General features: G+C 36.9%; 6 protein-coding genes across 13 annotated transcripts; 3 read left to right on the forward strand and 3 right to left on the reverse strand.

Annotated features, from left to right (window-relative positions):
• The first annotated feature begins 15,196 nt into the window (after positions 1–15,196).
• MS3_00003843 (uncharacterized protein) lies at positions 15,197–46,152 on the forward strand. The gene is made up of 18 exons (XM_035734153.2): positions 15,197–15,500; positions 15,539–15,749; positions 16,652–16,793; positions 17,563–17,653; positions 19,242–19,567; positions 22,960–23,140; positions 23,519–23,689; positions 24,576–24,729; positions 26,130–26,295; positions 26,784–28,130; positions 30,315–30,628; positions 32,343–32,566; positions 33,705–33,924; positions 34,453–34,609; positions 35,459–36,195; positions 38,570–42,043; positions 42,076–42,157; positions 42,203–46,152. The coding sequence occupies exons 1-16, from the start codon at positions 15,410–15,412 to the stop codon at positions 38,958–38,960; spliced, it is 4,923 nt and encodes a 1,640-aa protein (XP_035589111.2). The 5' UTR covers positions 15,197–15,409; the 3' UTR covers positions 38,961–42,043; positions 42,076–42,157; positions 42,203–46,152.
• A 25,648-nt stretch (positions 46,153–71,800) lies between these two features.
• On the forward strand, positions 71,801–109,978 carry RTN3 (Reticulon-3). Of its 3 annotated transcripts, XM_051211704.1 has the most exons (9): positions 102,221–102,367; positions 102,401–102,445; positions 102,479–102,563; positions 102,600–102,712; positions 102,748–102,940; positions 104,047–104,213; positions 106,205–106,389; positions 107,460–107,556; positions 108,398–109,978. In XM_051211704.1, exons 1-9 carry the CDS (start codon positions 102,296–102,298, stop codon positions 108,530–108,532), a joined length of 1,092 nt encoding a protein of 363 aa, XP_051071796.1. In that variant the 5' UTR covers positions 102,221–102,295; the 3' UTR covers positions 108,533–109,978. The 3 variants fall into 3 exon arrangements, with proteins under 3 accessions (XP_051071795.1, XP_051071796.1, XP_051071797.1); XM_051211705.1 differs by lacking the exon at positions 104,047–104,213 and having other exon boundaries at positions 106,450–107,556; XM_051211703.1 differs by lacking the exons at positions 102,221–102,367; positions 102,401–102,445; positions 102,479–102,563; ... (4 more) ...; positions 107,460–107,556; positions 108,398–109,978 and adding exons at positions 71,801–72,225; positions 78,485–78,701; positions 79,582–79,720; ... (2 more) ...; positions 86,634–86,692; positions 87,465–89,108.
• Positions 109,979–110,098: 120 nt separating this feature from the next.
• MS3_00003845 (uncharacterized protein) lies at positions 110,099–193,007 on the reverse strand. 2 transcript variants are annotated; one of them, XM_051211706.1, is made up of 18 exons: positions 192,547–193,007; positions 189,492–189,699; positions 189,316–189,450; positions 187,716–187,850; positions 186,708–186,847; positions 181,705–181,876; positions 178,270–178,377; positions 176,145–176,256; positions 173,193–173,350; positions 129,796–129,878; positions 127,815–127,939; positions 126,026–126,218; positions 123,357–123,574; positions 121,426–121,591; positions 120,542–120,665; positions 118,781–118,956; positions 117,091–117,615; positions 110,099–111,679 (listed from the first exon to the last, which is right to left on the reverse strand). In XM_051211706.1, exons 2-18 carry the CDS (start codon positions 189,616–189,618, stop codon positions 111,392–111,394), a joined length of 2,985 nt encoding a protein of 994 aa, XP_051071798.1. In that variant the 5' UTR covers positions 189,619–189,699; positions 192,547–193,007; the 3' UTR covers positions 110,099–111,391. The 2 variants fall into 2 exon arrangements, with proteins under 2 accessions (XP_051071798.1, XP_051071799.1); XM_051211707.1 differs by having other exon boundaries at positions 110,238–111,679; positions 189,316–189,699.
• A 3,363-nt stretch (positions 193,008–196,370) lies between these two features.
• Positions 196,371–210,584, reverse strand: MS3_00003847 (uncharacterized protein). 2 transcript variants are annotated; one of them, XM_051211708.1, is made up of 10 exons: positions 210,161–210,584; positions 207,774–207,984; positions 207,639–207,729; positions 207,468–207,609; positions 207,309–207,437; positions 204,102–204,225; positions 202,496–202,702; positions 200,238–200,357; positions 199,182–199,283; positions 196,371–196,824 (listed from the first exon to the last, which is right to left on the reverse strand). In XM_051211708.1, the coding sequence occupies exons 2-10, from the start codon at positions 207,870–207,872 to the stop codon at positions 196,717–196,719; spliced, it is 1,122 nt and encodes a 373-aa protein (XP_051071800.1). In that variant the 5' UTR covers positions 207,873–207,984; positions 210,161–210,584; the 3' UTR covers positions 196,371–196,716. The 2 variants fall into 2 exon arrangements, with proteins under 2 accessions (XP_051071800.1, XP_051071801.1); XM_051211709.1 differs by having other exon boundaries at positions 196,375–196,824; positions 207,468–207,729; positions 210,193–210,584.
• Positions 210,585–219,016: 8,432 nt separating this feature from the next.
• COQ6_1 (putative ubiquinone biosynthesis monooxygenase) lies at positions 219,017–241,029 on the forward strand (the record flags this gene model as incomplete). 2 transcript variants are annotated; one of them, XM_051211710.1, is made up of 12 exons in its annotated part: positions 219,017–219,133; positions 222,065–222,208; positions 222,253–222,384; positions 222,435–222,493; positions 224,203–224,460; positions 227,668–227,775; positions 230,425–230,487; positions 233,165–233,272; positions 233,631–233,869; positions 236,292–236,407; positions 237,943–238,178; positions 240,908–241,029. In XM_051211710.1, the coding sequence occupies 11 exons, from the start codon at positions 222,076–222,078 to the stop codon at positions 240,977–240,979; spliced, it is 1,524 nt and encodes a 507-aa protein (XP_051071802.1). In that variant the 3' UTR covers positions 240,980–241,029. The 2 variants fall into 2 exon arrangements, with proteins under 2 accessions (XP_051071802.1, XP_035589113.1); XM_035734155.2 differs by lacking the exon at positions 219,017–219,133 and adding an exon at positions 220,616–220,637.
• Positions 241,030–243,330: 2,301 nt separating this feature from the next.
• FMR1_1 (Synaptic functional regulator fmr1) lies at positions 243,331–258,715 on the reverse strand (the record flags this gene model as incomplete). Of its 3 annotated transcripts, XM_035734156.2 has the most annotated exons (10): positions 258,610–258,715; positions 258,522–258,574; positions 252,792–253,095; positions 251,946–252,244; positions 249,875–250,313; positions 249,417–249,722; positions 248,074–248,544; positions 247,760–247,881; positions 244,517–244,722; positions 243,767–243,927 (listed from the first exon to the last, which is right to left on the reverse strand). In XM_035734156.2, exons 1-10 carry the CDS (start codon positions 258,661–258,663, stop codon positions 243,767–243,769), a joined length of 2,415 nt encoding a protein of 804 aa, XP_035589114.2. In that variant the 5' UTR covers positions 258,664–258,715. The 3 variants fall into 3 exon arrangements, with proteins under 3 accessions (XP_051071803.1, XP_051071804.1, XP_035589114.2); XM_051211711.1 differs by having other exon boundaries at positions 243,331–243,927; positions 249,417–250,313; XM_051211712.1 differs by lacking the exon at positions 244,517–244,722 and having other exon boundaries at positions 243,331–243,927; positions 258,522–258,715.
• Between the last annotated feature and the right edge of the window lie 18,513 nt (positions 258,716–277,228).

The following is a 277,228-nucleotide window of genomic DNA, read 5'->3' on the forward strand; positions in this document are numbered from 1 at the left end:
GAGTCCACTGCTAGCCACTATCCATCTTTGCTTATATTGACTGCTTTGTACTCGATGACTGTCCGATTTCTAATTCCAAACACGATACATTCGTTCGTGCTCAGCTAGTACTTCTTGATTAAATCGCGTTATTTCTGGGATTCCTAGCTCGTACGAAATACAAATACTCCTACTTGTCACAAAAACCCATTAAATTGAAGGTAGTAAGTCTTGAATTTCAGAGTAAACTTCAATCATCCATATGGCTTAATAGTACTTTGGGATTGTAAATGATGTCAATTCGCAACGAATACCACAAATCTTACACCTATCTCTGACTTCCAACTCTCAATCCAAGTTCTAGTTCCTCCCACTAATCTATCACCCTCTTTCGATCCGAGTAGGTAAGTGAATTATCTCAAAATTAGCAGACCCCGGAGATCGTCAATAAATTATAGTCTCACCGATACGGGCTTCAACGAAAAGTAAGGGTGCACCAACCAAACATAAATCGATGCAACCAAACAAGCACCCTTAGCTCCAATATGTCATCTTTCCATAAGCCTCGCCATAAATGCAACTGATACATCAGTTTTGTACTAGTGAGTAAGTAACAAACAAGAATCCCTGATTTGATATTCAACTTCAGAGACAACGAAGATCCTGAAGCAAGAATAAAATCTCAGTTCTTATTCACCAAGAAATTACCTCTCAGATAATGCTACCATTCCACGATTTCATTTCGTAATTTGTTACAGGAAGGGTTTCAACAAGAGTCTTGACTGTAAAAAAAATGAAATTCTAGTGGGTACATTAACTCCACTGCTTATTCTTAACGATCACAAAAAAATACCATGTTCACATCTAAAATCCATGGAAACATCAGACGTTGACTTGTAACTCTCGCCAACCACGCACCATAAGCCAATGAACCATTCGCCAAATAGATGCTGAGTTGAATATAAACTAAGAAATTCAGTGAAGTACTACCTCGTTAATATAGGTGGCTAGTGGATTCGAACCCTATCCACACAACTTTTGGATCCGAGCATATAATTACTGAAAAGACAATTGACACGAAGAGAAGTTTAACTATGGAGAAGACGGGAACATTAATTCAGTCCAGTCGGATGGCAGGGTGGATTTAAACGTAACGTTACCACGTAGACTCAATGCATCGCCTAGTGTAGTAACGGTCATTTCTACGTTCATGTAGTCATGGAATTTGTCATATTATCATGTATTTGTTACTAAAGAACTAGGTTATGCTGTGAATTTTTTTCTGGTTGTAATTTTTATTCTCCATGCCCGACTGCGTTACGCTGGACGTGCATTGCATACTGGAATGTTACCCTAAATCATAGTAAGCTTAATCACATCGCTGAAGTTTTTCAAGTAGACTGTCAATTAATAATGTTACTGGAGAAAGCTTTGTTGCTCTGTAAACTATATTTTTATGAGCAAGCGACTGTTGTCTTCAGTCTCAAAACAATATCCTTTGTCTTCTGTTAGGAACATTTTACTGGCTCATAGTTCGTGTTTTGAGTTTATAGGCCTAATTATCTTCATCTAATTAATTTGAGGAACATGTCTGTGCAAATGAAACAATAATTATGACACCTGTTTAGTTTAGTATTCTTGATTATCGTATAATTCAGTTTAGTCGATAGAATTATACTACGCTTAAGAATAGTGCTTGAAGCATGTAATGAAGCAGTTCAGTTTAGTAAGCATAGCCACGTGCTTTTAATGAGCATACTGATTCAAATCAGTCCGCTTGCAAATAGTAAAAGAAGTGCCTTTAATGCTGTTGCTGTCATGTATTATAAGATAACGACAAGTATGTTTGGTGTTTATTTGTAGACTGCACGTCTATCTCTGACCATATTTCAAGACCACAGTCATTAGACAATTTCCACAGCGTTAACATCGATAGCAGGATAGCTAAGTGTCAGTGCTTTTACTTTCATGTAAAACAGCAGCATACAGTCCTGGAACAGAGCCGTTCTGTGCCTTAATTAAATGCAGCTGGCTGTGGACAACCAATAAGAATCTTTTTGACAGCTGGGGATTTCAGTTTATTAGACACTAACTATACTTGTATATCTTCATGTAAAACCAGACGCATATGCATTGGAATACTTAAATAGGAGCGAAATAATAAAAGATGTACAATACGGTATTAAGTACATGCTATGCTTTGCACACATTGTTGTAGCTGACTTCATCATGAACTAATGTTCATGAACTTAGCTGATTCACAGTTATGTAAGTCATTTGCTTACAACATGTTATTTGTTTATTTACCTATTCCACATTTTTGAATAGAGCCATTACTATTTTTTCACTGAGAATGCAACAGGAATGAGTTTCCACAGATATTACAAACTGTCTCGCCGTTAGAACTATGGCCCAATGACACTGTTCACGAGAGAAGGAAATAACAACAGCTTCCCCAAAAGCTTATTAAAAGCATGCTGGACGTCCACTTTTGTCTCACAACCACTTCAAGTATTTATGAGTTACTTCTTTTACCTTCAATTTGAAAAGACTATGGCATAACATTACCAATACGAGTTCTAAATAGAAACCTAGTGTCAATGTTTGTTTGATATTCCATCGCTAATGAAAATTCTTGAATAAATGCGTAAAGTTGATGCTATTTTGTTTTATCACGTTAACCATTGTAAGAAATTTTCGAAACACGAGCCTCTCAGCACCTAGTTCATTTGTAATAAATTTAAGTGATATAGTACACATATTCGTCATTATCTTGGAAAACATCTAGGTCCGGACCTTCTTACAAACTGTTCCAGCCACCATGATGTGTTTCGGTAGTCCGTTGATTGATACGTGTCTGATGCCATAGCTACTTACTTGGATACCCTATGATATGCTAGCAATTCCTTTACTGCATTTACGGACACGAGTGACACGAGGGCACGTAGTATGGTATCGTGCATCAGTCTACGCTCTCGGTTAGATTTTCAAAGAAAATACAACTACCGTCCCATTCAATGTCTTCACTCCCTTATCTCTATCATAGAGAATAAGTTTGTAATTACTGAATAGAAGGCTTGTATTTTTTAATAGTAAGACTTCTTGAAATAACTCATGCTGGGAATTTTATGTTGCACAGAGACATAATATTGTGAAAAAGCCATTAACAATAACTGGCAATACACAGCAAACGCACATGGCGCAACATGTCTCCATTGATTACCTGGAATAGAGAATACGGATATTAGCTTACTAGATGCATTTAGTAAAGCTTTAATTTCTAGTCTGAAACGATCAGTGGACTTCCCGTCTAGAAAACCTCTGCTGCTACACTCTTCCAGCACTGTGTCGATATGACTTCATATCTTAAGACAGGAGCCTAGTGAGTATCACCTCATCAACCACATTTATGGCACTGCTTGTTATGTCCTCGGCGGCTGTCAATCCTAACAGTGCGATGACTGTGTTGATTTTATTACGAAAAAGACGATACTGTCTGTTTCTTTTTGTATAGTCTGGAGACGGAATAGCTGGAGTATTTTGATCTAAATCTCTATCGGCAGCCCAAGTTCATCTACCACACAGCTTCAAAACTAAATCAACTGTTTCATGATACGAAGATGAATATAACACACTTGTAAACTCTAACATCTGTGAATGAATAAATACCATGTGGTGACATGGAATTCTACGTGTTTGGAATACACGGTATGTTCAAGTGCCGCCGTTTATATCCAATATAGGACAGTAACTGCCGTTAACGACGAACACTAATGATGACTCACTGTTTTCAGTGTACATCAGTCCCCACCTTTGATAGTTTTCAAAGTCTAGAAACCCGGCGTACGTAGTCAACTTGCTTAAGAGAGGCATTAAACCATCTGGAGCAATAAACCTACGTTTATGACTACAATGCAAGCTGGATGGCAATGACCTGAGTTCGCATATTTATCTTTACCACGTGTATGTCTACCACATACATTTGCTCAAAACATCTTGGCCACACAACTCCTGCTTCAGTTGTCTATGGCAGCTTTCGACGCGGTTATTTGTGTTGTTAGCCTAGGTATTAACGTCACTTTTGAAAGCTGCAGCCCAGTATCTGTCAAAGTACGTCGTGACGCGTCTACTTCGAACAGTGATTATCCGTTGGATCTAATGAAACTTGACCACTGATTGTTCAGGGAAAATTTGACAAAAACACTGGCTTATTATTGGATTACAAGTCTTCTTATACATGGCTCTACATACGTTTAATGAACATCAAGCTGTTTGAGCAGTACGGTGGTTGTTTGCACAGCAGATATAATGGATCTTGCACAATCCATCACAAACATTTCGGTCTTACTAGTGTTGTTCATCATCATTTTGAAATGGCCTATTAACTGTAACACATCTACCTTTTCTTCCTCTGTCCAGGTGTTACAGGAGAACTGAGGACATTCGGCTGATTAAAACTTTATATATAGTAGTCTTGTAGCAGCTTAGGTTGGATAGTTAAGAGTTGACCTCAAACAACCAAGCATATGCCAAAACGATATAGTTCAAATATTTATTCACTTCCTTATTTTGTATAAGCGTTATATTTCCTATTATCTTATATTGAATGTTGAGAGGCTTTGTTTGTCTAATTAAATAACCACACGCTCCACTGTGACTGCGCGAAGATCGAAATAAAGACCTACTCACTACTCTGGTTTCTTCTATCAATAGCACGAGGGTTACCTTAAGGCACGAAACTGGTGAGCCCTTTTTGAACACAAATTTAACCTCATTTCTGTTATTAACATTTTTTTTACTTAATCGTAAAAGTAGACCTAATTATCCGTAAACTAAGTTGGGTATATAAATAGTTCATTTTTTATTATCTTAAGTTATTCGTGTTATAGTAACCATTTTTCGTGCTAATTTTATTGCTATATTTGTCACATACCTCATGTCAGACTCAATAGAAACCCATAATCTGGAGGATTTGTCACCAGCGCAGATAGACACTGTTATGACTATGAAATCCCGACTTCCAGAATTTGATCATAGTGATCCTGAGTTGTGGTTTGCTCAACTAGAGCATTATTTCACGAGACACAATATCAAATCTGAAGGGATTCGCTATCGAGACTTGTGTTCTATCCTTCCTCCTTCAGTCGCCAAAGAAGTCCGTGACTTGATTTTAGATCCATCATCACCACAACCATACACCATCTTAAGACGAGAGATAATGAACCGTTTATCATTATCAGACAGTCAAAGAATCCAAAGACTTTTTCAAGGTGAAATACTAGGTGATTGGTCGCCGTCACAGCTTTTACGTCACCTCCAAGTCTTAGTGGGTGATAACACAGTGGGTGAAGCATCCTAAAACAAGGATGGATACAAGCTCTCCCATGCTACTTCCAACACTGTTTGGATGCACAAGATCTTGAAACCTCATTATCTCATTTAGCGCGTATAGCCGACAGAATAATGGAAAGAGGTCCTCCAACTGGATCAGGAACAATAAATCACACACAAAAAGTAGAATCAGCAAAAGACCCCGCCATAGAAGGACTCATTGCGAGTGTTAAGAGTCTCACTGAGGCTGTCACCAGAATGCAAATGGGTCATAGAAACAGGAGCAGGCCACCACAACGACCACGATCCAAGTCACAAAACAGGTCACAAATATCCAGACAATCTGGGCAGTCTTGTTGGTTCCACTGGAAGTTTGGTGTCAACTCAACCAAGTGCACGCAACCATGTGCCTGGCCTAAGCAAGACAGCGGGAAACGAGTAACCCCATCCCCAGGTCGTGACGACTGAGGAGGGGCGCCTAAACAGTCGCTCGTTTTATGTTAGAGACAGAAATTCCGGCTTGAATTTCTTGGTGGATACTGGCGCTGCTCTTAGCATCATCCCTCAAAATAAAACTGAGATTAGTCGAGAAACATCATCAATTACACTTCAAGCTGCAAATAAAACTAAAATCGCGACATTTGAGCAGAAAACTTTAACCCTAGATTTGAGGTTCAGGAGGCAATTCCCTTGGGTTTTCACGGTAGCCGACTTAGATCTGGCAACACTGGGGATAGACTTTCTAGAGAGATACGAATTTCTAGTTAACACCAAGAAACGGCGATTAACACTAAAAGAAACTTCTTATTACACAAAAGGCAAAGAAAGTTACATCAGATCTCTTAACTTGATTCAAACTCCTCCAGTAACAACAGCGAAATTCCAAGATATACTCGCGGAATTTCCAAACTTAACTAAACCAAACCCACAGCCTTCCAAAGACGAACTAAAAGTAAGTCACACTATCAAAACCGAAGGTGCACCGGTTTTTGCAAAACCCAGGAGACTAGCACCAGATAAGCTCAAAATCGCTAGGGCCGAGTTTGATTATATGCTACAACTGGGTATTATCCGTCCCTCTGATAGTCAATGGACATCCCCTTTGCATGTGGTCCCAAAGAAGAATGAAGGTGACTGGCGACCGTGCGGGGATTACAGGGCCCTCAACCGTCAAACCGTACCAGATAGGTACCCAATACCGCATATCCAAGATTTCACAAACGGTTTACAGGGTATGAACATATTCACTAAAATTGACTTAGTCAGGGCATATCACAATATCCCAGTGGATGATGAAGATATTCCCAAGACAGCTATTACAACACCCTTTGGCTTATTCGAGTTTGTACGCATGCCATTCGGCCTGAGAAATGCGGCACAGACATTTCAAAGATTCATAGACAACCTACTTCGAGATATGCCAATTGCGCAGAGGTATATAGACAACTTGTTAATTGCCAGCCCCGATTTGCAATCACACGAACAGCATGTACAAACAGTGTTGAAAGACTGGATGAACATGGAATAAACATACATCAAAGTAAGTGTGTTTTCGGTGTTCAAACTTTAGAATTTCTCGGTCACACAATAAGCCCAGAAGGGATTAAACCGATCAAAAAAGAAGTAGACAGCATCAAACAATACCCCATACCTAGTTATCTAACACAACTGAGAAGTTTTCTAGGTCTAATTAACTTTTATCGCAGATTCATACCAGGTTGTGCACAATTAATGCAACCTTTGACAGATTCACTCAAAGGAAAACCAAAAGAATTCAAACTGTCTTCTAACGCCGTCGAAGCTATTAAACAGCTTAAAGATAAATTAGCTCAAGCAACTACGTTGATGTATCCGAATTCTCTTTCCCCACTTGCTTTGATGGTGGATGCTTCAGATAAAGCAGTAGGTGCTACCCTTAACCAACTGGTTAAAAACGCCTGGAAACCAATTGCTTTCTTCTCAAAAAGACTCGCTGCAGCAGAGACAAGGTATTCTACCTTCGGGCGAGAACTTCTTGCAATCTATCTAACCATTAAACACTTCCGACACATGTTAGAAGGCAGGGAATTTATAGTCTTTACGGATCACAAACCACTGACGAATGCACTAAAAGCGAGAGCTGATAAACACTCACCTCGAGAAGTCCGACACCTTGACTATATATCACAGTTCACAAGCGATATCCGACATGTCAAAGGTCAGGACAATCAGGCGGCAGATGCTTTGTCTAGGCTAGAAATGAACGTGCTACAGCAGTCCACAGTAAACTTTGAGACGTTGAGAAACGAACAAGAGCAGGATCTAGAATTACAAAACCTGCTTAAAACAAACAATTCAAGTCTTAATTTAAAACAGTTCCCATCACCTGTCGATGGTATTCTAATCTACTGTGACACGACCAAGGCAATTCCGCGACCTTTCGTTCCCAAAAGTATGCGAAAGCTGATATATAATAACTTTCATTCTTTGTCTCATCCTGGCGCAAAAGCTTCAACAAAACTAATCAATGCCAGATATATATGGACGAATTTACAGAAGGATGTACACAAATGGGTTAGAGAGTGTTCAGCATGCCAACAATCAAAGATTAATCGTCACACAAATTCACCCATAGGTGTTTTCTCGCAACCAGATGCACGTTTTGCCCATGTGCATATCGACTTGGTAGGTCCCTTACCACGTTCAAACGGTTTTAATTATCTTTTTACATGCATAGATCGATTTACCAGATTCCCTATAGCCATCCCGATAGCTGATATCACGGCGGAAACAGTAGCCAAAGTTTTCATGCAGAACTGGGTAACCATTTTTGGTACACCCATAACAATAACGACTGATAGAGGAACGCAATTCGAATCCGAACTATTTAATAACTTGGCTAAACTTCTAGGCTCCAATAGGATACGCTGCACTGCATATCATCCTCAGGCTAATGGGATGGTAGAACGTTTTCACCGTCAGCTAAAAACCGCCCTTATATCTCACTCGAACCCCAATCAGTGGACAGAATTCCTACCATTAGTTATGTTGGGAATACGAACATCTGTCAAAACTGACGCACAGTGTTCAGCTGCGGAACTAGTTTTCGGAACAACTCTGAGACTACCCGGTGAATTTGTTAACCCTAATACTAACAGTCAAAAACTTAATTTAGAAAATTATGTAGATCAACTACGGGACCACATGTCTAAACTTAAGCCGATTAATACTCGTGAACAATCGCGCGCCGTATATATACCTAAAGACCTAAGCAATTGCACGCACGTCTGGATAAGATGTGACAAAATAAAAGCACCACTCAGTCCTCCATTTGAAGGTCCTTTCAAAGTCGTCTCAAGAAAATCCAAATATTTCGTGATAGAAAAACATGAAAACATCGACACAGTAAGTATTGATAGGCTAAAGCCGGCTTATCTAGATCATGAACCACCATACGTGTTGTTAGATCGTTTAACTGACTAATCCATTACGGAATCGGAATGTAAAAGTGATAAATCTTTACAAATGGCTAAAAAGGTTCGCTGGGCACATCCAAATAGTCAGTCAAGGATGTTGACAGTTTCGGCTGCAGGATAAAATCTAACCACTTAGCTAATTAGACCCTGTATTTACTTAAAAATAATTTTTTCCCTCATTCCGCCTCGCCTACAACTCCCCAGACCTTTTACCTTTGATATATAAGTGTTATGTTAAATATATTTTAAATACTGGACACATGAGCTAGGTATTCCAAAACGATGGCTGGGGATTTTAATCAAACTCATACAACTAACACTGGCAAATACAACGAATTCAAAAAGCAACCCAGAATACCAATCACTTCTGGAGGCCAATCACTTACGTGGAACCGAACAATTATCAATTATATTTATGTATTTCCATTTTGTATCTTATTCTTTTATGCTGGCAGTGGATCAGTTCTTCAGGTTTGACTGATTTTCACCATTACCTTTGAAGTAGATTCTTCTTTACTTTTTACCTGAGGGCGACTCAGGTGAGTGATAGCCGGTCTGAGCATGGAAAAATCGTACCTCACCAACATGGTGTTGGGTAGCCCGCTAGCGGCACTTCCTCAGATACTCTTGTTCCACATTCTCACACTCTTTCTATTGAGAGCACGTAGCGAACCGTCAGCGATAGTTGTAGAAGAAATCACATGCTACCAAATAAAATGACAATCTGGCAAATGAAGAGACATCCATGGACTATCGTTGATTGCTGACGAAATTAGTTGTCATTGATTGGAAGTCAAACAATGAGCGAGTTGATAATTTTCGCTTGGGCTGGAAAAACAGAACTAAGGTGTTTTTGATAGATACGTTACTCGAACCGACGTTCCTACAGAAGTCGATTCTAGGGGGAAGCTAATGTAACAGCTCAGGTTGGTTGGTTAAGAGTTGACCTCAAACAACCAAGCATATGCCAAAACGATATAGTTCAAATATTTATTCACTTCCTTATTTTGTATAAGCGTTATATTTCCTATTATCTTATATTGAATGTTGAGAGGCTTTGTTTGTCTAATTAAATAACCACACGCTCCACTGTGACTGCGCGAAGATCGAAATAAAGACCTACTCACTACTCTGGTTTCTTCTATCAATAGCACGAGGGTTACCTTAAGGCACGAAAGTGTCACTGCTTTTTGGATGTATTTATTTTACTCAACTTCTGAACTTGTTTGTTTATGTCATTATTTTAGGACATTTCGGTTTCTTTTATCTTTCATTTGGTATTTGAGGATTTTTGTTCGCGTAATCTACAAAATTGAAGGTTTATTTTGCAAATTTTATAACTATTGTCGTTACAATGACATTTGGGTCGGCTATTTGTAAATTGCCAATAAACTTTAGTACATAAATTGCAGCTTGGTTCTGTTGTTAATTTGGGTTCATAAATTGCAGATAGATCGGTATACCGTGCCTCAATAACGGAAGAGAGAGCGAAAACGTGAGCATGAAACCAAGTAAAAATTATCGGTAGAACATCTTTAATTACTTTCCCCTGTTAGTGTTGTATGTCTAATCAAGGCAAATAACTTTAGGAAATCGGTTATACGTTTCAGTATGCCCGTACGTACTAAATGCTATTCTCTTTACCTGGTTAGCCCTACCACCATAACAAACAAACACTTTTCCATTATTGCGTAACGTTGAAAGTACGTCCATAAAACGACCACAACATAAAACACCCTAGATCGATGGGATAAACGTACTTTTGACAATTTTACACTTCAAATTATTGACATATTGCAACGTAATTGTCTTTCCGAAATGGTCATCTACATGTTTGACAATCTGACCAGCATTACTCTTAGTTTCAACCATGGATACAACAACTTTCAGCTGATCATGATTTAATCTTCTGAACTATGGATCATTTTTTAAGTCCTTTTCACCACATTTGTGGTTGTGTATCATCATCCATAACGCCATTACGCACAAGTTGACATCATATAGCAAACGAAACATGGATGTGCAACCGGAAAAGTTTGATCTATGAAAAGTAAGTATAGTAACTCTCTCTGACCATGGCCTTCCGGGTTCGTTTTATGGCCAAAACATACACTACATGGTCGTGGCGAAATCCCAAGCTCGCTTTTACGTACGACGTAATGTGTTCAACTCATCTATTACTTTTATATGGTGTATTTTTGATAACAAACCTTCGGCAACAGATCGTTAGCATCTCTGACGTGGTACCAGCCTGTCAGCTGCCTGGGTCTCATGACACTTTTAAAAACATCACTGGTATCCACAACTACTGAAGACTCAGTATTGGTTTGACTCGTTGATGGCGTAGGGTTATTCATTATGATTAAGAAAATAACAAGCCGGCGACATTTTTTTGTTGTGCCTGATAACATCATAAATGTCTGTTTGGAAGGAACGTGAGGACAATTAATGTTTCATGCGTCAGCAACACATATTTTAGTTAAAAAACTAACTTCGGCTTTCGATATCTAAAAAATAATACTCAAAACAAAACGTATTAACATTTTATGACATAAGACTAGCGAGCCTCCTTGAAGAAGTACACTGACTTGAGTAGCAGCAGCAAAAACCGAGAAAACAAATCTAAATCAAAGAGAATTTTCGTCAACATTTAGAATATTACATTAACTGCGGAATTTCAGCACACTGAAACAATAAATTATGTATCTAAACAGAAGAAACAAGGGACAAACACAGAACGAAGAAAACCAACCTCCATTACTTACAAAGATGGGGGATATAATGATTCTCGCATCATTCTGATTGGTTGCTAAGCAGACTGCAGCGATTACAAAAGAGTTACGTTAAATTACAGCCGGGTGACGTGACTCAGCTTTGCAAGTGTGGACATTCTTGAGTAACTTTTCTCTTTTGTTTATATCAAATATATTGTCCCATCTCCAGAATAAATGTGTTCTTCAACATATATTGGCAGTTGTTACGATACGATGAGTCAATGAAGACAATGATGTAACTTACACGTAAGATCTTATAGACTAGGCAGTTGCATAATGGCAAATCTACAATTCTTAGAAAAGCCTATCATTAAAGAGGTAGTAATAACAAAATAGACCATAATTCCATAGGTGAATCCCAACCCAAATTGTTGACAAAACAGAGTAATTATGACTCATATAAACGAAGCACAAACCAGGACAAATGCAGGTTGACATCTAATTCATTTACTTCTATTTTGACAACTTTATGTCATTTTTACAGAAATGGTTGTAGATCGTCAACACTGATGATCTTTATCGAATGATTGGGGGTCTACTTGAGTTAGGCGGGAATTATGTGACCGACGGTTAACGTCAAATTGCACCTCACGGTCAGCACCTAACGTGTATCACTTCTTCGTCATCTCAAGGTACTAAAGATGTTTTGAAGACCGCACAACACAAAAGACGTTATTGCAGAAATATATTGGTTAAAGTAGGTAAAAGCGGAAGTGTAAACACCACCGTATGAGCCAGACCATGGTGTACGATTAAGGGATATGCGTTGGTTGTTTTTTACTTTGACAGGGATCGATGATCCGTTCGATATTCCCTGATCAAACTGCCGGATGACTTAGCTGGGAATCAGTGATATTTCGCTAGCCCTACTTCGTCAATAATTCACAACATGAACTTACAAATGGGATACTAACACACTGGGGTAATTAAAAGTTTAAATTATTGAGATTTTTCGAACGTAATGCTCATAGAAATAAAGTGACCAGACATTATAAAGGTTTGAGGAAGTAGATGTAAAACAAGTACAAAGTTGTTATAAATTATCACCAGCGAGGCATTTGGTATGGATTATGAATTCCAGGAAAGCATTTTATAGTTGTCCCATATGCGAGCTCAAATGTGATGCTGAAAAAAACACAGAAACAGTCGTATAGCAACAAGGCAAATGACCACAAGTGTTTGACAATACCTGTTTGTTTCGAATAGGTCGAGCCGAGGTATATTTAACCAATAAATTCAATCCGAACCAGAGGTATTTTCATGCGAGAACGAGTGGCAAAATATTTCAGGTTCTTCCCTGTGACGATTACCTTGTTCTCCTGTGTGCATTTTGATTCTTTTGTAGTTATTTATATTTACACACATTTTGTTTCTCTTTAGGTTTGTCAGCGATTGTCACCATACAGTCTAAATTTCATGAGTTCTGGTGAACTCTGATATTATTTGGGTTGTTAAGTAATATTTCACGTACTTCATATTTTGATTACTCTAAGCACCCAAGTTGATTGTCCGTATTCTTCAAAATTGTAGTTCAATTTAATGGTCCGAATCCTTCTCTGGGAAGACACGTGATTCCCGAAGTGTCAGTGAGGTTTATTTTTTCGGATAATGAACAACTCGTTTTGGAGCTATTTGATGATCAATGCCTTTGTCTTTCGGAATAACGTTATTCCTGGGTTTTCGGATGTCTGATGTTTTAATTGCCAACCGTTCCGTAGCAAATTATGGATATTTTTTGTTGTGCCAGGTGCCGTAATTTCCGAAGAAGCATGGTACATTGGAATTATATTTACTTACTCAGTACCACTGGTCTTTATTGTTTTGAAAAGCTCTCCAGGTGACTGTAGGAGTTTCATTAAGAATTGTTGACTTTCGAACACCTAATTCTCTTACTAATATTTAACTTAAACTAATGTGGTCTGAAGCTGTGAGAAATTAGACGATGAAGAGGCTTTCTAATTTCTTCTATTACAACAGACCTGCAAATCATAATAATGGTGGTCTACATGGATGATTGTTCTACTCAAGTCGGACGACAGTGGTGTGACCTCTAAGCTTTTGTCAAAACCTCACTACGCTTTTAACATTTATCGTTATAGCCAAGTGAACATAGTTCGTTGATGACCAGCTGGAACGAGTAATATTACTGCTTAAACTAAATGTATAAGTAAAAAACGGATTGAAGAAATATGAATGAAGATTACTGCTTCGTTAGACTGACATTGTTGTAAAATCGACTAGTGTCCATTGGTCAGTCTTGGTCACGGCGGTATTCGGTAAACTATTCAAAGTTTCCGTCTCTCGTAGAAACTATTTAGCTTGGCAGATGATTTGTCCAGGGTTAATTAAAGTTCCCTTGGCCCGACAGATCAAGGCGGTTGAACGTTCTTCAAACGTATTACGATTGTTCTAACCGCCAAAACAGTGAACCCTAGTGATTGACCAAGGAATGAATTTACTCAGTGAGGGATGAGACTTAAATCACTTGAAGGCTATAGTTGTTAAAAGACAAAAGTATATAAGGACCTCTGTATGGTTACTTCTTGTTTCGGCCGACCAATAATCTTTCTTTCTCACTATTTGCATCTACACTTCTGTGGGAGAGGTTTTGTAAAGAAAGAGAATTTACATGTATTGGATACAGGACACCACGCCTTACTATATTCAAAAATAACCCAGAGGACGTTTTTTGGGCATCCAACTGTGATAGTATTTCAATTATACTCAGCCTACTTTTTATACGCAGGACTAAAAGTCAGGGTAAATGTTTTTGAGGAAAGAAAATAAATTTTGATCTAACTCCAACCGTTCACACTTCATAATACTTCTCAACGGTTAATGATATAAGTTTTTCTACCTCTATGAACCAAATACTGTGAAATGATAAGAGGCTCGTCAAAACCTACATTTCTTACACCTAAGGAAGCTAGGAGAAGAAAGAGGGCCTGTGAAATCAACAGCGGTGGATTCGAAATAGGCAAAAAGTGTATACGTAATAAATTCACACAGGAAACAAACTCAGTTTGTTTTTTGGATATCTAGGTAAAAATTCAAGCTTAAACAATTCGAGACCAGGTAGGGCACAAGCGAATCCTAGGTAGTTTGAATGACTCAGCTTCCACGAAATTAACAGGACCCTTAAAAGCGAAGCGGTAAATCATTCACATAAAAAGCTTTGTGAGACTTAGAGATTGACGCTGACTTTATTAGTTGTATTGGACCAACTCAAAGAAGGCACGTAGATCGGGATACAACTACCTGATTCTTGACGTGACTTCCCCAATCAAGTGGTGAACGGCTGAAATATACACGTGTATACTGTAGACATCTATAGGACAAGTTACTTCTCTACAGTATTGCAATGACCAACTATTGTTACACGCACCTAGTTTGAGAAAGCTTTAGATTCAATATAGCACGTGTACCGCAAGAATACTACTACTCTTAATCAACTGTCAAGTCTTGAAGTCTGTCGCCGTGACTGGTCGTCTAAGTAGCTTTTTACTTGAAATCTTTTCCGAAAGATTCATAAAAGTGTAGTGCCCTATTTCCTTGATGAATTTTAAATATCTATGCTTACATACGGGGAAGTTAGTCAGTCACTGTTACTAGACATAGCAGCGTGTTTAGTGAAAGTTGAAAAATTAGAGGGACAAAGCTCAAATGGCCGCGATGATCACATCTGGCGCTACGTGACCCTGTGTCACGTGATGACGTTATCTTCAAATTATCCGATCGTGGCTTATATGTTACAAATTCAGTAATCGCATATTTCATTTCAATGGGCACGTCTTGTTGTCTGCCTACCTGGCAACAACCTCTACTTTTATTTTTATCACGCTAAGACGAATGAACTGTTGCGAGAAATAGATGTATCAGCGATTGGTGTTAGTATTTTCTTTCCTGTGGATTATTGACGAAAGCTCTTGTACTTCTGGCGACGGCTGCTTTGGACTTTTTGGTGGGCGATATGGCACTTTTTATAACATTTATTTGTAGAAAAGCTTAAGTGGAACAGAACATTCAGTTTTAACAACAAAGTTTTAACACTCAGACTTGAAGTCACTAATAATCCAGAACATTGGATTGTGAATTATTTGTTTGAGATCTTAGCTCGAGAACGATTAGGATACACTAAAATAGAGTTTGTCCCAATCGAAGATAGTAATATTAACAGTTCTCTAAAAAGACTTCAATGTCCTGATACTCAGTAAGTTCAAACAGAATATTCGTCGTATTGTAGTAGATTTGCATTACTATCATGGGTTTTAATGTCATGGAGTGATTTTTAGCGCTCTCATGAACGCTATTTTTTGCTTGCTTTGCTATGTAAAACCGACTGTCTTATTACTTATTTAAATGAAAAGTTTTCCCCGTAAATTAGTTAAACGCCATGCTTTAATTTCGGTGCCTTTAATCTAGAAGTTCTCATAAGTGGCCATTTGGGCGAATTACTGTCACATCAGTTTCTAATCTTAAAACCATAATTGTTGTTATTAGCCAAAATAAGATACACGAACAAGTTGTGACCGGATCGGACACTTCTATACGTTTCTAAACTTATCTAAGTTTGCCAGTAGCAAGGAGTTTATACTTTCTCAAATCCTTTTATGTATAGGCGTTCCTAATAGATAGAAAGAACTTTTCTTTTTCAAGCATCCCCTTCTCTTGTCGGTTGGAGTGCGATCCGAAAACTCAGGTAATTTCTACAGGTTACCCGTCCCCTAGTCTTTGGCCTAAGAATAATCCATCAACTAAGCTAACATTAAACCGGTCACTGCCTTGCTATTCCGCTTTTTCAGTTGCATAGCCATAAATGGTTGTGCTATCTCCAGAATAATTTCGGTGTCTCGGAATATTCTGCTTGTATTAATACACTTTACTGCTTATTGCAGGTAAAATACTTTGTCTTATGCCACTAAATAAAATACTTATTGTTTATTTTCTGTGTCTACAGCCACTTGTTTTGCAACAGTGTAGTGTATTTTAACACTTCTGAGTAACTGAAATTCTACATTAAAAATATTTACACTTACCGTACTAATAACTGCAATCGTTTGGTGGTAAAAATTTTAAAATCTGGTTCACTCCATTATTTGTACTTGATTTCAGATGTCTAAAGTTACCTGAAATTCACCTTAACTTACTGCTGTGGTTACCACTTGGTGGAAATGTTAAATTCTGGGCAAAACCTTCTTCTGTTACTGACCATGGTCCTCTTGGGCCGATTCGTTCTTGGAAACTCCTAACGCAAGTAAATATAACATTTTCTCAGATTATTCTGTTTACCTATTGGTTTTTAATCCATTAATTAATTAAGTTTGAAGATCTATATGTTTTCAACGCTTTGTTATTTGTAAGTAATCGAAATTTATAACTGTTTGAAGCTTCTCAGAATTGATATCAAGCTACAATTTCTGCTCGACTAGTGATGCTATCAGGTCTTACGTTGTCTGTACCTGTAGCACTATCAGCAAGTGTATGAATCTGATTTTATCCTGTGGTACGATTGTTGGATAAGCTTTCAGAACACTAAGCTACTTTACGACAAAATCAACAATCAATATTGTGTGCCTTACCAAAAGCTAGATGTGTTTTCTCAGCTTGTAATAAATAAGTAAACTAGCGAGCTGCATTACACAATGAATAACACTGTTTACATTTTAGTTATGCATGTATTTACGTTGCTTATTATCTCTAGTATTTACATTGTATTACCGAACTTTTAGTCGGTTTACCCTTATTCACCTAATGCTTTGATTGTTTATGACAAGTAGATTACTGTGCTAGCTTATTTCATGCATAATTCAGAAAATCAATTGACCTTCAATTTTTCACAACTTATAATTCGCTATTAAGAGTCTTCAATCAAGTAATTTCCTTGAGTATATAATATTTATATAACATATTAAGTAAATCCAGGATGTATAAAATACGAATAATTTTCAGACTATTTAGAATGGTCATCAGTAAGATTCTTATTCGCATTGATGCCGCTCATATTCTACATCGTTCTTTTTCAGTCCTGTTACAACAAATCGCATCTCAGAGGAAATCCAAATTATACTTCTCTTAAACATGATTGTAGCTCACCTATTGACATCGTTGGTCAAAGTAAGTAAATCTTACACTAAATTTGACTTATTAAGTTTAGCATAATTTTCTTTTACTTTTTAATTAAATTAGCGCAGTTCTCACGTCATGACTATTTTTAATACTTGTATTCATGATTGGTCGAATAATATATCTTTGTGTTGAATTGTGTTTCTCTAATGTTTTCCATACTTTGTCTAGAAGCTTCACGCCAAGAAATTCGCATTGTCTCTCCTAACTTAATATTGCTTCGTTTCTCATTATAGAGTGATTCTCTTCGTATACCTTATATCATGACGTATATACAGTCGGTCGTTTCAATGGTATTTGTTTGAATACATGAGTTTATTTATATAAAGTCAACTTAACATACTATACATGACGTTTGATATGTTAATTTATGTAGCTACACTTCTAAGTGGTATAATAAAGTATAACAGCATTAATGGAAAATAGGTAAGTGAATCTAAAGAAGGAGGATAGACAGATCTAAGATTGTGAAATACTACTATATTTGTAGTAAATAAATCTTTACTTTTGGGATTAAGTAAATCCTTTGGTTGCTAAGTCGTCATGTACCTCTCATTTTTAATATCACAGGATATTCATACAGATTAATCTATGGCTGATAAACTTGAACTATGCAAGTAAGTTTTTCGATATAGAAGGACTAACTTCTGAAATCCTAGGACTTGTGATTTTCTCCAACTTATACCTAAAGCTTGAAAATATGTGATCAGAGATAGGTATATATATATACTGAACAAATCACTTTGTCGTATTGATAATTAAGGACTCTTTGCATTAGCATTTAACTTTATTATCTGAAAGCTCATTTAATGGTCTTACTGAGTTATCTCCCAAGTATCTCACATGGTTGAAGTCTGTACTCCCTCATACCACATAAAGTAGATGGTCTGCTCAATAAAAATATTCTTAAATCTATGGCACACTTTATGATTTAGGTAGTAATTCCATCCAGATAATTTTCTGTGGATATTAATCTTCAATTGACTTTGGGTAGAGTTAGAAGTGGAATTCACATTTATGATTTCAGTTAGATAGGTAAACGCATCTTCGTAGTAGCATTTATGTGATCTGTAAGGTACAGAAATAAATGCACATTATTTTTATTCATACAATGAAAAAAACAACTTGTCCTGGTTCATGTCACTAAAACACAGAGCAATATGTAAACAGTTTCACATAAGTTCAGTAGTTACTTCATAATCCCTCTTAATCTGAAATGCAGATCTAGTAAACCAAACAGCTGTCGATATTTGATTAAGTTGCTTATATGAATTTTTCATTATTATACTAGAAAAAGTGACTTTTCGACAGAAGTTTGTCAAACTAATAATCACTACTTATGAACACTTAAGAACTTGATAATTAGCTCTAAAGACATGTGATATGGGTATGTGTCCTAGCATAGATTACCGATTTGGTTATCTTATCTTTCAGATTCTGTAAAATTAATCGTATTATATTACATAAGATGACTGACTACATATATAAATTTTTTCCGATCGCGAGTTAATATTTATTTGAATTTTGTCAGTCAGCGAAAATTTCGTCTCTTTAAAAAGTCTTATTTTCCTTTTACCAGACTACTCAGGTCATCGAACGGAAAATGCACATGGTTCAGATTTATTCAATAATCATACTTTACTCTCTGGGAAGTCAGTAACTATTTTGGATTTTGAATTAAATTCAACATGTTTACGGTATAATTCTTATAGTATTCCTCCACCCCCTTTATGCAGTACTGATACAAAATCTACCTCACCTAATAGTTATCAATATTGCCACACTGAATCTTATCAAGCTGTTAAAGTGACATGGGCTAAATTACGGACGGCAGCTCCACAAATTTTTCAACTTGCATCTAAAATGTATATGTCTCATGATGAGTTGGGAGAATTGGTGCACTCGGTATGTTATTATACAATTATATATATATATATATATATATATATATATATATATATACCAAATAGTTTCTTGCTGGTGGACGTATATATATTTGTTTTTACAGTAACTGGTGTTTACGGCTTATTAATGTTAATCATTTCTCAATGTTGATTTTAAATATTATTGTAAGCGAGATCAGTTGCGAATTATCAAACCTTTACATTCATGCTTTGTTATTCAATGTGTACATATAGTTCTATTATTTCAAATTAGTTGAAGCACAAATTAACATCAGTCGGTACCAAATATGATTTTTCCTCAAAAACTTGTTTTCTCCATCAACAGCAATGTACATTCCTATATTTTTCTACAGTAATCTAGAGATAGGTTGAATAACACATTTGGTTTAGATACATTGAATTATTATCATTCCGAAGCGACTACCCAGTTAACACTTTCTGAAAACTAGTGTTACTGTTGTTATTATCGGTTTTATTTTGTCACTTTAAAATTGTCAAAATTTGAGGCATTCTCAATGAAATTTTCAGTTGACTAATTAATGACAAATCGAAATATTCAAATAGATAATAAAAGTTAAAACATGAATGATTTTATCATTAATTTACTGTTAAAACTAACGTTAGCAAAAGCGGCAGCAGCAATTATACGTGATATTTTTAATGATCATCTTTCTAATACTAAAAAGTGTTCTTACCCATTTCTAGGATTCTTTGAAGTATGGAAGTGGTCATAGCATTTCGAATGATATTCAGATTGTTTCCCATTGAGTCAGCCAGTCAGTCAGTCTCAACATAGAACCTGTACATATGTATATCGGCTCAAGTTGCCATATCTCATAAGCACAGAGAGATAAAGTTGTCAGGCCAAATCCCAGAACAGTAGATGTAGTAACCGTATCAGCGATAATAGGAAAGGTTAGGCATCGAAGATACGACTCGGAACGAAAATGTAAGTGAAATAAAAACAAAAAAAACGTTTCGAGGAATTTAGAACCTCAGGATTTTAGGGAAGACAAAGAATGGATGCATCTGCGTCATTGCAAACAACTTTGAGCCATGTCACTCGAAGTCTCTAAACATTGGTTACGATAATCCTTTCCATTGATTAAAGGGGAAGTTCCATAATCACCAATACTGTGTGCCATAATTTCTCATACGTAAGAATTATTTTGCTACATGGACAAAATCTCAAGGGGCAGTTGCCAAGGATGTTGGAAGATCATAAAGATACAATAATTATATAGTCCTTGTCATTTATTTTAGTAGTTGTGTAATTGTACTTTATATATGATTCCATTTTCTTGGAAAGTAAACTTCTTGAGATTGCATGAAATGTGAGTGCTTTAAATAATTAGACCGTTGAAAATTTAATTGATTGACTTCCTTTATAGGGGTAAGTGTGGTTGTGACTGGATGGTCAAATTAGTCGACTACTAACCATTAAGTTATGTTTCAACTTTTATCCTAACTTTTGTTTAGGAAAGTAAGGAGCATCGCAATCGAATACATTAAGCTTTTCTGAATCATATTTCTTAAAAAGAGCATGTATTAATTACTTAGAGTAACAGTGAGCAATCCAAAAATATTAGCGAATGGTATAAGTAAGTAGGTCTTATTTCTTCTTCATTGACTCTTTAAAAACTAAAATAAACCTAACCTTATGTCAAAATTTATCTGAATGATGCATAGGTATTTCAGTTAAGTAGACAAAAGAAATATTCATCGAAAGGTTAATTTACTCTGTATGTTTATAACGTAATCGATATCAGTAAAGAATTTAATCAAAAATTACAAAGGTTGGTAAGAAATTTTTAAAACGACCAAATCAAATATTCTGGGCAGCAAAGAAATCCAATATCATTCGTGTACCACAGTGAAATAATACTCATCGAAGCGCTCTGCCTGTCAGTTTGATTACCATTGGGACCCCTAAATGCCCTGGTACGACCGAGGGTGGGGGAAGTCAGCTGTCACATTGCCACGCGTATACAGATACTGCCACGGAAGTCCTACTCACTGCCTTCTCGTGGCTAGGGTGTTGTTTGTGACATTGAGAGGACGAATAGCGAACGTCTGGCACTTTAACCATGTTTTTGGATATGAAGGATCCACCTAGGGGAGTTGGAAAACCCTGATTCCAAACCAATAGTGCATATGAGCTCCGGGATCCTGAAGGAACAAATGGCGTATGAACCAAATACTGGTCACCGGTTACCATGTGACTACATCTCTTAACGTTGCCCGATTGCCCTGTGGATCAGACCTTTAGGTCGAAGGCTCTGGGTGACTTGTGTGGTGCATATGTTTGCGGTGCCCTTTTGTACCAATATTTATTTGTTCAAATAAATAATGAATAACTCATCGAGTTGTCACATTTTGTCATAACTATGTAATATCACTGATTTAATCCATCCTGTCACGTAATTCGAATAATCTTGCTGAGCAATTTATTTCTTTAAGTTAACACGTAAGTCTCATCATTATTTCCCTTTCATAATTTGTTATCAGGTAAAAAAATTTCCCTTTTTCATTAAGACTTTTCACAATCATTATCACTAGGTCGTGTTCACTGATATTATTCGTAAAGTTAATGTAAGATTTCGTCGGAATTAATCATATTTTGGCTGTCAATCTATATTGTTTTTTATTGTATCATTCTACTCCGTAATATCACTATCAAATTAATGATAAATGATTTCACTGAGAGTTTGTTATGATCTATCTGTATGCCTTTTTCTAGACGGTATTTATTTCATCCACTCGACTTGATAAGAAATGGTTTCTCTTATTCGTATTAATAAAAACATTTCCTTAATTTTTTTCAAACTCCTTGTTAAAAATGGTTCGTGAATATGTATTCACGTAATTTGTTTCTATTATTGTGTTCACTTGAATTTTACAAGTTTTACATCTCAAGCTTGGCTTTTTCAGGTCTCTGAAGTTAGATGCTTCCGAAATTGCATAAAATAAAAGGCGGATTTCAGGCTATTTGATTTTCAGCTTTGACAACCGTGAGATTTAGTAAATGTTTATTTAAAAAAAATTTATTTTAAGCCAAGTTATTTCTAATCTACACCCAATGATTGTGATCATCTGTTAAACCAAAGATGAGGTTCATATATTGTTCAACATCATTCATTATCTAAATCGGCCCCATTTATGAGTTGTATATTCTACTCATATTTTCATCAAAAGAAAGTATGGAATGGTAGTAGCTACTAACGTTATTGCCATCTACGGAGCAGTATATTTTTGAAATAAAATTCTTATTTATATGACATGGGTAAAATAAGCATTTGATTGGTATTTTTATGTGTGTATAAAATAAAGCTTCCAACTTTTAAATGCACAATTATTGACTGTGACTATTATTCGCAACTTTTGTTATTTTAGGCGCTACTCGACTCACATATAGATCGTCAGTCAACATATAAACAAGTTGCATGTCGGTGGCTCCGTCAGAATCCAACTAAATGGAAAAGTTGGACAGTTGATTGGGACAAAAAACTTAACTTAACAGTAGCTGGCCTGTTCAGTATGTATGGGAAATGGGTGTTGTATGGTCTTGATCGAGGTCAGTTCTTTTCATAAGTATAAATTATTCTGTTGCATAAATATTGTCATACAGAGTTTCTTAAAATATGACCATATGTTTTAAATGCTTATAGGTTGTTTAAAGGTTTAGATTCTCTTCATGATACCGTTTGTCAGTAATTTTATGAATAACTAGAATGTCACGACTATATTTTCTTACTGTGATACCAAACGAGGCTGTTTCGAATTTTAGAGGAATGTAGAGTTTTTTTTCGTTACTATTAAAGATTGTCGCTATATAACATTCGTTTAATAGTATTTGGTGTTTCGTTGTTTCATTCTGCTTATATCTGTATTCTCTCCCAATGAACTTAGTTGATTTTTTTTTAAACTTTAATTTCGCTTCATAACTATCTAGTGGCTCAAGAAGCTATGAATTTTGTCAACGCCGACTCAGATTATTTTCGCAATTCTGAATATGCATTAAGTTTGGATGTACGTAATTTAACATGTGAACCTGACGTCGTGTTAAGTGATTATTTTAAAGTGTTGGAGAATGCTGTCAACACTCATCTTATTGGTTCTATCGGTAGGATTTGATAAACGTTTTACGATATTTTAAAAGTTACTTTTGATTTTCCTAAATAAAATGTTGTTAACTGTACTGGTTTTTTAAATTTGTCATCGTAGATTTTACTAAAGCGATGAGTTAGATGTGATATAAATCAGTTCATATTCACTGTTAAATAGATTTGTAACTGCAAAGCTTATATTCCTTGTTTGTTTGTAAAACCTTACAGTTCAAACTCCAAACGTTATCAGTCTAACTATAACTCCAGCAGAAATGGGACATGGTGCCTTCAACCCTCACGTCAAACTAATTTCTTCTGTAAATGTTTATGGTTTTATTGTCGTTAATATTAGGGTTTAAGCAATCAGACAGCACTTGATCTTTTGCAGCTTATTTCATAAAAGGTTTATAGGAGTAGATTATTTCCTTTTTAAATTAGTGGTCTTCTTTAAAAAATAGATTAGTTGAATAATTGCACGTAAACTTCTCAGCGTAAAGCATGTAACGGTTATTTCTTTTCCTGAAAAGAGATATCAAATTTAGTATGATACGATGCATATGTGTAGACTCACTACTTGGTGGTTACACTTCACAGTCTATTTATGTAGTGTAATATTATTTTTTCCCTATATCAAGAAATAGTAGATGTACTTTATGAAACAAGTAATTATCATCGATACTATCAGTTTTTCTCCTTTATTTCAACAGTTCTTTTCCTTCTTCCCTGTCACCAAGAGCACTTTACTAGTAATCGATCCCATCTCTTTCACAGCAATTATATAAACTCTCATCTGCTAGACAACCAGTCCCATTCCCTGTTTGACGTTCTTCTTTGTATTCTGAATTTTATCAACATTATTTTATGTTTTATTATAATGTATGGTCTATCCACTTTTTTTATTAGCTGCTCTATGCTCAGATTCTATAGAAGCTGTAGTTGAATTGGCAAATATTCGCAAACAGATTATTGTCAGTCCAACAGTAGGTAGTGCACGTTTTCTGGAACAGCAACAATATCATTACTTCTTTCGTACAGTACCATCAATGACTTTGGCTAAGTAAGTGATCATAACGTTTATATAAAGCTTAAATTCTAAATATTTATTCAAATATTATTTCTATGCTTAAAAGTCATGTATAACAATACATGACTTAATGATTTATGACCGTCAAACTAACGAAATGAATTTTGTCTTCTGACTTGAAAGTCAATTATATTCAAGTGTGATTTCTAATAAAAAGTCTAATTTTCATATACTTTTAGTTAAAATATTAATTAATAATTTGTAATGAAACATTTTTGTTGTCAGTAATTTATAATTGAGATTACTGTTTGGAATCCTGGCAAGAATTTCTCAATCAATAAAGTGCCAGTGTTTTTTTGTTTCAGGTCGTTCATCACTAACTCCTTTTAAACTTGTAATTATAGTTGTTACGGCTGCTTTGAATGTCCAATCTCTATGTTGGCACAATATGAATCTTAAATATACTATTCTCCTGTTTTACTCTTAGATTAATTATTCGAAATTCTACCAATCTATTTTAAAATAATGAAGTTAATGTAGGTTTCCTTTTCAGCAAGTGCATTCTGCAAAACTGTACAATTGTAAATGATAAATTATAGGTCATTGGATAATACTTGTTAGGATTTGATGAGTTGTAATGGAATTTAATATCTCCCCACATAATTTCAAATAGGTGATGAATTAAGTGCTAAGGAGGGTCAGTCAGCAACAACCTAGACTTCGTACGTAGGTACATCAGTTCGAGTTGCCATACCACATTAGCACAGAGATACAATTGTCGATTCAAATCCCATAGTGGTAGTTAAAGTACAAGCAGTAAGCGGAAAGATTAGGGTTTGAGGATGTTATTCGAGGAGTATAATCCAGTGAAATAAATTTGGGAAGAGAAAAAAACGAGACATGCATTATTCAGAAGATTAGAATTTGGGAGAACACAAAGAGCGGATGCACCTGCGCCATTGCAAACAATTTTGAACCATGTCATTTAAAATCGGGATTTATGTATAGTATGAAATATTTAATTATCAGGACAAGCGTCGAATAATTATGATTGTTGTTAAACCGAGATGAAAGAGATGTGTAGATACTAATAAAAAATTCTGAGTAGGAAAAACCCTGCATTATAATGTCAATAATGATGAATTACAGATAAATAGAAATATTTTTTATGTAAAAGTGAAAGTTGATTATTCCGATCATCGTAAACAGAAGGATTTAATAAATTAGTTTGGTATATACAACTGGAGTTTTAAATCATGAAGTGCTAAATCTTCTGTGATATGAAATGAACTCATGTGTACATCTCTTGAAATTCAACCATTAAACTCGAGCTTCTAAATGAAAAAAACTTCGACTTAAATTTAGCACTCAATAATACTTTCTTAAATAAGAATGTTTCTTTTCATTTTTTTGTTTGTTTCTTTATTTTTCAGTTTTATACTACTTCGATTATTTCTAGTATGGGGTTGGCATCGAATAGTTGTATTTCGTAAATCGGATCATTTTTTTGAACCTTTATTATTTCAAGCAAAGGGAATCGAAATTATTGCCAATATTGAAATGGATGAACAACAGTTAACTTATAAACTGGCAAAAGATGTAAGTATGAATTTCCTGTACGTCGTTCTGCGTATAGTTTTAACTTATCTAATAGGTACTTGGGTGTGAGCCATATAAGAGCTGATGGTGCTACTCAATTACTTTAACTGAAGTAGGGGGAGCAGAATTATAATATGGGACTTAGTGACTAAAACTAAAACTCCTTAACTATTAAGCCATCACTCTGTGTAGCTCCAAGCTGAGTACATAAACCTCCATTTGAAATACGCGTTTCAGTGAAAGGACTACATTTTATTGGACTAATATTAGTACAGTTACAAGTTACTTGAAGTGTATTTGACTCCCATATTGTGATTACTATACTTTCTAAGTAGTACAAGTCGCACTAATTTGTACACATACTCATGTATGTATTGAATTTGATAATACTTGCATGGCGAAAACCACTTTCTGGAATTTTATCTGCTACCTCTTTTCTTTCTTCGTGCGTTTTATCGAGTCATTCTTATGATTTGTTCATCTTACAGACTTTAGAAGAATTAAAACAACAGAACAGTCGCATATTTGTTGTCGAGTACGATGCACGTGGTACCTATTTGATACTCTGTGCAGCATATCATGAAGGGATGTATTTTTCCTCTGGATACGTTTGGTTTTTGAATCCATGGCTTTCTGATCAATGGTGGTCGGAATTGGTTGGTCGAAATACTGAGTGTAATTTTAGTGAAATGCTCAATATTACTTCGTGGACTTTTACTGTTGGACACCAGTTGTTAATTGGTCCTATGGTGCACAGTTTTATTCCTCGTACTAGTGAGTTTATGGATTCAGACTCTAAGTCTGGAAATAATTCAAGTGGTACTCCGAATCGAACTTCATCTGAACAAATACGACGCAGACGCCATGTTTTTGTTCAGTCACAAAGGTTAGAAGTACCACCTGTCTTATCAAGAACTAAACATAATCCCAATCCAAATGATTTTGGGAAATCTACATTCAGTGATCACTCAAAACGTAAATTAATCAAAGATCCTCTTCATGATTACACTGTGTATACTTATGATGCTGTTATCCTACTAGCAAGTGCTGTTGTTCATCTTTTACGAGAAAATCCTGCTGCAGCATCTGCTCTTAATCATCCTGATGTATCTGAAACTCTTCGAACACTTGTTGCACGAACAAATTTTGGTTATCGATTTCAGACAGATAATTCAACAACTGGACAATCTAGTGAAATAAATGAACTTGTTCCAGGTATCAATGATGATAATTTTGGTGTAGATGCTGGATTTCAACTTGCTGGTGACTATTATGGTATACGCAGTCAAAGTCCTGCTTCAGCATCAAATTTGCGATTTAATGATCATAATGAACGTATTGCTGATTATTGGCTGTTGAAACAAAGACATTTAAATACTACTGTACCGATTATAATGTGGTCAACAAAAAACTATGAAGAAGTACATGAGCAAGATCAACAACAACAATCATATGATCCATTCAGTCATATGATTTCATCAAATAATATGTCAAACAAGTATGATTGGAAAACAACCAATGCTCCATTTCTATACGATGAATTTCAGAAACGGATGACTGAACGTTGGTTAGACCACGTTAATTGGCATACATTAGGTGGTCCACCAAATGATGGTTCTATCAATGAAAAAAATTGTACATTATCATTTCTTAGTAATCAATTACATATGGGTTGTACAGGTGCTACTGTATTTGTCACTGTTACTGTTACCGTTTTAGTTTTATTGCCACTGATTATATTTGCTCATTTTTATTATCGACGTAAATTAAAAGAAATTGAAAATCGAACTCGTAAACCTTTTGAAGAACTATGCACAGAATTGGCTGATTTAGATGTAAGTTATGGGCTTTTGTAGATTTATGTTTTTTTGCTATCAACTGTTTTCCTAACACTAGATATATTTCGGATTGCTCCTCTTTTAGTATAATGATAAAATATTTCCCGTTTGGTCTATTTTGTAGTTTCATTTCGGTTACAATTAAACTAGTGTCAAAGTAATGCTATTTAAATACATTCAATGACGTTAGATGGTTGGAGGTAGTTGTCAGAAAATCCTGGACCTACGTTTCATGTTAGTTGACACTCGTCAGCAAAGCATACCTTCAACTAATCGAAAGCTGACTTCCCCTGATGGATCTGAACCCTTGTCACTCATATCCACAGTTTGAGAGGTTACTGTCTTACTTTTCGAGTCAAAACTGACTTCCAATAGGACCATGACATTGTAGTGTCAGTTACTATGTTAAACCCACATACCTTATTCTAGCTTCTGGACATGCCAGTTTATCCATTCTTTTTGAGTCACGTTTTGACCTTGCTAATTATTGACTTATCAACCTTGACTTTTTTTATATGGGCGTATGTGTGTGCACTTCTTATCCTATACCTCACATGTCTTTAACTTATTTTTGTGTGATTATAAATATTGATTAACGCTTGATTAAGTGGAGTTGACTCACACGCCTCCACCGCGCGTCATTTCGCTTCGTTCTTTTCTATTCGCTTCATCCATCTGATTTCCTGTCCAGATCATTGAGTGTACAAAATATACATATCCAAACATCCATCCTCGTATTTGACTTATTTAGTTCCGTTATTTACTGACGTGGATTAAGTCGATGATTATTTACGAGAATTGTCAGGATTTATAGTTCGACAGCAATCATTCAATAACGATCATTTTCTGATCTAACTAGAGTCAGATCCCGGGCCACTAAAGCATCTTCGTTGATTGGTCACGGATTAGCAGCCGACTTCACGTGTGTCTATTCCTGTGTTGACCATACTCTATCGGCAATGTTGCATTATGACTGCTGGTCCAAAAGACTCGACTTGACAAAATGCTTGTATTGCTACTTGTTATGATTTCAGACACAACTGTCTACTTCTTACTATATAATAGAGCAAAGACTGCTATTGCTCAACTTAAGGAAGAAAAGTAAAACTGCAAATGACATGTTTATTATACACCAACCGCAAATCTATAACTGATCAAAAAGACATCAAAAATTACATTGAGATGAGTCGTAAAATATTCGGTCAATAGATTAATCCGAATACATCAAACTGGTAGCAGTTGATATAAATTAATCATTAATTCCTTCTTCATATGTATAAGTTGCAACATCAGTAAATTAACTACTTTAAATGAAATCTATAACTAACAGCTGAGTTATGTATTTGTTTTCTTGATAGACTCAATCTTTCGTGCATTATATTTTAATCCTCGCCGACCGGAAGTAATCGGCAGGAAATACTGAACCTAGATGATCCGAGTGCGAATCCATCAAGGTGAATGGGTTCCCTAAAGATCGTAGGTCTACCTTGCTGACGCGTGCTAATTATCACAAAACAGGTCCAGAGTTCCCTGCTGGTCACTTTCGACCACCTTACACAAAATCGTTCATCAGATCTCAAGCCATCGAGATTAACGATCACAGTGCCACATTATCCATAGAATATGATCAACAGTAGACAAATATGAGAATGCCCACTATTCAGTGATCAACCAATGTTTACAGCTGTCCTGCTGACCTTGCCAACTGTTCTCCACCAAAATTAACACAGGGAGTCTAGTTCTGAAATATATAGTGATGTAGAGCAAGCCATTAGTAGTTTATTCTCAGCAAGTTATGATTCGCATAGTTTTTCAGGGATTCTTTATTAATTACTAGTTCGTTTGTTTAATGTCTTATAAATATGAAATAAATGTATAAAACATCACGGTCTGTTGAACATATTCCACATCTAATTATTTGAATGTTCGAATTCCGATATATATTGTATAAATATATACAATTTGTGTTACAGACCTTCTTGTAGGTTAGTCATTCTTCCAATTTCTGTTTTTCTATGCGCATGATTTCCTACTTTACGTCGCATACACATAAATATTCCCTTTATTTATCGTGAGAAACAGTCGTAGTACGAGTTGATGTAGCATTAGTAGTAGTCAAAATTATAACAGTGTTTGCGATTCCATCCTTTTCGTCTTTCATTCTTCAATGCCATTTTATAGATGCCTGCTGAAAATATTGTTTTAAATCGTCGAGTTGGTCAAGGTGCCTTCGGTTTAGTATTCGGTGGTGAAGCTAAAAAAAGTGATTTATGGGAAGCAGTTGCTGTGAAAGTAATTAATGAGAAAGCAACTTATGAAGGGAAAATTGATTTTCTTTCTGAAGCAAAATTAATGCGTTCTTTAAATCATCCAAACGTTGTTCGTTTAATTGGTATCTCCTTGAATCCAAAAGCAAGTCTATACCTGATTATGGAACTCATGCTTCTAGGAGATTTAAAAACATATTTATTATCCCGTCGAATTTTAGCTCAAAGGTAAACGATCATGTTTCTGGTTTCGTTGTCTCATGTTCGATAGAATGGTATCTTTTTAGAAATCATGGATCTATATTTCGTATTAAATTATGATTCACTACCGTTTTGTGCTTGACAAAATCTGTAATAGAAAATGTTCCAAATAAATTTAACAGCGTATTTAGTGTGAATTATCTTGAAAATAAGTAGTGAACCATGAACCTATTCCTTATATGTATATTTTCGTAATCCGACAAGTTATTTCAGGTGTCTGATCATTAGTTACTCAACTAAGATTTGAATTCCATTTTGACGTTCAACATAGTCTTAAGATGCGATAGAAAGATAAAGTACCCATCAAGTTAAATAAAAGACAAATTGATGTTTATGTCGTTCTTAATAACTTGAATTTTATCACTAAAATAATTGTCTGTCATCAAGATTCTTTAATCGTCAATGCCCAATACACTTTAAAGAATACAGTCTAAAAGATGCTGTAAAATTATCTTTAAGATGATGAAACAGGAAAGTGAGCGTACATTATCATCAAATATACTGATAAATTTATCAAAGATTACTTTACAGATAGAAAAAGTGAAATCCAAGTTGTAAATTAACATATGTAGAAACGGCAATGAATAATACAAAAAAATGTTAGCATAGTGAGAATTAATATTAAGGTATTCAAATGAAGTGAAATGTTTTAAACCATATTAACGTAAAATTACTGTGATGAAATTATGTAACTGGATTTCACTATCGCTTCAAGTACTGATCTGTTAATTGATCTTGTTCAAACTCGACATTAGTGATTGATGACTTTACATTCTGTACAGAAGTTAGAAATTGAAAACGAACAACTTTGCTTTTGTGGTAACACACAATAACATTGGTACTCATAACCAATCAGCTAACAACAAAGGCTATGGCAAATGTCATCGAGGTTATTCTTTAAATAAACAACTGACATGTAATAAGAACGAGGTAGGTCATCTGATCACTTCTTAGCAGATCTACGTAGCCACATAATATGCGTAGAAACTCGGTTTGAAAGGGTTCGTTTTGTGTATCCATCGAATTTGTATTCAAGTAGAGTAAGTCTGAAGTTGAAGTTGGAACGTCTAAGAAGTTGGCGTTTGGTTACTTCTGCATCCTTCATGAAAGTCTTTCTGTGACTACTGAAAACAGTTCATCATATGGTTTTAGTTACTTTTTTCCGGACCATCTAGGTGATATGTTATTCTATTTTCCTAGCTGTGTATTGTTTGTGTGATCTGCACAGATTTATCTTAATCTTGAAAATAATTGATTAGAAATTACTGGTAATGTCTGTAGGTGTTAGCATCATATTATTCTTTAAAATCATGTTTTACCAATTTCTTACTGAAAGTCATCAGGGATGTGAAACTTTTCTTTATTTCTATATCATTGTTTCCGACCGTTTTCTCTTGAATGTATACCTTTGATTCAGATTCGAATATTCCAACTAGTCATAGTAGTAATATAGCTGAAAATCTTTTTGTTAAATTTTTGAACATCTCTAACCTGTTTCTCCGAAATGGTTAAAAGTTTGTCTTTTCGTCAGTGGTAATTTGTGGTACGTTAACTTCATGATCTTATTAACTTGTTGAATAACGTAATAAGTGTGTAAATAACTTGTCGACTGACTATTTCTATGTCCTTGTTTGTCCATTTTATGTTGAATTATACTTTCTTGGTTGCGAATTTCTTATAGATCACCAAACCATGAAGACATACGACCATCAACTCTTACTCAAATGAGCATGGATATTGGCCAAGGTTTAGCCTACCTACATAGTAAGCATTTAATTCATCGAGATATAGCATGTCGAAATTGTCTTGTTGCTGCGGATCGTACTGTGAAAATCGGAGATTTCGGTCTGACCAGACAAGCTGCTAAAAATACTTCAGAGGTTTATTATCGTTTCACAAGAAATTGTAAGTTATATTCGATATAGTACGTGTTAATATTCCTTCTAACTAAAAATGCATCTTTTGTTTCAGTGTTTTATTTCATTATTCTCACTCCAATTTGAATATTTAGTATACAACTGTACAGCTTGATAATACCTTCGTTGAAAATAGATCCGTTCACTGAACTTAGTGTTTTTAATATTTAGAGGGGAGTTGTACGCCTAGTAATGTTGATACATTTGTATACTTCGGTAAATATTGACAACTACAACTCCAATACGATGAATGAGACTGGTTCAATCCTACCGGTCAGCTAAGTAAGACATCGAAACTTGTACAGGAGCTTTTCTTGATAGAGACCCTGGAAGAATTGAATTACATCCAAGTTTATTCAGCTATATATCGATTAATTAAAAGATTATTAATTGCAGAAATTGGTCAAATTTGCACAAATTACACTGAAGTTATAAATACTATGGAAATGTCTTTAAATCAACTGGCTAGCTTCATCCTGAATGACTTTTAAAAAATTCAAAATGAATTGATAGTTAACTTCATAACGAATTCCAAGACCAATTTTACCAGAATACGTTTGATTTTGAGGATTTGGCATTCCTGACCATATTTTCCGACGTTCAATCTTCATCATAACAACTGCGCCTATTTCAACTGTTTTGCTATTCCTCGTGTTGATTTTATCTTGTAGTGCTGACCCATATTTGTGTCATACTCTATGTTTATTATGACTAACTGACTGACTCTCTAGTTAAAAATTCATTGTATAAGTTAGTAAATTGTATGTTCAGGTCAACTATTGTCATCCCTATTCTAGATAGTAATCATATTTCAGTCATTCAACTGCTATCACTCAGTTTGATTGAAGAATTTACATCTGAATATATATCTAATAATATTTTTATCGTTTCTATAATATAATATGTGTCTAATTTTATTTTATATTTATGCTCTATTGGTCAGAAATGCAACTTTTCTTACATAACCTTTGTTTTAACTTCATTTCTCAAAACATGGAGTCATAACCAATTGTTAATTTATAATATATACTGCGATACCTTTTGTACGAACTATTCATTATATAAATTTCATGTTTCAATTTTTTACTGCGTAAAAATAATTATTATTACTGTACTGTTCATTTTAGGTGAACTACCTATTCGTTGGATGTCACCTGAAGCTGTACAATTTGGTGTTTTTAGTATACAATCGGATATTTGGTCATTTGGCATAACATTATATGAAATTATTACTTTTGGTGTATTTCCTTATAATGGTCTTGGAGATGTAGAAGTTGTGGAACGTGTCAAACGTATGGAATTCAGTATTACTGAATTTTTACCACCTCAAGCATTAAATACCGTAGTGTATGTATATTCATATTTTTATTATAGTTAAATCGTATGTATGTGTATACTATCTATTAGCAATTTAAATATAAGGTCGATTTGGCCGTTAATTATCACGTAACTAAATCGCCAATCAGAACACGACTTATACAATCTTAACACTGCCACAACAATGACGTGTTGACCCATACGAGCAGCCTATATATATATATATATATACTGATCAGCGAAATTCACCGAAACAATCCGATACCATTGATAACGATTGGAAATATCTAGTTCGAAAAGATGAAACCGAATCTATAAAAGAATATTGGAATATATCCGAAAGATATCAATTTGTGTTGGTCGCTACATCGTGTTGGCTATTCTCTACCACCACTACTCTGTCCCGTATAATTTATTGTTTAATCTAATTCTCCTGTTAATACTGTTGTGTGTATTTTGTTTTCTTCAAATATCTATCTACTTCGATTTTGTTTGTTTGTTTTAATCTTCCTCTAATTGCATTATAACTCTATGCATTATGATTATTTTTGTTTTAAGATGTGAATTAATTAATCATTGTTGTAAACATCAATGGCAACACAGACCATCATCAATGAATCAAGTGTTAGAAGTATTAATAGCGTATCCAGATTGTATTCGACCATTCCTTACTGATGATCCACCGAAACCAAATACAACAATCGATTCATTACCTGTATGTGAATAAAATTCGTTTTCAGATTATCAATTTTATATTTGGATAATTATGTTAGTAGCATTAGTATGGTGTGTAGATTGTCTAAGATATTTCGCTTAATTCACAAAAACAACTTTGCATTACAGTCTAATATGACCGCCTTGAAAATCATGCAAAACAGAAAAGAGAGCGCAAACTAGTTTTTTATCATAGTTTAGAACATTCCTGTAACTAAATCTTTTCGTACTCATTCCAAGACATAAAGACTGAGCGTTCATACTGCTCATAAACTGTCTATTACCCTCTAGTTATCCAAGTAATGACGGTGTTCGACTGAATTTTACTCTCATATTTCTTTAAAAATGTTACTTAAGCAGATGTATCATAATGTTTCTGTATTCTTCACTTAATTTTAAAGAGAAAAATAGTTTCTTCAGTAAGTCGTAAAACGGAGGTTTGTTTCATGAGTGATTAGTCATAAAAAACATAATACCTGACACAATTGTATTGATTCAAGTTATCACACAATAACAGCAGAGAGAGATGAAATTATGCAGATAAATACCAAAATCGAAATTTGTCAAAGTTGTATGATCAAAAGTAAGAATTTTAAATGTCTTGATGATATTCATCTAAGTTCCATATTATATCTGTAATTACTGTAAATGAATGACTCCCTTAATATTCGTGAATCTCGATGTCCTCCTGTTTCAAAAATCGGTTTACCTTAGTTGTAATAGTAATAACTTCAAACATACGAATTGTTTATTCGTGTCGATATTTTTTTTGCTTTTTCTCTATTCAATGAAATAAATAAAATTGACATAGACATTTTTATTTCGTATTTGCACTTCTTTTTCTGATCAGTTTCAACCAACTGTAGACACTTGTATAATATCAGAATCTGCAATGACTGGTCTTGCTGCAATCGATAGTGTTGGTGGTTTTCGTACAATACGTAGTGCTTCAACTGTAGCCGTCCCAATATCATCATGTTCACCTTCACCAGTGCCACTAAATCTTCCTGATGGTAATAGTGATAAATATTATGGATCTGAAAAACGTCTTAGTGAACAAACAAATCTACGTGATAATACACTGTCCAACCATCATACAATTTTTGATTGGTCTGATAACTATAATTCTCATCCGTATACAGATAGTTCAGTTCATTCAAAGTTGACTGAATTTTATCAACTTCCAATGTTTTCTGACAGACAAACCTTATTTCCTTCAGTAGTAACAGATGAAAGCAAAGAACTAAATATTATATCTAAATCTGGCGAATCATCTAGTCTACCTCCCGTGTTTGATAATTATACTACATCATTTGTTACATCTATTCCTAATGCTATTAATACATCTAATGTTTTATTCAATCTTTCGACAAGTCCTATTTCCACCACTCCGAGTTATCAGTCAATCGATGAAACTAGTCAATTAATTATGAAATCTCCTGAACTAATAACTGATCAGTATACATATTCAACTGGAAATACTTTACATATTAGAAAACAGAAACGTTCAAATACCACACTTATAAACAATGCAACATCGAATATTCTAGATGAATTTGATAATTTGTTATCTGATAATCAACTTAAGTAAGTTTAACTGTGTAGTTAAGTTTAGTGTTATTCATGTAATCCAATAGATTAAGATTAACTATTCCTTATATTCCCATTGAAAACTAACTCTACAAACATAGTATAATTTATTGTTACGCTACAATAACAATCTGTGTTTTTAACTCACCCGTACATATTAAGGAAAAGTTTAGTCTTTTGTAAGAAAACTACTATTTCCATAAAAAGCAACAATATGATGCATTTAGTCCATATTTTTATTTCATAATTAACCCGGGGATACACAGAACAAAATAACGTTTTGGAAATTAAAGCAGCTACTAAAAATGTGTGGGTTCTTAGCTGATTAGAAAATCTCGACGTTCAACATTAAAAATTCAAATTCTAAAATTATTTCATACTTTTTCGCTCATACCTGGCAGACTATAAATCCGTTTATCTCTGAATCTATTCGTTTTTCAATGCAACTAGTACAAATGGTTAATGTTGAGATCATGTTTGGTTTTTCTGGCTATTAGTATCGAAAATAAATCCCCTGATGACGTTCACACCAGAACTAGAAACTAGTACTCAATGCGTTTTCCAGATGGCCACTAATCTGTAGAACGAGTATGATTTTAATAAGATTATTGGTAAGGTTTAAATTATCTGGTTTTCGGTGTTGATATCAAGCGAAATGTACTGGATTTGAGTCCCGTTGTGAGCATCAATATTGGGATGCAGTCACATCCATATTACAAGTTCCAAGTAGGACAAAATAGGTATCTTGAATCTTGCCATAATCCATCTATTCTATAATACTTGTTACTGTCGAGCCAATCCGTACAGAATGCACATATCCCAACAAAGACTGGTTAGGTCTTATAAGTATTAGTCGAGTTGATTGTCAAACATTATTTATTGAACTCCACTATTTTCCGTCCATCGATTCATACTTCCTATCCGTAAATTAGTCATTCACGCTTCTAGTCAGAAAATAAAAGATACATCGTTTCGTAGTATTTTAGTTTAGAGATTATTTTCGTCTACTGATGTCAGTACTAATCAGTTTTTCCTTCCTTCACAATGTCTTTACTAAATTATGTTGTCTTTTCGAGAAACATAACCATCACCTACTGTCCCTGTCTTTAGTTAATTAAGAACCTAGGTCAAGTGTATTCAGTTTGCAACACCTATTGAACGTTCATAGTGTGAACATAGTTATTAACAAATAGTACAGATAAAACTAACATGTTCTACTAATGGGTAATTATTTTTTACTTCTTAGATTTCATCTTCAAAGGGATATTGTGAGACAGATAATTATTATGATTGAGGCTTTCTACATTTTAATATGTCATCTCTAGGATATGTTAGTACGTTATATTGAAATATTTATACGTAAAACACTTTACTATTGTCATTTTACAATTCGTTCTTTCAAAATATATCGAGTTTGTTAAAACTACTCAATAGTACGGTATTTTAATTACATGTTCATATCCAATAACTGTATGTGTAAGATCTTTAATAAAGATGTGACTGTTTTCAACCAATTATACTCGGGGGACTGTTCTGAAGTGAAGTTATAATAAAGTTCTTTTACAAAGTTCATGGCTTTTCAATCTTACCTCCTTCGACATACCCCGATTTATGACGACACATTAGTCCTATCTCTGATTACTTTGTTAAGAGTGTCCCTGGAAGTCCCATAATATAATACTCTTCTACTGCCTCGTCTCTACATCATCCCTGTTACTACCTCTATCGTTTTTCACTCACGAAACAAAAACGAATCTCACTAGGCTAAACTAAATGAGCATAGAATGGCGATCGGATGACATAGTAGAAGTTCGTCGGCGATCAATAATAAATGTGCAAGTGTATCTTTCTTGTAGTTCCGACCCTCTTCACTGAAACAGTCCATGAATTTCCTGAGAGTTTTTCCCAGCGTTCACCAAAAGATTATCCGGAGTTGTATTTATATAATTACTAGCTGCAGGTTATATTTTAAGTGTTCGTCGTTAGTTTAATGATCGTCTGATATGTTCTTTACATCAATTTCATCCAAATTTGAACTGACGTGACTAAACGAAGGTAGTAAGCCAGCTATTAGCAACAAAACTGCTCTGTTTACCGAATAGCTGTATTTATACCACTCATGTATTTGCAATTGAACAAAATAATCGTAGGCCCTATTTTTCTGCGTTATTAAATCCGTTGAGATCTTTTCTATGACTCAACGTCTGTGTTTACACTAAATATTATTTTGATTAGACTTACCGTCTTATATCTATAGATCTGGTTTTTTAAAGCATATTCCTCGATTCTTTTTATACACTTAAATTACATTTTTTTAATTCTGAGGCTTCTGTTTATTTCTGAGTACATTCATATTTCTTACTTTTAACAGGTTATCTTTAGATGCGGATTCGATTATGCATATCGAGGAATCCGATAGATCACATATGTGGATATCTGCGGATAAAAATTCAGACAAGCACTTTTTTATTGTTCCCAGGAACGAATTTCATATGTTTAATGTTTCTAGTGTACCTCGAAATCCCATTCAAACACGGAATATTAATCGTTTGCGACCCACTCGTTCTTTGATCAATCTAACCTCTGTACGTTATCCCAAACACTACTTACAAAATAATATTGAATCTAATCACTGTGCTTCAGTCGATCATTTCAGTTCGATTACAAAACAAAGTGATATTCATGGTCCAGATTTAATCTTACCTCCTAGTCTTTTTACCTTCATTTCTGATTCATTTATTTCCGGTAGGAAGACCGTTTAGGTCCCATTTCTTGTTTACTGTGATACTGTTAATGATGTAGTCTATTAATCCGGTAGTTATATTTACACCACCCATGTATTTGCATTTGAACAAACTAACTATGGAATTTAGTTTTTTTTGCGTTATTCAATCCATCGGAATTTCCTTTGTGAGTCAACGTCTATCCATCCTGTTTTAGTGTAGTAGAACTATGATCAAGTTTCTCTACTCCCACCCATTATTTAACATTAACTGTTATCTTTCTAGTTAATTTGTACAGTAAATACACAACTGTTGATCATCAACTGCAATTTATTTTCATCGGATCTCGTTATTTCTCTTCGATCTTGTTTTCTTTCAATACTGTTATTGTTACTTGATTAATATTATTATTATTATTATCATTATTATTATTGAACTTTACAGTTAAATCCATAGTAATATATTGTTGTAATTGTTTCTCTCTTTATTTGCTAACCTAGTCATATCGACTAATTTTGTTCTATGGTTTTACTGTGTTTAATTCTTCAAATTTTTACGAAGTACAAATTCAGTTCTAAACGTAAATAAATAAAAAAGTAATCGCAGTTAACTTTTTTTCTTTGTATAGATTGTTTATTTTGACTGTTAGTATAATTACATAAATACATACCTTGTCTCAAAGTAAATTTATATTATTATTTTTGTATTATGAAAATAATTTTACAATGTGTACATTATTCTATTATGTATAGATTTTTTTTGTTTTGTAAGATAAATGGTCAGTTAATTTCAAAGTTTAAAGTCTTCTTTCTTCATTTCTTGTTGAAGTTAATTGTTTATTCTCTGATACGTTACTTTGCTTTTTTTACTGTCATCATCAGTTAACTTGTTTAATAGGAAATTAAGGTATAGTGTACATTGTGTGTGTTTGCACAATGATTTTTTTTATCTCATGTATTGTTTTTTTGGAATAACCATAATAAATTCTAAACTACCTTATCGACTTTACATTATTTACTTTGAGATTGATATCATTAAATAATCGATTTGGTACAAGATTTTGTTTGTTTAGTTTTAAACACTAAAGAATAAATAGAGTTAATTCACACAAAATAATAGTTAATCTCTAATGAGCCTTTTTCTTCAGATCTATTTGCAGTTTGATGACTACCTTCCAACTTTCTTGGTGTCCCCAGCGAATATGAGTGTCCCAGAGCGTTCCTTTCATTGGAGTATCTGTAATTATCTTCACTGGAAGATTCACTTGTCTGTCTACTGTTTTCAACGTGCTTTTTTCTCTGAGGATTTGGTTGGTGTATCTTATTTGTATTCCAAATGCCCCACGTACTTTATACAAGACATTTCCTATTATCTTCTCAATGACTCCAGGTTCCCACTGATTTTTTCCAAGGTATGACTTGATGACTACTTTATCACCCACGTTAAACCTTTGGATATTCTGATTCTGTCTGCGTCTGTCTATTGGTTTAGGTGGCAACATGGCGTGAAATGTAGTTTGAATACTTCTTTCCATCTGCGACAGTAGGGTTGAGCGTAGTTCTATGAGCTGTCAAGAATTTTGTAATTGTCTAACTTGTCCCCTCGTCTCCAGTAATACTACTTTAAATGTGTCAGATCTTTACACGCCATCAACCAGAATTTGTAAATATGCCTCCGACAAATCCAACTTTGCAAAGAACTTGCCTCCGTTCAGCCTGGGAAGAAGACCTTCAGGTAGGTGTAAGGGGTATTGATGAGATCCTAGGGCTTCGTTTAGCCAGGTCGAGTAACGGACACTACCGTTGGTCTTTATCTAGCTCCATCAGTGCAGCCCATTCTGAGAAGTTCAACAATACCCAATTTATAAGGTCGTTTGACTACTGGGAGAGCAGCATATGGTACCGGTCGTTTTGGTAAAAACATTGTCGAGAGGCAAGAGTAGCTTTATGTTTAGTGCATTCTCCAAGCCCCACACTAAACACCATTTTATATCGTCCTAATAATGCTTCCACTTTCGTTGTACTGATGTTGCAGATGATATTTACGGGGAGGTCTGTTATCCTCAGCCTCTCTGTCCAATCAAGTCTCAATAAGTCTGGTGGTGAACGTTGTCAGAAATACTACTCCCTTACCCGATATGTCCTTGACTGTGACTTCATAATCTAACGCTTTAACAATGTTTAACGTTCCTCTGGAAGCAATGTGTGCTGAGTTGGATATATTCGCGATCTCTCAATCTTCCACATTCTTCTGATTATAAGTGTCATGTCGGAAGCCGTGTTCAGTTATAAGTGGGTATCGTCCTCATTAATCTCAAAAGAAACGTATTTTACATGGTCATAGAAGCCGGTTCTTTCTGTATGTCCTTTTTTAAAACATGTACAACGATGATCTTTACACCGACAAAACCTTCTGAAACGTCAACCGGCATGGGGGTGGTGTATTGCTGCTGTCGTTACGATAATTTTGCGTGAGTCTTTTCTCTCAACTATGTTGAAGTGAAGAATCCGGATACCGTTCTATATCATCGAACTATTATGTTTCAAATTCACCAATCTTCGGCATTCACGAGGTACTTCTTGCAGGGTAGTGCCGGGACAGTTTCAAGGTTGCTTAGGATTCTCGTTTGGATATCAGCATCCCCGATAAATGCAGGTCACACACATATACAAAGCAGTTAAACTGGTCTTCCATATCGGGAGACGAGTAAACCGCTAACATTCTCAGCTCACGGTTCCTGCGTGCTTCGTCCAGTCACCTGCTGTTTTCTCGTTATATTCAAGCATTGGTAACGGATATTAAAAAGAAATTTAAGACAGATCTTCATATTTCTTGAACCGTGTGTAACTGGATCTGTATTCGTTACTAGTAGTTCATAAAATCTATGTTTTGCCGGGATAAGCACATGTTCTGCATAAGGGCTTGGTACGGGAGAACTGAAGACATTTGGCTGAATAAAACCTTTATATTAAATACTAATAATTTCACTATTTTTGGATGTATTCGTTTCACCCAACTTCCGAACTTGTTTGTTTATATCATTATTTTAGGACATATTGGTTTCTCTTTGTCTTTTGTTTGGTATTTGCGAATTTTTCCTCCGCGAACCTACAAAATTGAAGGTTTGTTTCTATAATTGTTATAATTATTGTAGGGACGACATTTGAGTCGACTATTTGTAAATTGCGAGTAAACTTTAGTACCTAAATTGGAGCTTCGTTCAATTGTTAATTTGGGTTTGTAAATTGCAAACAGATCGATATATCGTACTTCAATAACAGGAACGAACAAAAACTAGGACGTAACATAAAGTTCTTCAATTATTGGTTCTGTGTTCATACCTTGGATTTGTCTCGACATTTTGGGTCCAATTTTCTAGTCGTGTTGGTCGGTTTCGTTTGGATTAATTCAGATTTGTTTTGGTAATCGATTCTTTATGAACAAAGACACGATGGAAACGCAAAGCAAAAGACCGAAGGAAAATGACGAGGTGGAAAGTAAAATTTATAAAGCTGTTTGTGGTATGTCTGATGTTAATGATGATAAACGTGATGATGTCAGTATTAATAGTATGTCTTCTGATCAGCTTAGTACTTCTAGATTAAAGTTGAGTAAAGCATTACTAAGAAAGAGGAACTTAAAAAAGAGATTTGATTTAGAAAGGCAGCTTAAGATGTTAGATCTCCAAGAAGAAGTTGATATGGCTGAATGAGAATGTAAGGTCATCGAGGACGATGACCAGCTGCCCGTAGACAAGTGTGAGATGAATGCTAAGGTTGAAAGGTATTTCAACAGTGTGACTGGTTGTAATAATCATTCAAGGAAGATATTTAACATCTCAAAAGGCGACTGGGTTGATGAGTTGAAGGATACGTTATATACTATCGTTAATAATATGGTTTTACCTAAGATTGATATGATGTATTTTGATGGACAACCAGGTTAGTACTACCATTTTATTAGTCAGTTTACTAGCATTATAGAGAGTAAACCGTCCGATAAGGGCCATTTGTTGTCGTATCTGTTATATTATTGTAAAGGAAAGGCCAGAACGGTTATTGAAGCATGCATTTCTTTGTCCAGTCATTTAGGTTATGATAGGGCTAAACGAATTCTATATGATCTATTTGGTAAGGAGCACCTTGTTGCACGAGAACTAATTACTGAGTTATTAAACCATAAATCTGTTGAAGGATCAGCTGACGTATTAACTGACTTCGCGATTAAGCTACGTAATGTATGTATCACGTTTAAGGAAATGGGGTAGACGTCTGATGTTAATTCTACGGCTAATTTGAAAATAATAGTTTCATGCCTACCACTAGGATTACAGAATAAGTGGTTGGAAGTCGCCGATAAGATCATGATGCACGGGGAGGAGCCGAGCTTTGAAGAATTTGTGGTCTTTGTAGAAGAGAGGGCCAGGATTATTCGAACACGTTATGGTAGATTAGTACTGTGTTACTCAAGGTTCGGGAAAAGGAATTATGAAGACCAAGTTGATAGGAGACCAGGCCTCCATGCAATTAGGCGAGACCCAAACAACTCAGTCAAGGTTTCACGTTGTGAAATCTGCTTAGGTGATCATAAGGCGACAGATTGTCCAAAGTTAACAAAAATGAATGTAAGAGAAAGGAGACAGGAAGTAAGAAGATGTGGTCCATGTTATCCAAGCTTGAGGAAAGGCCACATAGCCATGTCATACAACTCGGGCTTCAAATGTGACGTTGATTATTGCAAGATTCGGCATAATTCGTTACATATTGATGGTATCGATAACTATGTGGTGAACTTAGTTAAGGATTAGAACTCCTCAAAGGTTTGTTTGGGTATCACTGCGGTCAGACTATACGGTCCCAAAGGATGTTTGGAAACATACGCCCTTTTAGATAGTGGTTCAGATACTCCTTTTGTATGTGAAGAGTTAATAAATCAGTTAGGTCTCAAAGGTAAGAAGACTTCGATAAAAGTGACGACTGTGAATGGAACTACTACTTGTGAATATCTGGAAGTAAATTTAGAGGTATTTTCATCAGATGAACGGGGTTCTATAAGGACCAACAAGGCTTATAAGTTCAAGAAAATTCCGATCGATTATGCAGAAGCTGTAACCGAACTTCAGCTGAGACGGTGGAAACAGTTAAAAGACATTGTAGTGTCAGTTATTATGTTAAGCCTATATACCTTATTTTAGCTTTCGGACATCCCATTCTATTAATTCTACTTGAGTCATGTTTTGACCTTGTCAATTATTCGCTTATCAGTCTTGATTGTTTTTATGTGAGAGTATATGTGTGTACAATTCATATCCCATGTCTAATCACATGTCTGTAGCTTATTTTTGTCTGCCTATAAATATTAACGCCTGACTAAAAATGAGTTGTCTTACCAGCCATCTCCACTCTGCGTCTCTTCTATTCCTGCTATTCCATTCACCTCATATACAAAATATCTGTATTCAAAATTTCATTCTCGTTATTTGACTTATTTAATTCCGTTATTGACTAACGTGATCAAAGCCGACGATGATATACGAGAATAAGCGATAGCAAACATCCATACGGTCTAAACAGGAGTCAGAGCCACGGGTCACTAAAACATAACCCTTCCGAGGTTGCAAAGTAATCTTGTAGGAGTATTGATTGGGTGTGATGCTCCAGATGCACAGTGGGTTCTGGAACAACGCCTGGGAGACAAGAAACATCCGTTTGGTGTGCGTACGCATCTCGGTAGGATGATTATAGGCCCTAAAGTAGTATCAAGGTCTCTACAGCAAATTCAGTGGTGTCATTGTTCTACTAATAATGTTTTGCGGGATATAAAAAGATTATATAATCATGAGTTCGAAGATGCAGGCATGTTTCGTAATGGATATTCGATCGAAGACAGTAGAGCTCTAGAAATAGTAAGTAGTTCCTTCAGACTGGAGGGTGGCCATTTCCAAGTTGCTCTACCGTTGAAGTGTGATAAGCCAAGGATACCAAATAATTTGGAACTAGTTGAACGCAGACTAGGGTGTTTAAGTAAGAGGTTCGTGGAAGATAGTAGTCTTCTTGAGAAATATCAAGTTGTGATGAATAAACATTTAAGTAAAGGCTATATCATTGAAGCTAGTAAGGAGGGATTTGACCGTGATGTTGTTTGTTCCTCATTATCCTGTTATTAACCCTAAAATGCCTGGAAAACTCAGAATTTTTTGATTGTGTAGCTGTCTATCAAGGTTTTTCTCTTAATGATCAGCTTTTGAGAGGGCGAAATACTGTAAATAGTTTAATTGGTGTACTTCTACGGTTCAGACTAGGTAACGTAGCATTAGCCGCTGACATCAAAGAGATGTTTCTTGAAGTAAAGATCCCGAGACAAGATAGGGGTAGCGTTTCGTCTATTGTGGTGGGAAGACGGTGATATAAGACGGAAGCCTAAGGAATATTGTTTGACAGTTCATCCGTTTGGAGCCGTGTCCTCCCTCTTTTGCGCTAATTTCGCTCTTAAGAAGACGGTAGATACATTCGGTAAGGAATTTAATGATGTCCAGAAAGTCATAGATAAAAGTTTCTATGTCGACGACTATTTAGCCTCCATTGATAATGTGCAGTATGCAATTGAGCTGGCAAAGGCCCTTGGTTCTGTCTTCAGAAAAGGTGGGTTTAGACTTACCAAGTGGATAAGTAACTGTTTACAAGTTCTCGAATCAATTCATCCAGAAGAGAGAGCAGAAGCCGTAAGAGAGATTGACTTTGAGAGACTTCCTACGGAACGCACATTGGGATTGTATTGGAATAATATGGTTGATTCGTTTGAATTTAAATTTCGAATACCTAAACGTCCCCTCACTAGGCGAATTATATTATCGAGTGTAGCCCCACTTTATGATCCCTTGGGATTGTTAGCACCGTTTACACTTCCCATGAAGAAGTTACTTCAACGTTTTGGTAAATTGGAACTATGCCGGGACGAAGGGATTCCAAGGGAGAAAAACAAACGCTGGTTAGAGATTTTAAGTGAATGTCAGGGGGATGAGAACGTCAGTTCTCCACGTTGTATATTGTTTCTGCAATCAGACCGCTTGCTCCTGGAACTTCATGTTTTTAGTGATGCCTCGGAAATTGGATACGGTTCGGTAGCATACGTCCGCTGTTACATCCCCGGTATTGAAATATGTTCTCGTTTTATTACGACGAAGGCAAGAGTAACTCCCTTGAAGGTTCAGACTATACCGTGCTTGGAACTCATAGCAGCAGTGTTAGCAGCTCGCATTGGGTCCTAGCTGCAATCCGAGTTGGATATTAAGTTTGCAGAGGTAAATTCTTGGACGGATTCTGTAGCTGTCTTACATTATATTAGAAATGGTAAAATCCAGTCGAAAACATTCATAGCAAACCGGATCTCGACTATTCACAGTCTTACTAAGGTGGACCAATGGAGGTTCGTGCCTTTGAAAGAAAACATAGCAGAATTTGCATCCAGAGGGGCCAAGTTCAACATCGATGGCGTTAAAGTATGAAAGGAGGGTTCACATTTTCTGCATAAGCCAAAGCAGTGTTGGCCTGCTGCTGATGTTGTACAAGGTCCTTACTTCCATCTCTTGGGATTAAAGGAGGCAATGTCCACGCATGTAATGGCTGAAGAATCCATTGTTGATCAACTTATTATTTTTATTCATATTGGACTAGATTACTCAAGGCAATTGCATGGTTAACCCGATTCAAGCGCTATTTATTGATAAAACTCTCCGGGAGAACTGATCTGTCTCTACATGTGTGTATTCTCAGAGGTGATGAGTTTGTGGTGGACCGGACAGATATGAACGCGAAAAGTGTAAGCAAAGTTACGAAAGATCAATAGTAATATTAATATATACAGTTAATTGTTACACATACAATAAAAATTTGGGACGTTACTTAAATTGACCAAACGTTGCGTGTTTTGATTGGGTCCGGTAATGTAAATCCACAATTATAAATGCTTGGTGATTCTGAGCAAGTTGGCGAACTCTCTAGTGATATAATCCCACGTAGAATGTAATATTTTCCAATTACAGTCTATAAATAATGATAATATTTGATTTAGACTTCAGCTAACTCAACCACAAACGAAAATAGAACGAGGGATGTGTCAGTAGTAATGTATTTGTTAGCCAGCAAGAATATATCACGATATGTTAGAATCACAACGGAAAGTGTATTCAAGGTCATTTACTAAAACAACAGTTACAGTCATTTAATGTTAAATATACTGAAGATGACACAGGTATTCAGTGTTTGACAACGCTTCTACCAGTAACACCTTCTAATATATTTCGTTCCCACTCACAGAAATCAAAAGACAGAGTCGAGGAGATCGGAAGAGTGTATTTGGCGATAACCAATATATCGGAATTCTCTGATCTAATCTGGCTAGCGATTGCGGTTGATGTTGAGCACGGCGTTACCACACGTGATCTGGTGCGGATGCATGACCGAGCGCCTTCAGCTAGATGAGTCCACTAAAACATATGGTCAGCATCCAATGTCGAAGACTTAGAGCTATTTGTTTTGGGGATTTATTTACCGCTACAGATCACTCCCCCCTAGTGGGGCAGTGACGACCCTAAGACGTGGCCAGCCAGAAGTTTAAACCCAACGAGTTTGTCGCTGGTAAACGCTCTTCTGATAGCTTACTAAGTGTAGCAGCGTCTGGTCGTCTTTCCTTACTATATGGGACAGAGGTACAACATAGTAAAAAAAGAAAAAGTTACAACGAAAATTTCGACTCCTCGTAAACTGCATCGTTCTTTTCCAGCCGTCCTGGAAAAGAAAAAAGAAAGTGTAAGTGCATGTCGAAATACACTCGTATGTGCGTAAAAACACAATGTTGGCGAAAAAATTGGAATATAAACTAACTTACACGTAATATCGTTAAAAAAAATTATAATGTTTTTCTTTAGTTTTTTTGGAATAAAAAATAAAAATATAAAAGCATATTAAAATTTTTTTTTAAAAAATATATTATATGTCGTAAAAAGAAAGATCGAGATAATATTAAGTGTCTAGCAGTGCCTTACGTGCAATAGTCGTTTAAATGCTCTGGAAATCTAACTCTTCTTCCAGAACGCGTCGTTTTAAGTTTATTTTCAGATACATTCGGAGTATCATCGCTAGTGTTGGTTGTCGGTTGAGGAATTATGAGTGGAGTCGTGTCGTTCGATTGTTCCGAAGGAAAATCCACGTAGATAGGATTTCCTTCTAAATACGCTGCTTTTAAGCGATCGATGCTGCTGCTATCGTTGGTTCCGTTCTTATCGACTATATAGTACTTAGATTCACGTTGAAGAACTTTGAAGGGTCCTTCGTATGCTGATTCGAATGGTCGTCGATGCGAGTCTCGACGAACGAAAACGTGTGTACTATATCGTAAGTCAGGTTGACGAAAACATCAGTTGATTGAGGTCGAGTGGAAGCAGGTTTAACTGAACGCATTGCGTTTGTAAGCCTGTTCGTGTAGGAGGTTAGATCCATGTTCATTGAAGAGGACAAAGGATCCACGAATTCTCCTGGAAGTCGAAGTGTTGTTCCATAAACGAGTTGAGCCGCAGTGTATCCAATGTCAGCTTTCACTGCATTGCGGATACCTAGTAAGACGAGTGGAAGAGCGTCGGTCCACTGTGAAACGTTTGCTGCTGATAGTGAAGCTTTTTGTTGTCGGTGAAAACGTTCTACCAACCCGTTTGCTTGTGGATGGTAGGCAGTCGTTCGGAAGCGAGTGATTCCTAAAAGTGTGGTCAGACGACGGAAAAGATCGGATTCAAACTGACGTCCGCGATCTGTAGTGATGGTTGAAGGGCAACCGAAGTTTGCTACCCATCGTTCGACGAAGGCGCGAGCCACTGTTTCAGCAGTGATGTCCTTGATAGGTACTGCTTCTGGCCATCGAGTGAAACGGTCTACGCAGGTCAGGAGGTAAGAGTATCCATTTGAATCTGGTAAAGGTCCTACCAAATCCAGATGAACATGGTCGAAACGGGCATCGGGAGTTTTAAACGAGCATAAGGGACATTTATTGTGTCTGATAACCTTAGATTTTTGGCAGCTTACACAGGAGCGTGCCCACTCCCTCAAGTCTTTACTCATTCCAGGCCAGCAAAACCGTTCTGCTATAAGCTTGATGGTTGCACGGACACCTGGATGAGAAAGTTTGTGCAATGTGTTGAAGACATTGCGTCGATAATGTTTCGGCACGATTGGGCGATCCCTACCTGTAGATGCGTCACAAAGTAAGGTTTCCTTACCTGTTCCCATCTGTTTGATGCGTAGTTTAAGTGTTGTGGACGGTAACTCGTGCTGAAGATCAGTGTCTTCTTTTCGAAGCTGGGCGAGTTTAAGAAGGTCGATTCCTTGGAAACTGTTCAAGGAAGTTATGCGAGATAAGGCGTCTGCAACTACATTGTTTGCTCCAGAGATGTGTTGAATATCTGAAGTAAACTGCGAAATGTAGTCCAGTTGTCGAGACTCACGGGGAGAGTACTTGTCAGAAGGAGAGCTTAACGAGAAAGTGAGCGGTTTATGGTCCGTGAAAAGAGTGAATTCACGACCTTCGATATAGTGTTGGAAATGCCGTACAGCAGAATACATAGCTAGGAGTTCCCTACCGAATGTGCTGTACCTCGATTCGGTGTCTAGCAACCTTCTAGAGAAAAATGCCAAGGGTTGCCAAGAGTTGTTAACCCATTGTTGTAAGACGCCACCGATTGCCGAGTCCGATGCGTCTACTGCGATACTAATGGGTGCTTCGGTGTCCTGATGTGCGAGCATTGTCGCTTTAGCAATCAGTTCCTTAACTGTGGAGAATGCTTTTCGTGCGGTGTCGTCCAAATTGATGGATTTCGCATTTCCATGAAGTTGGTCGGTCAGAGGTTTCATAAGTAATGCGCATTTGGGTATGAAACGTCTATAGAAACTTACCAGGCCGTTGAACGTGCGTAATTGCTTGACGGTGGTCGGTTCTGGGTAATCCAGAATGGCCACCACTTTGGTTCTAAGGGGTCGGATACCTTGAGCATCGATAGTGTGTCCCAGAAAGTCTAACGAGTCGGTTCCGAATTGGCATTTCTGAACGTTTACAGTAATGCCATGTTTTTGAAGTCGTTCGAAAACAAGATCCAGATGCTTGAGACGTGTTTCTCTGTCCGGACTTGCGATTAGACAGTCATCAACATACGCGTGTACGAAGTTGAGACCTCGAAAAACGTCGTCTATGAATCTTTGGAATGTTTGAGCAGCATTTCTTAGACCGAAAGGCATCCGCAAAAATTCATAGAGTCCGAAGGGAGTTATGATAGCTGTTTTCTGTATGTCGTCAGTAGCCATAGGGATTTGGTTATACGCTTTAACCAAGTCGATTTTCGAAAAGACAGTTGTACCTTTCAAGGTAGCTGTCAAATCGTGAATGTGAGGCAACGGGTAACGATCGGGAATGGTTTTCGCGTTCAATCGCCGATAGTCACCAGTTAGACGCCAATCGTTGCTGTCCTTTTTAGGGACCATGTGCAACGGAGATGCATATGGGCTACTTGACGGTCGTATGATTCCTAAGTCCATCATGTGATCGAATTCGTTTTTCGCTAACCTTAGCTTTTCGGGGGCTAGTCGTCGTGCTTTAGAGAATAAAGGTGGTCCTGTAGTCGTGATGTGATGTGTAACGTTGCTGGTTACACATGGTAATCTCGGTTGCGTTTGTTGTATCCCAGGGTACTTATCGAGTAGTGGTTGATAGAGTGGGTCTATCATATATTTAATTGTGACTGGGGATACTCTACAACCAGTAAAAGAAGTTACGCAAACGGACAAATTAGTGTTTCCGTCTACTAGCCTCCGTTTGCGCGTATCGATGATCAGATTATGGTGTTGTAGAAGGTCCATACCAATGATTGGTATAGAAACATCTGCAACAACGAAGATCCAGTGAATGGGTTTGCGTAAACCCACGTTAAGGTAAACGTACCTTTTGCCATACGTAGCGATCGGTTTTCCGTTTGCCGCCTCTAAGTTTAAAGTCGATTCGTGAAGCCGGTCGTTAGGATTTGCTAGGAGAACACTAACTTCTGCGCCAGTGTCGACGAGGTAGCGAACTCTCGTTGTCACATCTGTGACGTATAACAGACGGCTATGTTTACCGTTAACGCGTGCCGGCTTGGAAGTTTCCCGAGTTGTTCTTCGAGTCACTCGGTTTCGTGTTGGGAAAATTGCAGGGTTTTCTGCAATTTCTGGAAAACTTTCCATACTGGTTATGATACCAGCACCAGTCGGGGTTATCTGTCTCTCGTGGTCTAGAGACAGATCGCTTACGAGAAATGCTTCTACGTGGTGTGCGCGATCTCTTACGGTCGGTACGAAGACTAAGATAACGCGTGAGTGTATGACATAACTCGGTTATATCATTCTGAGTCGTGTGAGGCTTTTCTTTGACTGAAAATACCTCGGTAGTAGAAGGTTTCGTAATTTCTAGAATGAGGTCGGCAGATACAGCTAGCTCGTCTAAGGCGTTGTTCTGGAACGAGACCAGAACTGCTTGCACCTGTTGGGGAAGTTTTGACAAGAAGAGTTGTTTGAATAGACCTTCGTCGAAAGTTCTTAGGCCTATAACCTCTCTCATCCGTTGCAACATGTCTGTCGCAGAACCGTGTTGCAGGTCGATGTTATTGAAGAGTTGATCCAACCTTTGTCGATCGGTTAGATCTCCTCGTTTAAGAATCGAGCGTTTTAAGATTTCGTAAGGATCGGAAACATCACTAGTAAACACACTAGGTGTTACGTACCTGTTGAATTCGCGCGGTAGTGCCTTGACTACTGCGAGGAATTGTGCACGTGTGTCGATCACGCCGTGCTCGGAGAAGTCGGCTTCTGCGTAGCAAAACCAGGCTTCGATGTTGTCGGGCCAGAAAGGCATCAGTTGAAACGAAGGTGGGGACAAAGTCTTAAGCTTGAGTACTTTAGGTGTCTGTTCAGTCATGATGAAGTATGAAGTACGATAATGAACGAGGGGAATATATATATATCCAAGAAAAAACACGAAAAAAAAATCACAACGTTTAAAAATCAAGGCAATGATATATAAAAATCCCAAAAAGGAACAGACTCACAGTTGCAATTAGGTGTACCAGATCACGTCGGGTTCACCAATGATGATGTCACAGGTATTCAGTGTTTGACAACGCTTCTACCAGTAACACCTTCTAATATATTTCGTTCCCACTCACAGAAATCAAAAGACAGAGTCGAGGAGATCGGAAGAGTGTATTTGGCGATAACCAATATATCGGAATTCTCTGATCTAATCTGGCTAGCGATTGCGGTTGATGTTGAGCACGGCGTTACCACACGTGATCTGGTGCGGATGCATGACCGAGCACCTTCAGCTAGATGAGTCCACTAAAACATATGGTCAGCATCCAATGTCGAAGACTTAGAGCTATTTATTTTGGGGATTTATTTATCACTACAATACATACAGTGAAAGGTTGACAAAATAAATACAAATAACATTGAAAACTATTTACAAAATAAGTTTGTAGTGGCATTGAACAATAACCGCACAATCCACGAAGCTGAACACGAGACTACTCAGAAAATAGATATTCAATATTTAACTCGGGGAATTACCTTAAAATGGAGAAGGCGCGAAGAATGAATTGAATGGACTGGAGTTGATCGAGTGGCATGGCTCGGCCATGCAGGCGTGGTCTCTGCTGAATGTTACCTTGTATCTTCTATTCATATTAAATATATTGTTCTTTCTCTAGCCTAACCTTGTTCTACATAATGTACTGGTAATTGATACGATACAGTGAGTTGATGTAGTCGATGGTGTGACTTCCACGTGAGATCTTATAGATTAGGCAGTTATATCATGACAAATCTACAAATTTAGGATTAGGTCTATTATTAGAGCAGTACTAATATAATAGCAGACCATAATTCTACAAGTTTGTCAGGCCTATCTCCACAAGTTAAATTAAGCTTGTTTAGATTTAATTCGATACGTCCAAGGATTAGGATTTCGGAAAAAGATTGAAATTTTGTCTTCTGATACCATTAGCAAGGTGAAAATAACGAATTCACCGTTACGAATCTTAATTCCAATGATGGTAAATGGGTTCTTTTGTGTCGGTGGCTGGCTTCAAGTTGATTCTTGGCCCGAGTCTAGGAAGCGTCCCATAATATTAACATCGAAGCATACAGTCAAGAATTTGATTATTCAATATTAATATATTTTGGGGGGACATGTTAGAGCTACACAGCTAATGGCAACGGCTCGAGAAAGATTTTGGGTGTTGGGGGGATGATGTAGTCATGAGGAGGGTGATAAAAGGTTGTGTTCATCGCAAATGGCGGAACGCTTTCGTATTCAGCAACTAATGGCACCATTAGCGCCGACCAGGATGAAAAAAGTGGTGACTATCCATTTTTATCAGTTGGGGTAGATTATTTTGGACCCATTATGGTTAAACTTGGTAGAAGTACTGAGAAGCGATATGGTTGCGTATTCACTTGTTTAAGGTTGAGATCTGTGCATCTGGAGTTGGCATATAGTTTTATCACAGACTCATTTATCATGACACTCATGAGGTTTGTGTGGTGTTTAAATGAACTAATGATTCCTTTGTACTTGTTGGATGCTTGATTTTGAATTCCAAATACAGTACATTCGTTTGTGCTTATCTTGTACTTCTTGATCTAACTGCGTAATTTCTGGGATCCTTAGTTAGTACCATAATTCAATTACTCCTAATCAGCATATTGGCGTTGTGATGGAGCCTGAGATGGAACAGTTAGATATTCATTCAACTTCTGAAACGTTTGAGGATTATTTGGAAAGGTTAGAAATCTGAAGCATGACCAAGAAAGACGTTAAAGGTGATAAAGTTGTGGCACATTACCTGACATTCACTGAAAAGAAGCGTACAGCTTACTAAAAACTTTGGCATATCCAGAAAGCCTATTTCACTTTCTTATGCAACTCTTAAGGAGCTATTATTAAATCATGTAAAGTGCACTAGTTTTGAATGCAATGAAAGGGCGAAATTTCATAAGATGCCTCGTCGAAATGACCAAGAGGTTAGGGAATTCATCCTTAAATTGCAGAAACAAGCTACCAAGTGTAATTTCGGTGATCAAATTCATGTGCAAGTGAGAGATCGATTAATTGCAGGAATTAACATACCGGGTTTGGAGAATGCCGAGCTGTTCCTTTCAAGATGCTAGAACTGCGTGTATTAACTACGAGGTAGTGAATGAACTTGATGTCAATGAAGATTTCTAATAATTTGCTTAGTCCTCATGATGAAATACAACCTCAGGGTCAAACAAACTTGCTTTCGTTCAACAGTTATTTCTATTCTCGTGTAAATACGAAAGGTGTTTCAACAAGGAATTACAAAGCAAATCACAAAGGTGAGATCAAGTTTGATAAATGTTTATTGTGTGGAAAGTTTCATTCACGTAATTCATGTGCATTTCGTAATGCTAAATGTTTTAAATTTTGTAAGATAGAACACATTCAGTCAGTATGCAAAGCTACTGTCCATTTTGTTTCAAGTAGCACCAAATCTTGTAATTTAGATCCCACCAATTCAGCTGCTCCTAATGATCATTCTTCTTTGTCTACCATTTCGAAAGGTAATGCTCATATTCAAGAGCGATTATATACATCGCTCGGTTCATTTCATGACTTTATTGTGGACACAGGCAGTATATAATAATAATAATATATTTCTGCATGTGCAGGTACACACCGTTTTTACAAGCATGATCTATAAATTACAAAATTTGTTGGCTCACAAAATGTTTCCAAACTTATTAAGTTTATAGTTGTTATAAGGTGAAATCGTAGAGCGCTTGCTGTAAACTATGACCTTGAGAGGACGCGTACGTCAAGTTTGTTCCAAACGTCAGAAGTTTCATAGTTGTGCTCTCAGAGCAAGATTCTGAAGAAGAAAAAAAGAGAAACAGAAGAGCAGCAAGGCACTTGGATATGAACGCCAAACGTTGCTTAACATTGTGTAGTAGAACAGACAGAGGTATAATAAATTAGAATAAATTCATATTATGTCTTGTTAGAGTGAAATGAAGTCAGAGGCTCCATATTAGAGAATGTACTAATAAAGAACAATGAATTGTGATGTTTAACAAGTTGGAGTAAGCTCACATGAAGGAAGGGAAGTCAAGGTTGGTACAAGGGAAGCGGTTTAATGGAAGGGTGTGTATATAGAGGGTGAAGTGTTAAGAATACTAATGACTATATCTTTTGTTATCTAATTTTTTTCCTTTTTTTGTCTATTCGATGCCAGCCACACAATCCTAGTGTAAAAGTACGAGTTAGCATGTTATAGGTTGTCTTAGTAGAATAGCAAATCCAGCATAATATTGGAAACATGAATCTGAGTGGTGAGCGTAGGAAGACAATCTATATCACAGATTGACTGTCTTATTCTCAATTATAAAGAGCCTGATACATACAAAATGTTCTGTCCCCACAAACACGGGTGGATTGAAGTTATCGCCCTCACCATCAATGCTTGCTGGTCAGTAACTCCACCCTCCCTCCTTTTGTGATGTTAGGCTCATTTAGGCTTATTTTTGTATATACGTCATACCTCACACAATCCTCTGTTTCACAACCTGTTGGAAAGCACTATTTCTATAAGTACCATTTTACAAGCTTATCAGGCAGTTACAAGCTATGGACTGTGGGTAAGGCATCGATGCAGTGTTTCTGTTGACTATAGTATAAAGTATAGTTTGTCAATCAGAGTATAAGCATTAAGAAGGGTATAATGTAGGATAGTTGTTTATCAAAGCAGGCGGAAAAGTATAAAAGTGTATGAGTTGTAGATAAGGTAACGAGTGGAGAAATAATATTAATTGCTAGTCAACATAGTGTGCAGAAGAGTAAAACGTTAATACAAGATAAACAGGAAGAAACTCACAGTAACTTGGTGTTGATGTTATTTTCTGTTGTCCTAACCAGCTGATTGGCAACAGGCTCCATAGATGCAAGACCACTGGTAGTAGGCAGCCGATTGTGCGGTCCTCTTGACTTTTTAGGGTGGTAGTGAGTGTCCCTTATCGACCGAGTTTAGTTTAACTGTAATGATAGGTCCAGTGAGTTACCTGTCTACTTCAAGTGAAGAAATAGGGTGGAAAAAGTGATTAATACAACTGCAAAGTAGGAAAAATAAGGCAAACTGAACTTGAAGTCCATTTTGATCTAGACGTGGAGAGAGCCTATGATGTCTGAGTGAGGCGCAGATGTGTTCGTACGTGCTAGATCAGTGCAAGTGAGGGCTTGATCAAGCAGTTTTACAAACGCATGTACTTCATCTGCCATGCGAGTTTCGGAGGGAAGACTGTTCCATATTATTGCATACTTGGTGAGGAAGACGTTTTCCCGAGTTTTTGATCTGTATTTCTCAACTATGACCGTAGATACTTTGTTTCGAAGTCCGTATTCATGTGAATCTCGGGCAAGAATTATCTTACATGTTGAATAAGCAAGGTTTTTGAGTAGTTCGAAGTAGAGAATCAAGTTAGACCTAAGCCTTCTCCCCCAAAGGGGTGCTATTCCTAGGATTTGGCATCGGGAACTGTGGTCAGTGACCGAGTCAGTCTTAAGTACTTTGCGGGTGAAGTCTCGTTGTATTCCTTCCACCTTTAGTATATCAGATAGGCGTAGGTTGGAAAATAAGAACGAGCAGTATTCAACGATAGGTCTTACACAAACTTTGTAAAGAAGGATTTTAGATTCATTTTGATAGAATTTACGGAGAATGAAGCCAAACAATTTCCGCATTTTGGATGCTTTGGCTGAGATGTGTTCAGAGAAATTAAGACTGTGTGAGTAATGTACCCCTAGGTCAGTTACTGATGCCAGTCTGGGCAGTGTGTGATTGCTAAGTGTTTGTTTCGTTTTAAGAGATGTGTCTCCTATACATAACCAGCCACATTGCTCTGTGTTGAGCTCTAACCTCCAGCGTTTGCAACAGTCGTCTACCATGTTGAGTTCATGTTGGATTGTGTGCATAGTACTGCGTAAATCGAAAATGTCAGTTTTATAGATGACTTTTAAGTCATCGGCATAGAGATAGGTCTTACCTGTGCTAAAACACTTGCATATATTGTTGATGTAGATTATGAAGAGCAATGGACCCAAGACACTACCCTGTCCAACACCACTGGTTATTGGTCGAGGTGTAGATGTATTAGAGTTAATCTTGGTTATTTGATATCTGTTCGTAAGAAAAGACTTGATCCATTGCAAAAAGGGATTTATAATTCCAACTGACTTAAGTCTGTTGATTAGAAGATTATGAGGTACTTTATCAAAGGCTTTCTTAATATCGAAGTATAGTATAATAACTAGTTCCTTCTGGTCACGTATACGAGTAACCTCGTTAAAGAAGTTTATCAGGCATGTACTGCACGACATTGTTCTAATGAAGCCGTGTTGTGACGGGTCTATTAGATCTTCCTTGAGTAGGTGATCAGATAGTTGATTTTGTATCACTTTTTCCATTATGCGTGATATGACTGGAGTGATATTTATAGGTCTATAGTTTTCAACCACGTTTCTCGGTCCGGATTTGTGTTTTGGAAGAACATACGTTACCTTCCAGGTTTCCGGATATGTACCTGTCTCTAAAGATAATGCGTATATTTTGAGTAGTAGCGTCTGTATGTCCGGTCCTGACATTTCATAAACGATTGAAGGGATGTCATCGGCACCAGAACTCGCATTTCTAACAATCAGAAAACGCGTCTTTTTTTGGTAGAGTGCAATAAAATCAATTCACAGGAGAGCAGTCAGAGGATAGTAACTGAATACAGCAAACAATAAAAATATAATGTTAGGCAAAACTTGGATGAAACAGTAATTAAAAATCTCTAAGGTAGTGTATATTCGGTCACTCTAAAAATCTGTAAACAAGATAACCATAAACAAACCAAAATAAATGAACATGATGTAACTGAATACCATGAACGATGAAAGTAGCGTTGTGTGTAGAGGAAACCGAATAAATGAACGTATGGGGTTTAGCACGTAAATATACAACAAAGATCTCACTACAGCTATGGTTCAAACATGTGCTCAGAGCTTACTTTTGCTCACTTCTGATCACAAACAGAATGTAGCCACTTCGTGACTGATTGTATGAGTCGTGTGACTGTTATATAGCAGAGCCTGTTTGTGTACTTATAAACGTGATGAGCGCAAATTACTTGACAGATTTTGGAAGATCCTGTGTAAACAAGCCCAGAGTATCTGAACACGAAATAACTGCATAAACACGTCCTGCAGTAGATAAACTGTGTACATCTTATTATTACCTCTAAACTTTGAATTTCGGAAGAACCAAAGAGAAGAATTCACAGTTTTAGAACAATATCTCGTTATCCTCACCTGAAAATCTAAAATCCGAGCTTAATCGCTGATAGGAATAATCCAATCAAGCACCCTTACCAGATCACATATCATCACAACGTTACTTGCAGCCTTCTCGAGGCAGGGTTGTCGTCTAAGAAGGTTAGAGGTTAAATTTTCCAGCGCTTAAACTGGATTGGTGGTTGCGGAAAATTCAGTTGGGGTAGCAAGAAAACCGTATCTGTTGACGTTACTCCACTGCGTATAGATTATACATCTTCATTAAAGCTCTTATGAGAGATACAGTTGAAATGTATAGCAGTCGGAAGTACTTTATCGATTCCATTAACGATAACTTTTCTCCTTTTAATCAATTATTTCCAAAGAATGCTGGAAGTAATTAGGTGTATATTACGCGCGACCAAAGAAATTAATTCGTTGTTAAAAACAAAGATCAATGGACTTTGATACTTCTGTGCGTGCAAACTCTGCAAAGATGTCCACATATTTGCAATGCTTAACATGACTACGCAGATAATTATTGCGCATTTTATTCAGAACGCCTCTTTAAAATTGTTGACTGATAAACCTATCCATTCAGCGACGGTCATTGATTAGTCAGTTTGACCGATTACTTACCATATACATAATTGTAAGATGATTTTGACATCCGAAACCACTAAATGACCTCCCTAACTATTTCCAGGAATCCAATATACTAATGATTAATGTTAAATATAGATGATGTATTATAAACAGCACTTGTGAGATGCTATCTGACGTCAGAAAAACATTAAATACATTGCTTGCTAAAGCGGAGCTGATCAACAACCTCATGAAAAAGCTTTCAGTGACATTTCCACCACTTCTTGTGAAGGCTTACAAATTTCTAGTCTATAGTAGTCTACAAATGTATATCGTATTACTAGACTTCGTCATACTCCACCAGTAAGGTGCGTAAATGTAAGGTAGACTTTCATTCTCAGGGCTTTAAAAAGTATTTCACGAGATCAGTAATAGTCGCAATGCACGTAAACTGAACCTACCGCCATAAAACTGTTGGTTTACGCTTCTTTCACACAGTAGCTTGCTTAAATTCCATGATACTTATCGCAACTTAAACTGCAGGTTTCATATGATCAAATAGTACCATATGGTGATACTCATTAAGTCGAGTAAGTTTAGAAACGATGCCTAGTATATACAAAGCTGCTCGTTTTAGGGAGTGTTATAAATATTTACCTAATCACTTTAGAAGAATACGAACACTGAAATACGTGATCAATGGCTACTTGGTGTGACGGACTGTCGACTAAAATTCCCTTCAATTTCATTCATAACCATCTAAAATCACTTAATTTGTAGAGACGATTGGATTGCAAATTCTTAATAAGACCAGCAAAGCACGTATCAGTCGGTCATACTCTTTGCTTAAGAGCTGAGAAGCTGGCCCATTATGCTAAATTTTTTGTAATCTTTAACTCATCGCAAGTGCTATATGGTAATAATAGATAAATATTATTTGTTTTCACTGTCCCCTATAGCTACAAGCAAACCACAATCATCAGGAACCGCACTCTTCGCCTGCCAGGCCGCAAAAGGCACTGATGGGCAGAGTACAAACGAACAGACAACAACGGGGCGTACAGGCAATACAAACATATAAGGGACATATGCACGAAGGCTATAAGAGAAGATAGGCTTCAGTACCAGACAAAGCTTATGGACAAATTTTCCCCCAATCCGAAAAGCTCATTCCGTTATACAGCCTCTTTTCGTCAAGCCGAAACTGGAGTTTCCCAACTGCTAGGTCTTAATGGCCCGACCAACGACGACGGCGACGCCACTAAACTTTTGACCGAACAATACTCTCGGACATTTCAACCAACCCACATCAACTATACTGATGAAAGCTTCATCTGCAACTCCTAAGGTCTTTCCTAAATGAACCTGAGCTCTGACTTCGTGTTCCAGAAACTGCAGCACTTAAGAATAGACACTTTTCCTGGCCCAGATATGGTCCATTCTGCCATACTGAGGGAAGAAGCCTCAATCCTGGCAACGCCGCTTAGCGCGATGTCCTCACACTCGCTAAGCCGAAGCAAACTACCGGAAAGTTGGAAGCTGACTCACATCACACCAATTTTCAAAGGAGATCGACGCAGCGAACCTTCAAGTTACCGACCGGTGGCTCTTCTCTCCATACCCTCAAATATCATAGAGTCCCTGATATGCGATGGTATAAATGACCATTTACTGTCCTTAAATTTCTTCTCACTCCAACAGCATGGGTTGAGGAAGGGCTACTCTTGTATAACCAACCTGCTTACTGAGGTGGACAGATGGACAAGCATCCTCCATCACAAGTGGAAGGCTGATATCATCTACCTAGAATTCTCGAAAGCTTTTGATGAGGTTAACCATACATGACTTATCAATAAGCTCAAACGATTGGGTATCAGATCACCTCTAATCGATTGGCTTACTTCATATCTGAAAAATCGACAATTTAAGGTCAGGGTTAACTTCACTTTATCTCAGGCCATGGGATGTCCTATTGGGGTCAGTACTAGGACCTCTTCTATTCTTGATCTACATAAATGATCTTCCTCAACAGGTAACGTCAGATTTATTGCTTTTTGCCGATGATATGAAACTTTGGAGAGAGGTACGCGATCAAGACTGATGATGTCACAGGTATTCAGTGTTTGACAACGCTTCTACCAGTAACACCTTCTAATATATTTCTTTCCCACTCACAGAAATCAAAAGACAGAGTCGAGGAGATCGGAAGAGTATATTTGGCGATGACCAATATATCGGAATTCTCTGATCTAATCTGGCTAGCGATTGCGGTTGATGTTGAGCACGGCGTTACCACACGTGATCTGGTGCGGATGCATGACCGAGCGCCTTCAGCTAGATGAGTCCACTAAAACATATGGTCAGCATCCAATGTCGAAGACTTAGAGCTATTTATTTTGGGGATTTATTTACCGCTACAGATCACTCCCCCCTAGTGGGGCAGTGACGACCCTAAGACGTGGCCAGCCAGAAGTTTAAACCCAACGAGTTTGTCGCTGGTAAACGCTCTTCTGATAGCTTACTAAGTGTAGCAGCGTCTGGTCGTCTTTCCTTACTATATGGGACGGAGGTTCAACATAGTAAGAAAAGAAAATGTACAATGAAAATTTCGACTCCTCGTAAACTGCATCGTTCTTTTCCAGCCGTCCTGGAAAAGAAAGAAGAAAATGTAAGTGCATGTCGAAATACACTCGTATGTGTGTAAAAGCACAATGTCAGAGAAAAAAATGGAAAATAAACTCATGAACACGTAATAGCGTTAAAAATTTTGTTTTTTTGCTTTGTTTTTTTTTAAATAGAAATAAAAATATATAAGCATATTAAAATTGTTTTTTTTTTAAAAAGGTAATATACAATGTCGAGAAGTGCCTTACGTGCAATAGTCGTTTAAATGTTCCGGAAATCTCACCCTTCTTCCAGAACGCGTCGTTTTAAGTATATTTTCGGATACTGTCGAAGTATCTTCGTGTGTGTTGGTTGTCGGATGAGGTATTATAAGTGTCGGAGTCGTGTCGTTCGATTGTACCGAAGGAAAATCCACGTAGATAGGATTTCCTTCTAAAGACGCTGCTTTTAAGCGATCGATGCTGCTGCTATCGTTGGTTCCGTTCTTATCGACTATATAGTACTTAGATTCACGTTGAAGAACTTTGAAGGGTCCTTCGTATGCTGATTCGAATGGTCGTCGATGCGAGTCTCGACGAACGAAAACGTGTGTACTATATCGTAAGTCAGGTTGGACGAAAACATCAGTTGATTGAGGTCGAGTGGAAGCAGGTTTAACTGAACGCATTGCGTTTGTAAGCCTGTTCGTGTAGGAGGTTAGATCCATGTTCATTGAAGAGGACAAAGGATCCACGAATTCTCCTGGAAGTCGAAGTGTTGTTCCATAAACGAGTTGAGCCGCAGTGTATCCAATGTCAGCTTTCACTGCATTGCGGATACCTAGTAAGACGAGTGGAAGAGCGTCGGTCCACTGTGAAACGTTTGCTGCTGATAGTGAAGCTTTTTGTTGTCGGTGAAAACGTTCTACCAACCCGTTTGCTTGTGGATGGTAGGCAGTCGTTCGGAAGCGAGTGATTCCTAAAAGTGTGGTCAGACGACGGAAAAGATCGGATTCAAACTGACGTCCGCGATCTGTAGTGATGGTTGAAGGGCAACCGAAGTTTGCTACCCATCGTTCGACGAAGGCGCGAGCCACTGTTTCAGCAGTGATGTCCTTGATAGGTACTGCTTCTGGCCATCGAGTGAAACGGTCTACGCAGGTCAGGAGGTAAGAGTATCCATTTGAATCTGGTAAAGGTCCTACCAAATCCAGATGAACATGGTCGAAACGGGCATCGGGAGTTTTAAACGAGCATAAGGGACATTTATTGTGTCTGATAACCTTAGATTTTTGGCAGCTTACACAGGAGCGTGCCCACTCCCTCAAGTCTTTACTCATTCCAGGCCAGCAAAACCGTTCTGCTATAAGCTTGATGGTTGCACGGACACCTGGATGAGAAAGTTTGTGCAATGTGTTGAAGACATTGCGTCGATAATGTTTCGGCACGATTGGGCGATCCCTACCTGTAGATGCGTCACAAAGTAAGGTTTCCTTACCTGTTCCCATCTGTTTGATGCGTAGTTTAAGTGTTGTGGACGGTAACTCGTGCTGAAGATCAGTGTCTTCTTTTCGAAGCTGGGCGAGTTTAAGAAGGTCGATTCCTTGGAAACTGTTCAAGGAAGTTATGCGAGATAAGGCGTCTGCAACTACATTGTTTGCTCCAGAGATGTGTTGAATATCTGAAGTAAACTGCGAAATGTAGTCCAGTTGTCGAGACTCACGGGGAGAGTACTTGTCAGAAGGAGAGCTTAACGAGAAAGTGAGCGGTTTATGGTCCGTGAAAAGAGTGAATTCACGACCTTCGATATAGTGTTGGAAATGCCGTACAGCAGAATACATAGCTAGGAGTTCCCTACCGAATGTGCTGTACCTCGATTCGGTGTCTAGCAACCTTCTAGAGAAAAATGCCAAGGGTTGCCAAGAGTTGTTAACCCATTGTTGTAAGACGCCACCGATTGCCGAGTCCGATGCGTCTACTGCGATACTAATGGGTGCTTCGGTGTCCTGATGTGCGAGCATTGTCGCTTTAGCAATCAGTTCCTTAACTGTGGAGAATGCTTTTCGTGCGGTGTCGTCCAAATTGATGGATTTCGCATTTCCATGAAGTTGGTCGGTCAGAGGTTTCATAAGTAATGCGCATTTGGGTATGAAACGTCTATAGAAACTTACCAGGCCGTTGAACGTGCGTAATTGCTTGACGGTGGTCGGTTCTGGGTAATCCAGAATGGCCACCACTTTGGTTCTAAGGGGTCGGATACCTTGAGCATCGATAGTGTGTCCCAGAAAGTCTAACGAGTCGGTTCCGAATTGGCATTTCTGAACGTTTACAGTAATGCCATGTTTTTGAAGTCGTTCGAAAACAAGATCCAGATGCTTGAGACGTGTTTCTCTGTCCGGACTTGCGATTAGACAGTCATCAACATACGCGTGTACGAAGTTGAGACCTCGAAAAACGTCGTCTATGAATCTTTGGAATGTTTGAGCAGCATTTCTTAGACCGAAAGGCATCCGCAAAAATTCATAGAGTCCGAAGGGAGTTATGATAGCTGTTTTCTGTATGTCGTCAGTAGCCATAGGGATTTGGTTATACGCTTTAACCAAGTCGATTTTCGAAAAGACAGTTGTACCTTTCAAGGTAGCTGTCAAATCGTGAATGTGAGGCAACGGGTAACGATCGGGAATGGTTTTCGCGTTCAATCGCCGATAGTCACCAGTTAGACGCCAATCGTTGCTGTCCTTTTTAGGGACCATGTGCAACGGAGATGCATATGGGCTACTTGACGGTCGTATGATTCCTAAGTCCATCATGTGATCGAATTCGTTTTTCGCTAACCTTAGCTCTTCGGGGGCTAGTCGTCGTGCTTTAGAGAATAAAGGTGGTCCTGTAGTCGTGATGTGATGTGTAACGTTGCTGGTTACACATGGTAATCTCGGTTGCGTTTGTTGTATCCCAGGGTACTTATCGAGTAGTGGTTGATAGAGTGGGTCTATCATATATTTAATTGTGACTGGGGATACTCTACAACCAGTAAAAGAAGTTACGCAAACGGACAAATTAGTGTTTCCGTCTACTAGCCTCCGTTTGCGCGTATCGATGATCAGACTATGGTGTTGTAGAAGGTCCATACCAATGATTGGTATAGAAACATCTGCAACAACGAAGATCCAGTGAATGGGTTTGCGTAAACCCACGTTAAGGTAAACGTACCTTTTGCCATACGTAGCGATCGGTTTTCCGTTTGCCGCCTCTAAGTTTAAAGTCGATTCGTGAAGCCGGTCGTTAGGATTTGCTGGGAGAACACTAACTTCTGCGCCAGTGTCGACGAGGTAGCGAACTCTCGTTGTCATATCTCTGACGAATAACAGACGGCTTTGTTCGCCGGCTACGGTTGCCGTTAACGCGTGCCGGCTTGGAAGTTTCCCGAGTTGTTTTTCGAGTCACTCGGTTTCGTGTTGGGAAAATTGCAGGGTTTTCTGCAATTTCTGGAAAACTTTCCATACTGGTTATGATACCAGCACCAGTCGGGGTTATCTGTCTCTCGTGGTCTAGAGACAGATCGCTTACGAGAAATGCTTCTACGTGGTGTGCGCGATCTCTTACGGTCGGTACGAAGACTAAGATAACGCGTGAGTGTATGACATAACTCGGTTATATCATTCTGAGTCGTGTGAGGCTTTTCTTTGACTGAAAATACCTCGGTAGTAGAAGGTTTCGTAATTTCTAGAATGAGGTCGGCAGATACAGCTAGCTCGTCTAAGGCGTTGTTCTGGAACGAGACCAGAACTGCTTGCACCTGTTGGGGAAGTTTTGACAAGAAGAGTTGTTTGAATAGACCTTCGTCGAAAGTTCTTAGGCCTATAACCTCTCTCATCCGTTGCAACATGTCTGTCGCAGAACCGTGTTGCAGGTCGATGTTATTGAAGAGTTGATCCAACCTTTGTCGATCGGTTAGATCTCCTCGTTTAAGAATCGAGCGTTTTAAGATTTCGTAAGGATCGGAAACATCACTAGTAAACACACTAGGTGTTACGTACCTGTTGAATTCGCGCGGTAGTGCCTTGACTACTGCGAGGAATTGTGCACGTGTGTCGATCACGCCGTGCTCGGAGAAGTCGGCTTCTGCGTAGCAAAACCAGGCTTCGATGTTGTCGGGCCAGAAAGGCATCAGTTGAAACGAAGGTGGGGACAAAGTCTTAAGCTTGAGTACTTTAGGTGTCTGTTCAGTCATGATGAAGTATGAAGTACGATAATGAACGAGGGGAATATATATATATCCAAGAAAAAACACGAAAAAAAAACCACAACGTTTAAAAAACAAGGCAATGATATATAAAAATCCCAAAAAGGAACAGACTCACAGTTGCAATTAGGTGTACCAGATCACGTCGGGTTCACCAATGATGATGTCACAGGTATTCAGTGTTTGACAACGCTTCTACCAGTAACACCTTCTAATGTATTTCGTTCCCACCCAGAGAAATCAAAAGACAGAGTCGAGGAGATCGGAAGAGTGTATTTGGCGATAACCAATATATCGGAATTCTCTGATCTAATCTGGCTAGCGATTGCGGTTGATGTTGAGCACGGCGTTACCACACGTGATCTGGTGCGGATGCATGACCGAGCACCTTCAGCTAGATGAGTCCACTAAAACATATGGTCAGCATCCAATGTCGAAAACTTACAGAGCTATTTATTTTGGGGATTTATTTACCGCTACAAGACGATATACAGGCACTTCAGGAGGACTCGACTTACAAGTTGGATAGACGATAACGGACTTACCTTTAACACTTCAAAGTGTAAAGTAGTCCATCTGCGACATGTCACAGACTACAGTTACAACTTAGGAAACTCCTCTCTAGTAGTATCCCAAGTCGAAAAAGATTTAGGAGTCCTGGTGCCCCATGATTTGAAGTCTTACGCTAACTGTGACAAAAATGCCTTCCGAGCAAACCTTGCACTGGTAACGTTGAAGCGCATTTTTGGACAGTTTGACGGACGAACTTTCCATACAATTTTCAATAGTTTCATCCGTCCCCATTTAGAGTACGGAAACATAGTACTCCCCCCTCACTCCAAAATGACAAGGTCACTTTGGAGCGTATCCAGCGGCGAGCCACGAAATCAGACCGAGGACTCAAATCTAAACCTTACGAAGAACGCCTCCGTTCACTAGACCTTTACCCATTAGAGTATAGGCGTCTTAGCGGTGATTTACTAATGGCTCATAGTATTCTTAACACTTCTGGACATCCTCTTAAACACCTACTTAAGCTTAGTTCAAATGGTTGTGGACGGAATAGAAGAAGCTTTCGCTTAACAGGCTTCCGTGTCTAGTAGCAGGGGATCACCAAATCCTCCAGGCAGGAACCTAGGTATGTTAACAATAAAAGAGGAAAAGAAATTGGTAAATCATAATGTGATGCTGTCCTTGGTCCTTAAGAATAGGTCAAGTTGCCTCTTGAAGGACTCCTGAGAAGTCGCTTGGACTAGCTCGGCCGGCAGCGAATTCCAGCTTTTGACAACTCTTAAGGAGTAGAAGTTGTGTCTACATTCCGTCTTGCTATGTTGTGTTTCCAGTTTCTGGGTGTTACCCCTTAGGTTATTATTCGAACTAAGCTTAAGTAGGTGTTTAAGAGGATGTCCAGAAGTGTTAAGAATACTATGAGCCATTAATAAATCACCGCTAAGACGCCTATATTCTAGTGGGTAAAGGTCTAGTGAACGGAGGCGTTCTTCGTAAGGTTTAGATTTGAGTCCTCGAACTGATTTCGTGGCTCGCCGTTGGATACGCTCCAAAGTGACCTTGTCATTTTGGAGTGAGGGGGGAGTACTATGTTTCCGTACTCTAAATGGGGACGGATGAAACTATTGAAAATTGTATGGAAAGTTCGTCCGTCAAACTGTCCAAAAATGCGCTTCAACGTTACCAGTGCAAGGTTTGCTCGGAAGGCATTTTTGTCACAGTTAGCGTAAGACTTCAAATCATGGGGCACCAGGACTCCTAAATCTTTTTCGACTTGGGATACTACTAGAGAGGAGTTTCCTAAGTTGTAACTGTAGTTTGCGACATGTCGCAGATGGACTACTTTACACTTTGAAGTGTTAAAGGTAAGTTCGTTATCGTCTGCCCAACTTTGAAGTCGCGTCAGATCCTCCTGAAGTGCCTGTGTATCGTCTTGGTTGCGTATCTCTCTCCAAAGTTTCACGTCGTCGGCAAAAAGTAATAAATCTGGCGTTACCTGTTGAGGAAGATCATTTATGTAGATCAAGAAGAGAAGAGGCCCTAGTACTGAGCCCTGGGGGACCCCACTAGGACATTCCATAGCCTGAGATAAAGTGAAATTAACCCTAACCTTAAAGTGTCGATTTTTTAGGTATGAAGTGAGCCAATCGATTAGAGGTGGTTTGATACCTAGTCGTTTGAGCTTGTTGATAAGACACAAGTGGTTAACCTTATCAAAAGCTTTTGAGAAATCAAGGTAAATGACATCAACCTTTCCCTTGCAATCGAGGATGCTTGTCCATCTGTCCACCGCAGTCAGCAGGTTGGTTGTACAAGAGTAACCCTTCCTGAAACCATGCTGTTGGGGTGAGAAGAAATTTAAGGACAGTAGATAGTCATTTAAACCGTCGCATATCAGGGACTCCATGAGTTTTGAAGGTAATGACAGAAGAGCCACCGGCCGATAACTTGAAGGTTCATTGCGTCGACCACCTTTGAAAATTGGTGTGATGTGAGCCAACTTCCAATTTTCCGGTAATTTGCCTCGGCTAAGCGAGTGTGAAAACATCACGCTAAGCGGCGTTGCCAGGATTGAGGCTGCCTCCCTCAGTATGGCAGGATGAACCATATCCGGGCCAGGAGAAGTGTCAAGTCTTAAGTGCTGCAATTTCCGGAACACCAAGTCAGCGCTTAGGTCCACTTCAGAAAGTCCTGTGGAGTTGGAGATGAGACTGTCGTCAATAAAGTTGATGTCAGCCGGTTGAAATGTTTGAGAGTAATGGGCCGCCAGAAGGTTAGCGGCGTCGCCATCGTTGTTGGTCGGGCCGTTGAGACCTAGCAGTTGAGAAACTCCTGTTTTGGCTTGACGAAGAGAGGCTGCATAACGGAATAGGCTTCTAGGGTTAGAGGCGAATTTGTCCATAAGCTTTGTTTGGTACTGAAGCCTGTCTTCTCTTATAGCCTTCGTGCATGTGTTCCTGATATGTTTGTATTGCCTTTACGCTCCATCGTTATTAGTCCGTTTGTATTCCGCCCAACAGTGCCGTTTGCGGCTTAGGAGGCGAAGGGTACGGTTCTTGATTACTGTAGGTGGCTTTTAGCCTTTGGGAACCGTTTGAGGAACTGAATGGTCTGTAGCACATAAGAGCGTGTGCAGTAAGAAGTCCCAATGACCGTCCACATCGATTTGAGGGTGAACATCCCAAACCACCTGTTGTAGATAGTCATGTAGAGCTGGCACATTCAGCCGTTTAAAATTCCAACGCAAATTATTGTTGGGATACCTTAGCTTAGTTTTGATGACAAAACTGAAGGCTATGACGGCATGATCGCTTTTTCCCAGAGGAGCCAGGATTGAGAGGTTGTCGATTAGGAATTCTTCGTTAGTGAATACACAGTCTAAGCGCGATGGTGTCTGACTGTTTCTCCAACGAGTTGCCGACCTCACATTTTTATATAAGCCCAAGTCATCGATGAGGTTGAAGAACCGAGCTTCAATTGAGTTGTCGCCTCCAGTGTACGTGTGTTCCGCGAAGTTGACTCTAGGGAGATTAAAGTCCCCTAGAATCAGGATGTGTGTGAAACCGAGACGGATAGAGCGGGATAGTCCTTCCAGCATACAACTATCGTACTCGGTGTCGGCAGTTGGCTTCCTGTAAATGACTCCGACCAGACACCTGGAAGTACTAGACAATCTTACAGAGCACCATATGGATTCCTCAAGATTGTTAAACTCGAGGTTGTGAACCTGGTTCACCTCCAAGCAAGAGCTTATGTATATGGCTACTCCGCCCCCAATTCCTGTTTTTCTGCCGTTGCGGAACAAAGTCATCCCAGGCAATGCTAACTCTTGGTCCGAGAACTGAGAAGATATCCATGTTTCAGATATTCCTATCAGATGGGCCTTATTAGCGTTGCTAAGTTCACGTAGTTCATCCAGTTTGTTTGGTAGACTCGCGGCGTTCATATATAAGCAGTTTATGCTTTCAATTTGGAACGCGTGAGCTTCGTCCTGTTTTTCTGTATGAACCTTATGTGAATGGACAGGTAGCCCACCTATGTGAGGTTTGCCGAGGTGGTAGGCCCTGTCCTTTACACGTTTTTTTATCGTTTAGACAGTCCACAAGTGGAATGGTCAGCTCCAACTTGTCTTTGTTCTTGGTCCTAACTTCGTATGGCCTATCCGGGTGCATGTGGATTCCAGGTGGCAATCGACGTCTATTAGCACGAAATGCTTCCAGAACTGCAGCCGCCATGTGGGAAGATGGGAAGGTTATCTTCATTAGACGGGGTCTAAGATCACCGTCCTTCTTGGCTAGTCTCGTCACATGCTGAGTCAGTATGTGTTTGAGCCTCAAGGACTGTTTGATGAATTTCCATTCCCTGATGTCAGAATGTGATTGAGTAGGGTCTGCATTTTCCGGTATACCTTGGACAATTATGTTTCTTCCGCGGAAAAACTTCTCACGAGATTCTTTAGGGACGTTTCGTATGATACTGCGCTCAGAGTACGGTATGTCGGGCAGTATTCTTACGTTACCATCTGATTTCAGCAAGTGGCTTGCTAGCAAGACGTCCTCTACGTCGGTAGCAGCCTTAAGTGTTACTCGGAGAAGCCTCGGGTGATTTAGATGCTTAGAATCCTTTCCTCGAGTGAGCCGGGTGACCGTCAAAGGCTCTATTCTAGGAAGTTCGAGCTTCTTGTTCAATTCACCCCAGAGCATCCTGTCGTTTTTGTCCTGCAGACTGAGAGGAAGATCAGGCTTGTCAACGAGGTTCATGATAATGAGAGAATCGTCACGAACTGTTGTTAATTTACCAGGTTTCACGATGGGTTCAGGTTTAGTAACTTGTTGTTTGGAGGTCAGTGTGCGTTTATGAATCATGGGCTCTTTATTGACCGGACGAACAGTCTTGGGGGTAGACTGTGCGACTAAATTACCAGTTATTTTCCGTGCAGCAACTCTTGGGTTGCTCGGCTTAGGCGGTGATGCCTGGTTCTTTTGGGCTCTCTTAACGTGGGTCGAATCACATGCAGGGTTTTTGGCAACCACTGTTGTGTTCGGGGACCCTGAGCTGGGAGACCCGAGTTTGCCTAGGGAGTTCAGTACCGTCGACGTAATGATGGTACTGAGCCTCGACACGTCGTCGTTAGTGTGGATGGATGCTCCATCGATGGAATACCTATCGATATCCCTGTTTTTGAGTCCGTTGCACTCTCTTGTTTGTATATCAGTTTTTTTAGTATCGTATTCCAAGTTAACTGACAACTTGTTCCGAAGACTTGTCAGTAGGACAATGATGTTACTCAGCAAGACTACGGAGTCTGTGTTGCACGTGACACACACCCACTTTTGCTCTGACTTGCTGAGTCTGTTGTAAGCAGTTGCTGTCAGATCTGTGCATGCTTCGTGGAGCCAACCTTTGCAGTTGTCGCACTGCATGCCAGTTGTGACAGCAAAACGGCATCCCGGACGTTTGCATGAGTTTTTCATGACGGTGTTGAAGCAAATTATGTTATAGATGCTTGCAAGAGCCTAGGACCTTTTAAAAAAAACACTAAAAAGCACACTGAAAACGGACAAAAATGGACAAAACGAGTGATATAAACTGAAACTAGTCTATACGTGAAAAACAAAAAAAACCGAATAGTAAGCTGAGGCAAAACCACAGGTAACTATTAAATATAGTGAAACTAAAAAAAAAAGTAATCTACAGAACGTATAGCTCAGGATAGATTCTTTAGAACTGAAATGGTACTTTTGTTGCGTAAGAACACAGCAAAAGTTTGATAAATGCAAATCACGTTAGGACTAAACTTCCCGTTCGAAAAGGCGCACAATGTTCGAATAATAACCTAAGGGGTAACACCCAGAAACTGGAAACCCAACATAGCAAGACGGAATGTGAACACAACTTCTACTCCTTAAGAGTTGTCAAAAGCTGGAATTCGCTGCCGGCCGAGCTTGTCCAAGTGACTTCTCAGGAGTCCTTCAAGAGGCAACTTGACCTATTCTTAAGGACCAAGGACAGCATCACACTATGATTTACCAATTTCTTTTCCTCTTTTATTGTTAACATACCTAGGTTCCTGCCTGGAGGATTTGGTGATCCTCTGCTACTAGACACGGAAGCCTGTTAAGCGAAAGCTTCTTCTATTCCGTCCACAACCATTTGAACCTTTGGCACTAATTTTAAAAAATACCCTTACGCATAAGTACGAACTCAGTAACTAACTTTGTCTTCGGCTTTGCTTGTCGTTATGCCTTTTTCTGTATCTTAGACTGTATCAAACTACTTATATTCACACGTTTTCGTATTGTATCTATTGATTTGTTAGTAAACGTTGTGTTTGTATTTACTTTGATCTAATAGACCATACCACATTTCTAAATCTCTGCTTACAAAAGTCAACACATTCCTGTCCATTCTTTTCATCCCGACCCATCTTTCAAGGCAATAAGAACTAATCAGTGGCAGATGGATACATGTAAGTCATAGATTTAACAACTTTCTCATTCGATCGTTGGTTATTATTAATTCAACTAAACTTGTCTTCATGACCTTTTGACAATCGATTGACACCATCTGACAGTCGTTAAAACGTCTGTCGTGTTTTTTAATCACAACCGACTAGAGTTTATAGTAAGTTATAACAAATAAAACGGCGAGACTATAATTTGTGGACGAATCAATCAGGTATAGGATAATAGATCTCGGATTTTAACGCGAAAGCCTCTAATCCATTTGTCTCAATAAATTTCTAGCATTATAGCTGATGTCAGTTCGTGATGAAAACCCCATATATAATTCCTAAGGCACATTACGAACTAGATAATAAAAGCACCAGTAACACTGGCTGCAGCCAGGTACTACAATATATACAGATGTTTGGAGAGAATACAGACTCCTACATAGGCTTGGTTATGTACATCGTGTCGTTATCCCCAAGTAGCATTTTGTACACTCAACAACCGTAGTGCACACACAATTTTGAAGCTGTGTGGTCGAGGCTGAAAGAGTTTTTGAGACTTTATCATGGCTCCAGAGACCGACTCTTCTGTAGTCATATGGATGATTTCCTCTACTGCATGCATTACGATTCTAGAACCTCTTTCTAACCTTGACAAGTTTTTGAACCACGTATAATAAGTGTATCCACTTTATTTCTTTGGTTTTGTATGACATATTTTTACTCTATGCTGACTGTTTGTTGATTGCCTAATATTTCTCAAGATCACTTAAGATTCGTTCAAAAGTAGTCCATAAATTAGATTCTCGCCCATATCACTTTGGATTGTAGTTTATTCGGGTTGGAATAACTGAAATTACAAAATAGGCTCCAGTTTCAGTTTGGAAAAGAACGGAGGCTCTTTGGCCTGTGTTAGTCCTGGCAATGATGGTCTCTCAGTTGATCCTTTTGTAGATCCGACAGATGGAGCTTCAATCACGTGTTAGGGTACTCGATTTCACTCGTTGATGATTCGATGGGAAGGTCAGTAGTCAGTTGACAAGTAATTTGTTCTGGGCTTGTGAGCTTTTTTGGAGTGTCCTCGCGAATTTTGTTTTGGAAGATAATAAGAAGGGCATATCAGATGCAAATTCATCACTAAGTAACTGTAATCTGTAATCAAGTTACCGCTGGTTCTTTGATATGTCAACGGGAGTAGGTTTGGTTTGGCCAGTTGGGCATCATACGGAAGCTTCACTATTCCGGGAATCAGCTTAGTTACTGTCTTCCAAACCCTTTCCAAAGGCTCACTGTTGTTTGTAAAGCCAAGAATGACCTGAGTCCCCTTGAAGTACAACTTTCCTAAATGAGTAATCAATTCCTAAAACCCTTCCACTTAAAGGGTATCTACATCTTAGCTTGATTTTTTGAAGAGATGACTAGACAGCTATGGGAGGTTGCTAAAAATAGAATAATACAAACCCATAGCCTTCTGTCCTATACAACGATTCGTCACCAACTCGACAGTGGATCTTATTATCTTATAAACATCATTTAAGTATTCTTGTCCAGCCTTCACTATAATGTCTTTGTGTTCAGGTTAATATCATTCACGCGATAAATTGCAAATCAAGGGTCACACTTAAATTATCAGTGATCACCAGCATTATAATAGGCGAAAGTGCTTTCAAATGTGGTAGCTTTCGTGACTACTCTACTTTGGTTGTTTAGACTAAACATTGTTCACGAGTAAAACTAATGAAATTTTTCCACTTAAAGTTCAAAGTTAATCATTTTAGTTCTGTTAATTAACATTATCGGTAGTATCGAAATGTTTCTTTGTGTCTGTTGTGTATTAAATTAAATATTTGTGTAAGGTGTGACTTTACTTGCTGCATTATGCAACGTAGTGGTTTAATTATTCCACTCTCAGCCAGCAGATTATAAATTTAAGTTTTGCACCATTGACTTGGTATTTCATCCTTTGTTGGGGTCCGCATGACTATCATAACCAATGGTTGGAGACTCTAGTTGACATGGCTCAGAATCAATCACAATGGCGTAGGTGTATACACTCTTTGTTTTCTCTTAGACCGTGAGATTAAAATTACTTTATACCTTTCTTTCTACGAACTAATTCTTTCCTCCTGTTAATTAATTAATTTTAACACAAATATTGGTACAAAGGGGCACTGAATACATATGCACCACATAGGTCACTTGATTTGTGTGTGGGCTGGGATACTACCCGAGTGCCTAAACCGAAGCAGGTGGTTTTCTCAAGTAGTTACACCCTGGAGCCTTCGACCTAAAGGTTTGATCCACCAAGCAGTGGAGCAACGTCGGGAGACGCACTCCCATGGTAGCCGGTGACCAGTAATTCGTTCATACGCCACTTGTTCCTTCAGGATCTTGGAGCCCACGTGCACCATTGGTTTGAGATCAGGGTTTTACAACTCCCCTAGGTGGATCCTCCGTGTCCACCAACCCGGTTAGAGCTCAAGACGTTCGCTTTTCGTCCTCTCAATTTCGTAAGCAACACCCCAACCATGAGCAGGACTTCTTTTGCAATGGCTGTATACGCGTGGCCATGTAAGAGCATTTCGAGAGGGAGAGCTGACTCTCCTCACCCTCGGCTGTGCCAGGGCATTCGTATTATAACCTTATACCTAATCTTTCTTTTATATATTACTACCATTGAAGTAACTACTATGAAGTTGTTCATCTTGTACTAACGAGGTGTGACAACTTGGACCGATGCATATATATAGCTGACTGACTGGCTCATCCTCGTGTGCCAATAATTCAGAACCTAGCATACAATTATTTTGGTTAGTTATGAAATGACTTTGTTCCCCTGTGATCCATACCTCCTTGATGGCCGTTTTTGCTACCTTGACGTGGTGGTCGGGCTTGCTTATCGTGATGAAGCAACCGAGCTATACTGGCTGGAACAACTGTTCCTCAAGGTCCTACCATGTCAGACAGGTCGGTTGAAGAGCGGTAAGACTAAAAACCTCCGTCTTCACTTCCTATTACTCCTCCTACATCGACTTTCACCTCTAAACTTCCTTTTTCGGCTTCCCCTCAAGTGTCACCATAGCCAACGATTCTAGTGCTCAAAACACTGGCCCAGATCCCAGTGTGGTCATTCACTTGACCTCACCTCGGCAACACGGAGAGCCAATGAGATACACCCTCCGTGTATCTGGTGACGCGATGGCCAGCTCTCGTGGACTGGCAGGAGTAGGGATAGCACTAAGCATGAGGGCGGAACAAGCACTGTTAGAGTGGATCCCCGTTAACAGTCGTTTATGTGCTGTTCGGCTAAATGGCTCCGTAAGAACTCGGAAGGATAGGGACACACGTCGTTGCCTTTTTGTCGTTTCTGCCTACGCTCCCACCGACTGCAGCTCAGATGAAGTGAAAGATGAATTTTACAGAAAGCTATCTGAAGTTCTTCAGAAAGCTAAACGTTCAGACATAGTACTTGTAGCAGGTGACTTTAATGCCCAAATAGGTAGTTTAGACCAAACAGAAAGGCAATTAGGTGGGTATTTTAGTATTTCGGCACAACGAACAGATAATGGTGATCGTCTGCTGCAACTGTGCTCAGACAATCGTTTATTTTTAGCAAACACAAATTTTAAGCATAAGGAGAGACATCGTCTAACATGGCGACCCCCTACACCAAACCAACGATGGACTCAAATAGACCATATTGCCATCAGTCATCGTTGGAGAGGGTCGGTAGAAGATTGTCGCTCGTTCCGGTGTACCTGCTTGGACTCCGACCATGCCCTAATACGGGCACGCATCTGCTTGCGCCTCACTGGACGCAAAACAGCCACACTAAAAAGACCCATTAGAATTGAATTGAGTAGCGAGAGAACCAAAAGTAAGTTCCAGGAACAACTGAGTTCACACTTAGGTAGTTTTGGAAACGAGATTGACCCAGATGTTGCTTGGAAAGCTATACAAACAGCGGTGACATCTATCAGTGATTTAAGCCACAGGGTTACAAAGAACCAACGGATTTCTTCAAGATCTATTGCACTGATGGATTCTCGTAAACTCATCCCATCAGATTCTGAACACGATGAAGAGCGAAAACAAATCAGATCTAGGTTAAGCAAAAGTCTAAGAAACGACCGTGAGCAGTGGTGGGCAACGAAAGCAAAAGAGATGGAAAAGGCGGCGGCTATAGGGAACACAAGACAGCTCTACAGACTAATAAAAGAAACTGGAATTAATAAATCAAGTGTAAGTCAGACTATTTCGGACAAAGACGACACCCTCATCTGCTCTCAGTCCAGACGTTTAGAACGATGGGCGGAACATTTCAGAGGACAGTTCAGCTAGCCTTCAGCTACTCTACAACTACCCTCCATTCCCAGACATTGTGAATGGAACATTGAAGTAGGTCCCTCAAATCTAGCAGAAGTTCAAAAGACTATAGTTAATCTGAAACGAGGAAGGGCAGATGGTCCAGATGGATTGGCTTCAGAGGTCTTTAAGGATGGTGGTCCAATTTTAGCGATTAGGTTGACTAATATTTTAGCTAAGATCTGGAAGTTAGACGTTATTCCATCTGACTGGTCACAATCACTTATCGTCCCAATATATAAGATAGGGTTAAAATCATCCTGTGACAACCATAGAGGGATTAGTTTAACTAATATAGTATCTAAAATACTAGCCTCGATAATTATCAGACGCCTAACTAAGACTCGTGAACTGCAAACACGAGAGACTCAAGCTGGCTTCAGACCTGGTCGTGGCTGCATCGACCACATATTCACCATTCGTCAGGTTCTAGAACATAGGCATACTTATGGGCGTCCGACAATGGTGGTCTTTCTTGACTTGAAAGCAGCATTTGACTCGGTAGACCGCGAGATTCTATGACAGTGTCTGTCATTGAAAGGCGTACCTCAGAAGTACATAAACCTTGTGAAGGCTCTTTACTCGAACACTACCAATCGAGTCAGAGCTTATGGCGAACTGTCATCTGCTTTTGCAACCTCAAGTGGTATCCGTCAAGGCTGTTCACTTTCTTCATTTTTGTTTAACTTCATCATAGACTTATTGATGGAAATAACATTCTCGTCTACTGAAATCTCGGGTATTGATCTCCTTCCAGGACGTCCACTTATCGACTTAGAATACGCAGATGATGTAGTCCTGTTTGGTGAAGACGCTGATAGAATGCAGAGTCTTTTGGTAGCACTGAGCAACAATACCAGAATGTTTGGGATGCGCTTCTCTCCCTCTAAATGCAAGTTGTTGCTTCAGGACTGGTCTGCGTTAACACCTGAACTAAGGATAGGGAGTGAAGTAGTCGAACGCGTTGACAACTTCACTTATCTTGGAAGTCTGATCAGCCCTAATGGGTTGGTGTCTGACGAAATCTCAGCACGGATTCGAAAAGCTCGCTTGGCTTCTGCCAACTTACGTCACCTATGGCGAAGGCGAGATATCCGTCTATCAATAAAAGGACGAGTATGCTGCGCGGCAGTCCGTTCTGTGTTAATTTACGGCAGCGAAACATGACCATTAAGAGTAGAAGACACTCATAAGCTACTAGTATTTGACCACAGATGCCTCAGAAATATTGCTGGCGTCTGCTGGGATCACCGAATAAGTAATAGTGAGGTTAGACGCAGGGTATTAGGGAATGATGGTAAATCAGTCGATGAGGTTGTGAATCTTCATCGACTGAGATGGTTGGGCCACCTGTTGCGTATGCCCGAACACCGATTACCACGACGTGCAATGCCAACCGGTGTTGGAGATGGTTGGAAGGTTAGTGGCGGCCAAACCAAAACGTGGCATCAGTGCTTGAAGTCACTAACTTCTAGTCTGAGCCATGTTGGTAGATGCAGACTACTTGGTTGGGGTCCGCGTGACTATCGTAACCAATGGTTGGAGACTCTTGGTGACATGGCTCAGAATCGATCATAATGGCGTCGGTGTATACACTTTCTGTCTTCCCTTAAACTAGGAGATTAAAATCGCTTCATATCTTTCTTTCTACGAACTAATTATTTCTTCCTGTACTATATCCTTATTGCACTCTTTCTTTTATATATTACCACCTCAGAATTAACTACTTTTATGAATCCGGTGTCCATCTTGTTGTGTTAATGAGGTATGGCAACTTGGACCGATGGGTATATGTGCCTGGTCCTACGTTGTAGCTGACTGACTGATGACTCATATTATTTCCGGTGCTGTTTATATAGTATTACTGTATTCACCACTTGGTAACTTTTTTTGAAATTTTCTTTGAATTTAGTTAAAGATATTATTTATTGGAGTGAGCCAATCAAGTCGGGTATTGTTTCCGCTGTTGGGTTGACATTTTTGTTAAGTTTATCCTGCATGTCATTGATTTCCGTCGTTGCTTACGCTGGGCTTGCCTTATTTTGCTGTACAGCAGCTTGCAAACTGTATAATGCCGTTCTTGGTTCAAATAAACGGGAAGCGTCAGACAATTCAAACCATTCATTTCAGTATGTTTAAGGTCTTTTTAGCTGTAGACTAATTCTAATATTTCAATGCATTTTTATTGTTATATATATATCACCTAGTCACACTGGAAACTTTCGTAAAAAGGGAAATGTAAATAAAGGTCAATGATCGTATTCTATTATTTATGTACAATGTTATTGTTGGAGTCATACGAATTTATCCATAAAGTCCCCAAAATGCCGAAGAAGACATCCCTATTGATTAGCATTGAGTAGCAACCTTCCGAAAACACGTAAAAAGTGCCAAGGATTATGTGTCACAACTTGGCTAGATGGTCACCTATTATATTACTAAACTTAGTATATATCCACAAATTTTTAGAAGATCTGGGTCACTCGTAAATCTATAAACAAACTTATTTTTTGTGCGTAGATTAGCCTTGAGGTCTAGCTTCTATTTTTACTTCGCACCTTCCCTCTACTATTTAGAGCTCAAGTGTTAGACATTCCAGTAGCCGCAGTTAGAAAACTGAGTCATTCGAAACTGTTTAGGATTTCAAGTTGGTTAACATCAAACAGGATTTATATGTTTCCTTTCAAAGGTAAAAGACGACTACTCTTTAATACAACCATAGAAACTTTCATTGCATTTGCCAAGAAAATTTCTATTTCCCGAACCAAAACTTACGTTAAGTACTCTGATTATATACATTCACGATCATACAACATTCATATATTTTAGAGGATTTATCTGGGGCGCTTTAATCCTCAAGCTCTCATTGCATCGGTTAAAATATTAATATAGTTCTGTTTCGATCATTCATGGTTTATGTTTACTTTGATTATTTCATTCATTATTTGCAACTTTTATAAATAACACAACTCTACTCTAACAATTCCCTTCTTTGACATATCTCTTAAGTTCATGGCTTGAATATGATATTCTGTTATCTGAAGATAAAATTGCCCAACGTGTTGGAGCTGCATCTGAACAGTTATCTGAAAAATTAAATCAGTTACGTCGTATGTTATTGATGCAAGATTATTTTGAAACTGTCAAGGTAAATTTGCGTTTTACTCTTTATCTTCAGGATGCCAACGCATCACAGAGGTCAACCTTTTTTCTAGTGGTTCGAATTGTGTTATATCCTCAAATCTTTTCCACTATTATTATTACTATTATTATTATTATTATTATTATTCATTTCAATATTAAAACTTTTGGTTTTATTTGCACCGTTAGTTCTTGTTAATTTTCCAAGGAACATTCATAGATTGAGCATAGACTGGGAGCATAGTTGGTCATACGGTCTCATTAATGATATTTTGAAACCTACATATTCCAACTACTATATTATTCTTGTCGATAGGAATTTCAGTAACTGTACAATGTTATTTATAAAGACACGTTTTACCCATCTCACTGTATGAAGTTTGATTCATTTGGATTGAAGGAATACTGTATCGATTCCCTAAACCATGACACAGCAGTTGTTGTCCGGTTCGTTTCTGTTACCGTTAAAGGAGCAGCTAGTGTATTTTTTACGTCGGATTTTACTCAAATACCATCATTTATAAATGTGACCTTCATAACGTTCAGTACTTTGATAATTTAAGTATAAAAATAGCACTTCTTATTTGTTTTCGTCAAATAACACTTCACGCCTACGAGAAGTTTTATATCTGAGTCTTTATTGCTACGTGACTTCCTTAGTTATTGATTGAATAGAGAAGGTAGATATTCCTTGCGAAGCCCGTCTTTAAACAATGAGATTATTATCGTATCTTCTGTTTTGGTGATAAGAAGATTATGATTAGTAATATGCTCTAAAGTGTGTGAAATAATCAATGTAAGTGCTGAAAGATCTTGGTGGCAATTTTTTCTCAATGTTTTTGTTCAAGTATTTAATACCAGATTTCTACCATATTAGCATAACTTTTTCAATTCCAACAGTTTTTATATCGCTTTTATACGTATTTGATATTTTCTAGCTTGCGATTGGCTTATACATACTATCAATTATAGGTGGATGGTTTAATTTACTTACATTGATTATCATACGTGAGTTTTGTGTTGTAATGTCATATTATTTTTATATAAATTAGTCTATTTGATGGTTATAATTACTGAGCAAAAACTTGGAACTATTAGAATTAAATAATTGTTAGGCGGCTGGATATGGGGCTCTTACTGCGTCATGACAATGAAATATCATGACCTAGCGGACTACTCTCTTTTCATGACAGACAACTAACTTCCTAGTATAACTGTCATAACGTATATCACGCGAATCGTGAAAGGTTCATTGATCGTTATGGAATGTATTCGAGACCAAAAGGTCTACGACATCAGACAGGGTTGTGACATGTTCTAAAACAAAGTTAGCATTCTAAATCTTGAAAGGCATAGTGCACATAGTACTTCTGAGTGGTTAGGGTTTGATTTTTTTTATTTCATAGAGGATCGAAACCCGACCTATATCCGTTGTTTTAAATTTATTGGATATTTAATAAACGTCGGACATAGTTTCATTGCATCTAATTTGTATTTGTGTTTATTTTGCTTTGTGAATAGTGGCGATTTGGTGGTTAACACATGGCTTTCAATTGTGAAGTTGCACATTTTAGACCCTTTTTTACCAATTTCGGTTTCGATAACTGAATAGTATCATTAGCCTTCACACTAGCAATGTCTCTCGAAATCAAGTATTAAAACTTGTATCAAGTAAATAAGCAACGTTAATTTTCTATTCTGTAATATACTGTTGTACACAGCATAGTGTTTTGTCCTGTCTAATCGACGGAAAAAACGTCTAAACGTATATAACCAGTCTTCCATTTATTTTAATTGAAGACAGACCTTTACTGAAATAAGTTAGCAGATCTAGCCTTTTGAGTAGTTATCAAGTGTTCATACTGTATCATTCCTCACAATCAACCAAACAGGGTTGTTTTCATTACTTCCATCCTCGAGTCGTATTCTTGACTATCAAAAGCTTGGTCACACTATTGTGAACCTCATTAAAAAATGAGCTAAATTTTTTTAAATTAAGAGGTGTATTGTACTTTTCTGAATTTGCTATAGTGTATCAAGTTTTCAATTCACGAAGTTTAACTAATTAGAATAAAAGACTATTTTTAATACTTGAGATTGTTGATATTTTGCGTACCTACCCACTTTCATGACAAAAGTAAACAACATGGAACCAGCCAGAACTATTTGTACAGCAACAGGAAATTAATGAAATAAAAGCAAAGTATGGCGACTAATATTACTAACAGTAATAGAAGACCTTAAAGAGAGAAAAACTGCTATAATTAACTAGTTCGATCTCTAATATTTTTATTAAAAAGAAAACCAACTATATCTATGTCACCAACCCAAGCACTTCGTTTTGCGGTTCATAACCCTCCACGATGATATAGATGCTTTTTTCCCTTTATTTTTCTTTAAAACGTGAACATTTTTTAACCCCTATAAATATTGGATGTCTGATAATTTACTGTCCGTTTTCACGTACATTAGGCAGTGATTTTTCTTACACCTTTTAGTATTCGTTTTGGGATTGACGTGCCCCAGAATTTACTTATTATACCAGGTTAGTGATATTTGTATTTCCACCTAAAGTATAGTAATCAAAATATTATTTGTAATATTAGTTTTTATTTTCTTCTGGGATTCATTGTCTTAAGTCAGTATCCGAAGCTTCTGTAGTACTGTCCCCAAAGCAAATGACGTGTGTAAAAATGGTGACAGCTATCACAATTTTTATGATTTATTGTGTTACAATTTTGCGCGTTATTTTAAATTAAAGCCTGTATATATATATGCACTGTTCTTAAACAGTCCTTTTGTTTTGTATGTCAATTTCTTTCTAAGTATGACCATTTGGTTAATTATTACTAAGTAATAAATGGATCGGATTGTATTCTTTATACTTTAAATATATCTTCCATTTTTTGAACGAAATATAAAGTACTTAAAAGTGTTTATAAACTTTTGACTCATTTAATACCTTTATTGCTAGCTGTGTTTTTACACTTTACATGTATGAGTACGTTAAATGTTTAGGAATACAATCATGTTATCCATATTTCCAAACCTTTTCGAATGCACTTATTGTGCTTTAACGATAACAGATGTGTAAACGAATTCCTGACTTTAGGGACTACAATCCACCTTTTTTGTAGAGGATCAAAACTGGTAACCATGTACAAATTTCTTTGCATAAACCAGTGAATTTATCAAAATGTAATAAGATTTTCATTTGTAATCGACTAATCGGTGATCAAATACACTAATGTGTTTTTGCAAATCACAACCAGTCAAAACTTTATATGGTTTGGAATTTTCTCCTCGAGTATGTACAATCTAATAACAATAGATTACGAAATTTGTGAAATTAATAGTAGTATACTTAGAATATGATTTGATAACTGGAAAGGGGGCTTGACTACTAGCCTATCGAGTTATATTCTCGTCTAGAGTGCATAGACAAAGTTAGATAAAATATTTCACTAAATGACTACGATCTTGTCTTAATGATTACAAACAGAATAAATAATCATTGATTAGTTCTACTAGTATTTTAAAGCACTGTCTTTTAAAGTGTTAGTGTTACCACAATAAATGTCTTACTGCATACAGTTATAACCTTTGTTATCTTAATGTTCTCTGGGATCTGTTCTTTAGAATAACCTTATAGTTGTTAAATCTAGTCATTGAAAATATTCAAGATGAAAACAAAGATTACCCATCGCACTGTTAATGTGTTTAATTAGTTGTTTATGTGAAATTAAATTTACGAGTAAGTAATGTTAAAATTAAGTATTCCTTTCACCAATTCCTAGTCACAATTATCCCCATCTTATAATTTTAATCAAAGTAACGCTGTGGTTGAGAAAACGTCTTTTTCTAATTCACGAATTCATTGCTTACCAGTCTAAACCCTATGTGAAACTGTAGATTTGTAAACGTGGGCGTCAGTTCTAGTGGCTTATTCACATCATATCTTGATTTAAGTGTTTTTGTATTCAGCAGTTTAAAAATCCCCATAGAATATTCAAAAATGAAAAATATTTGAGCGAACAATTGTTTTCAATAACTTCATCATCAGGCTCTACAGTTATAAGTCCATAATTATAATATTTTACAAAGGCCAAAAATGAGGCATGTATTAATGAATTTGACAATGTTATGTGTTAAAAATGGTAAACGTTTGCATCTGTTACGATATATATATATATATATATATATATATATATATATATATATATAATTCTCAGTATAGGGTTGTGGAGATTGTTGAGTTTAAATTGATATCATGAATGGATGAATGTTAGATCGCCATTGAAAACCTGGAAGCATTGGACGGCCGTTTCGTCCTAGTATGGGACTCCTCAGCAGAGTGCATCCACAATCCCACATGTGGGACTCGAACCCAGGAACTTCGATCTCGCGCGCGGACGCTTAACCTTTAGACCACTAAGCTGAAAATCCTGGGTTCCAGTTCCACGCTTGGGATCGTTGATGCGCTCTTCTGAGAATTCCCATATTGTGACGAAACGGCCGTCCAGTTCTTCCAGGTTTTCAGTGGTGGTCTAACATTCATGATATCAATATATAGTTCTGCCAAGTAGTCTTCATTCCCTTCGAATCGCTTACAAAGCTCGCATATGGAAATAGCAATTTTTAGCGTAAAACACCATTGTTCCTACCTTGACGTAGTGGTCGGGATTGCCTATCGTGATGAAACATCCGAGCTATACTGGCTGGAGCAACCGTCCCTCAAGGTCCTACCATGCCAGACAGGTCGGTTGAAGAGCGGTACGACTAAAAGCAACAAACCAAAGGTCCGAGGTCGTACTGCCTACTGTACAGAGGTGTGACAGTGGCAAGGTGTTTCCTTCAGACAACCAGCATGACAGCGATGCTGCCTTCCCATAAGGAGGAGTGGGGTTAGAAAAGGTCGACCCTAAAAATACACACGTTGCCTCATCTCACGGATATCCGTCTCCGGCGGTAAGGTCTCAACAAGTACGGAGCTAACACAAAAATCACTCATAAAATGGTCGTGTGTGACCGACCTCAAGCAGTTGTCCCTTGGGCAACGCGGTCACGCTTTCAGATCAGTAAAACCACCTGTTATCCGATTTCCTTTTCAGGTACCTCCAGAAGAACCCTTCCACGGTGTTGGCAAATGGGAAGTGATAACTGCCCTGATACCTCTAACAGCACTCAAGATCACTGTATTCATAATCAACCTCTTTCTTCATCGACTGAGATGGTTGGGCCACCTGTTGCGTATGCCTGAACACCGATTACCACGACGCGCAATGCTGACTGGCGTTGGGAATGGTTGAAAGAAAGTTAGGGTCGGTTAAATCAAAACGTGCCATCAGTGCTTGAAGTCACTAACTTCTAATCTGAGCCATGTTGGTAGATGCAGACTACTTGGTTGGGGTCCTCATGACTATCGTAACCAATGGTTGGGGACGCTGGGTAACATGGCCCAGAATCGATCTTTCCTTCTACGAACTATTTCTTTCTGTACTATATCCTTACATATAATCTTTCTTTTAAATACTACACCATTGAGTTAACTACTTCTATGAATCCGGTGTTTGTCTTGCTGTGCTAATGAGGTATGGCAACTTGAACCGATGCATGTATGTGCCTGGTCCTATGTTGTAACTGGCTGACTGAGCGTAAAACACGCGTTAAGTCAATATTTGTTTTTGAAATTTCCTTTGCTCAAGGTAAAAAGTTTTTCTAAAATAAAATATCTCGTTAAATATTTGCTATACAAAGTTTCTATTCAATCGACCAGTGTTTGATCATAATTTTATAATTGTTGGTAACTGTATAAGACTAAGACTAACATTTTTTTATTTCACTGATTGCATTGATCGTTTGCTATTTTGTACATAAAATTTTTTTCATATATACAATCACATTCTTTTTCGTTTAATAAAGTACGTGAATTTGTTTGTCTATTGGTTTGTTCATTTGATTTGAACTTTTAAAGACGCTTGATGACTCAAAAATGTAACTTTATAATCATACTATCAAAATTATTGATATGAATATTTAAGGTGCATGATAAACTAGTATTATAACTCTAAATTTCTGCCTATATATATATATGCTCAAACTACTTTGTTTTACAGTCTGACTCATTGTTTTTTTTCTGTAGCTAACCAGTTTAAACTTCATTCAGTAAAGGTGTTTTCTAAAGTAGACATTAGTAGTTTACACTGGTCTAGTGACTACAAAAACTCATTGGAGAACTGTTTTCAAACAACAGATTAGATTGGCTTACAGAATTTTACAGAGAGTACAAATACCAACAAACTTTAATTCGAAACAAAATACGTTCCATCATTTATTGTTCACACATACATCTATTTTGTTTAGTCAGACACATATATGCATCAATCCAAGTTGCCACACCTCATTAGCACAAATATATAAGTCTTGGTCATTATAGTATTGTATCTCTCATCAGTTGATCTACTTCATTTATTCCTGACTGACTACTTTTTTATTATTCACATCTAAAAATATTGTAAAATCCGGTACCAATAAACACTACATAACTTAAAATTAGAAACAACTGTCGTTTATTCTTCAAACTTACTTCACTCACAAATTATTTACCTTTTACAAATATTTTCGTACTTTACTTATTAGCTATTTATACATACAAATTTATCATACCTAAATAAAGATAATTTGGCAAAAAAATTCTTTTTCAACAATATCATTTAACCTAGAGGTCAGAGAATAATAGGAGGATGAGACATAACTGTCCACTTGACAGATAAGGTAAAATGAAAAACTTAAAAAATATAATACCAATTAAATACTAAGTCAGGTCTTGTTTTGTGTTTATCAGTACTAACTTCTTTGCATAATAATTTGAAAATACTTGATATATCATATATATTGTGTTTTGTATTTTTCTTGTTCAGCCTCAATGTGATGAAGCATTCAAAATGGCCAAAACGAAAGTGACAGATATACTTAAAATGTAAGTGCATAAACTTAATTACCGAAGTTCTCTTGAATTTTATATGCATAGTTGGAATGACAAAAGAAAACCTGGTCCACAGTATGATTTTAATCAATTCTCTTGTCATATCACATCATTTTGATTTTCTTTTTCCGTGTAATATTGTTGTATCACTTGATTTTGTATTTGAGACTCAGGAGAAGGGATAACATCAATGATCTTCAAAAACAAACCGCATAACTACTGCTTTAACAATATTGTTTGGAGCATACATGGTTGACTTTTTAAAACTTGATTATGGTGAAAATTCGTTCCTTCTTCATTTACCAAAACTTGATTAGTTCTAATCGTATAGTCGAAAACTTACTGAATATAACGATAGATTCCAGTTGAATATATATTTGTGAGGTTTGGACCTTTTAACTAACTGACTGAGTTATTACCTAAAAGGTAAAAAATATATTAAAAATAAAAGCTTCTACTACAAAAATATCTGTGAATGTCTGTGGAATTTTGTAAACTTTTGATAATAATTATAATAACTATCTTTGAACAGTCATAATCACTCATTCATTGTATTTTCATACCATTGAGACACTATAAAAGCCTTATGGTTTAGCAATCGGATTATCTCTTCTAAGTTCAAAATTTCGTAAGCAAGATCAAACTAATGATAATTACTTATTCATCTGATCTTTAATAGTGTACTTGGGTAACAAATTCAATCATGGTTTAAAATAGATTTATCATACGTCTAATTAATTATAAATTGTTCTACTTTAATTTTCAGTGTTGAAACTAAAATTGAAAAGCTTCGTGGTTCACCAAAAAAGTAGGATTTCTGCATCCTGTTCACAGTGATCTATTCAGTCTAGTGATATTCACTCAAATGATGTATTTGTCTTCAGTGATTTGTAATGTGTGCATATTCTTATAGAAATTACTCCTCCTCTTTTAGTCTTGTCATACATTTAAATTTTCTCTGAATCATGTAACAATACTATAATTGTGCTTTTGCCATTTATTCCGTAATTAATTAAAGAATCTTCACATTTTAAATTAAGAATTATTTCCTTCTACCTCCTGCCTCTTCGTTTTCGTTTTGCATGTTTCGATGTTACTTGTTTTTATTTTGTTTGTCGTTAGTTTGTGAATCAGAATAAATTGGTTGATTCTGTCTTGAAGTTTTATGTATCAACTTTAAGTTTACAGTTATTTGAACGTTTTGTCTACCCTATTAATCTCAATAGATGTCACAAAAAACTAGCCTTGATTTTGCTTTCCTAGTTCTCAATTATTGAGACTTTATTACAACAAAATATTTTATACGTATTTGAAAGATTGATCCATCTTCACTTTAGCCCTACAGAAATTAAAAAAATTGTGATGCCTAAATAAACTTACATGCTCATTCAGTTGTCCTGCTCCATATGATACGTATCAATATCGATATCTAATGAACTTGATTTTTGAGGAATCCTATATAATCACAATAGTTTGTTGTCGTTTCCAAATTTATCGTATGTAATCCTGTTATGAGGATCTCATTTGACAAGGCGTCGATTCCCACTTTTGCAAAACGTAGTTGCGACGAGTTCATTGTTATTTGAATGACAAAATCTGAAAGACAGTTTCATGAGGATTCAGTTTCGAAGGTACCGTTACTTATAGATCTACAACCAGAACCTAGCTTTTAGTTAACGTTCGCATCAAAAAGCAGTGATTTCAAGGATTTAACTAGTGAGATTCGCGTTTAAATGATCGGAAAGTTAAACAAAACCTAGTTCAAGTCACCTAGATGACCCGACTACCCTTCATATTCTAAAAATGCTTACAATTAAGTCCTTCGGGATCCTTTTAATTTCGAGATTACTAAACCTCATAAATGTTACGTAAGCAGTCAACGAGCACAATTATGCCTCGTTAGAAAAGCTTAACTAGAAACCGCTTATCCTAACCATGGGAATACATGCAGCTTAACATCCTGTTTGCTCCTATCGATCTTCGGTATGATAGTCGTTGGCAGTGAGGAAGTGCTTCAACGGTAAATATCTTACGCAAATCAGTAAAGTTAGTGAGGATTCCTTAAAATAGGTACCACTATCGATTCTCCTTCGCATGGGTGTTTCCAGTACCGACTCCAGCTTTACGTTTTGTAGGAGGATTGAGTCTGTTGGAAATTTAGACTCGTTGGTTGATGTCAAAGAATTCAGGATCTTATAAAAGTTGGTAATAGTCGTGATAGACCACCAGTCTTATTTCTGTGCCCCACTGATGCATCTATACTTTTCACCATTATCACAGACAATAACCGGAAACGCGGTTTTGCAAGAATCTTGAAGGATAGACTTATGGTGAAACCATATCCCTAGAGAAGTGTTCACTGCCTCGGACGTTCTAAATTTGCTACATGGGGGATAAACATTAGCACTCAACATACTACCCCATTGATATTCATTGTGAATGTCCTAGTTAGAGTCTTCCAGCTCTTTAGGGTGGTGAACCTAAGAAGCATAAATTCTGTTTTGCGTCCAACTGCCTACAGGCCGCGTAACATGACTAATTTCATGTTTTTCTTTAGATTAGCTGAATTAGATAGCCTAAACGATAGACTTAGTATTAGCCTTCAGTTCGACTTGAAGGAGACTTCACTTCTGTTTAATTTCACTGTTTATTACGAAGTGAGATGAGCGAAAGAATAGCATACTGAAGATACCTGAATGTGGGAATTTTGACACTGCCTATATGCCATATACCTTAGGCTACATAGTCCAGATAGCAGTTGCGGTCCTCTCCCCACAGCGTTCTCAATACACTGTCTAAGTATGTGGATAGTTGATTGTAATCACCAAAGTAATGCGTATATTTCGAACAGGATCTGCGATTCACAGCTTTGAGACAACTAAATCAAAGTCACATTGAATGTCAAAGCAGAACTTACAGTCATCCCTAAGTCGTTACTGCCTCAACCATAAAAAAATTTAACTAGGCCATCAAACAAAAAGAATGATAAAGCAGTAGGAGCAAATGATGGACAAGCTTGAGCACTGGAATTAGATGAAAACCAAAGAAAAGAAGATGTTCTACATTTGCTTTTAGAAAGGTTTCGGTGTGAGAACTACAGCGTTATCATACTACTTTCAGAGCCAAATAAATTCTTCGACGTAATATTATGGGACAGAGTGCAAAATCCATGGGATATTCAACTTTGAAACCAATAGACTTGATTCTTTCAGTATGAGGAAGCATTTGCCAGGGTGGGTAGGAGGAACTTATGGATTCCTTTAGAAACTATATATTGACTAAAAAGGTTTTCACTGTCTTGAAGAACTTTCTAGGGCCTCGAGACGTTCAAGGAAGGCAGCTCGAAAATCCATTTGAAGATATATCGAACAAGACCATTTAATCATTTTTTCTTTCTTAAAGTCGCTGAATGCATTGTAACGATCTCCACATTTCAGAAGATGCACAGAGTACAGCAGATAACGTAGATACAGTTAAGCGATCTTAGCCTCCAGACAAAATTGCCTTTATAACCGCACTCAGAAGTAAATAAAGGCGACAACGGGTGCAGCAGCAAGATGGCACACAAATCGAGAATCAACCAAGTCACACCTGATGGTAAATCTCTGAATCAAACGAAAGTCTTTTTGTAGCTAGGCAGCATAATTAACTAGGTGAGCTAGATGGGAGGCACAAAATGGCAAAGCAAGATGGTGGTTTTCACAACTAAAAACATTTGGAGCTCTAAATAATTGTTATCGAAAACTGAAAATTTGTCACCAAAGTCAAACTGTTCTACTGTAATATGACAAAACTTGAAGAACTAAAGTAACAATTATTGATAAACTACCCGTATTTCTAAACAGATATCCATAACGGAAACTTCAGATCAATTGTCTGTAGTTTATCACTACCAACATAAGACATCTATTCGGATGAAATTAGAATACAGTCGATGTGAGTGAAACGTACATTGAGGAAAGCATTATTCTGTATCACAAGCCAAGTCCAAACTTGAGATCCTCAACGTTAAAAGAGAAGGGGAAAACCGAAAGCACATTGCCCTTAAAATCAGAATGAGACATCAAAAAAATGAGTGTAGCTTGGCAACAAATGGAGGAAAGAGCTTTCGACAGAATGTGCTAGAAATTCCAAGTCGGCGGCCAATGCCAAAAACTACGTTAACAGTTAATCAATTTGCCATTTGAATAACTATTTCCTTTACGATATCGAAATGACTTCTCTGCTTCTTAGAACTTTGTTTCTGGTTTATGCAGAGAACTTTTCTCTTAGTCAAGTACCTATTTGGAGTGGTAAAATGATTCGATGAATAACGTTTCGACTTAATATATGTGTAGGGAGATGTAAATTTTAGAAATACATACTTCTGTAAGTCCCCGACATTGATTCTTACCTCATTAATTTTACTCGACACACCCTAGCCAAAGGCGCTCTGTCACTCATCCGGACTAGATCGTCAATAGTTACGCCACGCTTCTCATCCGCTGCATCCACTAAGCAAATTACATCAAACACCTCTCGAAGTATCGAGAGCTTCACAAATATATCCTCGAACCCCCTCATTTTTGACTTCTGATTTGACTAGGTTGGTATCTATCGATCCTAAAGATGTGACACAATGGCCCAGTTTATCGATGTTTCAGGAAACGCTTTTCCACTGCTGATCGGATTAATTATTTCTAGGGGTTTTCTGGGTCTCCCGATACTTGATTGACGAATATTTTTAGCCTATTAGAAAGCCCTCGATGGTAAGTAACATCTTAGGATTACTAAGTTTAGTCACCTCAATCACAGTTCCGCGTTATCTTGTTACTGGTCGAGTATGTCATGAAACCTCACAATAAGTTTCAGAACATTCTCATGGGTGGTTTGTTGTTCTAAGACTCAATAGTAGTCACGTGAGTAATAAAATTTTTTGAGCCTATGTTCAAATATTCATCTGCAAATGGAGTATCTAAGCACGCTAAGGAACATTAGAAACTGCGTGTTGCATCTTTTCGTAACTCTAAGAATACAAAAATTTCTTTACGCCTGGTCTTTTGAGCATACCCTTTCCAACTATTATTATTATTATCATTATTTATATTCCTTGTTAAATACCCATTTCAGAACAAGAACGTTTATTATGTCGTTTGTAGTTGATAAGGATTTCGGCGCACTTTATCTCTTCAAGTTTACGTTGACCTTAATAACAACTTGCCAGTGAATGATGCAAAATCCATTTTGAATATAGTTCGTTAAACGAAGTTTCTTATGAACAGTTGGGAATTTATGTGAATATTACGATGAGTGTACTAATCAAATATTGTTACTTTGCCTCATAAAACTTGAATACATCGAAATTTACAAAAATGCTCTGAAGGTGTTAGCAAAAATCCAACTTATAAAATAAGAAGATAGAAGCGGATGAAAACAGCTTGCTGATTATTTAAACGTGATACTACAGACAGTGTTGGAAATGGACAATCAGTCATGTTTGCTAAATACGAATCAAGAAAATCAAATAAGGTGCGAATGACAGCGTTATATAGAGTTATGATGTCAGATATAACGTGGACTTAAGCACTTGTTTTATGAAGGTCAACAGTCAACATGTTACGGGAGGACTAAAGACATTTGGCTGAATAAAAAGTTTATATTAAATATTATAAATTTCACTATTTTTGGATGTATTTGTGTTACTCAACTTCCGAACTTGTTTGTTTATATCATTATTTTAGGTCATTTTGGCTTCTCTTTATCTTTTGTTTGGCATTGAAGAGTTTTTTCTCCGTGAACATACAAAATTGAAGGTTTGTTTCTATAACTGTTATATTTATTGTTGAAATGACATTTGAGTCGAATATTTGTAAATTGCGAGTAAACTTTAGTAAATTGCAAGTAGATAGATATATCGTACTTCGATAACGGGAATGAGAGAAAACTTTAACGTAACATTAAAGTAACCTCCCTTATTCTCAGAGATTTCGATCGACATCGACAAGTGTACATTCGAAGAAGACACTAAATATAAATCACTTCTGTTAGCAGAAACTAGCCGGTCAATGTCGACAGAGGAAGTATATGAACTTTTCGATTACTTATAGCATGTGGATATCCATGTACATGTAGTGGCATTGGACAATAGCCACACAATCCACAAAGCTGTGAACACGAGACTACTCAGAAAATAGATATTAATTATAATTACCATTAAATGGTGTTGTTTTCTTGGTATCTTCATCCATCACAGATGATTACAGTATGTTTCTCTATCAGTTGCTCATTCAGTAAATATCTCAAAACCTTGTCAGTCTAATTGATGGTCTAGCGACACAATCATGCATGCAAATAATCAGTATAAGCAGTCGAGCAAATCTCCTGTAAACTGAAAACATCAATGTAGAATTTACCCCAACACTGACTAAGGTTCAAGCCATTATCATAGACATGAGTTGGGAGTGTACTCCTCCTGGTTACAACTTATGTTCTCCCTGTTAATCACATGAGCATCACTCACTATTAATCATCTTGTAAAAACTCGTTTAGCTAAATACATCTTGCAGCACCACATCACTTAGTAATATGACACATAGGCTTGTAGCGGTAAATAAATCCCCAAAATAAATAGCTCTGTAAGTTTTCGACATTGGATGCTGACCATATGTTTTAGTGGACTCATCTAGCTGAAGGCGCTCGGTCAGGCATCCGCACCAGATCACGTGTGGTAACGCCGTGCTCAACATCAACCGCAATCGCTAGCCAGATTAGATCAGAGAATTCCGATATATTGGTTATCGCCAAATACACTCTTCCGATCTCCTCGACTCTGTCTTTTGATTTCTCTGGGTGGGAACGAAATACATTAGAAGGTGTTACTGGTAGAAGCGTTGTCAAACACTGAATACCTGTGACATCATCATTGGTGAACCCGACGTGATCTGGTACACCTAATTGCAACTGTGAGTCTGTTCCTTTTTGGGATTTTTATATATCATTGCCTTGTTTTTTAAACGTTGTGGTTTTTTTTTCGTGTTTTTTCTTGGATATATATATATTCCCCTCGTTCATTATCGTACTTCATACTTCATCATGACTGAACAGACACCTAAAGTACTCAAGCTTAAGACTTTGTCCCCACCTTCGTTTCAACTGATGCCTTTCTGGCCCGACAACATCGAAGCCTGGTTTTGCTACGCAGAAGCCGACTTCTCCGAGCACGGCGTGATCGACACACGTGCACAATTCCTCGCAGTAGTCAAGGCACTACCGCGCGAATTCAACAGGTACGTAACACCTAGTGTGTTTACTAGTGATGTTTCCGATCCTTACGAAATCTTAAAACGCTCGATTCTTAAACGAGGAGATCTAACCGATCGACAAAGGTTGGATCAACTCTTCAATAACATCGACCTGCAACACGGTTCTGCGACAGACATGTTGCAACGGATGAGAGAGGTTATAGGCCTAAGAACTTTCGACGAAGGTCTATTCAAACAACTCTTCTTGTCAAAACTTCCCCAACAGGTGCAAGCAGTTCTGGTCTCGTTCCAGAACAACGCCTTAGACGAGCTAGCTGTATCTGCCGACCTCATTCTAGAAATTACGAAACCTTCTACTACCGAGGTATTTTCAGTCAAAGAAAAGCCTCACACGACTCAGAATGATATAACCGAGTTATGTCATACACTCACGCGTTATCTTAGTCTTCGTACCGACCGTAAGAGATCGCGCACACCACGTAGAAGCATTTCTCGTAAGCGATCTGTCTCTAGACCACGAGAGACAGATAACCCCGACTGGTGCTGGTATCATAACCAGTATGGAAAGTTTTCCAGAAATTGCAGAAAACCCTGCAATTTTCCCAACACGAAACCGAGTGACTCGAAAAACAACTCGGGAAACTTCCAAGCCGGCACGCGTTAACGGCAACCGTAGCCGGCGAACAAAGCCGTCTGTTATTCGTCAGAGATATGACAACGAGAGTTCGCTACCTCGTCGACACTGGCGCAGAAGTTAGTGTTCTCCTAGCAAATCCTAACGACCGGCTTCACGAATCGACTTTAAACTTAGAGGCGGCAAACGGAAAACCGATCGCTACGTATGGCAAAAGGTACGTTTACCTTAACGTGGGTTTACGCAAACCCATTCACTGGATCTTCGTTGTTGCAGATGTTTCTATACCAATCATTGGTATGGACCTTCTACAACACCATAGTCTGATCATCGATACGCGCAAACGGAGGCTAGTAGACGGAAACACTAATTTGTCCGTTTGCGTAACTTCTTTTACTGGTTGTAGAGTATCCCCAGTCACAATTAAATATATGATAGACCCACTCTATCAACCACTACTCGATAAGTACCCTGGGATACAACAAACGCAACCGAGATTACCATGTGTAACCAGCAACGTTACACATCACATCACGACTACAGGACCACCTTTATTCTCTAAAGCACGACGACTAGCCCCCGAAGAGCTAAGGTTAGCGAAAAACGAATTCGATCACATGATGGACTTAGGAATCATACGACCGTCAAGTAGCCCATATGCATCTCCGTTGCACATGGTCCCTAAAAAGGACAGCAACGATTGGCGTCTAACTGGTGACTATCGGCGATTGAACGCGAAAACCATTCCCGATCGTTACCCGTTGCCTCACATTCACGATTTGACAGCTACCTTGAAAGGTACAACTGTCTTTTCGAAAATCGACTTGGTTAAAGCGTATAACCAAATCCCTATGGCTACTGACGACATACAGAAAACAGCTATCATAACTCCCTTCGGACTCTATGAATTTTTGCGGATGCCTTTCGGTCTAAGAAATGCTGCTCAAACATTCCAAAGATTCATAGACGACGTTTTTCGAGGTCTCAACTTCGTACACGCGTATGTTGATGACTGTCTAATCGCAAGTCCGGACAGAGAAACACGTCTCAAGCATCTGGATCTTGTTTTCGAACGACTTCAAAAACATGGCATTACTGTAAACGTTCAGAAATGCCAATTCGGAACCGACTCGTTAGACTTTCTGGGACACACTATCGATGCTCAAGGTATCCGACCCCTTAGAACCAAAGTGGTGGCCATTCTGGATTACCCAGAACCGACCACCGTCAAGCAATTACGCACGTTCAACGGCCTGGTAAGTTTCTATAGACGTTTCATACCCAAATGCGCATTACTTATGAAACCTCTGACCGACCAACTTCATGGAAATGCGAAATCCATCAATTTGGACGACACCGCACGAAAAGCATTCTCCACAGTTAAGGAACTGATTGCTAAAGCGACAATGCTCGCACATCAGGACACCGAAGCACCCATTAGTATCGCAGTAGACGCATCGGACTCGGCAATCGGTGGCGTCTTACAACAATGGGTTAACAACTCTTGGCAACCCTTGGCATTTTCTCTAGAAGGTTGCTAGACACCGAATCGAGGTACAGCACATTCGGTAGGGAACTCCTAGCTATGTATTCTGCTGTACGGCATTTCCAACACTATATCGAAGGTCGTGAATTCACTCTTTTCACGGACCATAAACCGCTCACTTTCTCGTTAAGCTCTCCTTCTGACAAGTACTCTCCCCGTGAGTCTCGACAACTGGACTACATTTCGCAGTTTACTTCAGATATTCAACACATCTCTGGAGCAAACAATGTAGTTGCAGACGCCTTATCTCGCATAACTTCCTTGAACGGTTTCCAAGGAATCGACCTTCTTAAACTCGCCCAGCTTCAAAAAGAAGACACTGATCTTCAGCACGAGTTACCGTCCACAACACTTAAACTACGCATCAAACAGATGGGAACAGGTAAGGAAACCTTACTTTGTGACGCATCTACAGGTAGGGATCGCCCAATCGTGCCGAAACATTATCGACGCAATGTCTTCAACACATTGCACAAACTTTCTCATCCAGGTGTCCGTGCAACCATCAAGCTTATAGCAGAACGGTTTTGCTGGCCTGGAATGAGTAAAGACTTGAGGGAGTGGGCACGCTCCTGTGTAAGCTGCCAAAAATCTAAGGTTATCAGACACAATAAATGTCCCTTATGCTCGTTTAAAACTCCCGATGCCCGTTTCGACCATGTTCATCTGGATTTGGTAGGACCTTTACCAGATTCAAATGGATACTCTTACCTCCTGACCTGCGTAGACCGTTTCACTCGATGGCCAGAAGCAGTACCTATCAAGGACATCACTGCTGAAACAGTGGCTCGCGCCTTCGTCGAACGATGGGTAGCAAACTTCGGTTGCCCTTCAACCATCACTACAGATCGCGGACGTCAGTTTGAATCCGATCTTTTCCGTCGTCTGACCACACTTTTAGGAATCACTCGCTTCCGAACGACTGCCTACCATCCACAAGCAAACGGGTTGGTAGAACGTTTTCACCGACAACAAAAAGCTTCACTATCAGCAGCAAACGTTTCACAGTGGACCGACGCTCTTCCACTCGTCTTACTAGGTATCCGCAATGCAGTGAAAGCTGACATTGGATACACTGCGGCTCAACTCGTTTATGGAACAACACTTCGACTTCCAGGAGAATTCGTGGATCCTTTGTCCTCTTCAATGAACATGGATCTAACCTCCTACACGAACAGGCTTACAAACGCAATGCGTTCAGTTAAACCTGCTTCCACTCGACCTCAATCAACTGATGTTTTCGTCCAGCCTGACTTACGATATAGTACACACGTTTTCGTTCGTCGAGACTCGCATCGACGACCATTCGAATCAGCATACGAAGGACCCTTCAAAGTTCTTCAACGTGAATCTAAGTACTATATAGTCGATAAGAACGGAACCAACGATAGCATCAGCATCGATTGCAATTGGAAATCAACTCATATGGACAACATACCGGCATAATTGTAAATTGATTTCATAATTTAAACCAAAACTAATACCAATATTAACATTTCTACAACATTTATTACTTTAATACTTCTAAACACAAAATACTTACTACCTATACGTTAAGTTATTAACCAACGACTATTAGCACGCATCGTTTTATTATTATTATTATTATTGTTATGCCATTCTTTATTGTTCAAATAATCTTCACCCAAATTCTCATTTCAAGCGTTTTAAGCATGAAGGCAGATATTTTAAAATTATTACATGTATTTCCCGACCAGATGCTGCCGCTTTCTTTTTGATTTATCTTTCAGCTTACCAATACCCGGAGGATTCTTATTATCCTTGGTAACCTCCGGCGCGCGATGATCCCATCCAATTTGGTATCGAACCAACATCACGTTGATTCTGGTGGGAGACTAGTGTAGTGGCATTGGACAGTAGCCACACAATCCACAAAGCTGTGAACACGAGACTACTCAGAAAATAGATATTCAATATTTAACTCGGGGAAATACCTTACAATGGAGAAGGCGCGAAGAATGAATTGAATGGACTGGAGTTGATCGAGTGGCATGGCTCGGCCATGCAGGCGTGGTCTCTGCTGAATGTTACCTTGTATCTTCTATTCATATTAAATATATTGTTCTTTCTCTAGCCTAACCTTGTTCTACATAATGTACTGGTAATCGATACGATGCAGTGAGTTGATGTAGTCGATGGTGTGACTTCCACGTGAGATCTTATAGATTAGGCAGTTATATCATGACAAATCTACAAATTTAGGATTAGGTCTATTATTAGAGCAGTACTAATATAATAGTAGACCATAGTTCTACATACACACATGATACTTGAGTGCATTCAATGTATTGATCTTTCTGATATGTATGTTGACTAGAATATATATGAGACCAGTTGAAAGTATCTACCAGGAATGCTTACGCTGGACTTGATATGTTAATGAGTATTTGCATCTTTGCACTTGTATAGAGCCAGTTCTAGATGAACATCTGAAATGAAACTAATACAAACGTTAGCAGAGTAATTGGAAGTCTAAATGTTTTATAGCGGCTGAAGCACGCAACAACCATAGCTGGTAATTTTTTCAGTATGATAATAAGTGAAGCTTTTTGCCCATATTTTATAGTCTGATAAGCGGTAAAATGTCGGTAATATTTTATTCAAAGACCATAACGCTATTACACATAGCCATCTTTTATCAGTACGTTATTAATGACCTCCCACTAGTCATATGGTTTATCCAGACGATGTCACTAAACACTAGAAATCATAAAACAAAATTTCAGATATGGAAATTTGAAAACATTTTCAAGATTTGCCTGAATCTTGAGCCAAAATTAAAATTTTTGTAAGCTTGCATACAAATTTATCTACATAGCTTGACTTGGTAGCCACATGCAAATCATATTCCTCTCCGTTTCCCAGAAAAGCTGTCCATAATTTATGGTGTGGAAATTTTGCCTATTGCGCTGCATCTAAGTTACATGGAATATACTTAAGAACCAGTTGAAACACCTTATTTTGCCTACAAGACAACTAAAACGCTATGTGGCACGGCCCTGAATTTAAAACGGGTAACATATACATTCGTGGCTGTGTTCATGACGAAAACACGCACCACAAGTACATCATTATCACGAAACTATTAGCATTCCCCTAAGTCACCTAGTATGCAATTACAATTTGATGGAACGTTTCAACTAGCCTGTATAAAAAAGTTACCAATGAATATCCCTATCCTTTCCACTGATAGAACTTATGTAGGTTCGATTTAGTGCCTACTACAAAACAAAACTTATAAACGGTGTATTTTTAACAAATCTGACGTATAGTTAATTTGCGTGTCGAGACTTAAACAATAATTATAATGATACTATATTTAAGTGTTTAAAACTGGGTAAGTTAGAACTCAACGTAATTCTTTAAGAGTATGTTAAAACCTTCACTTACTATCGCTGAGAATTTTTTTCCTTACTCCTCATTCGAGGTTTACAACACATTTTTACGTTATAGCATTCATAACATTTCACATACTTCTAGAACGGATTGCATTCTAAGAAAGTTTGAATCGCGTATGTTCGCCTTTACCAAACTGAAAACGCGTAACAATAATGAGGATCTGGACAGTCACTCTCACTACCGGAGACATGCAAAAGCGATGAGATTCGATTTAATGTTCTAAACAGTATTATTGATGACTGGCCAATAAATCGTATATTAGTCACTAACGTGTAAGCACTGAAATCAAAAAGAATGTTGTTGGTGCACTTACTATTTGTCTATATGTAACTCGAATTAGGCATGTCATGACTGACAATCTAGTCACAAAATAGTGAGATTATCTCACATTAGACAGACGTAGTTATCAGATTCAATACTATGGCTTATTACTTCTGACTATTATTTATGAACGCGTCCATACGATAAGGCGAATTGACTGAATTGAATATTTTGACTAGCCATAATATTATTGCTAATTCTCCATAGTCCTTTATCGAAATCACGCCGTTGTCTATCCTTATGAGGCAGTGAGGGGTCCTATTTTATAACAACTTTCTAAAAGTAGATGGAAACTTACTGGCTTGGTTACATAACTCATATAACAACAAGATATATACATAGGACTATCACATTCATAAGGTTGATTAGCAATGTCTCAATAAGATTCCAACGCACGCCCTCCCACCTTCACATTTTTTCATCCTTACTTGACGTCGTGTGAATCTTTTAACCTTGCGTATATTATGCTAGGAATCAGTGTCATTCTACGGTCAATACGATGTGCCACCGTTATTATATGGTAAATACAATGAGTTTTGTCCCTTGGGATACCTGTATGCCCGTTTTAGACGGGGCTTTTGCTTTTTGCAGTCATGAAAGTGTCAATATTTAATATCGCCGTTGAGATGTGGTTTATAATCTGTTAACCGGGCTTAACCTTAAATATTCTGCGAGTCACCTGCATTATCCATTTTTAATGTGATTCGAATATCCTATTTGTAAGACACTAATAATGCAATCTTCTTATAACCTCTTCATAAAAATTGACTAAAGTTTAAGTTGTCTTTTTCTTTTGGAGAACCGTTGACACAATATGATCAAATAAATAAACCCCCAGATTCATATTCAAACAAGTATCAGTATCTAAGCCGGTTTTCGTTCGTGTAGGAATTATTGATTTACTTTGGTGAACATTACACCTAACGATAAGACAGCCTTTTGATTGAGACGATATTTCAATTTATTACGTCAGATAGGGAAAGAACCTTGAGAGACAACTATATTTACAACATTTTTTAATTTTCTTGTTGAAATATGATTGTTCGAGTGAAATTACATAGTAGTACTTGCACGGAGTGAGGAAAAAGGAAAAACATATTATTACTAACAAGTAAGCTTTCCTAAGGATTTGCTCAGTCGAAGAAACTAAAAAATACTGATCGTGGGTAAATGCTTTGGAAGCCTATACCGGAGGTTTTCTGAAGTACGTGAAAGATCTGGGTAAAGTTATGATTATTTTCGACTGAAAACTCCTAACTTAAGAAAGTGTTTTGCCAAGTTTTTAAAAAGTCTGAGTTTTAAATTGCGCTTGTATGGACATTTCTTCGAAATCGGCTATTTTAACAATGAACCCAAAGACATGAGTTGAAGATTCTACGTCTCATATGTTTTAAATAGAAATCGTAAAACACAACTCACCGTAATAATGGAGGAATAACAGCAAAAGCTTTCAGTTGCAAAGTATTTTTTTAGGTGTGATGGATAATTCTTCACATTTGGCTAACAGATGAAGACTTACGTTCTGGTTAAGCATACCAGCCTCTCAGCGTGACACTTAGTTTACACGCAAAGTACTGACGACTTTTCCTTTACGGATCTGAAACTGAAGCTCATTGGGCTAAAATGTTAGTGAATAAATATTATTGCAGAAATTATATGATTAGCCTAGCGTTCAAAAGATGCCAACAAATGCTTCGAAATGCATTGTGGTGCATGTTGATCGCCGAGGTGCAGATACATACACGGTTAATAAGGATGAGCTATCGGTTGTCCTGATCTATACGTCGATAATAAAGACTTGAAAACCTCTTCACCCAACTGTGAAGTAGTCACAAAGGTTTTAGAATAATCCTGCAATAATTATAGCTTTTATTCTTGTCTATACAAAAACGTTCTCGACCTGATTTTAGCCAAGGAATATCGTTTAAGTTGATGTACAGTTTCACAAGTCTGCGAAATAATGAAAGAATGGCTTCACCAAGCCTCCTCTCTTTGTCAAGCAGAAAGACTAAAAGTGAATTTATTACAGCTTTTAGATAACTGATGATTTCCATATAGCATACAGTCTCATGTCTACTGAAATAAGGAATTTACAAGGACAACCCAAATTTGCTCACAAGTCCAGAACAAATTGGTTGTCAGATGAAAATCGACTTTCCGTCTAACGGCCAATGATTGGGACTCATTATCTCAACACATACATGAAACATCATCTGTCGAAGCAATCTAAAGAACATTGGGTGAACTGAGATACCGCCATATCCGGAAGTAACTCAATTCCTGATAGCATTTCTAAGCTGTCGACTATTTTGTTTAAAAATTTACATGCTTGCGAGGAAACGGTTAATTTTTTCAATTATAGTTTTCTTTAAGTGTTTCTATGTACTTGTTTTCACTCTTATTCAAGGTTAAGTTAAATTTTGAATATCTCGTCAATGAACAGCAACGGTGTGAGTTCTGATGGCCCAAAAAGAAAAGTAGCATTGATCACCGGAATAACAGGACAGGTTAGTTCGTTGAAATTTAATTACATATTTCAGGATGGTTCTTATTTGGCCGAGTTCTTATTGTCAATGAATTATATAGTAACGATAATTGAAATCACGAATCGTCTTTAGGTTCATGGAATTATAAGAAGATCAAGCACGTTTAATACTGGTAGGGTAAACCATATTTACGAAAAGAACAAGTTATTGCCCGAAAGTACATCAAATAAATTGTTTCATGTAACCTTAACAGAAACGTTTTTTCTTCACTATGGTGATATGACTGATAGTTCTTCATTGATCAAAATAATCAGTAAAGTAATGCCTGATGAAATATACAATTTGGCCGCTCAGTCCCATGTGAAGGTTCATACCATTATCCAAACTTAACTCTGTTTTAGGTCTCTTTCGACCTTAGTGAGTATACTGGTGAAGTTGTTGCTCTTGGTACTTTACGTTTGCTGGATGCTATTAGGACATGTAAATTAGAAAAAACAGTTAAGTTTTATCAAGCTTCCAGTAGTGAACTGTATGGGAAAGTTGTGGAAACGCCACAAAGTGAGAAAACACCTTTTCACCCGAGGTCACCGTACAGTAAGTTTCGAAGTCAGTTTTTGTGTATTGTTGAACATCATAAACATTTTCCTTCCAAACTCCCTACATTCCTTATCCTTACATTTTCTCAATGAACGGAAGTACGCTGAAATCTATAATGGTAATGAAAGGAAGTAATATAACAGCTAGTAGCAGTCTTCGTTTGGCAAAAAAACCTTTTCTGTTTCTTAATTGGTATAGTCCAACAGCTGTTGCAAATTGAGCTTGTTCAAAACGATAGTTATTCCAATTACTTTCTATTTATTCAGCCTAGACGTCAATAATACTGTAGATAAATATACTCAGTCAACTTTAGCTGAAAATATCCAGTCTTTCGTATCTTTTTTTGGATGGCCACTAAATTGTAATAGTACGCTAGAAAAACAAAGAGCTCCAGACCCATTATGTCAAAAAACTACCCGAATAATTATAAACCTCGATAAATTGATCGTTTGGTTAATTTACTTATCTCAACATTTGAAGCTTGGCTCCAAGATTAGTCATTTGTTGACACTACAGTGTGCTATTGGTACTTTAAGTAGACTGATAACAATCAGTCATCTATTGTCAACAATTATTTGCTTGTACCCTGATGTACAACGAAGTTGACTGATTCTGTCTGCATATCGCTCTTTGGTTATCTTTCTTGCACTATGTGTGCTCCAAGTTCTTTCCGAAATTCATAGAAACCCTCTATGTATACTCTATTGCACATGTAAAATATACTGGTACATGAAATACCAGCTTGACCTACACAAAAAGTCATCAACATAAAAATGAAAATAATTTATTAACAGCGGTAAACAATTTAGAATAAATTTCAAGATATGTGTCGAGTAGAGGGGAAAACTTCTAAAACTTGAAGAAAGATGGAATATTAGTCTTCTTATACCACTATATCATCTAAAGTGTGCAATTAATCACTGTTTTCCTGTGAATCACAATTAGGAAACGAATGAGTTTGTTGTGTTTTTACTGGACTTATATACACAGAAAATGAACTATCAGTATTTATGAAAGTGTGGTAATTTAACTAATTAATTCAAAAGAAATATACATGCGGTTTATTTTGCGTGATAACTTTTTTTTCTGTACGTTCGGCAAAGGCGTTGCCAAGCTGTACGCATATTGGATCGTGGTAAATTATCGGGAGTCTTATGGAATGTTTGCATGCAATGGAATTCTATTCAATCATGAAAGCCCCCGGCGAGGAGAAACATTCGTTACTCGAAAAATTACACGTGCAGTTGTACGAATTAAAAAGGGTCTACAGGTTCGAATATTTTTTTATATGATTGATCATTTCAAATGTGGTTGGAATGATTATAGAAAAGGTTTGTCTTTAACAAGTCCATTTTTGGATACCGTTCAATAGTAGTTAGATATTTTAACTATTTACACCTAACAAGAATAGCTTATATATAGTTTGCAACAATCCTATTTTTCGTTGTAACTGAAAAAGTAAGTGCGAATTACATTAAAGTATATCGACGTCGAGTAGAAGTAACACTTTAACTTCAGAAATTCACCATAACCGATTCATACTTCATATACGATTCTGATACCATTAACCCCTTCTAATTGCATTTGAAACATGATCGAAAATTAAGCAGTTCATTAATGCTAGAAGAGTATCGAAATCTACTAAAAATATATAAGAAATTAACCAAATAAGTAAGGTGAAAAATAAATATCGGTTCGCCAAGTTTGCCAGTAGTTGAAAATAATGTCTTATGGCCTCATATTTTTAGTATATTTCATGGTAATCCTACCTACCGATTCCATATAGCGATTCTTCTACCGAATCCAAATTTTCGCGTTTGAAATGGTTAATGAATGTGATATGGCCATTTCGGAGTGTTAAAATGCCCTGATTATAATACAGTGACATAAATGGCATCCAAGGTTTTAAAACAAACGAATAGCACATGGGTCTTGGTCTGTAAATGCCATGGAGTGCATTTCCTAATAATCCTCACTTCATTGAATAATAATCCTTTAAGGTCAGTGTGTGTTAAATTAGTGGTGCTGAACTCAAACTAAAGGTTTAAGATAGGAAATATAGGCCAATCGAAAAGGTTGTTATCTAGACTCTCGAAATGCTCTCACATGGCCAGGCGTATATAGCCTCTTTCAGAGAAGTCCTACTCACTGCCTCCTCGTGGCGGGAGGTTGTTTACGAAACTGTCCGGCACTTTAATCGGGCTGGTGGATGAGGCGGATCCACACAGGGGAGTTGGGAAACCCTGATTCCAAACCAATAGTGCAAATGGGCCCCAGTATCCTGAGGAAACAAATGGTGTATGAACCAGTTTTTGGTCACCGGCTACCATGGAACTGCATCTCCTTACGATGGTCCACTGCCTTGTGGATCAGACCTTTAGGTAGAAGGCCCCAGGTTGTAACTACCTAAGAAAACTACCTGCTTCGGTTTTGGCACCCGGGGAGTATCACAGCCCTCACACAGATCGAATGAGATTTGTGTGGCTCATATGTATCTGGTGCCTCCTTGTACCAATATCTATGTGTTAAAATAAATAAATAAAATAAGTTAGACTAACTAGTTACGTTCCAGTCATTATTCATAATCTTAAGATAAACGGTGTATGTGCGTGTAAAAAATCCAACATAGTTCATTTTTAAAATAGTAATTACATTTGAGACCCTTCACCAGATATAAGTGAATTCCATCAACTAAAATTATTTATCTCGGTACATATGTCAAATGTAATGGACAAACCTTTAATACCATCCTGGACTTGTGAGTAATAAAACATTTAATTCTAACAATATTTGTTAGTTACCATTTTCAATCATTAAGGAATATTTTTGCCAGTTTCTTTCAAAGTTATACAAATACTCTGCAGCAACAGGGCCCATCCTAACTCCGGATTATGTTTGGATTATAACTAGGTTTATTAATATTATCGATTAGTCTTAGACTGAATACATCTTTACGCTTCATTTACTGTAAAACCTTTCGCGTTGATTTTTAGAGGCGCCGACAACGCAGCTTAGCTACCCTACGTCCCTTAAATAATGCTAATTATTGCTAAGATAGTGCCACATTTTATCTTTGTAAATTTCGATAAAGCTACCTTGTTTTTTGGATATTGCAATAATCGAAAAAACTTCGGATCTATAAGTTGTAAACTTTGGTAGAACTTGTCTCCGTATTTGAGCAGTTCTCAATTTCATCTTAATCTGTATTCATAGCTTCTATTATTTGACTTTTTTTCTGATATGGTCTCTTTTTCTATATAGAATGTTTTGGAATTAGGTAATTTAAATTCTGAGCGTGATTGGGGATTCGCTGGTGATTATGTTAAGGCTATGTGGCTTATGCTTCAACGTGATACACCGGAGGATTTCGTTATTGCATCTGGGGAAAAGCATTCTGTTCGTGAATTTACCAATTTGGCTTTTGAACATGTTGGAATCCATTTAACGTAAGTACATATATATTTAAGTGTTTCGAATCTTTACTTCTACTCATGTATTCATTTTAGGTGTTTAATACGTGATATAAACTAAGCGATAATCATAAAAATATTTAACATGATATTTCTGCACTTCATTGAATTGTCCGCAAAGTTATAGTGGTACTTCAGTTTGTTGAACAAATTTTACATCCATGAATTTAAAAAATGATAAGTAATGACAAATCCTCGAGTAAAGGCTCACATAACCTATCTCAAGTCGCTTTATGTACCCAAACCAGATCAGCTGGACAGGAGTTTGGAATCAGTGTATATAAACCTATCAGTTAAAACCACCAACTGACGAAACGAAAATTATTTTAACTTCTAATTTAATGTATGGAATATTTTTCGGTTTGTTCAAATAGAGACGCTTATCAAAAAGAAAGAGCATCTTTTCATACTTCTTTTTATTAATTTACAATATACTTTTAGAAATGTTGATTTTTAAGTAAGAAAAGACTCAGGAATCTTGAAACACGCTTTCATGTGATATTTTTCTGTTATTATATAGACTTCTATATTTATTGAATCACCATAAATGCAATTGTATAGCATTAGTTTGAAACCCGAGTGTTCAAACTATAGCTTCGGCTTTGAAAACAGTTTCTACAGCGACTACCAGTCTAATGTTAACATTTTCAGGTAGCTTTGATTTCCTATTACTTTGAATTACATCTTTCTCGATATAAGTTCAAAAAGTCGAAGTGCGTTACTTATTTGCTTGTTAATAATATTTAGTAAGTCAACTAGTTATTTTAATAAGGTTATAGTGAATCAAATGAGTAAGATATTCATGGTAGGTTTTTGTTTATTTATTTAGATTCTCCAAACAGTTGAAGTTGCACCATAATTTGAGGTACATCCTTGAAGTTTTGTATTGGTGACATTTGACTTTTAAAACTGTTATTGGGAGTCATATAGTATTTGTTTTTTAATGGCCATAATATTTGTTTCCGTTGGACTATTTTTCTTGTTTAATCACTCACTTTGAGAGCGTTTTTAAATGCTTGAAATTAATGATTTTTAAACAAAATTAGATGGAAAGGAACCGGTCTTAATGAAGTTGGTGTTGATTCAGAATCAGGAAATGTACTTGTTCGTGTCAATGAACGTTACTTCCGTCCTGCAGAAGTAGTAAGCATAGCATTTCATAGGTGTCAGTTTATTGCTTCTGTTTAGCTAATTTATTATTGCATAGTAAATTTCTGTCTATTTCTACATTAGTTCATTATCTACATATTTGCGAATCGCCATTCAGTAGATTAAATAATAAAATGAATAGTGATTTCGATGTCTGTTCTGTACATTGGACTAAAGGACTCACTTATTTCCATATACAATATCTTCGAAATAAACAGTTTTCTCTTTTTTTATTATATTCCAAAAAATACAAGCTGACAAATACCTCAGTGTGACTTGGGAGTTATTTAATAAGGATATGTCAAATTAGTAAAACTGGCATTAATCCACATGCATTCAGAGTATTTGTTTGTTAATGCGGTAAGCACTGAAGAGTGATCAACAAATATTGCAGTTTACGTTCCCGTTCGACTGAACACATTGCCTATGAACAGTAACCAGACTTATTCTGATTTAATTGATCTGTGTCTCTGATCATTCAGAGCATAATATAGCTTTCTGAAGGAGTTACATCAATGTCAGATACCTAGCTTCTGTGTTAAAATAAAACAAAAAGGGGAATTCAGCAATCATTCTTTTCTGATGAAGTCAGTGAATTACTTCGATCAGACTCACCTACTAAGACTATATGTAGAAAAATATTCATTCATGAACTCAGTAAGTAGTTGAAGTGACTTTAAAGAGCGGTTCATCCGGATTTTGATTACTTTAAGGAAAGATACTATTCACTCAAATACTGTCAGCAAAACATGTACGAAGTTTAATTTTTGTAGAGAAAACACTTCTTAGACGAATGTCCTAGTTATAATGCACTCATTAGTAAATTTTTTCACAGGATCTTTTATTAGGGGATTGCACTCGAGCGAAAGAATTATTGAAATGGGAGCCAACTTGTGGTTTTACAGAACTTGTTAAGCTGATGGTGGATGAAGATATGAAATTACTGGAGTCCGGTAAAACTCCTGTTTAACTAAACTTCAATATGCTTTTCAATTTGGTCTGAATCTTATTTGTTTGTATGATTTTTTACTATTGTATTTCATAAAAATTGTTTTCTATGAATTGTCTTCACTTCGAGTTATTCGATAAAAAAACGTTATTTCTCTCGGAAAAGAAACCACAATTAAGACTCATTATATGTATGATCGATTACTGGAATCAGCCAGGTAATTTACTTGTAGATACATCATTGATTTATCGGGGAGATATGTTATGGAACTTTTTGATGCTATCAGCCTAGCATTCACTTATACCGACCAAAATTCAGTGCTGAATATCAATCACATGATAATAGAAACCATTAGGAATGAATACCATACCATTCGAACAAGTTATTGGTTCTTTAGACTCAGTGGTTTGGTGGGGAATAACATGGCATTTTAACTGATAGGTGCTGGGTCCGAGTAATACTGTGAGCACAAACACTGAGGTATATTTAGTCTCAAATACAGCGACGCGCACTTTTGAAATTCCATGTGTACTAATAACAAGTAATACTGTAGTGAACAAGAACACGAGTGGGGACAAAGGAATGCATTTGACACGAAATTACAGAGCATCTCACTAGAATCTGAGAATCATATAGTAAATAGTTAATTTGCAAAATATCAATCCATCGTCTATATCTTACACTTGTTGGTAGAACATGCATCAATCCATCGTCTCAAACTTCACTGTCCCTTTTGCAAATATCAGTCCATTGCCTCAGATTTCGTGCATTTCCATACCAATTGCGTTCCGTTTCCGTTTTTTCCTTATCGATCTTCTGCTGAAATACACTCTATACCTGACCACCGTTATATACTACTTATAGGGATATAAGTAACCTACACCACAATACCATTGAATAAAATGGTAATGCTATAGATAGAAGCAAAAAGTTCCGGTTTATATCTGAAAGTATAATTCCTATAATATTAAGAAAAACTAGCTTCAGTGAACATGTAATTACAGTACATAAAATCTTAAGAGAATATCATTACTTATATTTTACCACAACCTCTCAAGAGTTATTTTTAAGGTAAATAAGTAGGCATGTACTTTCCAGTATAGTTTGACTGTCCGGTTACTACAGTTCACTGTATCTCGAATGTTTTATTTAAAAATGGAAAATATCAAGAAGTATGCCGATTTATGGTATAATGGTTTAAATTACACTGATGGTTATGTTTACATCCAAACTAACTACAGTTACTAGCTACATGTCGTAACTTCTGTATATTCCTTTAAATGCAGTATACAAATGCATAAGTTTTGAGCGACTCCAACCGTAATTTAATAATGTGAAAGTTAAATTAAGTTCACTATACATATTTGATTGGGTAAACAACCATGTAAAACCAGGATGCATTGGACATCTGTTATGTTTTAATATATGACTCCCTACCGGTGCGCATTTACGATTCATTTAAGCCTCGCGACCAACACCCAACCTTCAAACAACTATATTGAGATAAGAAAACTACATGCTAATTATTGACTGTGAACAGTGATTTCCTTAGTTCATACGAAGAGCCGTGATTAATGGATTCAATAATATCAGACATATCACCTACTGTAATGGACGATTGTCATGAAATATTTTAAACTAACTGAAATAAGAAATGTAAACCATATAATACCAATTCAGTGATCTAATCGTTCTCTGTAGAAAATAAATTAACAAGAGTATATGTCAAGTAAATAATTTGTATCATGAAAATATGAACATCAGTTATTGCAAACAACTAATACCATCGTTTACGCAATAAACAAAACAAGCATTTCTGTTATAATAAACGTTTTAATTAGTTGTCACCGTTTATATTTGTATTTATCGTAATTGAAAAGAAAAAAAAGAAAGCAATTGTAGCTGACCAAAAATAAAAAATAGAAATTTCTGATTAGAAGAGAAAAATGAATGCACATCTATTAAAATACAAAATCCATAAATTTAGTTAAAATCATATAAACATGACAATATAAAAAAGTGAAGAAAGAAACGATTAAATGTAATTAGGTTGATTACATTCAGACAATTAATAAAGTTCATGAATCAACATGCTATTTAGATGTTGCTGTTTATTTTTTGATTTTCTATCCAAGTTCTTATTCTCTAATCATCATTATTTATCAAAATACATATATAAATAGCAATTAGGTCAACGAAGTACATTGTATTGATGATTGGAACATGAACAGACTGTTCATAAACATGCCTTACGCGTGTGTGTATGTGTTAATATATGTAATTCAACATAGACTAATTATATTTTGAATTCACAATAAGAAATAAACACTCAATTGAAGTAATGGTAAATATTAACATTTGAAACAAACTGTTTTTTTAGTAGAAGAATTGTAACTGTTCTTTTTCATTACTCAATCTAGCAAATTTAGGCTTCAAACAACCAACAATGCGTGTGAGAAATTATTTATTTAGTAAGATAATATATGAATAACAAAAACTGTACTTTCATCATTTATCTGATGATAAACACCTTGTAATCATGGATTTTTATGACTCAGTTTATGTTTATTAATAAAGTAATGATCATTTGGTTGAATCTCACTACTGACAATAAAAATTACTGTGAAATTGTTAGCCATTCATAGAAATGTGAATATAAAAAAAATACTGAAGGAAGGCAACTATAATCTTTTTGCGTTAACGAAATAGTAAATAAGGCATGGACACTTGGCAAAAAACACCGTATTAATCCAAAAGGGACACACAAATAATTAATATTGAATTCAATCAGAGAAAAAAACAACTAGATAGACATAATACATATGTTGTTGCTCACTCATTTTTAAACTCTTATTAAGACACAAAATCAAAAATAAATCATTACAGTTCAGCTGAAGTGACCTCATGTAAACCATGAGCTAACAATGTTGGCGGTAACGTATCGGTTAGTATATTCAATTGATTCAAATAAATATCAGCTAATGATAAATCTGAACTTGGTTTAGGCAAATAGAGAAATAAAGCTGTTGTATTCGGATGACAATGAGACAAAATTAATTGGTTTAAACAGATTATTCTTCTGTTATTATTAATATTATCATCAATATTTTTCAACATTGAATTTTTTTTCATCATTGAACTATCCATATCAACCAGATGTATTTCTGCCTATAAACAAAGAATAACAGTAAGTAAGCAAAAATATGAATCGTCTTTTTTTTTCTTCAATATGAAAACTAAAGTAAATATACTACAAATTAGAATTATTGAGTGTTGATAACTGGAGACCTGATTTCTTTATTTAACCACATAAACATTGGTACAAAGGTCACCAAAAAACATATACACCACATAAAGTATTTATCACTCAATTTGTATGTGATTTAGGATACTTGCCGGTTGCCGAAACCAAGAGAGATTCCCCGAGTATTTGACATAGAAATCTAATCTACAAGATAGTGAAACAACATTAAGAGGTGCAGTCCCATGATAACTAGTGGACAACAGTCGGTTCATACACAATGAATTCCTTAAGAATCCTTGAGCCCATGTGTGTTATTGGTTTGGAATCAAAGTGTTTCAACTCCACAACGTGGATCCTTCGTATCTAATGTATAACTAACATAAGCCACTTTTTACCTTCAAAAATGACCTCTGCCAACTAATAAACTACCGATCATGTTAAGCAACAAAATGCATAACAATATTTTCGGCCGAATTTCATGTGTATAGACAAAAGTAGAATAAGACAGTATGAGTAGTCAGTACCGATGGTGAACATGGACTCGAGGATTCTGAAGGAACAAATAGCGTATGAACCAATTGTTGGTCACCAGCCACCATGAGACTGCATCTTCTAACGCTGTGGATGAATTGTGGATTAGACCTTTATTATAACTTGTGGCCTGTTGATGTATACGTAAAGGCATAGCCGATTGGAGAGCAGTGAATTATTGGTCGGACCAATGACGCGCAAAACTCGTACGAGCCGTCTAGAGTACTTATCGGTCCTGCTTCCTGCCTAGCCCAGCCAGTTAAGTACAGAACACCAATCTCAGCCTCTGCGATATGAATCATTTATTTCAAACATACGGGGTGTATAAAGCAATCAAACAGACCACATCGTACCATAAAATAGGAAACAACATTTGTACAAGATTTGGCCAAATTTGAATGTGGGAGGTAGTGAATTGATAGACAGGCAATAATTCAAGAATGGTAAATCGTAGAATAATAGTTCATAGGTCAAAATAAAGCTTATAATAAGAGGGACATGAATATGAGCAGTTTAGTTATTTAACAATTATACGATAAAAATATACGCATAGTATTGGTGCATAAATGGATCCCCGAAGTTACTATTCATTATGCTTATCGGGACATAACAACATTCAGGTCAAAGGCTAGGGGTGTGGCATCCTAAGAAAACCATCTGCTTTAGTTTGGGCACCCGGATGGTATCACAGACCCCACACAAATCAATGATAACTACTACTGGTCTCGTTGTTACTGTGTGGCGCATATGTATTTGGTGCCACCTTGTATGAATGTTTATGCGTTCGAATAAATAAAGAATAATTAATAGACTATTTAGACGTGTCTAATATCAGGAGTATATAGTAGAAACTCGAAAATTTGCTGAATTGATTTTTTCAAGAAATTGAACAATAACAGTGATGTTTTTCATGATGAGAGACAATCGACCGTACTATACCATCAATTTTGTCATTTCATCTAATTATGACCAAAGTGATTGTTTATCTTAAACTAAATTTTTAATTAATTACTGTTATTGTTATTATTATCATCATTCATGTTAGTGCTTGACTTTGATACTGTTTACATATTCTGAAAAAAGTTATTATTATTATAATTATTTGTTTTAATTTAGTTCAATACAAATAAAATAAGGTCATATACAATGATTATTGTAATATACCGATAGAATCTATTGTTAATTTGTAGTTCAAATGGTTTTCTTTGTTTATTTAACAAAAACAAATTAAACGTTTATTTATTCTATTAAATCTTTCAGGTATCTTATAATTAATTTTATTATACAGGATTATTGATTTTATTGACCTGTAATAATAACAATAATAATAATAATTATTATTATTATTTAGATTTCAATCCAACTTATATGTTTATTGTTTTAATATTAAACTGAATTAAAAATACATTTTTAGAAGTATAAACTTTTTATAGGTTTTTTTTTAAATGAAACTATTTTCAATTGTCAAGTAACCGTGGATTCCATAATGATATAAACAATATTTTAAATCATTTAAATGTAAAATGAAAAAAAAAAGAAAACAGTAGTTTAGTGTTACTTATAGATTTTATTGTTATTATTAGTTGAGAATATCAGAATAAGAATTTTACACAAGTTGTAATTATGATTTATTAAAATAAAACTTGTAAATTAAATATACTACTCAGTCAGTCAGTCAGCTACAACGTAGGACCAGGCACATATACCCATCGGTCCAAGTTGCCATACCTCATTAACACAACAAGATGGACACCGGATTCATAAAAGTAGTTAATTCTGAGGTGGTAATATATGAAAGAAAGATTGCATATAAGGATATAGTACAGGAAGAAATAATTAGTTCGTAGAAAGAAAGATATGAAGCGATTTTAATCTCCTAGTTTAAGGGAAGACAGAAAGTGTATACACCGACGCCATTATGATCGATTCTGAGCCATGTCACCAAGAATCTCCAACCATTGGTTACGATAGTCACGCGGACCCCAACCAAGTAGTCTTCATCTACCAACATGGCTCAGACTAGGCATCTGTGGTCAAATACTAGTAGCTTACGAGTGTCCTCTACTCTTAATGGCCATGTTTCGCTACCGTAAATTAAAACAGAACGGACTGCCGCGCAGTATACTCGCCCTTTTATTGATAGACGGATATCTCGCCTTCGCCATAGGCGAGATATATATACTGCTGGGTTGTAATTTGTTTGCAGAAAAGTTACAAAAGTAATAATTATCTATTTTATGAAATTATACTGATGTATTGATTTGGGATAATCATAATAATAGTAATAATAAAAGGTATATGCCATAAACAGTTCAGCTTTAGAAGAACAAAACTAACTACGCAAAGAATCTGCATACAAATAATAGAAAAATTTGTCAACAATTATTCTACTTAAAAATATGTTTCAAAGATTGAAAATATCTTAATTGTTTACTTTACTTTTTAAAATACAGAAAAATTTAATTATTAGCTTACTTATACATATTAATAAACAGATCGTTATTGGCATAATTAATGCAAACTAAACAAATTACCAGCATAAGTCAACCATACATAATAGTTTATCAGGTTATTAATTTTCTACTAAAATATGTTTAACTCAAAGTCTTCTAAATGACAGAAGCAATAACCAATTACATTAAAAAAAACCGGAGTAATATGTGTAAAATATATTTCATTTTAAATTCACTTGGTGTTGTTTTACTTGTATATCTTCTCGTTGTTATTTAGGACCGCAATCGATCAGTCTCATGTTGGCATATGTACATCCAGTGCGGATTGCCTCGATATAGCCTTAAGTCACAAGCTTTTATAAGCAAAGATGGATATTTGCTAGCAGTGGATTTGAGGACGCTCGTTCCGTTCCATTTTTGCTTAAAAAGTTTGTGACTTATATTTTATCTTATTTGACAGAAAATTCTAAATTCATAGACAATAATTTTTAAATGATATGCTTTGACTTAAACCTGGTCACTATTTGGATTATTAATTTCGATAAATATTTGTAGAACTTGAAGAGATTGGTGATTAGTTGGAATTCATAATCAACCATGAATGTCTACGATCAGTTTTTCCCCCTATGATTAATATCCTTTTGCGCATACTATATTTCATGTATAAATTCTGTAGTAATCATCTAGCGTTTCTCTCTTAAATAGATGGAAGTATGAGAAAATATGCGAACCATCGTGGAGGTATACCTCTCAGAGTTTCTCATTGATATATCGTAGTATGCTGTAAGCATTCTATGAAAGTGTGTTAGTACGTGTGGTTATCAAATATGTTTAGTTAATCATATTAAATATATAAAAAGAAAATTTAAGATAATAAATATACATTTGGAGAGAATGTAGTCTAGAAATTCGAACAAGATGCGGTTACAGACTTCATAGCTTATTAGATTAAATAAGATACAAAATATACTTTGAATTGAAATTTTATGAATCTCTAAAAGCTAAGTTTGATGTTGAAATAATGAATATTATAAATTTCAATTTAATTGTTTATTATATAACTGATATAATAATTATCATTTAATAAAAAATTATCACCTTGTAATGTGTACTTTAATTTGAGCGGCTTAAATACTCAACAGTAAAATACAGAATGGTTTGTTGACCATTTTTTATAGCTATGTTGTTATTTTTTTTTTTTAAATTCATCGTCTTTCAATATCTTTCGATGTATCAAACAGATTAAATGGTATTCTTTAAATGCATATTTATAAAACCTAATCACTTTCAAAATGAACTTAACAAATGGAGATAGTGTTACAAGAAACTAGGAACTTTGTAGTAAGATATAAAATACAAAACCATTAAACGAATTTCTAATAAAATATTAGGTTAATATATATCCTGGAGAAAAAATCATGCTATCTATGGTCAGCAATTGAACAAAAAATTAGTTCAATCTTTAATTCCTTCCATTGTACTAGTATTACGCTCAATAAATCGATCTGAAACAATATTCTAAGACACATATATGGTTATCATCAAAATAAATAACGCGACTGAACTTATAACGATTCACCAAAGAGTAGAATTTGAAAACTTAATGATACTACATTAAAATCATGTTACCAGAAAAGTTATGACTGCAATTCACTTGTATATGTTAAAGTTAACAAGTATGTGAATACCAATTAACAAATATCATAAAATTGGTGATTTTGTACCATAAAATAAAAGTATGAACGTTCCATAACATTTCTGAGTCATGATATGTGGTAATGAAAGTAAAATATGGTTGGTCACTGAGTGTCGACAAACAGGCACTTAATCTGCTGACTATTATATAAAAGATTTCCTTTCCTCTAAATGATTTCTTCTCTGAATACACACTATGTGACTGCTTATAACTGTGTAAAATAAAGTATTATCTAGTGCTAATCCGGTTCTCTGTTCTGGGTCATGAATCATGGATCTGATATAACGCGACTAGTCTCATTATTATATTAACGTATCATCGAAATATACCTGAGTGACAGAAAAATGTTTTCAACCATCCGTTACATCAAGTTAAATATATCAAAAACTAGAAAATGCAAAACAAATCAAATTACAAACACTTCGGTCAACCATTTCAGAAAAAAAAACAATTTGTCAGATCATATAAACTGCTAATCGATTACTGAACCAAAAGGGTTAAACGCAAAACCACTCAAATCAATTTTCAAAAAAATCATAACATCAGGACACTGAATGAAGCGATTAGCTCGAAATACATTATAAGGTACAAACTGTTCGTGTTGAACTAAAAATACTTTACAAATATTTACTTATAAAACAACTTGTTGACTTACAGGAATTCGTAAATTTTTCAACAAAGTTGATAATTGAGAACGTGCTTTGTCAGTTACGGTAACAACCTCTCCATTAGGTGGATTCATTGTACGTAACTGTGGAAAAAATGCACGTAGTTTTGGTGGATGACGACGTTTACGCCAATAGGGTGATCTAGCGACTAAACAGGCAAGTTGTAAGAGGAAAAGACCAGTACGATCAATCACTTGCTTGTAAATTTCTTCGTGTGATGAAGATGATGGTAGATTTAAATTCTCACCATAAAATCCAAGAAGATTAATTGGCCATATATCAAAGAATATAACTTTTGAAGTGTCCACTATATATGGATTATTCTCAGACATTGAATTAGTAACATCCATCACTGTACCTGCATCATAACCATTATTATAATTTGAATTTAACCGTTGTGAACGGTTATTTGTATGAAAAATATTACGGAAATAGCGTCGAGTTGCATCCCAACCAGACATACCTTCATCAAAAATTACTCTGTCGAAATTTCGAGCAAGTACAACATTGGTCTAAAAAATTGGGTAAAAAGGAAACAGAAGATATGGACATGTTAACACATTAAATCTATTTGTTGTAGTTATATATAGATAATAGTAGTTGTTAGCAAACTCAATGATTCTAGTTCATAACAATGTTTCATATGAAAACGGATCACGACCGTTCAAGGTTAGGTATATTAGAAATATAATTCCAATGACCTGTGTTTTTCGAAACATTCATGTGAAAATAGACTTGAAAAAGATTATTAATCTAGTGTATAAATACTAAGGCTAAATAAATGAATACCATAAAGTAGAATAGTCATCTATTTAACCGAAGTATACTTCATGGGATCTTATCATAATACTGTATGATATATTCAAAGATGAATTTCAACAGAATAGTGAAAAGGAAGGTCAAGAAACAACAGATGAGGTTAGCATGTTTTTCATTATCATGCCAAACTAAGAAAGTACTTATAAACCACATCTTCAACTACTAAGAAATGGCAAACAAACAATGTTGACTGAAAATTATCTGTATGCATCTACAAAATTACCGAATTTTTAAGAATATGCACTAATCAAAATATATATTGGACACAGATCTCAACCATTAAAAAACGAAATCGTAGAGCAAATCAAACTTCTATATAAATTATCTAAATATTATCCAGTCACAGTGTATATTGATATACTAAACATTTTAGAATGAGTAATTGATGGTGAGAGAAATAATTATTCTATAGTCAACTTTACACATCGTTTTGATTTCATATGATGACAGATAAGTGAGATGGGCTGTTACTCGCTCAAATCACTATTTCAGTAAGGCACAAACACATATTTTCAGGTAACAGGCTTAAATTAAAGTTCACTCAATACTTTCAAACTATAGTCAGTGCTAATAATGAATCTGTGAACATAAATGTACGGGCGACATGAAACTTTATTTAATCAATCTACAATACTATTTGAAAACTAAAAACTCCCTAGACAAATACAAAAAAATAATCTAATACATGGTTGGAATAAAAATAAACAATATATATATATTAATAAGTAAATGGTATTATTACTAATTTAAATGTCAAATCGCCGTGAACTGTTATGTGTTTAGCTACTTAGATAATTCAGTAGTATAGAATTTATTTAAAAAGAAAATAAAACGACTATTGACAAAAAGATAAGTTACCTCCATATTGAGAATTTCTCGAATAATGCTGACATATTCCTGCGAGGTAAGACGACCAGAACGATGGTCACCATAAAATTGATTATCTGTATTATTCTGATTGACAGAAATAGAATTTGAATCCTGATTCGGAACTGAACCGAAATTAGCTAATAGTTCACTGCTGCTTAAATAAGCTAAAAAAGTGTTTCATTCGAAAGACATAAAAATAACAACCGTTTATTCAGTAAAAGATGAATAGCTGAGTAAAAAATTGTGAAAAGCACATCTGTATAATCTTAGCCTAATGTACGTGCTTTGCAGGATTGTGAAGATTACGATTATTTGAAGACAGATTTCACGACATATGCAAATCATTGAACATATCAATGTTAAATCGCCATTGGAAACCTGGATTCACAACACAGCCTTTTCGTCCTAGTATCGGACTTCTCAGCAGTGCGAATGCAAGATCCCGCAAGCAAGAATTTAACCTAACACCTCAAAAACTGGGCAGAAACACCTAGCTTCTGGACCATTGTTCTGGGATTCGACGGTGTTAATATCTAGCTGCAATCAATCGACGATATTGCCGGACTATTTTCCATTGTCTTCGGCAGATAACTCCCTCACACTTGACACGTTTGAATTCCACTGATCACCGCTTCTTACTAAAACACCCTGAAATTTATTCTCGAAGCTAGTCACTAGTAAGCACATGAAGAGCGTCATACTAGGACGAAATGTTCGCCCCGCGCTTTCACATTTTCAATGGTGGTCTAATTTTGACTGGTTCATGATTCCAATGACACTCAACAGCCCAATACGGACATCATGTAAATCAGTTGGTTATACGTTGTCAGAGTTCCACAGTTTTTGATGGCTGAGTACGATCAAATTCTCGACAAAAGCCGTTTTCTAATGAATTATTGAATTCAGATATATTTACAGAAAATCATTCAAACCACTGACTCAAAATAATTCTCTAACATCTGCAATAATAATTCTCGTATTTTAGTTAACACCTAATATTAATTAATGTTAAAAAGGAGCGACAGAGATAAGCTTAAACAAAACAGAAAGGGAAATTTTGAAATCGCTAGTACTAATAAAGTAGTAAACGAAGTCTTGTTGGGAGAAACCAATCTATGGTATCATGCAAAATTAAACAGTCCCTTCATAAAATCTGAACACGATCGATTGAATAGATTATTTTCACATTTCTCTTCAGTCGTCCTTTACACACTTCATGATTTTTCCAATTGCTCTCTGTTCCCCTTTCTGTTTTTCTCTACTTAAACATGCTGGCAAGCATCCCACTTCCGATTTCAGTTACACACTACTTATATCTATCAGCATAAGTAGCATACACCACACTACTACAACTACTGCAAAAGCTTGCAGAAGTTATCAGATTTAACTGGCATTTTTCTCTAAAAATGGCGCACGGGGTATTAAGGTTTCACGGACCTGAAAGTAGGCTTTGTGGGAGTTTTGTTCGTGAAAAGAAGTTACGCAAACTGATATTTATGGAATCCATTTTTAATCGACTGATAAGCATCAAAGACGTAACGAACTTTGTGTTTATAGAAATTTCGAGAGGTTTCATTAGAAATAATATCACTTCAATGAAAAACTTGAAATTTTAAGCGGTTCCCTTAGAAAATGGAGATGTACGACAGATAACTAACTACTTTCCTACAACTACACAAACTAAAGAAACACCTTATTTCTCAAACAAACATAAAACGTAGCAATACATATTTAAGCATATTATCTCACCATTTGTCGTTTGGGCATCATTATTATTAATGATTAATTCCGTGGAATTATATGAATGAATATGATTTGGCCATGAACTGAATTTTTTTACTTTACGTTCTTTCCAAATCCTAGCTAAAACATCCTGTAAGAGAAAATACTGATCAATAATCTACATGAAATATCACAATAAGAAAGGTGATCAGTTTTTATACGTAATAAATTGAAAAATTATTCGTTACTTAGGAAACTGACCATCCACGACAATGAAAATTTATTCAGTCATCGCTGAACTACACTGTATTTGTAAAAGAGGACTACGAAACAAATCAAAGCCGAGGCAGGTGTCATGATTTTTAAACCTGTAACCTGGTGATTAACTAACTGATTAAGTATTTTAATTACTAAATTCACTACGTAAACGAATGTTGATGAAGTAATCTAATAAAGAAAATGTTAGAAGTATCACAAGATATCTCGACAGATCATGCCTTGACATATTGTCATCTAAAGGATGCCAAACAGATAATTTGAGATCTATTAATATTTCACTACTAAGACATACCAAATATGGTCAGTTATATGCAGTGCAGAATCTGATGTATTTGCACATCGGTCCAAGTTGCTGAATTCCATTACATAGCGAGATCAAACAGTCCAGAAATATTCCGGGGTACTAGGGATAGTAACACTAATAGTAGTAGTAAAAATGAATTGGCATATTTAACTGCTAACAGACCACTCATCATTAATCAAACTAGTAAAAACTATGCTGAATATCATTTTGTTTTTTGCACAAATATGAACAAATTATCTGAAGTAATACTGTAAAAAGTGCCGTACCAATAAATAATGTAAGTTATGAGACATGAGGAATGAATAAAGCAGAAAAAAATGATACTTACGATTGACGGCTTATCATCATAAAATCCCAAGCACACTGTATTTGGACGCATTGCACCTAAACCAGAAATTCGAATAAGATGTGATATCGCTCTGCGTACACTTCGATCAATTGTTATTTCTACAAATGCTTTAGTTTTCAAATATTTCACATATTGTGTCCAATACCTGTACGTAAAAATGACACAATTTAACAAACCATTTAAATTATAATTTAAAATGTTCAAACAATATAAAAATGACTATTGATTATCTTTGGAAAAAAATATTAACAACGTCATGATAAATATAGAAATCATATTTAAGATGGAGAGACAAAATTCACCGAATAATCACTAAACTGTGGTGTGCACTAATTGTGTGGACAGACATAAGTGGTATGTAACAATAGAAGTAGAATGCTTACCAGAAGAAGAGTGAAATAAAAAGAAGAGAAAACGAATAGCAATCAGAATAAAAAAACAGGATCGGAAGAATGACTAAATGTGTAAGAAAAAAACTGAAGGAAGATATACGAATGATCTATCGAATGCATGATCTGCATATTTTACAAAACTACTGTTTGATTTTGTGTCAAACAATAAGTTGGTTTACTGTACCTGAGTTTTTTTTAATTCAATACAAAGCCACACACACTAGGCATCAATTTAAATTTTTATCGAGAATCAAAATTATAGGCTATTAATTCTGATGGAAGCACTCTAAAGAAATAAATGAGATTGCTCATATGTACTAAAAAGACAATAAATTAGTTAGCAATGGAATACAGGATGAGCGTTTCGTCCGATTTGGGACTCGGTATCTGGATGATCCTGCATCCCAGAGTTGATGTTCACTTCAGAAATCGAAACCAGGAACGTCCGCTTCAAACGATAACGCGGTATCTAGTCTTAGCTACTGAGTTCAGATATACACTCACTCGTGAAATGGCTATGAGATTGAAATTATTTTGAAACGACTTGAATCATCACGTTATTGATATTTTTATCGAAATTTGGTTTACATTGGTTGGCATATGAAGATCATGTGCGGCTTGCTTCGATATAGCCATTACCAAACAACATAATATAAAATAGATAGATTCGAGTGAAATCTAACTCTGGGAGGTAAGTATATTCCGATGACTAAACCCATAACGAAATGTACGTCCTAGATCCCAAGACAAGCAACATTCCATCTATTCTATCCCAACTTGTATCATAATGGATCCACCGAGGCAATCGTCACAGGATACCCGTATGCCGATCAATGCGGACGAAATTCCAACCACAACATCAACAATGGAACTATTCAAATCATTTTAAACCGAATTATTTAGTCCAAAAATGATAATGCAATAAGGAATAACTTCGCAACTAACATCAAAGTCAGAATCTTCAATACGAACGTCAAGACAGTCGTACTGTACAGAGTTGAAACTTCGAGAACTACTACAACGATTATTAAAAAAGTACGAGAATTTATAAACACATGTTTACGTAGGATACTCAGTGTCCGTTGACCGGATACCATCAGCAACAGCCTTATGTGGGAGAGAAAAAACCAGCTTGCAACTGAAGAGGAAGCTATGAGAAGAAATTGGAGGCGGATAGAACATACATCACGACGCTGACAAGCGCTATCTTGGAATCCGGAAGGGAAACGGGAAAGAGGAAAGCCAAAGAACACATTGCGCTGGGAACTGGGAGTAGACATCAAAAGAATGGATAGTACTTGGAAACAACTGGAAAGGATTGTCTAGGAAAGAGTTGGATGGGGAATAATGGTGGGTGACCTATGCTTCTCCACGAGGAGTAACAAGCATGAGCAAGTAATAAATTTACAAAGTGATATGTGTGATCATTTCAGAAGTAAGTTGCATCAAAGTTGACACCTTTGAAATTTATTTCAACTTATGTAATACACTTTCTTGCTCCATTATAAGCTCACTTACCAACGCTGATTTAGACATGGATCCGATTGGTCGACGAACTCATCTGGATCACCACAAATTGCATGACCAACTACATAAAGACCACCTTTTTTCAAACTATTCATAAATTGAACAAGTGAGGCTGACGAACGTGGATTTGCAACAAGTAACAGTAATTGGAGTCTCCAGTATTTAACATGATCTTTACGGGAATCCAACAATAATAAATATTTACGGATCTATAAAAATAAATTTTATGAGTATTATAAACTGAATCATCATTTAAAAAAGGGAAAGAAAAGCGGCGGTGATTATATGATTTATGAATTGACCTCAACTAGAAAAGCTTATTGCATAACGCCTAATTGATAAGAAATCAATGAAGAAGGGTTTGGAGATGTTATTTAAAGAGTATAATCCAGTGAAATAAATTTGGAAAGAGGAAAAAAGGCACATGAAGAATTCAGAAGAATAGAATTTGGGAGAACACAGAGAGTGGATGCACCTGCGCCATTGCAAACGATTTTGAGCCATGTCATTCAGAGTCTCTAACCATCGGTTGCTATCATCTCGCGCTCCCCAACCAGGTAGTCTACACCTACCAACATGACTCAGTCCACTTGTCAGTGACTTCATGGACTTGTGCCATAGAACCTCACGATCAACAGAGTCGAATGCCGCCTTAAGGTGGAGAAATACTACGATTGTGGGGCGTCTGAACGAATATCTGTGTTCTAGAACCTGACGTAGAGTGAATATCTGATCTATACAACCAAGTCCAGGTCGAAAACCGGCCTGGTTGTCTCTAATCTGCCCTTCACGAGCTTTGGTTAGGCGTCGAAGTATTATTGAAGCTAATATTTTAGACACTATATTAGTCAAACTGATTCCTCTGTGATTGTCACAAGAGGACTTTTGTCCTTTCTTATAGACTGGCACAATCAGTGATTGAGACCAGTCAGATGGGATTACGTCCAGTTCCCAAATTCTACCTAAGACCTCGGTTAATCTCATTGCTAATACTGGACCACCATCCTTAAAAATCTCAGGAGTAAACCTGTCAGGGCCTGCTGCTCTCCCTCGTTTCAGATTTCCTATGACTTTTTCAACTTCGTAAAAGGACGGAGGACCTACATTAACTTGCCATTCAGGTTGACTAGAGATCTTGGGAAACCGAAGTGTGGCTGAAGGCCAGTTGAACTGATCCCTAAAGTCTTCTGCCCATCGATCCAATCTCCTGGATTGAGAATGAATAATATGTCCATCTTTCTCTGAGATTGTTTCGCTAACGGTCGGGTTCCTAATTCCGGTTTCTTTAACGAGTCTGAACAACTGTCTGCTATTACCTATTGCCGCTGCCTTTTCCATCTCTCTTGCTTTCGCTACCCACCACTGTTCGCGATCATTGCGTAGACTTCTTGTCAGCTTGCGCTTAAGCTGACTCCGCTCTTCATTATGTTCAGAGCCAGGTGGAATGAGTTTCCGAGCATCTATCAGTGCGATAGATGCTGCTGAGAACCAGTGTTGCTCCCAACCTTCTGGTTTACCTTACTAGCAGATATCACTGCTGTTTCCACAGCTTTTCGGATATCATTCCATGCTGCCTCGGGGTGGGCATCACATACATGGCTGCCAAACTGTTTTTCTAGTTGTTCCTGAAATATACTCTTAGCTTGACTATCACTAAGTAGGCCCCTAAGAGGTTTCCCTGCAGCGTCTTTCCTACGTCCAGTAAGACGCAAGCAAATACGCGCTCGCACTAGAGCATGATCTGAATCTAAGCATATGCTCCAGAATGAGCGACAGTCTTCTATCGAGCCCCTCCATCGGTGGCTGATAGCGATGTGATCTATTTGGGTCCAACGTTGGGACGAATTAGGTTAACTGGATAATACTAGTAAATAAGCTTTTACAAATACAGTTAGGAAATTATGGTAGCTGTTTGTGTTATTGCTATTAAAAAATTCGGTAAATTCTTCTCTTTTGCTTTGCTTTTGTCCCTGATGTGTTAATAGCTATTGGGTGTTGCGTTTTAATCAACTAGAAGAGTACATTTGAACATATGATATTCATACATTGTAAATGTCTCGAAACCAAATAGATTGATTTAGTGAATACTTTTTTTTAACCCAATTATAATAAAACGAGCTAGACATTAACACTGTTAGATGCCGACTCAGTGGTCTAGAGGATAAGCGTTCGCGCAAAACAGGTCCTGTATTGAAATCCCACATATGGGATCGTAGATGAACACTTGAGAAGTCCCATATAGAGACAAAAAGACCATTCAGTGCATCAAAGTTTTCGATGGTGGTCTAACATCGACGAGTTCATGATCATAATAAAAGCTTAATAATATCCACAACCCTATACTGATAATAAAACAAATCACTGATAATTGTTGTGGGAGAACACTATAAAACGTAATATTTATGTAGTCATATTTTACAGAATTTCCTCAATACAAAAAACACAGTTTCTAATAATTAATCTATACGACATCACACTACAAATTCATGAACCGAATATTGAATGCTCTATAAATTGACTGACTGTTCAAAAGGTTACAGAATTAAACAGACATACTCAATCCATAAAATACTTATAAACTTAGAAAGATATGTAAACAAAAACTTTCATTTTCACTAAATTAAAATCGAATGATCTTTTTTAACATTAAAAACATTTACTTGATGAAATAAAAGCGCTTGTCCAATATTACCCCATGACGATTCTAAATGCCGCTGATATAATGAAAATACAAGTAGACCTAAAACAATAATTGCGACTACCGTATAAATTGGTTGAATTAATAAACACATAATGAAACAACCAATCATTCCCAAAATTGAAGTGATCCAGTTAAAATAACGAAATGTTGGTCTGACAAAGTGAAATGTAAACAAAACAAAAAGACAATACGATAATTGGTATGGAAAATTACACATACTGACGAAATGAATCTATTTCATTTTCTCATGAAATTTAAATACAATTTTTAGATGAAAATATTTTATTTTTTGCCAAGTAATTCGGTGCAGATAAATGATGTTTCTTTCTTCGCAATATTAGATCTATTCTTAACATAAAATCATTTCCCAGATAATTTTATAACTAGTTTTCTTTATTAATCACTGAAAGAACTTAAAAGATTACACCTTTATCGTAACTATTTTTAAGATCATAAGACTAAGAGAAAACATTTTCAACCTGTTAGGTATTTATTATAGGCTTGCAGAGAGATCACGGTTGTAAATTGATTCCACTTTATATTTGCAGGTAACAAATTAAATGAACACACATTAATACTCTAGTGAACAGAGGACAGGTGGGGACAATCGAATGTGTTTAACACAAAACTACAGGACTTGTTAATAAAATATAACAATCATAAAGTAAATGCTTAGTTCGCAAAATGTCCATCGATTGTCTCAAAATGACTCAGACTTCATTGTTCTTGAATTTTCGTACAAATTGCATTTTGTTCCCATTCTTTACTGTTCTGTCCTCTTGTCTCTCTGCTGTCAGACATTCTGTTCCTGACTAACGTCATATACTACTTATGTCGATATAAGTAGCACACACCACAATATCAATACCATAAACTACATTCACTACCTCGAAATCGGTATTATAGATTGACATAATTTTCATCATAATCGAGTCGATTAAAATGTTATGAAGAATGTAGATCACCACTGAGAAATATATTAATGTATAGTTATTTGACAAACTGTAAAGCAAAATGAAAATGTTTTTATTCTTATTCATTTCATAAATTCCGAATCAATATTTCTTGTATATTAGTAATTATTATGAAGGTATCACAGAAATTCTTCGGTTACACTAAAGAAAATCTATTTTTTTCTCAAATGCCACAGTAAAAAGAGACTTTATTTATGATTAGTTAAAAGATATGTTGAATTTTGGATCAACAAATGCTTTTTGGTGATTCAAGAATCACAATATTAGTTTTTTAACGAATAGCTGACACGTTTAAAGCACCTTTCATCTACTTCAGTTTAGGCAATTAGGTAGTATCGTTAGCTCTCACATCTGGATTGTGATTCTAAGTTGAATAAATCAACTTGTATTTGTTGAATATCAATTTTAATATATGACATTTGGAAAATATGAAACAGTGAAATAATGGTGAAGATACCTGCAGGCTATAATCCCATTTTATTACAGAGAATCATGTGGTAACCATTAGGCCTCATGGGAAGTTTCTCAAACTTAAATATATAAATCTGTACTTGATAAATGTAATATATTGACTAAAATCATCAAGAGTATATTGTATGGTGTCCTGTAAATCAAATAAATATGCAATATCGGAGGAAACTATCAAATACATCAGTTATTTTGCGAAAATAAACTTTAAGTCTAAGTTTCAAATCACAAACGCAACGGTTAACATAAAGTGAGGTTGAAATCATGATATAACGTAAACAGAACACTATACTTTAACAGATTAACCTGAAATTTGGTGGTGAGGCAGCATCTAAACCAGCACAGGCCAAATTCACCGAAGCATAAGCCAGTAAAAATAGAACAGATACAAGTGGAGCGATAGCATTTAATCTACCAATCAGTAAAATTAACTATATTTTCACCAAACAAAAACAAGAACAAAGAAATAGTGTATATCATAATTGATTTCTGATAAAATTCAGAAGAAATAAACAAGTGAATAATAATAAACAATAGGAATTAAAATCATCCTTAAGTGAAAAATTGTGTTATTTAAATAATAAAAAAAGTAATCTATTCCAAATTACTTATTAAATTAACATCAAAGGTACTAAGTAGGGAACATTATTCATAAGAAAACTAAGATTGTCAGAATTATGTGATTTATCAGAGTAATAAATTTCAAAAACTCTGATCCCAAACTCTATCGACATAGTGGGAAACAACTCATAAGATTGACCATAACTTGGCTTTTGTAGTGTTGTACAAAATTGTTAAAGGGCATTTACTGAAGCCTTGACCATACGAAAATTCGAACCCCCTTTATACATTCAAAAACACTTTGTTCTTACCTTAAATCTACTCTGCTAATGTTAGTTTATTATCCAGAGTGATGTTTCATATTATTTTCTTTATTATCTTTGTCTCCTCCTCCCTCCCATTTCTAGTCTAACTGACTTCCTATTTTTATGTATAAATGTTCTTAACATGTGTGTGTGATCAGATTGTTCGAAATGTATTGCACAAATATATATAATCCTTGTCTTCTTATTACACTAACCAAATTTATCAAAGGGACTAATTGCTTTATTCATGTTGTTGAGGTAGCTCAAAACATAACCTGTATGATAAATTTATTAGAGATCCGATTGAAGTCACTTGTATTGATTTAACAGAACCTTAAAGATGATCCTAACATTTTTAACCAGTATTAAGGCTTAAAGTCATAAAAAAATACATTAAAAAATAAATAGGAAATTCATATCATATTGTTGATATATTTCTTGTAATGATGAACTTTGTACAAAAATCATATTCGCTTAGTTTCAGTTTTAATGTTAACGATAAGAAAAAGTAAATAATTATTTTCGAAATCTACTTTAATGTTTATAAATGGCTGTCAATAAAATACTGTATATGTACAACAGAACAGAAATTTCTATTATTTGATTGATTGATTTTAAACTGGTACCATTTACCGACATAGCCCTCTCATCGTTCTTAATGTTACTTATCTTTCTTTTAAATAAATACTCAATTCAAAAGTATTATTTCTGAATAGATAATCGAAACTAGTGTCCCAACCATCAAAGACAAATATTTCTTTACTTATTTGATGTACAGACTATGCTATTAAGATATTCATGCCCAAATTGGCTTTATAAAACTAAACAGAGAACATTAATGAACCATGTAATGCCAATTAATGATACGATACAAGAAAAAAACTACCAGGAACACAATAAAACGTCAATCAATACTGAATAGATTTTGTGTGTGATTCAATGAATGAAAAAAAGAAAGATAGCAAACTAATATTTCTTGTGTATTTCCCATTTGAAGAGAAATTATTTCAATAAGTGTTCGTGAAGTACATACTTGGTTTCCTTAAATAAAATTACTGGTGACAGAGCCTGATTAAAGAAAGTACCTATTATTTACAAGTAAAATATGTATTAAGATTATCGAAAAAATCTCAATTACCTACCATTTGAAGTTATTGGTATAATCGTATTGAAAAATATCGTAAAAACTTTGGAAACCTAACCAATGTGTTACAAAGTCTTGTAACGTTTAAAAAAGATAAACAGATTCAGTATACACTTTACAGAAAGAATAAACGGATAGTATAAGCTAAAGTATGATTTAAAAAATTCTAGAAATTCATAAGAAAACAACTAGTGCCTTATAATTACAAATACTAATAAACATCTACTTCCAACAATTCACAAATGAATAAACAGTGCAGAATAATCAACTAACTCACCAAACAAAGAAACCCAGCAGAAAGGACTGCCACTATCGGATTACCACGTTTTGAGGTCCATTTTGCTGGATGGAGAAGTCGACCTATTCAAAGCAAAAAGTCAATTATTATACTACATAATCGGCATTTGTTATGTGGTAATATTTTGTCCGACTGACTTCCGGATCTTGGAATCTTGAATGAAATATGACTTTTAAAAATATACTGAAATATTATTGAAAAAAGGCATTAAAATAAAGAAGGCTATCCGTAATGCTGGCCAATAATAAACTTGTCATCGATATGAGATAATATCTCATAGAAAACTACTGCCTCACTTCATTCTATTTGTTGCCAAACAATAGAGTGGGATATACAATCATGAAGATAGTTGAATCAACCAACATGAACATGATCTCAAGAGATAGCAGTAAAATGAAGACATAAATAAGCAAGTAGTAAAACAATATATTATTGATAAGATTTAATATTTGCAACGATTTATTAAGATTTCACTGACTATATATAAAACAAAATAGAAAAGTTGGAATATATACAGTGAAAAAAGTTAAACACAGACAATTGTTTAAGTTGATACGGTTAGCCTCATAAAAATTGTTGGCAATTTCGTTTCTGATAAAAATAATTAGATAGCATGAATCGATAAAAAACATTATACTGTGAAGTTTATTTTGTTTTCAATCATTATAAACTGTTATGTTAGGATAGTCGGAAAAATATACCAATAATTATCGTGTTAAGTCTATGGTGGCCTTGGACCTTAAATGTACATTTCCTATTGGTCGATGTTTACTTCACTTGTTAAATATTTTGTAAATGTTGTTTCCTATTTTATGGTACGATGTATGCTTGATTGGTATATAAATAGAGTATGTTTGAAATATAATGATTCATAACTCAGAGGCTGTGACTTGTGTTCTTGACTCAACTGGCTAGGACAGACAGCGAAGCAGGGCCAATCAGGGCACTAGGTCGTCCCTTACGTGTCACTGTCGCGGAAGCGGTCGATAAATAACGCTGCGCATCTATCCTGCAGTCTCCCGTTACAACAATTGGCGACGGGGTAGAGAAAATTTCGAACCCTGTAATTGGACAAGATTCAGCCTATCTTTTTTTTGACCAATCAATATCCAGATTTGTCATCGGCGTCCTTGAGAATCATTGCTTGTTAATTGATTACAGTATTTCTCATTACCCTGCTGACTCAGGAAATGACTCTCCTTCCCGATCAGTTGCAGCTACTACTAGATCGCCAGCAGCAGCGTTTCAGAGAAAGCCAGTTGAATGTTTTGGACAATTTACGCACGCGACTGCTAAATCTCCCATGTTTCGGAGATGTGAAAGAGATTGACGAATTAATTTCTCACTTACATACTGAACTCGAGAATGACTGCAGGATATATGAAGATGAAAACAAAAGCCTCTATGAATCCCTTATGATCAGTAATGCAAACGAGGCAGTCGCTCATAATCCGTCCAGCGATGCGGGAATGTCCAGTTCAGAATCATGCCCTGTTGTGGGTTCAAATCCCACTGTTCCTGAAACGTGTACAGACAGTGATGTACCCAGCTCACAGGAAGAAGATCTCTCATCAAATGCTCATAAATTAATTACAGTGCCCTCTCATAAGGAAACAGGAAACAAATCGTGCAGTATACTGAGTCTAGCTGCTCCAAACGGTCCTCATCAGTCAACAACAGGAGATTCTGATGAATCTTATTATCTAGATCCTCTTGTACCAGAAAATGTGTTAGATGCACCAAATGATGATCAGAAGTTTAATACAATTTTGATAGATGTTAATTATCCCAGTGATCGACTATCCACAAATGAGATTTTCAAGGAATTCTATGATAATGTTCCAGAAGAATCGGACGTTGATGACCTCATATCAAGCGACGTTGGTCCACACTACTTAAGCACTTTTAGTGACTTCTCTGTTCCATGTGACAATTATGTATTAAATAAAGTCAAATTAATTTTAACTTGGGGATATGAGGACCCAACATTATTTCGTGGGGGAGGATGAACGCAGAAAATTTTAAAATCCGGATATTAACTTCCGATCTTTTAAAAAAAAAAAAAGGGGAGGTGTTAGGATAGTCGGAAAAATATACCAATAATTATCGTGTTAAGTCTATGGTGGCCTTGGACCTTAAATGTACATTTCCTATTGGTCGATGTTTACTTCACTTGTTAAATATTTTGTAAATGTTGTTTCCTATTTTATGGTACGATGTATGCTTGATTGGTATATAAATAGAGTATGTTTGAAATATAATGATTCATAACTCAGAGGCTGTGACTTGTGTTCTTGACTCAACTGGCTAGGACAGACAGCGAAGCAGGGCCAATCAGGGCACTAGGTCGTCCCTTACGTGTCACTGTCGCGGAAGCGGTCGATAAATAACGCTGCGCATCTATCCTGCAGTCTCCCGTTACAACAATTGGCGACGGGGTAGAGAAAATTTCGAACCCTGTAATTGGACAAGATTCAGCCTATCTTTTTTTTTGACCAATCAATATCCAGATTTGTCATCGGCGTCCTTGGGAATCATTGCTTGTTAATTGATTACAGTATTTCTCATTACCCTGCTGACTCAGGAAATGACTCTCCTTCCCGATCAGTTGCAGCTACTACTAGATCGCCAGCAGCAGCGTTTCAGAGAAAGCCAGTTGAATGTTTTGGACAATTTACGCACGCGACTGCTAAATCTCCCATGTTTCGGAGATGTGAAAGAGATTGACGAATTAATTTCTCACTTACATACTGAACTCGAGAATGACTGCAGGATATATGAAGATGAAAACAAAAGCCTCTATGAATCCCTTATGATCAGTAATGCAAACGAGGCAGTCGCTCATAATCCGTCCAGCGATGCGGGAATGTCCAGTTCAGAATCATGCCCTGTTGTGGGTTCAAATCCCACTGTTCCTGAAACGTGTACAGACAGTGATGTACCCAGCTCACAGGAAGAAGATCTCTCATCAAATGCTCATAAATTAATTACAGTGCCCTCTCATAAGGAAACAGGAAACAAATCGTGCAGTATACTGAGTCTAGCTGCTCCAAACGGTCCTCATCAGTCAACAACAGGAGATTCTGATGAATCTTATTATCTAGATCCTCTTGTACCAGAAAATGTGTTAGATGCACCAAATGATGATCAGAAGTTTAATACAATTTTGATAGATGTTAATTATCCCAGTGATCGACTATCCACAAATGAGATTTTCAAGGAATTCTATGATAATGTTCCAGAAGAATCGGACGTTGATGACCTCATATCAAGCGACGTTGGTCCACACTACTTAAGCACTTTTAGTGACTTCTCTGTTCCATGTGACAATTATGTATTAAATAAAGTCAAATTAATTTTAACTTGGGGATATGAGGACCCAACATTATTTCGTGGGGGAGGATGAACGCAGAAAATTTTAAAATCCGGATATTAACTTCCGATCTTTTTTAAAAAAAAGGGGAGGTGTTAGGATAGTCGGAAAAATATACCAATAATTATCGTGTTAAGTCTATGGTGGCCTTGGACCTTAAATGTACATTTCCTATTGGTCGATGTTTACTTCACTTGTTAAATATTTTGTAAATGTTGTTTCCTATTTTATGGTACGATGTATGCTTGATTGGTATATAAATAGAGTATGTTTGAAATATAATGATTCATAACTCAGAGGCTGTGACTTGTGTTCTTGACTCAACTGGCTAGGACAGACAGCGAAGCAGGGCCAATCAGGGCACTAGGTCGTCCCTTACGTGTCACTGTCGCGGAAGCGGTCGATAAATAACGCTGCGCATCTATCCTGCAGTCTCCCGTTACAACAATTGGCGACGGGGTAGAGAAAATTTCGAACCCTGTAATTGGACAAGATTCAGCCTATCTTTTTTTTTGACCAATCAATATCCAGATTTGTCATCGGCGTCCTTGGGAATCATTGCTTGTTAATTGATTACAGTATTTCTCATTACCCTGCTGACTCAGGAAATGACTCTCCTTCCCGATCAGTTGCAGCTACTACTAGATCGCCAGCAGCAGCGTTTCAGAGAAAGCCAGTTGAATGTTTTGGACAATTTACGCACGCGACTGCTAAATCTCCCATGTTTCGGAGATGTGAAAGAGATTGACGAATTAATTTCTCACTTACATACTGAACTCGAGAATGACTGCAGGATATATGAAGATGAAAACAAAAGCCTCTATGAATCCCTTATGATCAGTAATGCAAACGAGGCAGTCGCTCATAATCCGTCCAGCGATGCGGGAATGTCCAGTTCAGAATCATGCCCTGTTGTGGGTTCAAATCCCACTGTTCCTGAAACGTGTACAGACAGTGATGTACCCAGCTCACAGGAAGAAGATCTCTCATCAAATGCTCATAAATTAATTACAGTGCCCTCTCATAAGGAAACAGGAAACAAATCGTGCAGTATACTGAGTCTAGCTGCTCCAAACGGTCCTCATCAGTCAACAACAGGAGATTCTGATGAATCTTATTATCTAGATCCTCTTGTACCAGAAAATGTGTTAGATGCACCAAATGATGATCAGAAGTTTAATACAATTTTGATAGATGTTAATTATCCCAGTGATCGACTATCCACAAATGAGATTTTCAAGGAATTCTATGATAATGTTCCAGAAGAATCGGACGTTGATGACCTCATATCAAGCGACGTTGGTCCACACTACTTAAGCACTTTTAGTGACTTCTCTGTTCCATGTGACAATTATGTATTAAATAAAGTCAAATTAATTTTAACTTGGGGATATGAGGACCCAACATTATTTCGTGGGGGAGGATGAACGCAGAAAATTTTAAAATCCGGATATTAACTTCCGATCTTTTTAAAAAAAAAAAGGGGAGGTGTTAGGATAGTCGGAAAAATATACCAATAATTATCGTGTTAAGTCTATGGTGGCCTTGGACCTTAAATGTACATTTCCTATTGGTCGATGTTTACTTCACTTGTTAAATATTTTGTAAATGTTGTTTCCTATTTTATGGTACGATGTATGCTTGATTGGTATATAAATAGAGTATGTTTGAAATATAATGATTCATAACTCAGAGGCTGTGACTTGTGTTCTTGACTCAACTGGCTAGGACAGACAGCGAAGCAGGGCCAATCAGGGCACTAGGTCGTCCCTTACGTGTCACTGTCGCGGAAGCGGTCGATAAATAACGCTGCGCATCTATCCTGCAGTCTCCCGTTACAACAATTGGCGACGGGGTAGAGAAAATTTCGAACCCTGTAATTGGACAAGATTCAGCCTATCTTTTTTTTGACCAATCAATATCCAGATTTGTCATCGGCGTCCTTGGGAATCATTGCTTGTTAATTGATTACAGTATTTCTCATTACCCTGCTGACTCAGGAAATGACTCTCCTTCCCGATCAGTTGCAGCTACTACTAGATCGCCAGCAGCAGCGTTTCAGAGAAAGCCAGTTGAATGTTTTGGACAATTTACGCACGCGACTGCTAAATCTCCCATGTTTCGGAGATGTGAAAGAGATTGACGAATTAATTTCTCACTTACATACTGAACTCGAGAATGACTGCAGGATATATGAAGATGAAAACAAAAGCCTCTATGAATCCCTTATGATCAGTAATGCAAACGAGGCAGTCGCTCATAATCCGTCCAGCGATGCGGGAATGTCCAGTTCAGAATCATGCCCTGTTGTGGGTTCAAATCCCACTGTTCCTGAAACGTGTACAGACAGTGATGTACCCAGCTCACAGGAAGAAGATCTCTCATCAAATGCTCATAAATTAATTACAGTGCCCTCTCATAAGGAAACAGGAAACAAATCGTGCAGTATACTGAGTCTAGCTGCTCCAAACGGTCCTCATCAGTCAACAACAGGAGATTCTGATGAATCTTATTATCTAGATCCTCTTGTACCAGAAAATGTGTTAGATGCACCAAATGATGATCAGAAGTTTAATACAATTTTGATAGATGTTAATTATCCCAGTGATCGACTATCCACAAATGAGATTTTCAAGGAATTCTATGATAATGTTCCAGAAGAATCGGACGTTGATGACCTCATATCAAGCGACGTTGGTCCACACTACTTAAGCACTTTTAGTGACTTCTCTGTTCCATGTGACAATTATGTATTAAATAAAGTCAAATTAATTTTAACTTGGGGATATGAGGACCCAACATTATTTCGTGGGGGAGGATGAACGCAGAAAATTTTAAAATCCGGATATTAACTTCCGATCTTTTTAAAAAAAAAAGGGGAGGTGTTAGGATAGTCGGAAAAATATACCAATAATTATCGTGTTAAGTCTATGGTGGCCTTGGACCTTAAATGTACATTTCCTATTGGTCGATGTTTACTTCACTTGTTAAATATTTTGTAAATGTTGTTTCCTATTTTATGGTACGATGTATGCTTGATTGGTATATAAATAGAGTATGTTTGAAATATAATGATTCATAACTCAGAGGCTGTGACTTGTGTTCTTGACTCAACTGGCTAGGACAGACAGCGAAGCAGGGCCAATCAGGGCACTAGGTCGTCCCTTACGTGTCACTGTCGCGGAAGCGGTCGATAAATAACGCTGCGCATCTATCCTGCAGTCTCCCGTTACAACAATTGGCGACGGGGTAGAGAAAATTTCGAACCCTGTAATTGGACAAGATTCAGCCTATCTTTTTTTTTGACCAATCAATATCCAGATTTGTCATCGGCGTCCTTGGGAATCATTGCTTGTTAATTGATTACAGTATTTCTCATTACCCTGCTGACTCAGGAAATGACTCTCCTTCCCGATCAGTTGCAGCTACTACTAGATCGCCAGCAGCAGCGTTTCAGAGAAAGCCAGTTGAATGTTTTGGACAATTTACGCACGCGACTGCTAAATCTCCCATGTTTCGGAGATGTGAAAGAGATTGACGAATTAATTTCTCACTTACATACTGAACTCGAGAATGACTGCAGGATATATGAAGATGAAAACAAAAGCCTCTATGAATCCCTTATGATCAGTAATGCAAACGAGGCAGTCGCTCATAATCCGTCCAGCGATGCGGGAATGTCCAGTTCAGAATCATGCCCTGTTGTGGGTTCAAATCCCACTGTTCCTGAAACGTGTACAGACAGTGATGTACCCAGCTCACAGGAAGAAGATCTCTCATCAAATGCTCATAAATTAATTACAGTGCCCTCTCATAAGGAAACAGGAAACAAATCGTGCAGTATACTGAGTCTAGCTGCTCCAAACGGTCCTCATCAGTCAACAACAGGAGATTCTGATGAATCTTATTATCTAGATCCTCTTGTACCAGAAAATGTGTTAGATGCACCAAATGATGATCAGAAGTTTAATACAATTTTGATAGATGTTAATTATCCCAGTGATCGACTATCCACAAATGAGATTTTCAAGGAATTCTATGATAATGTTCCAGAAGAATCGGACGTTGATGACCTCATATCAAGCGACGTTGGTCCACACTACTTAAGCACTTTTAGTGACTTCTCTGTTCCATGTGACAATTATGTATTAAATAAAGTCAAATTAATTTTAACTTGGGGATATGAGGACCCAACATTATTTCGTGGGGGAGGATGAACGCAGAAAATTTTAAAATCCGGATATTAACTTCCGATCTTTTTTAAAAAAAAAGGGGAGGTGTTAGGATAGTCGGAAAAATATACCAATAATTATCGTGTTAAGTCTATGGTGGCCTTGGACCTTAAATGTACATTTCCTATTGGTCGATGTTTACTTCACTTGTTAAATATTTTGTAAATGTTGTTTCCTATTTTATGGTACGATGTATGCTTGATTGGTATATAAATAGAGTATGTTTGAAATATAATGATTCATAACTCAGAGGCTGTGACTTGTGTTCTTGACTCAACTGGCTAGGACAGACAGCGAAGCAGGGCCAATCAGGGCACTAGGTCGTCCCTTACGTGTCACTGTCGCGGAAGCGGTCGATAAATAACGCTGCGCATCTATCCTGCAGTCTCCCGTTACAACAATTGGCGACGGGGTAGAGAAAATTTCGAACCCTGTAATTGGACAAGATTCAGCCTATCTTTTTTTTTGACCAATCAATATCCAGATTTGTCATCGGCGTCCTTGGGAATCATTGCTTGTTAATTGATTACAGTATTTCTCATTACCCTGCTGACTCAGGAAATGACTCTCCTTCCCGATCAGTTGCAGCTACTACTAGATCGCCAGCAGCAGCGTTTCAGAGAAAGCCAGTTGAATGTTTTGGACAATTTACGCACGCGACTGCTAAATCTCCCATGTTTCGGAGATGTGAAAGAGATTGACGAATTAATTTCTCACTTACATACTGAACTCGAGAATGACTGCAGGATATATGAAGATGAAAACAAAAGCCTCTATGAATCCCTTATGATCAGTAATGCAAACGAGGCAGTCGCTCATAATCCGTCCAGCGATGCGGGAATGTCCAGTTCAGAATCATGCCCTGTTGTGGGTTCAAATCCCACTGTTCCTGAAACGTGTACAGACAGTGATGTACCCAGCTCACAGGAAGAAGATCTCTCATCAAATGCTCATAAATTAATTACAGTGCCCTCTCATAAGGAAACAGGAAACAAATCGTGCAGTATACTGAGTCTAGCTGCTCCAAACGGTCCTCATCAGTCAACAACAGGAGATTCTGATGAATCTTATTATCTAGATCCTCTTGTACCAGAAAATGTGTTAGATGCACCAAATGATGATCAGAAGTTTAATACAATTTTGATAGATGTTAATTATCCCAGTGATCGACTATCCACAAATGAGATTTTCAAGGAATTCTATGATAATGTTCCAGAAGAATCGGACGTTGATGACCTCATATCAAGCGACGTTGGTCCACACTACTTAAGCACTTTTAGTGACTTCTCTGTTCCATGTGACAATTATGTATTAAATAAAGTCAAATTAATTTTAACTTGGGGATATGAGGACCCAACATTATTTCGTGGGGGAGGATGAACGCAGAAAATTTTAAAATCCGGATATTAACTTCCGATCTTTTAAAAAAAAAAAAGGGGAGGTGTTAGGATAGTCGGAAAAATATACCAATAATTATCGTGTTAAGTCTATGGTGGCCTTGGACCTTAAATGTACATTTCCTATTGGTCGATGTTTACTTCACTTGTTAAATATTTTGTAAATGTTGTTTCCTATTTTATGGTACGATGTATGCTTGATTGGTATATAAATAGAGTATGTTTGAAATATAATGATTCATAACTCAGAGGCTGTGACTTGTGTTCTTGACTCAACTGGCTAGGACAGACAGCGAAGCAGGGCCAATCAGGGCACTAGGTCGTCCCTTACGTGTCACTGTCGCGGAAGCGGTCGATAAATAACGCTGCGCATCTATCCTGCAGTCTCCCGTTACAACAATTGGCGACGGGGTAGAGAAAATTTCGAACCCTGTAATTGGACAAGATTCAGCCTATCTTTTTTTTGACCAATCAATATCCAGATTTGTCATCGGCGTCCTTGGGAATCATTGCTTGTTAATTGATTACAGTATTTCTCATTACCCTGCTGACTCAGGAAATGACTCTCCTTCCCGATCAGTTGCAGCTACTACTAGATCGCCAGCAGCAGCGTTTCAGAGAAAGCCAGTTGAATGTTTTGGACAATTTACGCACGCGACTGCTAAATCTCCCATGTTTCGGAGATGTGAAAGAGATTGACGAATTAATTTCTCACTTACATACTGAACTCGAGAATGACTGCAGGATATATGAAGATGAAAACAAAAGCCTCTATGAATCCCTTATGATCAGTAATGCAAACGAGGCAGTCGCTCATAATCCGTCCAGCGATGCGGGAATGTCCAGTTCAGAATCATGCCCTGTTGTGGGTTCAAATCCCACTGTTCCTGAAACGTGTACAGACAGTGATGTACCCAGCTCACAGGAAGAAGATCTCTCATCAAATGCTCATAAATTAATTACAGTGCCCTCTCATAAGGAAACAGGAAACAAATCGTGCAGTATACTGAGTCTAGCTGCTCCAAACGGTCCTCATCAGTCAACAACAGGAGATTCTGATGAATCTTATTATCTAGATCCTCTTGTACCAGAAAATGTGTTAGATGCACCAAATGATGATCAGAAGTTTAATACAATTTTGATAGATGTTAATTATCCCAGTGATCGACTATCCACAAATGAGATTTTCAAGGAATTCTATGATAATGTTCCAGAAGAATCGGACGTTGATGACCTCATATCAAGCGACGTTGGTCCACACTACTTAAGCACTTTTAGTGACTTCTCTGTTCCATGTGACAATTATGTATTAAATAAAGTCAAATTAATTTTAACTTGGGGATATGAGGACCCAACATTATTTCGTGGGGGAGGATGAACGCAGAAAATTTTAAAATCCGGATATTAACTTCCGATCTTTTAAAAAAAAAAAAGGGGAGGTGTTAGGATAGTCGGAAAAATATACCAATAATTATCGTGTTAAGTCTATGGTGGCCTTGGACCTTAAATGTACATTTCCTATTGGTCGATGTTTACTTCACTTGTTAAATATTTTGTAAATGTTGTTTCCTATTTTATGGTACGATGTATGCTTGATTGGTATATAAATAGAGTATGTTTGAAATATAATGATTCATAACTCAGAGGCTGTGACTTGTGTTCTTGACTCAACTGGCTAGGACAGACAGCGAAGCAGGGCCAATCAGGGCACTAGGTCGTCCCTTACGTGTCACTGTCGCAGAAGCGGTCGATAAATAACGCTGCGCATCTATCCTGCAGTCTCCCGTTACAACAATTGGCGACGGGGTAGAGAAAATTTCGAACCCTGTAATTGGACAAGATTCAGCCTATCTTTTTTTTGACCAATCAATATCCAGATTTGTCATCGGCGTCCTTGGGAATCATTGCTTGTTAATTGATTACAGTATTTCTCATTACCCTGCTGACTCAGGAAATGACTCTCCTTCCCGATCAGTTGCAGCTACTACTAGATCGCCAGCAGCAGCGTTTCAGAGAAAGCCAGTTGAATGTTTTGGACAATTTACGCACGCGACTGCTAAATCTCCCATGTTTCGGAGATGTGAAAGAGATTGACGAATTAATTTCTCACTTACATACTGAACTCGAGAATGACTGCAGGATATATGAAGATGAAAACAAAAGCCTCTATGAATCCCTTATGATCAGTAATGCAAACGAGGCAGTCGCTCATAATCCGTCCAGCGATGCGGGAATGTCCAGTTCAGAATCATGCCCTGTTGTGGGTTCAAATCCCACTGTTCCTGAAACGTGTACAGACAGTGATGTACCCAGCTCACAGGAAGAAGATCTCTCATCAAATGCTCATAAATTAATTACAGTGCCCTCTCATAAGGAAACAGGAAACAAATCGTGCAGTATACTGAGTCTAGCTGCTCCAAACGGTCCTCATCAGTCAACAACAGGAGATTCTGATGAATCTTATTATCTAGATCCTCTTGTACCAGAAAATGTGTTAGATGCACCAAATGATGATCAGAAGTTTAATACAATTTTGATAGATGTTAATTATCCCAGTGATCGACTATCCACAAATGAGATTTTCAAGGAATTCTATGATAATGTTCCAGAAGAATCGGACGTTGATGACCTCATATCAAGCGACGTTGGTCCACACTACTTAAGCACTTTTAGTGACTTCTCTGTTCCATGTGACAATTATGTATTAAATAAAGTCAAATTAATTTTAACTTGGGGATATGAGGACCCAACATTATTTCGTGGGGGAGGATGAACGCAGAAAATTTTAAAATCCGGATATTAACTTCCGATCTTTTAAAAAAAAAAAGGGGAGGTGTTAGGATAGTCGGAAAAATATACCAATAATTATCGTGTTAAGTCTATGGTGGCCTTGGACCTTAAATGTACATTTCCTATTGGTCGATGTTTACTTCACTTGTTAAATATTTTGTAAATGTTGTTTCCTATTTTATGGTACGATGTATGCTTGATTGGTATATAAATAGAGTATGTTTGAAATATAATGATTCATAACTCAGAGGCTGTGACTTGTGTTCTTGACTCAACTGGCTAGGACAGACAGCGAAGCAGGGCCAATCAGGGCACTAGGTCGTCCCTTACGTGTCACTGTCGCAGAAGCGGTCGATAAATAACGCTGCGCATCTATCCTGCAGTCTCCCGTTACAACAATTGGCGACGGGGTAGAGAAAATTTCGAACCCTGTAATTGGACAAGATTCAGCCTATCTTTTTTTTGACCAATCAATATCCAGATTTGTCATCGGCGTCCTTGAGAATCATTGCTTGTTAATTGATTACAGTATTTCTCATTACCCTGCTGACTCAGGAAATGACTCTCCTTCCCGATCAGTTGCAGCTACTACTAGATCGCCAGCAGCAGCGTTTCAGAGAAAGCCAGTTGAATGTTTTGGACAATTTACGCACGCGACTGCTAAATCTCCCATGTTTCGGAGATGTGAAAGAGATTGACGAATTAATTTCTCACTTACATACTGAACTCGAGAATGACTGCAGGATATATGAAGATGAAAACAAAAGCCTCTATGAATCCCTTATGATCAGTAATGCAAACGAGGCAGTCGCTCATAATCCGTCCAGCGATGCGGGAATGTCCAGTTCAGAATCATGCCCTGTTGTGGGTTCAAATCCCACTGTTCCTGAAACGTGTACAGACAGTGATGTACCCAGCTCACAGGAAGAAGATCTCTCATCAAATGCTCATAAATTAATTACAGTGCCCTCTCATAAGGAAACAGGAAACAAATCGTGCAGTATACTGAGTCTAGCTGCTCCAAACGGTCCTCATCAGTCAACAACAGGAGATTCTGATGAATCTTATTATCTAGATCCTCTTGTACCAGAAAATGTGTTAGATGCACCAAATGATGATCAGAAGTTTAATACAATTTTGATAGATGTTAATTATCCCAGTGATCGACTATCCACAAATGAGATTTTCAAGGAATTCTATGATAATGTTCCAGAAGAATCGGACGTTGATGACCTCATATCAAGCGACGTTGGTCCACACTACTTAAGCACTTTTAGTGACTTCTCTGTTCCATGTGACAATTATGTATTAAATAAAGTCAAATTAATTTTAACTTGGGGATATGAGGACCCAACATTATTTCGTGGGGGAGGATGAACGCAGAAAATTTTAAAATCCGGATATTAACTTCCGATCTTTTAAAAAAAAAAGGGGAGGTGTTAGGATAGTCGGAAAAATATACCAATAATTATCGTGTTAAGTCTATGGTGGCCTTGGACCTTAAATGTACATTTCCTATTGGTCGATGTTTACTTCACTTGTTAAATATTTTGTAAATGTTGTTTCCTATTTTATGGTACGATGTATGCTTGATTGGTATATAAATAGAGTATGTTTGAAATATAATGATTCATAACTCAGAGGCTGTGACTTGTGTTCTTGACTCAACTGGCTAGGACAGACAGCGAAGCAGGGCCAATCAGGGCACTAGGTCGTCCCTTACGTGTCACTGTCGCAGAAGCGGTCGATAAATAACGCTGCGCATCTATCCTGCAGTCTCCCGTTACAACAATTGGCGACGGGGTAGAGAAAATTTCGAACCCTGTAATTGGACAAGATTCAGCCTATCTTTTTTTTGACCAATCAATATCCAGATTTGTCATCGGCGTCCTTGAGAATCATTGCTTGTTAATTGATTACAGTATTTCTCATTACCCTGCTGACTCAGGAAATGACTCTCCTTCCCGATCAGTTGCAGCTACTACTAGATCGCCAGCAGCAGCGTTTCAGAGAAAGCCAGTTGAATGTTTTGGACAATTTACGCACGCGACTGCTAAATCTCCCATGTTTCGGAGATGTGAAAGAGATTGACGAATTAATTTCTCACTTACATACTGAACTCGAGAATGACTGCAGGATATATGAAGATGAAAACAAAAGCCTCTATGAATCCCTTATGATCAGTAATGCAAACGAGGCAGTCGCTCATAATCCGTCCAGCGATGCGGGAATGTCCAGTTCAGAATCATGCCCTGTTGTGGGTTCAAATCCCACTGTTCCTGAAACGTGTACAGACAGTGATGTACCCAGCTCACAGGAAGAAGATCTCTCATCAAATGCTCATAAATTAATTACAGTGCCCTCTCATAAGGAAACAGGAAACAAATCGTGCAGTATACTGAGTCTAGCTGCTCCAAACGGTCCTCATCAGTCAACAACAGGAGATTCTGATGAATCTTATTATCTAGATCCTCTTGTACCAGAAAATGTGTTAGATGCACCAAATGATGATCAGAAGTTTAATACAATTTTGATAGATGTTAATTATCCCAGTGATCGACTATCCACAAATGAGATTTTCAAGGAATTCTATGATAATGTTCCAGAAGAATCGGACGTTGATGACCTCATATCAAGCGACGTTGGTCCACACTACTTAAGCACTTTTAGTGACTTCTCTGTTCCATGTGACAATTATGTATTAAATAAAGTCAAATTAATTTTAACTTGGGGATATGAGGACCCAACATTATTTCGTGGGGAGGATGAACGCAGAAAATTTTAAAATCCGGATATTAACTTCCGATCTTTTAAAAAAAAAGGGAGGTGTTAGGATAGTCGGAAAAATATACCAATAATTATCGTGTTAAGTCTATGGTGGCCTTGGACCTTAAATGTACATTTCCTATTGGTCGATGTTTACTTCACTTGTTAAATATTTTGTAAATGTTGTTTCCTATTTTATGGTACGATGTATGCTTGATTGGTATATAAATAGAGTATGTTTGAAATATAATGATTCATAACTCAGAGGCTGTGACTTGTGTTCTTGACTCAACTGGCTAGGACAGACAGCGAAGCAGGGCCAATCAGGGCACTAGGTCGTCCCTTACGTGTCACTGTCGCAGAAGCGGTCGATAAATAACGCTGCGCATCTATCCTGCAGTCTCCCGTTACAACAATTGGCGACGGGGTAGAGAAAATTTCGAACCCTGTAATTGGACAAGATTCAGCCTATCTTTTTTTTGACCAATCAATATCCAGATTTGTCATCGGCGTCCTTGAGAATCATTGCTTGTTAATTGATTACAGTATTTCTCATTACCCTGCTGACTCAGGAAATGACTCTCCTTCCCGATCAGTTGCAGCTACTACTAGATCGCCAGCAGCAGCGTTTCAGAGAAAGCCAGTTGAATGTTTTGGACAATTTACGCACGCGACTGCTAAATCTCCCATGTTTCGGAGATGTGAAAGAGATTGACGAATTAATTTCTCACTTACATACTGAACTCGAGAATGACTGCAGGATATATGAAGATGAAAACAAAAGCCTCTATGAATCCCTTATGATCAGTAATGCAAACGAGGCAGTCGCTCATAATCCGTCCAGCGATGCGGGAATGTCCAGTTCAGAATCATGCCCTGTTGTGGGTTCAAATCCCACTGTTCCTGAAACGTGTACAGACAGTGATGTACCCAGCTCACAGGAAGAAGATCTCTCATCAAATGCTCATAAATTAATTACAGTGCCCTCTCATAAGGAAACAGGAAACAAATCGTGCAGTATACTGAGTCTAGCTGCTCCAAACGGTCCTCATCAGTCAACAACAGGAGATTCTGATGAATCTTATTATCTAGATCCTCTTGTACCAGAAAATGTGTTAGATGCACCAAATGATGATCAGAAGTTTAATACAATTTTGATAGATGTTAATTATCCCAGTGATCGACTATCCACAAATGAGATTTTCAAGGAATTCTATGATAATGTTCCAGAAGAATCGGACGTTGATGACCTCATATCAAGCGACGTTGGTCCACACTACTTAAGCACTTTTAGTGACTTCTCTGTTCCATGTGACAATTATGTATTAAATAAAGTCAAATTAATTTTAACTTGGGGATATGAGGACCCAACATTATTTCGTGGGGGAGGATGAACGCAGAAAATTTTAAAATCCGGATATTAACTTCCGATCTTTTAAAAAAAAGGGGAGGTGTTAGGATAGTCGGAAAAATATACCAATAATTATCGTGTTAAGTCTATGGTGGCCTTGGACCTTAAATGTACATTTCCTATTGGTCGATGTTTACTTCACTTGTTAAATATTTTGTAAATGTTGTTTCCTATTTTATGGTACGATGTATGCTTGATTGGTATATAAATAGAGTATGTTTGAAATATAATGATTCATAACTCAGAGGCTGTGACTTGTGTTCTTGACTCAACTGGCTAGGACAGACAGCGAAGCAGGGCCAATCAGGGCACTAGGTCGTCCCTTACGTGTCACTGTCGCAGAAGCGGTCGATAAATAACGCTGCGCATCTATCCTGCAGTCTCCCGTTACAACAATTGGCGACGGGGTAGAGAAAATTTCGAACCCTGTAATTGGACAAGATTCAGCCTATCTTTTTTTTGACCAATCAATATCCAGATTTGTCATCGGCGTCCTTGAGAATCATTGCTTGTTAATTGATTACAGTATTTCTCATTACCCTGCTGACTCAGGAAATGACTCTCCTTCCCGATCAGTTGCAGCTACTACTAGATCGCCAGCAGCAGCGTTTCAGAGAAAGCCAGTTGAATGTTTTGGACAATTTACGCACGCGACTGCTAAATCTCCCATGTTTCGGAGATGTGAAAGAGATTGACGAATTAATTTCTCACTTACATACTGAACTCGAGAATGACTGCAGGATATATGAAGATGAAAACAAAAGCCTCTATGAATCCCTTATGATCAGTAATGCAAACGAGGCAGTCGCTCATAATCCGTCCAGCGATGCGGGAATGTCCAGTTCAGAATCATGCCCTGTTGTGGGTTCAAATCCCACTGTTCCTGAAACGTGTACAGACAGTGATGTACCCAGCTCACAGGAAGAAGATCTCTCATCAAATGCTCATAAATTAATTACAGTGCCCTCTCATAAGGAAACAGGAAACAAATCGTGCAGTATACTGAGTCTAGCTGCTCCAAACGGTCCTCATCAGTCAACAACAGGAGATTCTGATGAATCTTATTATCTAGATCCTCTTGTACCAGAAAATGTGTTAGATGCACCAAATGATGATCAGAAGTTTAATACAATTTTGATAGATGTTAATTATCCCAGTGATCGACTATCCACAAATGAGATTTTCAAGGAATTCTATGATAATGTTCCAGAAGAATCGGACGTTGATGACCTCATATCAAGCGACGTTGGTCCACACTACTTAAGCACTTTTAGTGACTTCTCTGTTCCATGTGACAATTATGTATTAAATAAAGTCAAATTAATTTTAACTTGGGGATATGAGGACCCAACATTATTTCGTGGGGGAGGATGAACGCAGAAAATTTTAAAATCCGGATATTAACTTCCGATCTTTTAAAAAAAAAGGGGAGGTGTTAGGATAGTCGGAAAAATATACCAATAATTATCGTGTTAAGTCTATGGTGGCCTTGGACCTTAAATGTACATTTCCTATTGGTCGATGTTTACTTCACTTGTTAAATATTTTGTAAATGTTGTTTCCTATTTTATGGTACGATGTATGCTTGATTGGTATATAAATAGAGTATGTTTGAAATATAATGATTCATAACTCAGAGGCTGTGACTTGTGTTCTTGACTCAACTGGCTAGGACAGACAGCGAAGCAGGGCCAATCAGGGCACTAGGTCGTCCCTTACGTGTCACTGTCGCAGAAGCGGTCGATAAATAACGCTGCGCATCTATCCTGCAGTCTCCCGTTACAACAATTGGCGACGGGGTAGAGAAAATTTCGAACCCTGTAATTGGACAAGATTCAGCCTATCTTTTTTTTGACCAATCAATATCCAGATTTGTCATCGGCGTCCTTGAGAATCATTGCTTGTTAATTGATTACAGTATTTCTCATTACCCTGCTGACTCAGGAAATGACTCTCCTTCCCGATCAGTTGCAGCTACTACTAGATCGCCAGCAGCAGCGTTTCAGAGAAAGCCAGTTGAATGTTTTGGACAATTTACGCACGCGACTGCTAAATCTCCCATGTTTCGGAGATGTGAAAGAGATTGACGAATTAATTTCTCACTTACATACTGAACTCGAGAATGACTGCAGGATATATGAAGATGAAAACAAAAGCCTCTATGAATCCCTTATGATCAGTAATGCAAACGAGGCAGTCGCTCATAATCCGTCCAGCGATGCGGGAATGTCCAGTTCAGAATCATGCCCTGTTGTGGGTTCAAATCCCACTGTTCCTGAAACGTGTACAGACAGTGATGTACCCAGCTCACAGGAAGAAGATCTCTCATCAAATGCTCATAAATTAATTACAGTGCCCTCTCATAAGGAAACAGGAAACAAATCGTGCAGTATACTGAGTCTAGCTGCTCCAAACGGTCCTCATCAGTCAACAACAGGAGATTCTGATGAATCTTATTATCTAGATCCTCTTGTACCAGAAAATGTGTTAGATGCACCAAATGATGATCAGAAGTTTAATACAATTTTGATAGATGTTAATTATCCCAGTGATCGACTATCCACAAATGAGATTTTCAAGGAATTCTATGATAATGTTCCAGAAGAATCGGACGTTGATGACCTCATATCAAGCGACGTTGGTCCACACTACTTAAGCACTTTTAGTGACTTCTCTGTTCCATGTGACAATTATGTATTAAATAAAGTCAAATTAATTTTAACTTGGGGATATGAGGACCCAACATTATTTCGTGGGGGAGGATGAACGCAGAAAATTTTAAAATCCGGATATTAACTTCCGATCTTTTAAAAAAAAAAAAGGGGAGGTGTTAGGATAGTCGGAAAAATATACCAATAATTATCGTGTTAAGTCTATGGTGGCCTTGGACCTTAAATGTACATTTCCTATTGGTCGATGTTTACTTCACTTGTTAAATATTTTGTAAATGTTGTTTCCTATTTTATGGTACGATGTATGCTTGATTGGTATATAAATAGAGTATGTTTGAAATATAATGATTCATAACTCAGAGGCTGTGACTTGTGTTCTTGACTCAACTGGCTAGGACAGACAGCGAAGCAGGGCCAATCAGGGCACTAGGTCGTCCCTTACGTGTCACTGTCGCAGAAGCGGTCGATAAATAACGCTGCGCATCTATCCTGCAGTCTCCCGTTACAACAATTGGCGACGGGGTAGAGAAAATTTCGAACCCTGTAATTGGACAAGATTCAGCCTATCTTTTTTTTGACCAATCAATATCCAGATTTGTCATCGGCGTCCTTGAGAATCATTGCTTGTTAATTGATTACAGTATTTCTCATTACCCTGCTGACTCAGGAAATGACTCTCCTTCCCGATCAGTTGCAGCTACTACTAGATCGCCAGCAGCAGCGTTTCAGAGAAAGCCAGTTGAATGTTTTGGACAATTTACGCACGCGACTGCTAAATCTCCCATGTTTCGGAGATGTGAAAGAGATTGACGAATTAATTTCTCACTTACATACTGAACTCGAGAATGACTGCAGGATATATGAAGATGAAAACAAAAGCCTCTATGAATCCCTTATGATCAGTAATGCAAACGAGGCAGTCGCTCATAATCCGTCCAGCGATGCGGGAATGTCCAGTTCAGAATCATGCCCTGTTGTGGGTTCAAATCCCACTGTTCCTGAAACGTGTACAGACAGTGATGTACCCAGCTCACAGGAAGAAGATCTCTCATCAAATGCTCATAAATTAATTACAGTGCCCTCTCATAAGGAAACAGGAAACAAATCGTGCAGTATACTGAGTCTAGCTGCTCCAAACGGTCCTCATCAGTCAACAACAGGAGATTCTGATGAATCTTATTATCTAGATCCTCTTGTACCAGAAAATGTGTTAGATGCACCAAATGATGATCAGAAGTTTAATACAATTTTGATAGATGTTAATTATCCCAGTGATCGACTATCCACAAATGAGATTTTCAAGGAATTCTATGATAATGTTCCAGAAGAATCGGACGTTGATGACCTCATATCAAGCGACGTTGGTCCACACTACTTAAGCACTTTTAGTGACTTCTCTGTTCCATGTGACAATTATGTATTAAATAAAGTCAAATTAATTTTAACTTGGGGATATGAGGACCCAACATTATTTCGTGGGGGAGGATGAACGCAGAAAATTTTAAAATCCGGATATTAACTTCCGATCTTTTAAAAAAAAAAAGGGGAGGTGTTAGGATAGTCGGAAAAATATACCAATAATTATCGTGTTAAGTCTATGGTGGCCTTGGACCTTAAATGTACATTTCCTATTGGTCGATGTTTACTTCACTTGTTAAATATTTTGTAAATGTTGTTTCCTATTTTATGGTACGATGTATGCTTGATTGGTATATAAATAGAGTATGTTTGAAATATAATGATTCATAACTCAGAGGCTGTGACTTGTGTTCTTGACTCAACTGGCTAGGACAGACAGCGAAGCAGGGCCAATCAGGGCACTAGGTCGTCCCTTACGTGTCACTGTCGCAGAAGCGGTCGATAAATAACGCTGCGCATCTATCCTGCAGTCTCCCGTTACAACAATTGGCGACGGGGTAGAGAAAATTTCGAACCCTGTAATTGGACAAGATTCAGCCTATCTTTTTTTTGACCAATCAATATCCAGATTTGTCATCGGCGTCCTTGAGAATCATTGCTTGTTAATTGATTACAGTATTTCTCATTACCCTGCTGACTCAGGAAATGACTCTCCTTCCCGATCAGTTGCAGCTACTACTAGATCGCCAGCAGCAGCGTTTCAGAGAAAGCCAGTTGAATGTTTTGGACAATTTACGCACGCGACTGCTAAATCTCCCATGTTTCGGAGATGTGAAAGAGATTGACGAATTAATTTCTCACTTACATACTGAACTCGAGAATGACTGCAGGATATATGAAGATGAAAACAAAAGCCTCTATGAATCCCTTATGATCAGTAATGCAAACGAGGCAGTCGCTCATAATCCGTCCAGCGATGCGGGAATGTCCAGTTCAGAATCATGCCCTGTTGTGGGTTCAAATCCCACTGTTCCTGAAACGTGTACAGACAGTGATGTACCCAGCTCACAGGAAGAAGATCTCTCATCAAATGCTCATAAATTAATTACAGTGCCCTCTCATAAGGAAACAGGAAACAAATCGTGCAGTATACTGAGTCTAGCTGCTCCAAACGGTCCTCATCAGTCAACAACAGGAGATTCTGATGAATCTTATTATCTAGATCCTCTTGTACCAGAAAATGTGTTAGATGCACCAAATGATGATCAGAAGTTTAATACAATTTTGATAGATGTTAATTATCCCAGTGATCGACTATCCACAAATGAGATTTTCAAGGAATTCTATGATAATGTTCCAGAAGAATCGGACGTTGATGACCTCATATCAAGCGACGTTGGTCCACACTACTTAAGCACTTTTAGTGACTTCTCTGTTCCATGTGACAATTATGTATTAAATAAAGTCAAATTAATTTTAACTTGGGGATATGAGGACCCAACATTATTTCGTGGGGGAGGATGAACGCAGAAAATTTTAAAATCCGGATATTAACTTCCGATCTTTTAAAAAAAAAAAAAGGGAGGTGTTAGGATAGTCGGAAAAATATACCAATAATTATCGTGTTAAGTCTATGGTGGCCTTGGACCTTAAATGTACATTTCCTATTGGTCGATGTTTACTTCACTTGTTAAATATTTTGTAAATGTTGTTTCCTATTTTATGGTACGATGTATGCTTGATTGGTATATAAATAGAGTATGTTTGAAATATAATGATTCATAACTCAGAGGCTGTGACTTGTGTTCTTGACTCAACTGGCTAGGACAGACAGCGAAGCAGGGCCAATCAGGGCACTAGGTCGTCCCTTACGTGTCACTGTCGCAGAAGCGGTCGATAAATAACGCTGCGCATCTATCCTGCAGTCTCCCGTTACAACAATTGGCGACGGGGTAGAGAAAATTTCGAACCCTGTAATTGGACAAGATTCAGCCTATCTTTTTTTTGACCAATCAATATCCAGATTTGTCATCGGCGTCCTTGAGAATCATTGCTTGTTAATTGATTACAGTATTTCTCATTACCCTGCTGACTCAGGAAATGACTCTCCTTCCCGATCAGTTACAGCTACTACTAGATCGCCAGCAGCAGCGTTTCAGAGAAAGCCAGTTGAATGTTTTGGACAATTTACGCACGCGACTGCTAAATCTCCCATGTTTCGGAGATGTGAAAGAGATTGACGAATTAATTTCTCACTTACATACTGAACTCGAGAATGACTGCAGGATATATGAAGATGAAAACAAAAGCCTCTATGAATCCCTTATGATCAGTAATGCAAACGAGGCAGTCGCTCATAATCCGTCCAGCGATGCGGGAATGTCCAGTTCAGAATCATGCCCTGTTGTGGGTTCAAATCCCACTGTTCCTGAAACGTGTACAGACAGTGATGTACCCAGCTCACAGGAAGAAGATCTCTCATCAAATGCTCATAAATTAATTACAGTGCCCTCTCATAAGGAAACAGGAAACAAATCGTGCAGTATACTGAGTCTAGCTGCTCCAAACGGTCCTCATCAGTCAACAACAGGAGATTCTGATGAATCTTATTATCTAGATCCTCTTGTACCAGAAAATGTGTTAGATGCACCAAATGATGATCAGAAGTTTAATACAATTTTGATAGATGTTAATTATCCCAGTGATCGACTATCCACAAATGAGATTTTCAAGGAATTCTATGATAATGTTCCAGAAGAATCGGACGTTGATGACCTCATATCAAGCGACGTTGGTCCACACTACTTAAGCACTTTTAGTGACTTCTCTGTTCCATGTGACAATTATGTATTAAATAAAGTCAAATTAATTTTAACTTGGGGATATGAGGACCCAACATTATTTCGTGGGGAGGATGAACGCAGAAAATTTTAAAATCCGGATATTAACTTCCGATCTTTTAAAAAAAAAGGGGAGGTGTTAGGATAGTCGGAAAAATATACCAATAATTATCGTGTTAAGTCTATGGTGGCCTTGGACCTTAAATGTACATTTCCTATTGGTCGATGTTTACTTCACTTGTTAAATATTTTGTAAATGTTGTTTCCTATTTTATGGTACGATGTATGCTTGATTGGTATATAAATAGAGTATGTTTGAAATATAATGATTCATAACTCAGAGGCTGTGACTTGTGTTCTTGACTCAACTGGCTAGGACAGACAGCGAAGCAGGGCCAATCAGGGCACTAGGTCGTCCCTTACGTGTCACTGTCGCAGAAGCGGTCGATAAATAACGCTGCGCATCTATCCTGCAGTCTCCCGTTACAACAATTGGCGACGGGGTAGAGAAAATTTCGAACCCTGTAATTGGACAAGATTCAGCCTATCTTTTTTTTGACCAATCAATATCCAGATTTGTCATCGGCGTCCTTGAGAATCATTGCTTGTTAATTGATTACAGTATTTCTCATTACCCTGCTGACTCAGGAAATGACTCTCCTTCCCGATCAGTTACAGCTACTACTAGATCGCCAGCAGCAGCGTTTCAGAGAAAGCCAGTTGAATGTTTTGGACAATTTACGCACGCGACTGCTAAATCTCCCATGTTTCGGAGATGTGAAAGAGATTGACGAATTAATTTCTCACTTACATACTGAACTCGAGAATGACTGCAGGATATATGAAGATGAAAACAAAAGCCTCTATGAATCCCTTATGATCAGTAATGCAAACGAGGCAGTCGCTCATAATCCGTCCAGCGATGCGGGAATGTCCAGTTCAGAATCATGCCCTGTTGTGGGTTCAAATCCCACTGTTCCTGAAACGTGTACAGACAGTGATGTACCCAGCTCACAGGAAGAAGATCTCTCATCAAATGCTCATAAATTAATTACAGTGCCCTCTCATAAGGAAACAGGAAACAAATCGTGCAGTATACTGAGTCTAGCTGCTCCAAACGGTCCTCATCAGTCAACAACAGGAGATTCTGATGAATCTTATTATCTAGATCCTCTTGTACCAGAAAATGTGTTAGATGCACCAAATGATGATCAGAAGTTTAATACAATTTTGATAGATGTTAATTATCCCAGTGATCGACTATCCACAAATGAGATTTTCAAGGAATTCTATGATAATGTTCCAGAAGAATCGGACGTTGATGACCTCATATCAAGCGACGTTGGTCCACACTACTTAAGCACTTTTAGTGACTTCTCTGTTCCATGTGACAATTATGTATTAAATAAAGTCAAATTAATTTTAACTTGGGGATATGAGGACCCAACATTATTTCGTGGGGGAGGATGAACGCAGAAAATTTTAAAATCCGGATATTAACTTCCGATCTTTTAAAAAAAAAGGGGAGGTGTTAGGATAGTCGGAAAAATATACCAATAATTATCGTGTTAAGTCTATGGTGGCCTTGGACCTTAAATGTACATTTCCTATTGGTCGATGTTTACTTCACTTGTTAAATATTTTGTAAATGTTGTTTCCTATTTTATGGTACGATGTATGCTTGATTGGTATATAAATAGAGTATGTTTGAAATATAATGATTCATAACTCAGAGGCTGTGACTTGTGTTCTTGACTCAACTGGCTAGGACAGACAGCGAAGCAGGGCCAATCAGGGCACTAGGTCGTCCCTTACGTGTCACTGTCGCAGAAGCGGTCGATAAATAACGCTGCGCATCTATCCTGCAGTCTCCCGTTACAACAATTGGCGACGGGGTAGAGAAAATTTCGAACCCTGTAATTGGACAAGATTCAGCCTATCTTTTTTTTGACCAATCAATATCCAGATTTGTCATCGGCGTCCTTGAGAATCATTGCTTGTTAATTGATTACAGTATTTCTCATTACCCTGCTGACTCAGGAAATGACTCTCCTTCCCGATCAGTTACAGCTACTACTAGATCGCCAGCAGCAGCGTTTCAGAGAAAGCCAGTTGAATGTTTTGGACAATTTACGCACGCGACTGCTAAATCTCCCATGTTTCGGAGATGTGAAAGAGATTGACGAATTAATTTCTCACTTACATACTGAACTCGAGAATGACTGCAGGATATATGAAGATGAAAACAAAAGCCTCTATGAATCCCTTATGATCAGTAATGCAAACGAGGCAGTCGCTCATAATCCGTCCAGCGATGCGGGAATGTCCAGTTCAGAATCATGCCCTGTTGTGGGTTCAAATCCCACTGTTCCTGAAACGTGTACAGACAGTGATGTACCCAGCTCACAGGAAGAAGATCTCTCATCAAATGCTCATAAATTAATTACAGTGCCCTCTCATAAGGAAACAGGAAACAAATCGTGCAGTATACTGAGTCTAGCTGCTCCAAACGGTCCTCATCAGTCAACAACAGGAGATTCTGATGAATCTTATTATCTAGATCCTCTTGTACCAGAAAATGTGTTAGATGCACCAAATGATGATCAGAAGTTTAATACAATTTTGATAGATGTTAATTATCCCAGTGATCGACTATCCACAAATGAGATTTTCAAGGAATTCTATGATAATGTTCCAGAAGAATCGGACGTTGATGACCTCATATCAAGCGACGTTGGTCCACACTACTTAAGCACTTTTAGTGACTTCTCTGTTCCATGTGACAATTATGTATTAAATAAAGTCAAATTAATTTTAACTTGGGGATATGAGGACCCAACATTATTTCGTGGGGGAGGATGAACGCAGAAAATTTTAAAATCCGGATATTAACTTCCGATCTTTTAAAAAAAAAAGGGGAGGTGTTAGGATAGTCGGAAAAATATACCAATAATTATCGTGTTAAGTCTATGGTGGCCTTGGACCTTAAATGTACATTTCCTATTGGTCGATGTTTACTTCACTTGTTAAATATTTTGTAAATGTTGTTTCCTATTTTATGGTACGATGTATGCTTGATTGGTATATAAATAGAGTATGTTTGAAATATAATGATTCATAACTCAGAGGCTGTGACTTGTGTTCTTGACTCAACTGGCTAGGACAGACAGCGAAGCAGGGCCAATCAGGGCACTAGGTCGTCCCTTACGTGTCACTGTCGCAGAAGCGGTCGATAAATAACGCTGCGCATCTATCCTGCAGTCTCCCGTTACAACAATTGGCGACGGGGTAGAGAAAATTTCGAACCCTGTAATTGGACAAGATTCAGCCTATCTTTTTTTTGACCAATCAATATCCAGATTTGTCATCGGCGTCCTTGAGAATCATTGCTTGTTAATTGATTACAGTATTTCTCATTACCCTGCTGACTCAGGAAATGACTCTCCTTCCCGATCAGTTACAGCTACTACTAGATCGCCAGCAGCAGCGTTTCAGAGAAAGCCAGTTGAATGTTTTGGACAATTTACGCACGCGACTGCTAAATCTCCCATGTTTCGGAGATGTGAAAGAGATTGACGAATTAATTTCTCACTTACATACTGAACTCGAGAATGACTGCAGGATATATGAAGATGAAAACAAAAGCCTCTATGAATCCCTTATGATCAGTAATGCAAACGAGGCAGTCGCTCATAATCCGTCCAGCGATGCGGGAATGTCCAGTTCAGAATCATGCCCTGTTGTGGGTTCAAATCCCACTGTTCCTGAAACGTGTACAGACAGTGATGTACCCAGCTCACAGGAAGAAGATCTCTCATCAAATGCTCATAAATTAATTACAGTGCCCTCTCATAAGGAAACAGGAAACAAATCGTGCAGTATACTGAGTCTAGCTGCTCCAAACGGTCCTCATCAGTCAACAACAGGAGATTCTGATGAATCTTATTATCTAGATCCTCTTGTACCAGAAAATGTGTTAGATGCACCAAATGATGATCAGAAGTTTAATACAATTTTGATAGATGTTAATTATCCCAGTGATCGACTATCCACAAATGAGATTTTCAAGGAATTCTATGATAATGTTCCAGAAGAATCGGACGTTGATGACCTCATATCAAGCGACGTTGGTCCACACTACTTAAGCACTTTTAGTGACTTCTCTGTTCCATGTGACAATTATGTATTAAATAAAGTCAAATTAATTTTAACTTGGGGATATGAGGACCCAACATTATTTCGTGGGGGAGGATGAACGCAGAAAATTTTAAAATCCGGATATTAACTTCCGATCTTTTAAAAAAAAAAAGGGGAGGTGTTAGGATAGTCGGAAAAATATACCAATAATTATCGTGTTAAGTCTATGGTGGCCTTGGACCTTAAATGTACATTTCCTATTGGTCGATGTTTACTTCACTTGTTAAATATTTTGTAAATGTTGTTTCCTATTTTATGGTACGATGTATGCTTGATTGGTATATAAATAGAGTATGTTTGAAATATAATGATTCATAACTCAGAGGCTGTGACTTGTGTTCTTGACTCAACTGGCTAGGACAGACAGCGAAGCAGGGCCAATCAGGGCACTAGGTCGTCCCTTACGTGTCACTGTCGCAGAAGCGGTCGATAAATAACGCTGCGCATCTATCCTGCAGTCTCCCGTTACAACAATTGGCGACGGGGTAGAGAAAATTTCGAACCCTGTAATTGGACAAGATTCAGCCTATCTTTTTTTTGACCAATCAATATCCAGATTTGTCATCGGCGTCCTTGAGAATCATTGCTTGTTAATTGATTACAGTATTTCTCATTACCCTGCTGACTCAGGAAATGACTCTCCTTCCCGATCAGTTACAGCTACTACTAGATCGCCAGCAGCAGCGTTTCAGAGAAAGCCAGTTGAATGTTTTGGACAATTTACGCACGCGACTGCTAAATCTCCCATGTTTCGGAGATGTGAAAGAGATTGACGAATTAATTTCTCACTTACATACTGAACTCGAGAATGACTGCAGGATATATGAAGATGAAAACAAAAGCCTCTATGAATCCCTTATGATCAGTAATGCAAACGAGGCAGTCGCTCATAATCCGTCCAGCGATGCGGGAATGTCCAGTTCAGAATCATGCCCTGTTGTGGGTTCAAATCCCACTGTTCCTGAAACGTGTACAGACAGTGATGTACCCAGCTCACAGGAAGAAGATCTCTCATCAAATGCTCATAAATTAATTACAGTGCCCTCTCATAAGGAAACAGGAAACAAATCGTGCAGTATACTGAGTCTAGCTGCTCCAAACGGTCCTCATCAGTCAACAACAGGAGATTCTGATGAATCTTATTATCTAGATCCTCTTGTACCAGAAAATGTGTTAGATGCACCAAATGATGATCAGAAGTTTAATACAATTTTGATAGATGTTAATTATCCCAGTGATCGACTATCCACAAATGAGATTTTCAAGGAATTCTATGATAATGTTCCAGAAGAATCGGACGTTGATGACCTCATATCAAGCGACGTTGGTCCACACTACTTAAGCACTTTTAGTGACTTCTCTGTTCCATGTGACAATTATGTATTAAATAAAGTCAAATTAATTTTAACTTGGGGATATGAGGACCCAACATTATTTCGTGGGGGAGGATGAACGCAGAAAATTTTAAAATCCGGATATTAACTTCCGATCTTTTAAAAAAAAAAAGGGGAGGTGTTAGGATAGTCGGAAAAATATACCAATAATTATCGTGTTAAGTCTATGGTGGCCTTGGACCTTAAATGTACATTTCCTATTGGTCGATGTTTACTTCACTTGTTAAATATTTTGTAAATGTTGTTTCCTATTTTATGGTACGATGTATGCTTGATTGGTATATAAATAGAGTATGTTTGAAATATAATGATTCATAACTCAGAGGCTGTGACTTGTGTTCTTGACTCAACTGGCTAGGACAGACAGCGAAGCAGGGCCAATCAGGGCACTAGGTCGTCCCTTACGTGTCACTGTCGCAGAAGCGGTCGATAAATAACGCTGCGCATCTATCCTGCAGTCTCCCGTTACAACAATTGGCGACGGGGTAGAGAAAATTTCGAACCCTGTAATTGGACAAGATTCAGCCTATCTTTTTTTTGACCAATCAATATCCAGATTTGTCATCGGCGTCCTTGAGAATCATTGCTTGTTAATTGATTACAGTATTTCTCATTACCCTGCTGACTCAGGAAATGACTCTCCTTCCCGATCAGTTACAGCTACTACTAGATCGCCAGCAGCAGCGTTTCAGAGAAAGCCAGTTGAATGTTTTGGACAATTTACGCACGCGACTGCTAAATCTCCCATGTTTCGGAGATGTGAAAGAGATTGACGAATTAATTTCTCACTTACATACTGAACTCGAGAATGACTGCAGGATATATGAAGATGAAAACAAAAGCCTCTATGAATCCCTTATGATCAGTAATGCAAACGAGGCAGTCGCTCATAATCCGTCCAGCGATGCGGGAATGTCCAGTTCAGAATCATGCCCTGTTGTGGGTTCAAATCCCACTGTTCCTGAAACGTGTACAGACAGTGATGTACCCAGCTCACAGGAAGAAGATCTCTCATCAAATGCTCATAAATTAATTACAGTGCCCTCTCATAAGGAAACAGGAAACAAATCGTGCAGTATACTGAGTCTAGCTGCTCCAAACGGTCCTCATCAGTCAACAACAGGAGATTCTGATGAATCTTATTATCTAGATCCTCTTGTACCAGAAAATGTGTTAGATGCACCAAATGATGATCAGAAGTTTAATACAATTTTGATAGATGTTAATTATCCCAGTGATCGACTATCCACAAATGAGATTTTCAAGGAATTCTATGATAATGTTCCAGAAGAATCGGACGTTGATGACCTCATATCAAGCGACGTTGGTCCACACTACTTAAGCACTTTTAGTGACTTCTCTGTTCCATGTGACAATTATGTATTAAATAAAGTCAAATTAATTTTAACTTGGGGATATGAGGACCCAACATTATTTCGTGGGGGAGGATGAACGCAGAAAATTTTAAAATCCGGATATTAACTTCCGATCTTTTAAAAAAAAAAAGGGGAGGTGTTAGGATAGTCGGAAAAATATACCAATAATTATCGTGTTAAGTCTATGGTGGCCTTGGACCTTAAATGTACATTTCCTATTGGTCGATGTTTACTTCACTTGTTAAATATTTTGTAAATGTTGTTTCCTATTTTATGGTACGATGTATGCTTGATTGGTATATAAATAGAGTATGTTTGAAATATAATGATTCATAACTCAGAGGCTGTGACTTGTGTTCTTGACTCAACTGGCTAGGACAGACAGCGAAGCAGGGCCAATCAGGGCACTAGGTCGTCCCTTACGTGTCACTGTCGCAGAAGCGGTCGATAAATAACGCTGCGCATCTATCCTGCAGTCTCCCGTTACAACAATTGGCGACGGGGTAGAGAAAATTTCGAACCCTGTAATTGGACAAGATTCAGCCTATCTTTTTTTGACCAATCAATATCCAGATTTGTCATCGGCGTCCTTGAGAATCATTGCTTGTTAATTGATTACAGTATTTCTCATTACCCTGCTGACTCAGGAAATGACTCTCCTTCCCGATCAGTTACAGCTACTACTAGATCGCCAGCAGCAGCGTTTCAGAGAAAGCCAGTTGAATGTTTTGGACAATTTACGCACGCGACTGCTAAATCTCCCATGTTTCGGAGATGTGAAAGAGATTGACGAATTAATTTCTCACTTACATACTGAACTCGAGAATGACTGCAGGATATATGAAGATGAAAACAAAAGCCTCTATGAATCCCTTATGATCAGTAATGCAAACGAGGCAGTCGCTCATAATCCGTCCAGCGATGCGGGAATGTCCAGTTCAGAATCATGCCCTGTTGTGGGTTCAAATCCCACTGTTCCTGAAACGTGTACAGACAGTGATGTACCCAGCTCACAGGAAGAAGATCTCTCATCAAATGCTCATAAATTAATTACAGTGCCCTCTCATAAGGAAACAGGAAACAAATCGTGCAGTATACTGAGTCTAGCTGCTCCAAACGGTCCTCATCAGTCAACAACAGGAGATTCTGATGAATCTTATTATCTAGATCCTCTTGTACCAGAAAATGTGTTAGATGCACCAAATGATGATCAGAAGTTTAATACAATTTTGATAGATGTTAATTATCCCAGTGATCGACTATCCACAAATGAGATTTTCAAGGAATTCTATGATAATGTTCCAGAAGAATCGGACGTTGATGACCTCATATCAAGCGACGTTGGTCCACACTACTTAAGCACTTTTAGTGACTTCTCTGTTCCATGTGACAATTATGTATTAAATAAAGTCAAATTAATTTTAACTTGGGGATATGAGGACCCAACATTATTTCGTGGGGGAGGATGAACGCAGAAAATTTTAAAATCCGGATATTAACTTCCGATCTTTTAAAAAAAAGGGGAGGTGTTAGGATAGTCGGAAAAATATACCAATAATTATCGTGTTAAGTCTATGGTGGCCTTGGACCTTAAATGTACATTTCCTATTGGTCGATGTTTACTTCACTTGTTAAATATTTTGTAAATGTTGTTTCCTATTTTATGGTACGATGTATGCTTGATTGGTATATAAATAGAGTATGTTTGAAATATAATGATTCATAACTCAGAGGCTGTGACTTGTGTTCTTGACTCAACTGGCTAGGACAGACAGCGAAGCAGGGCCAATCAGGGCACTAGGTCGTCCCTTACGTGTCACTGTCGCAGAAGCGGTCGATAAATAACGCTGCGCATCTATCCTGCAGTCTCCCGTTACAACAATTGGCGACGGGGTAGAGAAAATTTCGAACCCTGTAATTGGACAAGATTCAGCCTATCTTTTTTTTGACCAATCAATATCCAGATTTGTCATCGGCGTCCTTGAGAATCATTGCTTGTTAATTGATTACAGTATTTCTCATTACCCTGCTGACTCAGGAAATGACTCTCCTTCCCGATCAGTTACAGCTACTACTAGATCGCCAGCAGCAGCGTTTCAGAGAAAGCCAGTTGAATGTTTTGGACAATTTACGCACGCGACTGCTAAATCTCCCATGTTTCGGAGATGTGAAAGAGATTGACGAATTAATTTCTCACTTACATACTGAACTCGAGAATGACTGCAGGATATATGAAGATGAAAACAAAAGCCTCTATGAATCCCTTATGATCAGTAATGCAAACGAGGCAGTCGCTCATAATCCGTCCAGCGATGCGGGAATGTCCAGTTCAGAATCATGCCCTGTTGTGGGTTCAAATCCCACTGTTCCTGAAACGTGTACAGACAGTGATGTACCCAGCTCACAGGAAGAAGATCTCTCATCAAATGCTCATAAATTAATTACAGTGCCCTCTCATAAGGAAACAGGAAACAAATCGTGCAGTATACTGAGTCTAGCTGCTCCAAACGGTCCTCATCAGTCAACAACAGGAGATTCTGATGAATCTTATTATCTAGATCCTCTTGTACCAGAAAATGTGTTAGATGCACCAAATGATGATCAGAAGTTTAATACAATTTTGATAGATGTTAATTATCCCAGTGATCGACTATCCACAAATGAGATTTTCAAGGAATTCTATGATAATGTTCCAGAAGAATCGGACGTTGATGACCTCATATCAAGCGACGTTGGTCCACACTACTTAAGCACTTTTAGTGACTTCTCTGTTCCATGTGACAATTATGTATTAAATAAAGTCAAATTAATTTTAACTTGGGGATATGAGGACCCAACATTATTTCGTGGGGGAGGATGAACGCAGAAAATTTTAAAATCCGGATATTAACTTCCGATCTTTTAAAAAAAAAAGGGGAGGTGTTAGGATAGTCGGAAAAATATACCAATAATTATCGTGTTAAGTCTATGGTGGCCTTGGACCTTAAATGTACATTTCCTATTGGTCGATGTTTACTTCACTTGTTAAATATTTTGTAAATGTTGTTTCCTATTTTATGGTACGATGTATGCTTGATTGGTATATAAATAGAGTATGTTTGAAATATAATGATTCATAACTCAGAGGCTGTGACTTGTGTTCTTGACTCAACTGGCTAGGACAGACAGCGAAGCAGGGCCAATCAGGGCACTAGGTCGTCCCTTACGTGTCACTGTCGCAGAAGCGGTCGATAAATAACGCTGCGCATCTATCCTGCAGTCTCCCGTTACAACAATTGGCGACGGGGTAGAGAAAATTTCGAACCCTGTAATTGGACAAGATTCAGCCTATCTTTTTTTGACCAATCAATATCCAGATTTGTCATCGGCGTCCTTGAGAATCATTGCTTGTTAATTGATTACAGTATTTCTCATTACCCTGCTGACTCAGGAAATGACTCTCCTTCCCGATCAGTTACAGCTACTACTAGATCGCCAGCAGCAGCGTTTCAGAGAAAGCCAGTTGAATGTTTTGGACAATTTACGCACGCGACTGCTAAATCTCCCATGTTTCGGAGATGTGAAAGAGATTGACGAATTAATTTCTCACTTACATACTGAACTCGAGAATGACTGCAGGATATATGAAGATGAAAACAAAAGCCTCTATGAATCCCTTATGATCAGTAATGCAAACGAGGCAGTCGCTCATAATCCGTCCAGCGATGCGGGAATGTCCAGTTCAGAATCATGCCCTGTTGTGGGTTCAAATCCCACTGTTCCTGAAACGTGTACAGACAGTGATGTACCCAGCTCACAGGAAGAAGATCTCTCATCAAATGCTCATAAATTAATTACAGTGCCCTCTCATAAGGAAACAGGAAACAAATCGTGCAGTATACTGAGTCTAGCTGCTCCAAACGGTCCTCATCAGTCAACAACAGGAGATTCTGATGAATCTTATTATCTAGATCCTCTTGTACCAGAAAATGTGTTAGATGCACCAAATGATGATCAGAAGTTTAATACAATTTTGATAGATGTTAATTATCCCAGTGATCGACTATCCACAAATGAGATTTTCAAGGAATTCTATGATAATGTTCCAGAAGAATCGGACGTTGATGACCTCATATCAAGCGACGTTGGTCCACACTACTTAAGCACTTTTAGTGACTTCTCTGTTCCATGTGACAATTATGTATTAAATAAAGTCAAATTAATTTTAACTTGGGGATATGAGGACCCAACATTATTTCGTGGGGGAGGATGAACGCAGAAAATTTTAAAATCCGGATATTAACTTCCGATCTTTTAAAAAAAAAAAAGGGGAGGTGTTAGGATAGTCGGAAAAATATACCAATAATTATCGTGTTAAGTCTATGGTGGCCTTGGACCTTAAATGTACATTTCCTATTGGTCGATGTTTACTTCACTTGTTAAATATTTTGTAAATGTTGTTTCCTATTTTATGGTACGATGTATGCTTGATTGGTATATAAATAGAGTATGTTTGAAATATAATGATTCATAACTCAGAGGCTGTGACTTGTGTTCTTGACTCAACTGGCTAGGACAGACAGCGAAGCAGGGCCAATCAGGGCACTAGGTCGTCCCTTACGTGTCACTGTCGCAGAAGCGGTCGATAAATAACGCTGCGCATCTATCCTGCAGTCTCCCGTTACAACAATTGGCGACGGGGTAGAGAAAATTTCGAACCCTGTAATTGGACAAGATTCAGCCTATCTTTTTTTTGACCAATCAATATCCAGATTTGTCATCGGCGTCCTTGAGAATCATTGCTTGTTAATTGATTACAGTATTTCTCATTACCCTGCTGACTCAGGAAATGACTCTCCTTCCCGATCAGTTACAGCTACTACTAGATCGCCAGCAGCAGCGTTTCAGAGAAAGCCAGTTGAATGTTTTGGACAATTTACGCACGCGACTGCTAAATCTCCCATGTTTCGGAGATGTGAAAGAGATTGACGAATTAATTTCTCACTTACATACTGAACTCGAGAATGACTGCAGGATATATGAAGATGAAAACAAAAGCCTCTATGAATCCCTTATGATCAGTAATGCAAACGAGGCAGTCGCTCATAATCCGTCCAGCGATGCGGGAATGTCCAGTTCAGAATCATGCCCTGTTGTGGGTTCAAATCCCACTGTTCCTGAAACGTGTACAGACAGTGATGTACCCAGCTCACAGGAAGAAGATCTCTCATCAAATGCTCATAAATTAATTACAGTGCCCTCTCATAAGGAAACAGGAAACAAATCGTGCAGTATACTGAGTCTAGCTGCTCCAAACGGTCCTCATCAGTCAACAACAGGAGATTCTGATGAATCTTATTATCTAGATCCTCTTGTACCAGAAAATGTGTTAGATGCACCAAATGATGATCAGAAGTTTAATACAATTTTGATAGATGTTAATTATCCCAGTGATCGACTATCCACAAATGAGATTTTCAAGGAATTCTATGATAATGTTCCAGAAGAATCGGACGTTGATGACCTCATATCAAGCGACGTTGGTCCACACTACTTAAGCACTTTTAGTGACTTCTCTGTTCCATGTGACAATTATGTATTAAATAAAGTCAAATTAATTTTAACTTGGGGATATGAGGACCCAACATTATTTCGTGGGGGAGGATGAACGCAGAAAATTTTAAAATCCGGATATTAACTTCCGATCTTTTAAAAAAAAAAGGGGAGGTGTTAGGATAGTCGGAAAAATATACCAATAATTATCGTGTTAAGTCTATGGTGGCCTTGGACCTTAAATGTACATTTCCTATTGGTCGATGTTTACTTCACTTGTTAAATATTTTGTAAATGTTGTTTCCTATTTTATGGTACGATGTATGCTTGATTGGTATATAAATAGAGTATGTTTGAAATATAATGATTCATAACTCAGAGGCTGTGACTTGTGTTCTTGACTCAACTGGCTAGGACAGACAGCGAAGCAGGGCCAATCAGGGCACTAGGTCGTCCCTTACGTGTCACTGTCGCAGAAGCGGTCGATAAATAACGCTGCGCATCTATCCTGCAGTCTCCCGTTACAACAATTGGCGACGGGGTAGAGAAAATTTCGAACCCTGTAATTGGACAAGATTCAGCCTATCTTTTTTTTGACCAATCAATATCCAGATTTGTCATCGGCGTCCTTGAGAATCATTGCTTGTTAATTGATTACAGTATTTCTCATTACCCTGCTGACTCAGGAAATGACTCTCCTTCCCGATCAGTTACAGCTACTACTAGATCGCCAGCAGCAGCGTTTCAGAGAAAGCCAGTTGAATGTTTTGGACAATTTACGCACGCGACTGCTAAATCTCCCATGTTTCGGAGATGTGAAAGAGATTGACGAATTAATTTCTCACTTACATACTGAACTCGAGAATGACTGCAGGATATATGAAGATGAAAACAAAAGCCTCTATGAATCCCTTATGATCAGTAATGCAAACGAGGCAGTCGCTCATAATCCGTCCAGCGATGCGGGAATGTCCAGTTCAGAATCATGCCCTGTTGTGGGTTCAAATCCCACTGTTCCTGAAACGTGTACAGACAGTGATGTACCCAGCTCACAGGAAGAAGATCTCTCATCAAATGCTCATAAATTAATTACAGTGCCCTCTCATAAGGAAACAGGAAACAAATCGTGCAGTATACTGAGTCTAGCTGCTCCAAACGGTCCTCATCAGTCAACAACAGGAGATTCTGATGAATCTTATTATCTAGATCCTCTTGTACCAGAAAATGTGTTAGATGCACCAAATGATGATCAGAAGTTTAATACAATTTTGATAGATGTTAATTATCCCAGTGATCGACTATCCACAAATGAGATTTTCAAGGAATTCTATGATAATGTTCCAGAAGAATCGGACGTTGATGACCTCATATCAAGCGACGTTGGTCCACACTACTTAAGCACTTTTAGTGACTTCTCTGTTCCATGTGACAATTATGTATTAAATAAAGTCAAATTAATTTTAACTTGGGGATATGAGGACCCAACATTATTTCGTGGGGGAGGATGAACGCAGAAAATTTTAAAATCCGGATATTAACTTCCGATCTTTTAAAAAAAAAAAAGGGGAGGTGTTAGGATAGTCGGAAAAATATACCAATAATTATCGTGTTAAGTCTATGGTGGCCTTGGACCTTAAATGTACATTTCCTATTGGTCGATGTTTACTTCACTTGTTAAATATTTTGTAAATGTTGTTTCCTATTTTATGGTACGATGTATGCTTGATTGGTATATAAATAGAGTATGTTTGAAATATAATGATTCATAACTCAGAGGCTGTGACTTGTGTTCTTGACTCAACTGGCTAGGACAGACAGCGAAGCAGGGCCAATCAGGGCACTAGGTCGTCCCTTACGTGTCACTGTCGCAGAAGCGGTCGATAAATAACGCTGCGCATCTATCCTGCAGTCTCCCGTTACAACAATTGGCGACGGGGTAGAGAAAATTTCGAACCCTGTAATTGGACAAGATTCAGCCTATCTTTTTTTGACCAATCAATATCCAGATTTGTCATCGGCGTCCTTGAGAATCATTGCTTGTTAATTGATTACAGTATTTCTCATTACCCTGCTGACTCAGGAAATGACTCTCCTTCCCGATCAGTTACAGCTACTACTAGATCGCCAGCAGCAGCGTTTCAGAGAAAGCCAGTTGAATGTTTTGGACAATTTACGCACGCGACTGCTAAATCTCCCATGTTTCGGAGATGTGAAAGAGATTGACGAATTAATTTCTCACTTACATACTGAACTCGAGAATGACTGCAGGATATATGAAGATGAAAACAAAAGCCTCTATGAATCCCTTATGATCAGTAATGCAAACGAGGCAGTCGCTCATAATCCGTCCAGCGATGCGGGAATGTCCAGTTCAGAATCATGCCCTGTTGTGGGTTCAAATCCCACTGTTCCTGAAACGTGTACAGACAGTGATGTACCCAGCTCACAGGAAGAAGATCTCTCATCAAATGCTCATAAATTAATTACAGTGCCCTCTCATAAGGAAACAGGAAACAAATCGTGCAGTATACTGAGTCTAGCTGCTCCAAACGGTCCTCATCAGTCAACAACAGGAGATTCTGATGAATCTTATTATCTAGATCCTCTTGTACCAGAAAATGTGTTAGATGCACCAAATGATGATCAGAAGTTTAATACAATTTTGATAGATGTTAATTATCCCAGTGATCGACTATCCACAAATGAGATTTTCAAGGAATTCTATGATAATGTTCCAGAAGAATCGGACGTTGATGACCTCATATCAAGCGACGTTGGTCCACACTACTTAAGCACTTTTAGTGACTTCTCTGTTCCATGTGACAATTATGTATTAAATAAAGTCAAATTAATTTTAACTTGGGGATATGAGGACCCAACATTATTTCGTGGGGGAGGATGAACGCAGAAAATTTTAAAATCCGGATATTAACTTCCGATCTTTTAAAAAAAAAAAGGGGAGGTGTTAGGATAGTCGGAAAAATATACCAATAATTATCGTGTTAAGTCTATGGTGGCCTTGGACCTTAAATGTACATTTCCTATTGGTCGATGTTTACTTCACTTGTTAAATATTTTGTAAATGTTGTTTCCTATTTTATGGTACGATGTATGCTTGATTGGTATATAAATAGAGTATGTTTGAAATATAATGATTCATAACTCAGAGGCTGTGACTTGTGTTCTTGACTCAACTGGCTAGGACAGACAGCGAAGCAGGGCCAATCAGGGCACTAGGTCGTCCCTTACGTGTCACTGTCGCAGAAGCGGTCGATAAATAACGCTGCGCATCTATCCTGCAGTCTCCCGTTACAACAATTGGCGACGGGGTAGAGAAAATTTCGAACCCTGTAATTGGACAAGATTCAGCCTATCTTTTTTTTGACCAATCAATATCCAGATTTGTCATCGGCGTCCTTGAGAATCATTGCTTGTTAATTGATTACAGTATTTCTCATTACCCTGCTGACTCAGGAAATGACTCTCCTTCCCGATCAGTTACAGCTACTACTAGATCGCCAGCAGCAGCGTTTCAGAGAAAGCCAGTTGAATGTTTTGGACAATTTACGCACGCGACTGCTAAATCTCCCATGTTTCGGAGATGTGAAAGAGATTGACGAATTAATTTCTCACTTACATACTGAACTCGAGAATGACTGCAGGATATATGAAGATGAAAACAAAAGCCTCTATGAATCCCTTATGATCAGTAATGCAAACGAGGCAGTCGCTCATAATCCGTCCAGCGATGCGGGAATGTCCAGTTCAGAATCATGCCCTGTTGTGGGTTCAAATCCCACTGTTCCTGAAACGTGTACAGACAGTGATGTACCCAGCTCACAGGAAGAAGATCTCTCATCAAATGCTCATAAATTAATTACAGTGCCCTCTCATAAGGAAACAGGAAACAAATCGTGCAGTATACTGAGTCTAGCTGCTCCAAACGGTCCTCATCAGTCAACAACAGGAGATTCTGATGAATCTTATTATCTAGATCCTCTTGTACCAGAAAATGTGTTAGATGCACCAAATGATGATCAGAAGTTTAATACAATTTTGATAGATGTTAATTATCCCAGTGATCGACTATCCACAAATGAGATTTTCAAGGAATTCTATGATAATGTTCCAGAAGAATCGGACGTTGATGACCTCATATCAAGCGACGTTGGTCCACACTACTTAAGCACTTTTAGTGACTTCTCTGTTCCATGTGACAATTATGTATTAAATAAAGTCAAATTAATTTTAACTTGGGGATATGAGGACCCAACATTATTTCGTGGGGGAGGATGAACGCAGAAAATTTTAAAATCCGGATATTAACTTCCGATCTTTTAAAAAAAAAAAAGGGGAGGTGTTAGGATAGTCGGAAAAATATACCAATAATTATCGTGTTAAGTCTATGGTGGCCTTGGACCTTAAATGTACATTTCCTATTGGTCGATGTTTACTTCACTTGTTAAATATTTTGTAAATGTTGTTTCCTATTTTATGGTACGATGTATGCTTGATTGGTATATAAATAGAGTATGTTTGAAATATAATGATTCATAACTCAGAGGCTGTGACTTGTGTTCTTGACTCAACTGGCTAGGACAGACAGCGAAGCAGGGCCAATCAGGGCACTAGGTCGTCCCTTACGTGTCACTGTCGCAGAAGCGGTCGATAAATAACGCTGCGCATCTATCCTGCAGTCTCCCGTTACAACAATTGGCGACGGGGTAGAGAAAATTTCGAACCCTGTAATTGGACAAGATTCAGCCTATCTTTTTTGACCAATCAATATCCAGATTTGTCATCGGCGTCCTTGAGAATCATTGCTTGTTAATTGATTACAGTATTTCTCATTACCCTGCTGACTCAGGAAATGACTCTCCTTCCCGATCAGTTACAGCTACTACTAGATCGCCAGCAGCAGCGTTTCAGAGAAAGCCAGTTGAATGTTTTGGACAATTTACGCACGCGACTGCTAAATCTCCCATGTTTCGGAGATGTGAAAGAGATTGACGAATTAATTTCTCACTTACATACTGAACTCGAGAATGACTGCAGGATATATGAAGATGAAAACAAAAGCCTCTATGAATCCCTTATGATCAGTAATGCAAACGAGGCAGTCGCTCATAATCCGTCCAGCGATGCGGGAATGTCCAGTTCAGAATCATGCCCTGTTGTGGGTTCAAATCCCACTGTTCCTGAAACGTGTACAGACAGTGATGTACCCAGCTCACAGGAAGAAGATCTCTCATCAAATGCTCATAAATTAATTACAGTGCCCTCTCATAAGGAAACAGGAAACAAATCGTGCAGTATACTGAGTCTAGCTGCTCCAAACGGTCCTCATCAGTCAACAACAGGAGATTCTGATGAATCTTATTATCTAGATCCTCTTGTACCAGAAAATGTGTTAGATGCACCAAATGATGATCAGAAGTTTAATACAATTTTGATAGATGTTAATTATCCCAGTGATCGACTATCCACAAATGAGATTTTCAAGGAATTCTATGATAATGTTCCAGAAGAATCGGACGTTGATGACCTCATATCAAGCGACGTTGGTCCACACTACTTAAGCACTTTTAGTGACTTCTCTGTTCCATGTGACAATTATGTATTAAATAAAGTCAAATTAATTTTAACTTGGGGATATGAGGACCCAACATTATTTCGTGGGGGAGGATGAACGCAGAAAATTTTAAAATCCGGATATTAACTTCCGATCTTTTAAAAAAAAAAAGGGGAGGTGTTAGGATAGTCGGAAAAATATACCAATAATTATCGTGTTAAGTCTATGGTGGCCTTGGACCTTAAATGTACATTTCCTATTGGTCGATGTTTACTTCACTTGTTAAATATTTTGTAAATGTTGTTTCCTATTTTATGGTACGATGTATGCTTGATTGGTATATAAATAGAGTATGTTTGAAATATAATGATTCATAACTCAGAGGCTGTGACTTGTGTTCTTGACTCAACTGGCTAGGACAGACAGCGAAGCAGGGCCAATCAGGGCACTAGGTCGTCCCTTACGTGTCACTGTCGCAGAAGCGGTCGATAAATAACGCTGCGCATCTATCCTGCAGTCTCCCGTTACAACAATTGGCGACGGGGTAGAGAAAATTTCGAACCCTGTAATTGGACAAGATTCAGCCTATCTTTTTTTTGACCAATCAATATCCAGATTTGTCATCGGCGTCCTTGAGAATCATTGCTTGTTAATTGATTACAGTATTTCTCATTACCCTGCTGACTCAGGAAATGACTCTCCTTCCCGATCAGTTGCAGCTACTACTAGATCGCCAGCAGCAGCGTTTCAGAGAAAGCCAGTTGAATGTTTTGGACAATTTACGCACGCGACTGCTAAATCTCCCATGTTTCGGAGATGTGAAAGAGATTGACGAATTAATTTCTCACTTACATACTGAACTCGAGAATGACTGCAGGACATATGAAGATGAAAACAAAAGCCTCTATGAATCCCTTATGATCAGTAATGCAAACGAGGCAGTCGCTCATAATCCGTCCAGCGATGCGGGAATGTCCAGTTCAGAATCATGCCCTGTTGTGGGTTCAAATCCCACTGTTCCTGAAACGTGTACAGACAGTGATGTACCCAGCTCACAGGAAGAAGATCTCTCATCAAATGCTCATAAATTAATTACAGTGCCCTCTCATAAGGAAACAGGAAACAAATCGTGCAGTATACTGAGTCTAGCTGCTCCAAACGGTCCTCATCAGTCAACAACAGGAGATTCTGATGAATCTTATTATCTAGATCCTCTTGTACCAGAAAATGTGTTAGATGCACCAAATGATGATCAGAAGTTTAATACAATTTTGATAGATGTTAATTATCCCAGTGATCGACTATCCACAAATGAGATTTTCAAGGAATTCTATGATAATGTTCCAGAAGAATCGGACGTTGATGACCTCATATCAAGCGACGTTGGTCCACACTACTTAAGCACTTTTAGTGACTTCTCTGTTCCATGTGACAATTATGTATTAAATAAAGTCAAATTAATTTTAACTTGGGGATATGAGGACCCAACATTATTTCGTGGGGGAGGATGAACGCAGAAAATTTTAAAATCCGGATATTAACTTCCGATCTTTTAAAAAAAAAAAGGGGAGGTGTTAGGATAGTCGGAAAAATATACCAATAATTATCGTGTTAAGTCTATGGTGGCCTTGGACCTTAAATGTACATTTCCTATTGGTCGATGTTTACTTCACTTGTTAAATATTTTGTAAATGTTGTTTCCTATTTTATGGTACGATGTATGCTTGATTGGTATATAAATAGAGTATGTTTGAAATATAATGATTCATAACTCAGAGGCTGTGACTTGTGTTCTTGACTCAACTGGCTAGGACAGACAGCGAAGCAGGGCCAATCAGGGCACTAGGTCGTCCCTTACGTGTCACTGTCGCAGAAGCGGTCGATAAATAACGCTGCGCATCTATCCTGCAGTCTCCCGTTACAACACTTTAGGACAAGACGAATTTTCATTTTAACAAAGTAAGTTTGGCCTAACCATCTGTACAGTTTCATGTACTTGACTTTGAGCTGCGCTTCATATGTAAAAACGGAAAACATTACACGGTTGCCAAAACGAGGTCCCGACATTCCATATAAGCATTTATCAATAGCTTTGAAGAAAAACTAGTTATATTTCAATAAATAATATATTTGTAATATCCCATTGAGTAGAAAAATTAGATTTTCTGACATTTCTTGACTTAGTGTAAGTCACTTCTTCAGAGAATAAGTAACCCAATTAAAATTAATCCAAGTTTAAATAGTACGAAACAATAAGAATCTGAAGTGGCTTACATTAAGTCACGAAACGTTAGAAAATCTAATTTTTCTACTCATTGTGATATTAAAAATATATTATTTATTTATACCAATCTACCCGATGCTGAATTTATTCGAAATTATCAAATCAAACCTTGGTAATGATACCTACAGTAACATTTCATTACATAATACAATATAAAGCGTTATTGATTAGTCAAAATTACCAAATAATTCATCACGAGCTATCGCCTCCAATATACGTGAAGCTCCAATAAGATTGCCTAAAGCTGCTGATAATGTAGTGGCAAAAACACCTATTACAACGATTGGTTGCCAAAAACTAATTGATTGCATAAATATATTGTTATTTAATAACAGATATCTATGACATAATAAAAAAAAAGATATAACAAGAGCAAATATGAAAAAATGATGCTAGAGACATCCACAAATCAATCAAATAATCAAAATTGCATCGTTAAATGTAAAGAAAAACAAATAGTATGTTTATGGCACTTTTTACTGAGAAAAAAAAATATATTTAAAAAAAAACTATAGCATGTATCTTTGATCGAACTTAGATACACTTTAAACGGATGAAATAAAATATTCTCGCCTAATATAATGACATTTTAGTACTTAGCAAAGAAACATAGAGAATAATTAAGTAATCTGTTTACAAATAATATAATTCTTTATTAATGAATATTTCAATTCTTAAAGTAATGAACATAATAGTAATTTCAACTAACTACATTTATTACTTTGTATGATGATGAGGAGAAAGCAATGAAATTGAATGAATTGATTGTATTCAGCATTAAAAAGATTATTGCCCTTGCTTTGTTACACGATACATGATCAGTAATCACAGAAATATAAACAGATTTCTAAACCCTGATTTTTTTATCGATTAATATCTTACTGAGAAAGTTAAATCACTAGTTAACAGTTTACAAAATGAATCATAATACTCGAAAATTATGAAAATATTCAAATATATCTTGGTTCTCTAAGATATTATCATGTATTCCTTATATGGTATATGCTACTGATGTCGACAGATATAAATATTGTGTCAGTCTGTGTTCTCGATCACTACACTTGTAATTACTCATTAGTAGTTCAACACGTTGATATAAAAAAAGAATAATGCAAAGATCTAGAACTTTTAAAATATGAAGTCAGTTATTTCCAGTGAGAAATAATCACGGTACTATATCTGAAAATTATGAGCAGAGTATAATCATATTGAATAGAAATATTCTAAAACTGAATACATGTGTTTACATTAATATATATGTATGAACGAAGAATATTCTTTTTACTAATATCTCATCAGGTTCTACAATTATAAATCCAAATTAATAATCCATAAAGTTGGCCAGATTTAAGGCAGAGTACATCATTTAAAATTGTAACTCGTGAATTAAGGATTGTTCTACTTACAAGGAGAAAAGACGGGTCATTAAGAAGAAACGTAAACAAGAAAACTACTTGGACAGGCCAATATACAAACTTTCTTACTTTTGTTCAGATCAATGCAAAGAACTATTAATGCAGGTAAACTACAATTAATGTCTTGCACACGTTCAATGATCACTCCGAGTTTGAAAGATAAATTGCCTAGACTAGCCACTTTTCTGTATCTATCAATTCAACTGCTCCTGTGGAGCAGATGTTCTAGGAATTTGTCTATTCGGGCTTGTTAGCACCTCTCAGTGTGGTTAAGCAAAGGTGTAGTTAAAACGGTTAACAGCTCCATTTTAGTCCACTTAATTCAGACGAGACATAAAACCAGCAATGTTTCGCAATAATAAATCGTGTCAATAGCAATATACCTAATTCCGTCAGACCAAGAATCCTGCGGACGGCTGAAGCAATTGCTATTCGGATCAAAAAGCCAGAGCTGTGCATCCAAACGAAATACATTCAGCCGCTCCTTTTAGCCTGGCCAACTAATTAATAATCAATTTTATGATATGGTGATGTGATTTGATTAATGTTCATTTTTATGTCCCAAACTTATTTTATCCACGCATCTTACCATTGTCATTATTATTATTATTACCCTTGATAACCGTTTTGAGAAATTTATTTAGCATCCACCCCTACCTACTATACCTGACCTAAGACATATTATTCTACATATTAAGTAATCGCTCTTTCAGCTCATGTTGACCATATTTATTCAGATCATTTATCTCACAATTTCATTTCGCTCGTAAACTGATTCAAGTTAACATTTGATACTAGTCATCCCAACATTAACGATTTGATTTTATATAACAAATAAGAATTCTTGATTAACATGTTACAATTTTAAATGATGTACTCTGCCTTAAATCTGGCCAACTTTATGAATTATTAATGTGGATTTATAATTGTAGAACCTGATGAGATATTATTGAAAAGAATATTATTTTTTCATATAATTGCGTTTTAATATAATGGGAATTTTTCAGTGATTAAAATATATATGTATAGATAAAGAGATAGATACATCAAACGATTTATCACCATGAAACATATGATGTTATGTAAGTTGACTACAAATTGAATTGAACCAATAACTTAACATCTAACGCAATAGAACTTTAGATGAATACAAAATGAATCTAATTTCCTACCAAAATATGACCAAGTTACAACGACAGACCTGCTTACTTTATGTCAACTGATGCCAGTAATCAGAGTGACATTACCTCCTTTCTTTATTTCGACGAGTTTCCCTTTGTTAAGTGGAAGTACAGTGTTTTGAGTTAATAAAGTACTGTTCAAGACTCTAAATTAAACTACGTCATGATAAATAACCCAAATAACCAGAAATTATGAGTTGTGACAAAACTTCTAATGTATAAAAATACAGTCCAGTCGGTCGTCAGGATGCTCATTGAACAAGCAGGTCTCAGACTTCATAGTTTACGGTGGTAAATTATTCGTAAAAAGCTGATAGCCAAGTTTTCTAACGAGATACCATTGTGGTTGGCTGGATACATCTCTTAAAGATGTTTTAAAAGTGTTGAAAAAACACTTAGTTTTAATCAGGTGACTTATGGTTCATATAATCTCTAAGTACTAATGAACAGTTATATGTGCGTGACGACGAAATCCATAAAAATATATTAGTAGATTAAGAATAAAACTGAAAGGTAGTGTATGAGAAACTTGCTTACCGGCTGTTAGAAGAAGCTGAGAATATCATCATAACGAGATAAATTAACAATGTACAAAGTAAAGCAGATAGAGTTCCCAAAGGGATTGAACGAGAAGGATTCTTTAATTCACCTAAAAAAGTTATATATAAAGAAGATTGTGGTAATATACTATGTGCCACATGCAAAAGAGTATTTCTTGTTTTATCTATTTCAATGCTTTTTGAAAGTCTCTAGCATTGAAGGATTCAAGCCTTCCTAGTACTTCATACCCTATTCCAATCCATTCAACTTCGGGTAAACGTGACCACTGAAACCAGGAAAAACAACACATCAGTTCCCTTTTAAAAATATAACGACTACTTGTTCAACAGACAATGACGCAAGCCCTAATTACCCTCTTCCATATTACACTGAAAAATTTAACTAGCCTTACCACCAAATTATTTTGCTTCAAAATCACGGCTTAATGAATGAGGTTTAACAAGAAAAACAGCTCAGCTCCCCGACAAGTCAAGGCACAATAAAGGGGCCAGAAATATCATAATCCTTGCAAAATAAATGTGACTCCACATTCTTAGCGTAAAACGTTTCATATGCTTTTACAAAATGGAGCTAAATGTCCGTACGTCTTAATAAATGAAAACAAAATTAAGGCTTTTTAAGGTAAGTAGAACGATAATTGAGATTGTATAAGTGGCAAGACGTATTCGCTTAATTCACGATAATTATAACAATATGATGTATTTGTCACATATCAATGAGTAGAGAATTGAGTTTCTTCAAAAAAATAGTGATGTTGTGGATTGCAGCTCAAGTCATGAAGTCCACTGCTAGTGACTTTCGAAGAGCATTGTTCGCAATCTAAGTTATATTTCATTCATTGCTAAAATTATTCGAAATTATCAGGTCGAAATTAGGTAGTGATATTGACTAAATGCAATCAAACGTGTTCAACAAGGATCGGTTAACCAAATTATTCTTTCACCACATTTTCCATCTTCATCCTTTATCCGCTTAGAACTGTAAGAGGACTTTTACTATTAATCTTTATCGGAGAAATATATTTTCAAAGTATTCACTATTTCTATTTATTGGGACGGCTTTCGATGGGCATGATGGAGCTTCCAGAGGCCTTAAAGGAGCCGAAGAGTTTCCACTCAATCACAACCTGATAGGGCTTTCTAGAATATTAACATGGCATACTACGATCGGACGGTAGTATAACTTGCCTCCTTGCGGGTTGGTTGAATTATAATGATGTTATAGCCAACGCTAGCAACCATAAATACACATGTTTTCCTGCACATTTTTGAATCTTACCCAATAATCACTCATCCTGCTTCTTCTGTCTTCTGATTTGCCACTGTGAGGTTCTACACGTTTGATTGCCGTCAATAATATATCGTGTTCTGCGTTAATTAAGTAAAAGACTCAACAATATTATTATTGGTTGTTCAACAAATCTACTCTACAAATGACATCAACTAATGAATACCCTGCACAGGCCGAACCCCATCTTAGCAACTTAACGATTAAATGAAACATAATAATGATAGTCTGTGCTTACACTTTATATGATACCACATATTCCAAAAATACAAGAGAGTATGCCTCAATTGTTTCTGGGATTCATGTGTTAAAGCGCGTAACTCGCTACAGCAAGCAACTTTCCAAATCTGATTACCGACTTATTTCGATGAGCCAGCTCACTCTATGATTCATAAAGATGTGCGATATGATTTTATCTGAGCTTACCCATGACAAATGCACTCGAATATCATATCTCTACTCACAAAACATTTTATGTATTCCGTTTTATTATAGAGATGCAACAATCGTCCGTAAATCTCACACTTCAAAGTTTGCAATTTTATTCACGATTTGGAGTAATTTTTAATTATAGTTACGTATTTCAAGACAAATCAAGTACTTTTGACTTTGACACTTTTGGGTGTAACTTATAGTTTTTGATTTTAGGCATAAAATTGACAATCTTATATATAAATATATACTTATGCATAGTTTGAGCATATGCTATTGAAAAATAATTTTTGGAATAAATGAAGATTTAATCAAAGTATATTGAGCGATAAAACCTTGAATATGAATAGACTGATGAAATGAGAAAGTAATATCAACATACCAGATACATTTGCACCGTTCATTATCCCAGTTACACCAGAAAATAATACGGAGAAAACAATGACGAAAGACGTCAATGAACCAGTGGTATAATCAATTGAATACATAGCTAAAAGAGTACCAAAATCCAGAAATACAATGGTTAATTTATATAATACACATATATAATTCTTCTAGTTTCAGTCATCATTTAGTTAGAACTATCAATCTCAACCTTTGCATTGACACCTACATAACTAAGTTTGTTTGTTCTTGTGGATCTGTCCCCGCGAGAAAGACTTTTCGAGTATGGAGGTAATATTGTCTTACTGTGGGATGATACCCAAGCCATGCAATCCACACTTAGTTGGCAACCAGTGGCCGTAGGTATTCCATGTGCTTTGCACTCCCCCATATGAAAAGTACTGTTACAAGACTAGCAGGACTCTGAACCTCCAATCCCTGTTGGTAGTGAGAATTTAGAAGTAGTCAAGAAGTTCGTGTATCTGGGTAGCTGCATAAGTTTTGATGGTGGCGTAAGTGATAAGATCAGTTCACGTATAGGATATTAGACGACTCTCTGTGTTTACTCGTTGTTTTCTCCGAACGATTGCTGACATCCAGTGACATCATGTCAGTAATGCAGAGGTTCAGGAACGTGTGTTCGAGTACAGAGACAATAATTCAAACGGTGTCACCATTTTGAAACACTGAGTCCGGTGGCTTGGACATATCCTACGAATTCCACACCGTGCATTATTCGCCGATACTGCGACTGGTTGGAAAAAGTGGAGAGCTGGTTAATGTATGACATGCTATTGTCGTGGGTAAGAAAGAAGTACAGGACTGGCTTCTGTTGGTCCTTTATGACTCATTGTTGGGGTCCTAAAGACGGTGCAACACAGTAGCTTGAGCCGTTATCAGATATGGCTTATAGTAAAAGCCAATGGTGATTCTGCTGTAACTTTCTTTTACCTTTTTCATTAACGCGAGAGTAAATTCTTTAACTGAGGGAATTCCTTCCGGTTGTATTCCTCTTGACTGAACGGTTTCTCACATTATAATTATGATTATTTTGCTCTCAGACACTGATTTTTATTCACTTTTGTTCTTCTATTTTTATCATGCTTTCCTTTCGCGTTCTCTTCACGACTGCTTTCACTGAATTCTAGCTTTGACCTCAATTAATATTCAAATTAAGTTTTGAGGACTTTACTGGTTAAATGACTATTTGTATAGAAAAGGATATTGATTGAACGACAAATCAGAAGCATAAAAAGCAGTGTTTCGTTTGTACTACATTAACTTGGATTAATTTTGATTTGGTTACTTATTCTCTGAAGCAGTGGTTTACACTAAGTCACGAAACGTCAGAAAATTTGATTTTTCCACTCATTGGGATATTACAAATATATTATTTAGTTACAGTGCACATAAGTTTCGTCGTATTCTAGTAAGTTTAATACATATGATCTTCCATGTAAACCTAACTTGAGATAGTCTGATGGGACTAAATCAGAGTTTGATATAAAGTCTACGAATCGATTTAAGTAGTTCAAATGTATTAACATAAAACCATCTAAAGATTGTAAGAAGGCATCACGATCGATAAAATGAACAGAGAGGAGCATTAACGATCAAAGAGAATTGAAATAAAGGTCAATCAGTTAGATTATACGGAATGATTTAAAATCAAATAAGGCTTCAAATAGATCAAACTTTTTTGGAGTACTACAACAACTATTTTCCATGAAAGATACATTGTGCCGATTTCTCCTAAAAATTATAAATCTGTATTTTTGTTTTAACGCAAACTCGAAATGATATCAACTAATTTTTACATACTAAAATCGTGTACACTCTGAGTAATCTAAAAACTAAGATAACATAGCACATCAATAACTGATTTTAAAATCAAAGAATAAGAAAGAGTAGAAAAATTGTAACACCGCCGCAAAACATAGCCATATAAAATCTCCAATTATCGATCTATGTTAATTTCAAGGATACCAAGCACACAGATCATATCCTAAACATTTATTTTTGTTGTGGATGCGGAGGAATAGACCAATAATTATCATGTTAAGTCCAATGGTGTCCTTGGACTTTAAATGGACATTTCCTATTGGTCGATATCTGTTCACTTGTTGAATATTGTACAAAATGTTTTCTATTTTATGGTACGATGTGGTGTGCTTGATTGGTATATAAACAAAGTATGTTTGAAATATAATGATTCATATCTCCGAGGTTGTGACTTGTGTTCTGGACTCAACTAACTGGGCTAGACAGGGAAGTGGGACTAATCGAGACTCTAGGCCGTCCGTACGTGTCACTGTAACCGATCGATAACACAGGGTAGAAATCAACAGCAACCTAAAGTCATAACAATTTTCTTTGAATCAACGATGTAAAAAGAACGTCCGCAGTGTTAGAGGGACCAATTTCTAACAAATTAACAACATACATATAAACTTAGCTAATAGTGTGAAAATGGTTCAAACAAACTAGCCATTTTTCTGTTCATCAGGGACATAGTGATAAAATCGTCTCATAAGAAAATCAAATATATAGGATATGTGCTTCGTAGAATACAGATGTACGAGTAATCATGTTTTCATTTGTTTACCACGTTTCAGTTGCTGTCTTAGAATGCAAACTGTTTTCATATTCTTATTTCCATAGAGCCGATTTGAAAGGTGTCAATCGAAAGGTAATAGATAAGAAAACGTAATGCAAAAGAAGAATTTATTTTATATCATTGATTTCTTATCAGCTGAAGACTGTATCTAATCGATCAAGGCTTTTTAAATTTTATTTCTGCTCCACCTAGCAAATTATTTTCGGTAAGACAGATGTTTAGTATGTGTTAGGCGGACTAAAGCATACATATATGGAACAGTGGTTTACCGATTAAAGCCCTGAGCTTCTAATCACTGTGTCAGAGATAATGATATGAAGAAGATGCTTCAATTGCCTAAATTTTTCAAGTTATATTTAAATTCATTTATTTACCGATACGCACAGTTAAAAACCGATCATCTCTTAAAACCTAAGGCTATATTAATCTAGATATTTTGAGAAAATTAACTCTGAACTATATAGAATTATAGTAAATAAACTTGAAAAGAACCTTACATGTGGCACGATTACCAGAATTAACCTCTAGATTACTAGCTTAGCACATAATATCAAATGAGTTGAATCCAATTTTGATAAGGTTGAGATTTTCTTCCTGTTTCGTCACAAATGTGTGAGTAGAGTCATTAGAAAGTAATGTCTATGTGAAATATGATATGTAACTAATCAATATACATTACAAAAAAACACTGCTTCGGAGAAAAATTAATTAATAATAAGGAATTATACAAAATTCGAGTGATAATTAGAAATATAACCAACAACAAATAAAGGGATATTCGCATGTTTCTTCAATACCGGAATAAAATGAACTTACGATAAATATTTTCTTTGAATGTATTCCCATTTAAGCCAGTAAACTCGGCAAATATAGTTATATTATTTGATGTTGATGAATTATAAATAAGCGAATTAGATCTTGGCAAAGGTATCAATTTTGGTTGTAGAAAGAAACTAGCAAATACGCAGATAATAACAATAACCACAACCTGTAACAAGAATTTTTTTTAAATAAATACAAAATGTTGAGTATAGTATATGCTATTGAATATGATCAAGTTATTTTTGCGAAAGGAAATATATGAGAAGTATATATGGCTTCTAATTATTCATCTAATTCATGCAAAATCTAGTACAAATGAGTACTAAAAACAGAATGTGTTAAATAAAATAAAATTTGTGTAAACCAGGATACTGTTGAGACGTCCAAACCGAAGCAGGAAGTTTTTTGAGGGGACCGCTGACTCAAACTCTAATCTAAATGCCTTATCTATAGGGGAATAGATCAATATTGAGAAATGCAACCCCATGGTAGCCGGTGACTAAAGATATCTTCATAAGCTATAGGATCCTAGAACCTATGTCCACTATTGGTTTGGAATCAGTGTTCCAACTCCTCCATGAGAATCCTCTATATATATCAACCCTGTTTAAGGCCTCGACGTGCACCCCTACTACGTGAAGGTAATGAGCACGAATTCCTAAACAGAAGCTTTAAACGCAAGACCAGACGAGAACATCACGGGAGGGAGAGCGCAAACTCTCTACACTTGGTCATAACCAGGGCATTTGAGCCACATATTGTATGACGAGCATGAAGTAAATACCCTAATTTATGATGTTCAAGAATATTATTCGATTTATTAATAATAAAATTATAAACAACTGAATTGTGTAGTTCACATTATCAAATAAATAAGATATTCTCTCAACGATCATCACCTATCAGGGAAAAGAAATGGTGATCAAAAAAGCCATCTTTTCACGTATGATCTTATCACGTTTTCAATGTATTTCCGTTGCCAGAATAAAATAACTTTATTAGGTTTTAAAATAAATACGATGATGATTAATTAATTTATCATATAATAGAACGCAAAATAAGGTCGACATTTCAAGATTTATTTGAGTTACTAATATTATCCAAATAAGTTTTATGTAAAATTTTACATATGATGAACTAAAATGATTAGTTAATTTACGAGTATGTCTCATAATATATACCACTCATTTAAAAAGGAGTATTAACACAATGATTCAGATACCAACCCACACATTAAATCTTTCTTATCACACAATGACTTAGCAACGTTTGCGAAGTAACTGAATATATCACATAGTGAAGAGGATCATATAAACTAAATAATTTTAAGTAGCGTGCTTAAAGGAAATAAGTATTTTAAAAACTTGGTTTACCAGATATAGACAGATGGAAATCTGTATAGCGAATAAAGACTATTCATCAGTCTTGCAACACTTTTATGGAGGAACAAAATATGGAAGTATACAGGTAACGTCGTTACGGAGTAAGGGACTCGGCAAAGGAAAAGAAATGTATTTGCAATATAAAACAATAAAAGCATTTACAATAAATGACCATAATATAACTAAACTATGGTTTAGTGTCAGACAACTGATGAACAAATGAAATTCCAACGATTTTGCTGATCAATGAAAACTAAACCTTGAGTAATCTGTAGTTTACAGTCGGAAAAAGTACGTAACAATAAGAATGGCAACAACAAATATAAAATCGATCTAACAAATAAATCGGTACATACATTTGAGCGAAATTGGATACCAATGACGAAAACAATGATAAAAAGTCACAGTGTACCACCTTGAATACATTTTCAGTAAGATAAAAACATAATTTTCTAACTTTGGTAAACATAAGCTGATTTGCATAATACTCCAAAGTTGAATATATTTTTCATGACTCACCTTAACATCTAAAAAACAGATTGTTTGATGGTTTCTAATTTCTAAATCCTACAACTACGCGTCAGCATGACACCTATTGAAAAAAACATTAAGTATTCCTAGCTTAAAGATATTGCATTAAGTATACCGTAGAGTAGTAACCTCGACTGCTAACAGACAACGGTTGTTACGGGGTAAAAGTAGTTGTGTGACTCAGTGCAGAAACTAGTTATTTTCCCAGTGCTAAAAACCTGTAAAAATACTCAAAAAAAACCACAAATATATAGACTTTCCGAAATAGTACAATAAGACTGAGATGCAGTGGTAGACAAATTTGACCATCACAACTAATCAACAACAGTTGGTCGGGTAAATGAATACGAAGCCATACCAATATTATAAAAAAAACATAAAGAATAACTTGAAATCTAATTGTTCTGCTAGTTTAATAGGCGATAGATAATTTACACTTAAAACTACCAATACAAATTACTTTATCATTAAAATAATAAAAATATTCATAATATAATAATAATATATGTATTTGCAAAAATGTCCTTTGAAATCATCTACATTTAACAAGTCTGAAAAACACTATTAACTAACTATTTATTATTCACAACACTATGGAAGAGGGAGGATGAAATAACTGAAATAGTACATTACAAGTACAAAAATATAAACAGTACACCAAACAATAACGAAATATGCACTATTTGGTGACAATTTACTTATTATTACCAGTACTAAAAACAGTAATTTCAATAAAATACAGGTACTTATGAAATAATACAAAGTTCGTATTACAACTTTTCTATCCTCAAAAAAAATCTTAATTGATATTATACGTCTAAGAATAGAGGAATACGCACCTTTTTATAAGAAATACCACACAAATATAACTTAATTAATCACTGCATTATACTCTATAGTTATCTTTACAAGGAATTTAGAAATATTTACAGTGAACTGAACCTATATTATATGAATTTGATCATTAATTGTTCAAATCATAGAACTATGGATTTAAACATCAAAGGTTTGTGCATATATGCAGAATTACAAACTCGGACATATCAAGTGTGTTTAACGGATTACTTAATCAGGATGTAAGTAGCTGTTACGTTACATTCATCCCGACTAAATTTAGCTGCTGATATTTGTAATATAGTTGAGTAAATTTGATTCTCTAAGTGGTTTCATAATACAGTGGTATTGATTACAAATGGTAGTAAAATGAGAAATGAGAAATTGAGGTACATATTCACAAATGAGGAAAATGTTACAGTGACATAAAACGTAGTAAAATAATTCAAGAGCCTAAGGAAAATGTGAAAGAATGAAATTATTTCACTGTGGTCAATATCAAACTATCTCGCTTGCAATCTTTATAACCATAATCATGGGAAATTATTTCATGGGAAACTCATTGTAATATTTATAAAGGGTTGAGTTTGTAAGGCGTAAACATGATTCCTTTGAAATCACATCTCTTTGGCAACTTCCCATGGTTGATACTGTTCATTTTTATACGACTGTTTGCGTTAAGTGACAACTGTATGCAAGTAATGCTGAGATTTAACACTGTGAGTGTGGGAATAGTCGATATCATTATTCATTCGATAAGTTCACTTTGAAGACATTGGCTTAAGTACATTATGATTATGAAATATCGGTATCTTTCATTTCGACAGCTGTTTGCAAATGTTACGAACAGTCGAAAGAACTTTAACGTGTGGGAGACTATCTCACTTGCGTTACATATGTCGCTCATAGAATCGCCTAGAAAAAAATCGACATTTGAAACTCACACCTTAAAAGACAACAATCTGGAAGTAACCTCGAATCATAGAATTAACATATGAAAGTATTTTAATCTCATGGAAAATAATAACAAATACAACTAGATACATCATGATGAAATTGCACTTAAAGCTTTATCTTTTATCTTTAGGCTGGTTGTTTTCTTTCTAAAACAAACAGTCGACACGATTGATAAGAGGAAATACATAAATATTATTACCATTACATTTTGTGATTTATGAAAAGAACAAATGAGTGACATTAATCCATATTTAGTTTCTTTTCATCAATAGTCATTGTCATTATAATAAGCATCGAAAACAATTTTGTAATATTGACATTTCTTAGAAGTATAAACTCCACAGTACTCAAAACATAAACAAACGAGGAACACAGTAACACTGAGAAATTTGTAAGGTTTACAGAACTATATTATGTTTAGACTTAAATCAATTAGATTAACCCGAGGTACAGGATAAATCGTCACAAGTGAAAGTGAATATATCATAAAAATGAATAGAAAGTTCAGTGAATAACCTTATAAAACATTTAATCATACATTAAAGCCGAATTGTCACTTCAATAAAATAAAGACACTTGGAGAGAAAATTACTAAAATTGAAAGCAATGCCAATAAATACCTAACTATATAAAAGTTTAGAAAGAACTAATAAGAACATATCAAACTGTAATCGACCATCAGATAGTGATTTACATCAATATTTGTTTGTAGATATGTATGCATAAGGTTGATTGCTTGAAGATATAAATATTCTTGACTAAATTTCACGTAAATGGATAATCAACTAACAACTAGACGAAAAACTAAGTGGTATTTTGCTGTCAGACCGTGAAAAAAATAACGTTACATTGGTGTGAAAGTATTTGAGGGTGTTATTTGTCTGATTTTCGTTCATGGAAAAAAAATGTATATGTACAGCAACAATTTGAAGGATAAAGGTGTGAGCATTATGAGGGAGCTTTAAACCAGGATGATATATTTATCTAGTCCCTCCTGAATTTTTTAATGCCTACTTAGCTGGTATCAGATTGCAATGAAGAATATCTTTAAAACGAAGACTGTTGTGTAATTAGAAATGCAAAAGGTATGTATGATACTGTTATTTTAACCAGATTCGTATACATTTTCAATATATTACCTGCACTTCGCTGCACCATCCCATCGAAAATACAAATAACTAACTTCATTAATAGTTATATGGGGATGATTGTTCTAGGCACTAGATGTATCTAGGATTCTATACAAACTATCACAAATTATTTCGACCACGATGTCAGTTTAACTAAACTTACTGCAAGAATGAAGTACAGAGCACGAGCAAACATTTGACTACCAATTAATAGGATAGACATACAAAGTGCAAGAATAACTATGGCATACAGGTAACTCCACCAGTGATTTTCACCAGGTAGTACCCCATTGAATAAAATACCTTAGAAAAAGAATAAATACAAACACAAATATGAAACTAGTACAAACCAAAATGTTAAGTATCATCAATATTTCTGACCCAGAATTACGGCGCATATAATACAATTTCTACAGCTGCAGTTCAAATGGTATTTTAAAACTAGCCTACCATTATTTTTTTCCAGTGACTCAACGAACAGTTTCAGTTGCGCATCATGAAGGCTGATACCAGGAGTAACAAGAGATTAGTACAATGGATGATTTTTGTTTCGCCGCTATCACAGTAAAAAGTAACGTGATTATGTCAGAATATATCACCGATACGAAAATATACCAAAAACAAGCACTTTTTGTGACTAACGAAATAACCTAGTATAAAGAAAGTTTAGAGCCTCCAACAACAAAACTATGGGTCATAAATTAACCTTTATCTGTAAGCATAATTTTAAGGAATCTTTCATCTTCAAAAAAGCACTACTTAATGAACCATCAGGAAGAAAATAACATTATAGTCAATAGCAGCTCTACGACTAATTAGGAATATACCTCAGTGAGTCTAGTTTCTGACAACGGACTTCGACTAGTGGTCAAAATAACCGACTTCCAACAACCTGAGTGTAAATCTTACACTGTCTGCAAAGTTATAACGAGTGAGTAAAATCCTAAATGCTCAAATAATAGGCGTGATCAACCAAAGAATATATATCTATGAAAGTGGTTACTGAGCTGTAGTATTTTATTGCAAGTCCTAAAACAATATCATAGAAAAACTCATCAGCGAAAGGTAAATACAACGGACAAGGTTTATATTTCGATTGCGAAGATTATTCAGGTATAATTTCTACGTTTAAAATACAGTCTCGTAGTTATATTTACAAAAACTAACTAACCTCCAGGACCGAAATTTATGAGCACAGCTTCCACTAATCCCGCTATATACAAAGCAGCACTACAAACTTGTGCGAGGAAAAATATCGATCCAATAGCTCCACCGAATTCAGGGCCTAAAGTCCTACTAAGCATGACTAATTGATTTTTTCATCAAGGAAATCAGTTACAGTTAATATGTGAAAACAATTTCAGAAAACACAAAAACGTATTGATATATACCGTAATAACTACTTCACTTTGAATAAAAGCTTGAGTGAACTGAACGAATACAACTCTACGCGATACTCAGTTTCGTCATAGAGTATTATATAATGGCTGTAAGTCGGTTGATAAGAACCAAAACCTTAGTCAGTTAGTGCATTTGAGACATGTTTGGCCATAGACTCCTCCGAAGCAATGTTGGCTGGAGTAGAAACAGTGTAGAAAGCTACACGTGTCTAAACAAATAAACCTTAACAGTCAGTGAAGGCATTATTAGATAGAGGCGTTCATGGAGGGGCAAGCTTTCTGGTTGCTTGAGTAGTAGTCGGAATCAATTGTTCAGTCCCAATGCAATATCTTTATTCATTCCTTACCTTTGTTTAGATTGAGATTTATAATATTATCCCATAAACTGTCAAAAACCGTCCAGCGCTACTAGGTTTCCAATAATAATTTAACTAAGATGAGTTCATAATCTATACTATGAAAATTACATTGAGATTTTGACTTATTCGCTCTTCCTCTACCTGTTATTGATAAAGTATGGTAACACAGGCTGCTACACATTGTTTATGGTTAGCTATACAATATGCGAAAATTTTTAAACTGGTAAACATATGGTATGTATGCATTATTATCGGGAAACCTCATGATTCACAGAGTCAACGACTAGAAGAAATACTGTTAATGTGATCATTCTGAATCATTACAACCAGAGTATATGATCGAGAACATAGACTAGATTTTTACAACATACTATGACAATATTATTCCAGTTTCAGGTATGATATTGCTATAACGAAGCAGTTACCCTTGACTTAATTTCAAAACATCAGATTTATTATCAGCATTATATATCATAACTAGTGAAACCTCTGAATGGTTTCATATTCAATTCAATTACTTAATTGCTTCCTTTATGTGTAGGCACTATCAGATCCATAATGAATAATTTTAAAAATCTTTACCAAATGAAATTTGATTAAAGTGTCACCACTCTAATCCATTGGTTAACAACTAGTACTTCCTACGAGAACAGTTCACCTTGCCTGACAAACTCTTTTAGAAAAACCACTTCATCCAGAAGTAATCAGGAAAATTAATAAGTCAGTTAAACTATTTTTCCTACAAGCAGTATCACCACAAATTTGAAATAAATATGAAATACTTCTTTAACAATTCAGTTTAGCCGAAGCCACCTTCGATACACGTGTACATGTATACACAATGGTGAAAAAATATGTGATTAGTACTTTTATATACGAATGACAAGATCTAATCAGATTTCCTACAATTAAAAACAATCTGAAATGCCAAGTTAAATGAAAAATTGAGCATGAAAAGCACTGAACGACTCATTTTCTTACGAATACTTCTAATTACAATAGAAAAGGATACAATATACACCTCCTCCTTCAACTGCCCCATTTGTACTAATTGCGCATATAGAAAATACAGTCAGCAACAGGATGAAATAGGATAGTAATAGTTGTAATATACTTTCCAGCAAACCAGCATGAGCAATAATAAACCCTGCGCGAGGAGCAATATTTATAGAAAAACACTGAACGTACCTAAACGTAGAAATATCACGCTACTGAACTGGGATAATGTTACAGAGCAAAACACGCCACCAAATGTGTTCAACGTACGACGTGAAATGACAACATTGTCATCAAGCGATTTACTAATGTCAGCCATTGGGTTTTATTGATTAGTTTTTAGGCAATACCATCACGGACGGACGAATATCCCAAAGTACCATATGATGAGAGTATAGATCTACGCGAAAGAAAGAAAATTAAACGGAAATAAATAGTCATTAGTAATAACAATAACAGTCTTTGCAGCCCAAATAATGTGACTAACCTTTTTTCCATCTATGGGCTTACTGTGGTGTTTCCCCATGTTAGAAATACGGATGAATCACCAAGGTCTTTAGTTTCTAAACATCGAGTTCAAAATCTGAAACTTGACTTACTTATCGAGGTTTTGACAGTCATACATCAGTTAATTTTCGAAATCCAGATGAACAAAACACACGACCATATTAACAGTCAAAGAATCTCATATTCGTATTTTATTTCACCTTCGGCTATATGTCTATCTATGACAACCAAGGACGACTAACAAGTTCACTGTCGCCCTACGTCTACGAACATTCTCACTAACTTTTATTAAATTCACGTTACAAGACGAACGAGGTTATAAGTGAACTTGTCAATCGCCCATGGTTGTCACAGTCCGATATACAACCGAAGATGGGATAAAATACGAACGATTTTCATGAAAAAACATAAATTGCTTTCGTTTAGTCAACTTGTCGACGAAAGTACAATCAACGGTAATTGACTTTAACAGTGATTTATGTTGCATTAATAGCAGTCAACACTGCTAATTATGATGAAAATCTACCAACCGTGATAGTATCCAGTAGTCACAACAATGAAAGGTCTCTGAATGATAATGGTATGTGAAAGAAGTGAAATCATTAATCCATTTCTTGTAGGATGTAATCACATTTATTTGCGTTCATAGAAGTTCATAAAGCGGGAAGAACAGATAAATATGGCATTGATGAATTTGATGACAAATAGCTGTCAGACAAGCAGGAATGTTGATCGCATCCTAAATGGTTTTCGAGATCTTGTACCAGATTTACCAAGCAGCACTAGAAGCGTCCTACGAACGTGCACAAGTGTTCAACTTAAGTTCATAAGTAGTGGTGTTTACTACCATCTCTGATTAGAAACTTTGGTTGAGTACTTGTGATTTTGAAACACTGGACTTGCATATTAATGTAGACAGACATTTGATTTCAAGGATCTCTAGTCAACGATTATGGCCTATATTAAGACGCATCGTTGCCCCTAGGTTTAGAGACGTCTCCATGACAGGCGTTTATGGAGGGAATGCTAAGCCAGTCGAATTTAACGAAATAGTCACAAGAACATATGGGCTGACTGTAAATGCATTGCCGTTAACTGTGTTAATAATGCACTAATTGTTCCATTGCTGCATATGTTCAAGTGAATATAATTTGAAAAACTTTTCTGACGGTATTACTTTAAACCATTTCCTTACCTTCTACATACTGTTTAGCTGAGTAATAAGCAGTTCGTACTTATCGACGCACAAAGCAAGAGACAGGTTCTAATTGCAGATAAGCAGTGAACTGAGAACTTTGTCTCTATTCTACGAACATTGTGTATATGCACCAGTAGAACAGTGCCCAACCAGGTGACAATTAATCCTAAAGTCCAAAGGTCATCAACCGCTGTAGTGAGTTACAAACATAGGGACGATCATTTCCTATAGATAGTTTCGAGACTGCAAAGGATTTGTTGGTTTTGTTCAACAACTTGACTGGTTACTGTGTCGCTAATTTTACGGAAGAAAACATCTTGCCACTAAACGAAGAGAAGCTAAAGAGGTCCATAAAGTAATTTTATTATTATTTTGTAGAGGTGTATTGAAACGGAAGGAAAGGTTTCTGTACAATTCCGTCGATATGGATGTGAATGAGATGCAGGCTGGAAACAGCCACGTTCAATATCATAAATTTGGATTGCTAGATACTTTTTCTCACCAGTTGCCAAGTCGGCGTGTTTTCTTTAAAAAAGTTAATAAACAACTTCGACACAGTTGGATGTGTCACCTTCAACGTACGTGTAGAGGCGTGTGGGAAGTGCATTAGCAGCCGAGCAAGTCACGTGTCCGACTGAGTTAAGTGCTTAAGATTTGGTACACCGTGTGATGTGCTGTAGAACATATCGTCTGCTGTTTCAGACTTGAGTGCCAACACTAAGTAGCTAATGTCGAGGTCTGGTGGGCGTGAACATCCGCGGTAACTTGGTTTCGGACTATCAAGTTCACAGTTCCCTTTTTCATCTACAGAGGGACTAGGAACGTTGTACGCATGTCTTTAGCAAGAAGATATAAGGAACAAATTTGTAAGTCAATAAAATTCATTGAATTATTTGTTCGTATTGCAGATGACCATGTTGAAGCGGTTAAAGATACTTCATCTACAATAAAATAAAGATCGTTGCTCGGGTATCTGTTACAAATATCCCTGTGTAATATGGTGTTTCTTCTAGTTAATAAATGTCTTTAACCATGTATCATTTTTAAACGTAGTCGATTGCAGTCGTCGTGTAATTTGTTATGGAAATAAAGCCGAACATGGAAGACATATGGGGTTAGGCAAAAGATGGACAACAAAGCGTGTGGTCAACGTTACAGTGAAAAATTAGGCAACAGGTTAGACGAAAAGCAGAAAATTTGGCGACTTTTGAGACATAGAGAGATAAAGGAGAAAAATTCCGCATTATTTCCCATGACAGAAAAAAACATTCTGGAGCGGTTCCACAGTAAATCCCCCTTTACCATAGAAATGTAACCTGTACTTCCCACTCCCACGCCTTTATTGCCTCTTTAATTGATTGCTTGTGAATACCCGTCAGGGTGTTTATTAATATAATGCGCAATCGCGCATTAAGATCACAAAAATATAAAGTTCTACACTACTAGTACAAAATCCATAACCTAAAGAATGAATCACACACACCTAGACAGAGCCATACGTGGCAAGCAACATTTGTGAGATACGACCATTTAACAACTTACCGCTGAAATTCTAGTAACCGAAACTATTAAGTGGTAATAGTAACGTTCTCAAGGACATGGCCTAAGCAGGGCAAGTAACTATGATTGTGCAAAACAAACTTTTAGTAGCATCATATTTTGTATTGTACCTAAATGTTATAATTACATATATTCATGCATTGCAAACGATTGAGCATGGTTTATCGCATTTTTACTAAGTTGGTCATTTGCTCCATTCAATTTCTTTTCTTATGGAAGTACGAAGTACACTTCCTGAAAACAACGAGCGTTGAACTTTTGTTATTCCGAATTACATACCTTTTATTTACTAGTGTTTACTCAAGGAAGTACTCATAGTAAATGATTATGCGCTCCTAGGTCAAGGCTCTCGGTCAAGCATCACCACCAGATCACTATCGAGTGCACCACTAATAACAACCGATCATCTCAGATCATTTATTTCTGGACACATCGACCGATTCCCGAATATATCTCTGAACTCCTTCACTCTAAGCTTCCAGATTGACTAAAATTGAAATCTTCGACTAGAAAGGTGTTACGGACGATAATGCTGTCGAGCTCTAGGTATTCGCCGTGTGGTTCGCCTCAAAAATGGTCTGGCACCCAAAACGATTAGATGTGAGTATATTCCTTGTCCCAACATTGTGCGCATATATTTTTTTCGTCTGTTATGTCTGACATGTTTACCTCAACGTAGGTATTACGCAAACCCACCCACTTGATATTCGTTCTTGTAGATGCTTTTATGCCAATCATTGGTCTAGACCTACGACAACGTCATAATCCACTCATCAACAGATGCAAATGGGCGTTGGTAGATAAAACTAATAAATTGTCAATTTGTGGAACTTTATTTTCCGGTAGTCTCCAGTCACAGCTAAGCATAAAATCGATCCATACTATCAACGGATACTCGACAAGTACCCTGAGCTGTATGAAACTCTACCAAACAACCGTGCGTAACCATAAATATTACACATCACATCACGACTATAGGACCACCTGTATTCCTGAAAGTGCACCGACTACCTCCCGAAAGCCGGAGCTTGGCTGAAAACTAATTCGATCACATGATAGACTTAGGGATCACAGAGCCAGTAAGCAGCCCATGGTCATCTCCCTTATACATGGTCCCAAAAAAGGCCACCAAGGATTGGTTTCTAACTGGCGACTATCGGCGAATGAATGCGAAATCCGTTCCTGATAGTTACCTGTTGCCTCCCATTCACGAGTTGAAAGACACAACTATTTTTTCTGAAATCCATGTTGTTAAAGTATACAACCAAAAACCTATGGTTGCTGTCGACATTCCTAAAACGGCTACCATCACTCCCTTTGGAGTCTACGAAATTTCGCACATGCGTTCCGACTTAATTAAAGCTGCACAAACTTTCCAGAGACTCATTGACGACGTTTCTTGAGGTCTAAACCTCGTGCATGCGTATGTGGATGACTGCTTGATGGCATGTCCGGTCAGAGAATCCCACCTCCAGCATCCGGACCCTCTCTTCGAACGATTGCAAAGACACGGCATTAGTGTAGACATACAGAAATGTCAAATTGACACCGACTTTCCACATTTCATCAAACGCACTATTGATGCTCAAGGCATCCGACACCTGAAAAACAAAGTAGTTGCCATTCTGATTTACTCAGAGCCGACCATAATCAAGCAACTACACACGTTCAGTGGCCTGTCAATTTTCTGTTGACGGTTCATGCCGAATCACGCGTCCCTTATAAAACCTTTAACTGACCAACTTCGTAAAAATGCGAAATTCATCAGCTCGAGCGATATCGTAAAAAAAGCATTCTCCACAATTAAGGAACTTGACTCCAAAGCAACGTTGCTTCCACATCAGTACTTCGACACACAGATTAGTATCGTAGTAGACTCATCCGACTAGGCAATCAAAGGAATCTTACAATAATGGGTCAACCACACCTGTCAAACATTGCGTTCTTTTCAAAACGGTTGCTAGACATGGAATCGATGTGTAGAACTTTCGGTAGGGAACTCATAGCCATGTAATGTACTGTACGGCACTTTCAACATTCTGTTGAAGGCCGGGAATTCACTCTTTACACCGATCATAAACCTCCAAACTTCTCTTTAAACTCATCTTCAGAAAAGTACTTCCCTCAAGATTCTTAACAACTGGACTACGTTTCGCAGTTTACTTCAGATATACAACACAGTTCTTGAGCAAACAATTTAGTGGTAGACGCGTTGTATCGTATAACTTCCCTGAGCGGTTCTCAAGGAACCGACCTTCTTCTACTCGCACAGCCTCAACAAGAAAATAGTGATCTTCAGCACGAGTTATCTTCCACAACCCTTAAACTCCGTATTGAACAGATGGTGATGGGGATGGAAGCCGTACTATGTGACACATCTATGGGTAGGGACCGTTCAGTCGTGCTGAAACATTATCGACGCATTTACTCCAAAGAGCTTTACAGACTTCATCTATGTGTTCCAACCATCGTCAAGCCCACCGCAGAAATATTTTCTATCTATACTACACTACTCAGCACCACGCAGTTCCGAACTGTCGTCTACCACCCACAGGGTAAACGGTAGGTACTTCCAGCTGAAAACGTATCACAATGAATCGACGCTCTTCCACTTGTGTTACTTGATATTCGCAGTTCAGCGTATTCCGACACTGGATGCACTGAACTTTAAGGCATGATGGTTCGTTTTGCACGACAACTCATGGATTCCTTATCTTTGTCAGTAGGTAGGGTTCTTGACTCTTATATAAACTAGCTAACAAACGCATTCGATTATTCGAACCCGCCTTAAAACCCCTTGAGTCTACTTACCAAGTATTTTACGAAGCTCTACTTGGCGAATATATGTACTATGCAGATAATAGAGGCGCAACTAATGACAATATCAATCTGGGACTGTTAAAAGCCACTTTCTTAGCAAGAAACTTCTTCCCAATTTATATTATCACTATAAAATATACGCGGCTGAAATGGGATCCATGATGACTGACGATCTCGATGCAACCTCAGTAGTACCCGATAGTCGACATTAAACAACGAGTTCTGTACAAAATTTGAGATACCCAGAACGAACACAGCTTACAGGAAATTCATTCGGCTTATTCCTCATTACATCCTAATTCGTATGGACTCTCTATTCATTTGTAAAACCCTTATATTAGAGCCCTGATGAACAACTAACTGAAAAGAAATAATTAGTAGTACAACTTCATTTATTCTTTTATATATGGTATTTTGTGTTCTATAGATAATTAGTTGGATAATCAGTTTTTGCTGCTCTGAATATTAAAAAATCAAGAGGTCGGGCCTTATCAATATACTATTACATATGTTTCACAGGTTGAAATCATGAGTCGATTGAAGCTAGACCACCATGGAAAACCTGGAAGCACTGGACGGCCGTTTCGTCCTAGTATGGGACTCCTCAGCAGTGCGGGATCGTGGACGCGCACTGCTTCAATCGACTCATGATTTCAACCTGTGAAATTTCTAAAACTCTCCACAAAACCCATTCTGGTATTACATATGTGTTTATCTTTTTCATCAAACCTCCAGAAAACCAACCTTTTCGCGTGTAATCTGCTGTCTCCTCGGTTTGCTTGTTCATACAATGACAAGTTTATTTGACATCCACTTATGTAGGATTATGGTCTACTTCGGTATTTGTAATGCTCCAATAATAGACGTAAAATTGCAGATTTATTATGATGTAACTGCCTAATCTAAAGATCTTACGTGAAAGCCACATCATGTTTACCCTGACTCATTATATTGTAACAATCATCAATATATGATGAACACATTTGGACTGGAGATAGAACGATATATTTAATATGGATAAAGATTATTTAACATAAGTATGACCATGTATATGATTCCCATAGGGTTAGCACTGTTTATTGTATTACTTGACCCAATACTAATTAATTTTAAATTAAACTGTAAACAAAGATGTTAGACATTTGTTGAAATACATTAGTATTTCCTACATAAAACATTAAATAGAGTAAAATTAACTTTCGAATTTTGGGAATCAATTCACATTGTTTCATAGTCATATCTTTTATTACTATATTATTGTAGCGGTTTGAAGAACCATGTTCACACCGATTATAAATTCTATGAATCCGTCTGATCCCCAAAAATACAGTCCTACTTCTTTTTTCCTTTCCCTTTTTTTGTCTTCGTTCCTTTTCTCTTCTTCTTCCCATACGGACCAAGATTATGTTGAACGCAAACAGTACGCCACCAATTTTGAATCTAAATCCAAAATAAGGGTTGTTAGTTTAAATACAAGAAATAATCTGAACACTTTCATGTTTAAAATAAGAGTTTATATGGACGTAATAAAAACAAATTATTATCTGGTGGAAAATACCGATTGGATTCTTTGCAAACATACGGTGCTTCACTCCAGATTTGAACACAAACTAATTAGATTCATTGAATATATAGATGTTTTCATAATGTTCACTCATAATGTCACTCGCTCTGAGTGTGTACAATGAAATCTAAAAGTTTTCCTTCTAGACCGATTTTTAAATAATTTCTACTTACTTCCAAGTAAATTCTTAAGAACAGTCCTAGTCGCTTAAGAAGATTGATATTTCGAACGTTAAAGCTAACCATAGTATCGTATTTGCTTATTGTTGCAACTTAATAAAATACATTTTTCCCATGACTTAAAATAGAATGTTACCGTGATAAAACTATTGTTCTTCTTTTGAGTGTATTGAAATGATAAAATATTAATAATTCTGAACTCTTTATTTCTGAAGGTGTTATATACATCTTCAATAGTAATGGATTCATTTACAAGTATTATGACACATATTTCATAAAGCTGTAATTTGGAATAATTAAATGAACGTCTCGTACGTTATTTAGGATAACAATTTTGTTATTAAAAATATCGAATCATAGAAATTATTCAATGATGTCGTTTGGTAAAAGCAGTTTTATACATTTGAGACTTTGAATTACATAGTATTGTTAAATTAGGTCCGATTTGTAGTAAAAGAGGATGATGAAACCTCACTTTATTTCACATTCAACAGATTATTATTATTATATGGATTTTACATTGTTCCAGTTCAGTGTTGAAATAAACACATTCTTGGTTTGCTCTCAACATTAGTATACAATTCAACTTTTATAATTTTCATGGTGTATCAAATAAAATAATAAAAATCAATGATAAAAACAATAAAACTTTATCTGAAGATAATTCTTTTCACGAATCGACTGATGATAATTACAAATAAAAGATCTCATAACAGATGTTCTGTTCTCAACAGTATGTTTAAATTAGCTTGTGATATAAATTACCTTCTCACAGAACTAGTTTTTATAAATTATCTTATGAAATAACATGTTTTTGAGTTGATTAAGTGAATGCATGTTTTCTGTTTAAGACAATTTTCGGAAGCAGAAATGTAGATCCTGAAGAAACTATTAATTGCTACTGAACGTAAATACTTGAAGCACCAGATTAAAATAGTATATAAATAATCAGTTGATTATTTAAGTGTGAAGTATTCGAAAATTTAATGATGGAATTGTTTATTCATGAAAAAAGACAATGCATAAATTCCTACAGATCGGTGTTGAAAAGTCAATATTCGGTAATTGAATAATAGTTAAGTCATGAAATCTGATTTTATCCAGTCGATTATACTAAGTCATTAATTATCTAGCAGTATTTCCTAATAACAATTAGGTCTACCATACCAATACAACAAATGAAGAAACATTAATATAAAATAGTATGTGCAGAAAAGTGATTTTTCTACCATCGTGGATGTATAAAATTACTTTTATTAACAACACAAGATAAAAATGTCATATAAACCAGAAAGTTGAAATAAGATGCTAAAATCTGTAAGCTTTGTTCATAGGATAAGATTTATATCCAGTTACCATAAGCTTACTAGCTGTTATCTGAGAAGTAAACATAGAAACAACCATCCCAACAGTGCGTTACTTTACATATGGACATTATGAGTTGTTTCAAAGCTTTCGAATGCTAGGCAACTGTGGTATTTTTTATGAATTAATGATTCCTTTGTACTTGATGACTGATTGATTTCGAATTCTAAATACAATACCTTTGTTTGTGCTCATATAGTTCTTCTTGTTTAAACTTCGTTATTTTTGGGATTTCTAGTTTGTACTATAATTCAAATACTCCTAATTATCACAGAAACCCTACTTTTCTATCTGAAAGTTAATGTATTAACTATATACTAGATTTTTACACATAACTTATGTTCAGAAATATCCAATCTCCCAATTTTGGGGAAAATATTATAGTGAATAGCGAATAAGTCTATGATAAATTAAATTCATTTGAAATAAGCTAAAACATTATCATCATTAATAGAAACCAACGAAGAAAGCTAAGTTTTAAAAATAAATATATAGACTTTTTACTTAGAAGAAATACACAATATAATTGTCATTAATTTATAAGTAAACTGTATGATACATTAAATTGAAGTAGAATCTATTTATTCGCCAGTCAAACATGAGAACCTATTACAATACACATTGAAATTGTAGCATAAATTTCATAACTTACAATATAAAGAGTTGAAAATAGACTTTGTTAAACTTACTTTACAAGCTGCGAATAATTCTAACTCTTCTTGTTCTTCTCTTTGACGAGCTTTCTCTTTTTCAATTCGATCAGACAGAACTACGGCTTCATATTCTTTATACTATGAAAGAAAGACAAGATAACGCAGTCATAGATTTTTATCAAAACATCTATCTTATCATAGAAAGTTGTAAACTATTAGGTATTCAAATATTCCATATAAGTCGAATAACTTGAAATTGAGATCAAGTATACCTGAAACATAACTAAAAACATTTTTACACATGTTACTGTTGATCAGATCCCTATATAAAAGCTATAAGGTTGGTCTTTTACGAAATCCATCTACTTTAGTCTAGGTCCTTTGAAAAACAATCCATGTTACAAGCTATTTCAGAGATCTCTAACAAAATTGTCTACGCCTGTTGACAAATGAATAATAAGCCAACTTCGAAACTAGAGAATCTGAAACGACATTAAATGAATTAGAAAATAATTAAATCACAAGAACTAGTTCTGAATACTTTCGTTAATAAAAGTGCTACTCTGGTTAGAAAACTGACTACAAGCTGGCTATCTAGACTCTGTAACTAAATGCATAATACGACGGTGTTGGAAGCGAACGGTATGGGTTTAAGTTTCGGAGTGAACATCAATGCTGGGATCCATCTGCATCCAGCTAACGATTCCCGAACAAGACGAAACGCGCGTCCTGGATTCCACCGATAGCCACCATACATCTCTGCTTATGATCCTTTGACTTATTAGTAATGTCGAGACAATCTGAACAGGATCCACATACGCTTAAAAATAGACTGATCATTTACAGTCCTAAACATCAACGGGAAGGTCCAAGCAACTAATGAAAAGGAACTGACTAGGTTTTTCCTTAATCCGTGTTGGATCCATTTAAAGTAAATCAAGAACTTATTGTAGCCTATCACTTTATGTAAAAAATGTATATTACTTCATAATATTAGTTTACGAAGTACTTTATGCAAATTTACAAACATATGAATGGGATATACTAATCGATAAACATTACTTTAATTAATAAAACTATCTTAGGACTTACCAATAAAGATAATTCACTAAGTTTAGTTAAGTTCTTCTCTTTTTTGTCTTTGAGCTCATTTAACTCTTGTTTAAACTGAGTAATATCTTTATCAGACTTTTCTTTCCAGAATTTTTCATGCTATCGAAAAATAGTTATTCATCAGTTGATTAATAATATTATCTAATTCACCACCGAATTCAGTGACAAAAATTAAGACGGTGGTTTGTTTATATTACATTCTTACAAGGGTTTTATGAGTATAATTTGTAACTACATATAGCAGTGTTTGGGTAAGTTACAAAGTTCAGTTTGTCTATTGATCAATGATAAGGAAATAAAGTATGATATTTCAATATATTTGCCGATTTGTATTGTAGCATACTGTCTTTCTTTGAGAAACAAGACAATACCCACATCGGTAATCTCATGTTAATGTTCTTTGGTTTTGTCGATTTTGGACTGTCTCCTTATTTTTAATCTTGAACAAACAAGACTGAAACCTGAAATCGTAGATGAAAAACACTAATCCAGGTATATTAATGATATCTTTATTCATTGCAATGAAATCAGTCAACCTTTCCATGAACGCTGACATTCTAAATGTTATCACTAAAACTTTGAGTTCACAGTGAAATCTGATCATCAGTCTAATATTTTAGACTATTGTGTATAAAAGAAATGATATAACTATCATGAAAACCATACAGAGAAAATAAACTCGGCCAGACCAAAACATGGCACAAGTCCATGAAGTCACTGACAAGTGGACTGAGTCATGTTGGTAGGTGTAGACTACCTGGTTGGGGACCGCGAGATGATAGCAACCGATGGTTAGAGACCCTGAATGACATGACTCAAAATCGTTTGCAATGGCGCAGGTGCATCCACTCTCTGTGTTCTCCCAAATTCTAATCTTCTGAATTCTTCATGTCCCTTTTTTCCTCTTTCCAAATTTGTTTCACTGGATTATACTCTTTAAATAACATCTCCAAACCCTAATCTTCCCGATTACTGCTTATACTCTTGCTACCTCTACCACTACGGGATTTGAATCGACAACTGCATCTCTGTGCAAATGTGGTGTAGCAACTCGAACTGATGTACGTACGTACGAAGTTCTACGTTGTTACTGACTGATTGATTATTAATTAAAATGTAGTAGTTTTTATCTTGACCAGACGAAATGTTCATCGACAGAGCTAGAATATTGGCCACAAGAGATAAAATTAACAGAACTTGGAAACACCACATCTTTCATAGAATATCTAGTTCCAACGGCATTTACTATGAAATATGGAAGAAATCATCATAAACAACTAAATATCAGCAAACAAACCTGTTTTTTATTCGTTTCTCTTTAAGAGAGTTGATATTTCAAGAAAAAATGATAAAAGAATTGCGATGTTATTGAAAAGTAGCTTTCTTGAATTTAAAATGATTTCATCATACAACAAGTAATTAGGAAACCATTCAAAAGTAAATCAATGCCCATCCGATATCATCTTGAAATGAACTTAGAAATTTACAGATATATGTGGTACCAAGAGTTCAGAAAGGACTTGGAGAAAGGTTTCAACTAGGCTGCCTGAATCCGTTCTTAGAAACTGATGTCTGAGTGACAAGCAAGTTTTTGCAAATACGATCACTTACTCTCGACAGATAATAGACAATATCGAGATATATCCAAAACATTCAAAATAAAAGTACTCTAATTTTACTCCGCTCTGTATAGGCTATAATGATTCGAAATTCCTGGTCTGAACTATGAATACAAAAGAAAGCTCAATTAGCTTTTCACTGTCATGAGAAAATAGTTTTCAACAAATACTCTTATCCATCACATAATATTATTAGCGTTCATTTGTTTTAGTTCGAACAATGCTGGTGAATTATGTAATCACTTATTCGTTCTGTTATGATTGTTTGATCTGTTAGTTTTAATATTATAAACACTAACTAAAGCCTACCAGAATTTTGTCGCAAATCATTTAACTATGAAAATAAAGGAGATAGTTTGACTAATTCTGAATAAAAACATAAAATGTATGTTCATAAAAGTTGTATAACAAATTCGTCGACAGACGTGTCACAAAAAATGGAAGAAAATAGTGCTGGAAGCTAAATTTACTATCCAAGTTTTCTGTTTGTATCGAAGTGAGTTCCATTCAGCCAGTGGTTTCATTCGTATACACTCAATCTCCTAACATCTTTCTATGCATATATATATATATATATATATATATATATATATATATATATAAAGTTTTTATAGATACCTTTCTTAAGTATGATATACGATCATTTAAGTAAGATGTAATCTCTGCATGAACTCGTTCTTCTGTGTTACGATTTGATTGAACGAAATCTAGTTGATGTTTGATTTCATTTTCTTTTTGATCACATTGACTTTGGAATTCTTCTAATTTTACTGCAGAATAACGTGTTATATATTTTTCTTCCATAATTATTTTAGCTTTCATTTCCTTGAAGTATAGGATAATAATAATAATAATAAGCCTGTTTTGTAAATTGTCCACTTAATGACTGTATTGAGTAACATAATAATTAATTTTCAGATTCATTAAAATAATTGTTAAACAGCTATGAGTTTAGGTTTTATACTTAACATTTTTTAGCAAGAAGTTGGTTACAAACTAGACTGAATCTATTATTCATGAAGTCTAAATCTCTCGCTAACAAAGACAAAGATATAAAAGCTTGACTATTTCTGTTGCTTAAATGTTAGCTGTTACATGCTGACTGAATTACGGAAACAGTTCTAGTAGTCATTAAATTATAATTTTTGAAAATAAATTGTGTCCTCTCAAAAGATAAATTGTTTCAAGAATGACATAAGTCACTATCAAGTCTAATTACACAAAATGTATCAGATAAGCCCTGTGACCAATTGGTTTATCTTGAAAGTCCTATTAATCTTAATGGGTTGACAACTGACAAAATTTTAATCCTTAAAGAAAAACTTCCCTTGATCCTTCCTAAGTTGCAACACTTATAGTGAACACGAAATAATTATCCATTTATCAAAACAAAGTTACATTAAGCGGATGTTCATAAAATCTACTTATCTTTATGAAACAAGGACTTTAAAAACACTGGACATTTGTAGGTTGAAGTTATTTGATCATAAGACTTATTGAACTACTGATAATCAATAGTTTGACTATTATTTCACTGTGATCTAAAGTAAACAGATTAACAATAAGACACAAGTCGAATTTTAGTTGATCATTTTTTTACTATGTCACTATGTTGAAATGTAATATGACGTGTATATTTTTTCTAAACTCATACTCTTTATTTTCTATCAGGTAAATTACAATTTACGTTTCTTATCAAATTTGTCACAAAGGTTTTCGGAACTATCATAAGTAGCCTTTAGATCCTAATATTGTTGAATATTTAGTAACGGTTCAACAAATTATGGTGAGTCAGTAGAAAATAGACCGCCATGGAAAACCTGGAAGCACCAGATGGTCGTTTCGTCCTACTGTGGGACTCCTCAGTAGTGCGTATCCACGATCCCTCTCGTGAGATTCGAACCCAGGACCAATCATTTGGATGCCGGCTCAGTGATCTAAACTTTAAGCGTTTGAAACGACTATCCAGTGCTTTCAGGTTTTCTATGATGATCTAGCTTCAACTGACTCATGAATTCAATTATTAAACTACTACAATCTCCACAAAGCCCCTCTCAAATTACGATGTAGCAATATTATTTTGAGCTAATTGTTTTTTAAAAAAAGCAACACAATGGAATTGTATATAAAAGGTTGATATATTTTCTAATCTCTCACAAAAAAGCATTTTTCAAACAGATAACTACAACATTAAATTTTTTTTTAAAGTGGAGATAAGATTTACTTGGACTTGGTCCTTTAAATATGCTATAGTTTCTTTGCCTTGTTCAATAATTTTTATACCTTCTTCATTCTTTTCTTGAATCTTATGTCTCATTTCCTTGATTTTCTCACGAGCTTGACGTTCTCTATTTTAAACAACAAATGTAAATTGTTTTTTTACTTTCGATTAGAAAAAAAAATGTTATGGAGAGAAAGAAACAGAATATCATATACTAATATAACCTGGGAAATCCTTAAAAAGGTTGTTTTATTCTAGTTTAGGTTTCAGCTGTAGAGCTTATCCACAACTCGACTGGAATTGAGTCCTGAAACGTCACTTTTGTATTGAAAGCACAATAATTCTAGATCAGTGAATCAAAAGTTTCGTAATCAACTTTAAATTCTTTTTAGCATGTACATTAAGTATATATATATATATATATATATATATATATATATATATATAACAGATAAAAAGATTTTTTGTCAACATTTAAGAACAGGGATTAACTGGTAAGTCTGTCTTTTCATAAATTATCTAAGCTTTTGATCATTTACAACTTATCAGTGTGCATTGAACTGATAGTTTGAATGTTATTATTAAATTGTATGTCCTTTTTATATTCTCTTCATAATATAATATTGATGTACTAGTTGATATTTTTAACATCTATATTTTTATTTTTTTACCTTAATCTCAGCTAATACTGCAGTATATGGGCACAATTTACTTGGTCATCTTTGTATTTTAATACACTAAGTGAAAATCAAATTATTAAAACAGTATTACTTTAATTATAGTGTCGATTTGATGTAACTGATCCTTCAAAATACCAGGAAAAAGTGAATAGCATTGATATGTGAGTTTTGTATTAGATTAGATCGATAAGATATTTATCTTTCCGTAGAAGTTATAAAAAAGTTGTACTGAATTAACTTGGCACTTCCACCTATTGTGATATCTTGCAGTTAGTTCTTCCCCTAAAGATATTATTCAACTGAATACACGAGGCCACTTGAACATTTCGAGTCAATATCTAAAACTAAGCCACATGTTATTTACATTTTTTTAAAACTAGTTAGCATAAAAATGTCGGTTTATCAAGTAAATACAGAATGGCTGAATGAACAGATGAACTGTTAGGTTGCATCAATACTTAGCGTCTATAGGTTGACAGGGTTTTATTACGAATAAACAAAACTGGACTTTCATAGACAGAATATCTGAAGACAATTCAGTATGTCATAATACAGACGTGATGTAATTACCTATTGAATAGTTGAATTCATCAGCCAATTAAAGCTAGACTACCACGGAAAACCTGGAAGCACTGTACGGTCGTTTCGTCCTAGTATAAAACTTCTCGTCAGTGTGCATCAACAATCCCGCCCATGGGATTCGAACCTAGGACCTTTCGATCTCGCACGCGAACACCTTTAGACCTCTGAGCCGGCATCCAACGGTGTCCAACTTCAAACAACCCATGGTGGTCTAGCTTTAAATGACTCATGAACTCAACTACTGAATTGCTATAATATCCGCAAAACCCTTTCTTAATTACTGATTCATTTTTACTAAAGTATAGGATGCATTTTATGAGGTGAATATTAGCATTATTATGAAACTTTTATGAGTAAAATGAGCAATTCACTTCTGAGTAACGTAGTTATTATCATTCTTATTATTACAATGTGTTATCATTAGTATTGTTTGACCATTCGACAAAAATTTTCAACTCTTACTAACATTTTCATATATTCTGTCACTATTATAAAAGCCCATTTCAACTTAAAATAAACTCAATACTGTTGTTAATTATTCATTTCATAACTCATCTAAAATTTAAATAATGGTCAATAATGATCCAAATATTATTTTATTGCTATCTACTTTATTATATATTGTGAAGTTAATATATTGGTGTGGAGGTATTATAAATAATGTAAGTAAAAAGGAATATTTCCTCGCTCAATAACTTGAACGATAATTGGGGTCATAAATAAAGCATTCATTTAAATAATCAAAGAACTTTGTATATATGTGTAATGAAGAGAATGAAAAATAAGTGACAATTAGGAGAGCTACTTCTTGTAACTTTAATTCAATTAGGTCATAATCTATAATTCTTGAATTTAGTTAGGATAACTGTCTTATTTTCTTGATCAAAATCTTCTTTAGGACCTACGAACTAACCAAAATTTATTATTATTTCAACACCAGTCTTGGATTCAATTTTTTGTATCTTAAATGCCCTATTTTTGCATATATCGTACTTTTCTGACTTATTATGCATTGTGGTTCAATTATTTACATATTTAGTGATGTACTTTTTGAATAAGATATAACTGAATACATAGGTTTTTGTAACAATCTTCTCTTTTCTTGTTAAATAATAAATGTTCTCGTAGCAGATCATTAGTCAGTGAACAGAATAGTTTTCTGCTTTCAAGGCTAGTAGTCACAAGCCAAACTCATACATCGACATTATCAAGGTCATATTAGGAAGCCTAGCACACTAGGGTTGCTAACTAGTTCAGAGACTAATCTCCGTACATATTTTACTACAGAACAACTTGGTAGACCAAAGTCACAATAGTGTGATTATCAGTGTTAGTTTAGACACCTAAATGATTTATTAAATTCAAACCACGAAGAAACAACTGCATTATCGTTGAAAGACAAAACTTCGTATATTTCCACTTTTGGTTCAAATTTAGAAGATGTAGAACTATATAAATTATTTCTAAGTACATATATGAGGTTACCCAATCCTTCGTTAAAAAGGGGACTGACAACTGCGTTACTACTCATTATTGAGTTGTATTCTAACGAAACCTATTATTTTTCACAGTACTTCTTAGTTTTTTGAATTGCTTTTCGGTGTATTTCATTGCTATTACCTAGACCGTGTAATCTGATCAAATAGCTCATTACATGTACCTTAAGCTCCTAACGTATGATCAAAAGGATATTTTAGTACTGGCAACACAAAATTTATATTACATTATAAAAATGAATTGACAATTCACATAAGGAATCAAGCTGTGCCAGAAAACTACGTGGGTCTTGTAAAATGTAAACCGATAAATAAGATTGTGATAATATAGTTAAACGAAAAAAGCGTATTTCCGTATGGCAGCTAAGGAATACTAAATAAGTAAAACAAACTACAGATTTTATGGAAACTGATTCATGCTTAGTCTTTGTCAATAAATACTTATGACCTACCTTTCCAGAATATGTTCTATCTCTTTGAATTCTGATTCTTCTTTGTCAACTGATTGTTGCAATGAATCGCATGACCCCGTATTTTGAATTTCTTCTGCCAATTTTTCAAGAACATCAATTAAACAAAATCTATCCATTCGAAAAATGATGAGTACCTACATTTCCTTCATTAGTTTCTCCATGTACTTTGTGGAAAAGAACGAGTCTTCAACGACTGTCGCAGTCGATGGATACTCCGTAATTTTGGAACTCTTCTGTAGTTCCTTGAGCACCTCCATATGCATATCTTGAAAACTGACACCTAAATTTCGATAATTAACTTCAAAGTACTGTATTTAAACGAGTATTTTTCCAGTATTTTATTCATTTGTTTAAGAACAAATTCTTCGGCTTCTGAATAATTTAAATTGATTCTCTGTTTCTAAATTTAAATTTGATTACTTAGTAAATGATCCATTATCTGACCTTTTTCCTCATAATGTCAACAACATTTGCTAGTATTTTGAACTCTTTTACTGCATCATGTAGAATGACGCAAAGTGAAAAAGCAGTAGAACTCTCCATAGTTTGTGTACTATTATCTACATTTGATCAAATGTCGTTCACACTCTAAACAGAATTGTGTCGACAAGGTGTTAACAAAACTGATAAATATCTACTCAATAATTCCAAGAACCTACAATGAAAAGAGAAGAAACGTTTTGATGCGCAAAAACACATATTTACTTGATTAATCTGCAGCATAAATTCCAAATTTTTGGGAAAAATGGAACATGATATCAAATTGAGTTTTAATACGGCTCATTTGTACGAGATAATTAAGACGAAGTCTTTAATTTAGCTTTTTGGGCCACACATCCAACCTTATCACTTTTCGCATATATTGGGAAACTAAATTATATTTTATGTTGTAAACCTTACAATGTTCACAGAAGTCAGTAAATACTAATTATGAAACTATTAGGTACAACATTATGTAAAGCAAAATACGACGTTTCTACAGTCTTGAATAGCCTAAAACAAATAAACTTAGAGTGTATATAGACTTGTTTGGATCTAAGAATATGTTGCTATTGTTTGAAAGCTCAGAATAACGAATGAAAATCTAAACCAATGGTTACTTGTTGTAGGTGGTATCGCAGTGTACGCTACTTATACTGACAGGAAAACAAAGTGGTTATCCCCACCAAGTCTACTTTCACTATAGTATCAGTTTGTTATATCATGGAAAGCTAAGGTTTCTTAGTTTTATGTAGCAGTTATGAGTCAGTAAGAACTTAAGTGCTATTAGTTACTGGTTTTTAAATATCCGAAACCATAGACGTGCTTAAATAAAGTGATGGCCAGCATTTTTACACACGAGTTCTAACTCTTGTTGTCCTTTGAGCCCTAGAGACAACCATAATTTGCTGAATGTTGTGGGTTTCTCAACACGCACTGCCTACTGTCAGAAATCAACGGGTCGATTGTCTGTAACAGTGATGTTTATTGATGTACAGAACGGATAAATTTGCGGGAGGAGCAGTGACTGGATAATACTGGATAATATACAATACGTCTCCCCAGGTGCGTACAACAAACTACAAAGACTTTTACTTATAATTACAGAATTAGGTCTGACAAATATCACGTAGTAATTAACGAAAATTTTATTATGATAAACCAATTTATTTAATTCGCAGTATCTGCAAAATATAGAGAACAATACAATAAATACACTATTTGCCTATCTTTTTAGAATCGTCTGCTACAAACTCTTTCGTAATTTTGTTACTGTTGTTATTTTGCTTGCTTTTTGTTCTCTTCTCTGTGTCCCTCTCTTCTGTCCGTAGAAATTCTTTTAATTCTAACACATGCTACTTAAATCTGTCTGTACAAGTATTAGAAACCATAATATATTTATTGTCATACAACCTGAGATGAAGTAAGGTTCATAGTCTTTTGTATGTTATTGATCAAACTATCGTGTTTGTGCGAATAATGTACCTAGACAAATTCATCAAGTCTTAGAAAATTTATGACCCTACATAGCAAAATTATGGAGTACAATAACACATGAACGTTAACTCTATTATAGAACCAAAATATCTTTAGAAATTCTGCCAGTCATCGTTATCTATAGACAAGGGTTAATTCCTCAGTTTTAATAGATTTTTAAATAAAACATGTGATAAAAAAGATGTTTTAATATTTTTGGTATAAAAGCACAAATTATGACATTTTGTCTTATACGTAGCATTTAGTCAAACAGTTCATATCTTGACAGCATCATTAGTAGGCAAGTATCACGTTTTCGTTGCTGAGTAGAATGACTAAAATGGTTACATCTTCTAACCTAATCATCTATTTTAAAATGATTCAATCATAAACTTGCTCGTAGTACCGCAAATAATAATTCATTCTTTTATTTACTCAGGGACCAAATATCTCTCAAAGCCATGATCAAAACTTTGAAGCACCAATTAAACAAGGGATAAGATTTCACTTTTTCAATCAAGATATCTAATTGAACAAGTGGTAACATTCTCATCGGTGAAAACTATAGGAACCAAACCAGATTGTTATGTTTACGTAAAAAAAGATTGGTTTTTTCGTACGTACCTGGACACGCGAACCTGAATTCAGTACAATACTTTAAAGTTAGTGCCGTAAAACAGACACGCAGCAACATGACACAACTCAATAGCCAACTACGGACTGTCCAACTATCACAAGGACCCATAACGTCTTGAAAAATAACTCAGTACCTTACCTATAAGTTACATAACTTCCATTACTGAAAAAAGTGAATTAAAATGTACTGGATTGAAAACTTAATTAGTTAAACTGAATGAACTAAATGTATATTTCACCTTATAAAACACAACTAGGCAGAAATACCTACTTTTAAAATCCTTGATGAACGCACAGTCAAACAAAATTTACAAATTTTGAGTCGTTCAATATTTTGAAGGACGAGTTTTATACATAAACAATTTAATGTCTATATAATTAATCCAAAACGCGATTTATAGAACGACAAAAGCACATGTACATAAACAGGTGGATGCTTGAATGTTTCAAATTTTTGATCAATCGGTATTTATACTGCCTCTGACTAAACGTGCGATGGTACGAAAAAATAATATACACACCACATTATTACGAAATGGAAAGGACATTCGATTAGCCCTTTAGAAATAGTGTCAAGTGCTCTACTTCGAGGACAATACAACCTTTAGGCGTGATATACGTTTTAAAAAAAACTGGATAATATTCAAGGCAATTCAATAGCTACCAACCATCTTTGTAGCATGAAACTCAACCAAATGACGGACATTGCCGAAAGAGTGAATCAAAACGTCCAACTAACTGCATTCGGTAAATAAAAATAATAAAGTAACCAGGCTATTAATCCATGATTTTTAAAACCAATTTCGTTTTTATCTCGACATTTACGACAAGCCGAATAGCTTCTGGAGAACCAATGAATGAGAATGAAAAGGTGAAGAAAAACGAATTAAAAGATGTCAGACGTCGACTTAGAGACACAATGTCCCTTTTTTGAGGTAAACTGTTTTCCGTTTGGGGAAGTCTTGAGGAAGCCGCTAGAGAACATTCAGATGTGGAGAAATTTCGCGTTTTTCCCCGATACTTTCGCAAAATATTCAACAACTTCGAGAAAATACATCGACGTTCTGCTTCCAAACCCCAACATTTTACCGCTTTTTAGGGACATTCTACAATTAATTGCAATTAAGTCCAAAAATCATTAACATCGATAACAAAGGTAACAGACAATAATTAACAATAACTTGAGCGTGATGTTAATACCATCTTATAATGAAAACAAAAAGTTGATGGTGTGAGGTTTCAAACGTTTTGAAACATATTTTAACCCGTAAAGTCCCATACATTCGAACATTCGCTGATATATCATAACGACAATAACTAGTGTTCGAACGCGTCAAACAAATAGAGTGCATAAAGATCCAAATAAAAGTGTAATAAATCCGCTCAAAAGTAATCGGCTCTAGGCTTGTGATTTTTCAAGATTGTTTTTGCAAAGATTTGTTTTAAAAACAAGATAGGTGGGTGTATTTCAGATCCTTAGTCGTCGGTAACTTAAAAACTAATATCCCGACACCACTAGTCCCCCTATATGACAAAAAGGAATATGTTGAGTTAAGACAGCCTTCATGTGCACAGCAGCTTAATTATTCCAAAAATCAAATCATTTGAATACCTTTGAGTCCTCTCCAACTTTTTAATGTAATTTCTAGTCAGGAACTTTCTTCTCGTATTTAATAATCGGATTAAGGATAAAAATTGCTATACACAAAGTCAAAACGTCCCTATATTAACATTGCTAAAGGCTTTATATATTAGTCTAAAAGAGTCATAAGGTTTTGGGAGATATCACAAAGATTGTATATTGCATTCAAGTCTTGGTTAACCATGGCTCCAAATTCATCGTGTATCTGGACAAAATATACCGCAACGTCACTCACCGTGTATGTATCTGTGCCTTGGCATCACCTAGGCATCACGATGCATTTGGAAGCATTTATCAGCAACTGCCACATTCTAGATCACCCACATAATTTCTGTAAATCATTTTTAAGCTCAAAATTGACCCATATACTTCTTGTCATTCCGTATATTTCGATCTCCAAGACTATGACAAAACCGAATTCAGTAACATTTTTGGAGCCTTTAAGTCCGTCCATACATTTCATAATAACATTCCTTTGTGAACAAACACTGTATGGTCAGTGAAACGTCAGTGGCCGCCATGTCAAATTGTCCAGCATACAGGTCAACGAGAGTCGAACCCTACCGATCTAAGACAAGTTTAAGGCCACACAACACACATCAATCAATCATATGTGACAGTTGTTTTCCCTTATACTGCCGTAACCTATAAATATTATTATTTGCTTACGTTTGTCGAGAGTACTTATTCCAACCAGTGATTTGAGCAGCAGATATGCCTTATTATCACGATTATATAGTGTGTGTTTAGCATGAACCACGAGATTTCACTCCATCCCAAACTACGATTTCAAATCATCCCAGTCCAGCTCGAGTAGTTAGCAATCTTTGACACAGATGACATACACTGCTGATCTTAAATACCAAAATAATATTTTCCTGGCTGGAATCGAGACTGATATAATCAGAACAAATGAGATGAGTTTTTCTGGACAGATAATAAGAATCTAGTTTTGATAGTGTAGAGGCTGTAGAAAACAAATTTACATAGCATTTTGTTAGTGAATTTAAATGGAGGATATGTACGAAGAAATGAAAGTACATATTGGCTGTGTTTATCTGTTTCCGAGTAATTTCTTCAATATAGTCATAATTTTAAGCCCTTGATCAAATAAAACATTTTAAACAATGCTACGCTGGCTACCCGAGTAGCTCTGCTCCATATTACTCTTGTCGTCGTTGTTCACTGAAGCCTGGTTTAAGATGCAGCTTGAGCAAACTTTCTGTCAGTCAATGATATCAGAAATGAACTGGGAAAAATTGAATTGCTATTGAATACTAATAGCGGTCGACTACGTTTGATGTAAATCAATCAACCACAGCTACAAAACTCAGTTGATTACACACAACAATTGTATTCAATGGATAAAAATTGTATTATGATCTCTAAAAATTAATGACCATGCGGAACTGTACCAATACCTTTACTTTTCACTCTCTCCATGGCAAACTTGTAAGCATTTCTTAAAACCATATCCCGATAATCAAATGTTGTTTCTCAGTAACTAAAAGCAATTTATTTACATAGTGAAGTTCGGGATGCATGCTGTCTGGCCAGCAAAGCACTTCAACGTTAGTATTATCGATTATAGAGCGTTTCACGACGATCGAAATCCTGTAGAAAGTGCTAAGAACACTTATACGTTTGTGAACCTAAAGGATCTCAGGTGACCATTCGACTAAATGATCTGCAACCAAAATTGAATAAATGTATATTTGGAGGTGATGTAGATGACATCGCTGATTGCCCTCATACCAGATTGAGCCCCTTTTTTCTTCAAATCAGACTAATGTTATTAATACCACCTAGCGAACGGTTCCAAGAGTCAAGTATCAATAGTCAGTACTACAGAAATATCGTCCTTGTGATCTGCTACGCAATCATTGACGTTAGTTCATAACGGTGTAAGCGAAAATGGTGTACTGAAACGTAATCTTTATTAAAGTCGCTTTGGAATCCAGTAAGCTGATGAGTGATGATTTTATTTTTGGTTGTTCGCAGTCGAAATGTTTCAGAAAGAGGAATCTGTCAGATGAAACACAACCGTTTAGCTTTAACAACATGTATTTATCAAATCTAAGATGTTCTACTGAACTTTGTTGAGCAAGCAATTATGTCATTCTATTTTGGGCATTGATGTGAGTTTATTCAAGTACACAAAGAGAACAGATTTGAACCCAATGTATCAAATGTAGCAGCATCTCGCATAATAACTTTAAATGATAGTTACAATCCACACTCTGGGGATGGCTGTATATATTTGATCTTAAATAATGAGTTATAATACCCTCCTATGTATGAGTATTTTTTGTGTCGAAAAAATTCATGTAGGTCATGAATGCGACGGTTTACAAAACTACTTGTGATCCGAAATCTTCTTTAAAATTGTGCAGATGACAATGACATTAAATTTAATACTTCGAAATGTAGAGTACTCCATCTGAGACATGTTACAGGCTACAAACAAAACTTAGCTCCCCTCTAAAGGCACCCCCCGTTGAAAAAGATCTAGGGAATTTGGTACCATACGATCTGAAGCCTAACGCTGACTGCGACAAAAGTGCCTTCCGAGCAAAAATTGAGCTGTTAAAGTTGGAGCACATTTTCGGCCAGCCCGACCAAATAACTTTCCGCATAATCTTCAACAGACTTATTCGACTCCATTAAGAGAATGAAAACACTGTATATCTTCAAACACCTCAAAATGATATGAACAATCTGGAACGCATCCAACAGCGAAAAATGAAATCAGATTGGGGACCGAAATTCGAGTTTTATGAAGAGCGCTTCCAATCAAAAAACTTTTATCCAATGAAGTACGGGAGTTTTAGAGGTGACATCCCTATTACTTGTGGCATCCTTAATACTCTGTGCATCCCATCAATTAACTACTTAAACTTAGTCTCATCAAAAACCTCAGGGGTAACAACCAGTATCTAGAGACTCAACACAGCATGATGGACTGTAGTCACACATGCTACTCCTTAAGAGAGGCCAAATGCTGTAAATCACTGCCATCTGAGCTAGTTCAATCGACTTGCAAAGAGTTGTTTGAGAGAAAGCTCAACATATTCTTAAGGACAAGAACAGTATCTTACTATGATATACCAAGTTTTTTTCCATTTCCTTTTTTACCGTTAATATACCTAGATTACTACATAGAGGCATGTGTGACTCACTGCTAATAGATACGATAGCCCGTCAAACGAAAGCTCTCACGCGCGCTATTTAAAAAGGACAGTGGTATTTTTCCTCGCTGAGTAAATTTCATTGTTTTGATCGTTTATTACGTATCAAGACTACTGTTTTTCACTTTAATTGAATTTATTTCAGTTAAAGTATTTGACTAAAGTATCGTTTTTACTGTTTTTGTCGTTGGTACTCTTTAGTACCTCTTTTTCAACTGTATCTGTTAGTACTTTTGGTCCTAGCAATCTACAGCTCTTCACTTATTTTGGTCATTGATAATTTTTTTGTTTCTGGGTATCATCGCATATTGAAAAAACCCCTCCTAAATGACCGGACAGTGTAAAAAAAGCAGTTGCCAACGTCCGGGTTGTCGTTATCCTGTTGAAAGCGGCATGCAGTGCGACGAGTGCAAAGGCTGGTACCACGAAGTTTGCACGAACTTAACGCCTGCTGCTTTCAAACAGTTCAGTAAGAAGGGTTGTGTGTGGCTTTGTCAACAGTGCTGCTCGGATGCAAACAGCTTGTTAACCGAGGCCATCTCACTGGTTGATGCTGCAAAGAAGTGTTTCAAAAAGCATAGTCGGAACGCGTCAAACAGCACTCGATCTGTTGACACGCAAATCAATGTGAAGGAAACTAAGGTGAGTCCGGTGATAGATGACTCACGCCCGTCAAAGAAGGAAAAGCAGTCTTCAAAGGGGCCTGCCTTAAAAAAAAGCTCAAGAAAAGTAGGGTCTTCTGCTCCCCGTCTCCCAGATGGGATCCAACAGGAAACACCTAGGAGCCGCAATCGCAAGGCTCGATCGGTTTCAAATGGTAAACATAACACGACCCCTCAGGTCGTCGACAACCCCCAAAACCCAACACTAGGTTTGACGCAACTGCTATTGCTTCTACCAGCAGCGTTGACGAATGGGTAAAGGTTGTAAGAAAGAAAAGTATTGATATAAAAGGGAAACCTGCCCCCGTAAAAGTGGTTGAAAAATCGAAAACTGATCATAGCGACAGATCAGCTATTTTTCATAGAATTAAGGAGAGCGATAGCTCTGAACCTAAAGCTCGTTTTGAGCATGACATTGTACTGATTAGGCAGCTGCTTAATCAACTCATGCCTCAAAATATGACTGGGGTCACCTTGCTAAAGGTGTATAGACTAGGGAGTCTAACGGACTCGAAACCAAATCATTCCAGACTGCTTAAAGTAGTATTCGGCTCTTCAAACGAACGTGACCTAATTTTACAAAATGGACACAAATTAAAGGGTTCAGGAGTCTTTATCCGAAAGGACCTACCGTTGGCAGACCGTGTTAAAAGACGAGAAGCCGAGAAAGAACTACAACATAGGTTAGATGCTGGAGAAAAGGACCTAAAAATTGTAAATTTTCGGGTTGTAAGACTTCGACAGAGAATGATGCCTAAGCCGCTCTGGGTGAAGCACGAAGGCACTTAAACAGGCTTCGGATCTGTTACACCAATGCACGAAGCTTACTTAATAAGCGATCGGAACTAGGTGTGCAGATTGACTCTATAAAGCCAGATATAATCGCAGTAACAGAAACCTGGCTGACACAGGCTATAGATAGTATAGAACTTGATTTCGAGGGTTTTACGTTAGTAAGGGCCGACAGAACACAAAAGCGCAAAGGAGGGGAGTAGCTCTATTCATTAGGAATGCTATCCCATTTACCATTATCGATAGTGTATCCCATGAGAGTGGGACGTGTGAATTAGTTAGTCTTCGCTTAAAATGCAAGGGACAAGAGCTGCTGATTGGTTTGGTCTATCGCAGTCCAAGCTGTGAGGCAAATGAGATCCTGTTAAGCAGTCTCAATACTTGGTCCCAAAGTGGTCGATGTCTAATCCTAGGGGACTTTAATGCACCTATGGTAGACTGGGAAAATCTGCGAACTGAATCGTCAGAAAATTCCTTCGAGCAGGAACTAGTTGATGCGGTTATCACATGTGCCCTAGTGCAACATGTGAAAGAAGCGACTAGGTACGACCCGGACACTGAATCATCCTTATTAGATCTTATACTGACTCACTATGAGGATGATGTTGCGAACCTCCACCATATGCCACCCCTAGGTAAAAGTGACCACGCAGTTTTAACTTTCGACTTCCATATAACTGCCAGTCATGAGGACGCGTCAGTCCAGTCCAGACCCAACGTCTGGAAAGCAAACATACCAGATATCATGCACTCAGCATCGTTAATAGATTGGACAATAGACCCAGAGTCCTCCATTGAAACGGCCTGGGACGCATTTCGAAATTCATACTTAAAAGTTACCACACCTCACATCCCTTGGACTATACCAAAGGGGCCGAAAAACTCACCACCATGGTTCAGTAGGGAGGTCCGTATCCTTCTCCGTAAGAAAAGGAAAATGTGGGATAGATTTAGGTTATTGGGGACTGATGAGTCAAAATCTCAGTATCAAAAGGCTCGGAATACTTGTGCCTCGACCCTCCGTAAGTCTAGAAAGTTGTACGAAGAAAAGATTGTTAAGGACTCCGTAGAATGTCCTAAACGCTTGTATTCCTATATAAACCAAAGGACAAGGAGAAAAGGAAATATTCCTGCTCTATGGGGAGACAGTACTGCTTCATCATTAGTGGAGGACGACTTTGGTAAGGCTCAAGTGTTCTCGAACTACTTTAGCAACGTATATACCATAGAAGCGCCCTTCTCGTCAGCGTATACAGATCCCCCCATACATACACTGGATAGCGTGACCATTAAAGAACTCGATGTCTTTGGTCTGCTAAATAAGCTTGACATAGGTAAATCCACGGGGCCCGATGAATTACATCCTAGGCTTTAACCTATCCGTAACGCAGGGTCGTTTACCCAAATACTGAAAAAACTCCATAGTAAGTACTGTCTTCAAAACAGGTACGAAACACAAACCTGAGAACTACCGCCCCGTTAGCCTAACTAGTGTGGTTGTTAAAATCTTAGAAAAGATTATTCGGAAGGAGCTGTTTAAGTATCTCGATAAAAACCGGATCCTCTCGGAGAAGCAGCATGGCTTCAGAATAGGTTATTCTTGTCTCACTAACTTATTAGTGGCTCGTGAAAGCTGGTGTGCTCTTAAGGACCAAAAGCTACCTGTAGACGTCGCCTTCATTGATTTCAGTAAAGCTTTTGATAAAGTTCCGCACAACCGGCTGTTATATAAGTTAAGACATATCGGGATTGGAGGTAATTTATTGATGTGGATAAAAGACTTCTTAGTTGGGCGTCAACAAAGAGTAAGGGTGAACTCAAAGTTATCTAGCTGGGAAACTGTGCTTAGCGGAGTGCCCCAGGGTACAGTTTTGGGGCCAGTGCTATTCCTCTTATATGTAAATGACCTTCCTTGTCTCCTATCATCATCGGTCTTGCTATATGCTGACGATGTCAAGATATGGAGAACGATACGATGTAAGAGTGATAGCTTAGAACTTCAAAATGACCTGAAGAAGTTATCTGAATGGTCTCAAACATGGCAGTTGCCGATAAATACTTCCAAGTGTGTTGTGATGCATATCGGTCATCAAGGCATAGATACATATACGATGAATAACACTGAGCTACCTGTCGTCCGGACATATAATGACTTAGGAGTTATCGTTAGTCAAGACTTAAAGACTACTGCACACTGCCGTGCAATAGCCGCCAAAAGTTTTAGAACGTTATGGTCAATACGTAGAGCTTTTAGTCATGTCGACACTAAGACGTTTTTGACTTTGTATACAGTGTTCGTACGTCCCAAACTTGAGTACTGCATACAAGCGGCTAGCCCCTGCTTAAAAAAAGACAGTGAGCTTCTGGAAAAGGTTCAGAGAACGGCGACTAAGCTGGTTCCCGCAATAGCGAAGCTTCCGTATGAATCTCGACTGGCCAAGCTGAACCTTTTCCCGTTGTCTTATCGCAGAACTAGAGGCGACTTGATTACAGTCTACAAATTGCTTAGTGATAAATTTGCACCTAACATGCCCCCATTTTTCTTGTCTTCCAAAACAGAGAATTTACGAGGACACTCCAAAAAAGTTCTTAAGCCGAGAACAAATTACTTGCCAGCTGACTATCGACTTTCCCATCGAATCATCAACGAGTGGAATTCACTACCTCAGCACGTGGTTGAGGCTCCATCCGTCGACTCTTTCAAAAGAAAGTTGGATCAACTGAGAGACCACCATTGCCAGGACTAACATAGGCCATCGAGCCTCCTGTCCTTCCCAAACTGAAACTGAAACTGAAACCAGACCCATTTAACCTTTCACACCTTTAGCGGCGGGATGCTTGGATTGAAACGATATTTGAAGGTTAAATCATTTTCAGTATTCAGCTACATTATTCTAGTTGTAGACATGTAGAATATTATATTTCCAAGTAACTCAATTTATAGAAATCTTTTTATACGTCGCTAGGCGTTGTTGTTGCCCTAAATATTGACAAATTATAGATCTTTGATTTTATTAATGGCTTTATTCAATTATATTTGTTTATTTCAGTATGAAATTTTCTGCACAAACACATGGAAGTTTGCACATACATGTAGACTCTTTCCGATAAAGTTTAATCCTATTTAATGGTACTTTGACTTCTCAATAAGTAGGTGTTTCCCAATGGGGAAATATCTCCCTATTTTGGGAAATTCCCGAAAGTTTTTGGGAAACCCCCAATACTTCTGCAGAATTTTGTGGATTTCTTCACACTTGTGGGGAAACTGCCTATTGTCATTGGCCTTTTGGAACTCACCAAATCGGGAGGTTGGGTGAATATCGAATGACTGTTCATTACAAATAATGAAGGATGATTCCCGTTGATTTAATGAAACTCGATTCTCATAGGCAGTATTTATCGTTGATTTGTTTTACGTTTTGCGTTCCCAACTTCGAGAGTAATTTGATAACCTCTACTCGTACGTATCCCTTTACCCAGTCGTCGATAAACCAACAGTACAGGTTTGTCATAATAAGAGTCTGACACGTGATCAGAAATTATACTTGAACAAACGAAGTTTGAATCCGAACGCCCTTCATAAGCAAATCAACAACTTAATCAATAATTCAATATTCTTAATCACTCATGGTGCATACAACATAAACGTTCAATACTTTAAATTTCATCACAGTACACTACGCGAAGCTGTTACGTTATGTTTCTTGTTAAACACATTTTCTGCACTATTTGTGATTACTTTAATGTAAATTGTCCGTCCATCAAGTATGCTTTGTTTCCGTTCCAAAATCTTTGAAGTATGGAATAGTGTATCTATCTTATCTTTCTAGCACATACACAGCCCTGAACGTTATGTAAAATTCCGAGTAGTCAAAGTAGGGTCCAGAAAAACAGGCAACATCTGGCCCCATATTTTGGATATTTGATTCGACATACTCGTTTTTTACTCGAGATTGTTGACTATGTCATTTATTTATTTAAGATTATCATCAGACACCTGACAACAAAGCAATACTTCACGTTCGACGGTAGATTGAAACTGGTTAAATTATTTGACCGCGAGTGTAAAGTAATCATGTTCCCTAGATAGCCACGCCTTTTACGCTTTTAACACTGTCTTTGTTAAATGCTGGCGGTTGGTCTATCGTACGGTGTATTTAGTCAAATAACACTCACTTATATCAAAATACTTGAAAATCAAGCAAAACAAATTAAAAGTCATGTCAATTTTACATAATTGTGTGATGGAGTTTTTTAGGCCTCATAACTTAAAATCTGATTGCAAAAAGTCTTCGTATCATCATTTTATGTGTCACAGTATTCTCACTTAACTTATCCCGAAATAGATTAAATTTTGAGTTCACTATATTCCCACTTATCTGGTAGATTATTTAGATCATTCATTGTTTTATGAAAGCTAAGCATGAACAAAGTAGGTCTTATAGTCTTAATAGTTTTGGAATCTCACCTTTCAAATCACCATAGCCAGAATAAGCTGATAGAAGTAAACCATATGAATGACCTAAGGAATTTTATATGCCCTTGAGTGACATATCAGCTGATCGGAATAGTTTATTGATATGAGTTAATTTACTATCTTAAAAAAATATAATTACAAGGGATAAGTTTTGTGAGGAATAACGAAACATTTCTTTTATGAATTCTTACAGTAAACTGAAGAGGTTTAAGATTAGGAGTCTGGGTTGTAAATTAAGAATTAGGTTTTAGAGTTAAGAATTACTGGAAAGGGATCAGAGAAGCACTAACTTCAACGTGTCAGGAGGCTCTGGGTCACGATGCAGCACCATTAGAAATGGACCTCCATCGAAATCCTGGGAAAGATTGTAGAAAGGAAGAACAAGGAGACAGCGATTAACAACAGTCAGACAAAAGCAGAGAAATTCAAGACACAAGCTGAGTACACAAAAGCAAACAAGCAAGTGAAGAATAGTATTAGAGTTGACAAACGGAAATCTGTGCAATGGCAGCGGGAAAAGCTGCAAGAGAAGGAAATATGAAGCAAGTACATGACACAACGAAGAAAATGGCAGGGAAGTGTAGTTAGCCAGAGACCGGTCAAGGACAAAGGACGAAAAACAAGCACGGAGATTCCAGAACAAAGGAACAGATGGGTAGAATACTTTGAGGAACTCTCGAATCGACCAGCTCCAATGAACCCACAGGACATCAAAGCCTTATACCCCTCTACGCGCGTCAGACACACAGTCAATGGCTCTATTAACTGACTTTATACTTTGTTGTTGAAATCACGGTAGAACGAATTTGTCTAGGTACGGGAACATCCTTGAATTGCTTTTTTACGGTCATGAATACTAAAAAAATCATTCTTCATTCATCGGCTTTTTATTTCGTACAATAACCGTTACTTTTCTCTGGTTGGTATTTATAGATCCTAACAAAGTTCTGAAAATTGAATGTGAACTAAATAAATGACTTGCCATTATCTGTTAGTATTAGTATGATGGAATTTAACCGTAGAGCCCGAGTATTTAAGTTATGACGGGAAAAGTTATTAATCAGCCTAAACTGATTTTTCTCTGACATTGATCGCTTGTTAATCATCAGTCAGATGTAAACTTCCCAAAATATTTTTCGTCCACTGATCTTATTATTAATTCATATAGCAGTTTGGGAATTTAAAAGGTAATGAAAACATTCATACAGAACTCTTCTCTATCAATTTACCACACTCCATTTGCTCAATTTCTATTTCTAATAACCAAAATTATTCAAGAAAGAGGGAATTTTTGACTTTTTTCTGATTTGTTGTTTTCCTGTTATCTCAGTTCACTGACTTTTGTCATAACTAATTTTTTTTTTCATGTTTTACTTATCCAGTTATTCAACCAATGACGTTCCTCAACTATCATAAATTCCTAACTACGAGTTTCCGTGGTTACAGTGTCAAGAAACTGCTTCCGAAGTACGATGTAATAATTGTCGGTGGTGGGATGGTTGGATTTGGTTTGGCTGCCGTTGCGGGTAAATCAAGGCATTTCGTTATTTATCTTATTTGTTTAATATAGCGGCTTCCAAATTTCTCGGTAACAAAAGCATTTTATTGCTGGAAAGTTCTGGTAAAAAAAAGTATCAACGTAAAGAAGAATATGAAAATCGTGTTGTTGCTCTTAACGACCTTTCCGTAAACATGCTGAAAAGTACATTTTCTATACAAGCTTCAGGATTCGTGTAATCGTACTCCTTTTAGATATTGATGTTTGGGAATTTATTCAGTCATTCCATTCTCAGCCTGTAAATAAAATGAAAGTATGTGAAATATCACAGTTTTCTACCATAATATGTTTCGGCTCTTGAACGGTTTTATTTTATCAGACTAAGTGAGGTTTATAAGCGATAAAATATACACTTCAAATCATTCTCTCCGTGACTAAGTAATAATACCTTCCTAAATATTCGTGGTGATGACAAGAATCAAATTCTAAATTCAGAATCTTCCACACCAGTCACGTACACAGTTTTTTCACACAAAAAAGACGAATTTGAAGCCCAACGTCTGGTCAACACTGTGAGCTTAAAAAAGTAGGTTCATGGATTTACTTAGCATTCGAGTGTTAAAGTCTAAATGAGGATCACTTTAAATAAATTAGCAAAATCTTCTTTTTCACACGTGGTATATACAGTTACAGTGTAGTGGATTCTACTCATAAAATTGTTTGTGAGTTGTATGTAGCGGAACTTGGCTTTGACGTTAAAACAGTCGTCAGATGGGGAGATTTTCAGTACAGCTAAAGCACGGCTTAGGCAGACCAGACGAGGAAACAGTTCAAATTGCGGAACTCACTGAAAGATAAAAATGGATGATCGAAGGTCATGTATACGTATTATTTAAATTCTTTATAACTTCTCACAATAAATATAGATTCCCTCTGTCTATTGCTTTCTTCTCCTATAGCATCTCCAACATCCTTGGTAAAATTCATTTGAATATTAAGAAACAGATGACTATTTAAATGTCATCCGATGTGTCTACTACAGAGTGGTCTATAAAACTCATGAGTGTTATTTAAATGTTCATCTCATCTGGATCTACTAGGTAATGTGAATTTGATCGATTCGAGATCATATACTTTCAGTCCAATTAAAAGTGATTGTGTGACTTGGTGCTTAGGGCTTTCGACTGTTAGCTACCAAGACGTAGATTCAGACGCCTCTCCACCTGCTTGGGTTCGGGCAACTAGTCCTAACGATTATTGTGTGACTCAAGGCTAAATAATCGAGTATGTATCTCGCAAATGAGTTAACAAAAATGTACAAAAGTTTTATTAAAGTATGATAATTCGGTAAAGTTAGGTAAATCATGGCTGACTTCTAAGAGCTCTAAAGACCTAAACATAAGGAATGCTATCTGTAAGAGCTACTAGTATCAGTGATATGCAAATTATAGGATACTCCTTTATTCAAGTTTTGCATGAAGATCCAAAGAGAAATCCCTCTACTCTAGTGATACCAAATATGAGATATGCTCCCTAAAGTCTCTTACAATCTATCGGAGTTATTTTACAGACCTTAACTAGGTACCCTACGTATCTACATGGATTAGGCGGACATTCAGTGGCCTTATTATTTGATGTTGTCTTCTGTTAGCAGTGCTCATCCTGCGTCTGCACCACCAATTACCAAACAAAAACTTGAAATAAACACTTAATATTTCAAACTGTTGGGCCTTATCTTCTAAACGACCAAATTTCATCAGCCCCGTTTTTTAGAAAGATGATTAGACTCTGTTCTTATCATGTCTTTATATTACTAGACTAATTTGAACAGTTTTGACTTAACATACGAAATCTATGTGACTTCATCAATTTCTATCATGAGCTATATTGTTTGCCATTATAAACGACCGAAATTCACATAATTTACATAATCTATCAGCTCTTATTATTAAGTTTGTCTCATTTTAGATGATTGATTAGCGTATACTTATTTTACTGTATTCATTTTGTACATACGTTTAGGTATGGGAAACAAAGTCAAACCTTTACTTAACGTTTCAACGCAATCCCTTGGCATATATAGTAGAAAATGATTTAGTTATTGAATCACTTCGTAATTATTTGGAATCTAATAATAATTCTTCAAATGTGACAATACTATATGAAACACAAGCTGAAAACATTCAGCTGCCTTCTTCAGATCATCCAGAACATTTAGTTCGTGTAGACGTTCAACAAAGGACACAGGATAAACGGGAAACTGTTGAAACAGATCTACTTGTATGTTGATTATTCATTGATTTTTTAGAGGAACAGTATTATTTGTGTATGAAATTAATATCAAATTTAGTACTCTAAATAAATCTCTTTTAATTCCTAATTATACTTATGGAACAAGAATAAATATTCCTAATGTGCCTATTAACTATAAAAATCTAACCATTCGAAGATAAACAACAAGAATACTTCAAAATCTTTTCCAGCGTGATTCTGTATTAACTAGTATTGATTGTTAGTTCAGATGGTGATTTGGTACTTGTATCTCGTTACCAAGGTACTTCAGTAGGTGCGGATTCACAACTTATTTTCATTCCCTAGATTATCTGAACCTAACCTTGGTGTCGGTCACTTATTGGTTTCACTCCGTGCGAGTACTTTAAAAACTTGTTACCAAATTCGTATAATAAATACATCTGCTTTTAATGACCAAGTCTACCAGATATAATTTGCTACAGCGGACTGATGTTCAGTATGATAGTAATTTGAATATTTTTTAGAAGTCTCTCCATCCAGATGTTCGGTGTAGTGTAAGGAACGCCAAATAGCCATATGACATCCAAAAGACAACTTGTTGACCAGCCAACGGAGGCTCCTATAATCTGCTCAAAATATAACTATATACTTGAATGACTACTCAAGTAAAATCTGAAGGTTTTTTTGAATAATATTATTAAACAAGAAAATAATACTCGACTTATGCATAAGTTGATGCGTCACTTCTAACCAATGTGGATTCGTACCTGGTATCAACATTATTGTATTATGCATGTCTAAAATAGATATCAGTGAATCCTAAAAGTAATCATTTATTTAATTAAATCAGTCAGTCAGCTACAACGTAGGACCAGGCACATATGTGCATCGGTCCAAGTTGCCATACCTCACTAGCACAACAAGATCAACACCGAATTCATAGAAGTAGTTAATTCAGTGGTGGTAATATATAAAAGAAAGATTGCATATGAGGACATAGCACAGGAAGAAAGAATCAGTTCGTAGAAAGGAAGGTATGCAGCGATTTTAATCTCATAGTTTAAGGGAAGATAGAGAGTGTATACACCGACGCTATTATGATCGATTCTGAGAAATATCACCTAGAGTCTCCAACCACTGGTTACGATATTCACGCGGACCCCAACTAAGTAGTCTGCATCTACCAACATGGCACAGACTAGGAGTTAGTGTCCTCAAACACGGATGCCACGTTTTTAGTTTGGCGCTCCGTAACTTTCTTCCAACCGCCTCTAACACTAGTCAGCATTGCGCGTCGTAGTAATCGGTGTTCAGGCATACGCAACATGTGGCCCAACCATCTCAGTCGATGAAGATTGTTTTGTTCAAATCCAGAAATCGGTATTATCTCTGAAACATAATTGTAAAATAAATTCATGTTTACTCTTATATTAAGTGTTTTTGGTAGTTGACCTTAATAAATGCAACTTTTATTGACACAAGAAATTCACATTTAAAAGTGTTCATACTTCTTCAATTTAATATCAAATCCCTTCGGTAGAATGGTTCAGGAAATGGTTACGTAATTGCCCATCAGTCAGTCAGTCAGTAACAACGTAGAACTTCGTACGTACGTACATCAGTTCGAGTTGCCACACCACATTAGCACACAGATGTAGTGGTCGATTCAAATCCCGTAGTGGTAGAGGTAATAAGAGTATAAGTAGTAATCGGGAAAATTAATGTTTGGAGATGTTATTTAAAAAGTATAATACAGTGAAATAAATTTGGGAAGAGAAAAAAAAGAGACAAGGAGGAATAAGGAGGTCAAAATTTGGGAGAACACAAAGAGTGTATGCACCTGCGCCATTGCAAACGATTTTGAGTCATGTCATTCAGGGTCTCTAACCATCGGTTGCTATCATCTCGCGGTCCCCAACCAGGTAGTCTACACCTACCAACATGACTCAGTCCACTTGTCTGTGACTTCATGGACTTGTGCCATGTTTTGGTCTGGCCGCCCCTAGCGTAATTGCCCATACAAACTTGAACACTTGCAAATTATATGTTTGATTTCTAATGAGTTCAACATTTTGTTATGAGCACTAATCTGCCAAATAGAAGATTCATTGTTCATAAACACAACTCTTTCTAAAATATAAATCATAACCTTGGTTCGTAATTTGAATTTCATTCCGTTATTATAGGAACCTGAATTTAAAATAAAAAGTTCTATTTTTGAAGTCCACTTTACAAATTTTATTTTATCATCCGACTAGTTCTACCGTTTGTCAATAATTTTCATGGTTATTTATAGTATTGATTTGTAGGCGGTTTCAGAGTTTCATATGTTTTCACTTAACTTCTAATATTCTATTCATGTCACTTTACATCGTTGAAATCTATATTGTTATCATGAAGTTCAGTATGACAATGATGTTCTTTTATCCAGTACTTTGAAATCAATTTATATTGTGGTCATATCTTCTAATATGATATACTTTTTCTGTGTGTATGCATGTAAATATTGTATTGTCCTGTTTACAGGATTATATATTTACCACATTAAATTTCTCATCTAGTTTTTAAGAACTTTTTCTAGTTTATTTTTAAAAAACGACAGGGTATCCTGGTAGATCAATTTGAATGCTTTAGTCACAGCATGCGAAATATACATAGTATATTCTCAAGTTTACCTTTCCCTACCTCATAGTTTGTATCTTCATTTATTTTATCTACAAACACGATACTGTGCTAGAATTTACTGTCAATTTCGGTTTATGCGCTTAAATTATTCTAATCTGCTAGTACCTCTTAAATTAAACAAAGTTCTAACGGCCACTATTAATTTGTTTTAACATACTCTTTCCTAAACTTTATGTATACATTGTAGTCCAAATGTCTTATGTATTTAAATAAACTTTGTCAATACTCTTATACGTTTCCCTTTTTCATTGACTCACAGAATTTTAAAATATCAAACAATCTTTATTACAGCTTTGTTACTTGAAGTAATCTGTTTTATAAATTGTAATTGCTTGGAAATAATTGTTGTTTTATGGTAAATGTAACAACAATCAAAAGAAACAATTATTTGATGTTTCAAATAGTGAATTTATTAATTATAGATAAATTGTTGCTTTTACTAAAACAGTTGAGTGACGTTTGCAATTTACTTTTACACTACATTTTATGCATTGTTTTGTTTTGATTAATTTATAAATAATATTTGGTTTTATTTGTTTTCGATTGTAGATTGGTGCTGATGGGTTCAATTCACTTGTCCGTAGAACAGCTAATATTCATACAATTGGTTGGAATCATAATCAAAAAGCTATTGTAGCAACTTTAAAATTGGAACAGGTAAATTTTTGTGATTAGTGAAACGGATAAAATGCATTTATACAACTGAACCGGGAAGTTGTACATTGAGGTTTAGTGTATTTAATATTTCTAACATGATGTGGTAATAAAAATATATAAATAAATGGTTGCGAAATCAATATAGAATAGATGGAATGTGGCTAGCAGTGGAATCCAGAATGCTCATTTCGTCCCATTTCGGACTAGTTAGCTGAATTCACCTGCATCCCAGAGTTGATTTTCATTCCTAGACTCAAATCCAGTAATCTTTGCTCCAAACACCATCCACTTAGCTACTGAATCCAGATAGCCACTCACCTATGCAACGAGTATGAGATACCAAATACCAACAGTGGGATAATCCAATCCATTTTAAATTGAATTAAACCGTGAAATCAGTTATGTCACAGAAATTTGTTTGTTTTTATATTAGATGTTATATCTAGAACTTGGATTTTTTCTATACCGCGTGCAACTTGAGCACTCAAACCCTCCAAGTCTCAAGTTAAAAGGCAGAAGACGAGTGGAAAGGAATCTTATTCAAACCAGTATCAAATATGATACAAAACACTCGGGTATTCATAGTTTTAATAAAAACGAAATTATCATTACAGTCATCTGATGCACAGACAGTAGTTTTTAGCATTTGTCCAATCGGGAAGATACAAGTCGGCATCGTGTATTAAACTTCCAAACGATGACAGGATGGAATGCCTTTGGCGCTTTCAGAGCTTTTTTAAGTTCACCGGGAGACGTCCACACAGAGGACTGACCATGGTGTACACTACTGTCGTATTTGATATTGACATATATATATTAGATCCAATCGTTACATTGAGTAAGCCTTGGTGTTGATGCCCATTATATTCAAGTAGATTTATATATTTCTTTGATTTTTAAATCTTCTAATGGTTCATCATAACTTGTTCTTTAAGGGTGAAGGAACCAGAAATTCTACCTTAAATCTAATAATTCATCATTGATAATTAATTCATAATTTTGTCTAATGATGAAGCGATGTTATAAGTTCATTGGTTCCGCATTTAATAAATTTCCTTAATCCCCAAGTTTTTATATTCAATCAGTAATATCCTATCTTTATTAGTTTCCATGTATTTACTACCTATAATTGACTGACCACTGAGTAGTATTGATCAGTGCCATGTTTGTCCAGTTTCTCAATGCTGATCGAATCCTGTCAACCAAGTTACAATGTCGTCACTAGTCTAAGTGACTCGACATCGCATGCACTGTGCTGATGTGTAGGGTGGTTGTCAAGTTACCACCAACCTTGGTTCTGTGCCGGTCGGTACTTGTTGCCAACGCGGCACCTTTAATCTTGAAGAGACTCATTCTCCTTGTGAGATTCGAATCTATTTCACGCAGTCGCGGCCCGTATGGCTTAGAATTAAATTTCCAGATTGAGTGACACATGCTCAAATCCGACAGAGAGCATCCGTTTCCTCAAGATCACAGTAATCGCCTGCTGACAAGTGCCAACTATTACAAAACCTAAATCCTTAGTTTCCTCCCAACCACCTCCATATTTAGTACCTTTTTGTCATCTGGTGTTTCTACTTTGTAGCCTACCAACATGATTATTGGTCTGGTTACATTTAAATTGAAAACGCAAACTAATAAAGTTTATTATTTGTTTAGTAGTTATGCAGTAAGGCCAACTATACAGAGTAAGGAAATATTCAATTACAGATTCCTTCAAATTAAATAAATTTGACATATTAACTTAATAAATAGGAAGTCATTTTATCTTATGGCTCTTTTTTCTGTTCTTTTTTTCATCACATTCTGTCATCAGAATGTGTCTGTAACCGTAATGTTTATGCCATGGTTGTACGATTGATATAGTTTGATAATATGGTAAATCATTATGATGAAATGTTTTTTTTTCGAGATTGCATTTAACCGCGCTTAAAGATGCCTGTTACTTAAGAAGTGTTCGGCTAGTCATATATTCGTTCGGTTGAATTCCATTATATAACTTACAGATTTTTAATCTATGGAGTACTATGATCAGAAAATCAACAATAATTCTCTCCAACCTTCTAAGTAAACTTTCTCATTGTTGACTGCGTTAAATTTACGATGAGTGAAAAAGCTTTCGTTGTATTTACTTCGCTATATGTATTGATAGGTTATCAATTGTCTTTATTACCAATATTCAAAGTTAGATGTTTGTTTTGGTAAAGTTATATTACTTACTTTAAATTAATGGTTATTTCTGGGCAAGTAATAAACGCATTATGTAGACTTCAATGGTTCTAATATCGTTTTCTGCGTAAAACTAAATGTTTGACTGCATAATTTTGGTACTAGATTTTCATGTTATGGGTTCAAACTAATTAAATGGACTTTATCCAGTTGGCGCCTCTTCACATCTGTGTCCCTAAAGTCAATTACATGAAATGAATATTATTGTTATCCTAAGATTTATTTATTGAGACATATAAATATTAGTACAAGGGGGCACCAAATATAAGGGCTGGATAACTGCCTGGGCGTCCTAACCGAATCTCAATAACGATCTTCATGTTTTATGTTTTTTTTTTATCTCATACGTCTATTTGAGTTATGTTTATGACTAATTAATTGATAAATTTTTAATCGTTTTTTTTATATTCATATCATCAGGCTAATAATGAATCTATCGCTTGGCAAAGGTTTCTACCAACAGGCCCAGTTGCATTACTCCCAGTAAGTGGTTATTCTCACTGAGTTTTATTTTGCTTCATGATTGTATAGCTTTATGTTTCAAACTGCTTTTAATAAACTATACCTATCGTTATGTTTAGTGTACACATCATTATTAACTTTACAGTTATTATCATTATTATCTCACCTTATTTACTTGTTATGTTGTTAATGTCACCACCTGTGCTGTCCTGAAGGGAAATGTGGTAACTTGTGCTGAAAAAAAATAATCCCAGTCTTTAGATTGCTTATGGATAACTGTAATATTATCAAGTCAAGAGAATTTTACAAATGTAGTTATGTTTATAAACATCGTAACTGATTGAAGGACAATTAACATTCAATTATTATATCACTAAATTTTCAGTTAAGGTGCGGTGACCATTCGATGTTTTAGTAGGTAGCTCGGAAAAAACTTGTCATGATGCTTGCTGGTCGTTGGCAGTATCGCACAGTATTCCATTTTTTGATCCTAATGGCTTTAGGACCTAGTTTCTGAAAATCACACTCAGTCATAGGTATCCTCAGTGTGTGTCTCATGTAGAGTGGACCCATGTTTATTATATGTATACTATGGCTCCTTCGGTATACCATTCTTGTATACACAGAAGTAGTTTAGAAATTTTTCAAGATAATTCACACCACGGCACAATACTAGTCTATGAAATAACCGACTCTGGATATGAAATATATATATATATATATATACCTATGCAAATCGGTTTATATATTAGAATGAATCAGTTAACTTATTATTTCTGTATGGAAGGATAGTTGATCTATTCTGTTCTAGTGTTTATCTAAATAAGCTATAATCAAAGAAGGGACACTGTCTTTTTTGTCTATCAGTTTAGTCTTGGTTGTTAAGAGTACACAGTCTTCATGTATAAACCATATCGATATTGAATAGATTTTGCACTAGAAGTAGTATCATCATATATATCTTTCAGTTCGATAGACTAGTCTATATAAAAAAAACAGAGTAACCTTCAAATGTTATAAGAATTTAATCAATTAAGTAATTTTCGAATGTTTACTCTCATAATTACAAATTAGATTTTAAAATATGTATGACAATTGTGTGTATACTCGAAGACAAATAAAGGTATTTTAGAAATGCAAATGAGTACGTGGTAAGAGTAGTAGTGATTTGCAATAAAATGATAAATTAAAAAAACTCAGAATATGTATGATATTGTAAGTGGAACATATACAGTACGCATATGTTTATTAAGGTACAATGAAAGTGTCTTCGCTGTTGTCAATTTTTTTTCTGTCAAAATCAATTAATCTGTTTCACATCAAGGGTTAATGGTTTTGTTTTCTTTTATAAGAAACCTTCATGTTTAAAAAGTGGTCACTTTATTTATTTGTGTGTGTGTATGTGAAAAAGTGACAAATCGATTTCTCATTCCGAATTATACTAATTTTTACTCTTGGATTATATTATTTAATTAAATTTTAAATAAATAATAAATGTCATAATAACTAAATCATTGCAAAACTGCTGAATAGATTTTAATGAGTTGATACAATCAGTTTATGGAATTTTCGATAACAGTCATATTATTGCAAAATGTCAGAAATCAGATCTCATCTACTTTCTCAATTACTTTAAACAACTTTGAAGTGTTAACATAGTATTTATTATTTAACAAATCAACTGAATTAAAATAGTTGAATTTACCAATCAATCTAAGTTAGATCACCATTGAAAACCTGGACGACCATTTCGTCATGGTATGTCTGGCTTCAATATCTGACTCCAATAAATAATATCCCGTAAACTGAGTATTTAAGGTAGGCTTAATCTCCTAGTAGAATTACAGATTTACTCGAGATTATTCAGAAGCCTGAACACCAGTTGTAGAGATAAGTTATTGTTAATGTTTAATAAAAATCCGCAAGCGTACAGCAAGCAAGTACACGGTGAAGCCAAGTAAAAATGATGCGCAGTGGAGATGGCTGGTAAGCCAACTCATTTTTAGTCAAGCGTTACTCAATATTTATATTCCGACAAAAATAAGCTACAGACATGTGATTAATGGGATAAGAAGGGCACACACATATACGCTCATATAAAAACAGTCTAGATTGATAAGCGAATAAATAACAAAGTCAAAGTATGACTCAAGTAGAATGAATAGAATGGGATGTCCGAAAGTTAGAATACAGTATATGGGCTTAACATAGTAACTGACACTACATATGGAACTCCTTAGAAGTGCGCATCCATGATCTCTCGCGCAAGACCGAAGGTCCTGGGTTCAAATCCCGTTTGGGAGATCGTATATATATATATATATATATATATATATATATATATATATATATATATATATATATATATATATATATATATGTATACACCCATAATTTATCATAAACGTATTTATTGTAACGTTGTACGTTTAGATTTATCTGTCTGTTTATTTCTCTAATGAATTTTCTAGCGTATGATCTATTTATCTTCATTGTTATGAAATCATTGAACAAATATTTTTTTCTTTTCACAATATTGATAATAATTGTAGATAATTATCGTCTTTATGAATTAATTTTTAGTCTAATTATTAAAATTTCTTTGAATGTTAGATGAATGTATGATTAGTTTTGAAGTTATACGAAATAGTAACAAGATACTCCAATTATACTTTTTTCTCTCTCATTTATCTAAAAGTTGTCAAAAGAATATTCATCATTAGTTTGGAGTACAACTTCGTATGAAGCTGACCGTCTTATGAATTTAAAAGATTTAGATTTTATTCAAGAGTTGAATGACTGTTTGGTAAGTTGTGTTGAAATTCTTTGATTCATGCTTTTATATGTACTTACTATTCAATGAGTAAATGGGAAATTTCTTTGTAATAAGCTCACGTAAAATTAATTAAACCTCATACAATTCTTCAAACAACTAATTATTTGTGGAACCTTACTTTTTTTGAAGGTCCGATATTAAAATCTCTGTGTTTCGGAACATTTCATTCAATTTGATATATTAAAGCCACTATGCTAATGTTACGGTCTTTAACTATTGTAATATTCAATAATTCCCTCATATTTGTTTATCTTTGCTGAATTATATCCCACTTCTTCCCGATATTTTTTTCTCTCGAGAAATATGTATTCTTTTCTTCATTTGTTAGACTAAACCTAATGAATCGACGTCACAAATTGGTGCACTTTTCAATAAGATGGGACAATGTTTTGCTAGTGTTGTTGATTACTTTGGTAATCAAATAAAATCTACAGACAATGAAAGTGAATCCAGCTCATTTTCAACACCAACAGTATTATCGATTCAACCAAATACGAAAAGGGCTTGTTTCCCTCTAGGTTTTCAACATGCCACATTTTATTCAGCTCCTCGTGTGGCACTAGTGGGGTATGTTAATCATTTAAATACCTATTTAAACAATAATATCAGTGAATTTTACTGCTTGCATCATAGTCATTGACCTTAGTTAGATAACCACTGGAAAACTAAAAGCAGTGGATAGCCATTTCGCCTTAGTATGGGATTTCTCAACAGTGAGCACCTATGACCCTACCGGCAATAAAACACGCTGCCTTCCAGTCTTGGAGAGTAAACTGTAAAATACTATTAGTTTGATGGAGTAGTTTTTAACGCTACTTATCAATCAATTGTTATCTATTATGTTCGTTTCTAAGTGAGTCAGTCATCTATGAGATGGTATACACATCCTGAGTAGCAAGAACAATTATACTATATGATCTTCAGTGCGTGTGCAATGACAACGGAATATTGCAGGAAATTAAGATTAGTTAAGCTATTGTAGTTTTGAAATGCTACATATATTTAGGTTACTCAAGTTCCAAGTCTCATTTCATGATCGTGTTCACAACGTTTCATGAGAATGTTTTGAAGTTAAAAAGGAGGTTTACTTGTTGTGTGTTATAACAAAAGCAAAGTTGGAATCCACTTCAATATGTTTTTCTACTTTCAAGATGAATTTGAGTTACCCTTTACCTATATAACGTTACATCAAATAGTTATTCTGAAAACACTAATTTTAATAGATTTTTAAATTTTTTTTGCCCTTAAAAACGGTTGAAGAAATTCGTCATTTATGCTAGGGGTAATGTGTGATGCATATTGAATGATTAGTCTATTAGGTCAATGTTTCACCTTAAATATCTGCTTTATATTGTAATCTCATAAAGTGTACTTTTTGAAATGACTCATAGACGATATCTGTCGACAATATCCCTGTGTGTTGTTTCTTAAAGTTTCTCAGCTAAACAAGTTATTATTATCATTATTATTACTTACAATTAATTGGCTAAATTACCTTGATTCACTAATTAATCAGATGGTTATTAAGGTACTCATATATAAAAAAACACTCGCTTCTTTTATTGGAAAGCATATATATTAGACAGTAGATAGATATTCGTAAACGGTTAATTTTGATATACCCTGTGGCGGACCAATAAAAATATGAAAATACCTTAACTTAATTATTACTCCATAAGCGTATCAAGAGAGTAAGTTTATATAACACAGAAACAAATATATATATATATACAATCATAACGCTATAGGGCAAATAATTCCAAGGAAAGTCAGATATAGATCCAAAGTGTTTGTGTGTAATCGACAGAGAATATGCTGTATGGTGTTAGCTAAAGCGTATTCAACAGGATTGTTAGTAAACAATTAGAAAACATCAGCCAACAAAGTCAAGACGAAGTGTGTGTACGAATACGTATACTTAGCGATCGTTTATCAATAAGACACAAAAAGTGAACAGGAGTAAAGGAAGTCAGCTTAAACGAAATTCTTCACTCATTATAATATTTGTATACATTGAATATAAAAATGTTAGGTATGCAGAGGAATATGCCAATAATTATCGTGTTAAGTCGAATGGTGTCCTTGAACGTTAAATGGACATTTCCTATTGGTCGATGTTTGTTTCACTTGTTAAATATTGTGTAAATGTTGTTTTCTATTTTATGGTACGATGTGGTTTGTTTGGTTAGTATATAAATAGAGTATGTCTGGAATACAATGATTCATAACTCAGAGGCTGTGACTTGTGTTCTGGACTCAACTGGCTGGGCTAGACGGGGAAGTGGGACCAATCAAAACTCTGGGCCGTCCATTACGTGTTTTTACGCTGTCACTGTAATCGATCGATATAAACGCTGCTTATCATAATCTGCAGTCACCCGTTACAACAAAAAATTATAAAAAATTGCAAATAATTAAAAAAAACTTTGAGTCTATTTCAACCATCCGCATAATCCTATTTCTCTTGCTTTTTCGCCTTCATCACCTTATAGTAATTGTTTCTCGAAACTGCCACCTATCCTTCCTATTTTTGTTAGATTTGCAAGTTTATGTGAGGAAGGGGGTTGTGAAGTCATCTAAAATCAAAGTGATTATCACATTAAATCAGAGGCAAGATAATTTTTCAAACTGGAATATCAATTATCGAATAACCTGTTTGATTACTCCCCTACCTCGCTCTCCTTTTAATTTACATATTCATATAATTACAGTTCAGTAGTTCAAACCCTAGTAACGGGCAGTTTAACCGTTTACTAGGTTATACTGAATGAGTTTTATTAAACCTTTAACTTTGGTTGGCTGTTATAAGATATTTTGTTGAGATTATTCCAAATAAAACTATAGTCTATCGTGTGCACTATTTGAAAACTTTTTTAGATTGAAATACTAATTATCAAAAATATTTCAAGATATTTTTGAATTTATTTGTTAATTGTTAGTTGCACCTCTTTTAAATGTTTTTTTTCTTAAAAACATACCATTAATATAGTGATTCTGCTCATCGAATACTACCACTTGCTGGTCAAGGTGTTAACCTTGGTTTCGGTGATGTTGTTTCATTGGTTAGGCATTTAGAAGAAGCTGTTTTGCATGGAGCTAATATTGGTAAGAAACAATTTGCACAACTATTATCCCTAATACTTTTTCTTTTATTTGATGCACAAAACAAAATCATCTATTTCACATTTGTACTGATTTCGTATTGACACGTTTACGTCAAACTGATTAACTGGAAAGGTACAAATTTTGTGGTGTTCGATTGACTTAGTTAGGAATTCATCCTATTTCATCAAGTTTATCGTATTCGCTTAGCACTATAACCCTAACCAAGTAACTACTTCCTGTTTCCTAAAAACATAGAGCAGCTATGGGTAAAGTGTGAATTATATACATTACAAGTCATGTCTATTTATGCACTTGCCTGAAACCTCAATCAAACACCATTGAACTTCACTTACATAACAATAAAGTATTTGTTGTGACTTTTAGCCAGTTAATTATAACTTGACTTATTGGCCAGTCAGAATACGACTTATACAATATTAGCACTCTGCCGAACCAATGACGTATTGACCGATATGAACAGCCCGGTGTCTTTATGTGGTCCCTTTTTCCTGCCTATTGAGTCCAGAACACCAATATCAGCTTCCACTATACGAATCGTATATTCCAAACATACTGGGTTTATTTAACAAGCGAACCAGTCCACATTATACCATAAAATACAAAATAAAAATTATACGGGATCAGGCTAAAAAGTGGCTGTCAATCTGAGAGACTCCGTTTAATAAACTGAGTATAACTTAAGAATAATAAATCGGATAATAATGGTCTATAGGTCAAAATGAAGCTTATAATAAGAGAAAACTTAAATAAGCATAACCTAGTTACTCAATAGTTATACAATTAGAATATATGTGTAATATTAGTTTATAAATAGTTCTCAGTAGTTACCCAAAATTTTAATCTCCGCTAGAATATTACAGTATTCGTGCGTTTGAATTCAAATGAATCTATTTAACTATTCTATAAACAATCCACGATATTATATGGCAGTAAAGTGATCAATTATTTTTAAACGCCTAAATATGCATTGAAAGATATAAGGATATATACACTGTAAAAAAGAATAATATCTAATTTTGATTTATTTCTCTGACACACATTACAATTAAACGTTACTTCACCTCATGTTTCTTTACACTCTTTACCTTTGGTTTATATCCACAAAAGTAGCTGAGCACTCTCCAACTTGTTGAAAAATAGTTTGTTATATTTCACTAACTGACATGATTCATAATGCAGTTGATAGTCAGATTATTATTTCTTTATATACACTGTGACTCTGACATCACTACGTCAATCTTAATTAACCTACTGTATAGTAAAACGTAACCGATTTAAAAAATGTCGTACTTGCTTCAAACGTTTTCATATGATGTTAGATCAATGTATGGTTTATTTATACTGTACTTATAATTAACAAATTCATTTGTACAAAGATAATTTCACAAGCATGTTGTTCATATAAAGAAACTGCTGTTTTTACCATTTTCAATTTATAATCTTTATAAACTGTACATTTTATGTATTGTAAACATTCTCCATTCATTTTAATTGTTTTTTGGGGGGATCTACAGGAAGTTTAGCTTATCTTAAAGATTATACAAATGAACGACAAAGAATTATAGTACCATTAGCTGGTACATTAGAATTAATTAATTTATTATATTCCACTGATGCATATTGTAAACAAAATAACAAGGAATCATCTTCTGTTTGTCGTAATTCTGCAATATCATATTTATTAAATAATATTATCACAGATATTCGTGGAACTGGAATGAGTACTGTTCAGTCTAGTAAATTATTGAAGGTTAGTTAATTTCAGTGTCATTATTTTATGAATTACCATTTTAATATTTGAGATCATGAGTCAATTGAAGCTAGATAACCATAAAAAAACCTGGAAGCACTGGACGGCCTTTTCGTCCTACTGTGGGACTCCCTTTCTGATATTAATGAACATATGCTCACTAGTGACTTGCTTCAAGAGGTATTTCTTGGAGTTCTAGTGAGGAGCCGTGACCAATGAAGCTCAACCGGGTTTGTTGTGAGATGGTAACTCAGTGATGACAATGGTGGATAAGTCGCTCAATTTCATGGATAAGCTGAAGTCAGAAATTCACACCGTCGGATGTTGGCTCAGTGGTTGAAAGGTCGCGCGCGAGGCGGGATCGTGGATGCGCAGGCTGGAGTCCCACAATAGGATGAAACGGCCATCCAGTGCTTCCAGGTTTTCGATGGTGGTTTAGCTTCAATTGACTCATGATCTCAACTATTGAAATTACTATAACATCCACGAAACCCTTTTTGATATCAATTACCACTTTGTATATATACATATTAATGAATTTGAAGAATCAGAGTAATTTTTAAATTGTCTCAATTTTTTCTATTTTTATTTATTTGGACACAAATATTGGTACAAGATGGCACCAAATATATATGCGCCAAACATTTTTGTGTGCGGCCTGAGATACTGCCCGGGTGCCCAGATCGAAGCAGGTGGTTTTCTTAGGGAGCCACACCCCGAGCCTTTGACCTAAAGGTCTGATCCACAAGGCAGTGAAGCATCGTAAGGAGATGCAGTCCCATGGTAGACGGTGACCAACGATTGGCTCATACGCCATTTGTTCCTACAGGATATTGGAGCCCATGTGTATCATTGGTTTGGGATCCGGTTAAAGCGCCGGACATTCGCTTTTCGTCCTCTCATTTTCGTAAACAACACCCCCGCCATGAGAAAGCAGTGAATAGGACTTCCCTGGCAGAGGCTGTATACGTGTGGCCGTGTGAGAGTATTTCGGGGGGGGGCGAACCCACCCCGCTCTCGGCCATACCAGGGCAGATAAGTCGTATTCCAAAACAGGTTTACTAGACTACTGTTTCGATTCTCGTTGTTCATTCTCAGTTTTTTTATTGTTAATATTATCCTGAATCCATAACTTTAACGCAATTAATTAGCGTTTTCAACTTTACATGATAATTAAGCACTGAAGTTTGTGCTGATGATATCGTTCAGAAGAACGATGAAAGCTCGATGACCAAACTATCCAGCTCAGAGAACAAAACTCCATCAAAATAGTTTTTTATATGTTTGAAATTGAATATTATTAGACTATTCCTATAAATGTTCCAAACTGTTCAATAATACAAAATTAACCGCAAGTTACTCTTATCTAATTATTGCTTTGCGAATATACACATTACTTTAATGGATTGATTTTACTCAATCATTGAAAATATCTACTGGTATACTGTAAAGCTATCGTTCTTTATTTCGACTCAACATTATCAGTTTCGTGAATTGGTTGGTATAATTTGGTTGGCATTTATCTGTTCATTTAGTTTTTGAATGCTGCATATAAAGGCATGATTTTCACTAGAGATTCCATTTCAATAGTCCATGGCTATCTACAAATGTTTTCTATGGACACGCTACGGCAGCGCATCTTAAACTGACAGATAGGAAAATCAAATAAAGTGAGAATTAGAGCTTGAAATATTGTCTTGAGTGAAAATCGTGCTTTTTTATACATCACTTGCTCACTAAGTGGGTTAAAAATTCTCGGAAATGCTCAATAACCCCCACAAATCGAACATTGATAAATAGACGCATCTTTTCTCGGTTTCATGCTGTCTGACACTAGACAGCAAGGTGTGGCTGTAGTAACGAGGATGCCACATAACTTACTATATGAACATTAGACTAGCAGTAATAAATTAGTTGACAGTAAGCTATTAGATTTAAGTGTTCTTTTTTGAACGTACGTAATGAGATTATTAATTTAATCCGTTACATACAAACCAATATTACTTTGACTTAATAATCAGTAACAGTTTATTAGTGCTGAATGGTAACCAAAACCTACCTAATGCGTTTTAAACACTTAACCCCAGAGATTTTCGCGATAAACTGCAAATATAAAGATTTTAATGTGATTGATAGCATTTACTTAGTGACTCTGTGGCCTCAAATAGGAATATTTTTTCTCCCCTGTCACAAACACTGACTATTACTGCATTAAAGTCTACAATTTCTTGTTTGTTTCAGACTAATAGAAAGTAAATTTTTCTATATAGATTTCTATTTAGTACTTCATTTGATATCTTTATCTGAATCGTATTAGATGTTTTCGAGTAGATAACGTAATTCAGTAAGTCGTCCACAGCAACTTACATAGCTAGTTCAAAATACTTAGTTGGAAGGTAAGCTAAGGTTGACGAAAACAGAAAATCACAGTCGGGCATATCGTTACTGATTGAGCTGTGTAGGAAAGTGCACATATTTTCCAAATTATCCACATGACAACAATCAGTCATCCCAGTCGGTAAATAATTTTGAAAAACTTTAAAGTGACTAAACTATTCACTACATTTTCGCATAGGAACAATTTTACTATCCTTTTCGAATTCCTCAGATAATAGTAAAAACGCAGTACTCTACCTTTCTTGTTTATGGTAGATACGGGACTAATTGCCCTTAATGATTATATTATGTATAGTGCATTAGTATACACACTTCTCTGTCCTTTTTTTCAGGAATTTTTGATGGCAGTTGCTGTCACTGGACAAATCCGAACAACACAATCGAAAACCACTTATTGCTTGTAGTTGGATTATTTCTGTAATCTGTTCATAATAAAAATAAAATTCCCTAGTTGATTTTATTAATTTGAATGTAAAACAAAAAAAAGGTATCTTTAGCAAACGGCAGCTGGCTTGGGTCGCATTGCATATATAATATTATAGTAGCTTCGTAAGAAGTCTATGGGAACTTACTAAGAATAAATATTCATGAATACACGATGTTTGAAAGCACGATAATTTGGGTCTATCCATGGTGTTAGAAAGTTGAAGTATTCTCAGACATATATTGAACTCAGCTGCTTAGTTTTTCGTTATGTTGGTAATTTAGATAATTTAATTTAGAACCGTTTGTACGATAATATTCCTGATTATGTATGTACGCTTTTGAATTCATGACCATTTCCGTAAAGTGAACAAATATTTTCACAAAATTCACAAGGATTTCCGATGTTTTCTTCAAGTATAAACTCAATGTCTACTTGACATTAGGTCAAATTCATATCATGAATAGATCAATGTTAGACCATTGAAAACCTGGAAGCACTGGACGGCCGTTTCGTTCTAGTATGGGGCTCCTCAGCAGTGCGCACCCACGATCCCACACGCGTGATCAGAACCCAGGACCTTCGGACTCGCGCGCGAACGCTTAGACTCTAGACCACTGAGCCGGCATTCAATGGCGTTGATGTATAACTTCGATCGATTTGCGATATTGCGCGACCGTCCACCATTGTCTTCAGTGAGTAAATGCTACACAAAAGTCACGGTTGAGCTCCACTAGCCACGGCTTCTCACTAGAACTCCAGGAAATTCATCTTGAATGGTGGTCTAAGATCGGTCTATTTATGATATCAATTTAAACAACAATCTCCAAAATCCTGTATTGATAGTCTACTTGATATTTGAAATTTATTTTGTCAAAGCCGTTCTAGGAAGTTGTATTAGGCAACATTTTTCTGAAGACACCAAATTATACATGTAACTAGAATTGGCTAGTTTCTGTCCTGCCCTAAATGTATGAAGTCCGTTTAATGGGATATTTTGTTTACTGTGTAAATTAGAAATCCACTATTACTGATAAGCAGCTGGTCTACCCGTACATTGAGTTGTCAAAGGTTATTTATGTAGCAAAGTACTTTTACAGTGTATTATACCTAAGACGTCATGCCTCAGTGTTTAATGCTGATCGAAATCCATCGATCACGTTGCAATATGACCAACATCCTAAATAGTTTGACATCCCGTGCACTTCCTTATTTTAGGCGGTTGGAAGCAATCAACATAAAACACTGCTCCAGATATCTTCCTGATGGGTGTCTTACAACAAGGACCATTCGACTTGTATTTTGAGACCACGTAACTGCTGGAGTATTCAAGCTTTATCTAGCACTGCAATAGTTCACGCAAGGTCCAGTCACTTGGACCAGCGATCGTATTGCAGGTTGGTCAACCAGACATACAAGAAATGAGCATGCCTTAAACGTCATTCTTGACATGAATAGCCTAGTGTTGACTTTGAAACTTGGTTATCTATGTTCGAATGCCTCAAATATTATCCAACTTATAAACATGAGATGTTTTTAAGGAGACCCTTTCCCCTGAGATTTCAGATAATTACAAACAGAGGATTTAGTCCTACTACATCCAAAAATTCATAAGGTAAGTGCAAGGGCATTATTATTTTATAAGTATGAATCACAGAAGAATCGCGTGTCCATAAACTGATATAAAATGTGGTGAATCTTAAAAGTGAAGCCATCACGACAATTGTACATGTACATACTCGGAACTTACATCTGCACAAAGGACTTTTGGCTCGAGATGTTACATTCACTAAAATGGCTTGCAATGATCTAACATGACTCATTACTAAGTCAAAGTACGCTAACCGGACGAGTTGGATTGTGTCTAAACGAAATCGATCAAAGGACAAGAAACGAATAAATACACCAAGTTTTCGAGATTACAACCCCGGAAGTTGTTTAAATCATTAGCAGTTTAATCATTATGAAATCAATGAACTCAAAGTATTTTTGTAATTATATCTCATGTGAAAATGTAGTCTGAAGGCTTCGATAATATTTTGGAATATTTGACGTAAGTCACTGTGATTACAGAAAAAACCAGATCCATGAAACATCAAATAATGAGCAAAGTGAGCAGAATACGTATACCTATGTGTAATCTCTGAAACATTTAGGCTCGGACATGCTGATTAAACTTCATATTTAAACTAAGTGTTCCTGTCAAGACGCCTACGTTTTACAAACTTCTAGTATCGATGTTCAAGCAGAAACACAACAGATTCCCAATATTTACAATCGTGCTGTTTACTGAAGAAATGGTTTACCCCACCTCCACATAGAAAAAATAATACGCAAAACCAACAATCTTATTTTCAAAGATCAAAATTTATCGATGGATGGTGGTAGAGAAAAGCTAAAAGATAATCGCCAGTCAATCTGAGGTTGCAATGTAAAAAGGTACAGACTGGTGAGAGAAACAAAGTCATGTTTAATTACACAGTGGTGGCGCGTGTGTAAATGCACTTCAAAAGGCTAAGCGAAAATCTAAACAAACACATGATGTCCTGTCATTGTTGAGATACAGTCCGAAAATGAAAGAACATTTATGCAGAATACTAGGAGGAAGACCATCTACACTGCATACGATTATGAACATTTTGTGGAAAGATAAACCTAATAACTGTAAGAAAGCACATTTTAACTCAAAATAGTTAGCTTTTGGAAAAGGCAACGTATGTAAAAGGACACCATACGATCTTGGTGAAATATCATAAATCCGCAAACATTAACTTGCTCTTGCCTTATTGTGGTTTTGACTACGTCTAGAGGTACCGTTGTTCTGTTTTGATGGTTGGTCGTCATTTACATTATTTGCGCCCAAATTATCATTCTTAATGGCTTTATTGTCAGCTTGTGGATTTCCATGATCACCAGTTGACATTACACCTTAAAAAAATAGGAAAGATAAACATGTGATATTTAGGAACACAAGACAATCAGACACAAACTGGAATATCAAAAAAAACTTAGCACCACTACATGAGTACGATTATCATATAATTACGTATGGGGTTGGCAAAATACATTTTCATGACACGACAATGAAGCAACGAAAATATCTTGTCATAGCGTCTAATAGCCATGTTAGAAAACTCTCGGTTACGTAAAAAGCCTGTTACTGTCAGAACACTTGTTACTTTACCTTCAACGATTTCTTGGAATGAAATGTTTTAAAAAATCAAACCATAAGTCCTCAAATTGTGTGCAGCCATCTAAACAAAAATTCTCAGCACTGAATGAAATTCGACAGAATTTGTTGTGCCCTAGAATTATCTGAGGTGTTGCTCTACGCTTCTAGATATTTATTTTGAAACAGAACTAAAACTAAATCGAATGCCTAGGATTTTCGTGTACTTTAATCGACACACATAATGAAGATTTTCAAAACACTATTTATACAAATCTCAAGAAATCTAACTGTAATATAATGTAAACATAAGTATTTAATAATGAACATCAGTGAAATTAAATATACCGTTAGAATAACAAGAATACGAATCATTGACTGACGATTGACGATTTTTCATATTACTATTGGGTACATCTGACTGGTGGGTATTTTTGCCACGCAGGTGTTGCCCATGAGCATTAGGCGGATGAGATACTTCTTTATCATCCAAAGATTGCTCAGGAACAAAGCTCTCAGGTTGTCGACGACCGCGACCCACAGTTCGATTCCTCCTGAGAAACAGATTTGTTTTCAAAGAATAAGAAATGTCTATATATAATATGACGAAAAACCTTAGTCATACTCGATATAAAGCCTGGGACATATGTCCAGCAACCCAAGTTCCGAAATAACATCAACAAATCGAGGTGAAATTAATCTATTATATGCTATAAGAGTTAAGGTTCTATTACTATTTATGATAAAGACTACTTTTGGCGGATAGAGTTCTAAAAAGGGATAAATTCAGAAAACGAGTATGAATAAAATATTGAAGCCAAAAACTTAGGAAAAGATAAGTCAGTCAGTCAGCTACAACATAGGACCAGACACATATGTGCATCGGTCCAAGTTGCCATACCTCACTAGCGCAGCAAGATGAACACCTGATTCATAAAAGTAGTTAATTCAGAGGTGGTAATATATAAAAGAAAGATTGCAATAAGGATATAATACAGGAAGAAAGAATTAGTTCGTAGAAAGATATGAAGCGATTTTAATCTCATAGTTTAAGGGAAGATAGAGAGTCTATATACCTACGCTATTGTGATCGATTCTGAGCCATGTCATCAAGAGTCTCCAACCATTGGTTACGATAGTCACGTGGACCCCAACCAAGTAGTCTGCATCTACCAACATGGCTCAGACTAGAAGTTAGTGACTTCAAGCACTGATGCCACGTTTTGGTTTGGCCGCCCCTAACTTTCTTCCAACCATCCAGAACACCGGTTAGCATTGCACGTCGTGGTAATCGGTGTTCGGGCATACGTAACACGTGGCCCAACCATCTCAGTCGATGACGATTCACAACCTCATCAACTGATTTACCATCATTCCCTAATACCCTGCGTCTAACCTCACTATTACTTATCCGGTGATCCCAGCAGACGCCAGCAATATTTCTGAGGCATCTGTGGTCAAATACTAGTAGCTTACGAGTGTCTTCTACTCTGAATGGCCATGTTTCGCTGCCGTAAATTAACACAGAACGGACTGCCGCGCAGCATACTCGTCCTTTTATTGATAGACGGATATCTCGCCTTCGCCATAGGTGACGTAAGTTGGCAGAAGCCAAGCGAGCTTTTCGAATCCGTGCTGAGATTTCGTCAGACACCAACCCATTAGGGCTGATCAGACTTCCAAGATAAGTGAAGTTGTCAACGCGTTCGACTACTTCACTCCCTATCCTTAGTTCAGGTGTTAACGCAGACCAGTCCTGAAGCAACAACTTGCATTTAGAGGGAGAGAAGCGCATCCCAAACATTCTGGTATTGTTGCTCAGTGCTACCAAAAGACTCTGCATTCTATCAGCGTCTTCACCAAACAGGACTATATCATCTGCGTATTCTAAGTCGATAAGTAAACCTCCTGGTAAGAGATCAACGCCCGAAAATCCAGTCGACGACAGCGTTATTTCCATCAGTAGGTTTATAACGAAGTTAAACAAGAATGGAGATAGTGGACAGTCTTGACAGACACCACTTGAGGTTGCAAAAGCAGATGACAGTTCGCTATAAGCTCTCACTCGATTTGTAGTGTTCGAGTAAAGAGCCTTCACAAGGTTTATGTACTTCTGAGGTACACCTTTCAATGACAGACACTGCCACAGAATCTCTCGGTCTACAGAATCAAATACTGCTTTCAAGTCAAGAAAGACCACCATTGTCGGACGCCGATAAGCATGCCTATGTTCTAGAACCTGACGAATGGTGAATATGTGGTCGGTGCAGCCACGATCAGGTCTGAAGCCAGCTTGATTCTCTCGTGTTTGCAGTTCACGAGTCTTAGTTAGGCGTCCCATAATTATCGAGGCTAGTATTTTAGATACTATATTAGTTAAACTAATCCCTCTATGGTTGTCACAGGATGATTTTAACCCTATCTTATATATTGGGACGATAAGTGATTGTGACCAGTCAGATGGAATAACGTCTAGCTCCCAGATCTTAGATAAAATATTAGTCAACCTAATCGCTAAAATTGGACCACCATCCTTAAAGACCTCTGGAGCCAATCAATCTGGACCAGCTGCCCTTCCTCGTTTCAGATTAACTATAGTTTTTTGAACTTCTGCTAGAGTTGGGGGACCTACTTCAATGTTCCATTCACACTGTCTGGGAATGGAGGGTAGTTGTAGAGTAGCTGAAGGCCAGCTGAACTGTCCTCTGAAATGTTCCGCCCATCGTTCTAAACGTCTGGACTGAGAGCAGATGAGGGTGTCGTCTTTGTCCGAAATAGTCTGACTTACACTTGACTTATTAATTCCAGTGGGATAGGAAAAGATAAATGAATGTATCTGCACCATTGTGATCGTACCTGAGGCATTTTAGCCAATGTTTCCGGCCACTGACCACGCACATCTCAACCAAGTAGTCTGCATCTACTGACAAAGTTTGGACTTGAACTAATTACATTATATCAGATTATAACAAACATGCATAAATAAGTTCTTAATCTAAAGATGCTTTACACGAGTCTTTGTTAATTATAGCTTATGAAATCAGACAAGGAGTCTTTGGGTTCGTATTTAAAATAGTGAAAAAACATGTAGGTTCTACATTCAAAAGTACTGCCGACGAGAAATTATGACTTAAATTTACTTAGTAAATGTGATTTATTCGAACTATAGCTGTGAAAATCATGGTGAAACAAAAAGGTCTTATGTAAAGTAGGCTACATTTAATACAAATTGTATACTCCAATGTGTGTGAACTACCTTATTTATGCCAACTCTTAATTGATAAAGACTGCTGAGAAAAGTGTATATTATAGATTGAAAAAGTAATAAAAGTAACTGCATTTTAAGGGGGTTCACTATTCAAAAGTGCAACTGACAGGATTGTCAAATATAAAAAATATGAGTCTGTATAATCTATGAAAGTACAATGTTCTACTAAGCTAATAAAGACGAAATACAACCACGAGAGTAAATATTTGATTGGAATCAAAGTATGGAAATAAAGAATACCATTATTCATGAAGTTCGGTCATAAACCAGAAGAAACTTAAAATATAAATTAAATCACAAATTTTTTTAAAATAAATACAAACCCGAAATTCCCACCACCTCTACTAGGCCTGCCATTCGAAATGCGAGTAGGTGATACAGAATCCGATTGGTGATTGAGTTGATTGGTTTGACGCAACTGACTGAACAACGATCTTCGGGCTTCCTACAGTAGAGTAAATAAGATTACAAAAAAACGGGGTAGTATACAATTGCGATGAATAACTTAAACAATTCACATGTGACTGGTTTTATGAAATGACGGAAACACTGTTAAAGCAGTAAACAAATAGATAAATAAAGGACAAAATGTTGATTTTGAATGAAAATATTAAGTTGATACAAGAAAATCACATACTTCTAATTCATCTAGTTCATTCCAATTATCTGCTTGGAATTCAAGTAGTAGACGCATTTTCGCAACAGATGAACGTGTACCAACAAGAGAGAAAGCAGGGGATAAGTCGACGATACCACCGGAGTTCTTGTCATCATTCAAATAACCATCCAGATTGACAGAAAGCTTTTCGTTCCCGTTGTCAGTTTCTTCACCGTTTGATGTATCTTCATGAGCATCGCCATCTGTTACAGAACCTCCACGTTCCAAGTCAACACGTACTGGACAATGACTTTGACGTTGAGCCATTAGTCTGCGTTTTCTAGCGAAAGGATCAAGTAGCTTAGCTCGCCGAACACCTGCAGCTTCTGCTAATTTGCGAATATTCATGCCTTTTGATCCGATCAGTCTACTTGCTAATCGTGGTTGGACTGGAATCTCAACTTCAGTGAAATCCAAAAGATTTCTCACTGCGTGACATGCTTCAATAGTCTGAACGACAAAAAAGTGATAGGATAAAACAGATATAAAGCTTATGAAAAAACTGATTAGTTGGAAATTTATTTCAGAAAGTGTCCGGTACTACTGTTAGACTGAACAATCAACGTACAGATGGAGTAAATTAGTGCCGTAGTATTGATATCTACCACATTGTTGATCGAGTAATATTTGTCGAAATTTTCACTAACTCCCACGTCTGATGTCCGTCGGAACAACGGCTAGCAAAAACGCCTAATAATACCCTAAAATATGGTCCAGAGAATATATCATACTACGCTTTTTTCCTTCTCTCTCTCTCTTTCATATATATATATATATATATATATATATATATATATATATATATATATATATATATATATATACTTTGAGGCTGGATTTAATAGTGTCAACATTATTGTCCAGACTAACGACGACAAAGCAGTTACTAATCTTCTCAGCACACTCCAGAAGAAAATATGGCAGGTTTAATTATCCTATCTACTGGTTGAGCTGAAGCTCCTTATTCCTAATCAGTATCAGTCCGGGTCGCCATACCACATTAGCACAGAGATGTAGTTGTCGATTCAAATCCCGTAGTGGTAGAGACGGTAAGAGTATAAGCAGTAATCAGAAAGGTTAGGGTTTGAAGATGTTATTTAAAGAGCATAATCCAGTGAAATATATTTGGAAAGAGAAAAAAAGACAAGGATGATGAGTCTACCGACTGATATGTGGACCAAAACTTTTGAGATCAGCATTAAACTACAACGTGCCTAAAATCTTTAGTTCAAAAAATAAAACATTTCATTTCAGATTACTTTAACGCTGCAGTTCGGACGGCCGAAAACTGAGATAAACTTATATTAATTACTAAAAATTACCTCGGCTTCTACATGGACTATGCCATCAAAAAGAAGATCCACCGCACGAACTCCAGGTATTCCTCGAGCTTCTTGAATAGTTGCACCACGATGCCCAATAGCGAGACCAATCAAATGTGGCAAAATTCGAAAACGACATTCATAACCAATAATCATCCCACCAGACGCTTGTTTATCACTGGACACAGTTGCTGGCATACTTATAGGTTTACAATGAATTGCAGGAGCATCGCCATCTTCGACATCTAGTTCACCGCTGTTGGACAATTCCAGATCACCAGTCTCCCCTTTGGATAGGTTTCTTAGCTACAAAAGCAGCAATCATACTCGATCATTATATACAACATTTCATAATCCAGACAAATTAAAACAGCCGTGACATCGTCTTAAGCTGCGAAACAATTTAACACTAAAGGTATTTTTTATATCTTGGTGGAACAATTAACAAAAAAACGTACCAAGTGGAATCGAACAGCCAACAAACGAATGTGGCCCAATTCTAAGAAAGTTGCGCGTCGAATTGCTTCAGAAGAACCGGACCAGATATGGAGCAGTACAAGAGGTCCATTGGCTCCAGGTAGACCTGTCAAAAGGATGTTTGGGTCTGTAATCCCTGCTGGACTCAGTGTTCCGGCGATATACGGAACGTTCATCATAGCTGCTTGTGATATCAGAGATGGTGAAGGCCATGTATATGTCGATAGACACAAGGAAGGGCTCATTGATCCATAGTCTGCATGAACCGGTGTATGTCGTCCAGACCCATTTGATCCCTCTTTATCTCCTAGTATCAGTTTCGCAAACGTCCCTGGGAGAAATGGTTCAGAATCACACTGGATAAGACATGGAGCACTACAAAATTTAGCTAAAGTTGAATGCGATTCTGGATTGGCTGCTCTACACAAAAAATAAAATTAGGTTGACAATCAAAAATTACTGACATTAATCCTGAGGAAACACAGAATTTAATATATAAGTCACGTGGTCAAACTAAAAATTACCACTAGAAATTACATTCTTAAGCATCAATTATTTACAGAAACTGAGAAATCAAACAAAAATTCAGCAAATGGTGAACAAAGCTGTTTTAGGGTTTACTTTTTTCACAGGTCCTCCTGTATATTTGTAGCCCACCGCTGTAAAGTATGATCTCTGGAAGTAGAAGTTATATGTATGCTGCTGCTATTTGATTATACATGTCTTTGAAGCACTGCTGGTGTATGATAGTGCCACAAAGTAAGCAATATCCATATGTTACGTGAAGTTAAATAGTTTACTTATGTGGTATGCAATTCCGATTACCGCGTGCTTTGGTGTATTACGTTGGTAGTCCTTGAGATGGGACATACGATGTTGCCGTAGCCGAGACAAGCATCAGGCCATAGGCACTATTAGTTTGAGCTGTGTGGTTTACAGTAGGTTTTCCGTTTAGTAATAGAGAGCTAACCCCCGAAAACCTTAAGGATTGAGACTTGAAAATTAACTGACAATATTTCATCACTTTTTCGTTAGCGATAAAGTACGTAGGTCTCTTCGGTTGCCTTGAATTTCTACGAACAATGAATAAAACGTGGCTCTGTCATTTTTGACTGGATTCCAGAAAACATTAATTTGTTTACAGCAAATAGTAATAGATGATTTGTAATTAACTATTTCGAACTTTTTTAGTAACTATAACAATGGATGACACAAATAATACAAAACCATCAATTAACTATTTTTAATTTACCAGAACTTACCTAAATCCTAGATTTTCGTGTAATTCTGATATATAAACATACCCTTGCAATGTGAAAACCAATCATGAGTGGTCAACTTTATACGGAACGGTTTCAACTAACTACCATCATCAATATGCAACACAATATCATTTTCCGACCTTTGTGACCAGACGAAAATTTCAATACATAAAATTGTGGATTGAAGGTCTCGGGTTACTGATTGTCTGTAAATGTCGGATTTATTCTAGGGTTACGGATTATAAACAGCCTGTGGACTAGAATTACATCTATTCAAGTATCAGGTACGTAAAATGTCGGTAAAACAACTTACTTTAATACATTTCTGACGAAGTGAAACCAAGAAATTACACGAATACTTGAATATATTGTTAACTGCATACAAATATAGCACTGCACAGGAGTCATATATCGGGGTGAAAATAGCAATTCTATTCAACATCAATGTTATTGACGTTGTTGAATTTAGTATCGGATTACCGAAGACTGTACTAACTCATTTGCTTAACTTTATCAATCGTAATTCTACTTTGGTCGATAGCACTTGCGTTATAGAATAATTAATCACTACTCCATCGTATCTGTACATTGTTGCACAAACGAAAACGATTCGCATACAAGTCACAAGTAAGTTTATTATCTCCATTTAAAAGTTCCAATAGAATGAAAAGAATTAAAGTAAACAACGAAATAGAGAACTGTGATATTCTACATACAATGAGCACTGCAGGTGAGGACTAAAAATTCCATCTAAAGTGCTAGGTAGCTCATAATAATACACTGAACTTACAATCGATACAAGTAAGCTGGAATGCAAATACTGTGACGATGAAGGATTCCTGGGATTAACAAATTATTCGATTCGACTAAGTTGTCCTTAATGAAGCCCGACGTCAAAGTACCCGCTTGAGATCGATCCTCCGTATGATCACACGAAAACTTGCCATTCCATGGAACTCGAATTTCCGTTACCTTGACAAGAGTTGAGCGATATGGCAAGACTACAGAACCAAGTCCAATTAAATGAGGCATGGCATGTGCAGTTGGTTTGTCTTCTACACCAGTGTACTCCTGTAATGGGGCAGCAACCTGGAAGGGAAAGTCGATTGTTTTTAAGGTAACTAACTATATTTTCTTTACAAAATACTAGGTAATAGCATGTAACTGTACAATACAGACACAAACATATTATACAAAGAAATACAAAACTACTGTTTAAACATACCCTTACCATTAATGCAGACAACGTAGCTGCTAAAGCTATATTACGCAGTCGTTATTAAAGATCATACGCTGCGATTTCAGCCTGACAAGTATATGGAGCAAGCATGATCATTAGCCTAAATAAAACATAAGTCGTATGGCAGCTTACAAACACAGTCCGCACTTGAAAAACATCATAAGTGCGACATTACACTTGAATATGATTGATCAAGTGGTGATGATAGTTAAATGCGATTACAAAATCCAACGTTATAACCGTTAAGGAGACAAGATTCGAATATTCCACTTTCTGCTAGGTTGTCTAGCTAATAACCCAATAAGAATTGCTAGTAATAGCAGTGTTAAAATAAATGTATGCCAAATGATAGCTTTGCAATAATGATAATAATCACAAGGATGAGAATGAATATACCTCGACATGTGCGAAGCCACCTTGTATGGTAAGAACTCGACCAGGCCACCACGCCCCAGGTGGACCACTAGACATGGTTTCTACAGAGTCGCTCGTTTCTACATCTGCTGTACTTTTTTTCTTTGCAGTTGAACCAGAATCTAGCCAGACTTCAACAGAATCTCTGAGTGAGAAGTTATGATTTGAATTATGAGACGTTTCCTCATTTTCAGACGAACCAGAATGGACATCCAGCTTGTCGTTGATCGAAAACGCATTTGGGGCCAACTGAAGCTCGGAAAGACCGACTTTAATTGTACAGTGACTATAGTTGGTAAAGGAAAATCGTGATAGAGATACAGGTTTTAACAAACCACATTAAAAAATACTTATAGTTAACAGTAAATTTGATGAACTCGGTCGTAAGCAACGTAGAGACTTGTACGTACATCGGTTCATGTTGACATACCATATTACTACAGACATGCCATAGTAGTATAAGTAGTAAAGACGTTTTGAGAAAATATGGATTCGTGGGGAAAAATCATACAACACAGGAGCTTAGGATATAAGAGAAGACAGAGAATGCAGCTGCGCTATTGAAAACGATTTTGAGCAATTTCACCAAAAGTATTTAACCACTGGTTACGACAGCTGTGCGAAATACCAGGTAGTCTGGATTTACCTACACAACTCAGTTTAACGAAAAGACTATTTGAGCTGACGTCACGTTTCTAATTGGCCACCCCTAGCTGTTTTCTAACGCATTTCTGCACCATTAAGTATCAACCCTCTATGTACGCGGTGGTTAGACAGATATTACGATTGTTAAGTACCCTGTGTATAACCACAAAGTAAATCCGTTATTCCATGAAAGGGGAGTTACCAATCAATAAAATCGAATGCTCCCTATGGATTAAGAGAAATTCCCCCAAATGCCCTGGTACGGCAGAGAGTGGGGATAGTCCGCTCTCCCTCTCGAAATACTCCCACACGGCCACGCGTATACCGCCTCTGCCAGGGAAGTCCTATTCACTGCTTTCTCATGGCGGGGTGTTGTTTACGAAAATGAGAGGACGAAAAGCGAATGTCCGGCGCTTTAACCGGATCCCAAACCAATGATACACATGGGCTCCAATATCCTGTAGGAACAAATGGCGTATGAGCCAATCGTTGGTCACCGTCTACCATGGGACTGCATCTCCTTACGATGCTCCACTGCCTTGTGGATCAGACCTTTAGGTCAAAGGCTCGGGGTGTGGCTCCCTAAGAAAACCACCTGCTTCGATCTGGGCACCCGGGCAGTATCACAGACCACACACAAACATGAACTGCCTATAATTATGGAAACTACTTTACTTGCTTCAACTAACAATCAAATTATTATTATTATGATTATTATTATTACTGTTATTATTATTTACCACATTATTCAACACTCTTTTATACTTATACAGCGGCTTGTCTTTGGTGGAAATTCGACTGTATCTAGACGTTCTCTAATCACTGTCCGGTTGAAAATTGTATGTTACCACTGAATATGAGTACTGAAGCAGTTTTTCTGAAACCACGTGCACCATTCAAACTGGCTGCCTTCAACGTTCGCACACTTAAGCAGGTCGGAAAACAGATAGGACTGGCTATGTCTTTGGAAAGTCTTAATTTCGATGTCTGCTGTCTATCCGAGACCCGTATTCAAGACTCTGGTGAAGTACTACAAATTCGCTCTCCATTTGTCGCTTCAAAAGCTTGTTTTACATGCGTTTATCCGGAGACCTTGTGGCATCTTAGTCTGGTCTTGCTGGCGTTAGTGTCGCACTAAGCGCTAGAGCTGAGGCAGCACTAATCGATTGGATCCCCATTAACAGTCGGTTATGTGCTGATAGATTAGAAAGTTCCATCAAAGTGAGAAGAAATCGGCGCGAGAAACGATGTGTCTTTTCGTCATCTCCGCCTATGCCCCGACAGATTGCAGCCCGGATGCAATCAAGGATGAGTTTTACAACCAGTTATCTGTTCTTCTCCAGAAAGTGCGTTCGACAGATATTGTAGTACTAGCCGGAGACTTGAATGCTCAGGTCGGGCGTCTAGGCACAGAAGAGAGTCGTTTAGGTGGCCGATGGGGACTTTTTGGTCGCAGCACAGATAACGGGGACCGTCTACTGCAACTGTGCACAGATCACAACCTGTTTCTGGCTAGCACTAACTTTCGGCACAGTCATCGCCGATGTGCCCCGTGACGTCCTCCATCTGAATCTCAAGCCTGGACTCAGATTGATCACATCGCGATCCGAGCCACTGGCAGCGAGAAGTCTGGTGTGAGTGAAACAATCTGCGAGGATGATGGGATGCCAATCACTAACATCCATCGACGTCTTAGACGATGGACAGAATTTTTCGAAGGGCAGTTCGACTGGCCTGCTGCTCCGGCAACATCGGTCAGACTGTCCTGCCCTCCATGGCCGGTGACGACTGATCCACCAGATGAGGCGGAAATCCGCAAGGAACTCCAACTCTTGAAGCGTTACAAATCACCTGGCCCAGATGACTTACCTCCGGCTCTTTATAAAGATGGTGGTGACTTTCCAGCTAAGGAACTGACAACGTTGTTTACAAAGGTTTGGGAGCTAGAGAGTGTACCAACGTCATGGAATGAGTCGATAGTTGTCCCTATCTTTAAAAGGGTTCACGTCGTTCCTGCAACAACTATCTGGGGATAAGTCTACTTCCGATTGCGTCCAAGCCATTGGCTTCCGTCATACTTCGTAGGTTGTTCAAAACCCGAGAAAGATTGACTCGCGAGGAGCAGGCTGGTTTTCGTTCTGGTCGAGGATGTATTGATCATGTCTTCACCCTCCGCCAAATGTTAGAACACCGTCATACTTATCAAAGGCCAACAATCGTAGTGTTTCTTGACGTCAGGACTGCCTTCGATTCGTTGGATAGGACTGTTCTCTGGGATTGTCTATTGAAGAAGGGTGTGCCTGAGAAGTTTAGTAACATCCTAAAAGCCCTATATACAAACACCTCAGGCAGAGTGAGGGCATACAACCACCTCTCTCCATTGTTCCATCCGAGCAGTGGGGTTAGGCAGGGTTGCCCAATCTCACCATTCCTCTTCAACTTTGCCATCGATGACATTCTGGAAACAGCTGTGATGGATGTAAGTAATGGTGGTGTGGATCTGTTGCCTGGAGAAAACTTCTCGACCTTGAGTATGCTGATGATATTGTCTTACTGTGCGATAATGCCCAAGGCATGCAATCCACACTTAATCAGTTGGCAATCAGTGTCCGTAGGTATGGTATGTGCTTTGCACCTTCGAAGTGCAAAGCACTTCCACAAGACTGGCAGGATTCTAATCCTGTACTCATCCTGGATGGTGAGCAGATAGAAGTAGTCGAGAAGTTCGTGTACCTAGGTAGCTGCATAAGTGCTGGTGGTGGCGTGAGTGATGAGATCAATGCACGTATAGTGAAAGCCAGAGCGGCTTATGCCAATCTGGGCCACCTTTGGCGCCTTCGTGATGTTAGTCTGCCTGTAAAAGGTCGGATCTACAACGCGTCGGTGAGGGCAGTTTTGCTCTATGCTTGTGAAGCCTGACCTCTCCGAGTTGAGGATGTTAGACGACTCTCTGTGTTCGATCATCGCTGTCTCCGAAGGATTGCTGACATCCAGTGGCACCACCATGTTAGTAATGCAGAGGTTCGGCATCGTGTGTTCGGACACAGAGATGATAATGCAATCGATGTCACCATCTTGAAACACCGACTTCGGTGGCTTGGACATGTTCTACGAATGTCGTCCCAGAGAATTCCACGTCGTGCATTATTTGCCGACGCTGGGACTGGTTGGAAGAAGCGGAGAGGTGGTCAATGCATGACATGGTGTCGTGGTATGAAGGAAAGCTGTAAAGGACTGGCTTCTGTTGGTCCTTCACGACTCCCTGGCTGGGATCCGAGAGATGGTGCTACACAGTGGCTAGAGACGTTATCAGATATAGCTCAGAATAGAAGCCAGTGGCGTTCCTGCTGTAACCTTCTTTTACTTTCTTCATAAAATGTGGTTGCTTCTTCCTTAACTGAAAGATTTCTTCTGATTGTACATTTCCGTTCCCTCATTATTACTATTATTAGTACTACACTACCTTACACCAACCTCTTCGTTATTGTTCTCTTTTTTTTGCGCTCCTTACCTTTTTTTTCTCTTCGAATTCTCATCGTTTTGTGTGGCGCATATATACTGGCGCTCTCTTGTACCAATATTTATGTGTTCAAATAAATAAATTATTTAAGAGAAATAACCACGATTGAGAGTTAACAGATGTGTCTGTGTTACAGAACATGACAAAGGCCTAATATTTAGTCTACAAATCCACGCTTAAGTCGGAAACCGATCTGACTTTTCCGGGTTTGCTTTCTGTGACCCTCAACTAATCATTAGATTATTATTTGGGGTAAAATTTTAGACACCTACTTGAGTGAACGGAGTCCTGATACAATGCCAAAAGATTCGACCCAACAGTTATATCTTGATTGATTGAAGAATGCGTGATCTAAAAGCCAGCTTCCTTGGATTGCCTATGACACTTTATCGTGCTTATTTTGTGTTTACATTCTGTATACAAGCATGTTATGTTATCACACAAAAAAATTATCTATCTGGCTAATGATCTCGGCTTCAATGTCTAATTATTTGGAGGCCTAAGTCAATAATACGGTTTCTTGAGTACCCTTTAATCGGTCAAATTATATCGTTGTGTTCAGTTATCAACTAGTACCTTAATAACGGATTTCGACAATCGGAAACTATGCCCATTTGGATCACATAAAACCTTTGCAACAATTACTTAGTTCTTATGTACGCTCTTACTAACTCAATCGAGACCAGTCAACGATAACAAGACTAAAATCTGAGAATATGGTTCGAAAAAACAGACCCCATTTTCGATTAAAAGATGAGTTTTGCAGATAGACCTTCAACCTTCATCATAAAGCAAGGTGCTCGAACGTAGCAATCGTATAAGGTACAATGATGAGATAAAGTATTCAGTATTTTATAAAATTGCCAGACCGACTGCCAAGCCCATCAACCATACATCAAGGTGTAGTTAAGGCATGTGTTACACAGATCTAGCCGACACATACCTTGGTTCTAATCCTAATTAGCATTGTTATAAGAGGGGAGAAAGTAGACACCAGCGCATGATGCCAATTCACCGCGACATCGAGTGATGACTGAAGCCAAGTCAGCACGAGCTGATTTTAATAATCTTAAGTAGTGGATATAGTTTATGCAATTTAACAGGAAATCATGAAGATTAGTGATCAAAAATAACCTTATTCAAAACGGAAAAAGAAAATTCCTACCGTGATGAAAATCCTGGGTTTGTACAGTGTAATGTGAAGTGCTTACAACAGGACTATAACGAATAGTGGTTAGAAGAGTAGTGTATACGCTTATACGTTTATGGCGATAAACGGCCACCATCTTGTAATGAAAAGGTTTTATCAACTAGCTTGACCGAACCAACATACTAAGTAATATTTCTACAGATGGAGCTATCAATCAACCATAATCAAGTATGGCAGTTTAGCAGTTAATACCTCTACAAATGAGTAGCAAACTAATCACTTGTTCAGAAAATTATTCTTTGGAAAAGTGCCCGCATGCATTGTTTAAGTATTAATTGCTTTTGATAACGACGGTATAAAACCACTTTTTTCAATACATTTACAATGAGCTACTTACTTTGCAGTATACCGTATTGTACACACCGTTTTTTCAATGCCAACCAACAGTGCCTGGAACGAAAATCATATTAATTGTTTTTCACTACCGGAATCTTTTGGTGTTCGGATCCAATCTGTTCAACCGGGATAGTCAACTCCATCGCCAACTAACAAACAAACAGATAGGCAACGCAGTGGTCTTCAAGGTTAATTATAGGAATAAAACAAACAAAACGTGAAACCCCTGGAGGGTATTTGCAAAGCCACTGAAACATATACTTTGAAAACAAACATAACTCAGTGACTAATGCTAAGAAAATTCAAAACCGAAGTCTGTCAAGTTTTTCAATGTTGAGGTGGCATAATTTTGTCTGAAAAACATAAACAAAACGTGCAATTAACATACGTCGTACAAAATAGTTCCAGTTGTCCAGGTCTAAGGATCAAAACGGCATGTTAGGAACAACCGACTTCATTCACAGTCGGCACAACCTGCACTCAAACAGCCTAAGAGAATATTCTCGTACATAAACAACAGAACAAGATGCATCATTGGATTCCCAAACTAATTAAAGAAGAGAGTGAATCTGAAATGGTGGAGGAGGATCAGGAAAAGGCAGAGGCTGACTATTTTGGGGCAGATATCACTCAGGAACCTCTTCTAGACAAAAAACCTAACCCAAATAATGAGTCAGCAAACCACCTGCTCACCGTAGACTTTGATCAAGACGATTTACTTAAGGCTCTTAGCACTTTAGACATGTGAAAGTCAACAGGAACAGATGAAATACACCCAAATATCTCGAGACGTATTGAACAATATATCTCGGCCCCACTGACTGTGATATTCAATATGTCACTTGACCAAGGCGTGTTACCTATGGACTGGAAGGATGCAACCGTCACTCCCGTACATAAAGAAGGACCAAGGCAACTTTCATCGAACTACGGACCTGTAAGCCTCATCAGTGTTGTATTTAAAATATTGGAAGAAATAGTCAGACAGACCATAACGACAACTGTGGAAAAATATAAGCTGTTAAACAGCGAACAACATAGTTTTAGAAAGGGTTTAACTTGTACAACGAACTTCCATATAGCAGGAAAATACTGAATGAAAGCGCTAGGCAACGGAAAATAAGTGGATGTTGTCTACATAGACTTTAGTAAGGCATTTGACAAGGTGCAAACAAATAGAGTGCTATTGAAGTTAAAAAATCTTGGTATTGCCTGACCTCTTTTAATATGACTTAAGGATTTCCGAGTAGGTCGTAGAGAGAGAGTAAGAATAAATTCGAAGTACTCCACCTGGAGAAGAGTACTTAATGGGGTACCTCAAGTTTCTGTCGTAGATCTTTTACGTTTTATACAGTATGTAGATGATTTCCCAAGCTGCTGGTGGATGCGTTCTACCAACCCATTTGCTTGTGGATGGTACGTGGTCTTTCAGAAGCGAGTGATTCTTAATAGTGTGGTCAGACAACGGAAAAGTCCGGATTCAAACTGGCATCCGCGATCTGTAGTGATAGTTTATGGTCAGCCAAACTTGCTACATATCGTTCGACGAAGTTACGAGCCACTGTTTCACCAGTAATGTACTTGATGGGTACTGCTTCTGGCCATCGAGTGAAACGGTCTACGCAGGTTAAGAGGTAAGGGTATACATTTGAATCCGGTAAAGGTCCTACCAAATCCAGATGAACATGGTCGAAACGAGCATCGGGAGTTTTAAACGAGCCTAAGGGACATTTATTGTGTCTGATAACCTTAGATTTTTGGCAGCTTACACAGGAGCGTGCCCACTCCCCCATATCTTTATTCATGCCAGGCCAGCAAAACCGTTCTGCTATAAGCTTGATGGTTGCACGGACACCTGGATGAGAAAGTTTGTGTAATGTATTGAAGACATTGCGTCGATAATGTTTCGGTACGATTGGACGATCCCTACCTGTAGATGTGTCACATAATAGGGTTTCCTTACCTGTTCCCATCTTTATCATACGCGGTTTATGGTTGTTGAGGATAACTCGTGCTGAAGATCAATGTATTCTTTTTGAAGCTAGGTGAGTAGGAGAAGGTCGATCCCTTGAAAACTATTCAAGGAAGTTGGCAAAGGTTGCCAGGAGTGGTGAACCCATCGTTGTAAGACTCCTCCGATTGCTGAGCCGGATGCGTCTACTGTGATACTAATGGGCGCTTGGGTGTCCTGATGTGCGAACATGGTTGCCTTTGCGATAAGTCACTTAACCGTGGGGAATACCTTTCGTGCGGTATCGTCCAAATTCATGGATTTCGGTTAGCGGTTTCATAATCGACGCGCATTTGGGTATGAATCGTCTACAGAAACTTACCAGGCCGTTAAACGTGCGTAATTGCTTGATGGTGGTCGGTTCTGGGTGATCCAGAATGGCCGCCACTTTGGTTCTAAGGGGTCGAATGCCTTGCACATGTAGAGTGTGCCCTAAGAAGTCTAATGAGTCAGTTCCGATTTGGCATTTCTGAACGTTTACAGTAATGCCATGTTTTGTAGTCGGTCGAAAACAAGATCCAGATGCTTGAAATGTGATTCTCTGTCCGGACTTGCGATTAGACAGTCATCAACATACGCGTGTACGAAATTGAGACTTCGGAAGACGTCGTCTACGAACATTTGGAGTGTTTGGGCGGCGTTTGTTAGACCGAAAGGCATTCGCAAAAATTCATAGAGTCCAAAGGGAGTAATGATAGCTGTTTTCGGAATGTCGTCAGTGGCCATGGGGATTTGGTTATACCCTTTAACCAAGTCGATTTTCGAAAAGACACCTGTACCTTTCAAAGTAGCTGTCAAATCGTGAATGTGAGGCAACGAGTAACGATCAGGAATGGTTTTCGCATTCAATCGCCGATAGTCACCAGTTGGACGCCAAACGTTGCTGTCCTTTTCATGGACCGTGTGCAACGGAGATGCTCATGGGCTGTTTGACGGTCGAAAGACTCCTAGCTCTATCACGTGGTCAAATTCGATTTTGGCCAACCTTAGCTTTTCGGGAGCTAGTCGGCGCGCTTTCGAGAATACAGGAGGTCCTGTAGTCGTGATGTGATTTGCAACATTAGCGGTTACACACGGTAATTTTGGTTGCGGTTGGTATATCCTGGAATATTTATCAAGTAATGATTGATAGAATGAGTCTATCATGTGCTTAATTGTGACTGGGGATAATCTGCAACCAGAAAAGGAAGTTACGCAAACAGATAAGTTAGTGTTTCCGTCTACTAGCCTCCGTTTGAGCGCATCGATTATTAGATTGTGGTGCAGTAGTAGGTCCATACCAACGATTGGCATAGAAACATCTGCAACAACAAAAACCCAGTGTACGGGTTTGCGTCAACCCACGTTAGGGTAAACGTATCTTTTACCGTATGTGTCGATAGGCTTTCCGTCTGCCGCCTGTAAATTTGCAGGAAGAACGCTAACTTCTGCGCCAGTATCGACGAGGTAGCGAACTCTCGTTGTCACATCTGTGACGCATAACAGACGGCTATGTTTGCCGGCTACGGCTGCCGTTAACACGTACTGGCTTAGAAGTTTCCCGAGTTGTTTTTCGTGTAGGTCGATTTGGGGTTGGGAAAACTGCAGGATTTTCTGCAATTTCTGGGGGACTTTCCATACTGGTTATGATACCAGCAACAGTCAAGGCTACCAGTCTCTCGTGGTCTAGAAACAGATCGTCTACTGAAATGCTTCTTCTCGCGGTGTGTGACCGTTTACGGTCGTTACGAAATTTAAGATAACGCGAAAGGGTATGACATAAATCTGTTTTGTCATTCTGGGTCGTTTGGGGCTTTTCTTTGACTGACAAAACCTCGGTATTAGAAGATTTGGTGATTTCTAAGATGCAGTTGACAGATGCAGCCAGCTCGTCTAAGGCGTTGTTATGAAACGAGATCAGCACAGCTTGCACCTGCTGAGTAAGTTTGGATAAGGAAAGTTGGTTAAACAGGCCATCATCGAAGGTTCTTTGGCCGATAACCTCTCTCATTCTTTGCAACATATCTGTCGCAGAACCGTGTTGCAGGTCGATCTTATTAAGGAGTTGGTCTAAACTTTGTCTACTGGTTAGGTCTCGGCGTTTAAGGATAGATTGTTTCAGTGTTTCATAGGGTTCCGAAACATCACGAGTAAACATACTAGGTGTTACGCACCTGTTGAATTCGTGAGGTAAGGCCTTGACTACTGCGAGAAATCGTGCACGTGTGTCGTTTATGCCGTGCTCGTAGAGGTCGCTTTCTGTGTAGCAGATCCAGGCTTCGATGTTGTCTGGCTAGAAGGGCATCAGTTGAAACGAAGGTGGGGACATAGTCTTTAGCTTAAGTACCTTGTGTGTCTGTTCAGTCATAGTTAAATATCGAGTACGGGAATGAACGAGTGAAATATATATCCCAGAACACGGGGGAAAATAAGGCAATGTTATATAAAATCCCAAAAAGGAACAGACTCACAATTTGCAATTTGGTGTACCAGATCACATCGGGCTCACCAATGAAGATACCACAGGTATTCGGAGTTTGACAACGCTTTAACCAGTAACACCTAATATGAATCGTACCCACCAAGTGAAACCAAAAGACAGAAGCGAGAAGATTCGAAGATATATTTGATGAGCTATCAATATATCGAGGATGGCCTGATCTAATCTGGCTAGCGATCACAGGGGTTGTTGAACACGGCGTTCCCACTCGTGATCTGGTGCGGATGCATGACCGAGCGCCTTCAGCTAGGTGAGTCAATTGAAACTAATATGGTCAGCATCCAATGTCGAAGACTTACAGAGCTATTTATTTTGGGAATTTGTTTACCACTACAGTCGAATACTAACAAAACTACTAATTTTGAGTATTTCTTTACCTCTACAAATTGTCTGTGACTAAGTAGTATCTCCTAGACAGATTCAAATGGTTTTTCTGGAATATCCTGAACCATCAGCAAGTTATAAGCTTCTTTGACAATTTATGTCAGAAAGTAGGCTGCAAATTCACCATCTCCAATATTTTTTCTTGTCATATACCAGATTTCGAACCTCATTATGTAGTCTTCAAGCCATCCCCACGTAGATTACCAACGTAGATGATCTGTGTCGAAAATGATCGGAGGCCTACTCGAGTTAGACGTGAATGGTGTGACAAACTAGCTAACATCGAAGTCACACCTCGTGGTCAGCACCTTACGTGGACTAACCCATTGACATATCAAGGTGCCATAGATGCTTTGAAGACTGTACAACACAGAGGACGTTGTTACAGAAATATATTAGTTAAAGTAGATACAAGCGAAAGTGAGACCACTGCCGCATGGGCCAGTTCATGGCATACGATTAACTGATGCGCGTTGGTTGTCCCTGACCTTGACGAGGATCGATGATTTGCTCGATATCCAATGACACAACTGCCGGATGATTTGGCTAGGGCTTAGTGACATTTGGTTGGCCCTACACCCACTTTAATTGGTATTCAACTGTCCACATGTACAGATGCATGTATATACCATGTATATACGCATATCGCTCTCACAACAGTTCAAACTTCATGTCTTTTCGGAGCTATCGTATGTGCCCCGGTAATTACCTTGCTTTCAGGTTTGTTTCTGCTAGTTTAGAATTCATTTTCAGTTTTAGAACCCAAAACTTTAAGGTGTTTAACCAGAAGATCATTCAAATTCGCTACTTATGGATTCTTACCCGGAATCACCATAGCCCCAATACTGATGTATGCTCGAATGAAAGATCAACCGGACGAAGCATTTTACGACAGGTGCTATCGGCTACGGAGCAACAAAAGCCAGGTACAGCTAGTATGCTAATGAAGATCATGTCCTTCGAATAGCTAACTTCATTCGTTTAAATTCCACTATCAAGTCCTGACGATGCTCCACTGCCTTGTGGATCAGACCTTTAGGTCAAAGGCTCGGGGTGTGGCTCCCTAAGAAAACCACCTGCTTCGATCTGGGCACCCGGGCAGTATCACAGACCACACACAAACATGAACTGCCTATAATTATGGAAACTACTTTACTTGCTTCAACTAACAATCAAATTATTATTATTATGATTATTATTATTACTGTTATTATTATTTACCACATTATTCAACACTCTTTTATACTTATACAGCGGCTTGTCTTTGGTGGAAATTCGACTGTATCTAGACGTTCTCTAATCACTGTCCGGTTGAAAATTGTATGTTACCACTGAATATGAGTACTGAAGCAGTTTTTCTGAAACCACGTGCACCATTCAAACTGGCTGCCTTCAACGTTCGCACACTTAAGCAGGTCGGAAAACAGATAGGACTGGCTATGTCTTTGGAAAGTCTTAATTTCGATGTCTGCTGTCTATCCGAGACCCGTATTCAAGACTCTGGTGAAGTACTACAAATTCGCTCTCCATTTGTCGCTTCAAAAGCTTGTTTTACATGCGTTTATCCGGAGACCTTGTGGCATCTTAGTCTGGTCTTGCTGGCGTTAGTGTCGCACTAAGCGCTAGAGCTGAGGCAGCACTAATCGATTGGATCCCCATTAACAGTCGGTTATGTGCTGATAGATTAGAAAGTTCCATCAAAGTGAGAAGAAATCGGCGCGAGAAACGATGTGTCTTTTCGTCATCTCCGCCTATGCCCCGACAGATTGCAGCCCGGATGCAATCAAGGATGAGTTTTACAACCAGTTATCTGTTCTTCTCCAGAAAGTGCGTTCGACAGATATTGTAGTACTAGCCGGAGACTTGAATGCTCAGGTCGGGCGTCTAGGCACAGAAGAGAGTCGTTTAGGTGGCCGATGGGGACTTTTTGGTCGCAGCACAGATAACGGGGACCGTCTACTGCAACTGTGCACAGATCACAACCTGTTTCTGGCTAGCACTAACTTTCGGCACAGTCATCGCCGATGTGCCCCGTGACGTCCTCCATCTGAATCTCAAGCCTGGACTCAGATTGATCACATCGCGATCCGAGCCACTGGCAGCGAGAAGTCTGGTGTGAGTGAAACAATCTGCGAGGATGATGGGATGCCAATCACTAACATCCATCGACGTCTTAGACGATGGACAGAATTTTTCGAAGGGCAGTTCGACTGGCCTGCTGCTCCGGCAACATCGGTCAGACTGTCCTGCCCTCCATGGCCGGTGACGACTGATCCACCAGATGAGGCGGAAATCCGCAAGGAACTCCAACTCTTGAAGCGTTACAAATCACCTGGCCCAGATGACTTACCTCCGGCTCTTTATAAAGATGGTGGTGACTTTCCAGCTAAGGAACTGACAACGTTGTTTACAAAGGTTTGGGAGCTAGAGAGTGTACCAACGTCATGGAATGAGTCGATAGTTGTCCCTATCTTTAAAAAGGGTTCACGTCGTTCCTGCAACAACTATCTGGGGATAAGTCTACTTCCGATTGCGTCCAAGCCATTGGCTTCCGTCATACTTCGTAGGTTGTTCAAAACCCGAGAAAGATTGACTCGCGAGGAGCAGGCTGGTTTTCGTTCTGGTCGAGGATGTATTGATCATGTCTTCACCCTCCGCCAAATGTTAGAACACCGTCATACTTATCAAAGGCCAACAATCGTAGTGTTTCTTGACGTCAGGACTGCCTTCGATTCGTTGGATAGGACTGTTCTCTGGGATTGTCTATTGAAGAAGGGTGTGCCTGAGAAGTTTAGTAACATCCTAAAAGCCCTATATACAAACACCTCAGGCAGAGTGAGGGCATACAACCACCTCTCTCCATTGTTCCATCCGAGCAGTGGGGTTAGGCAGGGTTGCCCAATCTCACCATTCCTCTTCAACTTTGCCATCGATGACATTCTGGAAACAGCTGTGATGGATGTAAGTAATGGTGGTGTGGATCTGTTGCCTGGAGAAAACTTCTCGACCTTGAGTATGCTGATGATATTGTCTTACTGTGCGATAATGCCCAAGGCATGCAATCCACACTTAATCAGTTGGCAATCAGTGTCCGTAGGTATGGTATGTGCTTTGCACCTTCGAAGTGCAAAGCACTTCCACAAGACTGGCAGGATTCTAATCCTGTACTCATCCTGGATGGTGAGCAGATAGAAGTAGTCGAGAAGTTCGTGTACCTAGGTAGCTGCATAAGTGCTGGTGGTGGCGTGAGTGATGAGATCAATGCACGTATAGTGAAAGCCAGAGCGGCTTATGCCAATCTGGGCCACCTTTGGCGCCTTCGTGATGTTAGTCTGCCTGTAAAAGGTCGGATCTACAACGCGTCGGTGAGGGCAGTTTTGCTCTATGCTTGTGAAGCCTGACCTCTCCGAGTTGAGGATGTTAGACGACTCTCTGTGTTCGATCATCGCTGTCTCCGAAGGATTGCTGACATCCAGTGGCACCACCATGTTAGTAATGCAGAGGTTCGGCATCGTGTGTTCGGACACAGAGATGATAATGCAATCGATGTCACCATCTTGAAACACCGACTTCGGTGGCTTGGACATGTTCTACGAATGTCGTCCCAGAGAATTCCACGTCGTGCATTATTTGCCGACGCTGGGACTGGTTGGAAGAAGCGGAGAGGTGGTCAATGCATGACATGGTGTCGTGGTATGAAGGAAAGCTGTAAAGGACTGGCTTCTGTTGGTCCTTCACGACTCCCTGGCTGGGATCCGAGAGATGGTGCTACACAGTGGCTAGAGACGTTATCAGATATAGCTCAGAATAGAAGCCAGTGGCGTTCCTGCTGTAACCTTCTTTTACTCTCTTCATAAAATGTGGTTGCTTCTTCATTAACTGAAAGATTTCTTCTGATTGTGCATTTCCGTTTCCCCCATTAGAATTATTACATTAATCAGCACGTTATTCTTTTTTTGAGCTTCTTAATTTTGCCTTTCATTGTCCCTACATGTTCCTTTTCTACTCTTTTGTATGTTGTTTTATACTATTTATTTACATTCAGTAGGCAGCTGTATGCCCAACAATTTTCATACTTATGTTGTAACTCAAGTTGTACTGTAACATTCTGTAATGTTCACCTATATCTTTAACGTTTATTTTACTTATATTTGTATTTATCATTATAATCACTGTAATTTAATTACTGTAACGATTATCCACAGTTTTGTGCATTTGTTTGAATGTAACAGTTTCCATATTGTTTACTCTTGGTTCGAGTTTCGGTTGTTCATAAACTGTTACCAAATTTAGACACAGCTATCGGCTGTCTTTGGACTATCGTATGTTGTAATCGTTCTTTATGTTACTCTTACAGGAAGCCTTTGCTATTTTCATTCTTGAACGACGCGTTTAAACGCCTAGACACCTCACAAGTTGAGGTTTGTAACTAAATTTTGTGTATTATTTAATAAAGAACCGCCTTTGTAGACAAATCGTTGTTTTGGAACTTCGATTTTGCGCGTATCTTATTCGGGGTTATTTGAACGCTTCGATAGAATTAACAGTTCTCAACTTTGGTCTCATTTGGTGTGGATACCAGTTCTCAACTTTGGTCTCATTTGATGTGGATACAGTTCTGAACTTTGGTCCTAATTGGAGGGAATACTTGCTGTAACGAATTTGGCCGGAATCCTGTTTGGTTCATTCATCCCAACGATGACAGTTCCCAAGACACAGACAATTCCAGTGCTGAAAATATTATTCCTTCAGTTTCTAAGGTGAATCCACCTATTCCTTTAGATCTTGCCTTTGATATTGTTAAACCTAACCCCAAAGACAGTTGCTCGGTAGGAGACAACTATGTAGAGACTAGATACAGCGTAGAAGACGAAGTGGTTCCTAGGGAAAGGGAAGTATAAAAGATTGAGCTGGAGATTAGAGAACTCCAACTACGCAAGCGATTGTTAGAGCTAACTCCGAACTCTTCAAACAAAGTGAGAAGACCTAGGGAGACTACCGAGTTGTCGGGGTCTCGATCCGAGGATAAAACTTCAGTAGATACAGCAAGTCACCGATACACCAATGTACCTTTGAGCGATGAAATGCAATTCAAAGCACAGGTAGATAGCGTCAAGGCGCTATTTATGTCAGTAAGCTTACCGAAGATAGAAATCATGAAATTTGACGGGAGTCCTCTGAAATTTTGGACGTTCATGAAGGGATTCAAGGTTAACATAGCTGACAGAGTAAATGATGACACTCAGAAATTAATGTACCTGATACACTATTGCGAAGGTATAGCAAAGGATGCTATAGAACACTGTGTTTTATTACCAGAAAAAGAAGGTTATACTGAGGCAATTAAAATTCTACATGAACAGTTCGGCAGACCACATGACATCGTGGAAGCCTCCTCAACAGAACTGTTAAGTGGATCACCATTGAATCAAGACGACACAACGGGTCAACTTAATAAAACTTCAGTCTTCATAAACTGTTTAGAAGCAAAGAGTTCTATCGAGGACGGACCCACGCCGCCCCTTTCTTTAACCACAGTAGCGCCTGAAGATTCTTCAAATCGTTCGTTGCCGTTCATAGATGATCCTGGTTTATGCCTTAAACACTCTCCTGATGTGGCACTCTTAGTCGATGATGATGATGTACGCTCACTCATAGTAGCAGCAACCGCTGTTAAGACTGAAGATTCCAGGGTTCATCAAGGTTTACCGTCAGTTCGTTCTTCTGGATTTGACACTCCACCTGATTCAAGAAGTAACCGACTTATAGACACCTTTGACTCTGTATCTAAAGCGACAGACGAGAATCTAATGGATTTAGAACAAGTTATTTCATTACCAGCTGTTGACGATGAGTACCTTCTAAAAACTGCCAACGATCGTCATGTCGATACAGTAGTGAATAATGACCTTAGATGTATTTCTCCTCCAGACAAAATTCTTCCAACAGATAGTGGAGAGTTAATGTCATCGAAAACATCTGTTATGTTCTCTGCCGAAACAGATCTCCCTGGTGTTTCTGACGTAAACAATAGTGCTAAGTCTGTGATACAACTACACGAGTCATCAATTAGTTGCAAAGCAACAACAACTCAGTTCTCTGCAAATACGAAACTTGTATCTCCTGTAGTAGCGTCTGCTGAGAGTTCTATTGACATCAAGCGTGAAACAGAGAATCAGAAAGATGATTGTTTTATTCAGTCTGCTGATGGTGATAAGAAGTTTAAGACAACTACATCCATCTCCCCATTAGTTGGGTTAGACAAGCAGATACAACATCCATTACCAGGCTTTAATGATAATAGAGTAGCTAAAGAAATGACTCATCGGAACATAGAATGGCACCACAACACTCCCTACGCAAATCATCATCGAGTATGGGAAAGATTAATAGGAAGCATACTCACCACCTGTTTGACTGAAGCAGGAACAATACCTAATGATAGACCACTCTTACAGACGCGAACAAAATGGACACAGGGAAGACGAGATTTACAAGTTCGCGATTCAGTCTTGATTATTGGAGACACTTATGCACGAAATAACTGGCCTAAAGGCCTCGTGGTAAGTTTTGACCCAGGAGGAGATGGTCTATGGAAACAAGCGAAGATCAGAACGTGGAAAGGTACAATTATTAGAGACACGTAAAATTTGTTTATTAGAAGGGGTGGACGACTGAACAGTAGAGGATAGGAGACCTTTCAGAGTGACTGTGGCTAGAGTAAATTGTACCATTGTCACCTCTGAACGTTTTGCGTTTATATCAAATCTGCGAAAGTAAGGAAAGACATGCTGTCTTTGGGGGCGGTGTTAAGTTTGTCTTACATTGTCCCTACATGTTCCTTTTCTACTCTTTTGTATGTTGTTTTATACTACTTATTTACATTCAGTAGGCAGCTGTATGCCCAACAATTTTCACACTTATGTTGTAACTCAAGTTGTACTGTAACATTCTGTAATGTTCACCTATATCTTTAACGTTTATTTTACTTATAATTGTATTTATCATTATAATCACTGTAATTTAATTACTGTAACGATTATCCACAGTTTTGTGCATTTGTTTGAATGTAACAGTTTCCATATTGTTTACTCTTGGTTCGAGTTTCGGTTGTTCATAAACTGTTACCAAATTTAGACACAGCTATCGGCTGTCTTTGGACTATCGTATGTTGTAATCGTTCTTTATGTTACTCTTACAGGAAGCCTTTGCTATTTTCATTCTTGAACGACGCGTTTAAACGCCTAGACACCTCACAAGTTGAGGTTTGTAACTAAATTTTGTGTATTATTTAATAAAGAACCGCCTTTGTAGACAAATCGTTGTTTTGGAACTTCGATTTTGCGCGTATCTTATTCGGGGTTATTTGAACGCTTCGATAGAATTAACAGTTCTCAACTTTGGTCTCATTTGGTGTGGATACCAGTTCTCAACTTTGGTCTCATTTGATGTGGATACAGTTCTGAACTTTGGTCCTAATTGGAGGGAATACTTGCTGTAACGAATTTGGCCGGAATCCTGTTTGGTTCATTCATCCCAACGATGACAGTTCCCAAGACACAGACAATTCCAGTGCTGAAAATATTATTCCTTCAGTTTCTAAGGTGAATCCACCTATTCCTTTAGATCTTGCCTTTGATATTGTTAAACCTAACCCCAAAGACAGTTGCTCGGTAGGAGACAACTATGTAGAGACTAGATACAGCGTAGAAGACGAAGTGGTTCCTAGGGAAAGGGAAGTATAAAAGATTGAGCTGGAGATTAGAGAACTCCAACTACGCAAGCGATTGTTAGAGCTAACTCCGAACTCTTCAAACAAAGTGAGAAGACCTAGGGAGACTACCGAGTTGTCGGGGTCTCGATCCGAGGATAAAACTTCAGTAGATACAGCAAGTCACCGATACACCAATGTACCTTTGAGCGATGAAATGCAATTCAAAGCACAGGTAGATAGCGTCAAGGCGCTATTTATGTCAGTAAGCTTACCGAAGATAGAAATCATGAAATTTGACGGGAGTCCTCTGAAATTTTGGACGTTCATGAAGGGATTCAAGGTTAACATAGCTGACAGAGTAAATGATGACACTCAGAAATTAATGTACCTGATACACTATTGCGAAGGTATAGCAAAGGATGCTATAGAACACTGTGTTTTATTACCAGAAAAAGAAGGTTATACTGAGGCAATTAAAATTCTACATGAACAGTTCGGCAGACCACATGACATCGTGGAAGCCTCCTCAACAGAACTGTTAAGTGGATCACCATTGAATCAAGACGACACAACGGGTCAACTTAATAAAACTTCAGTCTTCATAAACTGTTTAGAAGCAAAGAGTTCTATCGAGGACGGACCCACGCCGCCCCTTTCTTTAACCACAGTAGCGCCTGAAGATTCTTCAAATCGTTCGTTGCCGTTCATAGATGATCCTGGTTTATGCCTTAAACACTCTCCTGATGTGGCACTCTTAGTCGATGATGATGATGTACGCTCACTCATAGTAGCAGCAACCGCTGTTAAGACTGAAGATTCCAGGGTTCATCAAGGTTTACCGTCAGTTCGTTCTTCTGGATTTGACACTCCACCTGATTCAAGAAGTAACCGACTTATAGACACCTTTGACTCTGTATCTAAAGCGACAGACGAGAATCTAATGGATTTAGAACAAGTTATTTCATTACCAGCTGTTGACGATGAGTACCTTCTAAAAACTGCCAACGATCGTCATGTCGATACAGTAGTGAATAATGACCTTAGATGTATTTCTCCTCCAGACAAAATTCTTCCAACAGATAGTGGAGAGTTAATGTCATCGAAAACATCTGTTATGTTCTCTGCCGAAACAGATCTCCCTGGTGTTTCTGACGTAAACAATAGTGCTAAGTCTGTGATACAACTACACGAGTCATCAATTAGTTGCAAAGCAACAACAACTCAGTTCTCTGCAAATACGAAACTTGTATCTCCTGTAGTAGCGTCTGCTGAGAGTTCTATTGACATCAAGCGTGAAACAGAGAATCAGAAAGATGATTGTTTTATTCAGTCTGCTGATGGTGATAAGAAGTTTAAGACAACTACATCCATCTCCCCATTAGTTGGGTTAGACAAGCAGATACAACATCCATTACCAGGCTTTAATGATAATAGAGTAGCTAAAGAAATGACTCATCGGAACATAGAATGGCACCACAACACTCCCTACGCAAATCATCATCGAGTATGGGAAAGATTAATAGGAAGCATACTCACCACCTGTTTGACTGAAGCAGGAACAATACCTAATGATAGACCACTCTTACAGACGCGAACAAAATGGACACAGGGAAGACGAGATTTACAAGTTCGCGATTCAGTCTTGATTATTGGAGACACTTATGCACGAAATAACTGGCCTAAAGGCCTCGTGGTAAGTTTTGACCCAGGAGGAGATGGTCTATGGAAACAAGCGAAGATCAGAACGTGGAAAGGTACAATTATTAGAGACACGTAAAATTTGTTTATTAGAAGGGGTGGACGACTGAACAGTAGAGGATAGGGAGACCTTTCAGAGTGACTGTGGCTAGAGTAAATTGTACCATTGTCACCTCTGAACGTTTTGCGTTTATATCAAATCTGCGAAAGTAAGGAAAGACATGCTGTCTTTGGGGGCGGTGTTAAGTTTGTCTTACATTGTCCCTACATGTTCCTTTTCTACTCTTTTGTATGTTGTTTTATACTATTTATTTACATTCAGTAGGCAGCTGTATGCCCAACAATTTTCATACTTATGTTGTAACTCAAGTTGTACTGTAACATTCTGTAATGTTCACCTATATCTTTAACGTTTATTTTACTTATAATTGTATTTATCATTATAATCACTGTAATTTAATTACTGTAACGATTATCCACAGTTTTGTGCATTTGTTTGAATGTAACAGTTTCCATATTGTTTACTCTTGGTTCGAGTTTCGGTTGTTCATAAACTGTTACCAAATTTAGACACAGCTATCGGCTGTCTTTGGACTATCGTATGTTGTAATCGTTCTTTATGTTACTCTTACAGGAAGCCTTTGCTATTTTCATTCTTGAACGACGCGTTTAAACGCCTAGACACCTCACAAGTTGAGGTTTGTAACTAAATTTTGTGTATTATTTAATAAAGAACCGCCTTTGTAGACAAATCGTTGTTTTGGAACTTCGATTTTGCGCGTATCTTATTCGGGGTTATTTGAACGCTTCGATAGAATTAACAGTTCTCAACTTTGGTCTCATTTGGTGTGGATACCAGTTCTCAACTTTGGTCTCATTTGATGTGGATACAGTTCTGAACTTTGGTCCTAATTGGAGGGAATACTTGCTGTAACGAATTTGGCCGGAATCCTGTTTGGTTCATTCATCCCAACGATGACAGTTCCCAAGACACAGACAATTCCAGTGCTGAAAATATTATTCCTTCAGTTTCTAAGGTGAATCCACCTATTCCTTTAGATCTTGCCTTTGATATTGTTAAACCTAACCCCAAAGACAGTTGCTCGGTAGGAGACAACTATGTAGAGACTAGATACAGCGTAGAAGACGAAGTGGTTCCTAGGGAAAGGGAAGTATAAAAGATTGAGCTGGAGATTAGAGAACTCCAACTACGCAAGCGATTGTTAGAGCTAACTCCGAACTCTTCAAACAAAGTGAGAAGACCTAGGGAGACTACCGAGTTGTCGGGGTCTCGATCCGAGGATAAAACTTCAGTAGATACAGCAAGTCACCGATACACCAATGTACCTTTGAGCGATGAAATGCAATTCAAAGCACAGGTAGATAGCGTCAAGGCGCTATTTATGTCAGTAAGCTTACCGAAGATAGAAATCATGAAATTTGACGGGAGTCCTCTGAAATTTTGGACGTTCATGAAGGGATTCAAGGTTAACATAGCTGACAGAGTAAATGATGACACTCAGAAATTAATGTACCTGATACACTATTGCGAAGGTATAGCAAAGGATGCTATAGAACACTGTGTTTTATTACCAGAAAAAGAAGGTTATACTGAGGCAATTAAAATTCTACATGAACAGTTCGGCAGACCACATGACATCGTGGAAGCCTCCTCAACAGAACTGTTAAGTGGATCACCATTGAATCAAGACGACACAACGGGTCAACTTAATAAAACTTCAGTCTTCATAAACTGTTTAGAAGCAAAGAGTTCTATCGAGGACGGACCCACGCCGCCCCTTTCTTTAACCACAGTAGCGCCTGAAGATTCTTCAAATCGTTCGTTGCCGTTCATAGATGATCCTGGTTTATGCCTTAAACACTCTCCTGATGTGGCACTCTTAGTCGATGATGATGATGTACGCTCACTCATAGTAGCAGCAACCGCTGTTAAGACTGAAGATTCCAGGGTTCATCAAGGTTTACCGTCAGTTCGTTCTTCTGGATTTGACACTCCACCTGATTCAAGAAGTAACCGACTTATAGACACCTTTGACTCTGTATCTAAAGCGACAGACGAGAATCTAATGGATTTAGAACAAGTTATTTCATTACCAGCTGTTGACGATGAGTACCTTCTAAAAACTGCCAACGATCGTCATGTCGATACAGTAGTGAATAATGACCTTAGATGTATTTCTCCTCCAGACAAAATTCTTCCAACAGATAGTGGAGAGTTAATGTCATCGAAAACATCTGTTATGTTCTCTGCCGAAACAGATCTCCCTGGTGTTTCTGACGTAAACAATAGTGCTAAGTCTGTGATACAACTACACGAGTCATCAATTAGTTGCAAAGCAACAACAACTCAGTTCTCTGCAAATACGAAACTTGTATCTCCTGTAGTAGCGTCTGCTGAGAGTTCTATTGACATCAAGCGTGAAACAGAGAATCAGAAAGATGATTGTTTTATTCAGTCTGCTGATGGTGATAAGAAGTTTAAGACAACTACATCCATCTCCCCATTAGTTGGGTTAGACAAGCAGATACAACATCCATTACCAGGCTTTAATGATAATAGAGTAGCTAAAGAAATGACTCATCGGAACATAGAATGGCACCACAACACTCCCTACGCAAATCATCATCGAGTATGGGAAACATTAATAGGAAGCATACTCACCACCTGTTTGACTGAAGCAGGAACAATACCTAATGATAGACCACTCTTACAGACGCGAACAAAATGGACACAGGGAAGACGAGATTTACAAGTTCGCGATTCAGTCTTGATTATTGGAGACACTTATGCACGAAATAACTGGCCTAAAGGCCTCGTGGTAAGTTTTGACCCAGGAGGAGATGGTCTATGGAAACAAGCGAAGATCAGAACGTGGAAAGGTACAATTATTAGAGACACGTAAAATTTGTTTATTAGAAGGGGTGGACGACTGAACAGTAGAGGATAGGAGACCTTTCAGAGTGACTGTGGCTAGAGTAAATTGTACCATTGTCACCTCTGAACGTTTTGCGTTTATATCAAATCTGCGAAAGTAAGGAAAGACATGCTGTCTTTGGGGGCGGTGTTAAGTTTGTCTTACATTGTCCCTACATGTTCCTTTTCTACTCTTTTGTATGTTGTTTTATACTACTTATTTACATTCAGTAGGCAGCTGTATGCCCAACAATTTTCACACTTATGTTGTAACTCAAGTTGTACTGTAACATTCTGTAATGTTCACCTATATCTTTAACGTTTATTTTACTTATAATTGTATTTATCATTATAATCACTGTAATTTAATTACTGTAACGATTATCCACAGTTTTGTGCATTTGTTTGAATGTAACAGTTTCCATATTGTTTACTCTTGGTTCGAGTTTCGGTTGTTCATAAACTGTTACCAAATTTAGACACAGCTATCGGCTGTCTTTGGACTATCGTATGTTGTAATCGTTCTTTATGTTACTCTTACAGGAAGCCTTTGCTATTTTCATTCTTGAACGACGCGTTTAAACGCCTAGACACCTCACAAGTTGAGGTTTGTAACTAAATTTTGTGTATTATTTAATAAAGAACCGCCTTTGTAGACAAATCGTTGTTTTGGAACTTCGATTTTGCGCGTATCTTATTCGGGGTTATTTGAACGCTTCGATAGAATTAACAGTTCTCAACTTTGGTCTCATTTGGTGTGGATACCAGTTCTCAACTTTGGTCTCATTTGATGTGGATACAGTTCTGAACTTTGGTCCTAATTGGAGGGAATACTTGCTGTAACGAATTTGGCCGGAATCCTGTTTGGTTCATTCATCCCAACGATGACAGTTCCCAAGACACAGACAATTCCAGTGCTGAAAATATTATTCCTTCAGTTTCTAAGGTGAATCCACCTATTCCTTTAGATCTTGCCTTTGATATTGTTAAACCTAACCCCAAAGACAGTTGCTCGGTAGGAGACAACTATGTAGAGACTAGATACAGCGTAGAAGACGAAGTGGTTTCTAGGGAAAGGGAAGTATAAAAGATTGAGCTGGAGATTAGAGAACTCCAACTACGCAAGCGATTGTTAGAGCTAACTCCGAACTCTTCAAACAAAGTGAGAAGACCTAGGGAGACTACCGAGTTGTCGGGGTCTCGATCCGAGGATAAAACTTCAGTAGATACAGCAAGTCACCGATACACCAATGTACCTTTGAGCGATGAAATGCAATTCAAAGCACAGGTAGATAGCGTCAAGGCGCTATTTATGTCAGTAAGCTTACCGAAGATAGAAATCATGAAATTTGACGGGAGTCCTCTGAAATTTTGGACGTTCATGAAGGGATTCAAGGTTAACATAGCTGACAGAGTAAATGATGACACTCAGAAATTAATGTACCTGATACACTATTGCGAAGGTATAGCAAAGGATGCTATAGAAC

This window comes from Schistosoma haematobium, chromosome ZW, assembly GCF_000699445.3.
Source record: "Schistosoma haematobium chromosome ZW, whole genome shotgun sequence".
Lineage (NCBI taxonomy): Eukaryota > Metazoa > Platyhelminthes > Trematoda > Strigeidida > Schistosomatidae > Schistosoma > Schistosoma haematobium.

What these genes read in the sequence shown, in the direction of transcription:
- MS3_00003845 (XM_051211706.1), bottom strand. Translation starts at nt 189,618, where the DNA reads ATGGCTGACATTAGTAAATCGCTTGATGACAATGTTGTCATTTCACGT. An exon ending in TGAAGGAGGAGGTGTATATT is followed by an intron (nt 187,851 to 189,315) that starts GTATCCTTTTCT and finishes AAAATCAATTAG; the next exon opens with TCATGCTTAGTAGGACTTTA. An exon ending in CCATGTCTAAATCAGCGTTG is followed by an intron (nt 121,592 to 123,356) that starts GTAAGTGAGCTT and finishes TTTTACGTACAG; the next exon opens with GTATTGGACACAATATGTGA.
- RTN3 (XM_051211704.1), top strand. Translation starts at nt 102,296, where the DNA reads ATGAACAGCAACGGTGTGAGTTCTGATGGCCCAAAAAGAAAAGTAGCA. An exon ending in TCACCCGAGGTCACCGTACA is followed by an intron (nt 102,941 to 104,046) that starts GTAAGTTTCGAA and finishes CGTTCGGCAAAG; the next exon opens with GCGTTGCCAAGCTGTACGCA. An exon ending in CATGTTGGAATCCATTTAAC is followed by an intron (nt 106,390 to 107,459) that starts GTAAGTACATAT and finishes AAACAAAATTAG; the next exon opens with ATGGAAAGGAACCGGTCTTA.
- MS3_00003847 (XM_051211708.1), bottom strand. Translation starts at nt 207,872, where the DNA reads ATGGAGAGTTCTACTGCTTTTTCACTTTGCGTCATTCTACATGATGCA. An exon ending in ATTTAAAGGACCAAGTCCAA is followed by an intron (nt 202,703 to 204,101) that starts GTAAATCTTATC and finishes CTATACTTCAAG; the next exon opens with GAAATGAAAGCTAAAATAAT. An exon ending in TTAGTGAATTATCTTTATTG is followed by an intron (nt 199,284 to 200,237) that starts GTAAGTCCTAAG and finishes TTTCTTTCATAG; the next exon opens with TATAAAGAATATGAAGCCGT.
- MS3_00003843 (XM_035734153.2), top strand. Translation starts at nt 15,410, where the DNA reads ATGTATCAGCGATTGGTGTTAGTATTTTCTTTCCTGTGGATTATTGAC. An exon ending in CAGAATTGGCTGATTTAGAT is followed by an intron (nt 28,131 to 30,314) that starts GTAAGTTATGGG and finishes GCCATTTTATAG; the next exon opens with ATGCCTGCTGAAAATATTGT. An exon ending in CAAGCATTAAATACCGTAGT is followed by an intron (nt 33,925 to 34,452) that starts GTATGTATATTC and finishes TTTTGTTTTAAG; the next exon opens with ATGTGAATTAATTAATCATT.